The 288358-nt window shown below is 45.2% G+C and overlaps 1 protein-coding gene across 1 annotated transcript; it reads right to left on the reverse strand.

Annotated features, from left to right (window-relative positions):
• Window positions 1-2898: 2898 nt before the first annotated feature.
• LOC146833783 (dimethylaniline monooxygenase [N-oxide-forming] 2-like) lies at window positions 2899-199502 on the reverse strand. Its single transcript, XM_085601659.1, has 9 exons — window positions 199414-199502; window positions 176767-176904; window positions 156595-156783; window positions 110858-111020; window positions 77069-77211; window positions 52170-52366; window positions 42175-42527; window positions 24485-24557; window positions 2899-3241 (listed from the first exon to the last, which is right to left on the reverse strand). The coding sequence occupies exons 2-9, from the start codon at window positions 176896-176898 to the stop codon at window positions 2899-2901; spliced, it is 1593 nt and encodes a 530-aa protein (XP_085457785.1). The 5' UTR covers window positions 176899-176904; window positions 199414-199502.
• Window positions 199503-288358: the final 88856 nt, after the last annotated feature.

Raw genomic sequence — 288358 nt, forward strand, 5'->3', positions numbered from 1 at the left:
GTTTTTGTAGCAGTTCAAAGTGTCTGCATCAAAGCCTTTGATTATTGATCTTTAACATTACAATATGAATTTGCCATTTTGCAACTTTTTTGTTTGCCTGAACATGAAAGTATAATTTATATATTATGTTTAACATTCTAATTGATTTCTATTGTTATACTATTGTGTTATGGATTATTATGATGAAATACACATATTTTTTAAGTGCGGCATTTACAAAGGCCACTTGGTACTCCAAAGGCAGGTGACCACCAGTCACTCAAATAAACAAAACTTATAATTGACATATGCCATATGTAGTCAAACACTTTGGAAATTGGGTTGCAGCATGTTGCTGAAATCTCCCCAAAGATATTTTATAATTTATAGCCATCCCACATTAGTGACAAACTTTTGACGTTGTTTATGAGACAATTTGGATCTCACCTATGCAGAAGTATTGTTCATTAGCAACAGAGTTTATATTTTTGTTCTGGAAGAAACCAGTCACACTGATGCTGAATTAACGTGTCATTACATGTAATTATTTGCTGTCTGAACCCAACAAGCCAGATTAAGGAGCATATGTACAATAGAAGTGCCGGAGCACGGCGTTAGCATTCTTGGCTTAACACCTGCTCAGCCACTTCTGAAACGCAGGGCTGCACCATATTTACAACAATATGGTGCAGCCCTGCGTTTCCTCTTGTGCTGCCACTAAATTTAGCTGCCTAACCCCAACACAGGCACCCTTGCACCATAGTGTAAGGGTGTCTGAGTTGCAGGGAAAGATTGTTTACGTGCAGGATGGTGTTCCCTGCTGCACATAAACAATCCTTAAATGGTGTTTTGTAACTTCTATGTGTGCTCCTTAATGCAGCACACATAGAAGTTGCAAAACGTCATTTTTTGTTTTACAGATTGTTTATGTGCAGGTAGGGGCCCCTTCCTGCACATAAACAACCAATGGCGTGTTGCTGTTTCCAAGTGTGCTTCACAATGCAGCACACATGGAAACAGCAAAAACGAGGAGAAATTAAACATTTCTCCTCGTTGCGCAGGGTAAGAACAGGTTTCCATTGTATATATGGCAGCGTCAAAATCAATGGGTATTGCATTGGAACGCTCACCGCAACACCCATTGCCCTCCCCTTTCATGCTCAGTTTAGCGTGAAAGGGTGCCTTATTTACAAGGCGGCGTTAAGACATGTTACGTGGCTTAACTCTGCCTTGTAAATAAGGCGAAGCCCCTATTGCCATCACAAGATTGTAAACAGTGACGTTGTGGTAGCAATAGGGGCTTATAAATATGCTGAAATCAACAGGAGAGGGAGGGAAATATAATATATAGGAACACTCTCAGTCCCCCAAGGTAAGTATAATCAAATCAACAAAAGAGTATGCCTGGTAAACAGTAAATGTAGAGCATGACAAAAAAATCCGAGTTGGATCTTAAAAAAGCCCTCACTCACCAACCTGGTTGGTGACATGCTTCATCATTGGGCCCCACCTGGAGAGGCCGAATGCCACCCTGGTGTGCTGCGACGTGTGGTGGACAGTGAATTTTAAAAGTATCACGATTGTGTCAAAACTAAATTTAATAGTAGCCAATCGGACACATTAAAAGCAGGTGGAGGACGGAATGCTGAATAAATTGTCCTTTGTAAGAGATGGTCAACATGTTTCTGCCTATGTGTTTGTAATTTAAACAGGCTTTCTTCAGGACCAAAAAAAGGTGTAGACCCCGGCGGTATGGGCACGCTAAGGCCCACCCTGACCTGAGGTACTAAGTGTGAAAAGAAGATAAAAAGTATAAGAAACTATATACACGTATCATCTGGTATCCCTCATGTGTGGGAGGAACAGAGTTTATTATTCACCACACATGAATAACCAGCTCCGCAGTAATTCTGGTGTCGCAGCACACCAGGGTGGCATTCGGCCTCTCCTGGTGGGGCCCAATGATGAAGAATGTCACCAACCAGGTTGGTGAGTGAGGGCTTTTTTAAGATCCTACTCGGATTTTTTTGTCATGCTCTACATTTACTGTTTACAAGGCTTATAAATATGCTCCTAAGTTTTCCACATATGGGGGGGATGTGGAGAGACATCCAGTTTCAAAATATACGGAGACAAACATTTTTGTGAGATAGTGGTCTTTCTCTCTTTGGCGATGTGACACAATTTGAGATTTTCATATGTTCCCTAAAAAGAAATTTGTATTTTCTCTGTAGTTGATTACATTGGCTAGTGTTTTGCAGGCTTTTTTTTCAGTAAAAAACCTGTGTGAGGTGATGTCCCTCAAGGTATTAAAAAAAGTACAGGCATGGTAACTGATATGGGGCCAGATGTACGACCCATTTTAGCAGTCTCAAACGGAAAATGGCCCGTTTGCAACTGCTAAAAAGAGTTGTCTGTATGTACAAACCCTATTTTGCGAGTCAGTAACCGATTCCCGACTTGCAAAATATGGTTTGCGAGTCACGATTAGGAAGGGGCGTGCCAAGGGCGTCCCTTCCTAATAGCGAGTCGCACTGATATGTATGATTGTTTGCGACTGCAAATGCGGTGGCAAAACAATCGCAATTACCATCCACTTCATGCAGGTGGTAAGACAGTTGCAAACACGGACGGACTTTGTGAATATATGCAAAAAAAGATTTTAGGAGCAGGCAGTGGTCCCACAGACTTGCAAAATGGAATGGTTGTACATCTGGCCCATGATATGGAAGGGGCTGTTTAGTAGGAGATCCAAACAGCTCGAGGGACATAACTGGACAATTAAATTGTTGAGGAAGCAGCATTAACATTTCTTCACTGTACTTATATAGATAAAAACAATATGAGAGCCAATATAATAAAACAGCCTCTATACATTTGTGGGATGGATTGTATACAAGAAATAATTTTTCATACTGTTTATGTCAATATAAAAATAGAAGCAAGCAAAGCAAAGAGACCGAGAAGTCCAAGCATGGTGGAAAGGAGAGACCTCTCAGTCTTCTTCACCACCCGCATCTTCAAGGGTGTCACTACCCGGTCCCACTTGGTCAGTATGGCGTTCCGTGCTCCGTCCCATTTCCCCGGACCAGTCAGTCGGTACTGAGGTGATGTGCAAGCACTGAAGAAGACTTCCAGTGCCAGTCTGGGATCACTCAGAAGAAGGTGGACGAAACTAGGCTTGACGCCGATCTCTGAAACAAGCTCGTCAATGTATTCGATAAACTCGATCTGAAAGGCATTTCCTTTGATGGTCCCATACCTTAATGAAAGAACACGGCATTTATTAAAAGCTTGAGTCATTCTTTGTCATTTTATATGGGAAACTCTTACTAGGAAGAATGTCTACTGCTTAGTCATAGGGTAGAAATGTCTAGTTGGGTTCAGGGTAATAAAGGCAACCCTGCTCGCTCCCTTTCACAAAGTCTGTTGTTTTAAACTCCTACTACCCACATTAAGTCTCATTAAGATGACTGGGATTCCTTCAAATAGTTTCACCTCTTCCCTATGTCCCATGCCATTGAATGTTAATTATTGGAATCGACGGCTATTGATCCATATCTGTTGTTTTTTAACACAGTCACATATTCTTAAGAAGTCTAGCCAGTTTTCAAGCACCGCCAATTGTAGAAGAAAATGGAATCGTGGCCAATTGATATGCAGTAATTCCATGAGAGTCACATAGTGGGTCTCCTAGATCTTGAGAGTGGTTGAATATCTATAGGCTTTCGTAAAGTGTTAATCAGGAGCTAAATGGAATTATTGTGCAGTACATTTGATGTGCACGTCTGAGCAGCACATTGTAACAGTGATAATAAAAAGTGGGGTACATCACTGAAGAAATATCCAAGCAAAGGAAGCTGAGGTGTGGAAGAACATTACGGGTATAAAAAAAAATAAAAAAAAGTACAAGAGTAGTAACAAAAGGTAGCAGTACTTTGTGAGCAATAGTAAAGGTAATGTATATGTGATGCCAGGTTTAACAATAATATATAGCACATGCAGCGGACCAATATTGCATAGACTGAGAATTTGCTGTTCAAGCAAGGACTATGGGATAAGCAGCTTTATCACCCATGGCACAAAGAGATATGCAAGGCAGCTACAGAATGGAAAAAAAAGAATTCGAGGCAAGCAAGCAAAGGTGAAGCAAACAATGTCAAAAATGGTACTTGTTGGAAGCCCACGGCGGGGACCAGGTTGACTGATCAAAACCACCACGAGCAAGGTGCCCCACAAGCTACTTCCATTAAGTAAAAACCCTGGCTCCGCTGTCCAATATTGTGAGAAAAAGAGGATCTGAGATCTTCGTGTATGCCAATGACTGACACCCAATTTATTTTCTCTATCAATGATAAGTTAGCTGAAACAAGGGATAATCTAGTCAAGTGCCCTTCTGACGTGGCAGAGTGGCTGCATCTCCACTGTCTAAAATTAAATGCAGATAAATCAGAAATCTTGTTCAGAGGTGCTGGAAAATGTTGGACTGATTCGTGGTGGCCAGCAATGCTAGGCACCGCACCGGCACCCAAAAAAGTGGTTACAAATTTGAGCTTTCTCATCAATAATACTCTGTCCCTACAAGACCATGTAACCAGGGTTCAAGGGACGTGTTTCGGACTGATACGTGTCTTTCAGAAATTGTTCCGACTGATCCCAGTAGCTTGGAGAAGTAACATAATCCAAGCTTTAAACCTGAGTAGGATTGACTATGGAAATGCATTATATGTTGGCATGTCTGATTGTTAGAAATGGGACTTCTGGTTGGCTAAGGCTTGCGCCAAAGCCAGGCAGAAACCACCACTCTAGTCAGGGCAAGGGAGCTCCACGCCAAAGATAACCCCTGCTCACCCCCTTGGTAGCTTGGCACAAGCAGTCAGGCTTATCCTGGTGGCAATGTGTAAAGCATTTGTGCACGCACACAGCAGCAACACCCTAGACCCACCACAAAGGAAACTCCACACAAGGTTATATATAAAAAGTAGCCTTTGTATTACAATAAACACCTTAAATGATAATCACATAATTTACACTGGCACTTGGCAGAATTTTACAGGGGACTATTTACACAAGACAGGGCCACATGGACCACTGTCCGACTTAGCACAAATCACCAATTGTAAATGTAGAACATATACCAACTGTAACACAAATTATCACTGTAGAGCACAACCAGTAACTACTGGCGCAATAATGACCTCAGCATTATCATAATAGAATCAGGTATAAAACCTATTCTGCATACATCACAGGGGCATAAACACATTATGCAATTTCTCATAAGTCTAACGCATTAGACCTTACCTCCTAAGTAGAATTATACTAGGGGTGTATATCACACAGGGAAGTATAATCTCCCTAACATAAACCTAAACAGGTAAAACAACCTCCTATGCAGAAATCATATCTAGAGGTATAAAACACAGGGTGCGCAAAACATGCTACACACAGTACATTTCCTAACACCCAACGCCATTAGTATATAAATCACAATAACACCTCAATCACATTAGGGTCCAGGTTGCGCCAGAACCTAAACGTAGCAGCTGCCCACTACTTGCTGGGCAGCTGGGGACAAGAACAGGGCCTAAACGCTGCAGCTGGCACTAAGTGCTGCGCAGCTGAGGAAGTAAAATGAGGCATGGGCTCTCAATGGCCCTTGAAATAATGTCCAAAACGTTGGAGCCACCTAGGCTCTAAAAACGACATGTCCCCCAGCACTGTGGAGCCACACAGGGCTCCTCTGGCCCTGTAAATAAGTATGGCCCACGTTGGAGCGCCATAGTGCTCAAGAAAAGCAGGTCCTAACCGTTGGAGCCACCTAGGCTCTAGAACCCAAAAGAAACATGCCCCCCTTCTCGCTGGGGCAGCCCCCTCGCAACCGGGGCAGCCCAGGCGCCGACACTGCGCCTCGATATGGCCCCAGACACGGGGGCCAGCACGGGCCCCTCTGGACCCTTAAACCAGAAGAATGCCCCTCATGGTAGCCCCGGGCCTTTAAGTTAACTTGCCCCATCGTTGGAGCCACCAAGGCTCGGGAAAACAAACACGCGCCCTTCGTTGGAGCCACGTAGGCTCTGAAAGTCACTGTGCCCACGTTGGAGCCACGGGGCTCTTAAAATAAACATGCCCCCGTTGGAGCGGCCTGCTGCCATCCGGGGCCGCTCTAGGATTTTTTACACTGTAGTTTCTGCGGAGCCCCCCCCCAGCCCTGTCACACTCACCGGGTTGTTCTCTTCACCCAGTCCCTCTTCTGGGACCGGGACTTCCTGCACTCGCCGCACGCCTCGCGCTTCTCACGGGGCTCCCAGCCACTCAAGGGAGCCCCGCTGGGACGCGAGGCAGCTCCGGCATGGTCCTTCACCTGGGTCCTCTCCTAGGGTCCAGGACTTCTCTCCGGTGGGGCGCGCGGGGCTTCCCTTCGCACACGGGAGCCCCTCGCGACCCGGCACTGCCTCTCGTCTTCTGCTCCCGGTTCCGTCCGGCGGCCCGCCCACAACCAGGCGGGCCGCAGACGGCAGCGTGGATCTCGGGGGCAATGAGGGGTAGGCTCCCTCGTAAGGGAAAATAAATGTAAAAGCGGGGTGGGCACCCGCATTGGACTCCAATAAGCGGGGTGGGCATCCACATTAATTATGAAATAAAAACAAAGATGCAGGGTGGGCACCTGCATATAATTAAAGCCAAAGAAGCGGGGTGGGCACCCGCAAGGCTCACGAGGCGGGGGGAAGCCCTACGAGGGGGATTCCCTCGGCAAGGGCTGCTGCTTGGCGCTGATCAGCCCCACAGGCTCCAAGGCGACACCAAGTCTTGGCAAAAGCAAACCAATAGGTCCAAGAAGTCCTGGGCATAAAGAAATGGAGCAGAAAAGCTCCCAGCAAACAAAAGTCCTCCAGGCATCCAGGGCAGGGCAGGGCAGGGCCCAGGGAGGCAAGCCTTCCCCTGAGGGTATTCCCAGACGTGGGACCCGTGCTCACTATGCCACTGGAGTCAAGCTATCCTGGCTGATGACGGCTGATAGCCAGAAACCGGTCCTAGGATGCTTGATTCCGGTCCAGGGAAGACATGGCTTGGCAGTTCGGGCTGGACTGTTCCCATGAGGCACAGGGTCAAGACTGATTTGCATATGGCCATGTCTAAACTGGGGTGGTGTAGTGGGCAAAAGAACGATGGATTTAACCCAGATCTCTTGACTGGGGGAGAATGTATGCATTGTCAGCATTCCGTCCATCATTTGTTTGTTGTAACGCTTCCCCTGAGCCCCAGCAGCAGCACGCCCCTGGTAGATTCAAGTCCAGAACAAGAACATTTTCATGGGGTCACAGCCCTTCTTTTATACACCAAATCCTTTGTCTCCAAAGGTGCAGGGAAGGGGCGAACCAGATGCAACTGGTTCCTGAGCACTTAGTTTTGCTCAGCCCCTCTCCCTATTCACAGGACAGGCCAGGGACATCAGATGCACCACAGGGGGTGGAGCCAGCATTTTGTAGGGAAAACCCAGCCCTATTCAGGTCCCAGGTGTACTCCTCCCTGCCATCAACATGCAGATCTCTCCACTCACCACCGGGGCAGACCCATCCTGACTCCTGGAGACAGACACACCAGCCAATCACAAGCCAGACAGTCACTGCACATTTATTACACAAACATGCCAGCTTCTAGAAGTGGCACTTCTACACGAGACACCGTAACGCCGTACACATCATCGCGCAGCATTCAATCTCACGAGTTCGCACATACCAAACTCGACCCTGCACTCCTCTCACATCAGGACTTAACACGGTGACTCAGATCCCCCATGCATTCCTATGGGAGGGAAGGTCAGTCTCACTAAAACAAACACAGAGCGCACGCACTTTACACGGGACCACAGTGCTAAAGTGCTCAGAGGCCTAAAATCACCAATACCACGTTACAGAAAAAGGCTAGGAGAACGCAAAAAGTTTTGGGGTGAACCTGCTAGAAGGGCCAAGTCCAACACTGATTATTTGTTCTCAAGGCTTCAAACTGTTCAAAATACAGCTGGCAAACTTGTTTGCATTGTAGGCAAAGGGACTCAGCATCTGCCTGCCTCAACCAGCTTCATCGGCTACCAGTTCGCAAATGAGCTATCTTTAAGTTACTGTGCCACACACATAGAGCACGTCATGGTAACAGCCCTAGGCTATTGTTAAATAAAGTCAACTTTCACAAACCTACTCAGAGTCTCAGATCAGCCAGCAAGGCCTTGATATTCTGTAAAAGAATTAAGAAATCCCAGATGAGTGGCCACACTTTTAACTTCTTAGCCGCCACTCATTTGAATAGGCTCCATCAGGATCTGCGCACGGTGTCAGATTTGTGGCTTTCAGAAAACAATTGAAGAAATGGCTATATCCTCTTTAGTCTTATTAACCACAAACTAGTTACTAACTCAGACTAGCGCTTTATAAATGCCAAATACAATTTTTTTTTAAAAAGTTGTTAAAAAGAGAAGTGAGGCATGATAGTGGCCTAAAGTGGAGCTGTACATCTGAAAAAGTATTTGTGTGACCACAGTAGTGTGTCTACTCATCCACGCACACTCCCTTGCAGTCGCTCATACTCTCGCTCTCTGTAACTCACGCATACTCCATTACAGAGACTCTGTCACTCATTTCCATTCACTGCTTGTCACTGACTCTCGCCCACTCACTTTCACTCACACACGCTCACACATAGAGACCTGCACTTTCACCAATATGCACTAGCTCACAAAACCTGAAGCGCAAACATGCACACCCAATACATTTAAAACCATTGCTCTGTTTGCCTTAGCTTTCAGCAAATGTTGTTCCAGCTCCTGGTGCTCCTTTTTTATGATATTAATTGTGAATAATAATTTATTATTCACTACTAGTGTAACTATAAAAATGGGCGGTAAACAAGAAGATCTGAGCATCAACGACCAGAAGAGCAGGCTACCCCTGTGTTCTTGGCACTGGTTTTGACACCTCTGAGGCCTGGGTCGCAAAAGCAATGCTTAAGGGGTCGTAAGGTGCAAGCTAGGGTTCCCAGGTATAGCCCCTGGCAACCACTAAACGGCGTTCATTCTCTTCTGCCTCTGCTGTTGAAAATCTATGATCGGCTGGCCCATCTGCAACTGGCCTGCCGGTTTGCATTGGCACATTTTCCTGCCATGAACACCATTTGAGGCATGACGGGAATGCCAAGTAAAAGTAAAATTGTTAGTGAAGGTCAGTGAGAAAAATTCCCTATGAAACAGGGCATTTTAACAGATATTTTTTTTGCTCCTTAGAGCGAAACTTCCCTTTGGAGGTTTAGTAATGCAAAACAAAAAGCATGCGAGGAGAGTTGATTCAACTTGGCACCCTGCGTGGCATTCAGCTCTGCCTAAGACACAATCACTGCATCGGCTGATGCCCATGAGCTGGTGAGATCCATACTAGGCAAGAAGAGATCTCATAATATTATGCCAGAGGATGCTCTGATGGCTGGATGCAAACCAGGGCCTCTGCTGACCCTGCAGCGGTTGCCCCTCCATTAGGGCAAAGGGGCGTTGCCCCTTCCTGCTGCCAGCGTCACAAAAGGTGAAAATTAAAATGGTAATACATTTATTACCACTTTATTTTTGCCTTTCTCCAGCCGGAGCCATGTTTGGGGGCGGGGCCACTGCTGCTGACTGGAAGCCGGGGAGTGATGCTCACTCCACCATAAATCACACAAAGACACTTCCAAATTTAATTCACGCCCTCCATTATCTGAAGGAAGTCCTTCCATTATAGGAAATTCTGTTCTCCATGCCTATAGAAGTGCCTTCCCAGTGTGTTTTTGTGTTTTGAGTGTCTGCCATTTAGTGCAGTATTATACCTCTACTTGTACTTTGTACTCTTTTGTAACATGCACACATGTCACCTTTCCTTTTGTAACGTATCGTTTGCTACCTCTTGTATTTTGTTTGCTTTTGATACATGCACAATTGCCACCATTACCTCATGTAATGTAACGTTTGTTTTGGTGCTTTTGTAACATGCTCACTTGTAATTTTCGCCTCATGTATCATTACTGTTCCTTATTGTGAAGCGCTCTGACACCTTCGGGTAAAGTCCGCGCTATATAAAAACGCATAAAATAAAATTAAAATAAAAACACAGCGCATGTCATGTCTTGCGACGGCCAGCCTGACATGTGCCATGTAAACCTCTACACCCAGCTATCTAAGACAGCTAGGTGGAGAGCAGACCCAGGCCCCCAGATTGGCTGCAGCGTCGAGGCAGCCCACTTCAGCCAATCCTAGCGCTGCTCTCATGCTGCTTAACATTATTAACTAGTTAAATAGCAGGTGCACACCCGCGAGGTTGTCCAAGAGAGAAAAGATACAACCCCACAAATACGTAGTTTGCACAGAGGGTGTTTTTTGTTTGTGTTGGTTCTTTAGTCTTGGGAAGACGACTAGAAGTGTTTTTGTTGAAGTATTTTAGGAACAGACTAATATAATTGGACTTGGATCCCGCACGAGTATGACGGACGGGGACACCTTCGCTTACAGCGAAGAACATATTTCCAAATTGTTTAATGACCCTCCTCTTTTCGCTTCGGTGACATTAAGCGCTACAGCCAAAATTACAAATGAATCGGATCGTCTCATCAGACTTAAAAAGAAACAAATTAGAACTGATCTCCACGGCCACTTCCTTGTGGAACATCTAAGGGCAGGAACAATACCCGGAGGCTTACAGATACGCAATGTACCGGTAATTTTTACAGAGGATCCGATCTATAAAAAAGGCTACAGTCTTATCGAAACAAAATGCAGCAGAGACCTAATGGTCCTGACTGTGGAAACAGCACAAAGATTATCAAAACAACAACTGGAAGAGATAGCCGTTCTAGAATCAGAGATCAAATCAAACCAACTCATTGCGGATTCAAAAACGCTCCTGGAAAAAGTAGATAAAGAAATTTTGGAATTCAAAGACTTTTCAATCAACCAAAAGGGAGTCAAGTTTGAAAAAGACAGGAAGAACTTTTCAATTGAAAAAACATATCCTTATCTCCAAATTGATTTCTACTCGAGACCGGAAGCACGTAGGTGTCTGCCTGAATATCAAGGTAGATCAAGAAACAACTTTATAACTTTCTCGGACACATCTTCGTCATCAAGTGGAACTGAGACAGAAACCCCAAATAATCGACCAGAGTATAATAGACGAGGTAATTACCAACAAAACTTCCAACAACAACCGTCTTTTTTAGGAAGGGGCCGCCAAAAACCACGAGGCAGGATGCAATACAGCAATCAACCGTGGGAAATGTCAACAAGGAGACACAATTACAAGAATTAAACAAATCACTGATTTACAATCTGTCAGAAAAAATTCTAACACACGCGGCCTTCAAAAAGGATAAAAGTATTGCCAACCAGATTGTCCGGGCAGCTATGCCCAAAACGAAAAATGTCACAATCAGAACCTTTTTTTTTTTTTTTTTTGTTTTGTTTTGAAAAACCTTTATTACAGTTTCAGAGACATACAAATATGGGCCTACAACCAACAGGCCGGCCGCTAATGCACACTATAAGCATAGACACATCTTAACAACCACATCGGTGAAGCAATAAGAGAGCTACTGGAGTGCTAATCAACTCAGCCAGCCGCAGCCGCAGTCCATAGACAAGCAAAGAAAGGTTTCATATTTTTAAAGAAAACGAAAAACATCACACACACAAGGCAGAGGAGGTCAATAGTAGTAACATGTGCTCCCCGTAACAAAGGGGTAAACAAACCCAGGGAGAAAGAGGGGGGGGGCAGGCAGAAGAAACCAAATGCACATGTCGCAGGAGCATAGAGGAATGCGCGGGCTAGGGAGACAGAGCAGCATCCATCTCTCGCGTCTGGGGCGGGGCGCAAATACCTCCACGATAGGAGTTCCAGGGACCCCACACCTTAATCCACTTCCCAGGCTTGCCTCTTGCCACATACACCATTTTCTCTCTGAACATACACCAGTCCATGTGTTCCTTCCACGCTGAGACCGTTGGTGTCCTCTGGGAGCCCCACAGTTGTGCAATGTCACGCTTCGCTACCATATAGCCCAGAGTCACCCACTGCGTCTGCATCACATTGTAATCAGTCGGCTCCCAGACATTCAGCAAACATCTCCGTGCCTCCGGCAACAAGGCAACATGCGTGACTTCTTCTAACACCGCATGCACTCTACACCAAAACCGAGTCACCTCCGGACACTCCCACAGGATATGGAGGAAAGTCCCCAGTAGTCCACAGCCTCGCTTACACAGACCATCCACCAAATACCCCATACGCATCAAACCTGGCCCCGTGACGTACACTCTATGAAGTATCTTAAGCTGGACGAAACGCAAGCAGGCCGGGATAGCCACCTCTTTCGGGGAGGCCACCGCTGACACCCAGTCCTCGTCGTCAAGTTCCAAACCGTCGGCAATCCATGTCTCCCGCAATGAGGTCAGCAAACCCATTCGATCATTGATAAGCTTCTTATAAATCAGCGAAATGGTACTATCCGGCACATAGCCGTCCAATACTCTATCTTCCAACGGGGAGGACTCCGGAATAGCCGCAACATCCGGGAATACGGAACACAAGGCGTGATGAACCTGAGCGTACCGAAAGTATTCCCTATCGTTCAACTGATATTCGGTTTTCAGCATGTCGAACGTCTTAAATTTCCCTTTCGTCCAGAGATCCCCTACCTTGCTGATACCAATCATATCCCATTTATCAAAGCCTTTCGTAGTACACAGATAACCCAAACGCCGGGAAGCGTACAATGGCGTTGCCCGAGTCAAGCGATCCCTCCACCCCATCGCCGCATTGGCTGCATGCCACACCTGCACCGCGACCCGCGTCGGGCCTGTCAATCGCGCATCAAGGGACCCCGAGTATAGTGCTCGATTATAATCCCCGCTTGGCAATAACAATTTGTCCATCTCAAAAGCCGGGTTCAAAGCAGGCCCATACATCCCGTGATTAACAGCAGCCAACTGGGAGGCCCAATAATATCGTTTAATATCAGGGAGAGCGACCCCCCCATCGTACCACGGTAGGGTTAGTTTGGCGAGAGCGATCCGCGGCCGCCCATCCCAAAACAATCGACGCTGAAGACACTCCACCTCCCGAAAATAGCAGGCCGGCACTACGTCCACAGTGTTCTGTAGGGCGTACAAAAAGCGTGGCAGCGACATCATTTTGAACAACGCTGCCCGGCCGAGCGGCGAGAGCGGCAGTCGCCGCCAACCCGCAACATCCGCCCTTAGGCGCTGAAGGGGGGGGAGAAGATTCCGCTCATACCGGGCCACCGGGTCTAGGGTGATAAAGATTCCCAAATACTTAAACCCCGACTGCGCAACCTGGATAGGGCACCCCGCGGAAGGGGGGGGGCCTCCCCGGAGAGAACGTACACACAAGACTTAGCCCAGTTAATGACCAATCCGGAGTTGCGACCAAAGGAGCTCAACACATCCACCAATACAATGAGCGATTTGCGCGGAGATGCAAGATACAAGAGGATATCGTCCGCATATAGGGAGACACGATCCTCGTACTCCGGCGTCCATCTAAGGCCACGCATCGAAGGGTGCCACCGCAGCCACTCCGCAAGGGGCTCCAAACAAAGCGCAAAGAGAAGAGGCGACAACGGACATCCCTGTCGCGTGCCCCTACCCAAAGCAAAAGGAGCCGACACCCATCCGTTGACCACCACCTGTGCCAGTGGGTTATCATAAAGCAATTTCACCCAACCGATGAACCCCGGGCCGAACCCAAACTTCGCCAATGCTGCCCAAATATACGGCCATTCCAAGGTGTCAAACGCCATGGTAGCGTCCAGGGACGCCAAAATGGCCGGCTCACGCATGAATGGCGCTCTAGCGAGGACGCCATGCAGTCGCCGCAGGTTCAAAGCGGTATTGCGATGGGGTATAAAACCGGATTGATCCTGATGGATCAGGTCGCCCACGACCCGGATCAGGCGATTGGCCAGTACCTTGGCGAGGATTTTGGGCTCCGCGTTCAACAAAGAGATAGGCCTGTAAGAAGTACACCGATCCCGCGGCTTCCCTTCCTTATGGATAACAACAATAGTAGCAAGACGTTGGTCAGGGGGGAGGGAGCCCACCGCCTGTGCCTCAAGGAACATGTCCCGGAGATACGGCGCAATCTTATCTGGGCGCAACTTATATAATTCGATGGGAAGGCCATTAGGACCCATGGCCTTGCCCGAAGCAATAGAGCGAATGGCCAAAGCAATCTCATCCGGCGACGGGGCCGCGTCCATCAATAATTTATCCTCTTCAGATAGAGATGGCAAAGCAGTGTCTTTAAGCAGCAGGCGAGAGTCTTCCTCCGATCGCTCAGAGACCGGAGAGTAAACCCCGTGAAAATACTCCGCAAAGCAATCAACAATATCACCGGGGTCCGTCACACACACACCATCCACCCTCTCAACAACCGGCACCACTCGACTCACTCTCTCCTTCTTATCCAACCAGGCAATCAACTTCGCCGCCTTATCACCCATATCGTACAAACGCCCCTGTTGCTCCCTGCTCATACTCTTAGCAGATTCAGTAACCAGCGCCTTGTAGTCGGCCTGTTTAAGCCCCAGCACATGCAGTCTGTCATCCGTAACACCTTGCTCCAAATCGATCTCCAACTCGGTGATCTCATTTTCTAGTCGAACCACCTCCTTCGCCTCGCATTTTTTGGTATGGGAGATGAGAGACAGGGCCTGGCCCCGGAGCACCGTCTTAAAGGCCTCCCAAAGGGAGACGGCGGAAGACACCGACCCCACGTTGTCGTTAAAATAGTGTTCCAGGGACCTAACCAGGTCTGCACGGATCGTGGGGTTTCGTAGGTACTAGGGGTTGATCGGCGCCACCCTCCCCACCGCCCCCATGGCGATATCTAAGTGTAGCAAAAGAGGGGAGTGATCAGATATACCGCGGGCCAAGTGTCGCACCTCCCCAATCATCCCAGCATGGGCCGCAGGCACTAGCATATAGTCAAGCCTCGAAAGACTACCGTGGGCCCCGGAGTGGAAGGTATATTGTGCTTGTCCAGGGTGTTTCAACCGGCAACAATCTATCAGTCCCAGGGTATCCAGAAAGCCCCCCAGCCAGTTCTGGGCCCGAGGGAGGTCCCTAGGGGGGTGTCGATCTTCAACTCCGGAAACCACTGCGTTAAAATCCCACCCCAAGATCAAAACCCCCCCCGGAAGCCCAAGTAGCAGGCGCCTCAAATCAGCAAAGGTGGCCGTCTGCAGGCCCGGCGGTACGTAGACAGTAACCAGCGAAATCAACTTACCCTCCCATCTCCCCACCAGCGCAGTGTAGCGCCCTCTGTCGTCGTGGAGCACCTCATCCACCTCCAACGGGAGAGAGGTCCTAACTAAAATGCCCACTCCCCTCGAGCCAGAGGTGAAACCAGAATGGGCCAGGAGGCGATATCCTCGCCTGTTCATGGCATGGAAAGAGTTCCCTATGAGGTGCGTCTCCTGCAGAAACACAATGTCAGGCGAAATACGTTTCAAGAACTGCAGGACCACCCCCTGCTTTATCCTGTCCCCCAGCCCATTCACATTCCATGAAAGAAGTCTCAACCCCTTACCCCCCATCCCCCCCAGCACAAAATATCCCCCTCCCGGAGAGCACAATCATAATAACACAACAGAAAACATTACCCCGCCTTGTGATGCAAACAAACAAACCCCAACCCCACCCCATCAACCCCAACAAAACTCCCCCCTCCCTGCACCCCTGCGTGAGCCCAAACAGCCCCCCAACGTGCAGTGTGCCTGTCGCCCCAATATGAAACTCACTACAAAGAAGACAAGAAAAACCCCAGAAGGAGGAAAGGGCCCCAGCAAGCCCCCCGCAACCTCCAAATACCAAAGGGCAAAGTGTTACAAACTGGAGTCCAGTGCAGCCACAGGTGCAAAACGTTACCAGTCCGGTCCATAGCCAGGATCCCAGTTCTATTCCTGCTCTGTCGAGCACTCTCCGCTCTCCGCCATCCGACCTTCCCGACCTCGACCCCTAGGTAGGGCATCCAGCCACTCTCCAACCGCCTCCGGCCGGTCAAAGAAATGCGAGCGACCCTCTAACTCAACCCGCAGCCTAGCCGGGAATAGCATCGCATATTTCAGCTCCATGTCCCTCAAGCGCCGTTTGACGGCCAAAAATCCCAACCGTTGCTTTTGAACCGCTTGCGTGAAGTCTGGGTAAAAGCTAACATTAGAGTTCTCAAACTTTAATGGCCCAGCCACCCTCGATGCCTGAAGGATAGCATCTCTGTCCCAAAAATTAAGAAGTCGGGCAATGATAGGCCGCGGGGGAGCACCCACCTTGGGCGCACCACCCGGAATCCTGTGGGCCCGTTCCACAGCGAAGAACTTGCTCAGTCCCTTGGGTGCTAGATGAGTCACCACTAGATCCTCCACAAAAAGATCCGCAGCAGACTCCTCCGACCGTTCGGGCACCCCAATAATACGGACATTATTGCGCCTGGCCCTGCTTTCGGAATCCTGAAGGCGACGATCAGTCAGGTCACTGGCGAGCCGCAATCTCCGCACCTCCGTCTGCAAAGCGGCCACATCCACAGTTAGGCTTGAGTCAATGAGTCGACCCGGTCATTTGTTTTGGACAGGTCCGCTCTGACCAAATTCACATCAATCAACACCGAGTCCAATTTATTAGCCAGGGTATCAAATTGCTGGTTCACAGTCGCCTTCATCTCCTCAATGGCCCCCATGACATCCAGCAGAGTCAATTCGGACGATGCGCCCGAGGCCTCCTTGGGCCGCTCAGGCGATTTATGTGATCCACTAGGGGATCCCTTTGGCTGCGCATAGAGGTCCATGTTGTTGGCCTGGGTATAAGCTCCCCTCCGGGTAGACTTGGGTTTCAGCTTGTCGCCGTCCACTCTCGCCGCCATCATCAGCGACCACCAAGGTCAGCACCCTCCAGCACCCGGAGGAAGGCCAGGCGACCAATGCAGGAGATCCGGGCCACCAACTGAAATAGGCCCGTTTACAGTTCGAGAATCAGGCCATGCACTCCGTCCTCGGCGCTGCTTACCCGAAGTCCCGACGTCAGTTTCCGCAGATCAACTCGAAACCGAAAGTGAAAGCACGGGGTCCGGGGCAGGCCCCGACTGGCATGCCGCTGTTGTTCACTTCGCACCCGGGCACCTCACCAACTCGAGTTCGGGACCAAGGCCGGAGAAGGCCGCAAACTTCAGATCGCCACCAGTCCGGTTCCCGGAGTCCGATTTCGATTTGGAAAACGAGTGGCACCTTAGCGCAAGATCATAGACAAAAGCCCCTCTAGAAAACCAGGATTATGACAGGATAGACGTGGGAGGTTGCGGAGGCCCTCGGGAGCCACAAGCCTAAGCGGCCATCTTGGTTGCGCGCTAGGCTCCTCCCCCAATCAGAAGCTTTTTGAATTTGCCACCTATCCATGGGCATCACAAATGCGGGACATGCACATGCTGTGAGTCAACTATAGAAGGCGATCTGTTCTCACATAATGGAATCCACTGGAAGCACGATATGTTTTCAAATTGCAAATCCAAATTCGTGGTTTATGGAATACTGTGCCCCTGCAATAAGTTGTATATTGGCAAGACCAATCAAGAAATCAGACACAGAATCCAGCAACATAAATCAAGAATTCGGAAACAAGTTTCAAATGCACCTTTGGTCAACCATTGGTCCTTAAAAAACCCTACGGAAAGAGATTTGAAATGGACAACTATCTCTAAAGTCGAACAAGACGCCAGAGGCGGTGATCTGGACTCCAAACTATTGAGACGGGAAGCAATGTTGATTATTAAATTTAACACTTCAGTGGACGGCCTAAAAGAACTTTCAGAAATTTACAACTTGTAATAACTCTCACAATAAAGACAGGTGACAGACATTGGACATCACTAACGGGAGCGCCCATACAGTAGGGCGACAAAATGCATATACACTAGGATACCTCTGCCAAAAAGATGGCCAATTCTCGACCTCTCTTGTCCAATAGAATGAGGATAATAAGCATACCAACATCATAGTAGAGAACCATAATATGGGCAGAATGTTCTATAATAAAACAGTTTTTTTCTATTTTTTTTGTTGGACAACCCATTTAAAAAAATCAAGGACATCCTATGGACCAGAAGAAAAGGAATCAAAAATATTTATAGCGATATGGACCACAGTCTCACAATAGTACCAACTATAGCGCTGCGGCAACACGCTTCGGTATTTTTACAAAATAAATGAGTTCTTTTACCATATTGCCCAGGTGAACAATAGAAGTTAATGCTTGATTCACACGTGCTGTTGGACCTTATTTACATCAAAGATCTCATTGATCCGTTTATAACACAGTAGCGGTTTGCTATTATGCATCACAACGTCATTTTCTGCTGTTTATTTGGCAGACTAATAAAGTTTTTTTCATGTTAAAAAGGCAGTGCTATTTGAAAAGTAAGTACAAACTCAGACCGGGAACCACATTTCCCATAAAGCACTACCCGGACGCCATGTTCTCGCGTTATGCGTCAAGATTTAATGGCGAAAATCTACGGAAGCAGAAACGAAGCACAGCAGCCGCGTGTATGAACCCCACTGAGACGCGGGAAGTTCGTTCCACTTAGGTAAGGCTGAAACCAACTGTTGTTCCATATACTGCTCACAGAACTTCCAACTGATCCTTTGAGAAATCCCTCACGTATGATATTTTTTGGCCCGCAGTGCCACGAACGCAATTGGCAACTTTGAAGCCATTGCAACGCACGGACTGTGACAGAGCCATTTTCATCGAGGCGTCGGACGTTTTTTGGCCTGAGACATCGGATATACTGCACCTCGATTGACACCTTAAAGTAAGCAACCAACAGTTAATAATGCACATTGTGACTTTAAGAGACTACTAACCCATGACAGTATGAGAGGGCTTTAGGAATTGATTGAATTTTCACTTTTGGCTTTGTAGGCAGAGGCTGACGTTTAGTTCATCAAATCCCCTTGCGAGTTACAGACTGCATTCAAACTGCAGGTGAGATTTTTAAATACAGCGCAGTTACCTGAGACAAAAAGAGACAGGGCATTGGGTAAACAATATTCTCTTGCTTATCTTTTTTAGCGCACAATGGTCCTGACGAGGATCCCAGGATGAAAAGGGTTCCGAAACGCGTAGACCTTACTAGTTAAGGCCAATCAATTGGCAAAAAGACTTTAACAAAGAACAAAGTGTTTTTTAAAAAATACAAGAACACTGTTTTTATGGATGGCCTATACGTGTCATTGACACGTTTACACTGAGTTTGTTTTGTATAAAATGAAGAATACGAATGGGTATGAGTGGGTATGAATGCTGAAAAGAGTTGAATGTTCTTGTGTAATTTTGTTTATTGTTAGAAGGTGTCAAAAAAATTCAAAAAACTGTTGTATTCATAACAAAAAAAGTAATTGTAAAGTTATTGTGGACACCACGGTGTGGTTTGGGACTAGGAAGTATCGGATGTTCTAAAAGGGAAATGTAATGTAATTGAATTACCTTTGTCTGATTAAATCTGACCGAAAAAGTAGTCTAAAGTGTAATTGTTTAAGTCAATACACACGAAAAAAAGTGTTGGCAAAAGCCATTTGTAGCATTGGCATATTGTTTGGTACCCATTAACATTATTAACAGCATGAGAGCAGCACCTAGATTGGACTGGAGACTTAAATTGCTGCAGAGACCACCAGCCAATGTTGCCAGATTGGGCTATTTCCCGCACAATTGGGCGACTTTTTTCCCAGTTGTGCGGGAAAAAACCATGCCTGGCGGGGGGCTACTTTTTGGGCTAGATTTGAAAGGTTGTGCGCAATTTTGTGGCCTGGGCAGGCGCCGACCTCGAGGTCCCGAGGAGTCCGTCGCGTTCAGTGCTCTTTGCACATGCGTCGTGTGCGGGCCAATGTGGGGGTCCCCAGGGCCGTCAATCCAGTAGCGCGCGAAAACGCTACCAATGACGGCCCTGGGTTTCATTTTTGGGCCAGCCCCTGCGGTTCTCTATGCTGGCGTCACGGTGCGTGACCTAACGGAGTCACGGAGCTCTTACTTTCGGCTCGCGCCAGCCCAGGACAGGAGTGGACGCATCGATTATTCACGCATCATGGATTCATGAGGAGTTGGACTGGACTGGACTGGACTGGAGCCGGATGCACGTGGTGTCCCTGCTGCTGCCGCCCACTGTGGTCCGCACCCGCAGTTGCTGAGTCCGGACTTCGACGCCCGCCCCGACCTCAGGTGAGTGAGTCAGAGACGCAACTAGAGCCAAATGTCGGGGGGGTGGGGGGGGGGGGAAACAGAGTGGAGATTGGGGCAGGGAATTCTTTCCGTCTCATCATTTTAGAAAAGTGCAGTTTCAATATTATATTCAATTAAGCCATGGTTGCTGCATTTTTATTTTATGAAACTAACAACCATTAACAAAGCAAATGGTTCTGGCTTGTTTTAGGTGTAACGTTACTTGTTGTGATATATATCTGGATGCAATGACAGAAGAGGCAAAATACCAGTCCGGCGACACACAATGCTAAGCACAGATTTTTAGCTTAGTTGTTTTAAGCAACACCATTAATTACATCAGACACACCCCTTGGAGAGACCCCCAGTTTTTTCATCCCGCTTAAAGCCCTGGAAACACCATGTCATAATCACCTCATGGCCTGGCACTGTGCATCATGCATGACTCATGACTTCCACTTTTTCAGATTGCCTATGTGCAGGTGCATAGTGAACCCTCCCCCACCCCACCCCTTGCTTTAGGAAGACAGCAAGGGCGAAATTCTTGATGGGCATCTTCTGTCTGCAATTCTGCAGACAAAGGCTCAGTTCATAATCAAGAGGAAAAGGTGGGCGAGTGAGTAAGGGATGGGTGGATGGCTGGATGGATTAGTGAAAGGGTGAATGGATGAATGGAAGGGTGAATAGATGGATAATGAGCGAAAGGATGGATGGATGAGTGAAAGGGTGGCTGATCGGTGAGTGAATGGATGGATGAGTGATAGGGTCAATGGATGGATTCATGAGTGAATGAGTTGAAGTATGGGTGGATTGAAGAAAGGAAGGATGGCTAAGTGAAAGGGTCAATTAAGAGAAAAAGGGAGGATGAATGGATGACTGAAAAGGGGACTGGGTGGTAGGATGAGTAACTGGGTGGATGGATGAGTAAGTGAAAGGATGGCTGGATGGGTGAGTGGATAAATGGCTGGATGGATGAGTAGATGGTTGGGTGGAAGAGTGGATGGATGAGTGTACGGATGGAAAGGGTGGATGAATGGATGAGTGAAAGGAGGGATGGATGAGTGAAATGATGGATGGAAAGATACGCACGTTTTCAAATGGATGAATGTTTGGATATAGATGGAATTACTTATACACTATTACGCGACCTCCTTTGATGTGTCTGTAAAACGTACCTTTTGTCCCGAAGTTTTGTCCTGAATTTTGACCTCCCGTCCTGAATTTTTGTCCTGAATTTTGACCCTTTGTCCTGAATTTTTACACTCACCGTCCTGAATTTGCACCCATGCCAGTTGGTCACCCTATTTGTACGAAGTGATGAATATTGATAGATGCCAGGAAGTTGACGTAGGTAAAGAGTGTTTTAACACCCACACCAAAACTGACCACATCGGTTGTTCGTAGGCCAGCCCAGCTTCGAAAACGGCCGTGCAGGGGCCACCCAACCTCGCACGCACCTGCTGGCCGCACTGCGTGCATCTGTTTACCACTCTCCTGGCATGGATCTGACACTCCGTGCTTCACCACGTTGCTGATGCCAAGGTGTGCACTGACGCACACTGTTTGCCTCTCGAACTGGAGCTGATTTCGGGGGGGGGGCTGAATCTTTAAGCAATAGGCAGAGTGGAGCTGCAGGGGCTCTTAGAAGTCGCAGTGAGAACTGGTCTTAAAAATTAATAGCATTAAGGCAGGTGCCAAGTTAACACCCTCCCACCATCTGTATATTGAATAGAATGTATATTTGTCGTTAAAATTGTTTCTGATGACAATTTGTGCATAATTGGAGACTTGCTAATTTGGGCTGGTTTTTGGGCTGGAACTGGTCTGATTGGGTTTATTTTGGGCTTATATTTGAGCGGCTTTGGGCTTGGGACGGGTCTAAAAATCTGGCAACACTGCCACCAGCGCTGATAGACTGATGAAGCAGAGAGGATCGAAGGAGGCGAGCCAGCGGAGTGGGTACGTTAACTTTTATTTTTTTAAAGCCAGGTGGGTGGGAGTGGGTTAGAGCGGTCGGGATCTATGAGAGAAATGTGTAATTTTGGGTGCAGGGAAATTAAGTGATTTGCCCAGAGTCACACGATTTTGACTCTAGTGCCGAGGCCGAGATTCAGACTTGTAGGTATAAGCAATTTTGTTTCTAGTGTTTGTTGGACTTGTTCACCTTGTAAATTTGCAACTCGCTGACGGTGTAAGTATTCAGAGGCTGGCTTCTGGTAATCACATAATTACCTGGATTAGTTCAGCCTCTCTGGTTTAAGGCAGGCCCTTTCCTGTTTGCTCTCTGTTGGTTTAGCAGGTTCACTGTGTCCTCAGCGAGATTCATTTTGTTTACTTAAAACCATTTTGCATAACACACTCTAGAACAGGCATTTGCAATGCAATAGGTCTCACATTTGTGAGAGTTAGAGCTATTGGTGTCTTAAATGACAATGTCTTTTACATGTGTGTTTTGGTTTGGAGTGCAGTGTCCTTTGGGACCTTATAAGTGTTTAGTGATGCAGTATATTATTCTGCGTGCTGTGCTGCCAGGGATTGAGTGACTGACATTGAAGCAATTCCAGGTGCCCTGTCCTGCAGAGATAGGTTTGACAGATACCAGATGCCATGGGCCATGTTTGAAAGAAGCTCTACCTGGAAAGCAGTGCAGCTTCTAGGATGTTTATGTAAATATAAAATAGAAGGAAGCAAAGAGACCGAGAAGTCCAAGCATGGTGGAAAGGAGAGACCTCTTGGTCTTCTTCACCACCCGCATCTTCATGGGTGTCACTACCCGGTCCCACTTGGTCAGTATGGCGTTCCGTGCTCCCTCCCATTTCCCCGGACCAGTCAGTCGGTACTGTGGTGATGTGAAAGCACTGAAGAAGACTTCCAGTGCCAGTCTGGGATCACTCAGAAGAAGGTGGACGAAAGTAGGCTTGAGGCCGATCTCTGAAGCAAGCTCGTCAATGTATTAGATAAACTCGATCTGAAAAGCATTTCCTTCGATGGTCCCATACCTTAATGAAAGAACACAACATTTATTAAAAGCTCGAGTCATTACTTGTCATTTTATATGGAAAACTCTTACTTGGAAGAATGTCTACTGCTTAGTCATAGGGTAGAAATGTCTAGTTGGGTTCAGGGTAATAAAGGCAACCTCTTACAATTACAGCACCTTAGCGAGTGCTTCACATAGGGTGCTTACAACACGTTAGTCCCTTGTTTCACCCCCTCACACATAGGTCCTGACAAAAGCCAGTTTTAACCAAAGGCCTGGCTGAAACTAGTTGACCACACTGGACGTGGGAGACCATAAGTCTCTCCTACCACGTCCAAAAGCCATGCTTTGAACTCTGCCTGTGGCTCACCAATAAATTAACCGTTTGGGACCTCTAGGACAGCATTTTAACCCCACTCTAAACACCTTCACTGCACACTCATTTAACACATCCTGCTCCGCTGTAATCAGGCGTCGAAGCACACCTGAGGCACATTCGGTGCCTCGGGTGGGGCCCGATGATGAAGCATGCCACCAACTAGGTTGGTGGGTGAGGGCTTTCTTAAAAACTAATAGGTTTTCCCAACCAGACACATACAACACGTACATTATCGAAGTAGCTACCCCTTTAAATGTTTACCAAGTTGAAAGAAATGAAAATACAATTTTTAATATCCAGAGAAGTCTATAGCATTCTGTATCATTTAATGATTTTTGTAGAGTACTTACACAACTGGGAGAAGAGTTGGCCTAACGGCTAGGGCGGTCGACCTCGAATCTGGGTAACTGGTTTTGAGTCTCTGCAATGACACTGAACATCCTGTGATTCTAGGCAAATCACTTAATCTACCCGTGCCTAGCAAAAATGAATGTGTCCTCATGTAATGCAACTGGTGCTATGTAAAGCGCTCTTATACCCGATTCAGGTCAAGTTTGCGCTATGTAAAACTCTGTTCATTTTTTTTTTTTTTTTTTAAAGCACTCCAAGCTGGTTGGGAAGGGGAAAGAAGAGAGTCAGAAGGTGTAGCCTAGTGCCGTACATGATGGGGCATCAAGACCTGGTCCCATCAAGCTGAAGATAATCCTTGAGTCTCATTTACAGGTAACTGGCCATAAACCAAGAAATACTCTTTGCGAATGCTCAAGCAGTTATCTTGGAGTGTATGATGGAAAGGGATGGAGTTTGAGGTTGGAGCCATATACATTCCTTATGGAACAATTATTACCTTTGTTTTATCACGTTGCTCTTCTTAGCAATATCCTCCATGCATTTCTCCAGTGGTGGGAGCTCAATGTGCCCTAGAAAAGAGAAGCAGATGTTCTAATTACACAGAAACCTGAATCATGTTGCCATTTAAAGTATGTATTTTAATGAGTCTATCCTGAATTATGAGGTAAAGTTATTCCATAGTTAGAACATGCTTACATTTACGTCATGTGCGGTCCTGTAAGTAAGACAGGAAAGCATGGAATCGTTTGGAACATGGCAGTTTGGACCAAAACCCTTGTACTACATTTATGAGTAGCCAATACTTTTATGCTAGCACATGTGCCAGCTGAATATGAGTATCATGGAGGTGCGGTGTTTGGGTTTGTCAGACCAAAGTCAACGAATAGAAAGAATTATGCCCCTTCACCTGACTGCATTGGTCATAACCACAAGCACATCTCAAATCCAGGGTCTCTCAATGTACCTTTAATAGTCACATTTTGAGTGACTGACAACAGAATTGTTCGGCATTCCTGACAACCCTACTACGTATCGGGTTCCTATGTGGTAAGGATTCAGTCTCGGGGCATGTGCATGATAGCCAAAATCCTATGGCACAACCAAACAGTACTTTTATGCTTCGTTCCTGTTGGGCATAAGTATTAATAACAAGCCATTTTGTGATTTTCAAGCAGTTGTCTTTTTTTCCATCACAGAGTCCTGTTGCTTTAGTCTGGGCATACTACCAGGGCAATGGATTATGTTAAAAATAATCATCCTCATATAAGGTTAGTTTTAGAGGTTGCAGCATTTTTGTGAGAGCAACAGAAGGCAAGGCAGCCTTCCCAGCAATGTAGTCTCCACTGGCTCTGCCGCTACACATGCCAGATGGATGTTTGCCAGAGAGCCACCTTGTCAGTTATTGAAACTGCATTACAGGCATTGGAGTGGTCTTCACCTACTCCGGTCTCTTTCATAGTGGAGTGTGCAACCCTGGCTTTGACGGAATTTTCTTTTGAATTTAAACAACAGCCCTATCTGGGTCCCTGGTTGATCTAGGCTACATGATTAGCCCACCTTGGTCTGGTCACCAGGTCTGTGACCCTTATCCCAATCCATACACCTACAATAGGTCCAGTGATTCCTTCATTGCAGGCTCTCCTTTATTCAGTGCTTTACTTAGTGCCCCTTTACATTCCCAATTCTAGGACCCAATTGGAGTCCTATTTTCCGCCGGCAACTGTTGCAAGCCATTCTTGCCAACAGTTTAGGTGAGTTTTACTCTTGACCGTACTGCTCTTTCTTTCCTTTATTAGTTTTTAACCTTCTTAAGACAACATTGGCATTACATAACTCACTGATAGCCAGTAGGGTACTATGTTTTGATCGTGTCTCCTCCTAGTCTGAATTGCTCACTGGGACTATTTCTCTTTGAAAAATTGTTCAACTGATGATTAGTTTTTATACTGTGTGAGTGCACCCTAATGTATTGTTCATATCTGTTTCCCAATTTTTCATTGCCGGTTACTAACTAGACATAGTGGTATTTAGATTTTTCACTTATCCACTTAGTGTAGATAGTATTTCCACCGATCCTGAGGAAGTGCCCAGATCTTTACGACATACATGGCACGAAACATGTTGATCACTTGAGAGTAGGGTATACACAGCTAGATACAATACTCCTAGTCTTATTACCCCTCTCGCCCCCTTTTAATTAGGCAGTTTACCGTCATAATAAAAGCATTGTTTGGACTAACTGACCTATTTTAGATTCACTTCACCTACACTCACATCTACACATACTAGGCCCCTCACCCCCACTGCACCTACCAGTAGAAACAAAAGATCCCCGACAAAGAGTCCCGGTTCGGGTGCCCGTCAGGGATTGCAGCGTCGACCTGATGAGGGGCAGGCTCATATGATGAAGCATGACACCTAGCTTGCTGGGTGTGTGAGAGCCCTAGTTCCGATAAGGGGAATTCTCTCTCCGTAGCACTACTAGTGGGGTTATTTCTACTCCAACACACTTGACAGTATCGCTTCTTCTCTTCCTTATGACTCTAGAGGAACTCTGTACCAATTCTTGTACGTAGTTTTAGAGGTTGCCAATAACGGACAGTAGATGTCTGCAGCATTTTTGTGAGAGCAACAGAAGGCAAGGCAGCCTTCCCAGCAATGTAGTCTCCACTGGCTCTGCCGCTACGCATGCCTGCTGGATGTTTGCTGGACGGGTGGATGCAGCCACAAACAGTGTCGGGGGGCGTGTGCTGGATGCCAAAGAAAATGACAGCTCGTCCCTAGCTTTCCCGGGGGAGTGGACGGACGCCTGCCTATTAGATAAGACCCAAAATGGATACTGCCGAAGGGGTCGGTGTAATTGAAGTCCGAGGAGCTGTTTTCATACTTCATAGTGAGTGGACTCGATGTCGAGTTAAGCAGGCAGGTCATCTCCCCTCCCGTGTGAGGCATGCAGAGCGCTGGAAACCGTTAAGACGTTGTGAAGAGAAAGCATTTACCGCCACCATCTGGCCAAGAGCTGTAACTTCAATGAAGGTTGCCTTTAGCCAAGTACTCCTCATTATTCAAGCTCAATGAGGAAGTTCTTATACAGCGAATTTGTCCCTGGTCACTAGGAGCAGTTGGAGGTATCATAGGGGAGATTTTTAATTACACTAATGAGTTGGGAGTTGGAAACTGTCTCTAACGTATGCATTTGAGAGTTGTACACAATTGCAGATGAAATAGTAGATATTCTGCCATCCAGTTTAAGTACAAAAGCCACAACCTGAAAGTATCTGTAATTTTGGAGGTTCAGTATTGTTTTTTCGGTACTTCTGTCCGAGTATGTAACAGCAGGTTCCGTGGGGTTTTATTGAGGAACAGCAGTTTCCAGAACTGGGATACTTACAGCGCAGTCACCTTAATTTGTACTTTGCGTTGGAAATTGGTAACCAGATCAGTTTCTTGGGCGAAGAGCACCATTTGAGTGTCACTTCTCGATTTCTGCAACAGTACTAGGAGGCCAGCTAGAGTTGAGGGTCAACGGCAGATTATAAAGCCGTGACACATTGCTTCCACTGGTGAGCCATACGCCCTTTCATTGCTGTCGTCTTGTACCTCCTGACAAACTCCGGCATATTGGGTTATCTCACCCTCTGCGCCTGTCTTGACCACCAACCTACCTCCTTCATGTTGAAATCCAGACTTGCTAGTTAGCCCATGCTCCCAGAAGCCATGGCTGATGTAGCCCAGGTCAGGGCGCCATCCACCAATTCCTCCTCTGCCCCTGCTTACCCGGAGTCGGCCCTCAGCACTCCCTCCAAACCGAACTGGCTGAGATTAAAGGATCCATTGCACAGATGTCCTACACGGTTTCTGCAACAAACTTGGAAGTACTGTCCTTGTGAAATGACATCAACTTGTTTCAGGCCAGACTGTCTAGTGTTGAGGGGCACTAGATGGATGTGGAATTGCACCTCAATGCTATTCCGGACAGGGGTAAGGATATCTGGTACCTCCAACTCCTTCCGGTGCACATTGAGAAGGATGATATGCTCCACTTCTTGGGTGATTTGATCCCTGATTTTCTGAACCTTACCTTTGACCCACCACTGGAATTCCATAGGGCTCACAGGGTTCACTACAGTAGTGTGCCAGACGATCATCATCCGCCTCATGTCTTGGCATGTTGTGTATGGCATCAGCATGCTAGATCAGATCCTCCAGGAAGCCAAAAAATACTGCCCATATCGGCACAAGAACACTCAAATTCTGTTCATAGCAGATTTGTCTGGCCATTCCAACACCAGTCAGAAACAGTGCTTGACTCCTCACCCTCAGCCTAAGAAGAAGGACATTAAATATGATTTGCTGGAACATGCTACAGTGATCATCACTTTTCAGGGCAAAACATCTGAATACCACCTTCTGGAGTCCTTTTTGGATGCCTTAGACGACACTAACATGGAGGCTACTCCCTCTGAGGCTCCCTTGACCTCCTCATCCCTGCCCTGGCAGGACGCAACCCAAGGGGGGTCTCTACTTCTTTGGATGAACTTAAAGGCTGGGACTCAGTCACGCAAATCTGGTCACAGGTTGCCCGGTGACGATCCAAATAAGTCATTCCATCCAAGAGATGTATTGAGGCCTTGATGACTTGATGGGACCCTGATTGCACCCGGTGGTGCTTGTGCTATAGGGTGTATTGGAGCCTTAAATCTTCTTTTGTGTAATTGGGCAACTTTTTACCTCCTATGTTCTTCTTACTTCGTGATTGCACAATGGCATGGGGAATAAATGTTGTGGATCATCTGATGTGTTGTATATTGTTATTAATTTAATGCTGATTTCTTTTTACAGAGGTGGGAGGCTGGAGGGAAATAGAGATAGTATTGATATGGTGCATTAGACTGAAACCCCTGGGCTCTGTGGTGATGCACTCCCATCTCTTGCGTTTGGGGCTATCTCCTTTCCTTGTTGTTTCCCCTTCCAGCGCATTATTCCCAGCCATACGGACCACAATGAGTTTCCACCACCGCTGGCAGAACCCAAAGGATCAGACTCCCGCCCTTCCTCTCCGAACCCACAGAGATCAACTGCGGAGTACCCCAAGGATCATCGCTCAGTCCCACGCTCTTCAACATCTACATGGCCCCCCTCGCCACCATCGTTAGACAGCATGGACTCAGCATATTATCCTACTCCGACAACACCCAGATCATCCTCTCTCACTCAGGACCCCGAAACCACCAGACTCAGCTTCCAAGAAGGTATGAAAGACGTCGCTGCTTGGATGTGCAGCAGCTGTCTGAAACTCAGCTCGGAAAAAATAGAAGTCCTCATCCTTGGACCCACCCCCTCAGCTTGGGACAACTCCTGGTGGTCTACCACCATCGGCAACTCCCCCGCACCCTCACAGATCACGCCCGGAGCCTCAGCCTCATACTTGACTCCTCCCTCACCATGACCCGACAGATCAATGCAATCGCCTCCACCTGTTTGAACACACTCCGTTTCCTCCGCAGGACCTTCAAGTGGATCCCCCTGAAGCCAGAAAGACCATCACCCATGCTCTCATAACAAGCAGACCGGACTACAGAAATGCCCTCTAAGCTGGATTCAACAATTCTCTGCTAAGCAAACTCCAGATCATCCAAAACACTGTGGCCAGACTCGTTCTAGGCATCCTACGGCATGAGCACATCACCCAACACCTGCGAGACCTCCACTGGATCCCCATCGAGAAGAGAGTGTCCTTCAAGCAACTCACCCACGCCTACAAATCCCTCCACAACACCGGACCCAAACACCTCAACTAAAGAGTCTCCTTCCTCATACCCAAAAGAAACCTCAGCTCCACTGACCTTGCCCTAGCAGAAACCCCGCACATCCACAAAACCAGAGAGGGTGGAAGAGCCACTCCTACATCGCAGCAAAGACCTGGAACGAGCTCCTGGTGAACGTCAGATGCTCCCCTACCCTGCACACCTTCAGGAAAAGCTTCAAGACGTGGCTTTTCAGCTGACTCTGAGCTGCAACCCCTTCCTCAAGCCCCCCAGTGCCTTGAGACCCTCACGGGTGAGTAGCACGCTTTAAACCCCCTGATTGATTGATTGATTGATTGAGTTTGCTCACCACTCCCTTAAGTACTAGTGCCTCCTCTTTCACCCCGTTCCAAGGTTCAATTTCTGGGTCTTTGAGGGTCTCTTAATGGTTCCAGGACCTATCTCTGCCCTAAACACCAGTTGCTCCACTTATTCCGGACATTTCTGGTAGCTTTTTCTCTCCAAGCACCTCTCCCACCACGCCCACACCTATCCTCTCCTACACCCCTTTTGCAACACAACTCTAGCTTCTCTATTCTTAGTATCCAGCTCCTGGGGAGCCTCTTGCCTGCCGGCTGACTTCCCCATTGAGACTTGCCATCATGGCACTTCAGTACATATCGTTCTCATGGCGTTTTCCCTGCCGCAAAGACCCTTGAAGGTATTTTGCCTCAAAGTACACGGCCTGACACATTTCATCAAACGGAAGAAAATTCTTACAAATGAAAGAGGGTAGTGGTGTTCCTGAAAAGGAAAAGTCCTGCACATCAAAAAACACACACACTTGTCAACAGTTAAGTTAAAGAGGCGTAAAATAAGTTGATGTATATGAAAATAGAATTTGGGTGCTTAGTTAGCTATGGACACTCACTACCCAAAAGTGTCAATAAGGTAGATAAAAATCTACCTAAATAACATGCAAAAATATATAGCTATTGCAGCACAACCACAATTAATATTGATCAAGTCAGGTCGAATAACCAATAGTACAATCATGCGTTATTCAGACATAGAGACAGATATGTATAAATCTCAAAAAGTTCATCTGTAGAAATCTCCTGTTCCAATACAGTATGATGAAAGGTCCAAGTTTTGTGGTGCCAAACTTTCTTTTATTTGATAATTATATCAAAGTCAGAGTCCAAAGGCAGAACAGCCAACACGTGTTTCGTCAGTACAATATTCGTACTACAGACTTTCTCAAGGCTGTAAATAAGCAAATACAATATGTCACAATACTAAAAACATGAAGCATGAACATAAGTATAAGTACATTTAAAAATATGATCTGGGAAGACCAACCGAAGAAATATAAGTGAAGAAAGAAACCAGTCAATTATAGGCATAGTACCAAAAGTCACGAAAAAGAGGCCAACGTCCCGATAAGTAAAAACACCAGGGTGTGAGATAGTAAGTCTCGAAATGCCAAGAACCCTTGTCACTTAGAAAGAGATCTCTGTGAGGAGGTAGAATGAGATCAAGAATTATGGAAAAAAGGAAATTGAAGAGCAGAAATGTGAAAAGAATGTCTGATAAATAATTAGATTGACAAAAAAAAAGCGAAACATGAGAATAACAAAGGTATGATAAAAAGCCAGGAAATGCCTAGTCCTAAAGAAATAAATATGTAAGTAACATACCTATATAACAAAAAGAGGTTATCTATAATGAAATCCAAAGAATATCATAAGGGGTGCCTGTGATGTCGCTCTGTATGAGTAGAAACAAGAGCGCGAATAGTATCTAAAAACGAGAAAGAAGAGACAAAAAATGCAAACAAAAAAGCATCAACAAAGACAAAAATGAGTCTAAGTCTGTTACAAAGCAGCACAATACGTATATGAGTGCCATAGAACCGGATGTCAAGAAAGTCAAAACAGTTCACATAAGGACCAAAAGAAATATATAATGACTCTCAATGGCCGCGTGGTATAAAATAACCAAGGCTAAAATGAGTATCAGGCTGACTAAAATAAGTCACAATACATAAAACTCTATCGCAAAAACGGCTACCAAAGAGAATCGAATCTGTACACAGTCAGGATTAATAAATATGTAATGACCTGCTATGGCGGCGTCGAACAGAGACTGGTTCATACAAAATTCTTACCTTTTTGGGCTAACACACACCTGACATTGCTCTCCTTCAAGAACACACCTCAACCATCCATACCTGATCAAACATCAATGGTAGCTATGTGTTTTCCAAGCACTCAAAATAGGGGATGACTGTAAATGTGGGCTCTGTTTATGCCCCAGAGACTGAGTTTCTTTCTAAGATTGGTAGGTTGCTGATATCAGGTTTCGTACTTCCAATTGGGGTGGCCCAAGCCTGACTTATGGAACCGCAAAACTTTGGAATTCTCTCCCGATGCACATTAGATCTGCGAATTATTTATCATCTTTTAGAAAGAGTCTTAAAACATGTTTTTTCCAGAATTAGGCTGTGATCCAGTTGTGTTTGCATATCACTTCAGTGCCAAGACACCTCAGGGTGTTTACGCGCGTGACAAGTTTAAATAACATAACATAAATAACATCATTTCGCACCTCTAGAGTCATTTTTTGGAGGGGATTGGAATGTTAAACTTGCCCCTTTCTTGGACAGATTGGGCAGGCCAGACACGCACCATGATGGGGACAGGCATGCCCTACGAGACTTAATGCAGGATCATGCTATCTGCAACCCTTGGAGACTCATGCGCCCACAAGCCAGAGACTACACCTTCTCCTCTTGCCCCCAAAACATTTGGACTTGCATTAACTACTTCCTTTGTACCTCTTTAGTAACCCAACACTTAACAGATGCAAACATAACCCCTTGTGGCATCTCGGATCATGACCTTATGGAGCTGTATTTAGACCTGGGTTTGCAAATATCCCCGTGAGGATCTTGGCGCTTCAATATCTCCCATAATACGGACCTGAGGCAAAACGTTGCCTTGCAGAATATGTAGAAAGATATTTGGAAGATAATAGGGGCTCGGTGAACTTGGCACAGATGTTGTGGGTGGCAGTGATGGCCGTGCTTAGCAGTATGCTGATGAGGGATTTGGCGCTAACCAAATAGAGGATTTTAGAATCCAGGCGATAGCTGAAAGCAAGGATCGGGTACCTGTCTCCTACCTACTCTTCCTCTTCAGACCCGTCCCTGGTCCAGGAGCTTCCACTGGCTAAATACCAATTAAATATTCTCTGGCCCAAAGAGGCGGAGAAAAGTCTCTTTGGCATATGGCAGACACATTACAAAAGAGGTGTCAAGGCGGGTAGGTTGTTGGCTTACCAACTCCGCCATCAAAATTCTTCTAGGATTATTCCTGCCATTTGCAATCCAGATGCTCGTCACCCATCAGACGGCAATAGTGGCAGAATTTCAGAAATATTATGCATGCCTATACATGACTGGAACGCCCCAGCCGCAAACATATATTCCACTTTATTTAACACCCTAAAACTGCCAATGCAGATCACCAATCTCAGTGGAGAAAATCACCTTGGCAATCAATTTCGTGCCCACCGGGAAGGCTCCTGGTGAGGACGGCCTTCTGGCTGAATTTTAAAAAGCTACCAAAGCCAAAACCATCCTCATCTTAGTCTCGGTTTATCAGGAGGCCCCTGACAACAGGCACCTCTTTGCTGAGTTCCTCAGGCACGTATTCCAGGGCTCCCTAAACTGGGGAAAGATCCAGGACGTTAACATTTTAGTAAAGGTACTGGTGACGCATTTGAAGAAAGTTATCACAACTCTTATCGACTTTTCCCAGGTGGGCTTTGTCCTCGGATGCTCTTCAACCAATCATTTTCGTACTCTCTTGCATATTATTTGGCAGGTGAGGGACGAGGTGGAAGAGAAGGTCCTTCTTCCCTTGAATGCCAAAAAGCCTGTCGATTGGGGTCATCTCTTTCAGGCCATGGATAAGAAGGGCATAGGTCAAAAGTTTCTCACACTAACCAGGTGCATGTACTATGCTCCCACTGCATCTGCCACATGTGGGGGTTTTCACTCTGCGTATTTTGACATCCACCGTGGCACCAGACAGGGGTGTCCCTTATCTGTGCTGTTCCTGTTGGCTCTGGTGCCTCTGGCTATTGCAGGTCGATCCAATGACAACATTAAGGGTATTCACACAACAGATGGGATGAGTTTTACAACGCGAATGACATTCTCTTGACATTATCAAACCCCTTGGCCTCAACAGTGACTCTGATCTCTCAATTGGACTCTTCTTCCCAGTTTTCTGGCTATAAGATGAATTGGTCGAAATGTGAGACCCTGTTCCTAATGCCATCCACCAGGACAGCCTCTCTGGGTAGCCTACCATTCCAATGGCTTCAGTCCATTATAAAATATCTCGGTTGCATATTAATCGAGGTCTGGAAAACATGGTTCTGGCCAATGTGCGAACCTTTTGTAGATCGTATAGTGCGTGATTTTAAAAGGTGGTCTGCCCTGACAATGTGTGGGAGGGTTCAGATCATCAAGATGAATCTCCTCCCCAAATGTAACTACATCTTTGGAATGCTGCCCCTCGTTATATTGATTTCTTACCTGCAGAGCATCCAGTGCTCCATCTCCTGCTTCACTTGGGGTTCAGATAAACCGAGAGTAAAGGGAGCTATGCTCCACACCTCATCATAGAAGGGCAGCATACGTCTCCCACACCTGGAAGGATAATGATTAGCACAACAATTGGCCCACTCTGTGTACTGGTTGTTGACTTCCAGGTCCATACCCTTATGGGTGTTGCTAGAGCATCACATTTTGCAGACGTATGGGAACCTTGGCATTTACTACACCTCGATGCCTTTGGTTACTCCTCTCCTCAACCCGATCATTCATACTTCCCAGTACGCATGGCATAGGACTCACTGGCTGAACAAAGTACCGAGCCGTGTTTACTGTAAAGCCCCTCTTTGTAGCAATGCAGCCATCACAGTTGTGGGGAGGAAATTCACTGGTCCACTTGGAATACTCAATGTATTCACCACATTGAAGACCTTGTCTCTAATGGCTCCATCAAATCGTTCCCTAACTTGAGACGTAAATTTGCGATTTCATTCTCCCAGCTATGGAGATACATTCAATTGTCCCACATCTTACCATATATCCTGGGGAAGATGCATATTGAGCTCCCAAACTCCAACATTAATCAATACATCCACACTTGGAAAAACTATGGGGGACTACTGAGGGCTGTACAGCACATTGCTGGACTCTAGCTTTTACTCTCCCACATCCACAGCACTGCGGGCCTGGTTGAAATCGCATCTTAACATGCAATTCCTGGATGATGACTGGTATACCCTACTGGCGGACTATAATAAAGGTTTACAGGAAATGCACCGTAAGAATAGCTTTTTTAAGATCTTCCACCGTTGGCACTGGTCACCAGCAAGGTAACACTATGCCCTTCTTAGTGTGGATTCACGGCGATGGAGATGTGGCATAACGGATCGCAATATGGTCAAAATGTTATGGGTATGTGACAGGATGAGACCCTTCTAGGTGCAAGTTTGGTACCAAATGAGGAAAGATCTTGGGGTAGACATACCTTTGACTGCCTGGTTAGTGTTCCTGCATGATACTTCTGGCTTCCCTTTTGTGACTCAACATGGCTCTCCGCTGCCCTAGGGGTGGCTAAATTGGCAATTATGCGACTCTGGAAATCAACACTAACTCCCACATTACAGGCCTGGTTGAACAACATGCACAACATGGTATGCGTTGAACGCCTTATTTATATGCTTAATTACAAATTGCAGATATTTTAAGAGGCTTGGGGATCTTTTCTTAAAGATTGAAGAGCCAAACACACCCATACACTTAAGATGTCTACTGTGTACCTAACCCAACATCATGCTCAATGCAGACCCCTAAGTTCCGTTCCAAGGACAATTCCCCTTGAGGTTCCCCAGGCTTTGGTCCTTATTGTTGTTTGTTTTCTATGATGGGGTGGTTCCTTGAGTTTCATGGTGTAGGGATGGGTCGTTAAGACTTGGCCTGGAAGGCGCTGAGGACAGATGGCCATCTTATTTTATTTCCTCACATGTGGGTGTTCCCCCTTTCCTTCCCCCCACTGCGGAAGCTTGCTTCCTTACTCCCTTTCCCCTCTTTATGATTGTGTTCTTCCTTCTCCCCCCTTTAAGTTGTTAAGTAGCATTTGTTGCATACTAGCTCACTTCCTGTGTCTGTTCTTGAAGATTTATACTCATTTATTTTTGATATTTCTCCTAATTTGTTGTGGGGTTTTCATGGAGACCTGGTTTACAAATGGATAATAGGTTTGCATCTTACCTTGTTGGTTTACCTGCCCTGTGTGGTGATTTGACTGTGCATTCTTTTTAAATGTACCTCTCTTGCTACAGTAATGGAAAAACTCAATAAAGAATTGAAACAACAAAACTAGTGTCCGACTGACCACTCAATTTAGACTGGCTGGTCCATCATTATTTTCAGTAGCACTTTCTTTTTGAAAGGTTGTCAACCATAGAAGAGGAATACATACTAATTTCCCTAACATGCTAGAAGAAATCTCTAAGCATGAGACAGTGCCTTGTTACAGTCATCTTTTTAAAAAAACAAGAGCAACCCATATGTCCATGCAAATTGGGTATTAAGTATTAACTTATGACAAGTGCTCACATGGAACTCATTTTGGAAACAAATTCATATCATCAGAGGTATATTCTGTGTTTTTTAATAAAGAGAGGATGATAATGGAACAGAACACATCTGTCTAGAGTTAGTAGCCAGAAGAAAATCTTTCTTTAAACTTAATTCAGCCAAATCACGTTTTTTAAATTTGATTGTGATACACTAGGAAATTTATGTAAAAAAGGGAGGATTTATTTTTGTACTTTAAACATATACTTTTTCGTTACAACGCTTTAGATTTTGTGAGTGATCTTCTTGAGAAGAGGAAAAGAGAGTGATAAAGGAACCCCAAGTGACACTACCATACCCAAATTCATCCACCGGTAGGAAGACCTTGACCTTGGCTCCTCCAAACGACAAGACTCCCCGTAGTCCCCAGGCACACTCTGTCCTGATGAGACCCCCACACTACAAGTAGGGTTGAAACCTCGTTGACAACACCAAAAGGATAGTCTAAATAGTGAAGCACCAGAGAACAATCTGATTGATCTTCCCCTGCAATGAAAACTGAACAATTGGACAGCCTTGTAAATACCAATAACCTTGTTTTTATTGATAGTCACTTTATTGTCATACATATCAAGGAATTTTGTACTTTACACTTCTGATTATACAGTAGGTTTGAAACAGTACTACCATTGCGTGACCCTTGTGTTCAGCAGCTCATCCCAGCATCCAAGGACCAAAGATCTATTGGAATTTTCTTGGGCAAACCTTCCTTCATAAATGTGCCTCTCTGTGTCCATACATCAGTCTGCACTGGGACTCAATTTGGTACCTGAAGAGCGCCTGGACCATCCCACAGTCTGACCACATACCAGTAGGCCACCTTCTGGCCCACGTCACAATATAATCTTGTGTATTTTGGGGGTAACAGTTTGTTGCATATACCTAAAACTATTATTTTCATGCTCCAAATCTATTTCTTTGTTCTAATTTCTACTGCTTCCCCTCCATACCACTTGCTTGTGAACACCTACATATTCGTAGCCTAATAAGATGTTGTAAATACTATACTCTTCTACCAAACCATTCAATCAATCAATCACTACATTTGTAAAGCCCACTACTCACCCGTGAGGGTCTCAAGGCGCTGGGGGGGGGGTGCTGCTACTGCTCGAATAGCCAGGTCTTGAGGAGCCTCCTGAAGGTTAGTAGGTCCTGGGTCTGCCGTAGAAGGAGGGGAGGGTGGTCCAGGTCTTAGCGGCGAGGTGGGAGAACGATCTGCCTCCGGTGGCGGCTCTTCGAATGCGGGGGATGGTGGCGAGGGCGAGGTCGGCGGAGCGGAGCTGTCGGTTTGAGGTGTAGAAGGTGAGTCGTCTGTTAAGGTATGCCGGTCCGGTATTGTGGAGCGCCTTGTGTATGTTGGTGAGGAGCTTGAAGGTGATCCTCTTGTTGATGGGAAGCCAGTGCAGGTCTCTCAGATGTGGTGTGATGTGGCTGTGGTGCAGGATGTCGAGGATCAGGCGTGCAGAGGCGTTCTGTATGCGTTGTAGTCGTTTCAGGAGTTTGGCCGAGGCTCCTGCATAGACGGCATTTCCGTATTCCAGCCTGCTGCTGACGAGGGCCTGGGTGACCATTCTTCTTGTTTCGGTGGGGATCCACCTCTAGATCTTGCGGAGCATGCGGAGGGTGTTGAAGCAGGAGGACGAGACGGCGTTGACTTGCTTGGTCATGGAGAGTGTTGAGTCGAGGATAAAGCCCAGGTTGCGTGTGTGGTCGGTGGGTGTTGGTGCTGCTCCCAATGCGGACGGCCACCAGGAGTCGTCCCAGGCTGAGGGGGTGGAGCCGAGGATGAGGACCTCTGTCTTGTCCGAGTTCAGCTTCAGACGGCTGTTCTTCATTCACTCGGTGACGGCTTTCATTCCTTCGTGGAGGTTGGTTTTGGCGGTGAGGGGTTCCTTGGTGAGGGAGAAGATCAGCTGGGTGTCGTCAGCATAGGAGATGATGTTGAGGTCGTGCAGTCGGGTGACGTGGGTGAGCGGTGCCATGTAGACGTTGAACAGTGTCGGGCTGAGGGATGATCCTTGGGGTATGCCGCAGATGATCTTGGAGGTTTCGGAAAGGGGGAGGTGGACGCTCTGGGTTCTGCCGGAGAGGTAGGAGGTGGTCCATTCCAGAGCCTTGTCTCAGATCCCTGTGTTGTAGGGTACAGTGGCAGACAGTGTTGAAGGTGGCTGATAGGTCCAGGAGGATGAGGGCCGCAGTTTCGCCGTTGTCCAGCAGGGCCCTGATGTCATCGGTGGCGGCGATGAGGGCAGTCTCGGTACTGTGGTTGCTGTAGAACCCGGAATGGGTCCAGGATGTTGTTCTCCTCGAGGTAGCGGGTCAGCTGTCTGTTGATGGTCTTCTCGATGACCTTCGCCGGGAACGGAAGCAGGGAGATGGGTCGGACGTTCTTGAGGTCCTTAGGATCCGCCTTGGGTTTCTTCAGTAAGGCATTAATCTCGGCGTGCTTCTAGTTCTCCGGGTAGGTCGCGGTCTCGAAGGAGATGTTGATGGCCTTGCGGAGATGGGGTGCGATGGCGGCGCTGGCTTTGTTGAAGATGTGGTGAGGCCATGGGTCTGACAGGGAGCCGGAGTGGATGGTGTCGTCGTTGTTCATGTTAGTCCAGGTGAGCAGGTGTTGGTGTTTGTTGGGGTGGTCAGGTTGTTAAAGCTATCGTGGATGTCTGCAATCTTGCGATGAAAGAAGGTGGCGAGGGAGTCGCACAGGTCTTGTGATGGTGGGATGTTGTTGGTGTTGGAGCTGGGGTTGAAGAGTTCTTCATGATGTTGAAGAGCTCTTTGCTGTTGTGTGCGTTGTGGTCGAGTTGGTCCTTGAAGGAGGCTGATGAGGTAATGGTGTCTGCGGATGGCGTTCTTGTGGGCTGCGTAGCTGTCTGGTGTCTGTTCGCGGTGCCATTTCTTCTCTAGTGTACGGCATGTTTGCTTGAAGGCCTGGAGGTCTGTGGTGAACCAGCTGGCTTTCTTGTTAGTGTGTGTGTTGCAGGGTTTCTTGATCGGGGCGAGAGTGTTGGGGCAGTTGTCGATCCAACGTCTGAAGTTGCTGGCGTCGGTGGGGTCGGGGGCTGGGCTTCGGCGAGGGTGGTGTTTAGCTGGTCTTCGGTGATTTTGCTCCAGCTGCGGCGGGGGATCTGTTGAGTGCGGTGGTGCGTGGTGGGGTTTCGGAAGGTGAAGGTGAAGTAGATGCAGTGATGGTCGGTCCAGTGGAGTTCGTGGTGTGGCTGAGGGTGACGTGGGGACTTGCGGAGAAGATGGGATCAAGCGTGTGGCCAGCGGAGTGGGTGGGCGTTGTGACGAGCTGTCGGAGTCCGAGGTTGTCAATCAGGGTGGTGGAGTTGGTGTCGTTGTTGTTCTCGAGGTGGAAGTTTCAGGTCTCAGAGGAGAATGTAGTCCATGTAGGCAAGGGCGTGTGTTCTGAGGAAGTCGGCGATGGAGTCGCTGAACTGAGTTCGGGGTCCAAGGGGATCTGTAGACGAGAGTTCCTCCGAGGGTGGTGTTGGGATCGGGTGGATCTGGAAGTGCAGGTGTTCGGCGGTGCTGAGGGTGTCGTCGGTGCTGGTCGAGACCCTGAGGGTGTTCTTGTGGATGATTGCGATTCCACCTCCTACTCCGTTGGTGCTGTCCCTGCGGGTGATCTTGTAGACGTTCGGGATGGCTATGGCGATGTCGGGTGCTGAGGAGGCATTCATCCAGGTCTTTGTCAGGAAGGCGACGTCCGGGAAGGATGTGTCGAGCAGGTCCCAGAGCTCGACGGCGTGTTTGCGTGCGGAGCGGGTGTTCAGTAGTATGCATTTGAGGTGGTTGCGTCCTGTCCTGGTGGGCCATTTGGCGGCTCGGAGGCTGGTGAAGCTGCTGCTCCAGCAGGAGAAGGGTCCTTGGGTGTGCTTCGGGGCGGCCAGGAAGCAGGTGTGCGGTCGTACGGTGTTGAGTGCGTGGAGGGTGTTGGCGTCATAGTGGCATCGGGTGTTGTGGCGTTCATGGGGACCAGGGGGTCTGGCGCTGGGCACGGGCCAGGCGTTGCCAGGTGCAGATGGGCTTGCCTTAGGCGCCTTCGGCGCGCCAGCAGTGCGCCTGCTGAGTGTGTGTCCCCTGCGCAGCCGTGCAGCGGCCGCCATATAAGAGGGGGTGGGAGGGAGGAGCAGCTGGGTGGCGGGAGCGGGGTGGCAAATGGGCGAGCAGGAGGGCTGGGCCGCACGGGACGCAGCCGCGGGAAAAACGGGCGAGGAGCGGGGCACAGAGTCAAAGGCAGGGGGCACAAGGCAAGCAAAAAGAAGGGGTACAGAAGGCAAAAAGGGGCACACGGGGCAAGAACAGGACAACAGTAATACAACAGTGGAACAATCAGCAATTTTCGAGGCAACACAACCGAGGTAGAGAGGCCTCGAACTTACAGCAGTGTCAGTGGCAGCGAGCATGGAGATGAGGGAACACATGTGGTGCTGTGCGGCGTGGGGGAGCGAGCTGCCTGTGAACAGGGTCAAGGGTCGCTCTCCTCACCACGCAGCGGACGCCGTATAAGGGGAGGTGGGAGGGAGGAGCATTTGGGAGGCAGGAGCGGGGTGGCGAATGGGCGAGCAGGGGGGCGGGGCCGCAGGGGACGCAGCGGCGGGAAAAACGGGCGAGGAGCGGGTCACAGAGATAAAGGCAGGGGGCACAAGGCAAGCAAAAATAAGGGGCACAGAAGGCAAAAAGGGGTACGGGGGCAAGAACAGGACAACAGTAATACAACAGTGGTACAATCAGCAATTAACGAGGCAACACAACCGAGGCAGAGGGGCCTCGAACCTACAGCAGTGTCAGCGAGCACGGGGATGAGGGCACACAGGTGGCGCTGTGCGGCGTGGGGGAGCCATTGAGATCCAGAACCTCTAGAGTCAAAAACAGCTTGAACAGACTAATAATTTTTTTTATAACTCTTGTTGACCATTTTCAATTCTGTAGACCACTCTTTTCACTTAACCTCCCTGCAGCAAGTAAGAAAAGAGCAATAAGAAAAATAATTTGATATGCCAACATTAATTCCAACGGAGAAAAACTCCTCCATAAAGTTATACACCACAAGCGCCTTGTGAAGTTAGCACCATTTTGTGTCAGAAAATTTCCAGCATAAACAAATAGTTAGTAGTAAGTATAACATTCCATGGTCAGCTTATGTCCCATTCGAAGGGATCCCTGGAAAATTAGTACTACGTTTACATACAAATATTATGGCTTTTGAAGGATGTCCTCAGAGTTATGAAAACGTATCCTAATACTTCTGCTTTCCATAAACTTATCCCTCAGAGCCTGCTGTAAAGTTCAATGTTTTGAAAAATATCAACTTCCAGGTAAAAGTTGTGTCTTTTCTTTTACCCGGAAGTAAAAGTGAATTCAGAATACATTTTATAACCCTTTGAGTATCAATTGCAACTTTCTTTAAATTACCAAATAACGTTTTGTAGTTTTGGAAGGAAATAATAGGCCTATTTATTAAAATATCTTAAATTTATAATGCTGCAGCTAACCTCTTTATAGGTAATGGCCCTACATTGACATTTGTTAGCATGGACTACATTGGCAGTCACCTGAGATGTGCTCTTCCTGTGGCATCACTCAAAAACCCATTGAGAGGCTAGAAAAAAAGAAAAAAGGGGGTGCACAAAATGTATCTCGCATACCGTGTCAAATAAATTGAGGTGGCACTGTACTTTATGACTCACTGTCCTACTGTACACCTACCTTTGAGGATTCGTGTGGCCCATCGCGCTTGCATTTCTGAAGTAACCAAGATAGAAGCGATAGGTTGGACCAGACCAATGAATGCCAGGGTAGGTTTCTCAAGGTTCAGTGGGAAGATGTTCCTGTAGAGAGAAACTTTATCTCTACTGACTTTGATGTCAGATTCGTCCAGGAAAGGAAAAGAGACATTGAACCCTGTCGAGAAGATGATTGCGTCAATATCCTCTTTGGACCTGTCCTCGAATGTGACTGTAGTGTAAGCAAACTCCACTGCAGCCGGTTTCACCACCACTGTGCCACGGATAATGCAGGCCGGAAGGTCGTCGTTGGCCAGTGGGTCTTTCCAAACAGAGCTAAAGACAAAGAGAGAAGATTTGAGAGCTTTTATTAATAGAAACCTTCAAACAAAACAGGGAAACAATATTGTTTGGAAACTATGGAATTAAATACCTGTTTTTAGATGAAATATTAAAAAATTTCAAATATTAAAATATTATTCATCGCACTATAGGCTATTTTGAATCCATCCCATATAAAGAACAAGAAGATGTTTCTATTTTTAAATATATGTGCAATGAATTAAAACGTTCAACAGATTGTGTTTATAAATAGAGGCAAGATAAATATTTTTTTATCAAAAGCTATGTGTGTAAAAACCATAAACGGCCACTTTGCTAAGATGTGTTGGATAGCTTTTGAAACATTGGTCCCCTGTAGACCTACACTACTAAGGGTGACAACTCCGTGTTTTACCAATGTAAAATGTATTGATCTTTTCAATTGTATTACAAAAATCACTAAAATAGTGAAATAAGAAGTAGAGGGCAAAATTCAGAAGAACCCACCGCCATTAGGACAGATTGCACTTTTTCAGTCAAAAAGCCATGATTGCCATTCGCTTTATTCTTTGTCAATTGAAAGAATCAGGGAAGAGTTATCAGATAAATCTTTCAGGAGGAATTTGGGGTCTTCTGTCCTCTGCAGTAGTATAGGTATGGCTTGGCAAGGTCAACCTCATCACTCAGGGCATCATTTGCTCAAATGGTACCTCACTTGTGTGGGTAGGCCTAGTGCCGGCAACAGGAAATGGCCCAAAACGAAACCTGGATACACCACATTTTTCCAGTGAAACTGACCCTTTTTCTTTTTTTTTTGCAAAGTGCCTAGATGGAGATTTTGAACCCTAGCTCTGCCGGCGCCTAGGAAAACCTAGCAAACCTATACATTTTTGAAAACTAGACACCCAGTGAAATCAAGGAGAGGGTGACGTCTGTGGCTCTCACCAGGTTCGGTTACCTAAAATCCCTTGCAAACCTCAAACTTTGTAACACATTTTCCTCACTTTTCTGTGATGGAAAGTTCTGGAATCTACGTGGATCCACAAAATTCCCCCCTCTCCGCATTCCCCAAAGTCTTCAGATAAAAATGGTACCTTACTTGTGTGGGTAGGCCTAGTGCCCGCAACAGGAAATGTCTGAACAGCGTCTGATGGCCCTCCTCCTTGTTTTCAGTTTTTATTCCTCACCTAGTTTCATTTTGCTAGTGGCTCCAGCCGGCTCTTGGTTTCACATCCGCTTGATTTGGATACTGAGTTTCCAAATGTTTTATCCATTGTAGTTGTGTTCGGCTGTGAATAGGTCATGTGACTGGTGCGCCCCCTGATCTCTGTGCACAAAGAGAGTGTTCCAGTACTGTTGCCTCCTCCCGTGAAGTCTCAATCCCCCTGGGTTTGCGCATGCCAGCCAGTGCGCAATCGCTGCGAAAGCAAGTTTATTTCAGTGAACGGTTTACAGCCTTTCTAAAACAAGCATTTACAATGCAATGGTCTCGGCATTGTTAAAGTTAGAGCTATTGGCATTGCTCATGACATTGTTTTTGTTTTTAAAACATTTAAAGAAACGGCATTGTTATTTACAATGTCAAAAGCTTAATCTCTCTCAAATGCGAGACCTATTGCATTTGCACCCACACACAGAGCCACACACACAAAGCCACCCACACACACAGAGCCACCCACACACACAGAGCCACCCACACTGAGCCACTCACACAGAGCCACCTACACAGAACTATTCACATAGAGCAACCCACACACAAATAGAGCCACCCACACAGAGCCACCTACACACACAGAGTTACCCACACACAGACAGAGCCACCCACGCATAGAGCCACCTACAAAAAAAGCCACCCACACAGAGCCACACACATACACACACACACACACATAGAGCCTCACACACACACACACACAGAGCCACCCACAGAGCCGCAATGTGTGGCGCAAGCTGCAGGGGCCTCCTAAGGAGGGCCCTGGCACTTTTATGTTTTTTACTTCTATATATATATTTTTTCATAAATTAAGCACTGCAGTAACCACAAACTGTTCTGAGCATCAGTATGATGGTTCTTCTTAAATTCCTGAGTCCGGCCACACATAAAAGGATCGTGACTTCAAAGGGAAGTGCTCAGAATTCAACCCCACAGCTAGGAAGAGTGGACAGCAACTGGTAATTGAGGGTAATAGCCCACGCAGGCAGCCTCGCTTTGAAAGGGAGACCGGCTCTTAGATGGCTGGTCAACGGTCAGGACTGACATTCCGAAATGGCTACCGAAGTTGCGCTACCGGACAACCACTGCGGATAGTCCTTCTTTTGTGTTTTGGAAGCTGAGAGCGGGCGCAGTGACAGTAAGTGGGCAGAGAGGGGAGGGCAGCCAGGGAGCTGCACACAGTCACAGCGGAGGAGGCAGCGTCTAAGTGCAGGTGTGTGTTCCCTCACCCACAGCACCTGCAGCCCCTCGGGGCGCCTCCTGCCCCAAGTCACCTTCTCCTTGCAGAATGTTCTCCAGGAGGAACCATGGAGACCTCAAGAAATCTACACAGAAAGTTCTGGACCCGAAGAAGGACGTCTTGACCCACCTGAAGCACCTGCGAGCCGTGCTGGGTAAGAGAGAATGGGGGAGGGAGGGTGAAAGGAGACACATACTCGGAGAGAGGGTGCAATTTAGGCTCTGTTGTCACTCCTGGCAAAGCACATCACCATTGTTAGTATTCCAACCTGAAAACGCACTTTAGCAAGCATAACCTCCCCAGACTTTTCACGGCAGTTCAACACCGCTGTAGAAAAGGTGTAGGATGGCTGTACTTGTACGCGAAGCTTCACACAGAAACAACACGTTAGTTAAATCGGCTCCGGTAGGAAGTTGTGAAATTAAAAAGTACAGTAGACTTCCTGAAAAGCGCGTGCACAATGTAATCAAAACAACGAGTAGCTTCAAAAATACTGTAAAACATAGTATGTATGGTCCTTTGGGGTCCATGACTTCCGGGGTCTGTCATGGCTAACCTCCATTGACCGACACAAGGCGGTCTTCGCGGCAGATGGCATACTTATAGACAAGGCTCGCTCGTTTCACTTCTATGGGGCTGCCCGCGGTACAGACGTCTGTCTCCCTTAAAGACATGGCTCACCTCATCGACTCCTGTGGATTGGCATCGTAGCACACAGCACAGACATGTTTTGGCAATACGACCTCAGGGGCTGGAGAGCCTGATACGCCATGAACACCACCGCCTTTCTCCGAGGTCAAGCAGAAATGCCTCGGAGAAACGCAGCGGCGTTTTCGGATTCGGGGTCGTGTTTTTCTTTCTCTCCTCTTGCCATTGGCTGGAATGTTTACATTCCAGAGGAGAGAAAGAAAGTTAAAAACACGCCCCCGAATCTGAAAAAGACGGGGCTTGTTTGGAGAGACAATGCTCTTCTCCAATGGCTGACCAGTATTTCAGAGGCCAGCCAATGGAGAAGAGGTAAAAAAAAGGGGCGGGTTCAAGCCCCACTCCTAACATTAAATCTCGGAGCGAGACTGCACAAGCGCAGCCTTCGAGCCGAGACCTAAAAAACCACGGGTGCACGATAAACCGAGTGTAAGTAGCATTGTAACTGTGGGATCCGTCAGGCGCTCGGGTTGGCAGGCGCGGATTTATACGAGATAAGGAGCTGCCTGTCTGCTGGAGATGAATGCGGCGCGCTGCCATTCTCTTCCTCACAGCTCTGCCTGTACTCCTCACCGAGGGCGTCTAAGCATATTCATTCCTGAGTCAAGCTTTCTTGAGTGCTAGCAAACACATTTCCCATGCAGCAGAGGCAGTCGTTAAACAGGACACGGGGCTGCAATCACGCAACGTGTTTATTTTAGAGAACAACAAAGGGGAGAGTTAGGACAGAGCCCGGGCCATCCTTGTCCCTAAATAATTAAGAAATAAACAACTTAGATGGTCCACAGAGAAATGTATAGTCAATAATGTAGTCTCTGGCACCACAAGGGTTTGCTAAAAGAACCCTCACACACCAACCTAGTTGTGTTTATTTTATTCACAAGTCACCGCTTGAGACCAAAGCACGCAAACCCTTGGCCATTATGGAGCTCCCTTACACAGCCCGTATAACGTGGCAAAGAAAACCAGGGCAGCTGAGATGGGAAGCCACGTGCGTTTTTGGTATTCTGAAAATACAGCCTTAGAATAAGTGCTATTTATTAGTTTAAAAGTCGTAATGTGCTACATTGCGGAGAAAGTTTCTGTATGTTTTCTTGAAAAGACAAACCCTCTTTGAAATACACAAATATGCTCCTTGAAGCGGTGGGCTCGTAGGGCATATTTTACATCGGAAGGCACTGCAGTTACATGTTTGTGACATGTGGTGAGGAGCTTGGCTGTAGGGCCTTTACAGGTCCTGTCATTTTCACTTTTCATTGTTAGCAACCGATGTCCCAGGCACAGACACAGCAGGAAGACGCTCTTCTAATTATGCACTTTGACCTGTTGTATTCATCACATTAAAATGTGCAGGTGGCAAAAAAAACTCCTCAGAGAATCAACAAGTCACAGCTAGGTAAATGGCTTTCTGCCGAGCGACCCTAATGTCCAGTGTATTCCAGCATTTTAACCAGCGCACTTTCTAGACTTGCAGTCGCATTCTGGTCAGCACTGGTGCAAGGACTTACGTCCCCCCCACCCCCCGCCCACCGATTTGGGAACCCCTGTTACTTTAATAGGGGCTATGCACACTTCTTTCCCTGCCATCTTGTCTTGCTGATATGTTGTTTCCAGGCTTAAATATCAGTCTCCTCAGTTTTCGTCTGAAAAAAATCCACGCGCAACACGTATCCAGTGAAAAACGTTAAGGGCCCAATTCACAGAACTAACTTAAGACAAAATCCTAAACTTACTACCATTTGCATATTCACAGAAGGCACTTACTCATTTTGGTATTCACAGAAGACACTTACTCACTTCGGTATTCATAGAAGTTAGGACTCCTAACTTTAGGACTCCTAAATGCCTTCTGTGAATACCGAAAGTCTTAAAATTAGGATTTTTCTCAGTTTAGGAGTCCTAAAGTTAGGACTCCTAACTTTACTACTACTAAACTGAGAAAAATCCTAATTTTAAGGCTTTCTGTATTCACAGAAGGCATTTAGGAGTCCTAAAGTTAGGAGTCCTAACTTTAGTACTACTAAATTGAGAAAAATCCTAATTTTAAGACTTTTGGTATTCACAAAAGGCATTTAGGAGTCCTAAAGTTAGGAGTCCTAACTATACTACTACTAAACTGAGAAAAATCCTAACTTTAAGACTTTCGGTATTCACAGAAGGCATTCAGGAGTCCTAAAGTTAGGACTCCTAACTTCTGTGAATACCGAAATGAGTAAGTGCCTTCTGTGAATACCAAAATGGTACTAAGTTTAGGATTTTGTCTTAAATTAGTTCTGTGAATCGGGCCCTAAATACTTTTTCAAAAAGACATTGCTGGTTACAGTTTGCACGGAAGCAATTTAAACCGAAATAGGTGTTCATTATGGCTTATCGGCTGGGAAGGAAACTGTACGTTCTAGCATAACTATTTTGTTATTCTGATATGTTTCTACATATGCTGAGTGTAGGAAAAGAAGGGAAAAAGAAAAGAAAAAAACGTATCACGTTTGTAAACTGCATTCATATGTTTTTCTCTTTTGATTCCTAATTTCTTTTCTTCCGCAGAGAGCCCATTTTTTAAAATTCTGCCAGGCACCTTGATCAGAGTGGATTTACCTCCGTTTTTAGGTCTCAGTTCAGAAAGCAGCTGGCTGCAAAATGTTTTGCTTGCAAACATTGAAAATGCTGTGCGTCGCTTGGCGTCCAGCTTCTAAGTACACCACCAGGAAGCGTGAAGCATTGGTGACATGCCTTCTGTGAAGGACTGACTGATTAAGGAAGACCGCGCTTAAAGGCAATTTTTAGAAAATGTATTGATTTCTTTATTACATTTTTGTATTTATGGGTCTCTTGACAGCTACGGAAGGAGGGGAGGAAGTTGACAAAAGTGACATTCAAGCAAAGTAAGGCAGGGACCCATGTGTAGTAGGAATACAAAGTGCCGAAAGAGCCCTACTCCACACTGCAGTAGTGGTCCAAGACTAAAATTTGTCCACGGAGGCTTTCGTCGTTGGATCAGTGCATCCAACTTTTAAAGCAGCCCCTCTATCCCAGAGGCCAACTGGAACATGCTAGAGTGGCACATGGCCAGTCCAGCCATGTGACTATGTTATTCCCCAGTAGTTCAAGTCACCTCTGAGTTCCGTGCCCTCATATAAGGATTTGCATGCATCCTATTGTTTCTATATAATGGCTTTGTTAAGTGTCTCAGTGAGGAGTCGCTGAGAAGGTCTGGTGTGTCCGCTTCCTGACTGCCTGAAGAAAGGGCGACTCCTCTCAGTGGCCTCAGTGCCTCACTGCACAGAACATCTAATATGCGTGAAAGTTGACAAGTGTCTTCTTATAATTTCTCCAGCTAAGAGGAAATCGCTCATGAAGGGTTCAAAAATCCTCTTGTCAGGTCTGATTGAAGAAGAATATTAGTACCAAAGAGACTAGCGAGGCACCAAACTCCTGCTAACATCGGAAAGGAGAAAACAGTAATGAAAAGGTATTGAGAAGAGTCATTTTGTGGAGCGTTCTAACGTCACAGAGCACAATTCAGGGCCAAAAAAGGTATTAAAAGGGGGATGCATGTGACTAAAAATAGGCAAACACTTGTGTTGTGATTCACCCTTGATTTTGAAAGGGCCTCATTCTACATGGTACTATTGGTAACTGGCATAGCTGGAATATATTCTGCCTTTTCTTGCATTGGCAACCTCTGTTATTATTCCTAGGCAAAACACCATCATGGAGAGGACAAATTATAAGGTTTGTCTATGCTCCTTTTCTGGAAATCATGACAAACAAGCTCAAGATTGACATATGTCGACCAGTGTTGCTTTTCAAAATCCAAACACCACTCACACCCATACTCCAGGAAGCTTGAGCGGCACCCCTCTAGGTGACCATGAGAATGGTGAAACCATGGTGGTTCATGTGGTGCAAGCGCTCAGTACTTTGCTGAGTCTAGCATCTCAGAAATATGTTGCCTGGCAATGGGAGAAGCACTTATACCTCTTCAGCTCACAAAGGGTCACCCAAGGCAGCAGCAATTCAATGCATATTCTTAAAATAAGTATGTTGTTTGTAAGATGTCATATATGTGTTGAATTGCTAAACACTTATAAGGTCCAAAGGCGAGACCGATTGCATTGCAAATGCTTGTTTAGTTCTGCTATGTCGACTGTTTGGATTGTTGTTGTGTGATGAACGTTGTGGTAGGTTGCGTATGGCTGGTCTTCATTTATTTGCTTTGAAAAACAGTGAATGTGTTGAGTACTGTTTCTGTAAGACCCGTGCTAGTGTTGGACCTGGTGATGGAATGGTGGTGTTGGATGAAACATGTTACATGATGTGCCAGGGGTTTCACCGGGAACAGGCAGACAGGGTTAAAAGGTGATGGACTGAGATGATGTCAATAACGCTTTTGGTATGTTTTTAATTGAGGATCTTACTCATGTAACTAAGTTGGACTTTAATTAACCTTCTATCTTTAGCTTCTACTGTTTGAACCCATCATCGTAACAGATGTGTAATCACGAAAACTGGCTTTGACAGTGACCTTAAATCGAAATCCTTAACATTTGTTTACAACAAACTGCCTGAAACCAGAACTCTCTCATGAGAAGGAGCAAGAGACCAAATAGGTGTATGTGTTAAAATGTTGGTACAGCAATATATTAAAAGAAACAGCACACCCCATGCACTAAGTCAAAGGATATTGCAAGGCACCTTGAAGCTCTGTGATCTTAAAAAGGCTCTCAGTCATAAAAGCTCTTCCTCTATGTAGTCTGGGAGCTAACTCTTTGGTGGTTTACAATGTCCTCTTTTTTTTATGGTAGGGCTAATTTGTTCCATGGATAAATAGATGGATTGACACACTCCTCCCAGTAAGTGTGATTATTTTTTCAATATTCGGTAAGCACAAAGCTGTATTGACGTGGATACAGAACATCATTACTTCCAGGTATAAACATTTAGGGCAGTTGGCCGAGGAACGGAGCATGGGGTGGTGTGTCGAGTGAATAACATGATTTGCACAAGTTGATCACATGGGGCCTCATTTACAATAGAATGGTGCAGCGCGGTGCAGAAAGCAATTTTGCAGTGCCACGCTGCATCATTCTAAAAATGCAGGAATGCACAGTATTCACAAGAATACGATGCATTCCTGTACTCATTCCTGCGCCAGTGCTGAAAAAGCAGCCTAGCACCAACGCAGGCACTCTTGCGCCATGTTTCAAGGGTGCCTGCGTTGTGAAGATGATTGATTTAATGCAGGGTCACCTTTCTGCAGAAAATCAATCAATGGAGGCACTTTCCACCCTCTTTGTGTGCTGCAGAAATGCAGCACACATAGAAAGAGGAAAAAATGAGGAGAAATAAGGATATTTCTCCTTGTTGCAGGTCCCTAACGCCACCCACGGGGTGGCGTTAGAATCTGATGCATTCCCAGGTTTACGATTCCTCATAAATTTGAGAATGCTTCAGATTCCATGAGTGTTGCATGGGGACACCCACAGCAACATCCATGGAATGCCCCTTTCACGCACTGTTCTGCATGAGAGGGGCACATATTTACAGGCCCTAAAAAGCCACGCAAAGTGGCTTTGCATGGTCTTGTAAATATGCTGCGGCACATTGTGCCACCAGAGCATCTAAAAAGTGATGCTTCGGCGGTGCAAAAGGGCCACTAGGGCCTCGTAAAAGAGGACCATGGGGGTTTATTGACATGCCCCTTGCACCCCAGTTATGTCACTTTTTCCCATATTGAAAGTGACGCACCGGCGGAGCAAGGGGCTTGTAAATGAGCCCTATAACTGTGAAGGGGGGTCGGTGCCAGTGAGTGGAGGAGGGTGCTTCACTTTATTTGTGAATGTCAGAAGATCTGCTGTGCATCTGATGTGCATGCTATTGCAGGACTTGCAATGCTGAGGGATGCTGCTCAGAAAAAGCCACTCTGGAGTAGAAGTGTTTTTTAGAGGTCACAAGTCCCCAAAATGAAGCTCCTCTTAGTGGCTTGATGGTTAAGTGCAATTTCCAGTGTTCCAGTGAGAATGGCTGACTTGGTTGGTATTGAGCTATGCATATGCGTGGCTTGATTTCCTTTCTCTCACTGGTAGGTATTATTTGTGTGGCCTATTGCTTGTGCTGGTTAGTAAGAGTGGCAGTTGATTCTTAGATCCTAGAGAGCTCTAGATGTCTGCATGTATGTATTGTGTGTTTCTTTGTAGTGTGAGGAGTTCAAGAAGCCCCCTTAAAATGCCAAAAAAATTAAAAATAAAGATGACTTAGTATGTTACATGTGTAGAGTGGAGTTGCCATACAGTCAGTCTGAGGTGTCTCAGTGCCTTAGGCATATTTGTGCTACATATTGTCTGCAATTTCGTTTTTAACAGTGTGAACATATTTGATTAACAATATTTAATAAATACACCCAGTTTAATCTCTTGGGAACGCTGTTTGGTGACACCCCTTGGTGGCCAACATTTTAAAAGGGAAATGATCTGGGTAAACACATTTTTGTAATACATGCCTGTCGCGCTGCAAGCCATAGACCTCTTGGTCAAACCACTGATTGAGCTTCCTCTCAAACATCCAGTTTGCTATAGGAACTGGGAGTGACAACCAAAGCCAAGTCTTGAACCTTGTGGTCATCAGCGTGTCGAAGGGGAAGCCGTGATCACCAACACGGCTGAGTAGCCAACCCCCTCTCTTGGTACTGACGAAGACCTGCAAAATAAAGCAGAGATAAGGCCATGCGTACCCTTCTAACTTGCATCAAAATGTATTTGTTTGTCATTTGTGCTCAGCCCTTACATATTAATGGAAATTCAGGAACTGAATAAATATAGCAGGGCATTGTGTGTGCTTCTGAATGTTGTGTTTGTCACCAAAGTTACATGTCAAGATGTCAATAGCACATGTTACACGGGTCCTAAAAGAAAGATTATCAGATGACCATATGTCATCGTAGACACAGTGATCCAGTCCTTGCCTTTCATTTATTTAACAATCTAAGGCACTCTGGGAGTTCTAGCCCTGCTTCACTTCAATTGAACCAATTGTTTTGACTATTACTATTGTTTTTAAAATGAATCCCTAGACTGGACCTTATGCCTAATTACATGCAATCATCTCCTGTCACTAATGATGCCAGCAGAGTCTGGACTCCTTCTGTTGTACATTCAAACCACCAATCACCAGCTGAAGTGGACAAATTCCGAATGAACAAATTTAAAGAGATCATTTTTGCTGTGATTTAGAAGCGTTTTTTGAAAGATTTAATTTTTTTTCAGAAGGCTGGCCAAATATTCCTTGTTAGAAATTGGGTTCTTGGATGACTAGGGAATGAGCCCAAGTCAGGCAGCAACCACAATCATAGTCAGGGTAAGAAGCAGGCCAACCCTAAAGTAACCTGTGCTCACCCTCTGGTAGCTTGGCACAGAGCAGTCAGGCTTAACTTAAAGGCAATGTGTAAAGTATCTGTGCAACACTTCAAACAGTAAAACAACGGAAAAAAACACAAAAAGATCCCACACTAGGTTAGAAAAATATAACTTCATTTAATAAATAAAACAAGACAGAAATGTCAAAAATCCAATAAGTAGAACTTAAGATATGAATTGTTAAGGAATAACCTGTAAAATAGCTTATAAAAGCAATAAACGCTTACTAGAGATATCTGGTCATGCCATAAAAATTTTTCAGGCTGACCGCGATGGAGCATGGGCCAGTTACAGGGACCCATTGAGGCCCGCTGAACAAAAGTACCTTGATCCTGGATGCATCGACGTTGAAGATCCACGCAGCAGTGATGATGCATCAGCTCTGATGAGCACGGAGCTGAGATCTGGAGATTCGGTGTAATCGAAAATAGCATCAACGGAGATGCAGAGACCTTGTGCAGCAGTGGTTACAAAGGCGATCTGTCAGGGCTGAGTCACGCAGCAGAGACAATACACTGGTTCTGGTCACATAACCAGAGCGATGTGCCAGTTCTAATACACACAACATGATGAGCTGGTTCTGATCCACGCAATAGTGCTGATGCACTGGTTCAACTGGGGTGTCACCACTTGGCACGGCAGAATCAGAGATGGCAGAGTTTAGGTACATAAGCAGGTAGTTTGGAAGTCTTTTCTGTTACTGAGACTTCGGATCAAGGGGTCAGCCAGCTAGCCCTTGGAGTTACTCTGGGTTCAAGTGACACAGGTCTAGTCCTTTTCACCCAGGCAGGGTAAATGCAGGCAGCAGGGTAGCACAGCAAGGCAAGAGTCCGGCAAAGCAGCAGAGTGGCAGTCCTTCAGCAGCACAGCAGCCTTCTTCCTGGCGGTCCACTCCTCACAGGTTCCGAAGTGAGCTGAAGTGGTGGTGTCAGAGGTCCAGTATGTATAACCAGTTGTGCCTTTGAAGTGGGGGAGACATCAAATAAAGGTCTTTGAAGTGCAATAATGTCCTCCCTTCCTGCCCTAGCTACAGACGTACTACAGGGGGGTATGGAGCACTTTGTGTGGGAACAGGATAATGCCTATTCAGGTGTAAGTGAGGCTGGGTCCAGCTTCTCCCTCCCATCCAGCCTGGATGGCCCATTAAGTCACACCTAAGCTCCCATTGTTTATAGCTGTCTAGGAGGAATACACAGTGCTTAGCTGTCACCCTTCCCATACGTATATCAGGGACAGGGAACAGGAACCAAATGGCTAAAGTAAGAAAATCTCAGCTTTCTAAAAGTGGTATTTTCAGAATTGCTATTTAAAATCTGACTTCACCATAAGTTGTGATTTTAAATTGTGATTCTAGAGACACTAAACTTGAAAGGTCCATCGCTTCACAATTTGAAATTATACTTAAAATAATGTAATCCCAATGTTATCCTATGGGAGAGATAGGCCTTGCAGTAGGGAGGGACGAATTTGAGAGTGTCTTACTACCAGAATACCTAAAACTTAAAACTGTATGTCCTGCCTTTAAAATTTCATTGCACCCTGCCCTGTGGATTGTCCAGGGCCTACTTTAGGGCTGACTTATATATTCATAAAAAGGTAAGGGTTGGGCCTGGCAAAAGGTTTATTTCACCAAGTCGAAATGGCAGTGTAAACCGCATACACAGGCTCTGCAATAGCAGGCATGAGACATGGGTAGAGGGTTACATAAGTGGGTTGCACAATAAGTGCTGCAGGCCCACTAGTAGCATTTAATTTACTGGCCCTGGGCACATGTAGTGCACTTTACTAGGGACTTATAAGTAAATTAAATATGTCAACTGGGAACGAGCCAATGTTAGCATGTTTAGGGGAGAGAGCACAAGCACTTTATCACTGGTTAGCAGTGGTAAAGTGCACAGACTCTTAAAGCCAGTAGGCAAAAGGTTGGCGAGAAGACCACTCCAAGACTGTCAGATCTAACACTCCTTCCTTTGCCCATTCAAGAGATTGTTGTGAAATCCTTATCCCACATCAATCTCATTTTATGGAAGCTTTGTCTGCCTTTGTCAAGCTTAGATTGTTGTTTTATTTCAGTTGGAGGGTGAGATCTTGGTGTAAGAGTGCTTTAAGAATTAAACAAGGCTATTCATTGGTGATCATTCCTGGTTGGTGACCTTTTCATCCTGTATCATTTGCAGGTACTGACATGACTGTGCTTGCTTTTAAAGTTACTGACAGATCAAGGCAGCCTGTCTTTGTCTTCTGTCACTTTTTTCTGACCACTGAGATTGGGATGAGCCCAAGGGGGTCGGAAATATGCTAGAACTGATTCAATGAGTCTGGCATACATCTTATTTGGAAATGATTCAAGATGAGGCTGATGCTGGCATTTCCCCTGGCCTAGACTGTTGGTGGAAGCAGGAAGTAGTCAGGACCTGGCTGCGATCCACGCATGGAGAGTGACAAGTATTAAATGTGGACCTCTTCCTCAAAGGAAGCACTAAGGGATGGTTTGGCCCCGTCAGGACTTCCATCAGCATCAAGGAAGGCTAATCACCATGAGGTGAAAATTTCACATGAGTACCGCTGTAGGATTGCTGAGCATATTTACACCATCGTTCAAACTGATGCGAGCATCTGGTGACCGAAGTGCGCAGAAAAAAGAGAAAGAGCTCTACCTTAGAGAGGCATTGTTGCATGTCTTGCAGTTGATTAGGTAGTAAGTTTATTAGAGGATGTGGCAATATGTGTCTGAAGGTCAGACTCCGCATTCCTGATGCATGCTTCAGGGCTGCAGTCCTGACATAGCTCCAAGTGACACCTAGGTCATCAGCGTTTGGCTAGCATTAGGCTTTACATACTTGTATATGCATGCTACAGTAATGATCTTTGCAGATCTTTCTGTGGCTGTCAGTCACTGAAGGAAGCAACATGTTATGAATGTCTAGACCCCCTTGATGCCAGTTATTGGATCTATGGGATTATGAGTTTTGGTGAAACCGGTTAATCCCAGATAGTGTTCCGATGACCCATGCCTGAGGACTCTGAATAGTATTATAATAAGGTTCTGCAGTTTCCCCACATTTCCTTTCCATTATGTCTTTTCTCATCTTCTGCCGCAGCATTCTCTTTCATCGTCTTTTCTCTCTCATGAAAAGCATCAGCACCAAGACGTCCCAGGGCATTTGAGCACTATATAAATTATAAATCAAATCAAATCAATTTAATTCCCATACGCTGAATTTTCTCACCGAGACACATACTTAGGACCTAGCCTTTCCATCTCTATAGTTTCGAATGTTAGATGTTCAACACTAGGCCCAAACTGCACAAAAGAGTACAATCTTCGGTCACAATACTGGATTTGCCTTAATTTTTATGAGAGTGTATAGGGTGTTACTGTTTGTTGAGAACTGCTCTCTGTTTCAGTTAAAAATAAAGAAATCAGTCTTTGTTCTTAGCAGCATAAATAGCCAATCTGGTATAGGTCCATTAGTGTGGGAAGTGTGCCAACCCATGGCTTGTCTCTGCGGTTTCTTCCTAAGGTGTTAGACTAGTGTGGTTCTGCAAACATATAGTGCACAATAGAAAGGGGAAGTATGCACAAACCCTCATGGAGGTGCTGTTATCTTACTCTTTTCCACTGCCTCTCTTGCTTTACTTCATAAAAGTTAAAAACCACTTTATTTATAAAGTATTAAACGTTCATGTGGAAGTGTGATAAAAGTACTGAGTTGATAAGTATAAAAGGTTAGTGGAGTGGTTTATAGTTCCTACTCGATTCTACTAAGACCACAAAGGGGTCAGTCTCCACATAACTGAACTGTGTGGCATGGAGAACAACATCTTATTGTGTACTATTATCTGTCAGAAAGCAGGTCAGGAGGCATGGTTTACCACTAGGGGTTAGATGTGTGTAGGGACGTCATACTCCAAACTCTCTTGTGCTGAGTCTATTTCAAGCAAGGGAGGCTGGTGGTGTTCACAGAGTGTTAAGCAGCCTGGAGAAAGGCCCCTGGCAGCGAAACTGCAAATCCCAAGAGCCCTTGATCTCCCACAATGTTTGGAGATGTAGTCTGCCATCCTGGGTTATCAGTAAACCTTCCCTCATGTTGCACAGTGAACCTTCTGGGCAATTGTACTGCAATGTTGCTGCAGCCAGGATCCTGCTTTTTAGGTCTCGTCTGATCCAGCGCATGCGATGGTCTAGCCGAGACATTTAGTAGCTGCTTTGAAAAGTGCTACCAAAGCGGCCACCAGCTTACTGTCACGCGCACAAGCGCACACGCATCCCTAGCGTGCTTTAGCACGTCATCGCGATCCCTTTCGCTTTCAGAGTGATCACGATGACTTTCGCTTTTACGGCCGCGCGGCGTTACTTTTACTGCCGTGCGGCCAATGCTTGTTCTCGTTTCTTTCTCAAATCCTGGTGCTTGTTCGCTCCTTTTACAGTTTCGCTCTTGCCTCCCTCATCTTTCTTGTGTCTTATTCTATGCTTAATCATTTTACATCGCTCTCATTTCCCTTTTCTTCTCTTTTGTCTCGTGCCTGCTCCATTCTCTCTCCTCCTCCTAGTACTGCTTCTTCATCTTCTCTCCCTTTAGCTCCCTCTTCACAGTGTTGTAAACTTATGCAGAAGCCGCTCCCAGCACTTACCCATCTTTCACTCGCGTTCACACATGGAGTTTGTAGTACTTTTTCTGTGCGGAAATGCGGTAGTAGTGCTGAAGAAAAGTAGCTACTGTGTAGTGCTCGGATCTGTGTTTCTTTGGTGCGCTTGCTGATGAATAGAATGTAAAACAAAAAAAAGCCCGAGCAAAACGTGTTCGTTCTTGTTTACTGTAAGCGGGGAAAACAGCAGTACTGGAAATATATGTATAATTGGTTCCTCACGCTGCACAACAACCTAGCACCCGTCACGTGACCCTGTCAGCCACTCCTGGCTTTTAGCAAACAGTCTCCGGGGCTCGCAGTTTTCCATTCGCATGCAAAGTGCTGCTGACTACACAGCCTGAGGTCACAGCTGCAGGAGGTCACACATGACATGGAGGGAACACAATAGCTGTGCACAATCCCTGCAGATGTTTGTACGTTGAAATAATTAGGCCGTCGGAAGTTTGCTGCTCTTGGATTTGTTGGGGTGCCAGCTTGGGTGAGGGGCGCCAGGGGCAAACCTCTTCCTCGCCTGGTGTACAGCTTAAAATGCAGGCACTGAGTCCTGCACCCCTGTACTTTGAAAGGGGGAGTACAGCCCTTTTCAGCAGCTTTCAATATTTAACTAAATGTTTTAGCAGGAGAGTACTGGCTCACTGGGCTGGCCTTAGGAAGCTGGGCCCGGGGCGCTGAATAATTCCTTTTTAGGTCTCGCCTTGCTATCGCGTAAGCGATCGCTAGCGAGACTATTGTAGGCGGGTTTTAAAAGTGCTCCCAAAAAGCGGATTGCATGGCTAGCACGCGCACAATCACGCGCATCGTGCCGCCATGCAATCCGCTTTTTGGGAGCACTTCAAAGGGTCCGCTCCCCCGCCCCCGCCAAGCGCGCGCCACACTCCGCTTTTTGGGAGCACTTCAAAGGGTCCGCTCTCCCGGCCCCGCCAAGCGCGCGTGCCACGCTCCGCCGGGCTTCTCTTGTTTTTGGGTCGTTCGGTGCACATTAAGCTTGGGCACCTCTTGGCTGCAGACATTACACGCCCGGCCCCCCTTGTGCGCTTTGGCCCTTTACATTGAAAACCTCCTGGGCTGACAGGGTCCCTACAGTGTTCAGATAGGCCTCAGCAGCTCGCCCCATGCTGTTGGCCTCGCTCTGTTACCTCTTCATTCTTGCGGCCGCTCCTGCCACTCTCCTACAGCCTCGTTGCTCCGGCTGCGCTGGGACCTCTCAGCAGGAGTGGTGGGGCCTAATCTTCTGTGCCAGCCGGCCATGCGCGCACTCTTCCTACGGGCGGGGCACTACCGCCAAGGCTGCTCTCCTGCACTCACGCCGCCTGCCAAAGGCTCCCTTATCGGCCAACAGCACCTCCCCATCTGGCTGCTTCCCAGGAAACACAGGGGACCGGACTCCACAGGAAGCCCCTCCTTTTCTCCACAGTGAACAGTGAGTCTTTTCCTTTTATTGTAAATGGGGCCGTTACTGCCTCGCTGCCCAGCGGCCCTCTCCCTCACATTATCTTTACCGCCGCACATGTGGCACTCCACCCCATGTTTGCTCACCCCGATGGGGTCATTCTTCCTCCTGCTGCCACTCATGCCTTAGGCGGCTGCCTCTTTGCCCTTTTGGGCACTTCTCTACAGCTGTTCTGACCGGCCACTGGCTTCACGCTGTCTCTCTTTTCACTCACGCTGTGCGGGGGGCTGGAGCTGGCACCGGAGACTGCTGGGTCCATTCTGGGCCGAGTTAATCTTCCTCGCGGGGGCGGGAGAGTGGGCAGCTACTCCACTCTCCATCCTCCCACATTAGGCTCTCTTCACTGCTCGCCACAGGCCCACAACACCTCTCGCCTTCCACGGGCTCACCTCCTGCCCTTTACTTGTCGGGCGTCACTTGGCCTCATGGCAGTCTGCGGTGGCGGCCAGCATCTTGGCAGTCCGGCCTCGCTCGCCTTGCATCTCTTCCCCTCCGGGACTCACTTCATGTCGGATATCTCCACAGCACATTCTTCAATGCGGGTTGGGCTCCCGCCACATCGCGTTCACCTCGGGGCTCCTCACACGCCCTGCAGGTCTTCCGATTGTCTTCTCCTACTACAGGGAGTGCCCTCAACACACTTTCCCCCTTCACCACCTTCAAAAAAGCATTTGCAATGCAATAGGTCTCGCATTTGTGAGACTTTGAGCTATTGGCATTGTAAATGACAATGCCTTTTATTTATGTTTTCAAAACCAACGCATAGATAAAAAGTTTGTCATTTACAATTCCAGTAGCTCAAATTCTCACAAATGCGAGACCTATTGCATTGCAAATGCTTGTTATATTTGCTCTGAATCACAGATGCCTAATCATTCTTGTGTTCTTGCAGCGAGTTAATTATGGTTATTAGCCTATAAGTCTGAAAAGACTTTCCGAATTGACAAAATATGCGACTGTAAATCACTTTGCTCCTGGGTATCTTTGTAAGTGGAGCTGGCCGGGCCTGCAAAAACAGCTTGTGTGGAAGAGCCGAGGCCTTCCCAAGAGAGGTCAATTTAGAATATAGTCTGGGAAAAATCTGGCTTTTATGTTCTCAATACTTCGACTAATAACATTAAAACATGATATTATGGGCCCAGAGAAGCACAAATCTATTTTATCTCCCGTATCATAATTTTTAAAGAGTGAGGCATTTTGTTTCCTAAACTCGATATCCCCTTAGCACATCACTAGTATGGTAATACAGTTAGATGAAGGAATACGTGAGCCCTTGTAAAATGGGCCCAGTCCAGTTTCCAAGATGAAAACGCCTGGGATGTGTCTTGAGATTTATGAGGTGTGTCACACTTGTCGCCCCCGTCGACTTCCCCTTCCTGTCTTCGGAGTCCCGACTGATTATGTCTAATACGACCGCCTACTCCACTTGAGAGGTTAGGAAGTGAGCTATTTTGGAGGGTTTCTTGAAAAACACAATTTCCTACGGGTCTCAGGGGCATGGATCTGCGGGGTGGCCCTTGGCAATGAGATCCAGTTCTTAAATCGTCTCATTAAGGAAGAGTCTGGCCCCTTACATCACCCGACAACATCCCTCCGACACCGCCCCTCCCCTGCACCCCGCAGCAGCTGCTGTTTGAAATGGCTCGTCCAGGGCCCCAGATGCATGGAACACGGAGTTATTGACAATTTGCTACAGTGGGTCTTCGCATTAACAGCACTGGCCAAGCCAATGAAATGGTAGCTTAATTCTCACTGCAAATAGATTTACAGTAGCAAAACTATAAGGATGTATTTGAGCAGTAACAAAAACAAGCATTGGCATAGACAATAGGTCTCGCTTTTGGGACCTTGTAAGTGTTTAGCCATGCAGCAGTTGACGTTGTTGCACCAAGGATATTGTACTGCATAACTAAATACTTATAAGGTCCCAAAAGCGAGACCTATTGGCTATGCCAATGCTTGTTGGATTTGTGACTCGTGTGGAGAACAGTTACTTTGTTGAATGCTTACTGGAGGACATTTTAAATACAGAGAAGTATTCTGGAAATTCAATTGTGTTGGGGAAAAAGGAACTTTGAACTACTGATTGAACATTTGACCTTAGCAGTTAAGACTTTTATGATTCATGAAAGTTTTGTAACTTTAGGTTTTTTTCTGTGAATGAACAGGAAGATTTTAGCTTTGAGAATATGATTAATTATGCTATGTCTTTATGAAGGTGTATTCAAAGAAAATTATACTTGTATTATTTAGAATAGGTCTCCCTTAATATTAGCAAAAGTTAATTATTTGTCAGTTGTACAAAATATACATTATTATCAAATTCAATCACGAAACAGAAGGTGCATATTATAAAGTCTGTGGTAGTTATTTTACCGATAGAGGAGGTTCAGCGAACCTAAGGTAGTTATTAAATCTTAATATATTGCAGATTTCTGGAAGTCAATCCTTGTGTTAGGAACGCAGAAAGTTGGTTACAGAGAGTTGGTTGCTCAGAGCTATTTTGAAGGTATATCCTTTCACTACTGAGGTTAGATCCAGAACATTCATGGCAGATTTCTAAAATAAATTTGTTGTCTTTAGGTGCCTATTACTACTTGTAAATGTGAGGGCCAGAGAAGTGATGAGTCAGAGTGCATATCCAATGTTTCTGTTTTCTCTTTCCTCCCTTTACCCTATCCACTATTGCACAACATATTATATTATGTTTGTCAATGGTGGTTGCAGTGAAGAGTGGAAGAATGCATCATCCAGTTGGATACAGAGTATGAAGACATTACCTTACTATTCTGCATCCACTGCCTACATTCATGAGTCCTGTTTCCAGAGGCACCACTTAGCTATTGACTGCTTCATTATTTGGGTGGATTTCTTGAAGGATCAATAGATTTTAGGACAAATTGGCCAAGGTTATTTTGGTTCCTGTTGGACCCGGCCCTCTCCGCGGGGTCATTCCCCAATGCTTTTCCTTTACCCTCTACTTTATTTGCTGAATTCGTTTTTGTTGTCCTTAGGACTTTGTGAATTGTATCACTGTTAACCAGTGCTAAAGTGCTTGTGCTCTCGCTCCTAAACACGGTAAAATTGGTTTGCACCTGTTTTACATACTTAATTTACTCATAAGTCCCTTGTAGAGTGATATACCATATACCCAGGACCTGTAATTTGAATGCTACCGGTGAGCCTGCAGCACTCATTGTGCCACCTGCAGCCTGAATGTAATTTTAAACTGCAAATTCGAAGTGGCAATATAAACCCTTTGCCAAGCCTTAAACCAGTGCTTAATTTGAGCCGGTTGTTTCCGATGCTCAGCACCGGCACTTAATTGTCAGCACCAGCACTTATGACACTCTGCTCATCATGGCACTATGTGTCTAATTTAGAGATGAGCACAACAGTTGATTATTAATTCAATATACATTAAATAAATGACTAATACCTGACCGCCTATGCCATATGTTTAGCTTTAGGGGCCTGGAATAGTCTGAATGGCTACACTTGTAGGAGTGTGATGGTTAGTAGTATTGTTGGTAATGTCATTGGCTGCGCTGGCCTTGTAATGGGTGGTGCAAGTTGCAGTGGCTTCCTGGCGACGGCCCTGGCACTTACGTCTTTACAAATTAAGCACTTCCTTAAACTCCCCATGTATTGCATATAAGTCACCCTTACTGTAGGCCCTAGGTAGCCCAAAGGGCAGGGTGTAACAAAACATTTGGACATGTACTTTAAAGGTATAGATGTCCTGATAGTGAAAAACTCCTAAACTAGTTTTTCACTACTGTGAGGCCTGCCTATCCCATAGACTACCATTGGGTTGCCTTATTACATTCAATAAGTGCTAACTTTTGATTGGGACCAGGTGTACAGTTAATGTTTGGGATCTATGACGTTTTAATGAAAAATCCTCTTTAATGGTAAAGTTGGATTTTTAATTACAATTATGAAAATACTTCTTTTAGAAAGTTGGAATTTTCCTGCTCTTGGCTCTTTTGTGCCTGCGCTTGTCTTGGGTGGAATATATGATGTTACCCTGCATGTCAACGCCATGCATACCATCACAACGCATTCGTAACAACGCAAGTGCTGTTACAAAGCATTTCTATCACAACGCATACTTTTACAACAAATATGCCTTTACCACGCATACCATTACAACGCAAAGGCATGCGTGGTAAAGGCATATACTCTGTAAAAGTGGTTAAGGTAAGTATATATATATATTCACTGAAAAAACCATAGGTTTCAGGAGCGTTATAGTTAGCTGGACATTTCCCTCATACAAAACCCTAGAAATTCCCCTGTTATAGTTAGTTCAGCTAACTATAACTTGCGCCCCCGCAATGCACTGCTGATGACGTCACATATTACATCACTCATGACATGGTCAGTGACATCACTGATGACATCACTGATGACATCTGAAATGACATCACTGATGACATCACTGATGACGTCATCCAGTGAGTGTGTGTTTCTGTAAATTTTAAATATGTTTAGTATATATATAGGGAAAAACCTATGGAAGAATGAGTGGGTGTATAAGTGTGTGAATGGATGATTTAGTAGGTGCGTGACTAACTGTATAAGTGAGTCATTAAACGTATCTTACTGCAGACTAGTGACTAAACTGTGTGAATGTTTGTATCTGTCTGTCTGTTGGTGTATAAGCGGCTGCATGGTTTTGTGAATAGCTATATGAGTGTCTCTATGGGTTATTGATTGGTTGTCTGAGTATCTGTTTGGGTGCCTGAGTGTTTGTGTGGGTGGGGTGTGTGTGACTCTGTGCATACATGTGTGAGTGGGTGATTCTATGGGTGCATGGTTTTAAGAGTGCATCTGTGATGGACTGTATGGTTGGGTGAGTGTATGTATGGGTGTGTTAGTGATTGAATGTATATCTCAGTGGTACATGTGTGAGTAACTACATATGTGAAAGGCAGTATATATGTGTGTAAGAGTATATAAGTGGGTATATGTGAGAGTGTGTGATTGTGAGAGTGGCTGTATGGATGAGTGTGTGCTTGTATCAGTGATTTTATAAGAGCGTAAGAATGTGGTACTATTTTTATGAGTAAGTGAACTTGTGTGTGTATAACTGCATAGGAGAGTAAATGGGAGTGTGATTAATTATTTGCATGACTGACTAGGTGTGAGAGTACCTCTATGGATGATTGGTGGTGTGTGAGTGTCTATGTAGGTGTATAAATGCATATGATAGTCCTGTACTGAGTGACTGTAAGTATGAGTGACTGTACAGGTGAGTGAGTGGATGTGTGTGTAGATCTAAGAGTCAATGAGTGGGTATGTAGTTATTGGTATTGGAGTATCTATGGTTTTGAGAATGGACGTCTGAAATTTTGATTGAGTATATCAAAGGGTGTGAGAAGATGCACTAATTTATCACATGGATGACGTCATCAGTGATGTAATCAGTGATGTCATTTCAGATGTCATCAGTGATGTCATCAGTGATGTCACTGGCCATGTCATGAGTGATGTAATATGTGACGTCATCAGCAGTGCATTGCGGGGGCGCGAGTTATAGTTAGCTGAACTAACTATAACAGGGGAAATTCTAGGGTTTTGTATAAGGGAAATGTCCAGCTAACTATAACGCCCCTGAAACCTATGTTTTTTTCAGTGAATTTCTAAGGTTTTTTAAATGCCAATTCCTAACTATAACGCCCCTGAAACCTATGTTTTTTTCAGTGAATTTCAAAGGTTTTTTAAATGCTAATTCCTAACTATATCAGGCCTGAAACCTATGGTTTTTTCAGTGAATTTCAAAGATTTTCTCAATGGCAATTTTGAATGTATTAATTGTTATACTGATTTTTTTGATACTGATTTACTACATTTTTTTTAATTACATTATAATTACATTATACATTACAATACAAAATATACTTTCTCAGAATGAATTACTTTAGCTTAAATACTTGGCAAATAGACAACAGACTTTTAAGTACAGTAGTTACAGTTGTTGCAATGGGCAACACAATTTCAAATACAAAGCAACATTAAGCTCAATGTGAATTTCTAGTTAAATGCAATTAGTTACTTTATGGATTACTTTTCTAACCACAAGACTGGATCCTAGATTCAGTCCTTGGACATCTCCTGTAAACAGTTGAGTAAAAGCGCTTTGGTTACAGTAGTGATTTTTAAGGAATATTATTGTATTTTAAAAGTTGACACTTAGAAACTTTTTCCCATAGAATCGCCAATGTTATCCTATGGCAGAAAATTCACTTAGCAGGTAAGTAGTGTTATCGTTACTTTTTCTTACTCAGTGGTGGATCCTGGATCCAGCACTGGCCAAACTCCTGTAAACAGTTGAAAGAATGTGTTTAAGTCATACAGACGATTTTTTAGGAATATTTTTAGTTTGTGAAAATAGACACTTAGAAACTTTTCTGGTGAAAACCACACAATGGATTCCTATGGAAGGAAATACAAGTTACTGGTAAGTACGCTTAGAATTACTTTTCAGGGTCAGCGCTGAGCTAAATGATGCAGCCCATGGTTCTCTCCTGATAACAGGTGAATAAATCGGAATTCGTAGTTCGGATGATTTTAGAGGAATATTTGTACGTTTCAAAAATGGACACTTTGAAAATTTTCTGGTGAAAACCACACAATGGATTCCTATGGAAGGAAATACAAGTTACTGGTAAGTACGCTTAGAATTACTTTTCAGGGTCAGCGCTGAGCTAAATGATGCAGCCCTGGGTTCTCTCCTGATAACAGGTGAGTAAATCGGAATTCGTAGTTCGGCTGATTTTAGAGGAATATTTGTACGTTTCAAAATGGTGAAAACCACACAATGGATTCCTATGGAAGGAAATACATGTTACTGGTAAGTACGCTTAGAATTACTTTTCAGGGTCAGTGCTGAGATAAAAGATGCAGCACTGGGTTCTCTCCTGATTACAGGTGAGTAAATCGGAATTTGTAGTTCGGCTGATTTTAGAGGAATATTTGTACAATGGTGAAGGAAGGAGGAGGGGCCCGAGGTGACGTGTGCAAACACGCCCTGTGGCGCGTTTTAAGTTGCAGAGATGTGTAAAAAGGGGCGTGGCCTCATTACACCTGCATTGCAGAGAGGTATTCAGAGGCCACGCCCCTTTTTACAACACTCTGCAACACAGCTCCGTGGCGCTTACTGGAGGTACCTGGTGGGCTAGTTGGTCCCCAGGGACCCTCAGGATTGAAGAGGAATTAATTCCCCAACTTAAAAAGTGCCACAGTGCGTGTTTGCACAGATCTCACCTCAGGCCCCACCCCCTACCTTCACCACTGTGCAAACGCGCCCTGTGGGGTGTTTTAAGTTGGGGGATTAAGGGCCAGATGTATCAAAGGGTTTTACCCATTCTGTGTCTATGGGAAAATGAGTTCATACATATGGCCTTAAGTCCTCTTGAATCCTGAGTTCCCCTGGTGGCCAACTAGCCCACCATGTACCTCCAGTGTGCGCCAGGGAGCTGCCTTGCAGAGAGGTCTTCAGAGGCCACACCCCTTTTTACAACACTCTGCCACACAGCTCCGTGGCGCTTAGTGGAGGTACCTGGTGGGCTATTTGTCCCCTAGGGGACCTCTGGATTGAAGAGGAATGAATTCCCCAACTTAAAACGCGCCACAGGGCGTGTTTGCACAGTATCACCTCAGGCCCCGCCCCCTACCTTCACCACTGTGCAAACGCGCCCCGTGGCGCATTTTAAGTTGGGAGATTAAGTCCCCTTGAATCCTGAGGTCCCCTGGGGGCCAACTAGCCCACCAGGTACCTCCAGTAAGCGCCAGGGAGCTGCGTTGCAGAGATGTGTAAAAAGGGGCGTGGCCTCATTACACCTCTCTGCAACGCAGCCCCCTGGCGCATACTGGAGGTTCCTGGTGAGCTAGTTGGCCCCCAGGGACCCCCAGTATTGAAGGGGAATTCGTTCCCTCCCTAAAAAAAACGCGCCAGGGGGCGCGTTTGCAGAATGGTGTAAGGAGGGGGCGTGGCCTCCGGCCCGATCCTTTTGTTTTTTCCCCTCTGTTTTTTAGAAGGGGGGCTGTGTAGCCCCCCTTCTTTTTCTTTTTTTTTGGCTCTGGGGACCCCATCCCCCAGGGCCTGCCCCCAATTTATTTATTTATTTATTTATTTAAACGGGAAGGGGGCCGCGTGGCCCCCCTCCCGGGAGCCCGCGCTTCCGTTTTTTTTTCGTTAGCGGGATGCGCGGACCCTACGCGCATCCCGCGATTTTTTTTTTAAAAAAACATTTTTTTTGGCCTTGGGGGTCCTTGTGGGACCCCCTGAGCAGGCCTAGGGGGTCAGGGTGTTTCTACCATGCCCCCTTGTTGCGTTTTGCGTCTTTGTTTTTGTGCTTTCTTGTGCCTCAGTTCTACCGAGGCACAAGATGGCTGCCAACACTTCCTGATTAGGAGTGTTGGCAGCCAATTAGCATTCAGCTCATGCTCGGGAGGGTTCGGGGAGGGTGGGTGGAGGATCCGCGGATCCTCCGCGGCCATTGATATCACTAACTTTTTTACCTTAATTTTCTCAGGAACTACTAAACAGATTCACACCATTTATGCAAAAGGCACGAGTCTGAACTGAGGACTACCTCTTTGCCAAATTTGGTGTCATTCCGTTCAGCGGTTCGGGCTGTAGCTGCAACAACAGATCCTATGGGAAATTGCATGGGGGAAACGCGTTTTGGGACCCCCCTTTTTTCTCAGCCCCCGCTTAACGAATCGACGCGAAACTTTCAGGGTAGGAGCGGAGTGGAGCTGGCCAAAAGTTTGGAAAATTTTGCGAAGACTCGTAAATCGGCGATGCAGGCAACTATAACTCACGCGACCGCAATCCTCTGCTGATGATGTCAGATATTACATCACTGATGACATATGTGTCTTTATGAAAACTAAAAATTTGTAATATATGTATAGCTAAAGATACAGTATTAGCATCAACAGAGGATTGCGGTCGCGTGAGTTATAGTTGCCTGCACTAACTATAACGTGGAATTTCATTGGTTTTTTACGAGTGAAATGTCCAGCTAACTATAACGTGTGTGAAACCTATGGTTTTTTCACTGAATTTGCAAGGTTTTTTAAATGCTAATTCCTGACTATAACGTGTGTGAAACCCATGGTTTTTTCACTGAATTTGCAAGGTTTTTTAAATGCTAATTCCTAACTATAACATGTGTGAAACCCATGGTTTTTTCAGTGAATTTGTATGGTTTTTTAAATGCTAATTCTTACCTATAACGTGTGTGAAACCCATGGTTTGTTCAGTGATTTTGTATGGTTTTTTAAATACAAAATCTTATATTAAACGTGTGATTTTTTTTTTATTTGCAAGGTTTTTTACATTTTTTTTTTTTACTTTATATTCTCTTTAAACACTATGCTTAAATTTTAAAAATTCTGCAATATATTATTTTTTCTCATTATTTTTTTACCAAACAGGTAAGATATATTAGTATAACATAGTGATTCTTTTTTTCCATTTTTTTTTTTTACGTGCGCGTACAGTAAGCTTACGGTAAGCGTACGGTTTGCGTAATGTACGTAATATTTCTACTCTTTTTGCGTATGGTTACGCAATTTACGTAGCCGTGCGTACTGCGTACGCGGCGCGTAAGCGCATACGCTACACGCGCACGTTACGCGGAAGTGTTGGGGCGTGCCTGTTATGCGCATGCGCGCGTGCGCGTGTCTTTTATACGCGCATGCGTACTTTTACCGTAAGCGCTCCGTAAGCGTTACGTACGCGCACGGTGGGTCATGTGATCAAGAAACAAAACTTTTGATTGGTTTAAAGTAGTTTCAGTTCTAGAACTCTCATACACCACACCCATTCCCCTCATTTCTGCTTGTGATCCCTTAGGAGAAGGAGCTGAGTTGTCTTTGGGATACGATGGCAGACCAGCACTCCTCTTCTGAGAGTGAGGCTAGCAGCACCACCATCAGGCAGAGAAAGAGGAAACAGAAGAGCTCTTTTATATGGGAGTATTTTACTTTTCCTGAGGGCGAGAAAAAAGTAAATGCTGCTTTAGTGACTTGCAAGCTGTGCCAGCGTGTACTTTCTAGAGGTAATCCTAACAAGAAGAATTCCTTCGGGAATCACACTATGTTAAGACACCTTGAGGATGTACACCCTAGGACACATGCTCGACATACTAGAGGAAACCCTTCAGTAAGTCGTGCAAGCACATCCACAGCAGCTCAGCCGAGTCCATCTTCGGCAGCTCAGCTGAGCCCTTCATCTGTGGGGGCAGATTCACCTTTTTCTGGTCCTCTGGAAACTAACCATCGATTTGCGAGGGTTACAATGCGGTGCTCAAATTGCCATGGTCTAATTGTTCGAGGGGAGACCAGTGTTTCCCTAATTAACAACAGAATAGACCAGCACATTTGTCCTACCAGCTAATATTCCCATTCTTCCTTTCCTCTGTCCCTGCATGAACACAACGGCTCTTTTAAGAGCCAACCTTACCTCTCAACTTTTTTGTAATTTTTTCTTAAAAACGTTTTTTTTTTTTTACCGTACGCGTACGGTAAGCGTATTTTTTTTTTTTTTTTTTAAACAATTACCACATTACAAGTTCCTTGAGGGATTAATAACGAAATACTGAAAATCTGTTTGAGGAGAAGTGGAAAAAAGGGATCATTAAATTTCTGACTTTCCTGACCCACCCAAAAATTTAATTAGAAAACAGTATTCCTCATTTATACCAGTACACCTTAATTTATGGTGAAAACATAGTCCATAATATTTTACATGTTCCTTACATTTAAATTTCTCCCAAAATAAAAAATGATAAACACAACTTCAACAAAAGGAATTCCAATTCTATTATTCATTTCTTAATTTACCACATACATCCCCTCTCAAACTCATAACTCACCTTTAAAATTAGTTAGTTGTGAAAGAAATGTGGCACTCAAACAGCAGATTATCAGAGCCAGGATCTCTGTTCTGTACACCTCTCTCCTCTCAGCATAAACAGATAATGGCAATGTTTCCCTCTCCTTTTCCACACATATACATGTTAATTTCAAATCTCAGTGCTTCCCCCTTTTTTTCAAATGTAATCACACATTTCTATTGGATGAAAACCAACCCTTTTCCAAAAGTACCCTTCCCCCAACTTAATTTCTGCCTGCTACCATAGCAACAGCTCATGGAACACTGCTGTGTGGAGTTAGGTCAGAAGTTCACCACACAATGTTTCATTTCCAAAGAGCAAGAACCAGAGCCAGGAACTCTGTTCTGTACACCTCTCTCCTCTCAGCAGAACCAGATAATGGCAATGTTTCCCTCTCTTTTTCCACACATATACATGTTAATTTCAAATCTCAGTGCTTCCCCCTTTTTTTCAAATGTAATCACACATTTCTTTTGGATGAAAACCAACCCTTTTCCAAAAGTACCCTTCCCCCAACTTGACTTCTGCCTGCTACCATAGCAACAGCTCATGGAACACTGCTGTGTGGCGTTAGGTCAGAAGTTCACCACACAATGTTTCATTTCCAAACAGCAAGAGTGCTTGACTTTTCTAACCTAACAGCAAATCCATAGTACTGTTCTTTGGTAACACATTTTTCTGTACCAATACAAAACATGCTTCTATAAATTGACACATACAGCCTAGTTTTTAGTGTAGAATGGTATGAAACAGCCAATGAGTTCTTTTTTAAAAAAAAAAAATATGTATGCCTCCATTTCCAAACTGTCTTTCATTTCTTTTTCCCATTCTACTGAAATACACCTCCTGAGTGCATCCAGATCTCCTTGGAAGATGTTCACAGTGTGGATTGTAGGGCACAGCTATGTCTTCTGGAGGGAAAAGTATGCAGAGAAAACAGGTATGGTGAGAGACCTTGCTTTGCCAAATGTAGACATTAAATGGATTGGTCAGAGAGGGTTAAAGTGGCACCAATTGATGCCATTGGTGAAATCCTTCATGCAAATCCAACACCCTGACCTCATAATAGTGCACTGTGGTGGCAATGACCTAGGCACTTTGACTGGGGTAGGTCTGGAAATGCTTATGAAGGACACCTTTGCACAACTGTTTTCACTTTTCCCTAAAACTGCCTTTGCGTATTCTAACATATGCCAAAGGCAAAAATGGAACTGGTCCAATCATTTTTGTCCACAGATTGAGAAAGCTAGGAAACACGTCAACAAATCTGTTTCTGCTTTCCTCCGAGACTATGGTATGGGTTCCATTTACCACAACAACTTGCGTTACGACATGCAAGACATTTATAGAGGAGATGGTGTACACTTCACTGATGAAGGGAACAGAGTCTTCCTCTTGAACCTTAGACTCTGCATCGGTACTTACTTGTAGGTACCACTAAAAAATCACTTCATTAACACAACGGCTCTTTTTAGAGCCCCCTAATATCTAAACACTTAAATCTGAATTTTATTTCTTTTTTTATTTTTTTTTTCTACCGTACGCGTACGGTAAGCTTACCGTACGCGTACTCCGCGATTTTTTTTAAAAATTAATAAATGTTTTTTTCGTAATTTTGTGTCCTTCTTTGACCCCCTTTCAAATGTTAGGGGGTCTGTAACTCTCTTCCTTGCCCCCTTTTCACGATATCTCCCTTTTTTTTCTGTGTGAAACACACGAAATGGCGGCCGACACTTCCTGATTTCGTCCGATTCGAATGTTTACAGTCATGTGACAACCAATCAGATTTGAGCTCGCGCACGGCACCGTACGCGTACGGTAAGCTTACGGTAAGCGCACGGAGCGCGCTTACAGATATATATATTGATTTAAATGCTATTTTCTCAGGAACTACTGAACAGATTTACACCATACCTACAAAAGGCACTTCCTTGACCTGCGGACTACCTCTCTGCCAAATTACAAGTAATTCTGTTCAGCCGTTCGGGCTGTAGCTGTGTCTAAAGGTCCTATGGAAAAATGCATGGGGAAAACGCGTTTTGGGACCCCCCTTTTTTCTCAGCCCCCGCTTGACGAATCCCCCCGAGACTTTCAGGGTAGGAGCGGAGCGTAGCGCCCCATTAGTTTTGCGAGGATTCGTCGACCGGCGCCAAAGTTATTCCAAATAGAATGTTGCGGATTTCCTATGGAAACACGGTCCTAACTATAACTATCTACTGGCGGCCGCCAGTAGATAATACATACATATATATTACTATTTTTAAATACCCCCTTAAACTCCAAAATTACCATTTGCATCCCAATAACTATACACCCACAAAATTCTAAAATTACCCATACCACCCCAATACCTATACCCCCTAAACCCTTAAATTACCCTTGGCACCCCAAAACCACCCTGAACCCTATAATTAACCCTGCACCCCAAAACCCAAACAAACACTGAACCCTAAAATTACCCTGGTCACCCAAAAATCCAAACCCACCCTGAACTCTAAAGTTACCCCTGCACCCCAAAACCTAAACCTACCCTGAACCCTAAAAATACCCCTGCACCCCAAAACCCAAGCCCACCATGAACCCTAAAAATACCCCTGCATCCCAAAATCCAAACTCACCCTGAACGCTGAAATTACCTTTGGAACCCCAAAACCCAAACAAAACCTGAACCCTTAAATTACCCTAGTCACCCCAAAACCCAAACCCACCATGAACCCTAAAATTACCCTGGTCCCCCCAAAACCCAAACCCACTCTGAACCCCCAAAAAAACCAGCAGCCCAAAAAACAAACCCACCCTGAACCCTAAAAATACCACTGCACCCCAAAACCACCCTGACACCTAAAATAACACCTGCACCCCAAAACACAAACCCACCCTGAACCCTAAAAATACCCCTGCACCCCAAGCCCTAAACATACCCTGAACCCTAAAAATACCCCTGCACCCCAAAACCCAAACCCACCGAGAACCCTAAAAATACACCTGCACCCCAAAACCAAAACTCAGCCTAAACCCTTAAATTACCCTGGATACCCCAAAACCACCCTAAACCCTAAAACTACCCTGGGCATCCCAAAACCCAAACCCACCATCAACCATAATATTACCCTGGGCACCCCAAATCCCAACCCACCTTAAACACTAAAAATACCCCAGCACCCCAAAACCCACACTATATGTTAAAATTACACTGAGCACCCCAAAACCCAAACAAAACCTGAACCCTAAAATTACCCTGTGCACCCCAAAACCCAACGCCCCTAAACCCTAAAAATACCTGCGCACCCCAAAACCCCAAACCACCGTAAACTCTTAAATTACCCTGGGCACCCCAAAACCCAAACCCACCATGAACCCTAAAAATACCCCAGCACCCCAAAACCCACAGTACATGTTAAAATTACCCTGGGCACCCCACAACCCACACTATATGTTAAAATTACCCTGGGCACCCCACAACCCATTCAAGCCCTGAACCCAAATATTAGCCTGGTTACCCCAAATACCAAACCTATCCTAAACCCTAAAATTACCCCTGCATCCCAAAACCCAAACCCACCCTAAACCCTAAAATTACCCTGGGCACCCCAAAACCCAAACAAACCCTGAACCCTAAAATTAACCTTCGCACCCCAAAACGTATACCCCTACACCCTAAAACCCAAGCCCTATACTTACCTTATACTTACATGTAAAATACATATGCATTTACCATTCATGCCTTTACAACGAAATTTGCTGTAAAAACATGCGTGGTAAATGCATATACATTGTAATGCCATGCGCTGTAATGGCATTGCTGAGTAATGGTAGTTGCGTTGTGATGGAATGCTGGGTAATGGTAGTTGTTGTAATAATATCATTATAATGGGTGTTCACCCTTGGGTGACATGACTGGGTGTAACTGGCAGTTAGACTTTGTGAATTTCTCCCGCACAGTCACACAATAAAGGGATTAGGTGTGCCTGAATGAGCCATCGGTATGGGGAGGGTGGATCTGAGCATAGCTCCACTTGCAACAGAATAGGCTGTGCTCTGCATTCACGCAAAGTACCTATCACCTTGACATTGTCACTGCAGCCAGCTTGGAGCCAGGGAAGTCAGAAAATTCCATGCACTTCAAAGAACATTTCTAGAAGCTTCTTCCACCTTCCAGAGGAAGGGCACCACGGTTTAGAAGTAGGACCCTCAGACCCATTCTTCAGTTCACTCCTGGACCTGTGGAAGAACTCTCAGAGGACTGCCTACTGCTGTGCACTATGCACGACTGCTTTGCTGTACCTGGAAGGACTGCTTTTCTGTCTGGAGCATGCCTTGAACGCTCGGAGGCCAGCCCTGCTGTTGAGCCCCGCATCTTCACCTCAACCCAGGACTACCAGAGTGACTGCAAGGGATAATTTGATGGCCTCCTGTTCAGAGCCACAGGGACATTAAAGGCTACCATAATCTTGAACCTGCACCACCTGGACCCAGCCCCAGGGAGTCCAGAACCCCTAATTGGTGTTCCCCAGTCCTGGACCCTTGGTTGTGATGCTAAAGGTGCCTAGATAGCCAAAATCCCAAACTTAGGGCTTTGACGTTTTTTGGCTAAAAACTGCTCTGAATACCAAGAGGAGACCAGGACCAACCTGCTCGTCTATCCGCCCAAGGTGCATCACTAGCCGACCTGACTATGTGGCTGATCCCGCTACGTCCTTCTCTGCAGCAGCAAATCCTTTTCAGCGGTCCTTCACTAAAGGGGTATCTGAACCCCTGGAACTGTCTCGACTACAGACCTCTGCTTCGTCCCACTTGAGATTTTCGACTTCCATAAAAATGACAGCCAGAACGTAAAAATCTTCACTACAGCTTTGACCCAAGGCTCCCCAACGACGATGCTTCCTCATTGGACACTGCCTGCAGCCTTGCCCTGCTGAACTTTACCCTCTCAAGACATTTTTCTTGACACCTTTTCTAAGTCTGAAGGTAAGCCCTGACAGGGCCCAATCCACTTCTTGTATACGAACTGCGCTCCATCACAGTTGGCCATATTATTCGACTTTGACTGGTCTCACCCGACAAGATGTCCATGGTTGACTCTTTGATCTTTTAGCCGTAAGTTGTTACTAAAAACATTAAGAATTCATAACTCCGGTTCTACCTATTGGATTTTTGTCTTTTTGGTGTCAAATCCTTTTTTTAAAGGGAAACGATTTTTCTAAATTGGTGTGGGGTCTTTCTTATACTCTGTTTTCACTTTATTACTGGTTGTTTGCTACATAACATTTTTGCACATTGCCTCTCAGTTAAGACTAACTGCTTTTTGTGCCAAGCTACACTGGGTTAAGCACAGGTTAAATTAATTACTTTCTGTGGTTCACCCTGCACGGAAATTTGTCTGTTGCTTGACAAGGGCTCACAACCCAGTCAACCAACAACCCAGTTTCTCACAGTTTTCATCATTTACAAAACACTGAACAGAAAGTGAGATCACAGACAGATAATGTTTTGCTATAATGGACTCCTTACAGCTAGTGCTGCCCTGGTGGTTTCTCCTTCATGGTATTTTGTCACCAAACCACTGCAAAGGTTTATTCTTGCTGGCTCACTTTAGGGACCACACACGTAGGAGTGATGTGTACGGAATTGTTATGTGATGACTACAAACTGCTTATCCATTTAATATAGTGGAGTCAAGAGGGCTGGATCATGTCACCTTGCACAAACTCACATATGAGGACACCTTTGGAAGTCTCTCTCCTGAACTGACACCCATGTAACTTCAGCCAATAGAAGACAGCACTGTTTCATCCCTGTAGCTGGATCTGGGCCTAAACCTATTGTGAGATGTCTGGGTTCAAACATCCCAAGGCAATCAGAATTTACTGGCCCCAATTGTGTCAGCTAGAGGGTTTTGCTTCTGGTGTCCTGGATCCCATGTACTGTGGACCCTCAAATAGGGAGGGAACCAAATAACCTTTTTAGAACTTGACTCTTACGGCAGTGAGGCTGAGCAGTGCATGGGTGAATCAGGGCGGTGTTATGGCCTAAAATCTCAAAGGTAATCAACTAAAAAAATAACACTCAACAAACCAATGTCCAGTCAGTGATTTTTCCTTTAAAAAAAAAAAAAAAAAAGGAAACATACTTCACACACTAAATACTATACATACAATTACAAATATGTATCAAACGGCAGGTGGAAAACACAATGAAAACATCCCCTTAAATGCCTCACAAACTGCATTGTGTGCATACTAAAGGAAGGCTGCAGGGATTTCCTATCTCCTTACAGCTAGCCTGGACGCGCTAGGTATGAGGCACCATTAATTGTCTGGGTGGCAGCAAGCTCTTACCCCTAAAGTCAAAATACCCCCATGTCTGCCTATGCAAATAGTAAAAGTGAGGGACCCTGACTTTGCCAAAGGGTGTTCACAATTTGCTCAGTAATGAAAAGTGGATATATCAATATGCATGAACATTTCCGCGCCGTACTACAATTATGATGATATTGAAAAGTGGAGCTATGAGCTTAGACATACTTCACAATAGCAAATATCTCAAAGAAAATCTATATATTGTTTTCTACCCGGCTGCCTAACAACCTTTCGAGACCATAAACAGTGAGGGCCTGAATCAGAAACTGCATTTTGTTGTAGGTAAAGTAGTTCTAAGTAGTGCCACTCACAAACATCAAACTGCAATTCACAAAATATCAAGCTCTAAATATTGAGAATCAAAATATTGTGAAGGTAAGTGCATACAGGTAAGTATAGATTTTGTATTTTTGACTTCACATCTAGGTACCTTGAAGATGTATATTATGTGGTTACCTATATGTGAAGTTGTGTATAGTTACCTATACTTACCTATACATACTTCTCACAATACAATGCAATACAATAATGATTTTAGGCCTCAATATTTTCGCCTCACAATATTTTTTCCTCAATATTCTGGTGGAAAGCACAAGAACTTCATATACCTTTGCAGCAACGCGACTGAGCTCCGTAGCGATATCCACTCCGCTGTTGCCGACCCCAACCACGAGCACCCTCTTTCCTTGGAAGCCCTCTGGATGTTTGTATTGTCTGCTATGGAGATATTTTCCTTTGAACCTTTCTAAGCCTGCAGGGATGACAAGAGTCACATCATATAGTGAAGAATGCATGAACGTCCAAAATGCCGGTTCACAGCTAAGCAGTCATTTATGATGCATTGTCAAGGCAATTGACCACGATTGTCCTATCAGCAATATTAATCCCAAAATTCTTGACACCATACTTTATTAGAACATTGGAATGTTGGGAGCTACAATGAAAAGAATGGTGTGTTCCGGGCTTCTAATGGCTGGTAGAAGCCAGGGGCTCCAACATTCCAATGTTGTCGTTCACAGCTGTTGCTGTGAACAAAGACCTCACGGAGCCTAAGGGTATTTCAGTCCCCTCAGGCTCCGTGAGGCCTTTGTTTTATTTGCTAGAACATTCTGCTCTCTAGTGGCGGAATGTTCTAATAGCCTTATAGCCCTCTGTAGCTGGGCTATACAGGCATTAAAGTTCGACTCCCTTATCAAAGGCCGAAGCTGAATGCTGGAGCGGGCCTTTAATGGCTGGTATAGCCCGCTGTGGGGGGCTATAAGACTATAATAAATTATCCAGTGCACTGGACATTTAACTAAAAAAAACTTTAAGCTATGCAGTAGCACGTAGAAAAAAGTGCTGTTTCCGTCTCATGTTCTGCTTCATTCTCTTGTCTCAACTGTTTTTAGGCCTTCCTGGCTTGCAGACAGAATGGGTTTCTACCTTTTTTTTCTGCCCTCTGTCCAGCACTCTAATTCCACTCATTCTTGGTAAATGTATAGGACTGGGAAAGCCAAACCTTCTTCCTGTTTTTTCTGCCTGCAGTTGGTCACCATGAGGTCTATTCAGTAGGCTAGTCAAAAGATTTCCACTGTCTGCAAGGAGCGCTGTGGGCTGGAGAAAATATTTGCATCCTTACAAGCTGGTGAGAGATACCATGGGGATGATGAGGGCAGGGCCTAGTGTCTGAGGAAGATATGAAGATAGTGGGATCACTCATGATGTACTGCAGTAGGTACTTGTCCTCTGGGCAGGCTCATTAGGACCAGGGTGATTCAGGTTAAGTGGAGTATCTCTCTGTGCTGGGAATCATTGCAATTGAAGGAGCACCTAAGTCAATGAAACAAGGATCGTTAATAACTTAACTTATTTCCTTTATCAAAAGCATACTTCACCTATGGTTGGGCACTAACTGGGCTTCCGGCAAAAATTGGTGGATGCCATATCTCCCCAACCCTTGCATCCCATGTCTGGTTTAGAGTGTGGCAGGTGGTTGTTTTCCTGATGGTGGAGTTGCTGTTGGGTATGCCATCTGGAAAACAATCATAGGTGCACAAATGCCATCTGACATTGTATCGGGAAGCTTATCCTATTTAGAACAGGCCTTCCAATTCAATGTCACATACTTTATTCCTGTTTGGCTCTGCCATGTATTCCATGTGGAAGAATTCTCCCAGCACAAGAGTGACATTGATATTTTTTTTATTTAACAAAGAAACAGTGATGCTAACTGGTCCACCGTGCAGTCATGCTACCACCATGTCACTGGGAAAGATTTGTGGGGAAAAAAAAATGAGAAAACATTTGAAATAGTTGGGCTTGGACACTATCAGTGTGCTTTGCGGCATCAGGATGGGCAATCAGGGATGGATAGTTATTATGTGAGGAAAAGGCAAGCAGGGGTTAGGGACCAAAAAATAATTCTAAGGAATTCACTGGTATAATTATCTTGTGCTTATTGGGGACAATTCTGTAGTCTCTTTGACTGTGTACAGCCCGTTCTCTTGGACATTTAGAATAAATGTGGTTCTAGTGTCGGTAATGCAGAGTCAGCTGGTGGCCACACATTTCTTAGAAGAATTTAGGCAATTGGTCAGTACCTTTAGGTCTTTACACCCTCGTTTTATAGGAAGAGCTGTTCCAGCTAATGCCCTAAGAAAGTAGGGGATCCATATGGAAGCTCTGGGCACATTTAGGATTTTGGTTTGCACTAGGGTGTGCTTTCAATAGACTTGATCCTGCAGCTACAGAACACCATGCTTTATACCTTGCAGATCAGGAGATGTTCTTCACCCATTACCCAACAAGGATATGGGAGTGGGAAGGAAGCTGGAAATTTAAAATCTGGAAAGGGTCTAAGTTGAAAGTATCCGTGCAACAGCCCCTAACCCAGGGCAGTTATTAAAATCTGTGTGCACCAGACTAGGAAGTTAAGCTTGTGAATAGAGTAGGCAGTGTGCAGGGGAAGAGGGAGAGGCAGATGTTGAAAAAATGTGCTGGATTTGATATGATGAATTAAAAAACAGAGAGACCAAGAAACACAAAAACATTCCATCCACAATGAGGTGCTAGGAAAAGCCTTCAAGATGTAATCATAGAGTTAAGAAAAGTTGAACACTTGGAGAGTAGTAGAGGACCCAAGACAGCAGTCGGTGCATCCTCTTAAGAGAGGGGGCAGAGTGGTAACAATGGCTGAGGATCTGCCAATATCAACAGGTAACCAAGCTTTTGATAGTGGCTGCCAGTTACCGATGATCCGTAAAAGAGCAATGCCTCTTGGAATGACTGTCCTAAGATGCATATTTGTAGAATTAGGAGGTAACTCCAAGTAAACCGAGGCACTTTACTCCAGTCTACTGCATTTAGGAACTTTAGTCTAATCTGGATCAGTCAAGGTGAACCAGGACTAAAATAAAGAGAACGAACAGGGTTGGCAAATAAAACCCAGAACTCAAACATAGCTTTACTGAAGACATGGAGTCATCTGGCAACCATAATAGTGTCCTGCTTCCACTAACATACCTGAAGCGCACTTATCACTGGGAACGTGTCACTCGCTGACAGCTATGTTATGACTCTTGCAATAAATAGAGTATGTTAGCGGCCAACTCTAGCTCTGGGCAAACTGGGGAATGTAGACCAGAAAGTGGACCTACTGGTTGGTTGTCGGAATTCGATAGACTTGAGTCCTTGAAATGTAACTAGAAGAATGTGGGTGTGTGTAATAAGAGCAGGGGTTAAGTAACTACACTCAAATAATGTTTTCCTGAGGTTAATGATGACAACTATTTAATTAAATTACAAATCACACTCATTAGAGAACCATTGAAGATGACAAGATATCGTTCTTTGTAAAAAGAAAAGAAGTTAACATGTGATAATGGTATGTGTCCTATAAACAGCAAATGTGTATATAAATAGAGCTCTCAATCTTATGGTATTGACCTTTTTATATTTCTGTATTCGTCCATATTTCGTTTTTCCTTCTTATTTTGGTCTATACCCATATTTATTTTTCCTTCCTCTTTTGGTATTTATCTAAATATTTTTTCGGATTGTGAGTGACGGTACAACTAATATATTTTCGATGTCTAATAGAAACCATCTGCAATACAACAATAGACTCACTTCAAAACATTAGCATTGCAGTACTAGCAGATGTAGACATCTGGAGCATTTTTGGTATCATGAGGAAATCATATCCCTTTTTTTTAATTCCCTGCGGTGCCAATATGTACAGCTGTTGGTCTATAAACAGGAGAGATTATCTGTCTTCAAGGGACATGGGCCACCAGCCCCTATGCAATGGCGGGGTCCTATGGAATACAAAAATCAGCCATTAAAATTAATAACGTTGGCAGGACCTCAGGGGGGTTATCAATTTATGTCTCTACAGCAATGAACATAAGACTCACCTCATCTGGTACTCAGAATCGCTCTCTCATTTTAAGCAATAATAATTGAGCAACTTAAAATAAGGGTCCGAAAACCGGAATCAAATTACCAAAGAATTTTGCAGGCCCTGAATGTCTTAATCTAAGGATCAGGCCCTCTTAACCGGCCTGGACCCCCTTACCAGAAAGGACAATGCCCAGTTCATAGCTATTAACCCAGACCCATTCAGCAAGCCACTCTCAAACATAAGGGATCACCACAAAAACTACCTTGTTCTTTTAGGGACATTTCATCTTTAGATTGCACCTTCACGGCTACTTAATAACTTTATCTTCTAATCACGTTAGTATCACCCAGAGCTCTGAAAGTGCCAACTTGCTCTTAGCTACCTAATCCATTTTCACACAAGCCCAACATAGTGGGAAGATCAGATGGAACCGAATTCTGTGGTATAACCACATGGTAAAAAATAGTAAATCATCTTTAAGAGTGGTAGTAAAAAATTATAATAAGGACAGATTAAAGGGAGCAATGACTTATTTAAAGTACACAGTGAAGCAGTATTGTACAACCTTGTGGGAGGATATGCCTAAATACATGGAAGAAAAATGGCTTTGACTCTACACCCTGCTGGGACACAACACGCAAGCAAATTTTGGTTTTACTGGGACACAACAAGCAAGCAAATTTTGGTTTTATGTCAATACCTTAAACAAATCCCGGTAGCATGGGAATGATGTCACTAAAGCAGAGTGAGCTATCCACATACATTGCCTCTATGCTGCAGAGACAATACAGGAAACAATCATGCCACCTGGGGAAGAGCAGTGCCCCTATGTTGGAGACACAGCACAAGAAACAGCCTAGCCCCAAATGGGAAACCCAAACAAAATGATGAATAAATCATGATTTCTAAATCATTCATCAGGAGAGTATTACAAACAATCTGAGAAGAAGGGGCGCCAGGTCCCAACGGTTTACCAGGCTCGCTTTTTAAAGCAGACATAGAGGTCTGGCCACATTGGCTCACTTCTCTTTATCAGACATCATTCGGGAATGCACAAATGCCCCAATCATGGCACAGTTCCATTCTTCACCCTATCCATAAGAAAAGCAGCCACACGGAACCAGCACACTGCTGGGTAATTACTTTACTAGATGTTGAAGCAAAAGCATATGCCAAGATTCTTTTAAGAGACCTGGAGGAATTGCCCGCAGATGAAAAACGAATTTCCTTCAATCAGACAAAAATGATCAACAACAGACAACATCATGGTTTTGTCCTAACTGTGCCCTACAGCCCTCTCAACCACCCTTGTTTGCTTGTTTTGTAGATTACTCTGCTGCATTTCACAGAGTGGATCAACAACGATTATGGGGAAAACTAATCAAATGAGACATTTTACAAACACTACTAATGCAAAAGTCACGCTCTACTCTGATACTTGGATATGACTCAAATTTGGTAAAAGTGACTCTCAGAACCCGTTTCAAAGGCCCGACCATGGTGGTTGAGGCCTTTCACTCTTGATGTTTCGGGGATCGACTTATGTGGTCGAGCAATCATAGCACCCTAAGTGGGGGAATGTAGATACAGGTCAGTGAAAACAACTCACAACGAAAAGTGCAGACAGTACAAACAATACATCAATCGCCAGTAAATACTTGCTTTCATAAGAAAAGTTGCATTTTATTTCTAACTCTGCACATGCCAAGGAATATGTAATTCAGAAGCAACAAAGCAATCCCCTTGAAGTCGGGGCTCTAGTAGTTATCAGGTGAATTCCTGTCCCAACCTCCTTCGTGTAACGTGTTCAGGGTTATTCCCCATTCACTAATGGCTGCATCAGGATAGGCAGACTGTAAGGCCATACTCAAGAGTTCCCGTTTGACTCTTCAGGATTTCAGTCAAAAGTGTCTATTGTGCAGCAGTACCTTCAGGAGTGAATCCCCGGGAGGCCCCAAATGCCCTAGTTCAAGTCCTACCTTCTCCCACAGCACAGAATCATTCGGCATTACTCCTGGTGTCCTCAGTGCGGGAAGTCACAAGATCTGTTTGTGTTCGAAGAAGTCAGGCTGCTCGCAGTACACGCGGAATCGTCTGGCAGGCGCAGGCTTACTCTCTGGAGTTGCGCGGCTGCTCGCCCTAGCGATTGGAGCAGCTTCTAGCTCCTAACGATGTGGTACATCAAGTTCTCCCTGGTAGGGGTATTCAGTCCTTTAGCTCCCACCTGGAGGCCCGTAATGGTGAGTTGTCATCCTTGGTGTCCTGCTAGCCCACGGGGTTAGTCAAGGCAGATCCTTCAGTGCAGCTAGACCCACCGGTCCCAGCCTCACTTCAGTCATGAGCGACGGCCCAAAGTCTTTGATGATTTGGTCCTGGCAGCACCACCCCACCCCCGGCATATGGTGTTGCCGCGTTACCTTCCGGAGAAATGTAGATTCCTCAGGTGCAATCACCTGTGCCACGGCGGACCCTCCTAGCATACAGGCTTGACACTTAATCAGGTCTGACGTGCAGGTTACACAGCTTCTTCACCGGAGGTCCTCTCCGGCATGCGGGATCACCATAACTAGGCCAAGTGGACTTGGCATCTTTCACAGTGCTCAATACATGGCACAGCCTATGGCAGCCCACTCTTGGCATACAAGGGTCATCGAAAACAGTCTTGTACATGGGCCCTGCCTGGATCGGTGTAAAACCAAATTTTACACCTTGCACAGGGATTTAGATACTGTTTTATTTATCTAGTGTCGGTTGTATTTATTGTACCTATTTTCATTAATCGAATCAATAAACTAATTTATTTATTTATTCATCCATCCATTCATTCATTCATTAATTCAGAGCTATTAGCCTGGCAGTCATAACTGACAGCATGAAGCTGGACTCAAAAGAAGATATACATTTATAAATACATGGAAAGTCAGGTGTTTGCACTATTGTCCTGTATACAAGTGTAGAAATCAATAAAAACAGAATACAGAGTCTTACTGTTGACTCAGGGTTGACACACAGTTTGAAGTAAGCAGCTGGATGTGTTTAGAGTGTAAAAATGACAGGCATATTCTACTGTATATTGTTTTGTTTACATTCTTTATATTCTTTTACTTTGTATTTTTATTTACAATTTGTAACTGAGTAATTGCTGCTATTTTGTTTACATATTCCCTTGTATATCGTTTACTTTTTCTTACAGTTACTATGTATTTTTATTTACTCTTTCTGTTCCACGTGTTATTCGGTTGTGCTCACTCTGTAAAGGGCTCTGACACCTTTGGGTCATGTTCGTGCTATATAAAACTCCTCAAATAAATATATAAATGAATGGTAGTCTATTGAGAAACTACTATTTTATTAGGAAAGTTTGGAGGTACTTTTTCAAGGTTATATTGATGACCCAACATATCTGCTCTTATTAGTTCAATTTGTAACGCGCATGGCTGCCCCAGCAACGGGGCGTCCCAGCGCGACCCTGACCAGGACCAGACACCAACGACAGACACAGCAGGCCACACAGTCTATAAAGACTCAGCAGGACCAGAGAACAACCAAGTCTTTATCGCTTTACGAAAAGGAAAATGCTGTTGAATAGATAGAAAGCGGTAAAGAGTTCCAGAGTTTGGCAGCAAGGTTCCGAAAGGAGCGACCTCCAGCTCTGGCCCTATGGATGCGAGGGACACAGACCAAAGCACAGCCCGCCGATCTCAAAGAGCGGCTGGGGGTGTAAGTCGTTAAAAGATTGGCCAGGCAAAAAGGGGCCTGACCCGATAAGATTTTGTGGGCCATGCAGAGAGCCTTAAACTGAACACGTTTTTCCACAGGGAGCCAGTGCAATTTAGGGAGCAAAGCCGTCACTGAACTAGACCTAGGAAGCCCTACCAGCAAACGCGCAGCGGCGTTTTGAACCCGCTGCAGACGTTGAATGCTGGTTCTATTGGCGCCCAAATAAAGTACGTTCCCATAGCCCAGCCTAGACAAGATTAAGGCCTGGACTATGGTCTGACGTACTTCAGGTGGAAAAAAGCCAATCACGGATCTTAGGCCACGAAGTAGCCCAAAACACACCCCAGCCACAGTCTTGCACTGCGCATCAAAAGTCAAGCCTTGGTCAAACCATATCCCTAGGTTTTTTACGACGTTCTTAGGAGAGGGTGCAGGTTTAAGACGTTCCGGCCAGCATCCATCGGACCATATATCTTGGTCCTTCCCGAGCAATAATATCTCGGATTTGCTGGCGTTGAGCTGCAGAAAATTACTCGCCATCCAGTCCGCCACAGCTAAGAGATCCTCCTTAAATTTCTCTAAGTTGTCATTGCAATTCTTAGAGAAGGAGATCAGCAGCTGGGTATCATCAGCATGTGACACCAATGCAAGGCCTTTGCTCTTAGCTACGGCAGCCAAGGGGCGAACATAGAGATTGAACAGGAGCGGATTAAGAACTGAGCCCTGCGGAACTCTCTGAGGCAGGGCATGCTCCTGGGAAGAGAACGGGGGCATAGACACTTGAAACGATCTATCATTCAGAAAGGAGCGAAACCAGTCTAAGGCCTCACCTTCGACACCAATTTCCCGCAAGCGAGTTAGTAAAATCGCATGAGAAATGGTGTCGAAGGCGGCACTAAGGTCCAATAGGACCAGAGCCACGGAATTACCCCTCTCCAGACTGTCCTTGATAGCCTCCGACACTGTTAACAGAGCAGACTCAGCCCCATGATGCTCACGGAACCCATGTTGCGAAGGGTCAAGGATAGCATTGTGAGCTATATACTCTGAAAGAACAGCATTAACATGGGACTCAGTCACCTTGGCCAGGAAGGGAAGAAGGGAAATGGGTCTGTAGTTAGCCGGTTCCCGGGTATCCAGGGAAGGCTTCTTAAGCAGTGGCACAACTTTAGCATGTTTCCACGCTCTGGGAACCATTGCAGAGGAAAGACATAAGTTAACCAATCCCCGAGCCCAGGGAGAAATCACAGAATGGAGTTGGCAAAATAGAGCAGGAGTGAGAGGGTCGACTGGGAATCCAGACTTAATCTTCCGACAGAGAACAGTGAACTCATCGGAGGATAAAGATGGAAAAGAAGTTAAACTGCTACCCACCAAGGGGCCAGAGGTGATGAAAGCCTCACTCCCCACACATTGGTCCACCAAAGGCAGGTTTAAGTAGATCTGCTCAGCCTTAGCCAGGAAGTGGCCGGCCAACTCACTACACTGCTGGTTAGAAGCAATCGGGGAAGCGACCACAGATCCAGCATTTCTCATGCTCTTAAGTAGGGCAAATACCGACTTGGAAGGGTTAGTACTGGCCACGATTTCCTTTGCCACATACTCAGTCCGAGCCTTTCTAATAAGACGATGATATTGTTTTATGGCGGCCCGGTATTCCCGCTTAGCTGAGTCGTCATAAGAACGTCTCCAGACACGTTCCAGATGCTTACAGCCCTTTTTGGCTGAAACGAGAGAGGCGTCGAACCAGGAATTTGAGGACCCTCTGCTTTTTACTCCCAGACGAGCTGGGATACAGGTGTCTAAGCTATGGCCAACCCATTCGTGGAAGCAGGAGATTGAAGCCTCCACATCGCATGGCATTGGGGGCCTACTCTCTGCCAAACAGGCCGACGGTTGGCCAAGATCTAATCTGTGCCAAGGACGCTTTATTATGGGGGTTTGGGCGAAAGGGGACTACTTTCCCCTGCAATTGTAAGGAAAAAGAGACCAGATAATGATCCGACCAAGCCAGTGGAACTGGGGAAACAACATGTATAGATTGAAGATTTGAAAAACTAGGGTCTAACAAGTGCCATGCCTCATGGGCACTCTCGATAACACATTGAGCCAGCTGAAAAGCCTCCATATCAGCTAGAAAATTGGAGATCTCCGCTTTCTCGTGCAACTCAAGGTGGAGATTAAGATCCCCCACTATGGTAAAGTTTGCTGCCCTACCAGCGTAGAGGGCAATCTTAGTGAAAAAGTCCTCCTTAAAACAAGTCGCAGGCCCCGGAGGGCGGTAAACTAAAAGACCTGACATGGTAAAATTAGGGGTCAACATAACTTTAAACCTAGCACTTTCACAGCCCATGATAGAATCTTTTACAAAGCTGCAACTATAGACATCTTTAATAATTATGGCGATGCCACCGCCACACCCCCCCCCCCTCTCTGTTGACAGTCTTCAACACATAGCCCTCTAAAAGGGAATAGGCATAATTCTAGATCAGGCTTCTTAAAAATGGCAGTATGTTCTTGCCCACTTCATTATGTATCATGCCTTTCAAATAAGAGGCAATAACATTTGGGCTATGATCATATCTCTGGAAAAGATCCCAGTGGGATTAGGTGACAATGTTAATTATTGGTTGGGTTAGGGGTAAAAAAAAAGTGGTCAACAGTGCCTGGGTGCTCAGGGCATGGGTCCTCAGGGTTCCAGATGCCATTTGCCTGCACATTTCTTTTATGGCACAATGAGACCAGTGAGATGGCAATAGCTGGAAGAAAGAGAGATGACAATAAGGTTATCTAGTCCAAAGAATATTGGGCAGAGGTGAAAATGTATGGGTGTCAAGGTACCGAAATCAAAGACAGACCAGACAGACAACTGCAATGGATAGTGCTAGAGGCTAACACCAGAGTCCTTGTTCTGAGTGTTATGGCAAATCAGTTGCAATTTTACTGTTTCCGTGCAGTAAATCCACCCCAGTACAGTCTCATTAAAGTTAAACTTCATGGAATGGGAAATAACCTCATGGGACTGATTTTTCAGGTTGTAAACCCACAATTCCTAATTCCTGGACAGAAAGTAAATGGAACTCTGAGATCCCTGACCACTTTCTGTAGATTCTATTCCTTGCCCTAGGGAAGCCTCTTCAGAAGCAAGTAGAAGGCTGCTGAATTGCTAAGGGTGGAACAAAAGGGACGAACCTGATCCTCGTTGTCCCACGATTATAAGCACTATCCGACTTGTTTCTAGGGCTGGAGTTACTATAGTAAATATGCCCCCCACCTATCCAAATATATGTATTTCCCCCAACGTTAATGCAGAAGCTGGAATAGTAATTCCAACTCTCCCAAATATGTGCACTTTCCCCATTGGTAGTGGGACTGTGGTTGGAATAGTGAACCTGGCCACCCAAAGTATATTCACTGGCCCCCACTGGCTGTAGAACTCAAGTTAGGATAGTAAATATGCCCCCTCCCCCAATTAAGTGGGACTGGACTTAGAATGGAATATCCGACACCCCAACAATTACATGCACAATTCCTAATGTTCATTGGACTGGAGTTAAATTAGTATATATGAACCTCCACTATTTTATGTACTTTCCCTAATGTTCGTAGGAGTGGAGTTGAAATAGTACAGTACAGTATTGTTTATTTTTATTAGTTTGATTTCATGCCAATTAGGCAATACAAACCATGCATTTCATAACACATCAATAAAAAGATAATGTTCAAGAAAAATAAACAAATCAACGATTAAATGACTATTATTCACATATAGATCAATACCACCGATTGAGGAGCTGCAGACTGTAAAGGGGGGGGCGCTCGGCCCTCCCACCCACATGGCGGTGCGGCGCCCCCCCTCCCCCGGCCTCTCGGTGGTGGGGGTACGTCGCGGGTCATTGACGCGCGCGGCGCGCCCCCACCACCGATAGGCTGATGCCTCCCCCGTGACCCGGAAGCAGCTGTACAGCTTCCGGGGCAGGGGGGGCGGCCGGCTGGGCCGGTAACCCCCTGGTGGAACAGCGCCTTAAAAGGCTCGGGGAGCGAGCTGGGCGCCCTCTTGCCCCTGGCTCGCTCCCCGCATACCTCGTGTGCCCCACGCTCGGGGCGTGTAATTTTCTTTCTTTGTCCCTCTCCAGGTTCGCGTCCTCGTGTCCGCAGCAGCAGCGATTCAGGCTGGAGCAGCACAGCGACTTGTGTGAACAAGCGGAGCAGCTGAGGGCGGAGCGGAGTGAGCATTGAGACCGGCGTTGTTGCGATTTGGGTGGCGCATAGTCCGGTAAGGTGTGGAGGGGTAGCGGGTGCCGGTCGAGCAGCGGGACAGGCAGCAGGGAGATCGACGGCCCGCCTGCATCAGGGTTTGTGTTTTTTTCATGCGTTGGGCCAGATCATTGCACGTTTGCTTTTCTCTGGTGGGGGGCGAAGCAGAACCCAGCAGGGCAGCCACTGAAGGGGAGACCAATGAGATAGTGCTTGGGTTAAACTGTTTAAAGCCGGTTTTTGAAGCATAATTTTGGGACTGGGCTAATTTTTGGCACTGGATAAGGGTTTCTGGTTGCTGAAAGTTTTTCCAGGCACTGGGATTGATTACACAAAGTCTTTTGCAAGCTATTAATATTTGTTTTTCATAGGAAGCTTGACTGTGGGTTTTTCCAGTGGCAGACAACAGACCACGGGCGCAGAGCACAGCAACGGGCTGAGGACACACGGGTCATCGGCGGTAAGGGGAGTGAGGCGGGCCTGCACTTCATTGCTTCTGGGGGGCCGCAGGGCTTGAGACCTTCCTACGAGGGGTTGGCGCTCACCCACACGCTAAGACTAGCTTGGTGTGTTTTGCGGTCACAGTTGCATGGTGCTTACGGCCATCTTCACATCCTCCATCTGAAAGAAGGTACAATTGCCTGGGATGGCTAGGATTAGTTTGCATTGCGTATTGTGGAGTATGCCGGGGGCACGAGTTAATAAGAGTGCCCGCATGGAGCAAATGATGCAGACTATGATGCGCAGGATGACGGCGATTGATAGGCGCTTGGGGAAGGTGGATGAGTTAGGTAGGAGTGTGGCTGAAATTAATCAGAGGTTGGATGGGCCTCCTGGTCCACAAGGCAGGCCAAGAAGGATAATCAACCCACCACAGCCTAGAGGTGATTTTGTCACCCCCCCCCCCCTAAGAGGGGCAAGTCCAAGAAAACTGCAAGCACAACGCCCAAGAATACAGCTGAGGGGGAGGGAATGCCAGTGGGTGTGCCTAAGGATACTCCCGTGATGCCCCCAATGGCACCGGCTGGGCCAGCTCCTCCTACGCCAGCATTGCCGGTTGCCCCACTCGGGGTCATTGCCCCCGTCACCCCCGTGAACATTGCCCCCGTCGGGGTCCCAACCCCCCGAATAACTTTGTCCCGGTGGAATTGGCATCACAGATAGCCGCCGTTTTACCCTGGTTACAGTTAGGGGGGGTATTGCCATCTTCTCAAGATCATTCAGCGGCAGCCTTGAAACTGGTTGAGATGATTAAGTTGGCCAGGGTGGGGGAAGGGGCACCATTGGCACCAATTACTCCCTTAACAGGTTCCGCCAGCGAGCAGACGGCAAAGAAGGATGGTGCTACGTCACAAGGCATTGACAGTGGTAAGGAGGTGGCTTTGCCATTACTTAAGGATGGTGCTATGCCCTCAAGAAAGGAGAATTTGGGTCAACATGTGTCTCAGGCTGTGAAAGAGATGATCTGGGCGGGCAAATATATCAACATCTTCTCCTTGCTGATTGATAATAGGAAACTTGAATATGCCAAGTCACAAAAGGAATGGATGTTGCCCAGTGAATGGAGAATAGAGTTGGTTAAGTTGAGGAGACATTTGTTAACTGCATGAGGGCCTTTTCCGTGTTCAGTGCCATTACAGCTGAAAGGTCACCCAATTTACAAGCAGAAATGGCCTGTTACCAGAGCAGGATTGCCATGTGGAGCGAGACGCAAGTGGGGAACGGGTGGAAGGAATATGACATTTCATTCAGGAAAGCTAAAGAATTCAATCCCTCTTTAGCATGGGATATGGTGGATTCCCTGTCATGGTACAATCAGATAACTGGGGGGGCAGCAGCGATGGGGGCAACTGGTGCACAGAAAATATACCCGGCCAAGCCCCAACAACCCTTTCAGCATGCGCAAGGAAGTGAAGTACCAGGAAAGGGTAAGGGTTGGGGGGATAAAAAGGGCGTATGTTGGGATTTCAACAAACGGTCCTGCACTAGGGCAGCGGGCACATGTAAGTTCAAACACGCCTGTTCCTTGTGTGGGCACCCCTCACAACCTGAGACCTCCTGCAGATTTAAGGGTGGCAACCAGGGCTCCAGGGGGAGAAGGAAACCTGAATAGACAAGAGGGGGGTTTAATATCACACACTCCCATTGACGTCATGGCAATGATTCCCTGGCTGAACAGATACCCAGATCACGCAGCGGCTAAATTACTTGAGGAGGGATTTTCTTGGGGTTTCAGGATACCGGATGAAGGGTACACAGGTAAGACTGAGTGCAGGAACCAACTGTCTGTAAAGCATAACCCAGGGGTAGTGGCTGCAAAAATTGAAAAAGAATTACGCCTGGGTAGGATAGCAGGACCATTTGATGAGGTCCCAGTGCCCAACTTTGTTTGTTACCCACTTGGTGTTGTCCCTAAAAAAGAGAAAGGCGAATATAGACTCATTCATAATCTCTCAGCCCCAAGGGGGGCATCCTTGAATGATGCTATAGATGAGAATGTCTGCAGTGTAAAATATGCCTCTTTTGACCAAGCGGTGGAGTTGCTTAGGGGCCTGGGTTCAGGGGCATTGATGGCCAAGTCTGACATAGAGTCTGCATTTCGTCTTCTCCCTGTACATCAGGGGGATCGCCACCTTTTGGGGTTCAAGTTTGATGGGAAGTATTACATGGACAAATGCATGCCCATGGGTTGTTCGATCTCGTGTGCCTATTTCGAGACGTTCAGTTCCTTCTTGGAATGTGTAATGAGGCAGGCAACCGGGCATCAGCAGGTCATGCACTACCTGGATGACTTTCTCTTCCTTGGCGCAGCTGGGTCTCAGAAGTGTGCGCGGGCATTGCAGGAATTTTGCGTGCTCATGCGGGCTTTTGGTGTCCCGCTGGCACCGGGGAAGACAGTGGGGCCAGCTACTTGCTTAGAATTTCTGGGCATTGAAATAGACTCTGTGGAGGGTTGTTTCAGGCTCCCAAAGGAGAAGGTGTCAAAATTCAAGCCGGCACTACGCGCGTGCCTGGCCAAAGAGAAGGTCTCTTTACAACAGCTTCAGGAAACGGTGGGCCAGTTGAATTTCACGTTGAGGGTGATACCAATGGCTCGCCCCTTTTCTCGCTCAATCGCGCAGGCTATGATGGGTCTGCGAGAAAAACAGCACCGCACTAGATTGTCGCTTGAGGTACGCCAGGACATGCAGATATGGATGGCATTCCTGGAGGACTTCAACGGCAGGGTTGTGTGGTCCGGCCCCCCCACTACTTCAGCAGAGTTAGGTTTATGGACTGACGCTGCTGGGAGTGTTGGGTTTGGTGCCATCCTTGGAAACACAGGTGGCCGGACGAATGGGTGTGCAGTGAGTTGACAACCAACATTGGTTTTCTGGAGCTGTTCCCCATATGGGTTGCATTAATGGTCTGGCCAGAACTTCTGCATAACAAATCAGTGATATTCTGGTCAGACAACATGACGGTGGTGGAGTGTATCAATCAGCAAGCGGCACGCTGTAAGTTCATACTCCGCCTCTTGAAGGAGATTGTTTTTGAGATGCTTGAAATTGAATGTTATATTCAGGGCAAAACATATACCAGGTGTCCTTAATAATGCAGCCTCGCCAAAAAATGCAGGTATTGAGGGAACATCTTCCATCAGCAGAGCCTACACCGACACACTTCCCGTCAGCACTCTGGCAGATTGGTGCCCCAAATTACAGGACCTCGTGGCTGCTAGCTTAGCCCCCAAGACAAGGACAGCGTATGAAGGGGCGTTTGGTTCATATTGCACTTTCTTGGGGCGAGACTGGGAATCCAAATGGGCTCTAGAGAATAGTTTTACATATTATCTGGGTAAATTGCATCAGGAGGGTCGCTCAGTGGCAACAGCTAACGGGTATAGGGCAGCTGTCTCCTTATACGCACAGGCAAGGGGAGTAAAAGACCCAACTAACAGCTTTGTGGTGCGCAAGGGTTTGAGGGGTTGGCGCCGCTTACAGGGCAGCACGGCTGACACTAGGAAACCAATAGGCTTGGGGAGGCTGACGGCGTTATTGCCTGCATTGCATGACGTCTGTAGTTCAGACTGGGAGATACAATTGTTTAAAGCAGCTTTCACATTAGCCTTTTATGGAGCTTTGAGGCTGAGCGAGTTGGTTGCAGCCTCCAAGGCAGATAGGCAGGGGGGTATCCAATTCCTGAACACAACAATACAGGGAGACACATTGTGGGTGACAATTTTGAGATCAAAAACTGATCAGGAGGCGCGGGGGAGACTGTGGTACTGCACAGGGCGAGGGCCAATCCTTGCTGCTCGGTACACCATGTGGAGACGTTCATCAGGCAGAGAGGTGGATTGTTGGGTGGGTCGCTCTTATTACACACTGACGGCACCCCTTTAACCAAATACCAGTTCAGAAGAGTCATGGAGTTGACTATTACCAGGGTGGGCCTTGACCCGAAGGATTTTGGCACACACTCCTTTAGGATAGGCGCAGCCACTGAGGCAATCACAAGGGGTCTGCATGTGAACAGTGTTAAAAGAATTGGGAGATGGTCACCCAATTCCAATTGCTACAAACGGTATGTGCGGGTACACATGTTGTAAAGTACTTAGAGTTTTCTGACGTTGGGTTGTTTTTTCTGGTTTTGCAGTTTATTCGCTCTGTGACGCAGGCGGAGAACTCGTTTCGGGTCATCATCAAGATTTATTAGCGACTCATCGCGGCGTGAACAGTCAGGAACACAGGACGCGGTCAGGCAGGGTTTGGATTGTTGGTCATTCATATGTTAATCATGCTAAACATGTATTTTTTACAGGCAAGGGTAGAAGGGAGCTAGAGCACAAAGGTTTGTCCATCTCCTTCTTTGGGAGGGGGGGTCTCTGCCTCAGTCAGTTTTGGGGATTCTTTGCAGAGTTGGTCGCCCAACATGCAGCACCACCGGCGGTGGTGATTCTTCATCTGGGGGGGAATGACCTTGCTAGACTGGGTAGGAGGGTCCTCCTGGAAGAGATCATCTCAGCAGCGGGTTGGGTAAGGAGGGTGTGCCCTGACTGCACTGTAGTATGGTCCCAGCTGATACCGCGGCTGCAGTGGCGTGGGGGTGATTCCGTCAGGGCATTTAATCACTCGGTAAAGAGGATCAATACCAAGTTAGAAAAACTTTTCCGAACCCCGCACTTACAGACCATCCCACATAGGACTATTTGGGGGGGTGAATTGTACTTACAGGATGGGGTCCATTTGACTGAGGCAGGGAATACAATATGGTGTGATAATATCCTAGCTTGGTTGAAGGGCTTTGTGAGGTAGGGATGACCTTCAGGCGGGAGTTGTGGGGGGGCCAGATCGTCGGGAAACAATGCTGGCCTGTGGCGGTAAGGTCATGATCGGTGAGCAGCAATTTAAGGTTCTAGGGGGGGCGTCACCATCCACGGAGGGGGCGGCCCAGGGGGAGGGGCCACTGGTCCCTCTTAGAACTTCAGGGGCAGGAATATCCGCTAGCTGCTAAAGATGCGGGGGAGGGAGTCACGCTTTCCTTAGGCTGGTAGCCACCCCGCACATACATCATGACATCAGCAAATGATGCAGAGTGTAAGGGCCCTCCTTGTTAGTTAAATGGAGTTCACGATGCCGACGGGGTAGGCGGTCCCCTGTCGCGCATGCGCACCTGTAAGTAAGGGCGTGGTTAGTAGAACTTGACACCGGTTAGCGACCTTGCAGTCGGGCCAGAAATGTTAGAATGCAAAATTCAGGCAGGATGTTATTTATTTATTTATTTATTTATTTCGCGATTTTTATTGCGCAAACAAATACCCGAAGGTGTCTCGGCGCATGTGACAAAAACGAGAGACCAAACCGCAGGATTACTGATTGAACAGCCATGTCTTTAAGAGCCTACGAAAGCTTATCAAATTGGGGGCAGTTTTTATGGTGAGTGGCAAAAGGTTCCAGAGTTTAGGTGTGGCAACCAGGAAGCGCCTGTCTCCCCAGGTTGCCGTTCTCGTGCGAGGTAACGGAAGCAGGCAGGAGTTGGCGGATCTCAGCTGTCTCTTGGGGCTGTACAACTGGAATGCTTCAATCAGAAACTTTGGACCGACGCCATGCACTGCCTTATAGGCAATGCAGAGGGCCTTGAATTTAATGCGGCCCTCTACTCTTAGCCAATGCAGGTGACGAATGGCTGGAGTAGTTGGCTGGCGGCGGGGGATGTCAAGAAGAATTCTTGCAGCAGCATTTTGTATGGACTGCAACTTAGATAGAACGAGTTTCTGAGTATTAAGGAAGAGGGCGTTCCCATAATCGATTTTGGAAAACACTAGGGTAGAGACCAGGGTCTTCCCAGCTGAGGTGGGAAGGTAAGGCAGTATTTTCCTAATTTTCTTTAAAATAAAGAACGCAGATGACACAACCTTGTTGACATGAAGGTTGAATGACAGCTTGCTGTCAAAAATGACTCCCAGGTTTCTGGCCTTATCAACTGGGACAGGAGGAGAGCCCAGCTGGTCAGGCCACCAGGCAGAAGACCAAACCGGGGAGAGATTACCAAAGGTCATGACCTCGGTTTTGTCCGAGTTAAGCCTCAGACAGTTGGAGGACATCCAGGTACTGACAGCAAGCATGGCGCTTTGGAAATTAGCTGCCACCGCTGGGCCGTCCTTGTGTATTGCCAGAACCAGTTGGGTGTCATCTGCGTAGGATGTAAGTCGCAGCCCATGGGCCTTTATTACCCTCGCTAAGTCTGCTACATAGATATTAAATAGTGTTGGACTTAGCGAGGAGCCCTGTGGGACTCCACAGGGGAGTGCAGAGACAGGAGAATAGAAGTTACCCAACTTCACTGTCTGGGTACGGTAGGCAAGAAAAGATGAGATGAGATTTCTAGCCATACCGTTTATCCCCAGGGCTGTGACACGGTCGACCAGAATATCATGGTCGACCGTGTCAAAGGCTACTGACAAATCCAGCAGAATCAGGACAGCCGCACCTCCCTGGTCCATAATGGCTCTAATCTCATCTGAAGCTTTTATTAAAGCGGTCTCAGTTCCATGACCTTTCCTAAAGCCAAACTGCGTTTCGTCGAGAAGTTGGTGAGTATCGATGAACTCTGAGAGTTGTTTATTCATCAGAGATTCGCATATTTTGGCAGGAAAGGGGAGACACGCTATTGGTCTATAGCTGGCCAGAGCTGTGGGGTCCAGGGAGGGTTTCTTCAGGAGAGGTTTGATCACGGCCTTCTTCCAAAGATTTGGATAGTGACCAGTTTGAAATGCGGTGTCACAGATTTTCATAAGTGGATAAGAGATCACCTCGCTAAGGTTAGCCATCACTGAAGGAGGGCAGGGGTCTAAGGGGGAACCAGACTTGGTAGTAAAGATAAGTCTGCTGATTTGATCTTGCGTAATGGGAGCAAAGGAAGAGAAGGGATCATGATCGGTGGCAGGTTCTACACCACTGCAGACTCTGGATCTTGTCTCTGCGTTCCCTGCAAAGGATGAGTATATATCTGCTACCTTAGTGGTGAAAAAGCTGGACAGAGCATTACAGAGAGACTGAGAGGGTTCGACCCCAGGTCCCGTAGAGGGGGTGGACAGAGTGGTGACCACTGAAAACAGTTCTCTAGCAGAGTTGCTGGCATTCTCGATTTGAGCCGAGAAAAATGCCTTTTTTCGGGCAATGATAGCCTTTTTGTATATTGTCAGGGCGTCTTTGTAGGAATGCTTGGCTATGGGGCAGTAAAATTTCCTCCAGCGCCTTTCTAAGTTCCTGCAATGTTGTCGGTGGAGCCTAAGCTCTTCGGTATACCAAACCACCGAAGGGGATAATCTGTTAGGTCGCGTAAACTTCTCCGGCGCCACCTGATCAGCAGCATTCCGAATCCAGTCTTGGAAGTCGGAGGCTGAGAAGACAGGATTGGCTATCCCCATAGGAAAGGATAGTGTCAGGATATCTGCCATCTGATGGATATCCGCATTTTTCCAAGCACGGGTCCCTAACCTAGTTCGTGGCCTGGAATGGGGAGGGTTAGCGTGCCGTGTATGGATCCCAAAGATAATGGCCCTGTGATCTGACCAGGTGAGAGGAAGAATATCCTGTACAAAGATGTCTGAGTTATTGGTAAACAGACCATCTAGTATGTGCAACGCCTGGTGTGTAGTTCCCTTCACCAATTGTTGAAGTCCTAAGGTTAGGAGATCATCAGTGAGTTGAGTGGTTTCGTGGTTGCCCTGTTCTTCCAGAGGGAAGTTAAAATCTCCTAAAATCATGTATTCCGGCGAACTTATGATAAGATCATTAAAATCAGAGAGTGTGGCAAGGAAAGAATTTCGGGGCCCAGGAGGTCGGTATAGCAAAATTCCCTTGAGGGCTTGTTTATGATTAATATTAATAGCAAAGGTGGCTGCTTCACAGTTAATGGACTGTATGGGGTCGAGTGTAGTGCGATAGAGATTCTTGTAAATGATAGCAAGTCCGCCACCTCTTCCTATATGTCTATCATGCCTAGCGACACTATAGCCCTCAGGGGTTGCCAAACAAAAGTCCGGTCCTGAACCAGCATCTCCCCAGGTTTCGGTGGCAAAAAGGAAGTCAAGATCATGGGCGAGAATAAACTCGCTGATCTGTAAGCTGTGACAGGGAAGGGAGCGCGTATTAATGAGCGCTGCTCGATAACCATGGGGCTGAGTGATATGCAATTCATGAAAAGGTATATTGCTAGGGGGGTCTAAGGCTGAGGAGCCAGGAAGACGAGCTTGCGGAAGTTGGTATTGACACCCAGGGCAAGGGGTGGGGGTAACGCCCACTGCAGTGGAGAGAGGCCGAGTAATGCAATGTAGATCGGAATGGCCAGGGTTCAACTGTCTTAGTTGCAGGGAAGAATAGCACAGTGGAGGGCCAGAAGTTATGGCCCTGGGCCGAGTCCGGTCGCGCGCAGACGGGCGCAGACGGGCTTGCCTCCGGCGCGCCTGCGGCGCGCCCGCTGCGCGCGCGCTGCGCGCTTGCATGACTCTGTGTTTTATAGTCTCCCCGTCTGAGAGCGTAAATGCACGTTGCAAGATGGCGCTCAAAGTTTAGGATCTAGACCGATCCAAGATGGCGCTCAAAGTTTAGGATCTAGACCGATCCAAGATGGCGCTCGTGACTGGGAAGAGAGAGAGAGAAAGATCCTGCTCAAGCGGCAGGTGAGTGAATTCTGATTTTAAATGAGGGTATGCGGTTCAGAGTGCAGATAAAAACACAGTAAACAGAGTAAAAGACACAATAAACACAGTAAAAGACCGAAATCCGGTCAGTGAACTAGCAGCAACGAAGGAAATATTAACATCAGCAAATGTCCCTGAGTAAGCAGCAGCAAGTACCCATGGAACAGATAGTGGCCCCGTTACAACTGACTCCTGCGGCTGAGGCTAAGCGTAATGTCAATAACAGCTGCGCGCTTGCATGACTCTGAGTTTTATAGTCTCCCCGTCTGAGAGCGTAAATGCACGTTGCAAGATGGCGCTCAAAGTTTAGGATCTAGACTGATCCAAGATGGCGCTCAAAGTTTAGGATCTAGACCGATCCAAGATGGCGCTCGTGACTGGAAAGAGAGAGAGAGAAAGATCCTGCTCAAGCGGCAGGTGAGTGAATTCTGATTTTAAATGAGGGTATGCGGTTCAGAGTGCAGATAAAAACACAGTAAACAGAGTAAAAGACACAATAAACACAGTAAAAGACCGAAATCCGGTCAGTGAACTAGCAGCAACGAAGGAAATATTAATATCAGCAAATGTCCCTGAGTAAGCAGCAGCAAGTACCCATGGAACAGATAGTGGCCCCGTTACAACTGACTCCTGCGGCTGAGGCTAAGCGTAATGTCAAAAACAGCTGCGCGCTTGCATGACTCTGAGTTTTATAGTCTCCCCGTCTGAGAGCGTAAATGCACGTTGCAAGATGGCGCTCAAAGTTTAGGATCTAGACCGATACAAGATGGCGCTCAAAGTTTAGGATCTAGACCGATCCAAGATGGCGCTCGTGACTGGGAAGAGAGAGAGAGAAAGATCCTGCTCAAGCGGCAGGTGAGTGAATTCTGATTTTAAATGAGGGTATGCGGTTCAGAGTGCAGATAAAAACACAGTAAACAGAGTAAAAGACACAATAAACACAGTAAAAGACCGAAATCCGGTCAGTGAACTAGCAGCAACAAAGGAAATATTAATATCAGCAAATGTCCCTGAGTAAGCAGCAGCAAGTACCCATGGAACAGATAGTGGCCCCGTTACAACTGACTCCTGCGGCTGAGGCTAAGCGTAATGTCAAAAACAGCTGCGCGCTTGCATGACTCTGAGTTTTATAGTCTCCCCGTCTGAGAGCGTAAATGCACGTTGCAAGATGGCGCTCAAAGTTTAGGATCTAGACCGATCCAAGATGGCGCTCAAAGTTTAGGATCTAGACCGATCCAAGATGGCGCTCGTGACTAGGAAGAGAGAGAGAGAAAGATCCTGCTCAAGCGGCAGGTGAGTGAATTCTAATTTTAAATGAGGGTATGCGGTTCAGAGTGCAGATAAAAACACAGTAAACAAAGTAAAAGACACAATAAACACAGTAAAAGACCGAAATCCGGTCAGTGAACTAGCAGCAACGAAGGAAATATTAGTATCAGCAAATGTCCCTGAGTAAGCAGCAGCAAGTACCCATGGAACAGATAGTGGCCCCGTTACAACTGACTCCTGCGGCTGAGGCTAAGCGTAATGTCAAAAACAGCTGCGCGCTTGCATGACTGAGTTTTATAGTCTCCCCGTCTGAGAGCGTAAATGCACGTTGCAAGATGGCGCTCAAAGTTTAGGATCTAGACCGATCCAAGATGGCGCTCAAAGTTTAGGATCTAGACCGATCCAAGATGGCGCTCGTGACTAGGAAGAGAGAGAGAGAAAGATCCTGCTCAAGCGGCAGGTGAGTGAATTCTGATTTTAAATGAGGGTATGCGGTTCAGAGTGCAGATAAAAACACAGTAAACAGAGTAAAAGACACAATAAACACAGTAAAAGACCGAAATCCGGTCAGTGAACTAGCAGCAACGAAGGAAATATTAATATCAGCAAATGTCCCTGAGTAAGCAGCAGCAAGTACCCATGGAACAGATAGTGGCCCCGTTACAACTGACTCCTGCGGCTGAGGCTAAGTGTAATGTCAAAAACAGCTGCGCGCTTGCATGACTCTGAGTTTTATAGTCTCCCCGTCTGAGAGCGTAAATGCACGTTGCAAGATGGCGCTCAAAGTTTAGGATCTAGACCGATCCAAGATGGCGCTCAAAGTTTAGGATCTAGACCGATCCAAGATGGCGCTCGTGACTAGGAAGAGAGAGAGAGAAAGATCCTGCTCAAGCGGCAGGTGAGTGAATTCTGATTTTAAATGAGGGTATGCGGTTCAGAGTGCAGATAAAAACACAGTAAACAAAGTAAAAGACACAATAAAGACAGTAAAAGGCCGAAATCCGGTCAGTGAACTAGCAGCAACGAAGGAAATATTAGTATCAGCAAATGTCCCTGAGTAAGCAGCAGCAAGTACCCATGGAACAGATAGTGGCCCCGTTACAACTGACTCCTGCGGCTGAGGCTAAGCGTAATGTCAAAAACAGCTGCGCGCTTGCATGACTCTGAGTTTTATAGATTCGGATAGGAAACACTCTGTATTAGACTTTTGTTAAGGTTAGCCTTTGATATTTGTCTTCAATACTGTAGATCTAATGTCATGAATTTTGCGTTTCTTAACATAATTGATGTAATGTTGATATTCATCCTTTATTGTTTTGTATAATAAATACGGCCGGGGGGTCCCTGACCCCCCGCCTTCCAAAGACAACTTGCCTATGTCAATCCTTCAAGGTGGTGTGGGAAGCTGGGAGGGGAGGGTAGCCTGTCACGGACCATGTGTAAAGGGGGGGCCGCTCGGTCCTCCCGCCCACATGGCGGTGCGGCGCCCCCCTCCCCCGGCCTCTCGGTGGTGGGGGTACGTCGCGGGTCGATGACGTGCGCGGCACGCCACCGCAACCGATAGGCTGATGCCTCCCCCGTGACCCGGAAGCAGCTGTACAGCTTCCGGGGAGGGTCGGGCGGGGGCGGGCCGGCTAGGCCGGCGACCCCCTGGTGGAACAGCGCCTTAAAAGGCTCGGGGAGCGAGCTGGGCACCCTCTTGCCCCTGGCTCGCTCCCCGCATACCTTGTGTGCCCCACGCTCGGGCGTGTAATTTTCCCCACCCACCAGCCCTAAAAAACAAGCTACTAAACAATGCTAGTCGGAGGTACTATGTAAGTTTGACTTAGGCCTTTTTCCCGTTACATGTGTAAGAGGTTGACGTGATTGTATGGTTGTACATAGGCCCCCCTTTTTTCTCCTTGGTCATAGCTGAACTTAGGCCTTTTTCCCGTTTTGAGCTAGGATTGGTTGTGATCAAATATGGATGTTGTGTGTACTTAGGCCTTTTTCCCGTTAGAGCTGTGATTATGTTGTCATGAAAAGAGTAATATTGTGTGTAATTAGGCCTTTTTTCCCATTAGTACAGCATGCTTTGTATTACTATGGTCTGGTTTTAGTTTAGTGTAGTTGTCCTTTAGCGAGTTCTTTTCCCCTTTTTTCCCTAGGTTCATCGTCGTATTTATTAGGGTTGGTCAGGCGGTAAGGTCATGATCGGTGAGCAGCAATTTAAGGTTCTAGGGGGGGGCGTCACGATCCACGGAGGGGGCGGCCCAGGGGGAGGGGCCACTGGCCCCTCCTAGAACTTCAGGGGCAGGAATATCCGCTAGCTGCTAAAGATGCGGGGGAGGGAGTCACGCTTTCCTTAGGCTGGTAGCCACCCGGCACATACATCATGACGTCAGCAAATGACGCAGAGTGTAAGGGCCCTCCTTGTTGGTTAAATGGAGTTCACGATGCCGACGGGGTAGGCGGTCCCCTGTCGTGCATGCGCACCTGTAAGTAAGGGCGTGGTTAGTAGAACTTGACACCGGTTAGCGACCTTGCCGCCGGGCCAGAAATGTTAGAATGCAAAATTCAGGCAGGATGTTAGATTCGGATAGGAAACACGCTGTATTAGACTTTTGTTAAGGTTAGCCTTTGATATTTGTCTTCAATACCGTAGATCTAATGTCATGAATTTTGCGTTTCTTAACATAATTGATGTAATGTTAATATTCATCCTTTATTGTTTTGTATAATAAATACGGCCGGGGGGTCCCTGACCCCCCGCCTTCCAAAGACAACTTGCCTATGTCAATCCTTCAAGGTGGTGTGGGATGCTGGGAGGGGAGGGTAGCCAGTCACGGAGCATGTTAAAAGAGTAGTTGCAGTACAGAACCCATCCCCGATATTGTACACATGGCTACTTAAACAACACGGACCAGGGCATAAAAGTACCGGGTACATACTATATAGGCGAATTTAGCAAGAGAGAAAGGCTGACCTATAAAGACAGATTGTGCAATAGAGGCAAAGTGTGCAAAGCTGCATAATAATTCACGCTCGAAGATCTAAAAAAATAATGACAGAATTAAATACATACATACCGATTGTCAACAATATTGTGCAAAGAGCAAATATAATATTTTGTAAGAGAAAAAGCTAGCTTTTCGGCTGGAGCGGACAGGAAATTTGCCAAAGGCCAGCATACCGACATATTATCAGACTGCAGAATTATCCCCATCAGATCACTGATGCGACAAACCTGCTGCACCTTCCTAAAAACCGTCAATAGCAGGCAGCGTCTTATTTTAGCAAAGTAAACGCAAATGACAATAATGTGCGAAAGTGGCAGTGCATCAAGATAACAAAAAGGGAAAGGACCCTTGTCCATCCCCACCTGATTAACCCCTGTCCACCTAATTCAGGCATTGGCCTGACCCAGCCTTACCTTCAAGGCCTACTGCCTAACAGATCTAGTCTTGATATCCCACAAGTAGGGCTGAATTAAACCACTTTAATCTGCCTTCAATAGACGCTGCAAGTTAATTCTCTTACGAACATCAGCAAAGTCGCTACTTAGCAAACACTCTTTGATTAAGCGTTTCAATGCTTGTTTCTGTTGGAACCCAGACATTTTCAAGGGGAAATACCCAGCAGGGAGATCGAGGGAAGCCTTGAATATCTCTATGTTTTTTACCCATTGTCCCATATACTTCCCTTGTAAGAGGAGTTTTATAATGTGCCTCAAGGAGCCTTCTTCAGAGTTTAAAAGACCCGCCCAATAATTGAGCAACCTCGGTCTGTTTTTAAAACGAATGTTAGTAAGGCCCAACTCTATCCGCAGGGCACTACTCACTGAACCTCTGGGCAAATCCCAACCATTTTTTCCAGATGGTTGTTTCAATGAAGTGCAGGCGCCTGACATGTTTTTCTAGCAAAACCTCACAACCATACAGTAACAGAGTAATTATTTACACACTATATGTCACTCACAACACTTCCACAGACTGGAATTAGAATAGTAAATACTTCACCCCTCAAATATATGCACTTCCCTCAATGATAATGGGGACAGTAAATCTAACTCCTCCAAATGAATGCACTTGTAAACAAGTATTTGTAGGACTTGCGTTAGAATAACATATATGTCCTCCGCATATATATGCTTATTCCCCATTGTTAATGGAGTTGGATTTAGAATAGTAATTCTGACTCCGCAAATGTTTGCACTTTCCTCAATGTTTAAAGAACTGGATTTAGAATATGAAATATGACCCCTGTCCCCCAATTATATGCACCACTCCCAATGTTTGGAGGACTGGACTTAGACAAGTAGATCTGATCCCCTACCAAGTATATGCCCTTGCACCAATGTTAGTTGGACTGGAGTACAGGTGGGCAAGCCAGCAAATTAACAGGGAGAGCAGAGCCCTGAGAATCGTTGGCAGATAAATCATGCAACAAACATCATGTAAAAATATGTTACAGTCGCTTCAAAATTCAGAATTTTATTTCCCTAACATAGGGAAGCATTTCTCCTTTGTACATCAGATTATATCACTTCATTTACAGTGATTTATTAAAAGTGACAGTTTTAAACTTGAATTTAGAAATATTCCGGTGTGCCTGCCCTGAAAACAGTGCCATTATTGAACTAAGAGAAAAGTCAGTTGTCAGGGGTACACTACTTTTAGCCTAGATTATTATTATAGAGGTAGCAACATTATAGTCTATTAAATCAAAACATGAGTAGTCTTTGTACAGAGCACGGCCTGAACTCACAAATTTTAATGCGCTTTCATATGTGATAATGAAGCAAAAGGAGTGCGGTGGAATAACATATTTGCCTTGGATTACACATGTTGTCAAGCAGGGAAGCAGGGATTGCTCCCAGGTTTTCTCGTTTCACTAGGTGCTTTTCAGGTGCTAGATGAATATATTTTTCTCTCTATTCTTTTTACATCAAAGGTGAATGCGTTTTCTTTATTCTTGGTGCATGAGGTCAGAGTGTGGGTGGAAAGCAGAAGCCACTTGAAATCTAGCCTCATTTTCGGCTTGAGGGTCTAACCGGACCTCAAGCTGAGCCAAAGCCAGGAGTTAGGATAGCAAATTTTGCACCCTCAAATACATTCACTTATACCATTGTTTGTAGAATTGGAATTAGAATAGTATATATTTGTATGCCCTTTTCCCCAGGGTTAGTGGCACTGGGGTTAGAACAGTATGTTTCACCCCCCAAATGTACACACTCTCCCCAGTATTAAAAAACATAACCATGGACTCCTCCAGTGATACATGTTTTCCCCAAAGTTCGTTTCAATATATGCATGGGCCCAAATGTAGAGTAGAGTAAGAATTATAAACATATGAATATTTAGCCCCCAAAATGATATTCACTTTTCCAATGTTAGTGAGATCATAGTTAGAAAAGTAAATCTGACTGCCTTAAATATAAGCGTTTTCCCCAGCGTTTGTAGGACTAAAGTTAGATTAGAATATGTCACCCTTGTATCAAAAAAGTATTTGAATGTTTTTAGGATTGCAATTCATAATTGATATTTTAGAATGTGTTTACTCTTTCTTCAGAGTTTTATGTTGGTGCTGGAATCAATAATCAGTGTCATGTCTTTTGGCTGAAAAGTGTCCACAATAGGTGGCACTTCCTCCTCTGTTCTAGCAGCCAAACTATGGAACTCTTACCCCCAAACATAAGATCTACAGATAACTACCTTATCTTCAGACGTCTACTCAAGAGTTGTCTCTTCCCCACATAACCACAATGCTCAAGCAAATATGTACAGCATATCCCTGTGTATATAAAGATTTATTTAGATTATAAGTATGTATCTAGACATGTGTATTCCTTTGTATAAATGTGTATAATAATTATGTTTATAAATATTTAGCTATTCGTTAGGTCTGCTTAACAAATGTATATATTACCTATGGTTATATTATTCTATGTCTAACTTGTATATAGGTCACTGCATAAATATGTAAATTTTTATCATAACTATTTAGCTACAATTGCTTCACTATTTAATTATTATAAGAGAAAACAAACCATCGCAAAAACAAATAAATTAGCTTAGAGTACAGTAACACTTGAAAATCTGAGTTTATAAAATACAACTTAAATCTAAATATATATAACCGTACCTATACATATATACCATCCATGTACTTATGCATTTTTATATTTATTACTTTACTCCTAATTCAGCATCTCCAATACACTACCCTATTTCTCACCTTTTATCTCTCTCAATATATCCTCTACCTCCACTCCCTGACTCATCCCAAACCGATTCTACCACTATAATCCCCAAAATAAAGCTGTCTAGACTCTTTCCTCCTCTACTGCTCCTTGCATCATCTCAAACTTCTTTTACTATTCAGATCTCCCAAACAAGCTTTTCTATACCCTTCCCTCATGTATCCCCATAGACTCATCTGATACCTCATCTTTCTCCCTGATCCACTTCTAGAGACTATTCCCCCTCCATCTATCCTTCCTTTATCCCAAACTTCTTCGTACTGCTATGATCTCCAAATAAACTCTTTCTAGACCCTTCCCTCTTCTATCTCTCCACTATCCGTTTCAATCCAACTAACAGACTCACATGTCCACTGCTCAAAATCATTTCAAATTTCTCTATACTAATTCAAAACCAACCATTTTTGAGTTCCGCAGTGGCGTGCTACTCACAGAGAAGTGCTTTAACACTTCATCAGGGGTTGTAAGCGCTATGTAAATGCAATTACAATTACAATACTGTCCAAGACCCTGTAGCATTTGAATAGTCATGATATACCAGCTCATTTGGCATCCTAGGGAACTACAGTTTTCAGGTATGCTTTTGGCTGTCAGCCCAGTGCTTGCACTGTGCAGCACAAAATAGCTAACAGTAGCCCTGGGGGGTGTTGGTAAAAGCAGCCTTCTACAAACCCTTCACTAACGCATGTACAAAGAATGCAAGTATCTGACTGTAAGGGGCTAGTATTGAGTAATCATGTGGGAAATGCTGCCACACCTACAATACATGGTCTTTTTAATTGAAAACTGAAATCTAAACCCTGACTGCCCTAGCCTCTGGGTCTTTTAAAGAATTTGTTTTTATTCTTTTCCAGAAAATCAGGTTTTTGAGCATACCTGTCCCACAAAAGGCCAAGCCTTGGTCTTTTGCATGAAATACTCAGTGGTTTGAAGTGCCAAATGATACCAGGTTGCATTAAGATTCAGGCTTTGCAGTTACACAGCTTGGGCATCAGGCCTGAAATTCCTAGTGCTATGCCCTTTGTTTCAAAATCACTGACATTAATGGTGCTTTTGTGCATTTAAATCAAAATGCTTATTATAGTATGTACAAAGTAATTCATCTACACTTCAATTCACATGTATACTGACATGGAGCTAACCCAAAGGAAATGAATGTGCTATAACTTGTTAGAGTTTGTGATTTGGGCTTAGTTAGGCCACAACAAGATTCTTATTCAAAATGTATTCTACATCATGTTTATTAATCTTCTTTGATTACATTTATGACTGACATTACATGCAGAATGATTTGGATTTGTTTTTTGCTGAATGACTGTTCTTGAAGAAACCTGCTAGAAGGCCTACTGTAACACATGTTCATGGACCTTCTGCTTGTAAGCAGTATAAGAACATTAGAATGTTGGGAGCTCCATTGAAGACAATGGAGTGCTCCCTGCTTCTACGGGCCGGTAAAGGCCCACAGAGCAACATTCCAATGTCTTACAAAGGCCTCTCGAAGCTCGAGGGGATTTAAATCCCCTCAAGTTTCGAGAGGCCTATGTTTTATTTGTTAGAACATTCTGTCCTCTAGTGGCAAAATGTTCTAAAAGTCTTACAGCCCTTCGTAGCAGGGCTATACCAGCTATTAAATTCTTGCTGCCTTGTTAAAGTCCCTCACCTTCGGCTCGGGCCTTTAACGCGGTAGCGGGCTTTTAATAGACCGTATAGCCCGCTACGGCGGGCTATAAGGCTATATTGCATTTGTTCACAATAGTTCACTGTTGTTTTTGTTACTAGTTTGTTGTGACACCATTGGATGAGATTGATTAAAAGGGGCTGAATCAATATCCATGTAGTCGGGTAGTGCTAAGGTGATAGCGTTATGTGACAATTCATATTGCTGTAGTTTGATTTATTGAAAATATAATTCTTTCCTCATGCCATATTGGCTTTGCAGTTTCAATTCTTTCTCATGGAGCAAATGGCAATATAAACCCTTGAATTTGAGAGTGAGACAGATCTTTTTAGTATCTACTAGGGATGCTTACCAATTTCTGGCTGGTTTTGCTGCACATTTGTGACTTAGTAAAGCAAAAGGAACAAATGATGGATGGAATGCTGAACAATGCAAACATTCTCTCCCAGTCACAAAGATCTGTGTTAAATCAATTGTTCTTTTGCTCACCGCTCCGACCGAGTTTGGACCCAGCCATATGCAAATCAGTCTTGACCCTGTTCCTCATGGGAACCGTCCAGTCTGAACTACCAAGCCAGGTATTCACTGGACTGGAAACAAGCATCCTGGAACCGGTTTCGGGGCATCACCCCTCAGCCAGGCTAGCTTGAATCCAGTGGTGCAGTGAGCATGGGACCCACGTCTAGACATACCCTTCCCACTTAGGGTGCAAAAGTAAAAGGAATAAATGATGGATGGAATGCTGAACAATGCAGACATTCTCCTCCAGTCACAAAGATCTGTGTTTACTCCATCGTCCATCGATTGTTTCTTTTGCATTTGTCCTCCTAAGTGGGAAGGGTATACCCTGGCATGGGTCCCATGCTCACTGTGACACTGGATTCAAGCTAGACTGGCTGATGAGGGGTCATGCCCCAAAACTGGTGCCAGGATGCTTGTTTCCGGTCCAGGGTGGACTTGTGGCGTGGTGAGCAAAAGAACAATGGATTATAGCATGATTGGGGGTGAATGTTTGCACTGTTCAGCATTCCGTCCATCAATTGTTCATTTTGCATTAATAAAAACTAAAGCAAATGGCAACAAGAGGATCATTTACACAACAAAATTATTTATGTGCTTAGAGATCTATAATGCCCTGAGCAAAATTCACTGGAAGCAATCTAATGACTGTTATTGGTGATTAATCCCAAGAAGACAACAATAAATGAAGAAACAGGTGCACCAGCAATGTAATTAAGATCAATTGGTCTGTATTAAAGCAAGAAGTAACAAGGGGTTCTATGAACAACACAAAACAGATATCTATTCTGTAATTTTACATATTTCAATACATCGATTCACAGAGACAGAAGTGTGTAATCCACTTTCAATACAAGGAATATTCCTGTATAGTGTATCTCTGTAGTGTAGTAGGGTGTGTCCCAATGCTTATTGATCAAAATAAAAGTAGTGGAATGTGCATCGATGTTTCGGTCTCCTGTCGTATGAATTTGGAAGACCATCCTCTGGACTAAGAGTAGTAGATAGCTAATGTAGAGGACCCCTAAAAGCTCCTTCCACCGGGCCTACAATAGGAATGAGCTTAATTATTATGATATATGTGACATTACATTAGGAAAAATTGCAAGACTACTTGGAGGGGCCAGGGCTTTGCAAATTACTTTTCAAATAACCACCCAATGTGGTCCCGTACATGATTGAGAGGGATTGATTGCAACATGAGATGCAGTCAATGAAAGATTTAAACTGTTGTTCATGCACTCTTTTAGAACTGTGTATCCATTCATTTTATGTTCCAGAAAGTTAATGGACAGGTATTCAACAACATCACTCACGTAATGCTGAACAAGCTCATAATTCAGCATAAGAATAATTGTTTATTACAGCATTTAGAGATTCAAATGACATCTTTTCCGTCATGGGTTGAGTGGCTGGGCAAAACATTTGCTTAAAAGTGGGGGCCTGCATAAAATTGCAAAATGTTTATAATTGTCACATTGCATTTCAGGGCAGCAAGAGGCATTATACCAGGGAGGAGTATTCAGAGTAAAATACATCTACTAAGATCTAGGCTCAATGTTATACTGCAAGTGAACAGAGACATAGCCCAGAGATATTGTGGTCCAAATTAGCAAAGCAAGAATAGCAAAGAATAACCCCTGACAAATAAGGATGTGATAGGCATGACAGATCACAATGAGGAACTTGAGAAAAGTTGAGAGGCAGTTGAGAATAAAAACATCCCTTCCCTTAACCCTACCTTTTTGGCTCAGATAATAATTGCGAATGAATCGCAGAGATTTGTTTGAGTCCATTACAAGATGGCCACAAGACATCAAAATTGACAAAGGACCTAAAGCATATAGACTGAAAGAGGTGCGTAAGTCTGGGGGCCTAAGCAGGCCCTGGACATTCCCTTGTAGTGTGGGATGGAGCACGCACTTGTCGCTGACACAGAGCAGCAGCAGCCTTTAAAGGAACCAGTTTTATTAATGCAGGAAGATACACTGCCACAGGCAATCACAATCCGTGCAAAGGACATAAGGCAGTGGGGCACACATGAGCACAAAGAACTAGAAAGGCCAGAAGCCTGTCTGCATCCAGTAAGAGGAGTCTGCAGTAGTTGATCATGTTCAAGGAGATGAAGTTTTACTTTCCACCGAGTGTTGCATTTCTGGTCGCGGACATGAATGAAAATATTGTGCAGGAGTTTGCTGAATAAATGACTGGCCCTTGGTTAATTACAGAGGACCTACACTAGACTACAGCCACTCTCTGTGCAGGGGATTTTATTTGTCTATGTCACGATATTGTCTCTCTTTCCTGTCCAATATTTCCACTTCCTATTATCAAGTAACCTAAGTGATCCACCCTGTGGTTCTGGTGTCCCTCTTCTCTGGACAGTTATGTACTTCTCCTGCAAGGCCTTCTCTCACCTGCAACCACTTAGATTCAAAAGTGATTCAGCGCATGAGGATCTTTCTGGATGAGGATCTAACTCAGCCTTTCACTTGAAATTCCGAAAATGGCCAAATTCTGAAAACAGGTGTGCTCCTGCCACACCAGAAACCTTTAAAGCATACTATCAGGAATCATCAGAAATGAACAGTTGATCGCCTTTAATAATGCACCTGTTCACCTGTTCAAGGATTCCCTGATGAAAGTAGTGGTGCAATCTATGAACAACTATCAGCCTCAATAATGCTTCTCAGCATTTTCTCTCTGCTATCTCTGTCCATCTATTCCTTCTCCCATTCTATTTGCACAGGGCTCAGTTATCACGTGTTTTGGTTGTGTTCAAATATATTTTGTTAATGTTTTGTCTTGGGGAGTAAAACAAAAGATGTGAAGAACAATCTTGGAAGCCAATCTTTACCATATTATCTTAGGCTTATCAAGGGCTTGACTCTTTGAATGGTGTTTAAGCGGGTTCACTGCTCCAGACATGGCGTTGAAAGACTATTGAATGAACAATAATATCATGGCATAATAAACTGTCAAACCGTGCAAAAACATTAGTTGTATACACATCCGGAACCATACCAAACAGTGAAGAAAGTTACCTTGATGTAGTTGAAGTCATGCTTTGAACTTGAAGGCAAGAGGGCTTATAGATTCAGAAGCATATGTCTGAATTATGATCAGGAGTTTCAGGGCTTACCAGGGAACGACTTGATTGGGAAACTTGGCTTCACGTAGCGTCCACTGCATACCAGTACAGCATCAAAGATGGCCGACTCCAGCTTCCCATCCTTCTCTGTGACAACTTCCCATTGGCCTGTGGTGGAGAAGTCTGGGCTTTTCCTTACACTGCATACCTTGGTCTTTTTATTAACACACAAAACACAACGTCTAAGCACTTTCTGAAATTTAGGTTGTTAGTGTATACTGTTTTCTGCATACTTAAACAAAATAAACACCCACATTAACTATATTTTTCATTTGTTAAGAACTTGTAACACTCTACTATTTGTCTAAGTGAAGGATAATATTCAAAATGAAAAATATTTCACTTCACAGGCATCGTTCATTATAATTCAGATGGAGAGGGGTGCATGGGTTGCAGGTCCTGGATGATATCTGGCGTTTCGGCTTTTATTGTGCATTTCTTGACAATTGCTGATATACGTTTTTGAATTTATTGTTTAAATTTCAGCTTTTCTCCAGCTTACTATATGACCCACCAGCGTTATCAAAGGACCATTAAAAACCTTTGAAAATGCTTGAAAGAGGATAGATGTCATTGTGAAGGCAATGGGGCCTACTCACAAACGCATTTTGGGGTAATCCTGTAGTACCCTTTTACTAACACTTATACACCTTGGTGAATTGGCCCCAAATTGGTCTCAAACCATCCAAAATAGGAATAACATTAAAATACTCAAATACAATTACTACACATTGTAAGGACTCTTTCTTCTTTGCACTTTCACTAATAGGAAGTTTGCCGTTATTTGGCCTATTCACAAAGGCATGCAAGGGCATGCATAAGAGTAGTCCTGTAGTACTACTTCCCACGCTCATAAGTGCTTTTCTGTGAATCAGCTCTAATGAATGACAATTTAATATAATACTATCCTACTAAGGAAATAACTAAACACCTAGTTAGCTTTTCAAATTCTAGGCTATTTCTAGTCATAGCAGATTCCTTTAATATCTTTCATTGTGTGAGAAGTTAAAGAAAAGTAACTCAGAAAGCAACCCGTTACCATAAAGGCAATGGACCTACACACCAAGGTTAAGTCCTGAATCTAGGTGGTACAGATTATCATTACAACAATATTGATGGAAAAAATGTTGAAAGCTATAAATTGCTAACTTACCTTTCGATATCTTGTCTCTTGATATTGTACTAACAATATTCTGTCCTGTTAATACTCATGATTCAATATTCTCTACTACAATCATGCTCCAAGAGTACATGCAATTACCAAGAGTTCCTGGGTAAAGTGTAAACGCTAGTTTACTGTGAAACAACAGAGTGGTCTTGCTTCAAGCCATCCAACATACCCACAGTGCATTCATCTCCAGCATGAGGCAGCACACTCCAAATAGGGTTTTCATATGGTAAAGTATTGTTTGAGTATATGTACACTGGTGTCTCCATATGTACCACACCTTGTTCCGTTTTTATCCCACAAAATTACCAGGCCAATGCAATACTCTGGTTTTCTGATCCTATTTATTTCCAATTGTGCTGGTCACAATGTTTGAAATGGCAAGAGCCTTTTTTCGGTTTACGGCAATTAATATTCAGTGCACGGAGTCCAAATCTTCAAATACAAAATGTCTTTAATATGATCATTAATCTTTGAGAAAAGTAGTTACTACAAAAATTTCCAGTTGCCTTGTTTAATTGCTTATGACATCTTTTTTAATGAACATTCACCCACTTGTGTCCACACGCATCTCTGTTATTGATAAACATCGAACAAGCCAGCATTATTCACATTAAGCAAGGGCCCTCATGAAGAAGTGTAATCTTGATCTGATCTGAAGTAAATGTAGGAGTGCATCATACTCACGCATAGTCAGCACTCAAATATACTCTTTGGTGATTAATGTCATGAAAAGAGTAGGGTATTGCACTACTGAAACTACTTTATTTAATATATATACGTTAGGATGTGATTGATAAAGTTATGTGACAATTTACATATTAACGTGATAGGAGAAGTTAACATAAAATTCCTTATAGTGAGAGATGGTACTAGGATGTGTGTAACAAATGGTTGTCAGGTTCATACGTATAATCTGAACTAATCATGTGAAAGTAATTATAATGACACCTTTGTAATTGTTACATTTCATTTCTGCATATAATTTTAAGAGTAAGTATAAGTTTGTAATTCAGTGTATCAGACAAAGTTGTATTTAAATTGCAGCCTAAAACGTATGCTAGCCTAATTTCATGTGTAATTTCATTTTAGCGTAACGTTGTCTGTTTCAGCTCAAGCTCACATTGTAATCTCACGCTGTCTGTGTTCAGTTTTCGCTGTGAAATGTCTTGTCATTTTGTTACAACTGCAGGTGTGGAGAAGTCTTATTAGTTAGAATAAAGGTCTTTGTGTTAGGACATAGCAAATCATGAGAAGGAGTCGGCCAAGAAAGTTGCTGTAACGATTGAGGAGAAAAGTTCTCATGGGAGAAGAATGGCCAAGGACGAGAAGAGATAACGTGCTATCTGGCTGGGAAGTATTCTAAAGGTATCCAGTTATGCCAGAACTATGGAAATTCCCCAAGGAGAAAACACAAGAGGGTCGAGTCGGCGGCAGACGATATTATGTGCTGTCTTTAGGGAGGTACAGAGTTCATCTTAGGTTCACTTCGAGAGCAGACCTGTGTGTTTTGTTTGCGTGGCTAAAAGCCACTTGACCCATCATCGTAGTGTTTTACTGAAGACTCTTATGGCTGACACCTTTCTTTTTACCTTACTTGATTCCATCCTTACACAAATGCTTTTAGTTTAGGCTTGCCCTTATCAGGGTAGCATAGGGAAAGTTAGTTGACTCAAGAATCATCAGATGCACTTTACCCTTCATTTCTTCTTCCTGATTGCCTGCATCATTATCTTAGAGTTAGTCATTTGCTTTGTACTATGTCGGGTACATCTTTTGAGGAGATTTGGACTTACTCTTATCTTCTTGTACTTTTATACGATTTTGTTGAGACTGATATACATTGATTTGTTCCTGAACTTATAATTAAAATTTTACTAAACCAAGAAGAAGGAGTTAAGTGGATACATGTGTAGCCCCATTGGTTGCACTGTATTTGGATGATAATCTGTTATTTTCCCTTTCACCGCTCACTGTACTGAAAAGATGTATCGCCTCTGGAGAAATTGTGTAAATGGGCCTGGACTTTAACACTGGTATACTTTAAGAGTGACAGAAATACAAGATTTCACCAAAAATTGCATCATTGCTGTTTTTGACACCCACGTCTTGACATTTACTTCAGAACTAACAATAATTTGGTCTATAATCATGTATTCATCACTTCATCAAATAACTCTCTGGATGATCAACATCTACAAAAATATAATTGAGTTTATTTACAATTATTCACCTTAACTAAGCAAAATTGTGTTCAAACTAAAAGTAGCATCCCAATTCCTGTTTTTCTTTGCATTTAGGACTTACAGTTTTGTAATTATAACATTAAAGGCAGAACTACTAGTACCAGAATACAAAGGAAAACCAGGGTTGGATGAGCTACTCTCACCTCTCTTCTGTCAGCTTCAGATCTCTGTGCCATCAGCTAACTCATTCTTGTCTAGCTTTTCATCCGTCACTACTCTTACACTTCTCTCATCTTCTTTGTCCTGTAGTGTTACTGTCTTCACTTCCTAAGAACAGTCCAGTTCTTTCGAATGTACATTTCAACTACTACTGGAATAGAGTAGGAACCAGCCAGATTTCGGTTCTAGACTCTATCTTTTAGAGGGAACCAGGTTTCGGGCCAGCCCAGTAAATCATCCTGTGTCTCGGTGTATTTTATTGACAGCAGTCTTGAACAGCAGCTTGTGGAGGGAGCAGTAAAACTTGTATTTTGTTACCTAGTGGGGCCTGGAACAAAATCTATTTTTACTAACATTTTAGAGCAGGCAAGTGGAAGATAAAAAAAAAAGAATTGGAGAATATATTTTCCCACCTAACATATTGAAGAAGAGGCAATCTGCCTGAATCGGGTCTATTAGTATGTATATTGACAAGAAGCATTTAATTTTTGGCAGTTTAATAACATAGGGCCAACAAAAACAGAGTTCTAACTGTAAAACTGGTAAAAATGTCGAGGTCCATCACCTGCTCTAATTTCACCCTCCAAGAATTCAGGACAAAGCATTAACCTTTGATGTCAGAGATAGTTCATGGAGGGGGAGATTATCAGGTGCGTGCATGACAGCCCTCAGCATTTTCTGGCAGTTTTACAAAACTCTTAGGGCCAGATGTACGACGGTTTTTGCATGCGCAAACGGGTTTGCGAACCTGTTTGCGCACGCAAAAACCAATAGGAGTATTTACCATACCAAAATAGCGAGTGGCAATTTATTTGCGACTTGCTATTTTGGAATTGCGAGTCGCTATTAGGAAGGGGCGTTCCCTTCCTAATAGCGAGTGAAACCCCTTGTACAAATGTTTAGCGACCGCAATTGTGGTTGCAAAACACTCGCAAATTACCACCCTCTTCAAGAGGATGGTAATGGGGTCCCAAAAGGGAACTGGGGACCCCTTCCACTTTGCAAATGCAGGGGAAAATATTTTTTAAGGCAGGCAGTGGTCCCAGGGACCACTTACTGCCCTTAATAAATGAAACGTTTTCGTTTCATTTTTTTTTTTTTTTAAATGCTTCCCGTTTTCCTTTAAAAAACTGCTTTATTTAAAAGCAGTATCACACATGGTGGTCTGCTGAGCCCAGCAGGCCACCATACCTGGGAGGGACTGCCATTCCCAATGGGGTCGCAAATTGCGAGAGGCTCATTAATATTCATGAGCCTCTCAATTTGCGACCCCTTTGGGAATCGCTAACAGTCTGTTACACGCTGTTGTACATCCAAAATAGCGCCTCGCATATTGCAACTCGCAAAAGACTCGCAATTTGCGAGGTGCTATTTTGGGCGTCATACATCTGGCCCTTATTTGGGTATTTGAATGCAGTTATGGGGCGGACGGCTTATTCAGCAACTTCTTTTCTAATATTTTAATCCTGCTAAAGAGCAGTTGGAGGTCAGCAAGCATAACAGCAACCTAACACCTCTTCAAATCAAACAAACTCGTTGGGTGTGTTACTTCACATGTTACTAAGCCATAAACAGATTAGTAGAATATTTTGACTTCCTTATATTCTGTTTAAAGTGAGAGGTGCTGAGCTATGCTTGCTTTGTAAGATTGTTAATAAAACTCTATGGCCCTCATGGCGAGTGTCTTCTTAATCCTGATGGGGCGGTCATAGCAGGTAACAGCCATATTGGAATTAGGACATCTGCGGTGTTTCCAAAAATCTATTTATGCAGCTGAAATCTCTGTGAAATTCCAGGGTAAATGAATAATTACCATGGTAATCGGACCCGGAAATTCCTTTCTTCTAGGATGACACTCAGTCCAACTTGTAATAGTGCTTATCCCACACTTCATCCTTCCAGATATTGGTAACTCAGGGGAGGGGAAAATTAGCCCCATTTTCTGTGCCAATTTATAAGGAGTGCCTATGAGTTTAACGACATAAATAATAGTCATTTACAGGGATATCACCTCCAAATATGTGTTTATTATTGCACAAAGAAACCTGGTTCATTGACTTAAGAATAACAAAAAATTGAGATAAAACCTGAAAGGGATCTAATTTATGCCTCATGCTGACAGTGAGTGTAGCACTATTATACTCTGTAGACCATTTTATATCAAACGCTACTTTTTACAGTGTGTAATGGATCTGTGTAGTGTTCAGTTACATCCTTAAATGGGGGTGTAGTTTCCTAAATGTAAATATGCAAAGAAAGCACTAAACTGAATTGTAGTGTTTTAGGACCTTGGGGAGGAGTACAGAATGTGTTATGATGGGCAAATTGTTATGTATCATTTTAAAAGATAGCTTATGCCTCCAGAGAGGTCCTTTATAAGCTACCGTGTTGTCTTGTTCAGATACATTTGTGCCTCAACCGACCGCCCCGTTGGACCTTTGGGGGAGTGCATCACAAACGGCCCAGGACTGCAGTGTCTCTAGCTCCCAATGGCCAAATATGCAGAAGCTTTACTACATATGGGTCAGGGAAATCTAGATTGTCGAGCATATTATGTGGCATATTTCTGTCATTATTATCCGGCGATTTTGACATTTGAATAGTGTAGTGATTGAGTCAGGTACGCATGATGAGTTTCAAGTAGATTTATTCAAGATGGTACAATAAATAGATCAAGTCCATATCAAGACCCCACCAGGAGCAGCCAGCATGCTGCTCAGCCCAGCCAACTGTGACCATTTGACTCACAACATTCTAAAACATGTCATCACAGTAAGATTCTACAGGCAGGGCAAGAATAGCATTGAACTCAGGATATAACATATCCCCCTTTCGCCCAAATATACAAAAGAACAACTATGAGAGAAGAAGAAAGATTAAGAGGCGAAAAAGAAAGGAAATAATAACCACAAACCAATGAAAGAAGAGAGCAACCGCAAAGGATGAGAAAAGCAAAGAAGAGAGGAAAACAAGAAAATAAAAACCATCCTCCCTTCTATACACAAAAGCAAATCCAAGAAATAACATAGTCAGAGAATAGGAGAAGAGGAAGCACGAACGACTGCCACAAAACACACCCACTGGCCAGAACAGGAATGTAAGAAGGCAGGAGAGGAAAGAACCAACCAAACTACAGACTACAGGATGAGGCAAACACAGAGAAAGAAAGGACAGCAAAACAAACGGAGGAGAGCTCAGAATCCACACGAGGCACCAGGAGAAGACATCACAAAAGGAAAAGAAAAAGAGAAAGAAAACAAGGAAGATGAGGAAAAGTATAAGAAAATCCTCACCCAAGTCAAATACCATCATCAATACATAATAACAAAATATAGTGTAAAGACAACAGTGTATATTGATAATAGCAAATAATTCATTAAAACAAATACATATCTAAATGTGAGCTTCGGGAGGCCCATAATCCGGAAGCAAAACCATTAAAAGATAAAGGATTACAGAAGCAACGGATGGGACTAAGACCCATAGAAACCATAGTTCTTGTGAAATTGACATCGTGAAAACAAAAGGAGGTAGAGCGAAGTCACCAAACAGACATGGGTAGGAACCCATATAATAATACAGAGAGGTTGAGCAATGTCAAGGAACAGATATGGATAGGGACCCATGTTACAATGCGAGTGATGTCAGAAAACAGATATGGATAGGGACCCATATAATAATGTGAGTGATGTCAGAAAACAGATATGGATTGGGACCAATATAATAATGTGAGTGATGTCAGAAAACAGATATGGATAGGGAACCATATAATAATGCAATCGGATTTTTGTTTATATTCAGGCTCCCTTGAGCCGGTGGGGCTGATGAGCCCATGGCTACGCACCTGCCTGCCTTGAGTGGTACTTTACCTGATAATATTTTTTGGCAGCCTACGCAGCAACCCTACACACATACCTACTCCCTGCTGACGAGAGGCAACTACCTCGAAACACGTGTCCAGGGATGGCTAAAGCGACACTCATTTTCATTTTAAACTTTTGGCATAGGCGTACCCGCCGACGCTACTTCATGGACCACAATTCTTTGGGGTAACACGCTGGTAGGACTAGCAGAGTGCGGCCAATCGGATTTTTGTTTATATTCAGGCTCCCTTGAGCCGGTGGGGCTGACGAGTCCATGGCTACGCACCTGCGTGCCTTGAGTGGTACTTTACCTGATAATATTTTTTGCCAGCCTACGCAGCAACCCTACACACATACCTACTCCCTGCTGACGAGAGGCAACTACCTCAAAACACGTGTCCAGGGATGGCTAACGCGACACTCATTTTCATTTTAAACTTTTGGCATAGGCGTACCCGCCGACGCTACTTCATGGACCACAATTCTTTGGGGTAACACGCTGGTAGAACTAGCAGAGTGCGGCCAATCGGATTTTTGTTTATATTCAGGCTCCCTTGAGCCGGTGGGGCTGACGAGCCCATGGCTACGCACCTGCGTGCCTTTGGTGGTACTTTACCTGATAATATTTTTTGGCAGCCTACGCAGCAACCCTACACACATACCTACTCCCTGCTGACGAGAGGCAACTACCTCGAAACACGTGTCCAGGGATGGCTAACGCGACACTCATTTTCATTTTAAACTTTTGGCATAGGCGTACCCGCCGACGCTACTTCATGGACCACAATTCTTTGGGGTAACACGCTGGTAGGACTAGCAGAGTGCGGCCAATCCTATTTTTGTTTATATTCAGGCTCCCTTGAGCCGGTGGGGCTGACGAGCCCATGGCTACGCACCTGCGTGCCTTGAGTGGTACTTTACCTGATAATATTTTTTGGCAGCCTACGCAGCAACCCTACACACATACCTACTCCCTGCTGACGAGAGGCAACTACCTCGAAACACGTGTCCAGGGATGGCTAACGCGACACTCATTTTCATTTTAAACTTTTGGCATAGGCGTACCCGCCGACGCTACTTCATGGACCACAATTCTTTGGGGTAACACGCTGGTAGGACTAGCAGAGTGCGGCCAATCGGATTTTTGTTTATATTCAGGCTCCCTTGAGCCGGTGGGGCTGACGAGCCCATGGCTACGCACCTGCGTGCCTTTGGTGGTACTTTACCTGATAATATTTTTTGGCAGCCTACGCAGCAACCCTACACACATACCTACTCCCTGCTGACGAGAGGCAACTACCTCGAAACACGTGTCCAGGGATGGCTAACGCGACACTCATTTTCATTTTAAACTTTTGGCATAGGCGTACCCGCCGACGCTACTTCATGGACCACAATTCTTTGGGGTAACACGCTGGTAGGACTAGCAGAGTGCGGCCAATCGGATTTTTGTTTATATTCAGGCTCCCTTGAGCCGGTGGGGCTGACGAGCCCATGGCTACGCACCTGCGTACCTTGAGTGGTACTTTACCTGATAATATTTTTTGGCAGCCTACGCAGCAACCCTACACACATACCTACTCCCTGCTGACGAGAGGCAACTACCTCGAAACACGTGTCCAGGGATGGCTAACGCGACACTCATTTTCATTTTAAACTTTTGGCACAGGCGTACCCGCCGACGCTACTTCATGGACCACAATTCTTTGGGGTAACACGCTGGTAGGACTAGCAGAGTGCGGCCAATCGGATTTTTGTTTATATTCAGGCTCCCTTGAGCCGGTGGGGCTGATGAGCCCATGGCTACGCACCTGCGTGCCTTGAGTGGTACTTTACCTGATAATATTTTTTGGCAGCCTACGCAGCAACCCTACACACATACCTACTCCCTGCTGAGGAGAGGCAACTACCTTGAAACACGTGTCCAGGGATGGCTAACGCGACACTCATTTTCATTTTAAACTTTTGGCATAGGCGTACCCGCCGACGCTACTTCATGGACCACAATTCTTTGGGGTAACACGCTGGTAGGACTAGCAGAGTGCGGCCAATCGGATTTTTGTTTATATTCAGGCTCCCTTGAGCCGGTGGGGCTGACAAGCCCATGGCTACGCACCTGCGTGCCTTGAGTGGTACTTTACCTGATAATATTTTTTGGCAGCCTACGCAGCAACCCTACACACATACCTACTCCCTGCTGACGAGAGGCAACTACCTCGAAACACGTGTCCAGGGATGGCTAACGCGACACTCATTTTCATTTTAAACTTTGGCGTAGACGTACCCGCCGACGCTAATTCATGGACCACAATTCTTTGGGGTAACACGCTGGTAGGACTAGCAGAGTGCGGCCAATCGGATTTTTGTTTATATTCAGGCTCCCTTGAGCCGGTGGGGCTGACGAGCCCATGGCTACGCACCTGCGTGCCTTGAGTGGTACTTTACCTGATAATATTTTTTGGCAGCCTACGCAGCAACCCTACACACATACCTGCTCCCTGCTGATGTGAGGCAACTACCTCGAAACACGTGTCCAGGGATGGCTAACGCGACACTCATTTTCATTTTAAACTTTTGGCATAGGCGTACCCGCCGACGCTACTTCATGGACCACAATTCTTTGGGGTAACACGCTGGTAGGACTAGCAGAGTGCGGCCAATCGGATTTTTGTTTATATTCAGGCTCCCTTGAGCCGGTGGGGCTGATGAGCCCATGGCTACGCACCTGCATGCCTTGAGTGGTACTTTACCTGATAATATTTTTGGGCAGCCTACGCAGCAACCCTACACACATACCTACTCCCTGCTGACGAGAGACAACGACCTCGAAACACGTGTCCAGGGATGGCTAACGCGACACTCATTTTCATTTTAAACTTTTGGCATAGGCGTACCCACCGACGCTACTTCATGGACCACAATTCTTTGGGGTAACACGATGGTAGGACTAGCAGAGTGCGGCCAATCGGATTTTTGTTTATATTCAGGCTCCCTTGAGCCGGTGGGGCTGACGAGCCCATGGCTACGCACCTGCGTGCCTTGAGTGGTACTTTACCTGATAATATTTTTTGGCAGCCTACGCAGCAACCCTACACACATACCTACTCCCTGCTGACGAGAGGCAACTACCTCGAAACACGTGTCCGGGGATGGCTAACGCGACACTCATTTTCATTTAAACTTTTGGCATAGGCGTACCCGCCGACGCTACTTCATGGACCACAATTCCTTGGGGTAACACGCTGGTAGGACTAGCAGAGTGCGGCCAATCGGATTTTTGTTTATATTCAGGCTCCCTTGAGCCGGTGGGGCTGACGAGCCCATGGCTACGCACCTGCGTGCCTTGAGTGGTACTTTACCTGATAATATTTTTTGGCAGCCTACGCAGCAACCCTACACACATACCTACTCCCTGCTGACGAGAGGCAACTACCTCGAAACACGTGTCCAGGGATGGCTAACGCGACACTCATTTTCATTTTAAACTTTTGGCATAGGCGTACCCACCGACGCTACTTCATGGACCACAATTCTTTGGGGTAACACGCTGGTAGGACTAGCAGAGTGCGGCCAATCGGATTTTTGTTTGTATTCAGGCTCCCTTGAGCCGGTGGGGCTGACGAGCCCATGGCTACGCACCTGCGTGCCTTGAGTGGTAGTTTACCTGATAATATTTTTTGGCAGCCTACGCAGCAACCCTACACACATACCTACTCCCTGCTGACGAGAGGCAACTACCTCGAAACACGTGTCCAGGGATGGCTAACACGACACTCATTTTCATTTTAAACTTTTGGCATAGGCGTACCCGCCGACGATACTTCATGGACCACAATTCTTTGGGGTAACACGCTGGTAGGACTAGCAGAGTGCGGCCAATCGGATTTTTCATAATGCAAAAAGGACTTAAACCCTCGCATAGCTCCCAGGAGGAAGACAGAGATAATTTGTGCACATGTGACGTGTACGAATGTACAAAGAGCAGATAGGACTGAAACCCTCTGCGATTCCCGTGTGGGGAAACTTAAAACATGCATGAACTCTTGCCGGCGTGTATCATGATAGCACGTACCTACATGGTGTATACCTAGGGTCCATAAACCAATTGGAAACCAAAAACAAACCGTGTAGGGACATCCCTTGTGTAAGGGATAGTGAGAGCACGGTACAAATGCAAACCCAACACATTTTGAAGATAGTATTAGACACTTCGTGAAATGTACAAGAAAACTGAATCTGAGAAACAAAATGCTCAAAAAGTGATATAGGTAACTTGTGTTCAGGAAATGTTTATAGGTAAGAACCCAAGTCTAACACAAATGTGCTAGACTTAAATATCGAAATAAAGACGTGTGAGAGATGCAAATAGGACTTAAACATAAAAATTTGCACATGAGACAAAACATTAAAATACGCACTGTAGGGAGGAGGAGCCAAGATGGCGACCGGAGCAGACGCTTGAGCGCCCGGCTCCGTCGGTCCGTGGCCTCGGACTACTATCCTGATGCCCATCCTCGCCGATTCTCGAGGTGCACCGTGTGCGAAGACGCGCTGACCGCGCTGCTGCTTTCCCGGAGTCTCAACCCGCCCGGATGCCTGAGTTCTGGGTGCTTTTGTCCTCGGCACTGAAACCCTGCGCCCTTACGGCCTTTGCCGGCCTCCTGGAAGCTCCGCAGTTACCGGACCAGCTAGCGCTAACCTGAGCCCCGCGGTCCCGATCTCGCCTCGCACCATGGATCGTTGCCGGATGAGCCCGGGGAGAGACGGCCGGACACCTTCTGCACCCTGTGCCTGACGGGCTGGAGCGGTGGGGTGGGCCCCGGTGCGGTGAGTCTCCTGCCCCGCTCTGAGGACCGAGCTGTGGGGGGCTGCTGCCCCCTTTGCCTATTGCCTAGCCAGCGGCGAGGGGGACCGGCGAGAAGATAAGCGACTGTCGGCCTTTCCTGTTGCGGCGTAGACCTGAGGGGAATTGACCACTTGCCACGACCCCCCCCCCCTGGCCATTGCACCGTATAGCGGCAAAACATGGCGTTGAGTGCCTGCTCGCGGCTGGGGGGTGATACTCCGGTCTCGCCCGCTGCCCACTTCGCCCTCCCTCTTCCGGACACCAGCTCCACAGTGCCGTCCCGGATTGCTGCCGATGTTGGGGCCCAGCTTCCGCTGACATGCGGCTCCGTTCTGGCTGTCCTGCGGGACTTTCAACTACAGATGTGCGCTGGCCTGCAGGCGCTGAGTGAGAGGTTTGACCCCATACTGTCGGCTGCGGGCCGTGAGCGCACTGTTTGTCACCCACAGGGCGTGGGTCCTCCGGTGCTCTTGTCCTCTTGCGGGGACGCAGCGGCGGTGTATGATTGTGCTACACTGGTGCCTTCATCTAGCGCTCCCGGCGCCCAGGGTCCACCGCTCTCCACCTCAACTGCGGATACTTTGTCCCCCTGGTCATGGCTGCCTGCTTCATTGTTCCCTGCCTCATCGCGCCCGCGAGGCTATCCTGCTGAGCGATACCTAACGGCTTCGAGGGACCGTCCGCGGTGGCCCACTGCTGCCTTTTTGTGGAACTCCTGTACCTTACTTGCCAGGTTTGGATTTTATGTGGTGCAACAAGGGACCTCAATCGATGGTCGGCGGCCATTTCGTGATCCTACTTCCCCATCCTCTCACAAGCGGCCATCTTGTCTTTGTCTGCTCGGGACACGGGGCCTTCACGCAGGAGCTGGTTTAATCCCAAGCCCGCGATCGGGCCAGGGCTAGTCTGACTTCTATCGCTATGGTTTATGGACGGGCTGGCCTGGGACTGGGACTGTATGTATGTTTTGCGTGCACTTGTCGCGACTTGTATCCCTTGCTTAAACTGTGGTGCCATGGTATCTTTGCATGCCGTTTTTGGCGTAGAGGGCTCTCAGTGTGTGGGGGCCATAACTGGCTGATGGTTCGGGGCGCTCTGGTGTCTAGTGGGCTCCTCCCCACCTTCTTTTCTGTTTTCTTCCCTTCTTTACTCTGTTCCTACTTTCTCTCTTCTCTATATTTCGGGTTCCTTGGGCGACAGGCACTATGCTGGGGGGGGGGTAGGCCGTAGCCTCCGCATTGGTGTAGGGTGGGGGGGTAATACTCTGTTCTCAATTAGTTCTATGGGCCTTTCTTCTTTTATGTCTCTGTGCTCTACTTTCTTCGATTCGGGGTCCGGGTGTGGGGTGGATCGAGTGGGGGCGGCTCTGGAGGGGCGCGTCCTTGCTCATGTGACTATCCTGATATATCTCTGCACCGCCTCACTGATTGAGATTTTACTCCCATTGTTGTTCTTACTGATGTTGCTGCTCGCCCGTGTGGTGAAGCTATCTTGCGGACTCGAATCTACTTTGCTCTTATCCTTCATTGACTTTTTTCTCTGATAAAATTATCAAAAACTTAAAATTAACCTTCACTTCTCCTTCCCCGGGTTTCAAAGATATCTCCAGTATGTGACTCATAACCTGTTGTTAATCCTGACCGTTGATGCACGGGGGCTGTAATGTGGGTATCAGTGCTTTACTGTATCGTGGCCGGCCTGACGGTTGTAGGCCCGTATTTGTTCTTTTAAGATGCACGAATAAAGGTTTTTAAAAAAACAAAAAAAAAAAACAAAAAAAAAATACGCACTGTAGGCTTAGCCCAAACTAAAATGTCACTGGGGTGCCTGTCACCGCAAAAATTAGGGACAGGCTGTCAAAGTTTGTAAACAGGAGTATGTAGAGACGGTATAGATCCAGGCAACGTGCAACCAGCAAGTACTATGCAGAAGAAATGACTCCCACGGAAGATAGAAACACTGCTGAATTTGAATTAGAAACGAAACTCACCATGTCGGAATTTCAGAAAACATTGTGTGGCCTTATTGCCTTCAAAAACTCACATATGTCTTCCAGTGAACATTTCTGCCCCAGAAACAACTGTCCAGAAGAATGGTAGAAACACAAATCCAACGAAGATGGCACTCAGGAGCGAGTCATGTTGAAAAACACCAGAGATCAAACGTGATTGGCAAACTTAAGAATTTGTACTATCTTGAAGTATGAACAACAACCAACCAAAAGATGGCGGAACGTTTTTGACGTTATGCCAAGTGGGTCCTGGCACGCTCCTGCTGCAAAACCTCTGACGGCAGGATTGAAGACTGAGCTGCACGACGAAGAATATCACAGAGAACTTGTGGAACTGCAGGAGACAGGTAGGGGTGCGCGTGCAGACAATGACTTGTGCATCTGTTTTAAAAAAATAAAATAACGGGTCAACTGGCACTGCTGGCAGAAAAGCTCAAAGCGCCCCCAACAATAATAGACGTAAGCTGCCTCACAACAAAGTGAAATAAAACCTCTTCAGCAGCGTTAGTTAGGGTGCGCGGGCAGATTCAACGATGGCAGTCACTTCACTAAGTCAACGAAGTACTCAAAACATTGCAGTCTTTTTTATCCTAGTTAAGCTCTTCCAAACAGAATACTTTTGAATGGGAGGCTGGCACAAGTAGAGCACGCACAAAGACAATAGCCAGCAGAAAACAGTTCATTCCAACAAAATGACTCACCAGCAATAGAGATTATCCATTAGATAAGAACTAGAAAATGTTGCAGACGCTTAAGTACATTGTCAGACACGGGCAATAAAGCATTTTAAATACTGCCAGTCTTCCTATTAAGCTCTTGCTCACATACCAGACTCTGTAGATGTCAAGTTCACACTGACGTTGACAGATGTCAGCACTGACGTCCCACGCAGGCTGAATGATGCCGGTTGTTGTCAAAATAGAACTGCCAGTTTGCTCCCCATGACTGCTTAAACTGTAGTCAACAAAAGGATGCATAGATGCCTTCAACTTCCTTCTCGTAAGTCTTAAAGTGGAATAGAGTCAATGTGCGCAGCTCACCTTATAATAGCTTCCACACACACGTCAGGTTGGAAACAGGCAATCCAAACAGGGTGAACTGTTCAAGGATACGCAAGTAAATTCCACTTAAGATAGTCACTGTCCCAATGTAGCAGGCTTACCCTGACTGAAAGCAGAGCTCAAAACACATAGACTCTGAAGAGTAGACGCCCAAGGCTGGATGGGCAGCTCTTGAAGTAGCAATTCTCCAGACGCACAGGAACAACTGGCAGACTCCTGTGGGCGACCGATGTAGAGGTCACTGGTGGGGTCAGAGATGCCAGTTGCCTAAGCTTAACTTGAGTTGATCTGTACCTTAATGTTGCTTGAGGTTTGTTGAGGTGACAGATGCAGGTTGGCTTCAAAATCATCGCCAAAAACTTGTAGTGATTGAGTCAGGTACGCATGATGAGTTTCAAGTAGATTTATTCAAGATTGTACAATAGATAGATCAAGTCCATATCAAGACCCCACTAGGAGCAGCCAGCATGCTGCTCAGCCCAGTCAACTGTGACCATTTGACTCACAACATTCTATAACATGTCATCACAGTAAGATTCTACAGGCAGGGCATGAATAGCATTGAACTGAGGATATAACAAATAGATTAATACAAAAAGCAATCCTGGTACTGTAGAAAAATAGGGCGTGTTAAGCATTTAATCAAAACACTTTCAGCTGACCCTATTAAACTGGAAGCCTGTTTTAGCACTATGTGTTTTCTATCTTCCAGAGTGAAGTACTTTGTGAAAACGTTGAACTTGCAGCAGTAAACAAGCTACGCTTTTTAGGTCTCGCCTGAGCCAGCTCATGCGCTGCTCTGCGAGACATTTAGTGAGTGGCTTTTCAAAGTGTTACCCAAGGCTTTTGGTGGCCTAGCGCTTGCGGTTACGCGCGCGGTTACGCGCGCAGCCGCCAGCTTTCAGCACCCAAGGCGCCATCTGGAGCGCGATTACTTTCACTTTTGCGTGCGCACCACTCGCGTGCTTGCCGTCGTGCGCACGCTCCCCTGCTTTCACTTTTGACGTCTTGCGCGCACACCCTCGCACCACTCGCGTCCTTTTTTGCACCGTTTCAAAGTCGGCAGCTCAGGCCGTTTTGCGTTACAGCCTCCCCTAGGCCTGCGCCCTCCAGTCTCACTTAAATATCAACGAGGCACGAGCTTGGTATGTTTTTGACAATGATACAGGGAAAATTAAATCCAACTTGGACTCTCAGGATCTGTGGTACTTAATTGCTACTTGGTAAGTGCTGCGAACTGATCCTGCACGGGAACATAGGAGGGCTTCTCTCCCTCTGGACCAGTCGTCCCTCTTTGAAGAAAGCAGCGTGATATATTTACAGACATGTGCCTGGAAGGCGTTCTAAATTTGTAAGTGTTCCGACAAATCTGTGACGTCTGATCATCCTAAGCCCTAGCTGTGTTGTCAATCAAAGCCCTAACTTTAGTTTCCTGGTGAATTTCTGTCTATAAAACGCCCCCGTTTTTGCCGCAGTTTCACTGTTTCATGCCTCAGTCCCACGCAGTTTCATCTTGGACCTTCCATCTAAAATAACACTTGAGTTGTACTTGTACTGCGAGTTTTTCATCCTTTCACTCTCCATGGAACTTGCAGCTTGGGGTTTTCCCACCAGTTGGTGCAACTTGTTGTTTGCAGGCAGGGGATTAGCAGATTTGGCCGTTAAGGAGCGCAGCAGCTCTATTGCTCTTTGTGGATTGATGCTATACTCCATCCTATAGTGGTTAAAGTGGGTAGACACTGTGTCACGAGACCCTGTTTGGAACTTGAAGGTGACATCACAGGCTCTCACTAGAAAGGAGCTCTGAGCGTCGCCGCAGAATACGAGTCACGCACACGCCAGAGCCCAGGAATGTGTTGAAGGGTAACCCGCCCCAATCAAAGGTTAACTGCCTTTGTCAGATATATTTATTTAGGGCTTATTTGTGGGATATTCTTCCTTTAAATATGAACACGTGCTGCAGCAGCACACCCAGAGTTTGTGGCAAAATCTGTGCATATGAATAAAGCGGACCTTAACTGCCATAAATGGTAATGCCACTGATAGCTGGAGAGCCCAATGCAGTTTAATAATCTTGTTGTAGCCCATGTCATTAATTCATTTGTTTCTGTTGTGTTAAGCACTCCATGCACTCTGTGTTGCTGTTTCTCGAGTACTTCTCCCGCTTTCACTCGCTGGTGTATTTCTCTCCATTGCCTTCCCAAATGTGCACCCCTCCACACCCTGCTGGGTTATGCGCCCCCTCCCATGTTGCAGTTACCTCCCCGTATTGCTGTTATCCACCACCACCCGCACCCTCTCTCATGTTAATTCCACTTTCCGCATACCCATCCCTTAAAAAAAAGGCTTTTGCATTATTTATTTTCTACTTAATTACAAATCCAACTCAGATCGGTAACTGAATAGGAAAACAAACACCCACGTAATATTGTAGACATCTGCATGCGTAGTGTGAGCATCTACAAAATAGCACCTCGTTCACATCCAAGGTTCCCCTCTCCCCCTAATTTTGCCACAATGCAAAACATTGGGGATGCTGCGCAGCGTGCATAAAAACCATTGGCAAAGTCAATATGTCAAAAGTGAGACCTATTGGCTTTACCAATGCTTATGATTTAATATGTCCCCTTACTTAAATATGTTGTAAATAATCTTAGAACCTCTCTCTCTCTATACTGCACCTCACATATTCAGCCTCACCCCTCTAGCTTTACCTCACTCTCTACCTCTCTCTACATCTCTACCCCATCTCCATTTCAGCTCTCTCTAGCTCACTTATGTCTCCTCATCACTCACTATCAAAATGCCTCTTGAACCTCAGTATGTTTTACCTCACACAACTTCATTTCTGCCACTTTCTGTGCCTACATCTTTACCTCTCAATCTACCCTCTCTGCCTAAACTCTCCCTCAAACCTCTCGCTGCACCTCTCTCCACTCACTCGCCGCTTCGCCATCCTCGTTCTACTGCTCTTCCTTCTACTTCATCGCTTTTACTACCTTACTCCTTTCTTAGTGCATTTTCCTCTCCCTGTCTCTACCTCCACAGTCTCTCTCTCTCTCTCTCTCTCTCTCTCTCTGCATCTCTGTTTCTCCAGTGTCTCTCAGATATGCATAGTTCTGAGGTTTAGAGGGGGCCCTGTGGGGTGTGGGGGCTCCCTGCCCCGCTGAGCCTACATGATGTACCTGATCACCCTCTCTTTCTTTTTACACCTGTATCAACCTTACCACTCTTTCTCTGCCTCATCTTGGTCTCTCTGCTTCACCTCTGTCTCTCTGTATCCCCTCTTTCTGTTCATCAGCCCTCTCTCTCCCTCACTCACTACTCTCTCTACCATGTCTGTGTATGCCACATTCCATGTTGCCCTGCTCTCTACCTCACTTACCTTGCACCACCCTATACATCCATCACTATTTTACCTGTCTGACTCTAACTCACCTCTCTTTCTCTACACATACCTTCTAGGCTGCACCCTTTTCCCTTTCTCGACATTATCGTTTCCCAATCTCTAGCTCTCTCTGTCTCGCTCACTTAAACCTTACCTAGCTCTCTAGCTCTTTTTCTATCTACTTATTTGGTTTAGGTCAAACACTAGAATATATTTCGAAATTGCAGCCAAAACCACCAAATACAAGGTGCAGACAATGCCAAATGCAAGAAGAAAGTTTGACACATATTTTAACGGTCTGTCCGATTTTATTAATTGAACAAAAAAAATAACTGAAGAGAATTTTTAACTCGCATGGCATTAAATCATGCCAACATGCCTTGCTCTTTTCACTGAAAGGGGAGATGCCTGAAACAGTAGCAGCCTTTATAATTTGTTTTACCTTATAGCGTTTAGGCTATTGACTTAAAAGGGACTGATAGCTACTATGTAATGTTGGCTCCTTATCTATACATCCAGGAAGTCATCGTGACCATGTCTTTTTGTACACTGGAAGTTACAGGCTGAATTCTACATCAAATATTGTTGTTCCAAGACCAATAAATTATAGACTCAAGCAGAACAAGCATTGGCATTGCCAAAAGGTCTTGCTTTTTGGGACCTTATAAGTATTTAGTTATGCAGCACAATATCGTTGGTGCAACAACATCAACTCTTGCATGGTGCACAAAGGATATTGTGCTGCAAAACTAAATACTTATAAGGTCCCAAAAGCGAGACCTATTGGCTATGCCAATGCTTGTTTAAATAAGCATTGGGTATAGCCAATACCCTATAGATTTTTTTTTTTTAATAATAGTGTTTCTTCATTGATTAAAGATTTTGGCATATGGCCTTGTTGAGAGCTGAGTGTGTGAATCCAAAAATTAGGCAATGTGCAGATGGATGATTGGATGGATACGTGAGTCCATGGAAGGATGAATGGGTGAGTGGTTGCTTTCATGGATGTATGGTTGATGCATGAAAGGATGAGTGAGTGCATATATAAGGTATGGCAGAGTGAATGGATGGATCAATGGATGACATAACATAACGATAGATGTCTGGATAAACAGACAAATGTGTGGATGAATGTGTAAGTGAGTGAGCATATGGAAGCTCAGTCATGTTCATTGTAGAAGTCTGTTCTCTAATTCCATAGTCACTGCTCACTCAGCCATTCATCAAGTCATATTTACATACATTCTCCAGCAACATAATCCGTATGTTCAGTGTCAATCCACACAGCACCACCCCATTACCTGCAAAGTTTATCACATATTCTCTGTGTTATGTTCCCGCAATAACAAGCCCAGAATATCTACGGGGCACAACACCGAGGACAAAATATTGAAAAACAATAACAGGTACATAGGCATGGGTTTTCTATACCTAACTCAACATATATGTACCTATGTGGTATAGATATCTTCAAGGTATGCAGATGTGGAGTTAGGAATAGTAAATCTATACTTCCCCATAAGCACTTACCTTTCGATATTTTGCCCCTCGATAGTCTGTTCTCAATATTCTTGTACCATGATATTCTGGGGGTCGATAGTCAGAAGTACAATCATGTCTGCTCTGTCAAGATCTCAGCTTCTACTCCTGACAATGGCACAGTGACTGGCCAGCCTTGGGGGTAGGAGCACTCTAGTATGGAGTACGCTCCCAACCACTGTCAGCTTTCGTTGTGATCATTTACACCCGTTCCACAAGACTCAAGCTGGATTTAAGTCAAAATAATGTTGCACAAGATGGTGTAGAGAAATAAAAGAAAGAAGGATTTTTTCAAGTTCTACACAACTTTATATGGGAAAGAGCAGAAGGGAAGAAGATTCCACAAAAAGGCACCCAGTTCACTTAAATAGAGTAGATTTTATTCCACTCAATCAACGTCTTCTGTGCGAACCCTGATCATGAAGCCAGCAGAACTGAATCGGCTGTGCAGTTGATCAAGTAAACAAGCTTTTGCAATGCAATCTGTTTCGCCTTTGGGACCTTATAAGTATTTAGTGATGCAGCATATTATCGTACGTTAGTGCAAGGGAGATCTCCGTGGCTATAAATGTATCACTGTGTAAGCACTCGTCAAATAATCAAATGCAGCCACCTCTGAAATTCTACACCATGTGGTTGTTTTGCGGCTAATGTAAAGTAAAATTGTACACCCATGAGGAGAGTAAATCAAGCGCAGAGGAGCTGTTGCCTTCCTTAAGAAAAGCCAGTTTTAAAGGGGCACTTTTGAATGTCAGAGAAGAATGAAAACTGAAGCTGACGTCATCAAACAAGCAGCATTCTGAATAACTATTGTTGATGACCGCGAGAGAAGCAGGGCTGTACTAAGAGGTTTCACGTGAATTCAACGAAAGGCGACCAACCAATGCCCTTGCCTCACTGTGGAGAAATCCAGCAGCCCAAATTGAATACTTTGACAGATTGTGTGCAGGCAATCCCTTGGGTTTGCCATTTTTTGCATACCTGTCAGGACATGGCATGTTCACAATGTACCAAGAAATAGTGTACATTACACACATAGAGAATACAGTTAAACACATAGATTTTACCTTTGTGAATTGCGTGCACTCTTGTATTCATTTAATGCAGCATGTCCATGCATAAGTATAATTGACATAACCTTGAAAAGGGTTGGTGCATCGACCCCTAAATGTGTCATGTCCTAACATCAACAGGAAATGTATATTATGCATAGGTGTTTGTAAAGCAGTTTACAAGGGGAGCCCTGAGATGTGTTTTTAGATTGTTACAATGGAGAATAGCATTCATGACTATCAAGACTTATTCACTGCTTAATTTGAGCCGGTGGTTGCAGGTGGGGCCTACCAACACTCATTTTTGGGATTGGCAATTATTTTTCCTCAACAAACTTTCATTCAGAGGAAGCGAGAGAAGACATTAAGGGGGAAAGAGAAAGACAGAATAACGCTGACAGAGGACGAAAGCAGGGATGAAAAATAGTCTGCTAGAGTGAGATAAACAGGCAGTGTGTAGTGATCGATTGAAGAGGCATGAGATGGAATCAAGTCTATGCAGCATTGGTATCTGGTACACCAACCTTTGATACCAGGGGCCGCAGACTTTTGAGCAAAACTTTGGGCCATGGCACTTATTCTTTGACAAATTAAGCCCTCCATATTGGGAGGAGATGTGTTCTCTGAAGAGGGTTGGGGCAGTTCTAATGTTAACAGGTTATTTGGTCCCGAGGAAAGGGGCAGAGATGGAGAAGGCCTGTCTTCTATTAGTTTGTTGCCGTTTTTGTTTGCAGTCCGGGGATGTCCTGGCTTCTGGTGTGGCGTTGTGCTTCTGAGATGGGTAGTTTCTCTACTGGATATTTTCACGTGCCCTTTCTGAGAACCTTATACGTGAAGGTGGTCATCTTGGAGAGCACAATTGAATGGTAATGCAGAATGGGGAAGTCAAGTGGACCTTATTTTAGCATTCTGGCACACATCTCTTTAGCTACAATATTAACAAATGAGCTGAAAGTTAGCATGAAACCAGACACATTTTGCTGAGTACCAGATGCTGCCACAGCCAGGGGCCGAGGGCCATTTGGTCCTGAAGCCAGGAGTTCAGAGCTCGGTCCAGCTTATCCAGAGATGCAGGTTTGCCCTCTTTAATCCATCCTCAATATTTTTCATGAATATGTAATTGTTACATGTAACATAGGTAGCTCTCACCCTGAGTAACCGTAGGAGTTGACACCTCTCCGGGTGATGGTGAGCGCCAAAATGAGAGCCCGATTGGGACCCGTCTCAGCGCCTGCTTTTTAAGACTGCCGTGCCGACCGGCAGGACCCGGCCCACTTAAAGTCCTTCTTTAAAATTGGAACAAATGAAATCCCGGTGCCTCAGGCTGTGAATAAATGTGTGATCTTTGGCAGGGATGGAGGTTTGCCTGCTTTACTCCATCCTCAATATTTTTCATGAATATGTAATTAGTACATGTCATATAGGTAGCTCTCACCCTGAGTAACCATAGGAGCTTTATGGACGGTCGCTGCTACCCTGTTACTCTGAATTTCTCATGTAACGCTCTCCGCTCTATTGTAAAGCGCTCTGACACTTCTCTGGGTGATGTCAGCGCTATAAATACTTTCTCGGGCTCCCCTGCTGCACTCCCTCCCCTCCCACCCCCTTCAGGGTGCCCCCTCCGGCCCTCTGTCCCCATCTCTACCCCCACTTGTGGCCTACAAGAAAGGGGTTGTATCCTTTGCAAGCAAACAGTACAGACAGAGCCAGCTGTGCAAGCAAAGGGGCGCAGATTAAACAAACCCGTGGGGGGGGAGTAGAGGAGTGATGGGTGGGGAGGGAGGGGAAGACAGGGAGAGTTGGGGGGGTGGTTACTCAGTGCGACAGAAAGGAGAAGACAGCAGGACATGGGTCCAGTGGCGTCACTAGGGTTGGTGTCACCCGGTGCGGGTAACTCATGGTGTCACCCCCTCACGACTTACCGCATAGACCTCCTCCGCCCGAGTCCGCCAGTGGACACAGTTGGCAAATAACGGGACCATACAGAATCCTTAGTAACGTTTGTAAATGTAGGTCCTATATTAACAAAATGTGCCCGTTAACAACAGTGTGATTATGATTCATTAATCAGGTTGTACAGTGGGCTACCTGCTAGTCAACAGTTTATTGGAATTTATAATATCATAGGTATGGTACTTTTTACTGGTGTGGTGTTCCCACTATCCAGAAACACGATATATCAGTGGTCGAAGTGGGGGAAAAAAAGTAGGGGAACTGTGGGCGGAGAATCAGAGGGCGGGAATAACCCAAGGATTGGATCAGTGGGCAGAGCCAGAGGCGTGGCCAGGATGCGCAAACATCCCAATTTTTTGCATTTGTTTGGTTTCACTGCCCAGTTTTATCAACCAATGGATACACATGATTATTTAAGGTTATAATGAGTTATTGACAGTAAAATGTGTTCACAAAGTGGGATATGCTTCTAATCACAGAATGTCCCCAAATACGATAAAATGTGGAAGTACAAGCCATTTGTCTCCGAGCCATGGAGTTTCTGTCATTAGCACTTCTCCCTTTTCCAAAACAGCAGTTCAAACATGAATGGCTAAAAATCCTAGTTTGCAAATGTTTTCTAAATAATAATGGCTCTGCCATATTTGCCTCATAATGCAAGATCTGCAGCATGATCTGACCATTTAAACTAATAAATTGTTTATAGCTCAAACGTATGAAAAGTTAAAAAAATATGTGACTTGTGTTGCTGCGGAGTAGATGACAGTTAATAGCTCACTGTTATATGTTAGGATTTTAACTTATAAACTGCAAGTAACAAAAGGATCTCTGACAAAAGCAGTAGCCCACTGGCCTATTTACATGATGTGCACTTTGTGATCTGCATGGTACATGTTCTTTGCAGCAGGTAAATTAACCCTCTGAGCTACCTTTCCATGAGTCAAATCTTCCATTAGACAAAATTCCGATCTCTCTCTAGGAAGAACATTAATCACCAGAGTCATCATGACATTTTTATTGTTACCGAAAATTACTGGAGGCCAGGAAGGAGGCAGCAAGCGCTTTTAGAACCATAATATACTTGCAAAAATGATGCCTCCACCTAAAGTGAGCACCTGGTGCGGTCACACCGGTTGCACCGCCCTAGAGCTGCCCTTCTCAAGGGTCCTGTGATCTCAGTGACAGGGTCACTGTTCTAGGGTGTACTGCTTCATAGGCCTGCCCGCAAGACTGGAGGTGAACTTCAGTATGAATAGTGGTGGACAAGCCTTGAAGGTTAACCTACACTTGTCATGCTATGGTCCACCTGCTGGTGCTACCACACCGGGGCTTCTAATGTCTTGCGAAGCCTTCTAAGGTCTAGAATGAGATAGTGCTCTCTCAGGAGAGTGGTCTGGCGGACTGGTTATTAAGGCTGAACCTGGTTCCCCAGTTCCAAACTCAGCAGCCTGGCCATAGTGCCACATCCTCTACGCCACTGAACACCATACTGCCCCACCGAGAAAAACTCAGACTGCCTTCAACTACAACCCAATTGTTGCCAGCTATAAACACCTGGATGTGGCTCAATTTAAATTACGCACTGGGCAAGAGCAATATGTGGCCTACATAAAAAAGTGACAGCATCCTGGAAAAAGCAAACAATCATAGGGAATACAAAATTTTGCAAACCGTGTGAAATGTAAGCAGGAACAACATGGTCACCTTAACACTTTTACACTCACTGTTCTGATATCAGTGAGTGCTTTTGCCTGAGAAGTTAAGGACAAGACAACAGGGCCCTGAATGGACCCATTTCAATGGCCATTGCTTATATCCTTACAAAATGTAAGCAGTATGGTAAAAAAAGACAACATCCCTAGATACAGAGCAGCAGTACAAATTTAGTTTTTCAATCCTCACATTGCAGTACCTCCAGGATTGGTGCACTAGTTCCAAGCCCAGGGAAAACAAAGCCAAGACAAAAAAAATAGCTCTTCAATGGCAAACTCTGTAAAAGTGGCGCTAATGTGTTTGGGTGTGAATAAAATCAATCTGGACAGTTTGCTACCACTCTGTCTTACTTTATTTAGTTATTTATTTTTCATATTTTTAAACTTTTATTCCCGATGCTGAATTTTGGAATTAAATGTCAGAAAAATACGACATTGATTTCCAGCAAAAGTGATTTTCTTTTTTGGATCCATTTCACAGGGAAGCAAATAAAAGAAAGGAGGAGACAGTGCGCACTGCGCACAGGCACCTCCTCCTCCTAAAAGGTTAGGTTGCTCTGCGCACACCGGCCCTGTTGGTGTCACCCCATGTGAGGGTGTCACCCGGTGCGGTCCGCACCCCCCGCACCCCCATAGTGACGCCGCTGCACGGCTCTACCCCGGGGCAGCACCGGCCATTCTAGGAATACCTTGGGCTTACTTGGGAGAAGGGGCTGGAGGTGTGTGTGTGGGGTGGAGGGGGGGGGGCACCCGCGCCCTCCCCGCAGAAAAAATAGAAGAAAACGATGCAGTTGAGTAGTCATTGCGTCCTGTATTATCACTCAGGCTTCCAAGCAGGGCTTTAAGTGGGATGAAAAAACTGGAGGGGTCTCTCAAGCGGCGTGGCCAATGTAATTAAGGGCGTGGGTTAAAAACACGTAGGCTAGAAACCTGTGCTTCGCCGTAGTGTGCTGCCCCACTGGTATTTTGCTGCTTCTGTCATTGCTCCAGATAAATAATACAACAAGTAACAACCTTACACCCACAAAACAGGACTATTGGATTTGTCAATGGTTGTTAGTTCTGAAATGATGAGACCATAAAACAACTATAACCAGTCTCTTCGAAATTACCTCAAAGTCAGTAAAGGAAGGCACTGCTGCAGAATTAAGATTTTATTTCACCCTGAAGGTGAGCGTCAAAATGAGAGCCCGATAGGGACCCGTCTCTGCACCTGCTTTTTAAGGATGCCGGTGCCGACCGGCAGGACCCGGCCCACTTAAAGCTCTTCTTTCAAATAGGAAAGAATGAAATCCCGGCGCCTCAGGCTGTGAATAAATGTGAATAAATGTATGATCTGTGGCAGCAGAGAGAGCAGGACTCTGAGCCTTAACGGAGTGTGTGTGCATCACGCGCCACTAGACTTAGAATTCAAGGTCTTTGTTAGGAGCTGATGTGATATAATTTAGGAATTGGCCCCCAATGCGCATTACCAATTAAACTGAAAGTAAGCACAGTTTCGGCAGCAGACAGCGTCGGCTGGAAGGAACACAATCATATGTCATCTTTCTTCTGATTTACATGTTGTGATGTGTTCTCAGCCCCGGACACGTCGCCAGCACAGGGCAGCTTTTAAAAACAAGCTCTCGCCTTTGGCAAAGGCAGCCGCTTATTTATAATTGCATCGCGCTTTCAAAGTGAAAGCGCGATGCAAAAATAAACACGGGGCTACCTTTGCCAAAGGCGAATGCTAACAAAAAAGTGCCTAGCGGCTAATTAGGAGACACTGTCTCCCGCCGCCAGAAAGAGATCCAATCCCGCTGGGCGTGGATCAAAGGAGACAGGGTGGCAACAAACACCGATTTCAGTGCAATCATAGCACTGCCTTTGGCATAATTTGTGACGCCAAACGACACGCACAAATCAAAGCTCAAGGAGGAGCTGGGATGAGGCTTCTGAAATCGTATCGATTCCAAGAAGCCTCGTATGAGGAGGCAGCGCATGCACTGCTTACGTCAGGCCGAGACCTAAAAAGTTTACCAAACTAAGTCACCTTTGCAAAATACATTGAATGTCATTAACCAGCAAGATTTGCATTTTATTTTGGCTGCTGCGGCGCCATAGCTGCATGTTTCCCTCTCAGAGTATACGAACTGTTCTCACTAAAAAACAGCGACCATTAAAATATGTTTAAAAAAAAAAAAAAAAAAAAAAAAAAAAACAGCGACCATTGTCAAACAGAAGTCTTCCAAAGACTCAAAAATGACCAGGAGCAGAAAAGTGGGGATCGATTTGGTAAACCTTCCTTCGCATTACTCCGCTTTTCTCGAAAAGCTCCAGAGCGACTCTTGGCATATGAGCTCCTTTAATAAACTATATTAGTTCTGCCTTTTTAAAATGTAAGCTTTAACTTCGAGGAATCGCACAGGATCTGAAAATTTTAACTCTGTTGGTACTTAGTGATCGTAATAAAGCCACAACAACGTCTTCGCCTTTGGTGGGATTTTAGTGGTGTTACAATTCTGGACTGCCCGCCTAATGGTATTTTAACGAATGAAGGAAGAGACGCCGAGTGAGTGATGTATGTGTAGACGGGGCAGGATTTCAGTGTGCTAACAGTCATACTATAGGCTTACTTTAGCATAACTTTCAAGCTCTGGTGAAATGCTGTTGCACTGAAGAGTCCTGCAAACATTAACATATGCAGGCGTTTGCATAGCCAGCCTCTAGTGAGGGCAGTCTTGCATCTTATTAGGTAAAAATGTCCACAGAGCACATTGAGATAATTAGCACAATCAGCAGAATCCTATAATTATGAAATGGATGCAGTAATTTAAACGTGAGATGTTTGTTCGGGAATCCCTCCCCCCACTGGTTGGGGCCGATGCTGACCCTCGCTGGGTATAAGCTATCATTGCTTTCTGTTGCATGCCTCTACTGCAGAGCTTAACAAGGCACCACGGACAACGGGAGTGAGGGGGGTGGGGTAAAGTCACCACAGACAACGGGTGGGAGGGGGTTAAAGTCACCACAGACAACGGGAGCGAGGGGGAGTGGGGTAAAGTCACCATGGACAATGGGAAGGAAGGGGTGAGTTAAAGGCAGCACGGACAACAGGAGTGGGGGTGGGTTAAAGGCACCACGGACAAGGGGAGGGAGGGGGTGTGGGTTAAAGACACCACAGACAATGGGAGGGAGGGGGGGTGGAGTAAAGTCACCACAGACAAAAGGAGGGAGGGGGTGGGGTAAAGTCATCACCGAGAACGGGAGGGAGGGGATGGTGGCGTAAAGTCACCAAGGACAACGTGGGTGAGTTGAAGGCACCACAGACAATGGGAGGGAGGGAGGTGAGGTAAAGTCACCACGGACAATGAGAAGGAGGGGGATGGGGTAAAGTCATCACGGACAACAGGGGGGTGAGTTAAATTCACCTCGGACAATGGGAGGGGGGTAAAGTCACCACAGACAATGGGAGGGGGGTGGGGTAAAGTCACCATGGACAATGGAATGTAAAGTTACCACAGACAACGGGGGTGAGTTAAAGTCACCACGGACAATGGGAGTGAGGGGGTGGGGTAAAGTCAACACAGACAACAGGAGGGGGGTGGGGTAAAGTCACCACGGACAACGGGATGTAAAGTGACCAAGGACAATGGGAGGGAGGGCGGTGGGGTTAAGTCTCCACGGACAACGGGAGGGAGGGGGGTGGGGTAAAGTCACCATGTACAACGGGGGTAGGGGCTGTAAATAAACCAAAGACAACAGGAGGGAAGGGGGTGGGGTAAAGGCACCACGGACAACAGGAGAGAGGGTGTGGGTTAAAGTCACCACTGACAACAGGAGGAAGGGGGTGTTAAAGGCACCACAGAAAATAGGAGGGAGGGGGTGGGTTAAAGTCACCACGGAAAACAGGAGGGAGGGGGGTGGGTTAAAGGCACCACGGACAATGGGAGTGAGGGGGGCTGGGTTAAAGGCACCACGGACAACAGGAGGGAGGGGGGTGGGTTAAAGTCACCACAGACAACGGGAGGGAGGTGGCAGGGGTAAAGTCACCATGGACAACAGGAGGGAGGGGGGTGCGGTAAAGTCACCACAGACAATGGGAGGGAGGGGGGTGGGGTAAAGTCACCTCGGACAACAGGAGGGAGGAGGGTGGGGTAAAGTCACTACGGATAATTGGGGGTGGGGGTAGGTTAAAGTCACCACGGACAACAGGAGGGAGGGAGGGGGTGGGTTAAAGGCACCACCGTCAACGGGAGGGAGGAGGGGTGGATTAAAGGCACAATGGACAATGGGAAGGAGGAGGTAGGGGGTGTAAAGGAACCACAAACAATGGTAGGGAAGGGGGTGGGGTAAAGGCACCACGGACAATGGGAAGGAAGGGGTGAGTTAAAGGCACCACGGACAACAGGAGTGGGGGTGGGTTAAAGGCACCACGGACAAGGGGAGGGAGGGGGTGTGGGTTAAAGGCACCACAGACAATGGGAGGGAGAGGGGGTGGAGTAAAGTCACCACAGACAAAAGGAGGGAGGGGGTGGGGTAAAGTCATCACCGAGAACGGGAGGGAGGGGAGGGTGGCGTAAAGTCACCAAGGACAACGGGGGGTGAGTTGAAGGCACCACAGACAATGGGAGGGAGGGAGGTGGGGTAAAGTCACCACGGACAATGGGAAGGAGGGGGATGGGGTAAAGTCATCACGGACAACAAGGAGGGTGAGTTAAATTCACCTCGGACAACGGGAGGGGGGTAAAGTCACCGCAGACAATGGGAGGGGTATGGGGTAAAGTCACCACGGACAATGGAATGTAAAGTCACCACAGACAACGGGGGTGAGTTAAAGTCACCACGGACAATGGGAGGGAGGGGGTGGGGTGGGGTAAAGTCAACACAGACAACAGGAGGGGGGTGGGGTAAAGTCACCACAGACAACGGGATGTAAAGTGACCAAGGACAATGGGAGGGAGTGCGTGGGGTTAAGTCACCACGGACAACGGGAGGGAGGGGGGTGGGGTAAAGTCACCACGTACAACGGGGGTAGGGGGTGTAAATGAACCACAGACAACAGGAGGGAAGGGGGTGGGGTAAAGGCACCACGGACAACAGGAGGGAGGGTGTGGGTTAAAGTCACCACTGACAACGGGAGGAAGGGGGATGTTAAAGGCACCACAGAAAATAGGAGGGAGGGGGTGGGTTAAAGTCATCACGGAAAACGGGAGGAAGGGGGGTGGGTTAAAAGCACCACGGACAATGGGAGTGAGGGGGGCTGGGTTAAAGGTACCACGGACAACAGAAGGGAGGGGAGTGGGTTAAAGTCACCACAGACAACAGGAGGGAGGGGGCAGGGGTAAAGTCACCATGGACAACAGGAGGGAGGGGGTGCGGTAAAGTCACCACAGACAATGGGAGGGAGGGGGGTGGGGTAAAGTCACCACGGATAACAGGAGGGAGGAGGGTGCGGTAAAGTCACTATGGATAATTGGGGAGGGGGTGGGTTAAAGTCACCACGGACAACAGGAGGGAGGGAGGGGGTGGGTTAAAGGCACCACCGTCAATGGGAGGGAGGAGGGGTGGGTTAAAGGCACAATGGACAATGGGAAGGAGGAGGTAGGGGGTGTAAAGGAACCACAAACAATGGGAGGGAAGGGGGTGGGGTAAAGGCACCACGGACAACAGGAGGGAAGGGGTGGGGTAAAGGAACCATGGACAACGGGAGGGAAGGGGGTGGGTTAAAGGCACCATGGACAACGGGAGGAAGGGGGTAGGTTAATGGCACCATGGGCAACGGGAGGGATGGGGGTGAGAAGGTACGGACTGCGGGAGGGTGGTGGGGTAAGGCACAGGAAGAAAATAGTGCTCACAATCTAGATAAAACATACTGTGCAACACTCGAAGTAAAGAGGGCAGTAGCCATGGAAGGACACAAAGGACGATATGGCCGTCATAAGGAGGGACTAACAAGCCTAAAACCAATCAGAAGACAGCATTTAGGAATGACAAAGACACAAGCCAATGAAAAAGATGGGTGGAGCTTCCAAGGAGCTTCTACTCCATATTGAATACTGCATGCCTCGCAAAGCGAGCAGCGCATGCGCGCTGCCGCTATAGGCTCGACCTAAAAATGAAGGGCTTAGCCAACCAGGCCTGACAAATCGAGCAGGCATCAGCAACCAGAACTGCCCCTTGTTCTGCTCGATTTTCCCGGCTTTCTTGTGAGGCACAATGATTGAATGTGACTTCAGTCTCTTACCATTCAAGCCTAAGGTTTAGAGTAGTGAATGGAGCCTATTTACTAGGCACTTCGACATGATTCTGTGCTCTTCCCCATAGATCAGGGCTCGCACACATAGCCTAGGGGAGAGATTCGTTAGTATTAGGGATAACCTGTCCAGTAGTGAGGGTATTTCATGGAGCTGTGCTGAATTCAGGCCTGGTAGGCCTCAAACGGTGTGGAAATATGGATTTTTATGATCAGTTATGTCCCCTATCTTGGACCCCAACGGTTTCATGTATAAATCACAAGTACATGTATGTTCCCTCCAGTTCCAGTTATGAAGACGCAAACACTTGTGCGTCCACCGTCAACATGTCCTCTTTCAGATCCGCCATGAATGGGCCGGATATTCTATTTCTAAGTATGAAAGGCCACCGGCTTTATATGGTTCATTTATCCCATTTTTCAGTCCAGGCGAGTAGGCCCTGATTCTGTCATCAAGCCTTTTCCTGCCTTCTGCCTCTGAAAGCTCCAGTCTGAGCTCGCATCTGTATCCATGAACTTTGTCCTACTCCCTGCGCGGCTAACGGTGCCTGACTCGACCTGTCTGCTTGCCAAGAACTGTATTTCACCTTGTGATTATCTGCTCCGCTCCCTATCCAATGCATTCCTGTCTAGTAGTTTAAGTAAACATTCTTCCAGCTACCGAGCAAAAGGCCCGGCTTCTCTGTCCTCATGCAAGTAATTCATAGCCCTGTTACCATGGAATATTCCTACCCCCTCGCATTTAGTGTAGACACTTAGACGCTTGTACACGCACTCACAGTCAGTATAGAATAGATTTTGTTCGAGAGACCTTTCTTTTTGGATAACACAGTTCTTTAAACATAGGATATTAGATATGATTTGGGATTAGGTTGACATAACCCCAGACTTTTGTCTCCACATGTAGAGCTAAATGTCAAGTCCCTTTCTCCCTCTAGTTGCACGTCTATCACACGTCATGCGACTGCGCACGCATCTCTGCCAAATATTTCTGCTGACATTGCAGGATACTCCAGGTATCCACCCACACATGACAAATTACCCATTATCATCAAGTGGACGCCCACATGGACGCCCACCTTCACGCCTACTTACACGCCCACATGCTCTTATCTCATTCTCTCTTGCTCTTTCGCTTACGTACAATTGAGAAATGTATATATACTGTACTCTGTGAATAATGTTTTGAGAATATTGAGAATACTTTTGAGCCCCTTTCCAGATCCAATTTTGGTGATGGAAATATTCTCCCTTTGACTCGAGTTATTGGAATAAATCCCTTTATGAACCTGATACCACAGACTCAGCCTCTTGCTTTATGCATGATCTTATTTATATTTTAAAAGTCTGAGAGCGTAATATTTTATTTACCACATAATGGCGCCCGAACAGTTTAATCTCTTTCCCCACACGCCGGAGATGAAGGTCCAGTTTTGCCCCCTTCCATAGCCGTGATGGACTTCAAGCGCGCACGTCGCGGGTCTTCCCGCCAACTCCCTCAGGCCAACGAAGGGGTCAGACTGCGACCAGGCATCCATACGAGGCGGTGAGGAACGCAGATTGTCCTACCCAGAGCCCACCTGCGAGAGAGCTGTGTCCGAGGTATACAGAGGCCCACCAGATTCCGAAGTTCCGAAGTATCCAAGTCACGAGTCGAGTCCAGTCCAGTCCAGTTTGGTCTAGTCCAGTTCAGTTCCGAGGCCTTCCGTTCCGAGCTACCCGGTGAGTACCATTGCCGGGGAGGCGTTCTGACGTGCACATAGGTTGTGCCGGTCAAGACGGGTTTGGGTACACAAATCCGGTCTGCACTGTTTTAGCAGTGTATCTGTACTGTTTAGCAGTATATCTAGTATATCAAGTATATAAATTCAGAATAATCCAGTTAATGCCGAGTATTATGTTTAGTGACTAGTTTCTTAGATCATCATCATCATTGTTGCTCATTAAATGTTAAATGTTAAATGTGTTAATACGTCCTACATATTGTGGTATGAATGACTGTTCATTATCGTGTTTTATTGTATTAAGTGTGTTCAATAATCAGGTATCAAATCAATTCTCAAAAAGGGGTACTCGAAGAAGCTGTTCCCATTCAACCTAGGGACACTCCAGGGTACTTTATGTATCATAAGCATGGCCTAGATGCCGTATTATTTCTTGATTTATGGGTGAACTACACCAAGGATTTACCAGAAAGTCAGAGGTGGCCCGCAGTTGGGACATGGGATGCAGATTGCATCATGAGAGTAGAAGAAGAATTATGGAAAAAGATAGCCAGACAGTAACAGAAAGATGCCATTGAATTATGGCGTAAAGAATAGCATAGACGCACAGAGTAAGCGCTCAGAAAAGAAGAGAAAAGTAGGGAGGATTCAGACAAAGCCCGAGAAAACGTGTTAGTTGAGGAAGGTATCCGAGTAAAAGCAGAACAAGTAGATGGACAACGAAACGCTCTTATGAAAGAGAAAATGTAGACCAGCTTGGAAGGATGCCATTGAGTTTTTGGCGCAAGGAGTCACATAGGAGGTCAGAGTAAGTGTTTCACGAAGCAGAGAGAAGTAGACTGGAGTCTGGAAGAGCCAAGGAACAGATGTTACAGGAGTAATTGGAGTAGGTAAAATGAGCGCAGGCTGACAGAGAAAGAAATACTGACGTTGCTGGTATTTATCCCGTCCTTTCAGAGGACCTAGCAAGAGTGGCCCCAGTAGAAAGACCAGTTAGAGTGCCACCGCAAGTACCACGATACATATAATAATGATATAGTAGCCCAAAGGTTCTTGAGCCACCCACCAAATGAACAGCGCATAGCTGGTGTTTACATGGTCCAACATTTGACTACGTTGTCAATAGGAAATTGAGAGGGGTGTAGCTAGAGAAGGAGCAACACCTGTGATTTGATGACACCCCTAATGTACAAAGTGTTAATGAAAAATAATTAGTGAAAAGTTTAGCTTGAGAAAAATTGTGGGTATTTCGAATTTACAAAATTGTTCCAGAATCCAGGTTTGTGTTCTTGGTGGTCCAGTGAGCCAATGTGCTGGGTCAAGTCGGTAAGATTATGACCCCCTGAGTGCAAATTGTATGTAAAAATAATTTTTCAATTGAGCGAATTATTGCAGTTTTTATGGAATTGAGTAGTCTTTTTGTCTTTGACAGCTTCAGAGTGAGGAGAAGGTGGGGGCTGTGTAGAGCAGTATGTGATACAGAAATCGGAGACAGATTCTGACCTTGTAGCCAGTGTAGGTGGGGGCCGGTGAGAGGAGCAGAACAGAGGCACTGCTTAGAAAGCTTCTCTGACATCGCATCTGTGTAATGCCTGCAGTCGGAACAACGAAAAAAGTTGGCTGGCAGCCCAGGCTCAGGCCGCGCTGAGGGGCTATTTTTAACTTCTCTGATAAGACAGGGCAGCTGAGAAATGTAAGTCGAGAAAGATTCCCTTGTTCTATTCTGTGCAAAACGAGTGCCCCGAGGAAATGTCTATGGAGAAGATTTGTTTTATTTTTTAGAAAATGCTATATTGCTTCTGGCCAGAAAGTAAAATGTTGCTCTTGCTTGGAATTTTAAGGGCTATGTGCCTATATAAAAACGATTTTCAAATTCAGACATTTTTGAATTGTGGCCACAAGCTGCCACCAGTTGCATTGGATAAATGATCCAGTGGTTAAAAGTCTGTGAGGAGAGATGAGAGGTGCGTCTTCGTCTGGGACATTAGGGTACATTGTGTTGACGAAGATGCATAGCTCATTTTTATAAAAGAAAACAAACAGGTTCGTGTGTTCTTCGTTTTTGATTATTATTGCTGATCGTGTGTGTCAGACTTGACACGGTGATTTCAGATGGGGGTATATAGGGCAGGTAAATGAATTATTGATTATAAGCCTGACAAATTAAGCAGGCCAGAATGTTCGCCTCTGAGCTGTAGGTACTATAATTGCGCATCGCTGCTCATTTATATATGTTAGTGCAATTGTCTATGCTTTCTGTGCTTGGTATACTGATGGCTTGGCATATGTATTTTATATATGTTTTGTTTTTGTGTTGTATTGACCAGTCTGTTTAGCGTTTAATACCAAGTTCTCCTGTGCAAGTACAGAGATAGTCGTGACGACGGCGATCTTTGCACAGCGCTTGGCTGGAACTTGTTCACAATTACTAAATTTCACAGACGTGATATTACCTTTATCATGCTGTCAAAATAGCAGACAACACGTTATCAGTGTATGTCTAATTGGTGTTGGAGATGAATGAAATAAAAGGAAAAATTATGCAAGACTAAAATATTTTTCACATGACTGCCTTTCTCTTATAGACAGGCAGCCTCGGTCATATGTTTCCAGATTGGACATTAAGGAACAATTATGATCTGTGCACTCGCATCTTAACTCTTGAAAGGCCTGTTTTAAATAAGGACTGCCACCACAGAGTGACAAATGAGGCTCGGTATTTAGGGTAATGAGAAAATATCTGACAGGATTTCCTTTTTAAAGTTTGCTTTAGTAAGCTCATTCTTGTAAGTGGTGGCCCCATAAGTTGACTTGTTTTTAAATTAGGCTGTTTATTGTATAGGTGGAAATTATTGCAGAATTACTGATTTTTTTTTTAACAGATGAATTATTAATTATCAACATTAACAACTGTTCTTAAACTTGGTTTTCCGAATATTTAGGTAATTTAGCATTCCTATTAGGGCCTACTAGCATTAATATTGACTTCAGGTTGGTGTGGGTTCATGTAATAGGGACATTTGCATATGAGATGTCATTTGGCCAGCTTATGAGCTAACACAATGAGGTTTGTACATTAATTTGAAGGATTTCTCGCCGTTTCAAATACGCTGTGTATCTCCTATAATTTTGCTTACGCCCAGTAGCTACACACAGGGATTAATAGTGTTGACAAGACACAGGGTTTGATAGTGTTTGACAGCAGTGAAATCTGTTTCAGATTTCCTCCTGTCAAAAAGGGGGGGAAGGAGGAGAATATTGGCTTTCTGCTGGCCCCTGAGGAGGTTCGCTTCCCGCTAGCCCCTTAAGAAATTAAGCCCCTTAGAAATTAGCCCCCTTAGAAATTAAGCCAAGGAAATAGGTATGGTGTTTTCCCCTTTTTCTCATGTTTTATTGTGATCTTTCAGGGGAATTAGTCCAAGCCCCTAATACAGCTTCTACTAAAGTCCTCCCTTGGACACAAGAACACACTGTGGCATTTGAAGAATTAAAGAGAGCTTTATGTCAAGCACCAGTTTTAGCAAACCCTGATTACAACAAATCGTTTATGATTTTTGTGACAGAGCGGGATGGAACAGCACTATCTGTCCTAACACAAGATCATGCAGGAAAACACGAGCCCTGTGCTTATTTTTCTAGTACATTAGACCCAGTAGCACAGGCTTTGCCTGCGTGCCTAAAATCAGTTGCAGCAACGGCCTTAGCCATAAGACAAAGTGACTTGATAGTGCTGGGCCACCCTCTGACAGTACAAGTACCACGCGCAGTAGAGGTTCTCTTGAACCGGACACAAACACAACACCTGACTGTAGCTAGACTGACAGGCTATGAGCCAACGTTATTTCAACCACACATAGAGATCAGACGATGCAACATACTGAATCCTGCTACCCTTTTGCCCTCCAGTACAGAAAGCGTTTCACCACACGACTGTGTTGAAGTAATACATACCGTGACTAAACCAAGACAAGACTTGACAGACGTTGCACTCCCAGACCCCGACCTAACACTATAAGTTGACGGCTCATGCATGAGGACAGGGGCGGGAGAATTAGTGGCAGCATATGCAGTGACTACTGATACTGTAATAATAGAGACTAAAAGAATAGACATATTGTCAGCACAAGCAGCAGAGCTCATCGCCCTGACACAAGCGTGCATAAGAGCTAAGCACCTGAGAGTAAACATTTACACCGATTCTGTGGCGAGAAAGAGGTTTCTTGACCTCTCATGGGGCCAAGATACAGCATGGCCCCCATATTCAAGCCCTACTGGAAGCAATACATTTACCAACAGCCATAGCTATCCTAAAATGTAAAGCACATACTAGAGCCACAGATACCATTTCCCAAGGCAATGATCTGGCAGACCGAACTGCTAAACAGACAGCTCAGACCCCACTAGACATGACAAAGTTACAGGTTCAATAAGTGTCCAAAGCCATGACAGTTAGGGATCCTTCCAAGGATGTACAAGACATACAGACACATGCTACTGTAGACGAATTAAAGAAATGATCGGAACAAGGAGGGGTACTGACTGATCAGGGTTGGATGACAAAGGGCAAATCCACATGGTTTCTTTCTGATTCAATGGTACAAATAATCATAAATACCGCACATAGTCCTGCACACTTAGGAGAGAAAGCAATGATAGATAGCTTACAGAATATATGGTTCAACAAGCACCTGCGTGCAGCAGCGAAACAAAAGGTCAGAACATGTATGATCTGTTGCCAATTCAATGCAGGTAAAGGCATTCCGATGGAACAAGGTGGATTCCATCCACCTGACCACCCTTTTGAAGTGCTCCAAATGGATTATATCCAAATAAACAGATGTAGAGGTTACAAATATGTCCTGGTACTAATGAAGCAGGTGTCCCTTCTGTTAGGGTATACCTGGAAATTCCATTGTGTGCGACATCCTGAAGCAGCAGGCCTTGTAGAAAGACATAAACAGACATTAAAAATTTGCGCAGACAAAGGTGTAGATTGGATGGTAGCCCTGCCGGTTGCCCTCTTTTACATGCGAATGGTAGCTCATTCTAGAACAGGCTTATCTCCCTAAGAAGTGGTCTTTGGTAGACCACCAAATATGTGGGGCACTCCAATGCCTAAAAGATTACTGATGTTAATAGTAACATGCTGACAGATTACCTGGCTTCCTTGATGTCTGCACTACTCTCTTGTTGTTCGCAGGTTGCTGCCGCCTTCCCTGACAACACCCAGGTCAAAGAATACTCCATCGCTCCTGGATGAAAGGCGCCAAAGTCAGTGCTCTGGACCACGGGGACGGCCGTTAAAGTCAAAGTGCACCTTCACCACTCTTTTACAAAGGAAAAAGACTTTGAACTTGGATTTTGGATTTTGAACACCATTTTCTAGAGGAGACTCCCCAGAAGTTTCCACAAAGCTAAACTTTGATCTAAGAAGTCAGAACCCGTTTGATCAATTAAGTCCACTAGGTGGTGAAGCGGTTGAACATGTATTCTGGCTCGCATAAGATCTTGGACAATAACATAAAGCAAAAATAAGAGAGCAAGATAAGAAGCAAATAGATGTATAGTGACTGTAATTTTTCAATCTCTTCTGTGCATCACGATAATATGTATCAGCTTAATACTACATGCTATTTTTCCTCCTATTGCCTCACTCTTATACTCCTCCACTAATGATACCATAAAGCACACATTTAGTGATCTGCCATCCTATGAGCTATCATATCGACTTGCCTTACGCAACAATACCTTTATTCAGATGCTGCACCATTCACATCAGACTAGCAATACTACAGACTGCTGGGTCTGTGGCCGACTCCCCCCCTATCAGAACTATAAGGGAGTTTTGCCCCTCTTTCTCTATCCGTTCACACACAATGGCTCCTGTGGAGCATGGTTTAGTTTGATTAATTCCCTAGATTCGAATTCCGCAGTTTATCAAGACAACTGGGTATGGGGAAACCTGAACTTAGTTTTGCTTAAAGTCTGCTACCCTAACAAGGAGGGACTTCCCAAAAGAACAGGAACTGATCTAAGAAATGAAGTATATGGATTAGGTAATTTTACACTTAACCTCATGATCCTGAACGTTGAATCTGAAGCTACACCAATCTTGCCCGCCATGTCCGTATTCCCAGTAAAAGGGGAATTATGTATAAGAAAGAATGGCTCCATACACATGGGCCATAGTAAATGCACCACTGTAATAAAATTCAGTGATCAAGGCAAGTCTACATTTAGAGCTTCTCGTCATTCCTACTTTATATGTGGCCAGACCGCATATATACGCCTACCTCTAGATTGGGATGGTACCTGTTACATAGCATTCCTCCTACCACCTGTTTTCCTAGCTCCTCCTGATTATCATAGAAATACTCATTTAGTACACAATAGACAGCAGAGAGATCTCCCAATTGTCGATTACACTGAAACAGCATGGGAAAAATACACAGATTTCAATAAAGGTTTCTTTCCCTATATAGGTACAGTTACCAATAGTAAGCTGATACGTAGATTAACCAGAACCCTTGAAGCAGTAGTGAACTAAACTATTTCCGCCTTAGGCAATTTAACAGAAGAGCAGTCTGCTATGCGGATTGTTGTGCTTCAAAATAGTCTTGTCCTTGACGTTATCCTGGCCGATAGGGGCGGAGCTTGTAGGGTCATCAAATCAAGCTGTTGCATTTTTCATACCAGAAAATTCGCCATCTGTATATAAAGCCATAACTCGCCTTCATAAGATTGTAAGCCAGATACACCAGAATCCAGGCACCTGGACTTGGTCCGGTTGGTTTTGGAGTATATTATCTACCTTTGGATGGAGGGTCCTATCCTTCCTAGGTATTGGCTTTCTCATACTATTCAGTTGCTGCTTATGCCTACAATGTGGACCAGCGATTTGTGGTCTGTGTGCCACATCGTGTATTCCACCACCAAGATTTCATTCATCCCGGAAGAAAAAAGAAGAACAAATGATGTTATATGAACAGATCAACGGATTGATGAAGATTGATATCTCTTAACGGGCAAGTAGGGGACAAGGAGGGAATGTGGAAATATGGATTTTTATGATCAGTTATGTCCCCTATCTTGGACCCCAACGGTTTCATGTATAAATCACAAGTACATGTATGTTCCCTCCAGTTCCAGTTATGAAGACGCAAACACTTGTGCGTCCACCGTCAACATGTCCTCTTTCAGATCCGCCATGAATGGGCCGGATATTCTATTTCTAAGTATGAAAGGCCACCGGCTTTATATGGTTCATTTATCCCATTTTTCAGTCCAGGCGAGTAGGCCCTGATTCTGTCATCAAGCCTTTTCCTGCCTTCTGCCTCTGAAAGCTCCAGTCTGAGCTCGCATCTGTATCCATGAACTTTGTCCTACTCCCTGCGCGGCTAACGATGCCTGACTCGACCTGTCTGCTTGCCAAGAACTGTATTTCACCTTGTGATTATCTGCTCCGCTCCCTATCCAATGCATTCCTGTCTAGTAGTTTAAGTAAACATTCTTCCAGCTACCGAGCAAAAGGCCCGGCTTCTCTGTCCTCATGCAAGTAATTCATAGCCCTGTTACCATGGAATATTCCTACCCCCTCGCATTTAGTGTAGACACTTAGACGCTTGTACACGCACTCACAGTCAGTATAGAATAGATTTTGTTCGAGAGACCTTTCTTTTTGGATAACACAGTTCTTTAAACATAGGATATTAGATATGATTTGGGATTAGGTTGACATAACCCCAGACTTTTGTCTCCACATGTAGAGCTAAATGTCAAGTCCCTTTCTCCCTCTAGTTGCACGTCTATCACACGTCATGCGACTGCGCACGCATCTCTGCCAAATATTTCTGCTGACATTGCAGGATACTCCAGGTATCCACCCACACATGACAAATTACCCATTATCATCAAGTGGACGCCCACATGGACGCCCACCTTCACGCCTACTTACACGCCCACATGCTCTTATCTCATTCTCTCTTGCTCTTTTGCTTACGTACAATTGAGAAATGTATGTATACTGTACTCTGTGAATAATGTTTTGAGAATATTGAGAATACTTTTGAGCCTCTTTCCAGATCCAATTTTGGTGATGGAAATATTCTCCCTTTGACTCGAGTTATTGGAATAAATCCCTTTATGAACCTGATACCACAGACTCAGCCTCTTGCTTTATGCATGATCTTATTTATATTTTAAAAGTCTGAGAGCGTAATATTTTATTTACCACAACGGGAGAGACTCCATCTTTCTTTCTGCTCCGGCAGCTTGGGATGCTTCTAGGTCAAAAGTAATGTTTTAGTTATGAGGTGTTATTCGCTTGGAGAGAACCGGTTCAGGCCGGCCCTTATCGAAGGATTGTATTTTTCTTCATGCCGAAGACACTACATCAGGCCGGCCGGCTGGGAACGTGTCCTTGGTACGGGGAGGTACAAGAATTTGGTGGGCGGCAGGTTACGGGCCGGAATTTTCCATGAGGAAATGCACCTCTATATTAGTGAAAGTCTGAGGCAGTTACATGTTCAGTCCGTAGGCGGCATCTAGCCGTTAGCAGTAAAGCTACTACTTATTCCAGGGAAGACAGACACCATCTTGAAGGCGGAGCAGAACCGAGAGACAGATGCTTTCCTAGCAGAATAGCCAGAGAGGAGAGAGTAGCCGATAAGGAAGAGGTCCCAGTGACTCGGAGAAGGGTGATTCCAGGCGAGCCGAGGCACAGACGAGAAGGGAACCTAGATGACCACTGAGTGCAGGCTACATACTACTAAGGTGATGTCGACCCTTTCTTATTAGAGTGTACAACTTAATCTTTCACTTTTCTTTGCAAGTTATGTGTTATATCGTAATGTTATGTGATTGTGTATGTAATGAGTAATAAAGTATCCAGTTTGTAGTGAACCGACATGTGCTGCGTGTTCTTGTGTAAGAGGGTAGCCTATTCTTCTAGTCAGCTGCAGCTACATGAACAGATGTTAACCCTGATCAGGTAAGTGGTAACTGAATAAGGGAAAGAGGAGCCCCTCGAACCTGAGAACAGGCTATGCTCGAACTGGCAATCCTTGTGTGATCTGATGAATAGTGAGACTGATTCCCTTTTTGTATGTTATGGTGATCATAGGATGAACTGTGAGACTGCCGTCTAGGTAGAGAGGTCTGGATTCGTAGGGGATCGCGAGGCCGCCGATTGTGCTGAGACTGCCGTCTGGGCAGAGAGGTCTGGGTTCGTATGGGACCGCGAGGCCGCCACTTGTGATACTGTCGTATGGGCAGAGAGGTCTGGATTCGTAGGGGATCGCGAGGCCGCCACTTGTGATACTGTCGTATGGGCAGAGAGGTCTGGATTCGTAGGGGATCGCGAGGCCGCCGACTGTGCTGAGACTGCCGTCTGGGTAGAGAGGTCTGGGTTCGTATGGGACCGCGAGGCCGCCACTTGTGATACTGTCGTATGGGCAGAGAGGTCTGGATTCGTATGGGACCGCGAGGCCGCCACTTGTGATACTGTCGTATGGGCAGAGAGGTCTGGATCCGGATGGGATCGCGAGGCCGCCACTTGTGATCTGAGACTGCCGTCTGGGTAGAGAGGTCTGGGTTCGTATGGGACCGCGAGGCCGCCACTTGTGATACTGTCGTATGGGCAGAGAGGTCTGGGTTCGTATGGGACCGCGAGGCCGCCACTTGTGATACTGTTGTATGGGCAGAGAGGTCTGGATCCGTATGGGATCGCGAGGCCGCCGATTGTGAGGTCTTGGTATGCATAGTAGGAATCCCCTGTCCTTAGGTGATAGATATATGTGGTTGCAGGATTGTAAATAGGTTCTAGGGAGGGGGTAACGTTCTGGCTGGGTTAGTGAGGCTCTGATGAGCGGGTTCTATCTGATCCGAAAACCCAAGCAGAACACCCCTCTACAGTGACTAAACGGCCATGTTCTCAAGGAGTTACAGAAGAATTTTAAAACTCTGCAATTTTGTGAAAAGTGATCAAAGATATGAGACAGCATGAGGAGGGAAGCCCAGTGCAGTGTTTCGAGTGTTCCATTGCTACTTGCTACCAGTTGTACACTGCAGTGGTGTGAACATTGGTGAGGGATCTTATCTAGGTTCAAGGAGATAAGAAGAACTGGGTGCTCTTAAAAGCCTGCATACCTCATTTGAAAGACAAGATACGTTACTCCACCTTAGGTGGAAACATGATGGTCCTTTTACACTCTGTTGAGAGTTTCCAGAGAGTGCTTAGAGTGTCTCTGCATGCTAAATGATCAGTGCTTTAGGGCTCTCGCTTGCTCATTCTCTGTGGTCTGTGTCCTAAGGCCCTAGCCTGAGAACATGAGGTGTTTGCAATTAAAAGAGATTTCTGTGCTACAGAGGTGGATGCAGAACTTGGGTAGACAGTAACGCCTAATGTGATTCCAAAGGGAGGAAATACGTTTTTCACGAGTTTAGATCAGTCAGGTCTTTCCTGCTTGAGGTGGAAGAGATACAGCTGTGATTATTTTATTTATAGTGAGAAGATAATAAGATAATGTCCCAACATTTTGTACAGATCTGATTGGGACTGGATGGGTGATCAATTTTTTGAACACATCAAAGCCTGGAAAAGTTAGAAATGCGAATATTGAACAAAAGTGAGCCATGAGCTTTAAAAGCAAAGTGGTAAGTGTGCAGAAGTATCTATGAATTCAAAACATGGAAAGATGCACGGATACTAAAAACCTTTGCATGTGACTATTCATTAACAAGCAGGTACACATTGAGCTGCCTTTAATAAATATATAGAAATATTCCTCAGTTTGGAAGACCATATCCTATTGAAATGGGGCATTATCAATAATGGTGAAAGCATAATTTGAATTAATATATGATCAGGTGAAAGTGAAGGGTCAATGGTGAACGAATTATGCAACACACTAAATACATTCCTTAAGGCAGAATTATACTGTGGTGTAAGATAGCAGTATGACATAAAAGATTTCACCACTAGTGAGTCAACATGGTACAGTGTGTCTTCTAAGTTTATGATTAAGCCACAGTTATATATTGATGGCCATTTTGGATTGGGACACCATAGTCAACTATCACTGTGGACAATAAACAATAGTAGTCAATTGAGAGCCCAGACTTAATCCAGATCTTGCCTCAATCTCGGGAGAGAGTTATCCAAAAATGTATTATGTGACTTTCAAAATCGCCTTCAAGTTTATAACCCACTAGTACTGTACTGCTTTTTGTCACGAGAGACATGGTCTCATCCATCAACACCTTGGGAGTAAGCCTCATGCAGACACCATGTAGATATAAATCGTAGCCATGTTGTAATTGTAAAAAAAACATTAGTTTCTGACATGTTAAACATTTTTTTGATGGTGATACTCTAAAGCTTGTAAAACACATTATGAAATGAGACTGACTTGGAAGCAGTGTCAGGGAGGCCCGATAGCATTGGTGTAAGGTACACCAAGTGCTCTAAGAGGTAAATTAGTGGTCCAGTGGCAGGAGAAGGTGGCTTCTGTGTGCTTCTATTGATCAATGTGGGGCCTTTCAGGAGCGGTATAGGCCTCCAGAACTGGAATCAGAAGCTTGGCTCGGGCTTCTGCTCTGGTGGCATCTTTTGTTCCATCTTGACCTGCTGATGTCCCCCACATGGGGGTGTTGAATCCCAGACAGTGCATAAAACTAAAAAGTACTTCCTTACGCTGATCCGAAACGTGGTTAACTCTTCTATCAGGCAGTGGCTTAAAAACCATAACCCAAATCAACAGTTAGCAAGAAGAGGCTAACCCAAAGTCCCTCTCTTTATATGTCAAACATGTCACTTCCAAATGCAGAATGAAAACATAGACATGCCTAATCTCGACATACAAAAATTTGTAGCTACTTGTCTGGATACTGTGAGCCTGATTCACAAAGTTAAACTTACATTTTTGTGTAAATGTTCTATTTTTTGATATTCCAAAACAGAGTTTAATTTTACTAATATTTTACAATTTTTTGGTATTCATGAACTGCAACTTTAGGTTTACCTACAGTAATTTTACAACTGCAGAGACTGCACAGAAAAATATGGAAGAGGCCTATATTTTTATGAGCAGTCTTTACAGTCGTAAAGTTACTGTTAGTAAAATTAATCTTGCAGTTCGGAAATACCCAAAAAATAGTAAAAAACCTACACAAAAGTGTAAGTTTACCTTTGTGAAAAAAGCCCTTTGTATGTTCTTGGTGAATGGCCACTGTATGTTTGTCTGGCAAGTATTTGATGGTATTGTGTAATGTTTTGTTAAATGCTGTGATGTGATGTATGATCATAGGCTTTATGGATAATTATTCCTGTTTGTATAATGTTTGTCCTCAGGAGAAGTTTGATAGACTATAGGTATGGCTTATATATAAAATACCAGAAGTTCTTCCTTACATCAAACCTATTTTACATTCACACTAACTCACACTAACTCGAATATACCACTTCGAAACTTAAAGCTAAAAAGGCTCTCTTCTAACTAGACCCAACCAAGAATCAACACCACAACTGATAATATCAAACTGTGGTTACTTCAGTTTGAACGATGGCCTTCCCAGATCTAAGCAAGGGGGCCCATATTCAAAACAGCCATAGCTATACAAATGCGAATAACATATGGAAGGTGATGAGTACTTACGCTGTGGACTAAAATCCTTGCATTTATAGTGTCAATTTTTATGAGTTTACAATGCTACTTTCAAAGTGCACAACATACCATGTACCAACCACCCTTGGATTACTTAGATTTTGCTCACCTTAAGTTTAATGTGTTTCATGAGGCCAAAGTGATCCGCATACAGCTTGAAGTACTCCACACACTTGGAGTTGTGGAGGAAGTTGGGAAAGTGGGCGGGCATGAGGAAGTCGCTGTAGCACGACATCTCCTTGGAGGTGTTCATTACCAGTGACTGGTAGATGCTGGCTAGTCCCTCCATGACTTCTTCCTGCAACCATAATGGAGACAAGCATCAAGTACGCTCAGAAATGTGTATCGGCCAGTCCGCAAAAAGTGACTGTTACAAGTAAAAATTAACTACTGGGACATGGGAGATTAAAGATCTAGGTTGTGAAGGACTCTATATGCTTACAATAACCAACATTGGCAAAAACAATAGATCTAGCGTTGACTGCCATTCTTTTGACTTTGTCAATGGTTGCTTTATCATGGTTTTTGCAAACCTTTATTGTTGTAGAAGCTGCTGGGTTCTTGTCAATTTGAAAAAAATGTAAACATTGGCAAAACACCAGACTGTGTTTTGGTCTCAAAAAGTACACATAGCCCTAGAAGTCCCTTGCATTGAAGGGAAATACTTTGTGTGCTAATGTACTCCTTGTTAAAGGGCAGAATGTCATCACTCAAAGTGAAGTTAGCCAGCGACTTAAGTGGTGCATGCTGTAATGGGCAGAATTAAAACTGTGCATGAAGTGTGGATAACACAAAAACAGACCAATAATTAAGAGGACAGATTAAAAGCACCCTGTCAGTAAGAAAGTATATTATCCATTGAATTTTTTTATAAAATCTTAAGATCTTGGCTAACATCAGACCTAAAATGATAGTGAGCCCCCAAGCTGGCCCAGGTGTGCACATATACATATTTGGTAGATGTATACATTGCTTGTTTTTCCTGGTTCAGCACAACTAATGAAAAAAATTGCAATAATTTTCCTATGAAATACCCCCAACATCTGCCGACCTACGTCAGTGTAAAATGTGTCTAGCTGTTCACCTCGACTTCACAATCCTGCCTCATGTGGCCAACATCAGAATGCACAACAACCAACGGTATTCACCCCCATCAACTTGTATGAGTACCTTTCTCACTGGGCATTCTTCTGGTCTGATTAGAAGAGGTATAACCCTTTAAGGTCAAGGAAGGCCTTGAACTTTCACATTTTTGAACTTTTAACTGTGCCAGCAGTTCACCCTTGTATCATATGTCCCGATATGGAAAAAGTGTCTACCTGGAAGACTATACAAGTAGTCAAAATAAAATAAACATTTGAAGCCTTCATTTCTGTCCATAGTGCAAGTACATGGCCTAGACAGTTGCAAGGGAATGATATTGAATGATTCAATGTCTATCAACTTAATATACATCTGCCCTGCATTTCATTGTTGTCCCAACCCTTATATTGCCCTCTCCTGGTGAAGGCACAAATGAATGCCGTCTCCAGTTACAAATCAACTGTGGGCATGTCTTCATTAGGTCTTGCATAGAGTTGCAGCGCAACGAGCTGTTCGCTTTGCGAGACATGCAGTATACAGTATATTGGAGGGAAGCTCCGCCCACTTTCCATCCATGTTTTTCATTGGCTTAAATCAGAAATGCTGTATTCTGATTTGTTTTCGGCTTGTTTGTCCCTCCTCGTGACGGCCATGCCGTAATTTTTCTTCTTCCATGGCTATCGGCCCCTTTACTTTACAAACTCTTTTGTTCCTCTGCCCCCCCTTCCCTCCTGCAGTCTGTAACTTCGCTGCCCACCACCACCCCCCCTCTCCCGATCATGCCTTCTTGGACGCACGCACTTTTGTTTATAATGCAATACGGCTCGTGTAATACGAGTCCTATTGCATTTATAAATGCTTGTTTTCTCATAGTATTGGCTGGCTGAGTCTTGCACTTTATTTTGCATGACCTGTCCAGACGGCTATGTTACGCATGCATCGTCCAGCAGCCCCTAACAGACATTCCAGCGCATGAAGAGGAAGGTGTTTACCAGGACCCAGGCAGCCGCTAGCAGAGCCGGAAGAGAAGCACGCTGCGCCTGAACACTCACATCTGCAGCCTCTTCAGCAGCGCCAGGGGTCTTATAGTGACACCTGTGGTGGAGGTACAGGTGACCCATCCTGCTCTAGGGGCTCCTGGTGGCCCTCGTACATGAACTGCAGCAGCTGGCCGAAGGCGGCGGCCGTGACAATGTCGCTGTTGAGGTGCACTATGTCCCGGGCGGCGGTGCTTGGCTGCTCGTGGTAGAAGAGGTGGAAATACATGCTGCATGAGGCCAACACGGCCCAGTGCGCCCTGAAGCGGGCTTTGCCCACCAGCATGGTACAGTCGCACAGGAAGCCCTGCAGTCGCTGCTGGCTCAGGCACTGTAGCAGGCAACGGCCGTGCTCCAGGAACAGGACACATTTGAAGCGCACTAAGAACAGCAGCCTTGACAACGCGGAACGCGGAACAACTTTTTCCAAGTATGCACCAATAACATTTACAGTTTCACATTGTGCTGCCCGTTTGTAATTGTTAATGAGCCCTGCCATCGCTAGACACCTGCCGGGAACAGGAAAAACTAGATTTTTGAGTCAACAGAAGCGTCTAAGGAAGGGGAACACTTCAAAAAGCTTTGTTAATTGCGCACTTCTTGAAGATAAAAAAAAAACATGCATTTGCAATGCAATAGGTCTCGCATTTGCGAGAGTTTAAGCTATTGGCATTGTAAATGGCAAAGCCTTTTATTTATGTTTATGTTTTTTTAACCAACACGCAAATAAAAGGCACTTTCAATTGTAATGGCAATATCTCAAATTCTTGCAAATGTGAGACCTATTGCATTGTAAATGCTTGCTCAGCGCATGTGCATATATTTCAAAACAAATAATGATCAAATGGGCGCCGTGCAATAACATCATGTGCGGCGCCCGTGCATGTCAAATTAAGCGGACGCCGTGCTCATGCGCAGCGCCCGTGCATATATTTTTACAAAATATCGATCAATTGGGTGCAGGCAGCAGCAGTGCAAGCTTCAATCATATAGAGAACTGCAGAAGCACAGCCATCAGCAGAACAAGCTCCCATTATATAAACTGCAGAAGCACAGCCAGCAGTAGAACAAGCTCCCATTACATAAACTGCAGAAGCACAGCCAGCAGCAGAACAAGCTCCCATTACATAAACTGCAGAAGCACAGCCAGCAGCAGAACAAGCTCCCATTACATAAACTGCAGAAGCAGAGCCAGCAGCAGTGCAAGCTTGAAGCACACAGAGAACAGCGGTAGCATAGCCAGCAGCAGTACAAACTCCCATCCCATACATTACTGCAGAAGCACAGCCAGCAGCAGTGCATGACGTCCTCATGCAGAAATGGCACACAGCAGCAGTTCGCGCTTCCATAGCACACATGATGTACAGCAAGGCCAGCAGCCGTGAAATATTCCTTCTCATACACAGAAGGGGTAAAGCACAGGCAGCTTCAATGCAAGTTTCCTCATTCCATTTATGTAGCACTACTCTCCCCTCACTTAACGCTAAGGCACCTATAAAGCATGTTTAACATCATCAATCCTAACTTCACCCTACAGAAAGCGGCACGTCACAGGCAGCAACCATGCAAGCGCCTCTGTCACAACAAACTGGCAGAGCATAACCCACAGCAATTGAAAACTGTCTGAGATACGTGGAAAAGTTACACATAACTTTGCAGCGACTTAGCACAGCTTAGAGGCTTAAGCTCTCAAGGGACACAAATTCGTTTACCAGTACGATGGACTTAACTTTTTTAGTCCAAAGATAGCCGAGTTGAGTCTGCAAGACGATAATAGCGCATAGAAACTCAACACTGGTGATGGTGAGCTAGTTAAGAAGAATTATTGTTACTTAACACACTATGGCAGCTCACAATGTGTAGAGCTCTCCCCCTTCCGTGCTCGAACTCACCTTCAACCCTTGCCTACTCCCAGAAAATACAGAACCAGCTATCCCTTCCCTCCCCTTTACTGCTCACGCCTGGAGCCTTTCACAGGAAGCTTGGGGTGCAGACACTGGACAAAAGTTTAAAGTACTTACTGCAGCCTCCAACGTCCCTCACCCTCCAGAGGGAGTTATCGGCTGCGCACATCACAGCAGAAGCCCTCACTCTACGGGCGAGCGTTGCCCCCACCACGTCTAAAGGGGTGAAAATGCCTAGAGCGGTGCTTAGCAAGAGTTAACAAATAGAAAAGTAAGCTCTGGATATTGCGCAAAGGCAGCTGCTTGTTTACATTTGCATCGCGCTTTCACTTTAAGTGAAAGCGTGATGCAAAAATAAACAAGCTGTCGCCATTGCGGAAAGGCTGGTGTCCGAGGTGCACTACAGGCAACAGCAGCATCGAGAAGCGAAACTAGTAACTTCCGAGACACAAAGAAATAGGAGATGTGTGGCAGCAAAAAATATTGACACAGAGAAGGGACTAGCTATCAAGGGGCATGGGGTAGTTTAAGAACTAGATCGCTGACTTATCTGCATTAAAGTCCCAAAGCAGGCGCCGTGATAATGACATACAGAAAGCGGAATGTAATTCTCTAACCACCCAGAAAGAGACTTTCTATTTTCTTAAGGACACGGAGACGAGGATTTTATGTCAAGTAACGTATAAGATGTTAAGAAAAACAAAGTAAGAAAAAGCAGCTACGCAAGCCATGCACACCTTGGAAGGACGCCCAAAGATGCAGAAATCCTACTAAAACAAGCCTGTTACTGTATGAAGAGCATTCTCACAGCACCCAATCAGAGACTGGCGCGTGCAAGGCAGCGTGACGAAGCTTCTGATAAGAAACTTTGTCACAACAGCTGTAATGCAGCCGAGCCAGTCCGGATGGGCCAGCCTAAAAAGTCAAAGGGAGGTGACACAGAAGCCTCATTTTCAATGGGAATCCACCGTTTACCATAAATGATGACGCTGCTCAATAAAAACGAGGGGCGGGGCTTCAAGCCCCCTTCTGAAATATACTCACCAACAATATGTTTTGCAGATGCGAGCAGTGCATGCGCGCTGCAACGCAGGTCTGCGAGACCTAAAAACACCACACACACATGGGAGTGACGAAGTAGTTATGGAAATTGCTGGCAACCAAACACTATGTTTAAAATTGTTTACTGTCTAGTGCCACTCCCCCTTCAACATTTCCAAAGTAAAAAGCAAATTCGCATTACATATAAAGCCTCATACAATGTTATATATGCGCTTCTAATTAATGACCCACTTCGCTACAAATCTGATCAAAATATACTATTTAGGGGAGGAGCCTAGCGCGCAACCAAGATGGCCGCGTAGGTGCGAGGCTCCCGAGGACCTCCGCAACCTCCTACATTTATCCTGAATTCATCCTGCCTCGATTGAGGGGACTGTGTTGGTGAGCCTGAGCTGAGGTGGTACCCGTTTTCCGTTCTCGGATCGGACCTCGGGTGCCGGAGTGAGCACCGATTGAAGTTTGCGGCCTTCTTCTCGCCGAACCCCGGATTTGCGTTGGGGGGTGACCCAGTGGCAAAGTAAACAACAACGGCGGGCCGGGCCGGGCCTGGCGAGTCGCGTACCCCGCACTTTCGCTTTCGCTTTCGCACCGTCTCTGCAAGTGAGATCGCGGAGCCTTTTGTGTTGGTGTGGCCTCGCTGGGGGACCCTGCCTGCCTGCCGGCTGTGACCCACCCCGCCGATCTGGGGTGGCCCCCCCGGAGCTCGTGGCCCTGATTGCCTGCCCTCTACGGCGTTGCTTGTGCGATTGTGGGACCAGCGGCGATGGCCGCGAAACAAGATGGGGATCGGTCAAAGACCAAGTCGACCCGGCGTGGCACCGTCCATCAGGCCAACAGCATGGACCGCTATACCCTCCAGAGGGGATCTCCCGGCGGAGCGCACAAGTCCCCTGAGGGCCCTTCCGATGCCCCGGACTTGCCCACGGATCTGACTCTCCACGACGTCATGGGCGCCATTTCCGAGATGAAGGCCTCGGTGGGCCAGCGGTTCGACACCCTGGCACAGAAGATCGACGCGGTCCTTGTGGATGTTGGCCTGGTGAGGGCCGATCTTTCCAAGACCAACGATCGAGTTGATTCTTTGGCCCAAACCGCATCGGGCCTTACGACTGAGGTGGCAGCACTACAACTGGAGGTACGCCGGCTTAGTCAGGCGAGCGCACTTATGGATCGGCGCCTTGAGGATTCCGAGAGTCGGGCCCGGAGGAATAACATCCGCATCATCGGAGTACCCGAGGGACGGGAGGAAGCGGCGGCGGATCTATTTGTGGAGGACCTGATCGCTACCCATCTCCAGCCTCGGGGACTGAGTAAATTTTTTGCCGTGGAGAGGGCCCACAGGGTTCCCGGGGGAAGGCCGAAGGTCGGAGCCCCTCCGCGACCTCTCATTGCCCGGATTTTTAACTTTCGGGACAGAGACGCGATCCTGCAAGCTTCCAGACTACATGGGCCGGTTAAACTGGAAAATATGGAGGTGAACTTTTACCCTGATTTCACCCAAGCGGTCCAGAAGCAAAGACTGAGCTTCCTGGGCGTCAAACGCCGACTCCGGGACCTGAACTTAAAGTACGCCATGCTCTTCCCGGCCAAGCTGCGAGTGGAGGTGGATGGTCGCACGCACTTTTTTGATCGTCCCGAAGCGGCCGGGGACTGGCAGGACACTCTGTCTGGGGATCGTGATCGAGATGGCGGGGGGGGGGGCGGCGGGAGGAGACGGCCCACTGGATCGGGACTGAGGGGTCAATATTGGGCCTCACTCTGGACGAATACGATGCTACTTTCGATCAAGCGTCTGTCTTTGTACATTCCCCTCCCATGGAGGTTGTGTGGGGTCTAGAAGGGGTACTCTTTCCTCCTCTAGGGGGTCTAGCTAGTTTCATTCTATAGGGGCGACAGGCACACTGCAAGTTGGGGGGGCTGTCCGGGCTCATGCAGGGGTGCAGGGAGGGGGGAGTTTTGTTGGAGTGGGTGAGTTGGGGTGGGGTGTTGTTCGTTTACACCACAAGGCAAACGTATCATTGTGTTATCTCTACAGTGCTCTCTGGGGGACGAGTGATGACTTCTGTTTATGATGGGGGGTAGGGGACTGAGTTTGTTGTCCTGGAATGTTAATGGACTGGGGGACAGGATAAAACGAGGTGTGGTCCTGCAGTTCTTGAAGCGAATTTCGCCCGATATAGTTTTTCTGCAGGAGACGCACCTCATTGGCAACTCCTTTTGCGCTATGAATCGACGGGGCTACCGCCTTGTGGCCCATTCGGGCTTCACATCTGGTTCAAGGGGTGTGGGCATTATGGTTAAAAACTCGCTCCCGTTGGAGATTGATGAGGTGCGCCATGACGATAGGGGACGTTACACGGTTTTGGTGGGCAGAATGGAGGGCAGAGTGGTCGTTTTTGTGTCAGTATATGTCCCGCCGGGGCTGCAGACGACCACCTTTGCGGACCTGGGGCGCCTCCTCCTTGGCCTTCCGGAGGGGATTCTAGTGGTGGGGGGGGATTTTAATGCTGTAGTTTCCGGAACTGTGGATCGTCACCCCCCTAGGGATCTCCCCCGGGCCCAAGCGTGGTTATCTGGCCTCTTGGATACCCTGGGGCTGGTGGATTGTTGGCGTTTAAAACATCCCACGCAGCTACAGTACACCTTCCATTCAGGGGCTCATGGTAGTCTCTCACGGCTAGATTATGTCCTGGTCCCAGCGGCTTATGTGGGGAGGGTGGGAGAGGTGCGCCATTTGGCACGGGGTATTTCGGACCACTCCCCGCTCTTGTTGCACTTTGATATTTAGCCGAGGGGAGAGGGTAGAGTGGTCCCGATCAATCCCTGGTACCTGCGTGACCCCACCATTCGCGCAGAGCTGATTAAATCCCTTAAGCGCTATTTTGACGAGAATGTGGGGTCTGTGTCATCGGCGGTCTCACTGTGGGAGGCGTTCAAGACAGTACTCCGAGGAGAGGCCCTGTCCCTTATTTCCCACTCCCGGAGGCGCGAGCGGGAGGAGGTGACCCGTGTTGAAGCTGAGATAACCGAGTTGGAGGGTGATCTAGAATGTGGGGTGACGGATGACAAATTACATGTTCTCCAACTCAAGCAAGCGGCCTATAAGGCCCTCGTCACGGAGGCGGCCAGGGGCCTCAGTAGAGAGCAACAGGGGAGACTGTATGATGTGGGTGATAAGGCTGGTAAATTGATTGCGTGGCTGGATAAAAAAGAGAGAGCGAGTCGAGTTGTCCCGTTGATTGAGAAAACGAATGGTGTGTGTGTCACTGAACCGGAGGAAATTGTCTCCTGCTTCGCGGACTATTTCCGTGGGGTGTATTCCCCAGTGTCTTCCCGCTCTGAAGAGGATTCCCATGCCCTGCTCAGAGATATCGCGCTGCCTTCCCTTTCGGAGGAGGACAGAGTGTTGTTGGACGCCGCTCCAACCTCCGAAGAAATTGCCCTCGCCATACGCTCAGTCGCTTCCGGCAAGGCCATGGGTCCTAATGGTCTTCCCATCGAGTTGTATAAACTGCGACCGGATACGCTGGCGCCGCATCTCCGTGCTATGTTCCTTGCGTCCCACTCGGTGGGTTCCCTCCCGCTAGACCAGCGTCTGGCTACCATCGTGGTTATCCACAAGGAGGGGAGGCCACGGGACCGGGTCACATCCTATCGACCCATTTCGTTATTGAATGCGGAGCCCAAAATTCTCGCCAAGGTGTTGGCCAATCGGCTGGTCGGCGTGGTGTGTGACTTGGTCCACCTGGACCAATCCGGCTTTATTCCCCATCGTAACACAGCGCTTAACCTGCGGCGTTTGCATGGGGTGCTCGCACGTGTCCCGTTCATACGGGAGCCGGCCATCTTGGCATCCTTGGACGCCACTATGGCGTTTGACACACTTGAATGGCCATATAATTGGGCGACGCTCGCGAAATTTGGGTTTGGCCCAGGGTTTATCAGCTGGGTTAAATTGTTGTACTCTGGCCCACTGGCGCAGGTGGTTGTGAACGGTAGAGTGTCGGCTCCGTTTGAGTTGGGCAGGGGCACGCGGCAGGGCTGCCCGTTATCGCCGCTCCTTTTTGCGCTTGCCTTGGAGCCCCTGGCGGAGTGGCTACGGTGGGAACCTTCTATTCGTGGTCTCCGCTGGACCCCCGAGTATGAGGACCGCGTATCTCTATACGCTGACGATATTCTCCTGTACCTGGCTTCCCCACGTAAATCACTGATAGTACTGGTTGATGTATTGCATTCATTTGGTCGTAACTCCGGCCTTGTCATCAACTGGGCTAAATCGTGCGTGTATGTTCTCTCTGGGGAGGCTCCTATCCTTCCGCGTGGCTGTCCTATCCAGATCGCCCCGCAGGGATTTAGGTACCTGGGTATCTTCATCACCCTGGACGCGGAGGCCCGGTATGATCGAAACCTGCTTCCCCCCCTCCAGCGCCTGAAGGAGGATGTCGCGCGTTTGCCGCTCTCGCCGCTCGGCCGGGCGGCATTGTTTAAGATGATGTCGCTGCCGCGTTTCCTGTACGCTCTGCAGAATACAATGGACCTCGTCCCGGCGCGCTACTTCCGCTAGGTGGAGAGTTTGCAACGCCGCCTGTTCTGGGATGGGAGACCGCGTATCGCCCTGGCGAAGCTGACGCTCCCGTGGTATGACGGGGGGATTGCCCTCCCGGATATTAAACGGTATTATTGGGCCTCCCAGCTGGCTGCGATTAATCACGGCCTATACGGGCCCGCCCTAAACCCGGCCTTTGAAATGGATAAGATGCTACTGCCGGGTGGTGACTATAATCGAGCGCTCTACTCCAGCTCGCTCGACGTACGTCTGACGGGCCCCACGCGTGTCATGGTACGAGTGTGGCACGCGGCTAATGTAGCGATGGGGTGGAAGGATCGTTTGACCCGGGCATCACCACTGTACGCATCTGAGCAATTGGGCTCCCTGTGGACCTCGAAGGGCTTCGAGAAGTGGGACATGATAGGCATCAGCAGGGTGGGGGATCTCTGGACGAGGGGGGGATTCAAAACGTTCGAGATGCTGCAGACGGAATTCCAGTTGCAAGACAGGGAGTACTTTCGGTATATGCAGATCCGTCATGCACTATGCTCCACCTTCCCGGACGTTGCCTCCATCCCAGAGTACTCCCCTCTGGAGGATAGAGTGCTGGATGGACATGTACCGGAAAGCACGATCTCGTTAATCTATAAAAAACTGATTAATGACCGCTCGGGATTGCTGATTGATCTTCGCGAGGCTTGGGTTGCCGATGGATTGGAGCTGGACGACGAGGACTGGGTCTCTGCGGTGGCCTCCCCGAAAGAGGTGGCCATACCGGCCCGCCTTCGCTTCGTCCAGCTCAAGATACGCCATAGGGTCTACATAACGGGGCCAAGGCTATTGCGTATGGGCTATGCTGTGGACGGGTTGTGTAAGCGTGGGTGTGGTTCTTTGGGGACCTTTCTTCATATTTTGTGGGAATGCCCAGAGGTGGAGCGATTCTGGCGTGGTGTGCATGAGGTCCTGCGGGTGGTTACGCGTGTGCCGCTGCTGCCCGAAGCGAGGAGATGCCTGTTGAACGTGTGGGAACCAACCGACTATTCGGCGCCACAGACGTGGTGGGTGACTCTGGGATATATGGTGGCCAAGCGCGATATTGCTCAACTGTGGGGTTCCCAGAGGTCCCCGACTGTTTCGGCCTGGAAGGAAAATATGGACTGGTGCATGTTTCGGGAAAAGGTGGTGTATGTAGCGAGAGGTAAGCCTGGGACATGGGTGAAAGTATGGGGCCCCTGGAACGCCTACCGCGGGGGAATCTGTGCCCCGCCGTTATTGCCCGATCCATCGCCTGCCCCGTCCCCTTAGCCGGTTTAGCTCTCCGGTACCGGGCACTGAGTCCACCCAGTCCCTGTTCTGACCTCCCCCCCCTTGATACTCCTATGGATGGGTAGGGTCCTCCTTCTAGGGGAGCACATGCTGCTGTTTTCGATCGTGGGTTGCCTTGTGGTTTGATTTTGTTTGTTGTTATTTATGTTAAAAAGAAACCGTCATGTGGGGTCCGGATGGTGTGGCCATCAACGCGGCTAACTCCTGTACGTTTCCCTTTGCCGCAGCATGCGTTCTACTGTGTGTATCATATGCTCCTCTTGTTTGCTAGCGGCCGGCCTGAAGGTTGTAGGCCCATCTTTGTATATTCTTTGAACTTTGTAATAAACGGTTTCAAAAAAAAAAAATATATATATAATATTTAAATTGCATTGTTAGGGTTTCATTATCCACAAATGACCCATCTCATTATTAATATGAAAAAAAACAAATCACAACGGAACAAAAGTTTAACTTAAAATCAAATTGGATTGCATTCCCAAGTCGCTGGTACAAATGAAACTTCCCTTGTGCTTTAAAGCAAATCATTTGACAAACAAACCGTATCCACGTTTTGGGAGCGGGCGCTAAATGCGACATGACGAGTATTAACCCGGCACAGATTAACCATGGTACACATGCAGACACCAGGTCACCATGGAGATGAATATGATGGGGACGCTCTTCCTGACCTGCTGAAAAATACTTCTACCCTCGAGCTCGCCGTGAGGAGAACGGCTCGACACACGGGCTTACCTGATCGCCCTTTGCACCACGGACATCGCCACCACCATTGCCGTGAGGGGAACGGCTCCTGGAAACTCCAACTCCCAGAGTGCTTAGCCCCGGGCGCTCACTGCTGATGTCATCGCAGCGCCCGGGCTGCATTTAAGCCTCTCAAGCGCCCCGCGGCGCAGGACGCGCGCGGGCAGCGCCCGGGCGAAGCCCGGGCCAAGGGCGGGCCCGTCCTTGCCCATCGGGGTCCGGAGGAGGCTGGGCTGGGCAACCCCCCTGACATATGCTGTTGGACCTTCGAACCGTAAGTGCTGTGGTGTGGTCGTATGGATCTGGGATTTGACTGTTAGTCCTTGCTGGGTACTGGAGTTCGTTTACAACTTAATCTCACTTGTCTGTTAGCAGCCCTCGCAGCCCTCTTTGGACTTGTGCTAATCGACTGATCTGGATCTGGTTATACACTTTCATCCTGTGGCATAGGTCACGTAGTAAAAAAGTGGACATCCGATTGTGGGCTACAGAAAATCGGACTGGGCAATTTTTTTATTGTATTGTTTTTCCATAGGTCGCTGTTATTTTTAATTCTGCCTATTTTGTACTCTGTACTCTGTTTGTCACTCAGTTGTGGCCTTTTTTTTTTAAATGAGTAGGAGGGAAAATAAAAAACTGCCACAGGGGCTGGAGTAATGGGCACATTGGACCAATTCATCACTAGAGCGGCTTCTGTTTTGGAGAAAGAGATTGCCATTACAGAGCGTCGTCTCTCACTGGAACCCATGGCACGTAAAAGATCTTCCTTGGGCCCGTTAGCCACAGTTCACTCACCCACCCAGCCTGCTCCTACGGTTTTGCAGACGAGGTTTACGGATCCTCTGTCCGCCCAACCTTCCAGCTCTGGTAGTGAACTTGTTAATTCTGTTACTGCTCCTTCACCTGTCCATGTAGCCGCACGCAGTAAAGGGAAAAGAGTAACAACTAGAGCTGCTGTGGAAAATAGGCTCAAACCTACCATTATTACGACTGATTCCTCCACTAAAAGGAAAAGGGGGGGTGAGCCTCAAAGACCTCGTTCTGCCAAATTGCCGAGATTAAACATTCAAGCAAAGTCGGCGATCTCTGGCCAGGTCATTGAGTCTGCCCCCTCTACTTTTTCAACTATTCCTTCTAATCCAACAGATAATGCGGACTTTAGTCTTCTAGGCGGTGAGGTTATGTGGCGCAGGTTAGAGAACCTTATGTCTACTTTAATAACTCCTATTACCTATAGGCTACAAAAAATTGAGGAAAATGTATCTAAACTCCTCACACTAGGTAAACTTACAAATAAGGATCTCCCTGCCTTTGAAAGCCAATTTCCTTTTTTACTGCCCCCTTCAAATCCAATAGATACTAGGTTTGACACCCTCCTTCCATCTCAGCCTACAGTCGATCCTCCAAGCCAACCTACTGGGGTTTTTAATCCAATAGGGTTGGGTGCTGCCAAGTCCTCCTCTCCAACTCATAAGCTGATGCCCCAGCCTGGGACTTTGGTTAATTTGGCTAACACTTCAGGAGAATTTGCTCAAACATCTCTGCCTTCCTCTCAGGAGCATATTTTGACTCCAGTTGGTAAGCCAAATGGTCTCTCTCGTGCTAGTAGTACTGACAATACCAGTAACAACCGAAACAGGCCAAGCCTCTCACTCCAGCTCGATACAAAGACGGATAAGACCTTGCAAGGACAAAGGCTGAGTAGGGACTCTCTCCATTTACCGCCGGAAGCGGCTCCCTTAGTGGTCATTTTGAGTAATGTTCCCCAAAGTCAGAGTAGACGCCCTGAATCTACGGGGCAATTGTTGTACAAAACAAGACACTGGCTTAGTACTAAACTAAAGGGAGCAGGTTACTGGAACGAGGACATTCTTAACCACATGATTATGGCTAGACGTAGTACATGGGTTGGTCCCCGTTACAAGGACTTGAAAGGTGACTGTGTGACAATTAACTTTGATAATGTCTATTCTCCCAGATTGATACTTAACATCTTGGGTGGAGCCTCCAGGCTTAAGGCAGACTCAATATTAGTTTTACCCCTGGGGTTTTTTTATGACCAGAATTCTTGTCCATCTTTTCCATGTCACCCTCCTAATGAATCCGGCTTTCTTAGAGTTACCTCGAGGTGTGACCGTAGATTTGGAGAGACTCTTGTACAAAATAGGTTTGCCCCACTATCCGACCTAGAAGCCTGTGATTGACCGCTAATTATTAATTCACCATGTAGGGACCATATAGAGGAGTGTGTCAAAGGACCAAATTATTCCTCACCTCTCTTGGCAGTCCAGCAATTAGCCCCAGGCCGGGACTCCCCGTGTGTGCTACCGACTCCTTCTATTATAGAGCACTTGGTCTCTTGTGAGATGCCCCTAGGCTCAAACCCTCTTGCCCTGATGTCTTGGAATGTTGCTGGGCTATCTGCTAAACTTTGTTCTATTGAATGGTCAGATCTGGTAGATAGCCATGATTTTGTCGCATTCCAAGAGACTTGGTCAATGACCACTATCCACCGCCCGGGCTATCTGGCTTTTGCCAAAGTAGCAACTTCTAAAAGGCTGGGACGTCCTAGCGGTGGATTATTGATCTGGGTTAGGCAGCACTCATCCCTTCACATCAGAGAAATCCCAACGAATAGTGGAGACATTTTGGCTTTAAAAATTTTGAGGGATGGCCTAGTGCTGTTTACCTTGATCAACATTTACTCACGAGGTCAAGTGGGGGGCAGACAATCACCTACTATTCAGCACTTGGACTCCCTGTGTGATGATTTAGTTCACTCCAAATCCTTGGTGTTAGTGGGTGATTTTAACTGCACCTTTGAGCCCCTGGGCTACGAAGATGGCAGCCTAAGTGCGGAAGAGGACTCAACTTGGGGTATCCCACCTTTATCTCTTCCTCTCATTAAAAAGTGGAGTGAGGCGGCCCTTCAACTAAAAGGTTTCTCCCTGGGGCGGGGCCTTAGGGCTTTGAATGGTAGAACCTCTTCAGATCTGAATGGTAGCCACACTTTCTCGAATGGGAGGAGTGGCAGTAGGATAGATTACATCTTTGTTAGCCTGGATTTATGGCCCACGGTATTGGACATGATGGTTATTCCCAGACCAGAAAGTGACCACGATCCCTTATCAATGAGGCTGGCCTCAACGATTTTAGCGTATAACAACTCTGAGCGTGAGACGCTAATTGGTGATCTGGTAGTATCAAACGATTCTCGTCGTTTGAAGTGGGCTTGTATATCAGGCAACGACAGTATCCTAAGCAAATTTGGTATGCTAATCGAGGAAACTCTACTTAAACTTTCAGCCCTTAACCCCTTAGATGAATCTCTTCCAAATATAATGAGCGAACACGAGATTCTCTTTGCTAAGTTGAAGCTCTTACTAACTGGGAAAAAACAGAGAAATAAATCTTTTGTACGGAAGGCAGCTAAATGGTACGATAAAGAGTGCTCTGCAGCCTTTAATCGGCTCTCGATGGCCATTAAGTCTAAGGATATTGTTTTAATCAAAACCGTAAGGGTTGAGTACAAGAAGGCTCTCCTTAAAGCAAAAAAACGGTTTGATTTAGACAGATGGGAGGACCTGACGAAGGCAACCTATGAGAAGAACTGGACTCATTTTTGGCATTTAATTAAATGGGGCAGTGGAGTGGAAGTTGCCACCCCACATAATAATGTCCCTCCTGACAAATGGGTTTCCCATTATCAAGCTCAGTTCACTTCCCCACCCAGCCATGTATCTGGTTATAGTGAATTTGCAACTTCGCAGGTTCTAACTTTTGGCTTATCGGAAGTTGAGGCTTCAATAGATTCGGCACCAGCAGGTAGGGCACCAGGTCTGGATTGTATTCCGTCGGACCTTTTTAAACGCAATAGAACAAATTGGGCTAGGTATATTTGTATTCTGATTAATTCTATAGCTCGGGGCGCACCCTTACCTGCCTCTTGGCTAGGCGCTGAAATTGTTCCCGTTTTTAAAAAAGGGGATCGCTCCTGTCCTGGCAATTACAGACCTATCAGTTTAATTGACTCACTTCAAAAAATTGTCGCCCGGACAATATTAATGAGGGTTCACGACTGGTTAGATGAGTCTAGGGTGCTATCTGATTACCAAGCAGGCTTTAGGTCACATGTAAGCACCATCGATCAGGTGTTTAGATTTATTCTGATTTACTGGCGTACGGTCATTTTATCCGGGGGAACTCTGTATGCAGCATTTGTTGACCTAAAATCTGCTTTCGACTTAGTCCCCCGTAACAAAGTTTGGGATTCCCTTAAGGAAGCCGGCATGCCGACCCCTCTTTTACTCTTTATAATCAGACTCCATACTTCGAACTTTGCCCAAGTACGATGGGGTCAACAGGGCGAAACAACCGACAAATTCCCTGTAAACAGAGGTGTCAGGCAGGGATGCGTTTTAGCTCCCACCCTGTTCTCCCTTTACATAAATAGGGTTATATCCTACTATACAAATTATCCAACCGACGCCCCTACCTTAGATGGTTCCAGGGTCCCGCTTCTTATGTTTGCAGACGATACGCTGATTTTATCAAAAACTCAATCTGGTCTGCAGAAGGCCCTGGATCGCTTCATGGTGTTTTGCAATGATCATGACTTGGTAATCAACGTTGAAAAGACTAAGTATATGGTGATGCATAAACATAAAAAAAATCAAGAGCCAAGTGTCACTGGATGGCACCCTTCTAGAACAGACTGATACCTTCCCCTATCTGGGCATTACAATGAATCGGAAGTTATCTTGGAAGCCACAGATAGACTTATATGTCCTGAAACATAATCAGCTTGCTGGAGCTATTCTAAAAGAATTCAGAGCTTCCTTTATAAAATCGGTAGGACCCGCAATTGCTCTACACAAGGGGAAAGTTAGAGCATCAATAATATATGGAGCAGACATCTGGGGCTTTGATAACCTATCGCCTTTAGTTAAAGCACAAAACAAGTTCTTGCGCTCACTCACGTCCCTCCCACAATCTACCCCCATACTGCCCTTATTGTTAGACTTGGGGTGCAGGGCACTAAATGAGGAAGCCGAGTATAGACCTCTCTCCTACTGGAGAAGACTGTGGACCACCCCCGAGTTGCTGTCGTATGCCAATGCAATTTGGCACATTAAGAATCTCGACACGCTAAAGAGAATTCCTTGGCTTCAAAACATCAAAAAGGGCTTGACGGAAATGGGGCTGAGTCATTTATGGGTGGATCCTAGGGGCAATCAGTTTCCTAGCAAGCTAGAGTTTAAAACCCTATATTCGGATTTCAGGATAAGAAAACTGTGGTCTGACACGAACAGCAGCTCACTATCCGGTCTCTTTTTGGAACATAAACTTTTAGGTAGCTTTGAACCCTACTGGTATTTTGTTTCCAAAACAGGAGACTGTAAACTATACCACCAGTTTAGAGTGGGGTCTCTCCCGCTCAATTCCTTTAGTTATAAGTGGAAGGGCGGATCAGATAGTTCCTGCCCTTTCTGCTTAACTCAGGTCGAGTCTACTGCTCACGTCTTGTTTGTATGCCCAGCTTATGCTCTCCCTAGGAAAATCTGGCTTAAGCCGATCTGTTCTAATTTAAGTACCAGATCACATAAAACGGCTATGCGTCTTCTGAGAACTAATACTCGCGAGGACATAGTTGTTGCTCTAGCCAAGTTCCTCAGTTGGTCTTGGGCCATACGTAGGGTCCAGGTTATTAGGAACAATCCCTCATCGTTATTAGCTTTAGAACTCTAGATTCATCTAGCTCTGTTATACCTAGTCCTCTTTTTATTTTTCTACTAGACAATGAAAGATCTTTACTTTTTACATGGTTTTAGTATTACCTCTTGGGCTGGTCCCATTTGGAGGATTTTGTCGTATTCGTGTTTTATGTATACTCTCTTTTTTGTATTGTATCTTTCATGATGTAACAATCGAATAAAGATTTGTTGAAAAAAAAAAAGAATAAAGTAGCAACACGCAGCCAGTCCCACAACATCCTCAGAGAATGCACGGCTGCTTGTCTGCGAAAGGGGGGGGGGGGTGGGCTCTCACGGTTTTTGAGCACCGCTGTAGAGACGCAGCAAATTGTCCTTAAAAATAATCCTAATTCCGCACTAGGTGAACATGTAGTCAATTTCCCTACTTCTGACCGGCAACGTGTTTGCTGTTAAAGCCCTAAAAAATTTAGCATGAATTGTTCCCCAGAGCTTAACCCCCCCCCAGAGGCTGTGCATGCTCCTGGGATAACCCCCCGGGCAGACCTGGGGTGGCCGGAGCCTGGACTCTTGAGATGTGAACAGGGAGGGAAGAATAGCAAATGCGTGAGTGAGGGAGAGGGTGGGGGGTGCTAATTATACTGCAAGCTGGAGAGTCAGCTGCTCTTATTTCACTGCGATGGATATGATACCTCCAGCTGTGCTCATTTTTAATGCCATATGTTCATATGGTTCAGTGTGTGTCTTCTTGTGCTAATGTGTTTTGTGTACCTATTTTCGATGTTTGTGTGAGTTGTTCATGGAGGTCATCTGTGCGTGTCTATGTTTATGTTTGCTTTTTGGGTGGGCGGTTGTTGTGTCACTTGTGTATCTGCGTGGGTGGCTGGGTGTGGGACAGTGTATGATCTCATACAGGCTTAGAATCGGGTCACATTCGTGTAGACGGACCAGGGGGAGACTTCTGCGGGCAGAAGAAAGCGTGCTCCCCTTCTAAGGATACATTTGATGCTGCAGTAATTATGTGTAAACCCTGCTTCTAAGTATGCTTCCTTGAGAGAAAACTTTAAAACTTCCTCTCTGCTTTCAATATCACAACACGAACTCAAATAATAAAGTGTGGTCATCCTAAACAACACCATAGTTTAGAACTCGCGTGAGCACAGTGCATACTCTTAAGGCCAACTGCTCTAGAGTTTAGATTGTCGACTTTGGAAATGAACCATGCTCTGAGGAATAATGTTTTCTGTTTATTTCTGTCACGGGTTTCCCTTTTCTGCCAAATAAAAATAGATTAAATGTCACTCCCATTGCTACGAACGACACACGTTTGATCAAAATAATTCAGTAGCAACTCAAGATTTAAATTGAGTGTGCCTTATCGAAGCAAACGCCCAACAATTATTTTTTAGAAAGGGGCCCTGCAGTGTACAGACAGACGAAGAGACGGTCAGGGTGCAAAACATTTTTATTCAGGTGTTCCCGAGAAACAGAATATGATGCCTATAATGTGGCTTAAAATGAACATGTGCCAGGCGACAGGCATTGCCAGGCAGCCTCAAGACCAACCCTGCCAAAGGACAGGACCTCAGTGGCCTAGGTGTGATGGAAAAATGCAGGCATTCAGTCTAATGTGGTAGTCCACTGATGTCAAGGCTTCAAGAAAAGAAAAAAAATCATTAAAAAATGCAACCGTGAACAAGCTGAATGAAAAACGAATACAAAAGTTGCCAGTTGATTTGCATTCCCTTCCCTGTATAAGATTGTAGATTCCAGGAAATATTCAGAGTGCAACTATGAGAAACAATAGCAACTGCCTGCCCCAGCCCTACCAGCTCATTGGAGATGCTATACAACTAAAACATCTCTGTGGTGCCTTCTTTGCTAGCTGAACTCAAACAGTTTAAAAGCGTCTGTGGAAGAGATGCCCAAGTAGAGGCGAGGGGGGTACAAAAGGGGGTGGTGATGGACGGAGCATCAGAACCAATCAAACACTCACACCCAGTCAACAGATCTGGGTTTGATCCATCACCGTTCTTTAGCTCACTCTGCCACCCCAGTTCAGACATGGCCATATGCAAATCAGTCTGACCCTGTGCCTCATGGGAACAGTCCAGCCCAAACTGCCAAGCAATGCCTTCCCTGGACCGGAAACAAGCTTCCTAGGACCGGTTTCTGGCACTTCAGCCGTCTTCAGCCAAGTAGAGGCGGGGAGCACTTATGTCAGGCCTCCCTTATTTCTAAACCCTTTTTTATTAGCCCTGTTGACTGGGACTCTCATCCTTATAAGTTTAAGCAGCTGAAGCTATTGAATGCATCAGTTGCAGCGCTTATTACAGGCTTATTGACTACTTCTATATTTGTTTAACTTGCTGAGCCATCTTACCGAGTAATCTTTCCCCACCTCCCATATGGCAGGCCTGTGATTATCCCAAGTATTTTATCAAAGTGCATTCCAGTTTAGTAGCTGATGCCATTAATATTTACTTTACTGCTTTTACTTGTGCTTCTATAATTAAAAAATATATATGTATGATAACCACCGGAAATCGTTGGGTCTTCCATGTGTTTGTTGATTACGTCACATAGGGATGTCATTATGCTGAAAATATATGTGACTGAGGCTACGTTACAGTAGTGTGTGATAATGTGCTGCATCGCTAAACACTTACAAGGTCCTGAAGGTGAGACCGATTGCATTGCAAATGCTTGTTTTTCTATTGACTGCAGATATTAGTCACTTTTTGTGGTGCTGCCATCATAATAGAGGGGGAAAAACTTCAGAAGGCTGGCTATGAAAAATGGCAGGATCAACATTGCATGCACTATGATGTAGCTAACATTGTTATCTAAGAATGAAGCACTTACCTTGTACCTCCAGAGACCTCCAATGCCATCGCTTAATTCGAAGCAGGTTGGCTCCAGCCCCTCTTCCAGGCAGTGCTTGGTGGCCGCTAATCCGGCACAACCAGCTCCAACTACTGCAACGCTCTTCACCATGGTCTCCTACAGAAGGTTACAAAAAATGCAGTTTAGGTGCTTGAGGGAGAGGGGTTGTCTATATCTTAATCTTTGGGTGTAATCATTAAAGAACCCCCATCACTCTTATTATGGACCTTTGTTCATTGACAAGGAGAAATTAAAAGGACCAAACATCTACATCAATCCATGTTGAGTCACTAATGGCTTTTAGTACAGTCAATAAAGAGATTTTTGAATGAGGCAAAGGGTTTTATTCTCAGTTCTTTGGTATTTATTCATTCAATAAGTAAATTAGCATTTTGAGAATCAGCATTACAATGAATATAATCCAATAATTGATATTTCAATATAAGACAAAAAAATATGTTGATCAAAATAACAGTACAAGTTGTACTAATACAGCAAGTGTATTCCATAAAGGAAGTTCCCTAATCTAAATAATTTGGAAAAAATATAGAGTAGAGTGTCAGTTCTGATACTTTCATTCCTCGCATGAGAAACCAACAGAGACACAGAAATAAAAGTCAGACTTCATGCATCAACAGGAAAGCAACCAAAAAGGTCCACTTGAGGTACAGCTCTCTGACCTTTAGTAACAAGAAGTGATGTTCAAATTCATATTCATTTCTCAGTTGATAAAATAACAAAAATACATAACAAAATAACAGACGTTTTTTAGTGCCTGTCTTTGGAGGAAGAAAATAAAACTATAATTAATCATGAGTTAGTTCGAGGGACATTGCAATAAAACACAGGAAATGAACATTCTGCACTTCTCACAATTTTGAACACGCAGCATGAGCCATGAATTTCAAAAACCAAGATGTAAGCTGAGGGCACTTTCCATTCAAACAAGATGAATCTCCTTCTTTGCAGATCCTTATGCCTAATATCAACAAGCACTGGCAGAGCCAAATGGGTCTGACATTGGCTTATGCTAATTTTGTTTGTGAACAAATTTTGTATGAAGGCATGCATTATATGAAAACAAACATTTTCTAAAAGCCAATTTTTATAAATATATATTTTAAGTATAATAACGCATTTCACCAGTAGTTCCTGCCACTGCAGATATGCACATGGTGCAAGAGCAGAATGTCGTCACGCATAATTAGGTAAGCCAGTGGCTGAAGTAGACTGCCCCTTTGCCCTTTATGTAAACTCTGGTGGGCAGAAGCAAAACTTAAATTACAATATGCCTGACAAATGAATGTATAGGGCTATTTGAAAGTCCATATAATGTTGTCTAATATATATTTTCATGGAAAATAAAAGGTCTTGGCTAACACCAGGCGTAAACATATTGGGCGAAACAATTTTCTCTGCTCAACTACGAAAACTGCTCCAACTAAAACTTGTTTCAATGAGACAGTTGAAAAGGCAAATCCACAACTCAACTCAAAAACCTCTTAACACATTCTATAAGTTGCCTACTATGACATTTGTTCCCTTTCAAAATGGTGGCGTTAGAGCAACTAACCGAATTGGGAGTCGGTTTATTTGAAGAACATGTTTCAATTTATAGCTTTCTGCTTCTGTTTTTTCTCTATGCTATTAAACTCTTAGTCCCGCAGTGGTTTGCTGCCGGTAGTAGAGTTGGACAGGGGCTTTCTCACGTAGTCTAAATTTGTGTTTAATGTCGAAGGACCCCAGCTGACTGTACCATCTGCCCCATCCCTCCCGTTCTTTCCTTTGTCCCCAGAGGATTACTTTTACATTTTATATCTTTTTTTGTTCCAGTTTGAGGGGTACCTAATTGCAGGGACTTCAAAAGCTACAAATCCTGTGCTCCCCAGGGCATATCTGGTGATCTCACAACGAACATCTTTGGTAATCAGTATGACAGGGAGGACCCTAAAATGGCCTCCCCACTCCACAATCTGAAGGAAATATGTGCCCTTGAAGCCTAGGTTCTGGCTTGTGGTAAACATTTTATTGCTTTTGGGTGCATTAACTACAGGCTGCTATGATGTCATCTGGCCAAGTGTAATTTAAGTCCAGTGATCTGTGGTAAAAAGGACCAATTCATTGTTATATTTTTTAAAGACAGGCAATGTGTTTGATAATTATTTATTGCAATCGCTTTAATGATAGTAAACATAAGAACTAAGTGACATGCAACCTCACTTTTGCTATTTCTAGGTGCCCCCTCCAACTTCACCAGACCAGTCTGAGAAAAGACTGTGATCATGACACCAGTGATTGTTTATTAATTTTCAGTACCTTACTTCAATGCGCGCTGACGTTTTAGATAACTGATTTGGTAAGGCATGTATATGTTCTCTGCATACTAGATACTTTTGCCATTTGACGACCTTGCATGGACGTTTGAACATCTCGTTTTATAATGAATGAAATAAGACATGTTCTGTTCCTTTAAGGCTCAATTGCACATCTTGCTTTCAGTGATAATACTATTTGTACACAGCAATTTTGGCACAAGCTTTGAATTTGGACATTTATTATAGCAGGAGTGACACAGACAAAGCAAGCTTGAACAGAAACCATTTCACCCTTCAGAGTTAACAACCCCATTAATCTGCAGTTTTTTGATCACTCAGACCCTAATTAAGACTGTGTCTGAGGAGTATGTGTTATTTATTAATAAAATAACCTATTTGGAGTCTTTTGGGAAAAGCATGTAGATTTAGGGCCTCATTTACAAACTTTTGAAGCACGGACCGCAGCCAGTGGCGGCTCCTCGCTATGGCAGAGGAGCGTCGCCTTACTGCTTTTGAGCAGTGCAAAGCAGAAAAATAAAACAATCATAACTTTGAGTTATTATCTTTTTATGGTGCTTCGTGTTGCTTTGCGGGTGGGTGGGCGGGGTTGCTCTGATTTCGGAACAGGGCAGGGAAGGAGTGGTTTGCCCACTCCTAAGTGCGCAATGACTGTTTGGTCGGCCCTCTCGGGCCACCCAAACCAGCCATGCTCACTTTCCCCGTTCTCCATGCAGGCTGCATTACAGCCTGTATGGAGAACATGCCCAGGCCCCCATTCCCTGGTTGAGCGTTGAACTAGAACACTCAAAACCAATAACTGAATTGCGTTGTGATTGGTCAGGGGAGCCTGGGAGCTGTTCCTCGAGTCTCACAAGGAGAGCAGGAGCAGTGACACGGGACCCGGCGGCAAAGTACGTTTATTTTTTTATTTAATGTTTTTATACTTAAATTGCACCATGCACGACCACCCTGCCACGAGTGTCCCCACTCGATCCCCCTTGCTCGATTCCCCCCCATGCCCGCTGTGCCACCCACGAGCCAATGCCGGACGCCACTGAGCGCAGCAGGCCTTTCTGTTGCCGCTGCCGTGCGTCGAAAGAAAAGGACAGGAATGCGCCGTATGTACAATATACGGTGCATGCCTGTCCTTTTCCCCTGCACTGGTGCACAAACAGCTGCCTTGCACCAACGCTGACACCCTTGAATCATGTTGCAAGGGTGCCTGCATTGCAGGGATGACTGTTTTTGTGCAGGAAAGGGCACCTTCCTGCGCAAAAACAATCATTGATGGCATTTTCCTCTTTCTATGCAGCACGCATAGAAAGAGGAACAAGACAGGAGAAATAAAGGTATTTATTCTCGTTGCGCCACTCCTTCACCTTCCCTGGGGAGGCGTAGAAATCTGATGTATTCCCAGGTTTACCATTACTCAGAAATCTGTAAATGCTTCAGATTCCATGTGTGTTGAGTGGGAACATCCACAGCAACACCCATGTAGCACCCCTTTCACACAGTGTTCTATGGTAAAGGGGCACACATTTACAGTGCCATGAAAAACCACATAAAAGTGACTTTACGTGGCCTTGTAAATATGCTGCGGCACATTTCACAACTGGAGCATCAAAAAAGCGATGCTCTGGGGACGCAAAAGTGCCAATAGGGCCTCATAATGATGCCCTTGGTTCTTAAAGCATCGAAGTACACATTTTACGGTAAATACCACACTGCTTTCTCCTGTTAAGTTCTGGCAGGATTCACCTACTTCATTTTAAAGAAGGGTGAGATAGATAATGAACCCAGCAATTACCAGGTTTGGAAGGTACAACACAACTTAGAATACCGACACAGGTTTGTACAGGAGTCTAAAAACATCAACCCACTCAAACTCAGGGTTTGAGGCCCTAATTATGAAATGCCAGATAATTCCACTATATCCTATAACTACTGTTACATAAGGAATTATAAGGTTGGCAGTCATCCTGGGATAAATGTTGCCAGGCCAACCCTGCCAAAATTTATGGGAGGGAAAATGCTTGATAATTACCAGGTTAGTTGGATTTTGATCTGGTAAGCACAACTCATAAATGAATGGAATTTATCACGCAATAAATGTCCTATTTAGGGGAGTTGGATTTTATGGGATGCGATAAACATTGGCCCAAACACTGGGCACCTCATAGTGAATTCAGAAGCTACCGGACAGATATCAGATAGGTTTGCTGATGACTTCCTACACTACGGAAAGCTGCTGAAAGAAAAGCCATTTAGGAATAGTTGTGATAGGTGTAAAGCTGAGCATTCTATGCACAAATTCACACCAAAGGGGCTGCTACATAAACAGAGAACAACAAAGGAGCCCCAGCATTTCTACACAGTAAATTCTGGAAGACCAAGTGACTTGGCGAAAGTGGCTGTGCATTTGACTGTTGACTATTTGTTCGGGCTAAAGGTAATACTAATAACACTAGCTAGTAAGAGTGTGTGATATTATTTTAACTGAAAGTCTCTGAATTCAATCCGATTAGCAAAATACACACAAACACAAATATTTTTTTTAATTGTGAATATATAAGGTTTTCACAAAGAAGTTGCACTGACAAGTGTTAATCATGGCGACATTGTTGTAAAGTTATATCTACTTGAACTACACAGGACAATAGTGTAGTAAACACTCCTATCAGGTTCAGCGCTCCAAGCCAAAGCTGGGGCAAAATCAGAGAAGCAGACTGGCTCAGCGCCCTCAGCACTAATCAGTCTAGCCCCACGGACAACTTCAACAAGGACATCAACAACTTCAACAACTGGATCAAGGACTGTGCGGACTCCCTCGCAAGCATAAAACCTAACAAGCATAGTAGATCAAACAAGCAGGCCAGCTGGTACACAGAAGACTGCCAAGACACCAAACAACAGTGTAAACAGCTGGAAAGGAAATGGAGAACCAGCCACAGCACCGCCAACAGAACTACCTACAAAGTTGCACTCAGACGCCATCACCAACAAATTAGAGACACCAAGAAAAAAGCACAAATGGACCGCATCGAAGGAAGCTCTAACAGCCACAAGGAGATCTGTTTGATTGTCAACGATTTCACCTCAGCCCCAGCCACTGTCAGCAACATTGCTGCCTCCCAACAACTCTGTGAAAACCTATCCAAATTCTTACACAGTAAAATCTCATCTATAGCAGTATTGCACATCAACCCACACCCAGAGAACTCATCGATAACCTACCCAACACCAACCAAGATTGCCACCTAACCAAATGGACAACCCTCACCAGAAACGACACAGCAATAATCATGCGGACCATCCACTCAGGAGGCCCAACGGGTCCCTGCCCCCTCCACATCTACAACCCGGGAACATTACCAATCAGGACCACCTTGACCCACATCATCATCACTTCTGTCATGTCCACCACTTTCCCGAACGAATGGAAACTTGCAGCAATCAACGCCCTCCTAAAGAAGGTCACGGCCGACCCCATGGGATTCCACCTGGTGGCCATCAGAGCTAGGATCAACACCCACAGACCACGCAAGAAATCTAGGGATCAACTTAGACAACAACTTCAACATGACAAGTCATAATTTATTCCTTTTTACAATTTACAGTGCCTGGCATAAGAAATAATATATTCTTCTAATTATATTAACACATTTTTGAGAGGCAATATGCTTTTGTATTTCAATTTTTACTTTGTTTAAAATGGTTACATACTTCTCTATCTTCCTTTCTATCTATTCTATACAGCTCTCACCCCTATCTATTCACCATGCCATATAATTCAACTACACAAATATACCTAACAAACACAAAGTTCCACCCCACATAATTTCACAACTAACAATTCCAATACATCCCACTTAATTCCAATTCACACCACATACATCCACTCCAAACCAAAAAAGGTAAAAGACTTTGTCATTTACAAATCCAATATCTCTAACTATCACAAATGCGAGACCTATGGCATTGCAAATGCTTGTGTTCTAAGGTGGTGAGTGTGTTGCAAGTGCAATTAGTCAGTCAGTCAGTACCATATAGTAATGGGTATTGGGCATGGACCTGTGCAGTGCTTTAAATGAAAACAAATAAGTGCAGGTACTCACCAAAAGGAGTGGTGGTCTGGAGCAGAGTTTGGAGCGGGCATAAGGGTGGTGCTAAGGGCGGGGCTAGGTTTTGGACCTTGTAAGCTTTGTATGGCAGACATTTGCATGCACTGTAAGAATGTCTGTTGTATCTGTCCATGGGTTTTACACAAATACCATTTATATAGTACTTATATAATAAGTGCCTATTATTACATAACCAAAGTAACTCTTCTTTACTAACCAAATTAACTCTTCTTTAGCAATTTCAGAATAACAACATATCGGGGGGGAAAAGCAAGGTTACCAATGTATGCTGTGCAGTTTGCATCTATTTCCTTGATGCGGGATCATGAATCACCAAGCTCTAAGCCAAGGATTTTAACTTGTGACCTGCAGGTAACACAAGAATCTCTGCAACAAACAAAAAACAACCAACTGACCTCTCTACATAACCAAATCTGTCTTCTGCATGTTTCATGCTGTGCTTTACAGCAGGCACATTGATCCTCTATGCAATTTTATGCTGAGTCGAACTTTTGATTAGAATGCACACAGATCTTTCCAGCCAGTACATTAACTACCAGAGCTATTAAAGTAAAGTGTCATTGTACTTGGGAGCTTGCTAGATACACAAAGATTGCTGTACCAGGTAATGTTTTGAAATGCAGCCTGATGTGATCAGTTAAGTAAGCCAAAATAGAGCTTTTATCCCATTGATCTTGTTGTCAGGGTTTAAAAAAATAAATAAGTTCAGACTTTGCTCTTTGTGACGCTGCCCATTTTCTGCTGCAAACTTTTGGTTCTTTTCTGATTCTTAAAGAAATTAACAAAATTCACGAAATCACAAAACATCACAACATTTTCTCTAGAAAAGGCTGAGATGGACTGTTAACACAAACATTCCCTTCATGCTCAAAAAAGTCTAAATTCATTTGCCCCCTTTCACACAAACTCACACACTTGAACACAAATTTCATACTCTGAATCACATTGTTTCACATAAAACACACAAGTTCCACAATTCATTTCCACAGCTTATACACTCACACACCTTTTGCTTTTACTTTCTATCTCACACGTTGGCATACACATGTACTGCCGGACAGTGGCAGCTCTCAGGGGCCGCTCTTCCGCTATGGCAGAGGAGCGTCGCCCCACTGCTTTTAAGCAGTGAGAAACAGAAAATGAGAATAACTTAGATTTATTGTCATTGTATGTTTTGTGTCCTGCTGCTTTGCGGGGTGGGCTGCAGGGCAGGGAAGGCGTGGTTTGCCCACTCCTAAAGTGTGCAATGACTATTTGGTCAGCCCTCTCGAGCCACCGAAAACAGTCATGCGCACTTCCTTGTTCTCCATGCAGGCTGCATTACAGCCTGCGTTGAGAACATGCCCACCCCTCAGCCCTGGGTGAGCGCCGTATCATGGCACTCAGACCAATCACAATGCTGCATGGAGGCAGGAAAGCAGGATAGCAGGAGAGCAGGAGCAGAGAAGACACGGGACCCAAGTATGTTTTCTTTCCCCTACACTTCCGATCCCCCCCTGCGCAACATCTGCTCCCAATACCGCCCGCCCCGCCATCTGCGAGCCATGCTGGCTGCGACTGGCAGCACTTAAAACTTTTACCTGGAGTTGCATTTTATGCGATTTGCATATTCAGAACCAGAACGCTTTCACAGACTGCCAAGGGTGTGTCTCATTGGAGCAGAGTTATCCTAGGAGGAGATTTGGCTGCTCAAATCACCTAAGAAATGTACAGTTCTAAAAGAAACTTTTAATAATAAATGGAACACTAAAGAATCAATAAGTTGCAGGTTTTCTTTTTTTACTTATTGATTGATTTAAGTCTAGATTCCTGCATATTATTTACACTTTGGGCATAATCAGGGCATCTAGTGTGGAGGATGCATACTTTGCCAGGATGGATCTTATCCCCTATTCCCCCTATAAACAGATGTCAGGAGATAGAAGAATTAATTGACAGCCCGAATGAACGCATAGAGCCTGCACCAGAAGAATGCCTTACATGTTTTAATATTCACCATAAAAAAGCCAAAAGAATCGTCATCGGTGATGTTCATTTATATGCATGATGCATGGGGACTCACAAAATATGCGAGCAGGGGCTGAGTCCCGAGTGGCACCATGCTACGTGACACTTTCAATCTACCCCTGATTTTTGCAATACATGCCTTGGATGCTGGTTATTTTTGTCATTTCTTGTGTAGAATGAGAAAAAGAAACTAGAAATCCCAGAATGCAAAGATTTACCAGCTAAAATTCAAAACTGTATGAAAGTGTCACACCTTTCATGGAAGCTACCGTTCAATTGGTTTAGGTCTCCTTTTCCATCTGAAGCAAGAGGTTGCCACTTGCAGAACGTTAAAAAACACACATTTATTTTGCCTCTTATTTACTTTTCCTGTGAGGTTCATGGGAGAAATTGGTGGAGAGAGCAGGGATTTTCTTTCACGCAAATGCTTTCAATTTAAATTGTTGACGGGTGACCATTTGCAGGCATTTAAAATAATGGACATGCTAAACAAGCTGCACTGCCCTGACCAACAATCCGTCTCACACCCCTGCCGATTAGGTCAGCTTTCTACCCCACTATGTAAGATAAAGATAATGCCCTGCAGTTACACCCCGCCTCCTCTAATAACTTACGTAGCAGCACACATGGGTCGCTGTTTCCACCATTTGAAAGGCGTAACTCGATGAATACTGTATAAACTATATTTTAATTGCCCTACACTTAATTGGAAATTTTTATATACGTCCTTTTTATGAATATTGTGAACTTGTGTGTCTTGATGTATTGTATGAGTTTGTCCTTTTATGGATGTGTTTTTTATCCGAATAAATTAATTGAATTAAAAGGCATTCTTAAACCAATGCAGGATGTGCAAAGGCTGCTGCTAAAGCAGGAATTCATGAGCAACATCACTTACGTCGAAGCCAGGCCCCCTCTGAGTACTGGTACTCTCCTTCACCAAGGAAAAATTCCATTACTTAAGAGGAGAAAATAAAAAAGTTCCGGTACTCAATACCGGTGAGTACCGGCCAATTAAAAGCACTGGACCTGTGTGCAGTGCATACTTGTACCAGTCCGCAGTTCAGGTTAGAGCAGGATACTACCGTAAGTAGCTCTTGATCTACTGTGAGCTCTCCAGCTACTTGCAAGTAGCTCTCCTTTTGCTTGGCTAAAATATTATATGTATATCAAATTAATATATCGCATATTTCTGATGGAAATATGTGTATTTTTATAACTCATGAGCAGGTGTTCGGAGCAAAATGGACGAATTTTCAAAACATATTTTAAGCTGCTATTTGAGTGATAACCTCTGCATCATTTGGAAGAGGTATTATTCATAATTATACGTCCATGGTGTCACAGGCATTGCATCTACTGGCGCCATGCATCACCCATGTAAAGTGACTATTTAAGATACTGCTGGCCACCCTGACTGATGCATTGAGGTGACCAATGCTGGTAATGTTGGCCACTAAAGTAATCATGTCTGAGTTGGCTACGCTTATAAAAGTAATATTGTTAGCAGGGGTTGGAAAGTGGATTATTGGTAGGGGCAAATGTAGGTCTGCAACTAGCAATAAGGTCACCAACACAGTATAGGGCTCAGAATAGGTCTTAGAAAATTATTGTATTTCTCAACCCTTGGTAATGTGTCTGCAATTTAAAAATTAAAAAAAAATTAAAATAAAGCATTTAAAAATACCAATTCAGTAAATAATTAAGACACAATGCATAATAAAAATCCAACATCAATTTATACAAATAGGAAATATTTTGATCTTTAAAATGACACCAAAACAACAAAAACCCAATGTAGGGAACCGGAGATATGAACTTTCAAAGATTAAGCATTATATAGCACTTAGAAACTTTTAGCACCGTATTGGGATATCTGGTCGCGATAGACCGGCTCAAAGTCAAAGTTTCAGGCCGACCGTGATGCAGCCCTGAATGGCTACCCCTCTCAGTAGGTCCCGGTCACAGTTTTTACCTTCGGACTTAGAAACTTTTCTAGAGCTTTTTCTCGTGGGGTCCCTGGATGCTCTTCACCAGGCCGGATTCTGTGAGGGTTCGCCGGCCTCAGGTTTCTTCTACTCCCAGTCAAACTCTGGAAGTCGGACCCACGGAGATTTTAGCGGGACGAACCTGGATGCCTTGGCCGATTCGCGGGTGAAGGTATGCGGCTTGGTTGACCAGGTTGATTCGGTCCCCCTATGGAGCTTTTTTCCAAAGTTGGTCCAAAGTTCACCAAACCCCTAAGACTTCTTCCTGAAGTTCCCCACGGGGTCCCAAAGTGTCTCAAACTCACTTCAAGGGTCTGGAAGCTCCAAGATGGTCCTTGAAAGTTGAGGACTTCAGTTGCCACAATCCACTTGGACAAAACCCTTACAAATCCACTGGTAGTACTCCAGGTTGAGGATCCTTGGTGGTGATGTTCCAGGTGAGCTCTGTTAACCTGTAGCTTGCAGGGAGTCCACTCCAGTTATTTTACAGCAAGGTAATCCACAGAGCTTTAGTTTCAGCTGGTGCAGTCTTCAGAGGGCAGGCCTTAGAATTTGCACCCCAACTTCTCAGAATGGCAACTTCTTGCTTTCGTAAGTTTCAAGCAGCAGATCTGAGAGACTCTGCCCCTCTCAGATACGTATAGCAAGTTCTCTGGGTCAAGCAGGAGGTCACTCCTAACCAATGGGAGCAGGGCAACTCCCCAAGAATATGACCACATCCTGTAGAGTGTGGCATTATTTTGTCCCAGAGTGAACCAAATCTTCCAGGTTGATTTTCCAGCAGGGGGTAAGAGCTGGCTAAACATACCCCTAGGAAGGCTACTTTCCAAAGCCACCCCCCCCCCCCCCCTGCATCTGTGCATTCCTTCCATAAGCCTAGCTCTGGCTTTGGGTCAAAAGAGTGAAGTTGTAAATGACACTGAGGCCGTCTCCATCCCTTTGAAGACCATGGTTTATGACTCCTCCCCTGCTCTGGCATTCCTGTGTAGCAGCACACTGCCCTCCCAGCAGAGCTGGTTAACCACAGGGGCTCTTTATCACCTCTTCAAGGCAGCCTGGCTAATCCACTTAATTCTGACCAATCAGGACAGACCACTGGAAGGCTGAATCTGGACCTACAAACAAGAAAGTCTTATAACTTCTTGTCTATGCATTTTAGGAGAAATTCAACAATATCATATTATTGGATTTATCACTACCATACTGGAAAGTCTTTGAATGGAAGTTCTAGTACTCCACCTATATCTACAGGAACCCCACCCCATGGAACAACTAGGGGAGATTTTGGGGGTTCTGCATCTGTAGAAATATTGCAGATCCTCCCTCCAGAGTGCTCCTAGCATCAAAGTCGAATTTGAGCAGCACTTTATCACAATGTGGGGAGTGAAATGTGAAATTTCACTTAACCCAGGGCATATAAAACTCATTTTATAAGGGTCTACCTTATAAATACCTGACCGACTACCCCTGGGACACCTAGGGGAGGCCCTGGGGGTTCCTAACATGCCCAAACATTGTAGGTTATCCATTTTCTAAGTGCCTCAAACACCAAAGTCAAGTTTGAGCACAATTTACTTTTTAAAAGAAGTTCTGCCACTTAGGGCTGCTTTTAAACTGACCTCAGGCTTCAGCAGTGCACACATGCAAGTGCAGAAAACCTGCTGGCCTCTAAACTGCCATGCCCTATTGTGGACTAGGGACTTCTAGGTAGTTTTAATCCCCCTGCCTTATTATTTAATGGTTTCTGATAGGGCAGGTCATGGCAATCACAGGGGTACCCCATACATAGTGTATGTAGATGTTTTCACTGTATTCTAAATGTTTCTCTTTCAGCATAGCACTGGCCCTGGGCCTGGTTAGGCAGAGCCCAGGGTCAGTCAGAGTCAGTTACCACCAGTACCATTCAGCAAAAAGTTGGGGGGTGCCCAAGGCACACTTTCCAACATTTGGTGCTCAGAGGTGCGGATGAGGACTTGTGTTCAAAAGTACACCTTTCAGTAAAGTGAATTAAGATTATAAAAATCCTCTAAATTGGTTTAGAACAAAACTTTTGAGTTTGATTTTTTGGAATTTGGACTAAACTGTTTTTAATCCATTGTTTTGATTTTTCCAAATTGTTCTAAGTCTCTTGTGCCTAGTTGTTGTGGACCAAAACTATGGAACCATGGAGCTGGACCTGGCTATACTGTCCAGTTCAGGATCGCTGATCCTAGGGTACAGTGTAGGCTTAGGGGGCTGCCTGCTTCTAACAAGATTAGGAAGGCAGGGTTGCTTAATTCTCTCTAGGCCTGGGCTGGGGTAGCTGAGGAGATTCAAGGGGGATGGAGGGTGTTCCCCCAACCTCACCCAAGAGGAGAGTGATGATGGTGCCTCTTCCATCATCTCTAATGTTAACCCTATGATTCCAGATGGTGGGAGTGGGGAAGGGTCCCTTACTCAGGAACCACCACTGTCCCTTGCAGAAAGATAGCCTGAGGCTCAATTAGCTTTGATTGCCTTGGAGAAGGAGACATTGGAATTGGCTAAGAAGAGATGGGAGAGGGAGGAGGCATTGAAAAGAAATGGTGGCAGTGAAAATGATGAAGGTTGTGAAATGTCCAGGGGTGGTGGATTTGATCCCAAACTTCCCAAGGGTATAGTGCCCGAGTACACAGAGGGGGATGACATTGACCGGTAGCTAGCAGCTTTTGAGAGGGCCCGTAGAATGAGTAGGGTCCACTCTAGGTATTGTGGTGCACTCCTGTGGGAGTTGATTCCAGTAGCTGGGAAGGATAGGCTCCTGACCTGAAGGGAGAGGATGCGGAATCATGCCAGCAGATCAAAGCATGCTTAGTCAAGAGATTTGGTCTGACTCCAGAGCAGTACAGGGTGAAGTTTAGAGGCACCCAGAAATTGAGTTCAAAGTCGTGGATAGACTTTGTGGACGTTTCAGTGAAGCCACTGGAAGGATGGATTGTTGGTAACAAAGTTGACACATATGAGGGATTGTATAATTTGTTTTTGAAGGAACATATTTCGACTCATTGTGCAGAAGAGAAGTTACGCCAGTATCTAGTGGACTCTAAGCTGACAGACCCCAGAGAGCTGGGGGAAGCAGCTGATGAGTGTGTAAGAACCCGGGTTTCCATTCAGCACCAGGGGAGTGACCAGAAGAAAGGAGAACAGGTCCCTCCTCAAGGGAAGGCCCAAGGGAAAGAAGGTCATAACCAGAATAAGTCCTCCAAAGACCCACAAAAACCTGCGCAAGGAGGGGGGCCCAAGCCAACCCAAATTCAAAGGGAGGGGGTATCAGGGGAAGAATGGTAGGTTCTTTGATCCCTCAAAAGTCGGTAAGTGCTTTGACTGTAACCAGCCAGGGCACAAACAGGGAGATGCTGTCTGCGCCAAGAATGCTTCCCCCTAAGGGGCCATCCATAGGGATTGCCAGTGTAGGGGTGGAAAGTGGTGCCCAAGAGAGGGGTAGTCAGGTGGTGGAAGCAACCTTGGTGTCCCTGGGTTGGGTGAATATTGCAACCCTTGCTGCCTTACCTCCAAATATGGACAAATACAGGCAGAGGCCTAAAGTGAAAGGGACTGAGGTTGAGGCTATCAGAGACACTGGGGCTAGTGTAATTATGGTCCTGGATGAGCTGGTGCCTCCAGAAAGGTTGCTACCTGGTGAGTTTCACCAGGTGACTTATGCGGACAGAACTACCAAACTCCATCCTATGGTCGTGGTGGATTTGGAATGGGGAGGTGTGACAGGCCCTATGAAAGTAGCTGTGTCTAAGGTGCTTCCAGTCCAGTGTTTACTAAGCAATGACCTTGAAGCCTCTGTGTGGTCAGAGGTGGAAAGAGGACTCGATATGAAAATATTGGAGCTTCCTGAGTGGTTAAGTGCTGTGACTAGGTCACAGACTAGCCAGACGGGAGAGGCTGGACACTTGGACCCTGGAACAAAGGGCCAAGCATCCAAGGACAAGGGTACTGGGTCTGGTGAGACAGCCTAGGGAACTCCAGAGGTGCAGGAAGAATCTAACCCTGATGGGGAAGATCTGGCCTCTGAGGGAGGTACTCCATCCCTGCCAGTTCTGTCAGATTTGGCAGAACTGACAGGAGCAGGTGGACCCTGCTTAGAGGAGTTCAGTAAGGGACAGCGAGACTGTCCCACCCTTGAGAGCTTGAGGCAGATTGATTCTATGCAAGAGGGGGGGGATGACAGTGGGTTTTACAAACTCTACTGGGAAGATGGACTGCTTTATATTGAGGCCAGAAACCTCAAGGAGGGGCCACCAGGATGTTGGTGGTGCCCCAGAAGTACAGAGAGTTCATCCTGACTTTGGGTCATGATATCCCCTTGGCAGGACATTTGGGACAGACAAAGACATGGAACCGGTTGGTGAACCATTTCTACTGGCCCCACATGTCTGAAAAGGTAAAGGAGTTTTACAGCTCCTGTGTCACCTGTCAGGCCAGTGGCAAGGCAGGAGGCAAGACAAAGGCTCCCCTAATAACACTGCCAGTGGTTGGGGTTCCTTTTGAAAGGGTGGGGATGGACATTGTTGGTCCCCTGGACCCACCTACTGCATCAGAAAATAGGTATATCTTAGTGGTAGTGGACCATGCCACTAGGTACCCCGAAGCAATCCCTCTTAAAACCATTGATGCTCCTGCAGTGGTTAGAGCACTGCTTGGTGTGTTCACCAGAGTGGGTTTTCCAAAAGAGGTGGTATCAGATAGGGGCACAAACTTCCTGTCCAGCTATCTGACTGCTATGTGGGATGAGTGTGGTGTCAACTATAAGTTCACCACCCCTTATCACCCACAAGCAAATGGTCTTGTTGAGAGATTCAACAAAACCCTGAAGGACATGATAAATGGGTTGTCAGAGAAACTCAGGAGGAGATGGGATGTTTTCCCCCCATGCTTACTGTTTGCCTACAGGGAGGTACCACAGAAAGGGGTTGGTTTCAGTCCCTTTGAGTTGTTGTTTGGACACCCTGTGAGGGGGTCATTGAGCCTGCTGAGAGAGTCTTTAGGGAAGCCTCTTAAAGAAGCAAAGGACAATGCGCTTCACTATGTGCTAGGCCTGAGATCTAGAATGCAAGTACATGTACAAGGCAAACAAGAAACTGGAGGACACCCAAGAGCTCATGAAGCACTGGTATGATCAAAAGGCTACTATGCCTGAGTATACTCCAGGACAATTAGTGTGGGTGTTGGAGCCGGTGGCTCCCAGGGTGCTCCATGACAAGTGGAGTGGGCCCTATCTAATCTTGGGGGAAAAGGGTGAGGTTACCTATTTGGTTGACCTTGGCACTACCAGGAACCCTCATAGGGTCCTGCATGTAAATAGATTGTAACCACACCATGATAGGGCAGACATGACCATGTTACGGTTCACTGATAAGGGTGTGGAGGAGGAAACTGAGCCTGTGCCCGACCTCCTCTCCACTAATGTGCAAGATGGGTCAGTGGAGGGAGTGGTAGTCTCTCCCAAGTTGACAGACCAGCAGCACAGAAACTTTAAGCAAGTGCTGGAGCAGTTTGATGACCTGTTCTCTTTGACCCCAGGCATCACTGAGTGGTGTGTGCATCACATTGACACTGGTGACAGCCTACCTGTCAAAAATAAACTGTACAGGTTGCCTGACCATGTCAGAGCCAGCATTAAAGCTGAGGTTGCTAAGATGCTGGAATTGGGGGTAATTGAACCGTCTGAGAGTCCATGGGCCAGTCTAGTGGTGCTGGTACCTAAACCTAATCCTCAGGGGGGACCCAAGGAGGTAAGGTTTTGTGAGGACTACAGAGGATTGAATGCAGTCACAAAGACTGATGCTCACCCTATACCTAGAGCTGTTAAGCTCATTGATAGGTTAGGGGCTGCTAAGTACCTGTGTACTTTTGATTTGACTTCAGGTTACGGGCAGATTGCCCTCACTGATGGAGCAAAAGAGAGGTCAGCATTCTCCACACCAGAGGGACATTATCAGTTCAAAGTAATGCCCTTTGGCTTAAAGAATGCACCTGCCACCTTCCAAAGGTCGGTGAACAGGGTCTTGTCTGGGTTGGAACAGTTCAGTGCAGCTTACCTGGATGATAAAGCTGTATACAGTTCTACCTGGGGGGATCACTTAAGTCACCTAAGGGAAGTGCTTCAGGCCATGCAGCAGGCATGCCTGACTATTAAGGCAAGTAAGTGCCAAATAGGGTAGAGTTCTATGGTGTACCTGAGCCACCTGATAGGTTGGGGGCATGTACAGCCTCTCCAAGCTCAAATCCAAACTATTTTGGATTGGGCAGCTCCTGTTACCCAGACTCAGGTCAGGGTATTCCTTGTACTTACAGGATACTATAGAAGGTTTGTTCAAAATTATGGGACCGTTGTGGGGCTCCTAACAGAACTCACTTCTAAGGAGAGGCCCAAGAAGGTGGATTGGACCCCAGAGTATCAGAAGGCTTTTGACACTCTGAAAGCTGCTATGTGTTCAGCACTAGTGCTTCTGGCCCCTGACTACACAAAATAATTTGTGGTTCAGACAGATGCTTCAGAGCAAGGGATTGGGACAGTGTTCTCACAGCTAAATGAAAAGGGCCTTGATCAGCCAGTTGCCTTTATTAGCAGGAGACTTTTTCCCAGAGAGCAGAGGTGGAGTGCCATTGAGAGAGAGGCTTTTGCTGTGGTTTGGTCCCTGAAAAAGTTGAGACCATAATTGTTTGGGACTCACTTTCGTGTTCAAACTGACCACGGCCCTCTCAGATGGCTCATGCAGATGAGAGGGGAGAATCCCAAGATGTTAAGGTGGTCCATTTCCCTTCAAGGGATGACCTTTACAGTGGAACACAGACATGGGGTTGCCCATGCAAATGCAGATAGACTTCCCTGGGTTTTCCACTCAGCTGATGAGGACTACCAGGGTATAGGTTAGTAATCCATCACCTCTCGTTTGGGGGGCTATGTTGCAAAGTCATCCTGTGCCCTGGGCACCACCCAACCTTTTGCTGAATGGTACTGGTGGTAACTGACTCTGACTGACCCTGGGCTCTGCCTAACCAGTGCCAGTGCTATGCTGAAAGAGACACATTTAGAATACAGTAAAAACACCTACATATACTACGGTACACTATTTTATGGGGTACCCATGTGATTGGCATGACCTTCCCTATCAGACCCCATTAAATATTAGGGCAGGGGGATTAAAACTACCTAGAAGTCCCTAGTCCACAATATAGCATGGCAGTTTAGAGGCCAGTCGCTTTTTCTGCACTTGATTGTGTGCACTGCTGAAGCTTGAGGTCAGTTTAAAAGCAGCCCTGGGTGGCAGGACTGCTTTTAAAAAGCACATTGTGCCCAAACTCGACTTTGCTGTTTGGGGCACTTAACATTTATAACCTACAATGTTTTGGCATATTAGGAACCCCCAGGGTCTCCCCTAGGTGTCCCAGGGGTGGGTCAGGTATTTCCCAGGTAGACCCTTATCAAATGAGTTTTATATGCCCTGGGTTAAGTGAAATTTCACATTTCACTCCCCACATTGTTATAAAGTGCTCCTCAAATTCGACTTTGCTGTTATAAGCACTGTGGAGGGAGGATCTGCAATATTTCTACAGATTCAGAACCCCCAAAATCTCCCCTAATTGTTCCATGGAGTGGGGGTCCTGTAGATATAGGTGGACTTATAAAATATATTTTTATTACCCCTAGTGCTGGAAAAATTGCCCAAGTCATTTTTCCCATTGCAAATCCCATGCCACATAGGTTAACATGGCAAGAGGTTATTAACTAATAACTCCTGATAGGAGAATGATAGAACTTCAATTCAAAGACTTTCCAGAATGGTAGTGATAAATCCAACAATATGATATTGTTGAATTTCTCCTAAAATGTATAGATAAGAAGATATAAGACATTCTTGTTTGTAGGTCCAGATTCAGCCTTCCAGTGGTCTGTCCTGATTGGTCATAGTTAAGTGGATTAGCCAGGCTGCCTTGAAGAGGTGATAAAGATCCCCTGGGGTTAACCAGCTCTGCTGAGAGGGCAGTGTGCTGCTACACAGGAATGCCAGAGCAGGGGGAGAAGTCATAAACCATGGTCTTCAAAGGGATGGAGACGACCTCAGTGTCATTTACAACTTCACTCTTTTGACCCAAAGCCAGGGCTAGGCTTATGGAAGGAATGCACAGATGCAGGGGGGAGAGGCTATGGAAAATAGCCATCCTAGGGGTATGTTTAGCCAGCTCTTACCTCCCTGCTCGAAAATCAATCATTATGAATTTGGAAGATTTGGTGCACTCTGGGTCAAAATAATGCCACACTCTACAGGATGTGGTCATATCCTTTGGGATTTGCCCTACTCCCATTGGTCAGGAGTGACCTCCTGCTTGACCCAGAGAACTTGGAATACGCATCTGAGAGGGGCAGAGTCTCTCAGATCTGCTGCTTGAAACTTAAGAAAGCAATACGTTGCCATGTTGAGTAGTTGGGGTGCAAATTCTAAGGCCTGCTCTCTGAAGACCCTCTGAGGATCCTCAACCTGAATTGTCCAGGTGGATTGTGGCAACTGAAGTCCTCAACTTTCACGGACCATCTTGGAGCTTCCAGACCGTTGGAGTGATCTTGAGACACTTTGGGACCCCTTGGTGAACTTCAGGAAGAAGTTCCAGGAGTTTGGAGAACTTTGGAGCAACTTTGGAAAAAAGCTCCATAGGGGGACCGACTCAACTGGTCAGCCAAGCCGCCTGCCTTCAACCGCGAGCCGGCCAAGCCATCCAGGTTCGTCCCGCTAAAAGCTCCGTAGGTCTGACTTCCAGAGTTTGACCGGGAGTAGAAGAAATCCGAGGCCGGCGAACCCTCAACGAATCTGGCCTGGTGAAGAGCATCGAGGGACCCCACGAGAAAAAGCTCCAGAAAAGTTTCTAAGTCCGAAGGTAAAAACGGTGACCGGGACCTACCGAGAGGGGTAGGTGCTCAGGGCTCAATTGCAGTCGGCCTGAAACTTTGACTATGAGCCGGTGTATCGCGACCAGATATTCTAATATGGTGCTATAACTTTCTAAGTGCTATATAATGCTAAATCTTTGAAAAATCATATCTCCGGTTCCCTACATTGGACTTTTGTCGTTTTGGTGTCAATTTAAAGATTTTTTTTCCTATTTTTATAAATTGGTGTTGGATTTTTATTATGCATTGTGTCTTAATTATTTACTGAATTGGTGTTTTTAAATGCTTTCCATACCTGTCTTTGAAGTTAAGCCTGACTGCTCCCAGGGCTGCTTTTAAACTGACCTCAGGCGTCAGCAGTGCACACATGCAAGTGCAGAAAAAGCTGCTGGCCTCTAAACTGCCATGCCCTATTGTGGACTAGGGACTTCTAGGTAGTTTTAATCCCCCTGCCCTATTATTTAATAGGGTCTGATAGGGCAGGTCATGCCAATCACAGGGGTACCCCATAACATAGTGTACCCTAGTGTATGTAGGTGTTTTCACTGTATTCTAAATGTGTCTCTTTCAGCATAGCACTGGCACTTGGCCTGGTTAGGCAGAGCCCAGGGTCAGTCAGAATCAGTTACCACCAGTACCATTCAGCAAAAGGTTGGGGGGTGCCCAGGGCACAGGATGACTTTGCAACAGCAGGTCTGGATGATTTTCACCCAACATATGTTGCTCCGATTACAAAACAAGTTAGAGGCCACTGGGTTAGAGTTAGGCGGACATTAATACCACGTCATCTTAATTTTGCTCCTTAATGTGCATATTGTCCGCAGATTCCCATGGCTATTTCCTCTGAGGAAAAGAGGAATTTTTCGCTCCCCTCATGTGTGCTCTCACCACCCCGCATTGGGGTGTGCCACAACTGCTAGTACTGAACATAAATGGTCTTCCAGTGCAAACAAACTACACAGGTTCCAACTTTTCATGAGCACTCTCCACATATAGCTCGAAACTCAGCACACTCAAATCAGCACTAGCACCAGAGACTTCACTTATGAAGTTCAACCAATCATGATTCATAATTAATAAAAAACATATAACGTAAACAGAGAATCCTCTACCCAAATAAAATATATATCTCACACTTCTTTTACTTCTCAGTTTCTAGCAAAATCATGTAACTATATGTTCCACAGCCATTGGCTCTAGTATTTTTGACAACATCCTTTAACAGGTGCCTATTTGGCATAGGTCACTTGCCACCCTTTCTTGTGATGGATAGCACTCAGTCAATGATTTAAAGCTCTCCCGTCCTCCTAAACCACACCTAGCAAGGGCAAGTAGCCACCTTGAAATCTAGTGTCACAATGGCTGCAAATTTAAACTTTTTGCCATGATTTGATCACTTCATAAAATTCATGTTCATAATTCAAATTTCTTACAGAACTGAACAATTAGTTTCTGAACACTGTCCTACAGTTGGATCCTGATATACTCATAACTAAAAACTACACCCAAAGAAGCTCCTATGCAGTTTCTATTATTAGGAAAGGGCAGTAGAATTTAAGAGCCAGATGTTCGAAACTTCTTTCCACTCACAAACACTCTGATTCTGAATTTGTGACCGCAAAAAAGCGATTTCTAATTTAATGAACTTATTTTAGAAGTCTTTAAAGTGTTACCAACTCCTATAATTGGTGCAAAAATGGGTACCAATTTGGTATCTCGATGAATGGTGTTTTGAATGTCACTCCCAAATATGGAATTGGTACCATATGTATCAGTGGTTTGTGACCGGAATTCCAGTTGCAAACCATTGAAAAGTTACTGATTCCCAAGTTGATACTTAATCTTTCAAAGGTAAAGGGTGCTCTTCAGAATCCTTCCATCTTGTAAATTGGTATAAAAGGTTCATGTGGCAGTAGGAACTCTCACTGAAACTTTTAAGAAAATACATTTGTTTTGAAGTAGCCTTATTTCCTTTAAGGAAAATAGACAGCTTAAAATGATTCCTTTATGTAAAAACAATTGCCGGCAACCATCCCTTTCATTGGCCCAAAGATTCTATTTTCTAATGTTGGTGGTTACCATTTTTAATATAAAACGTTGACAAATATAATAATGCCAACTATCTAGGAGTCGATTGCTTTTTTCCTGCGAAAGGTCAGAAAAAGTTCCGTAAAGTTTTTAAAAATGTCACCAAATTAAACTGTTAGATCAAAGTATCATTTGCCACTAACTCATGTCACTTTATTATAGCACGCAAATGTTTACCTCATGTAAAAAAGTTAAAATGAATACAGAAAAAAGATTGATGCGAGCAAAAAGCAAAATGTAAAGAACTTTTGCAAATTTTCAGAAATTTTGCTTGTTTAATTGTAATTATCTCTACCATTAGAGAACTGTCAGAACTCCTTTTTGAACCTGCTCCCAACCATCTGCTTTCATCTTCACAGGCCCACCACAAATGTACTGCTTACTTACAACTTACTCCTTCTTTTAATGGGGATGCAATTCTGGGGTTACGTGGGGACTTGGGTGCAACGCCAACTTTAGGGCAGTGCGACAGGTGCCAGGGAACTAGGTTCCAAGCTCGGTGGGGGACCAGTTGCCCTCTAAATTGATCTGGCACGGTACCGGTTGCATCACCCAAAAGTCTACATTTTCAGTACCCTTGTTGATTATCTATTTCCACTACATTGGTTGTCGTGGAAATAAAAGACAGACAACAGAGCTCACTTCAAGCAGTGACAAAGGGCGTTGTCCAGTGGCTGGCCTGTGCACGTGGATTAACATACATGCCAACCCTACCAATTCAGACGGGAGACTACCGATTTCAAGGCTGGTTTCTCACCTCCCTATTCCTGTATGCAAAATCCCGATTACTCGGTGAGCTTCTGCTGACAGAGACTGGTTTTATGTGACTCGGAGTACGCACTGCCAGTAATCTGCTCCTGCAGGCCATTGCACAACATTTTTGTCACGCTCTCTCTGCCTGCCATGGCGCTTTCACAGGTAAGGAAAAAAAAAACATATATTTGCATTTCTTATATCCGATCCTGCAGCAGCACACTTGCAAGCCCTATACCTAACAATACACCCTATTCAGGTCAATGGGAGAAATATATTCTCCCGATTATTTTATTTAAATCTCCCATTTTTCTCTTCTAAAATGTTGGTATGTATGGATTAATATGGTATTTATAGAAGCCCTAGCCAGGATAAAACTGCACTAATAATAATATAAATTAGGAACAACTTACCTACTTACACTAGCGGGAAGTGCAGCTTTGGACTGTGTGTATGCAGCTCGTTGAATGACCGATTCGGATGTTCTCCCCCAAGGTCCAGATGTCCTTTGAGAAGGTAGCAATTAACTGCAGATCAACCAGGCAATGTGCCCAACCCTGCAGTGACATCGTCTCCCCATACACCATCTCATTATTAGGATCCTCCATATTAAACAGTGATTTATTCGGATTATGCAATGTGTGTGGTTGCGATGCTTCCCTCAAGTTCAGCAGTTACAGCCCTGTAAGTCACTGAGGTGTCATCATCCCCGTGTTGCAACCAGATTTGAGAAACATGGCGGAAACACCCAAGTACATCATGTAATGCAGCCTTCGGGGTCATGGGTTCAAACCACCAGGGCACCTCAGTGAGATTAAAGGACACTAATTAACACACGGGGAACTGTCTAGTGGTGTACCACAAAATGATGCCCCCTCACTGGCGAATGTGATGAGGGGCCACTGAGTCGCACATATCTGACAAAAAGGTCAATTAAATGAGCATTAAGCAAATATTTGGGTAATAGTGACATTTGTGGTTCTACGAACCAACACAATCCCTGGTAGCAACCTGTGCATAAAAACAAGTTATTCTAACATAGTACGTGTCGGACTGGGACAGAAATAAGCCTGGGCACCAAATTAAAAGTGGACCCCATTGCTGATTCAGATAGCCAAAAAGGTGGCCAACATCTGCAAACAAGTACACGCTTAAATTTGTAAAAACAATCTGTATAGGTGTTTTGAACCATATTAATATGTGCAAGGGGTGTAGCTTGGCCAGTAAGATTGGAGGGGTGAGCTTCAGATTTTCCAACAATCCAGCTGGCATATAATGTTACAATACATTATAGGACAAGTAGGGCGCACAAGAGGGGCTGAAGGGGCAGTGGAAAGGGTAAGGAATGCGGATTGGTAGAGGTACTAAGTGAGAGAAGAGACTATTTTGTAAAATAAATCACATGTTTAAAGACTTTCAAAACAGACAGGGAGAGAGTGTGTGTGCATTGTTGTCTGTGTGTGCGTAAAAATTCCTGGGGAAATACGACAGACACCCCACCATACCCGAATGAAAACACCTGTCCCCAATTATGTACCAGAAAATACAATTACTAAGGGGGTTCCTGAGCCATAGCTATCCTTGTTTCTGCATTAACAACTGCCAGTAGTGTTACCTTTATTCCTGAGCTATAGCATTCCTTGCTCCTGAATTAGCACTGTCTTCAGTGCTACCTTGACTCCCAATCCTTAGCTATTCCTTGTTTTTTTGATTCCTGAATTAGTACTTTTTAATGCACCATTGAACTCACTCTCCTGCATTTCATTTGTCCCAGTTCCTGCTTTTCTTCTCATTACCTAGTTTGCTGTCTTACTGTTCTACTTTTGTGCTTTTAGTTTCCTTGTATGTTTGATACTTGCTTTCTGCCTAGTGTGTCCTTGTTTCCCTTCTTTCCTGTTAAGCACTCCTCCTTACAAGCTCCTTGTATATTGTGGCTTTGTATTTTGTTCTACACCCTTGCTGTTACCGCCTTGGGTGTTCCTGTTTGATTGCAAGGAGCTGTGGGCTCAGTTGACAACCTAGGTGGTGTTTCTTGTCCCCTGTGAGTATTGTCCTTTAGTTTCTTATATACATCACCATAGGTATCAGCTCCACAGACCCTGCCTTTCCATGTATATCCTATATGTGAGTATTTGCGATCAGTATCTGTAACAGCAAGTGTGGGTGAGGAACTTATTGAGCTTCAGTCTTACCATGTGGAGCTCCTAAGTGCTTTACCCCACATTCTCTTTATCGGTCATGTTATTTTATATATATATGTCTTGCACATCTGTCCTGGGTGTAGTAATTCTGAATGCTAAATCACCTCTTGAGTGCCTATCGTTTCTGAGAATTAACTATCTTGTACCCTTGTGCAGGCTTCCCCTTTGGATCCCTTTTCTCCTCTGACTTCCTGTGTGATCCTGGGCAGCGCTGTACTCCTCTTTCTGCTTACGTTTTCTACCCAGTCCTTACCCACATCCCTGAATGTGTCTTAGACATAGTCCTGGACAGTCCCTGACACTTTGTATATGCGCTCTCAAACCACTACATTTAAGTTTAAGAGAGATCTTAAAACACTTTTATTTCTACTTATATTCCTGTACAATAGAGTTTAGTTTATTCAACTCTATTTAGCTCCAAAAAGCTTCTGTGATTGAGCGATCTAGAAATAAATATAACATATTACAACATAAACCCTGGTGCAAAATGTTAATGCAAACTTCGGTACAAATATATAATTTGGACATCCTGCCATACATTTGCCCTGAACTCATGACATTTATGTAACCTGGAACCATAGACGGAAAGGGTCACACAGTTCATGTGCAAAGCAGGAGGGATTGCAACATGCCCACAGGCATATCTAGGCAAAGAGATCCTCTATCATTGCAATAAAAGGTGTGTCACTTCAATTCTTCACATGCCCCTGGTAATTTCCAAGCATTACTAATCATTAGTTAATCCCATTATCTCCGTTGCATGATTATGTTATTATCTTGAGTCTTATGTCAGTGTGAATATGAAGAGGGACACACCATGTGTTCATCATTTCAATTATTATTATGCACAGTTCACACACTGGATATCTTTTATTATGAAACAAATCTCCCAATTCGCATTACCACAGTCTGCCCCTCCTCTGTCGAGTATCTTTTTACAAATAAACCGGAAAGGTGAGAAATGGATGATACCAATGTGCTTTGAATAGTGCTTGTGCAGTTATAATGGAATTCAAGAGTTGAGGCCCTAATCCAAGCCTTGGCATGTGGCAATGTTAGCACATCTCCTTTGACACAGAAATCCTCAGCACTTTCAGGCTAATATTGGGAACGATAACTTGGAAGAATGAGCCCACAAAGGTATCAGGAGCACAACATTGAAATAGGAAAACAGAAAGAGAAACACAACAGAAAGCTGTGAAAGCCTTGAGAATTGTTTTTACCACTTTGTAGACCACCTAAAAAACCCTGTGATGAAGCCTTTAAAATGCAATTAAAGATAACAGAGGCCTCCCTTCTTTTTGAAGCTGAATTAAAAATGGCCCATAGAAGAGAGTCCAGACTGGCTTATATGGAGTATGTAGGGAATAGACCCTCTGCAATGTATATGGTAGAATCTTGGGAAAACAGGAGGGCATTTCCGCACTTATCAGTACTTTCTGATGCCCTGTTACGCTTAGTCTACTTATATTCCTGTACAATAGAGTTTAGTTTATTCAACTCTATTTAGCTCCAAAAAGCTTCTGTGATTGAGCGATCTAGAAATAAATATAACATATTACAACATAAACCCTGGTGCAAAATGTTAATGCAAACTTCGGTACAAATATATAATTTGGACATCCTGCCATACATTTGCCCTGAACTCATGACATTTATGTAACCTGGAACCATAGACGGAAAGGGTCACACAGTTCATGTGCAAAGCAGGAGGGATTGCAACATGCCCACAGGCATATCTAGGCAAAGAGATCCTCTATCATTGCAATAAAAGGTGTGTCACTTCAATTCTTCACATGCCCCTGGTAATTTCCAAGCATTACTAATCATTAGTTAATCCCATTATCTCCGTTGCATGATTATGTTATTATCTTGAGTCTTATGTCAGTGTGAATATGAAGAGGGACACACCATGTGTTCATCATTTCAATTATTATTATGCACAGTTCACACACTGGATATCTTTTATTATGAAACAAATCTCCCAATTCGCATTACCACAGTCTGCCCCTCCTCTGTCGAGTATCTTTTTACAAATAAACCGGAAAGGTGAGAAATGGATGATACCAATGTGCTTTGAATAGTGCTTGTGCAGTTATAATGGAATTCAAGAGTTGAGGCCCTAATCCAAGCCTTGGCATGTGGCAATGTTAGCACATCTCCTTTGACACAGAAATCCTCAGCACTTTCAGGCTAATATTGGGAACGATAACTTGGAAGAATGAGCCCACAAAGGTATCAGGAGCACAACATTGAAATAGGAAAACAGAAAGAGAAACACAACAGAAAGCTGTGAAAGCCTTGAGAATTGTTTTTACCACTTTGTAGACCACCTAAAAAACCCTGTGATGAAGCCTTTAAAATGCAATTAAAGATAACAGAGGCCTCCCTTCTTTTTGAAGCTGAATTAAAAATGGCCCATAGAAGAGAGTCCAGACTGGCTTATATGGAGTATGTAGGGAATAGACCCTCTGCAATGTATATGGTAGAATCTTGGGAAAACAGGAGGGCATTTCCGCACTTATCAGTACTTTCTGATGCCCTGTTACGCTTAGTCCCATTAAAATTTGACGTAGGCTTAAAGGTTCGATACATAAGGGCTGAAAATGTTGAAGTTCTTTTAGATGCAGAGAATAATTGCACATGTGCTTTGCTTGTCCAAAATTTTCATGTTCATCTGTTAATTGACTGTCATAATTTTAATAAAATTCGCACTTTGATTCTAAAACCGCTTTTCATGAGATATAAATCGGGGGGCAGCCATTACAACGCAGTTTTTACCATGCGTAGCCATTACATCGCATGCGCTTTTACAACGCATGCGATGTAATCAGTAATGGCGGCTATCCAAGTCGTTGTGAGGAAACTGAGGCTGTTTCCTCACAACGACGTGCACCGCCCCTCGAAGCAGGAAGGAGGAAGCAGGAACCGGGAGCAGAGACGGCGACGCTGGAGAGGAGAGAGGTAAGGGGGTTTGCGCTTGGGGTGGGGGTTACTTTTGTAGGGTTTAGGGTAGTGTAAAAGTAGTGTTGTAATGTTTGTGTTGTGTGGTTTTTTTTTACGTCTTAGGGTGTTTTTTTTGTAGTGTAGTGTATTGTTTCAGGGTTGTGTTAGTGTTTTAGGGTTTAGTGTAGTGTTGTAGTGTTTGTTTAGTGTAGTGTATTAGGGTTTAGGGAAGTGTTGTAGTGTTTTAGGGTTTAGGGTAGTGTTGTAGAGTTTGTGTAGTGTATTGTTTTAGGGTTTAGGGAAGTGTAGTAGTGTTTGTGTAGTGTAGCGCATTAGGGTTTAGGGTAGTGTTGTAGTGTTTGTGTAGTGCAGTGTTTTAGGGTTTCGGGTAGTGTAGTGTTTTAGGGTTTAGGGTAATGTTGTAGTGTTTGTGTAGTGTAGTGTTTTAAGGTTTAGGGTAGTGTTGTAGTGTTTTAGGGTGTAGGGTAGTTGTTGCAGAGTTTGTGTAGTGTAGAGTTTTAAGGTTTAGGGTAGTGTAGGTGCGTTTGTGTAGTGTAGTGTTTTAGGGTTTAGGGTAATGTTGTAGTGTTTGTGTAGTGTAGTGTTTTAGGGTTTAGGGTACTGTAGTGTTTTAGGGTTTAGGGTAGTGTTGTAGTGTTTGTGTAGTGTAGTATTTTATGGTTTAGGGTAGTGTTGTAGTGTTTGTGTAGTGTAGTGTTTTAGGATTTAGGGTAGTGTTGTAGTGTTTGTGTAGTGTTTTAGGGTTTAGGGTAGTGTTTGTGTAGTGTAGTGTTTTAGGGTTTAGGGTAGTGTTGTAGTGTTTGTGTAGTGTAGTGTTTTAGGGTTTAGGGTAGTGTTGTAGTGTTTATGTAGTGTAGTGTTTTAAGGTAGTGTCGGGGGGTTGTGCAGGGTAGGGTAGTGTAATTGTAGGGAGAGGACTGGGGGTCGGGGGAGGGTTGTGCAGGGTATTGTAGAGTCACTTACCTTGAAAACTTTAACCACAAGTATAACTTTACCACGCATGCCTTTGCGTTGTAATGGCACGTGTGGTAAAAGCATACTCGTGGTAAAAGTTTGCCATGTAATGGCATTTCGTTGTCATTGACATCGCATAGTAATCCCCATGTTGTAATGGCACGCGTGGTATTAGTATGCGATGTAATGACATACATCCATATAAATCATTGTAATGATGCACTTGCAATTTTGTTGAATATGGAATTTTTAGATGCTTCATGCGCCCTGGCAAATGTTTAAAAATATGCTTGGTTTAGTGATGCAAGAGGCTAAGTTAGTTATCTTAGAGAGTTTATGTATCAAATGTCAGTGTACTTGGGTACTAGCCTGGTTCACAAGCAGGGAGGGGTACATGCAGGGGTCGTTCCAATTAAAATGTTATTCTGTTTTAAAATGTATGTTTTAAAGACATGTGTCTAAACATTAATAAAGTTGAATTTGATTTCACCCTGTAATGAAGAACAGGGGTCATAATTTGAGTGTCAGGATTCTACAGCTTTTAATTAGAAGCATCTTTGGCTTCAATTGACAAAGATATTGACTCATCTGCTGCACTAAATAATCAAAATGCTAGTGAACAGTCTACCAAGCACAATGCAGCATCATCCTCCCAAAAATTAAATTCTACATTTATAACTTCTGGACCACCTTAAATTGTTATAAAATTTCCTTTAGATAAGAATACAAATAGTTTCTCAATAATCCTTCAGTTGAGGAAACTGACAATGGTGAAGTGCACATGGATGGGTTACTCTATAACCTCAGAGTGTGTTCTTGAAGCAACATTTTAATAACTATGTGATCATACTAAGGGTCGATTCCGATGTTGTTCGGAAGGCCTTCAATTCGAATTTCTCAGATACAAATCGTGGCCCTTGTTGACGACCGAATCATACACAGGTCTGAGCGACCAAGTACGATGCGAAGATCGTGTACGCGCCAACAGAATCGTTTCCGGGACGCAAACCTGTCCGTACGACTCATTCGTAGCCGTATTCCGACCGATCGAGTACGATGCACGATTCGGACAGACGCATTGCCTTGGTATCAGCAAGACTAAACGGTTTTGGAAGCATACTTTGGGGGGGCCGTAGCAGGACCCCCTTCAGCTGGGGCCCTCTGAATCTGTCACGGGTGTGTGCCCATGGGTCCCCCCGATCCAGGCATGCACAGTGTGGTGGGCACCACGGGGTGCCCGCACAGGGTATACGCTTTTCTCCACCCCCCCCCCCCCCCCTTTTCTGCTATGGGAGCCTGGGTACTCGTCTGTACACAGGCTCCCATAGAGTTCAATGGGATTCCGAGCAAACCGAGTCCGTAAGCATACAGCAGCATCGCACTGGCTCGTTCGAACTCCCAGAGCACGTCTCACTTGGAAAGCCCTCCAAATTCGAATTGTACGGAGGGCTTTCCTAGCGAGATTGGAATCGGGCCCTAAGTTGTGGGGATTTTTACATAATTTGACATTTCTGCGTAACGGTCTACATGTAGCCCCTACAGATGCAGCATCTTCAGATATTAATGAATGAGACCAAATTGAAGAATTAAAAAACTTTCACTTAATTTTCCCTGATGATAATCCACTATTTCTTCAAGACATGAGTATGCAATATATATGTTTTGTCACACCTGGGTGATGTGGGCATACTGTTAACGCTTCAAGTAGCAGTGACTAGTGGTAAAATAAGATTTTCTAAGTTAATTGAAACATATTTAGGTTCATCAATGACAGATGAAAGGCTGTCATCTTGTCAATCCTATCCTTTGAAAATGATAGTGCCAAAGAGCTGGACTTATTGGCATTTGCAAAAACAAAAGACCATAACATTAGATTTATTTAAATTATGCAAGTTGTATCTTACAAAATGAACAAACTTAGTACATGTTAATTTTGTAAACAAGATATGTATATTATTTTAGGCGATAAAATTAAATAGTAATATTTGACTGGTGGGGTTTTAACATCCATTCCCTGTGTCCCCATGTATGTTCAATCATGTGTTATTTGTAAATGCAGTTTATATACTCTAAATGTACACTGCATATCTTTAATTTGTGGCAAATATAGGACATAGCTCAGTTTTAAAGAAAAGTTTGTGGAGGGTGGGCAGCAACAAAGATTGTTGTACCCAAGGCCACCAGCTCTAAAGCCAGACCTGCTTGGGTGTTGATGCTTGGTGTGTGCTGATTTTGGCCTTTCATATTATATGTCTATGTCTATGTAGGTGTATTTGTAGAGCGCACTGTTACTCCAAAGAGTATCCTGGCACTAAAGGCTGAAAGGGGAGCAGCAGGGAGGAAAAGATTATTGGCAAGAGTAGAGCCAGCCATTATAGGAGTAGCTTTCAAACACAAACACACATGCATGATGGCTATCCTGGACTGAGGAGTCACAAGATGGTCCCCGTTTGACATAGTTTTGAGGGTGGAGTAAGGGACAATTCTAATGGTCAGATTAGGCAGATGATATATAAAGGCCACCTCAGGTGAGTTTCTATGCCTGGTAACAGTGTTAGTTGGTGGGGTTTATCTGTTGCTTCCAATTGCAGTCAGCTTTTCTTTCCTCCACACTTTTGCTGTTTTTGAAGCTCCTTTGCGTTCTCATTTAGTAATATACTCCTTCAATCTTCCTTGTTTTCCTTTCCGTTTCTCCCATCCCCAAGTCAATGAATTGTGAACGAAAGAAGGCTTTGTATCAGTGTTGCTGTGACATGTCATAGAACTGCTATAACCAATGCCTTTTCTGTTTCGCACACCTGTTTACCAGCTCCTGTGTCTTTCATCCTTCACCTTTCTATGTTAATTCCTTGTTTCCATTGCGTTTTCAGTATTGGTAGAAGAAATAAGAATTTCGCTGGTGCTCCAGAATTGTGACCACATCCCTACAAGTGCATCTATATTTTCTCCACCTGGTATGCTGGACTCGTCCTGGTGAAACTTACATAGTTTCTCTTAAACTTACACATTCACATATGTCTTGTTAACCAGGGAAACTCTTAACTTTCCTGACAGAGTTTCAAGTACAAGCAAGAATTACTCAAATTGGACAATTGTTTTTAATTAAAAATAACCTGGAATCCTGGCTTGACCTTAAAATAGGGAAAATGCTTTGGTTTTTAATGTAGCTCAAATATTGCACCATGTACTCTTGAAAATAGGGAACATGGAGTACTTGCTTGCAAAATAGATATCTAGCAAGATTACATTTTTCACAGAATTCTCTGCTGAGAGAATTACCATATAAATATTTTGACACACCTGCATCCCTGATGTAAAATATACAGGCTGTACGCTACATGCCAATTTAATCTTGGGTACCATTACCCCTTCATTGCTACGTCTAGTGCAAACTCGGCACTCCGTCCATGCTTTCCTTTCCATAGGAGAAATGCGTTCTCTTTAGAGGAAATTTAACCATTCACGTATTTGCTTCTCGCATACAATTTCACCTCTACGTCCAACAAGCAAATGAGACCACCCACTGCGCTCAGATTAGTAGGTTTGACAGGTGAGCCTCCTATAACACAGCATGTACAACAGACATGTTTAGATCAAGCCAACCTGACAGCGCAAGCTGTCTTGTACGAAAGACCTATTGTGGACTTACCAAGAACTGATAGAACTTACAGCTTCCCCATTGTTTACCATTGATTGGCTTTATTGTCACTATCATTTGCAAGCTTCTTGTTAAATGGCTTTCCTTGTCCTGGCTTGTCCATCTTGTGTTTGTCCGTTTCTTGTAGCTGCACTCTTTACCATCTCTCTCGTTGGCTGGCTGCTATCTTTCCACTGTTCAGTTTTAGGGAGCTACTTTTTTCTTTTTCCCTAAGCACCCTATGAGTGTGCATGTGTTTTCCAGGTCTGTCCCTCGTGTACTCCTCCCCCACCAAAGAATATGTTGTTGTCTCCCTTGTGTTGCAAGCTCTCTCTTGTGCACTTCCACCAGCCAAACTTCCTGCTTCCCCTCACACCATGCTGCTTTCTCTCTTTAGTACTCCCCTCCCGCCCCACGTGCTGCTGCTCCTCATGTACTGCTTTTTCTCTTCTTTCTCCTCTCCCTGATGTTGCACCCAGGGCTAGAGAGAGAACTAGCTAGCAAACTGCTACTTCTTTTCTTTTTTTATTTACTGATCCAAGTTCGATTGGTACATTACAAAAAAAACAGTGCCCCATCACTTTGTACGCACACAATAGGTCCAAAAGGCAAGACATATTAGCTTTGCCAATGCTTGCAAATGCTTGTATTTCTTGCGGCACAAATTTGTCAATGCATGTTCATGGACTACTTGTATATGTCATGATCCTGGACAAAACAACATTTCCAAGCTTTTTGAGAAAATCAGCATTTGGTCATGTGTTTTAGGAGATATATAAACTGCAATTAACATTTTGAAATCCATTTGCTACCTTTTTAGGTTTCGTCTGTACAGTGCTTGTGCTGTGCTTGAGCAATATATTGTTTTTAATTTAAACTTAAAAGGTACTTGCCTCCTCTCTTTCCTGGCTTCTTATTGGTTCCTGTGCATGCCAATCACCTTTCCTCCATTTCTATTAGCTATAGCATATTTTCTTGCATTTACCAATGCTTGTTCCTCCTCTGCTTCTCTTATCAATTTCCTGCAACTACATTTTCATAGAGTTTTGCCTTTTACTCTTGCAGCATATTCATATAACAATTTATCACCCCGAAAGATTCAGTGAATTGCATTGAATCACAGGATGTTGCGTGGCGCCACCAAGAACTGAACTGAGATCCCCATCTCTTGAGTCAGCAGCTCTGGCTGCTGCGCCGCATCCTCTCCACTCCTGTCCTTCTCTCGGACGATGATTGATGAAAACAGCTCTTTATTCATTACATAGGCGAAATTGATGCATTACCAATACTTGTTTATAATTTTGGTTTCTCAAATTCTACTGAATGACTTGACACCAGTCCAGAAAGGATCTAAGCTCCTGTAAGTTCTATCTTCATGCCAAGTTTGGTGTAAATTTGTTCAAACAGTTTTTACTGTATCTGAAAGTAACAATTCCTATTGGAGTTAGAATAAATAAATACAGCCATTAGGGCCAGGCTATAACTTGGACCCACAACCCTCACCCTCTTGATGAGCTGCAAAAAGCTTTGAACCTTACTCTACCAGGCTAGGTTGCTCCCAAACTTGTAGAAATACGTTAAACAGTTCCTCACTTATCATAAATCATAATAATTTCCTCCAAGCTAACCATCTTAACTATAATTATAGAATCACTATTATTGGCTCTGAATTGCTCACACAAGCACACTGCATTCTGCAGCAATTATAGAAATAAAAAAAAAGCCTCATAGGATTGTTTATGTGCAGGAAGGTGTCCCTTCCCACACAAAAACTTGCCTGGTCTTAATGCAGGCACCCTTGCACAACAGTGCAAGGGTGCCTACATTGGCACTTGGCAACGACTAATGTGCCAGCGCAGCGGGAGAGCAGAAATGCACCACATCTTAGTAAATATGGCGCTTTCCTGCCATCTCCATTTGACTTGGCGCAGCTTAGCAAGTTGTCTTGCTGCGTTGCACTAAAGATTAGCACATTTGCCCCCATGTTTCTAATCTTGTAGAGTAGTTTTACAGATAATATTTATGTGCTATACGTAGTGATTCATACTCGGATTTGCCATCTCTGAGCACTGTAAATCTCAGGTGTTACCATTAACAAATTTGGTGGTACTCAATATACTGACATCAGAAGAATGGAAGGTCCAGTTGTCCAAGCCAGCATTCAAACTTTTAACCTTGAGCTTATAGAAGATGTTAGCTGTAAGCACATAGTGCTATGAACCTTATTAACAGCAAATCGGAGCATTACATAATGGGCTTGTAGTTTCTGTTTACTTCAGTTGACACAACTGAATTAACACACCTGATAACGATGATTTGAGGCAAGAGTACCTATGTCTGGGTATTTTGCTATTTTGTAATCGCTATTACTAATCTACTAAAGTGAAATCTGGCCCTGATTTCCAAATTGTTGATTCCTAGTGGGTATCGCATAGACCTACCTCATGAATATTACTGAGGTAGGTCGCAATTTGTGACTCATTAGGAATCACAGCCATCACAGGGATAGTGGTTTGCTGAGATCAACAGACCACCATGTATGTGATCACTTTTAAATAAAGCAATATATATATATTTATTCAAATGCAGCCCATTTTTGCGTTTCAAAAGAAAATTAAACGTTTCATTTTTATTTTTTAGGAGAAGGCAGTGGTCCGTGGGATCACTGCTTGCTCTTAAAAATAAACAAGTTTACCAAATCTCAGTTTGGTGTTTGTACATTGCAAAAATGCTTTGTACATCTATCCTGAAATCCCTGAAGAGCAGCCATCAGTTTCCTTTCAATAGCACTAAAGCACTAATATTCCAAAACAGCAACCACAGACACACACAATTCAGAATAGCAAGAAACTGAAATATGTGAGATTGATCTGCCTTGCTAGATAGTTCACTGTGGGTCAGTTATTTCTACTGATTCCCAGGGCTATGCTTAAAGGAGAACATACCTAAATGCTGTCTTGGGTCCAGTCAAGCTTGTTGGCAAAACCTTAGCTCAATCAGTGGCGTAGCAAGGGGAGAGGGGGGGCAGTTCGCCCCGGGCCACACAAGTTTTGTGGGCGGTGGCCTCCAATTGCAAGCCCCCCCCAAATGTGCCGGAGATATATCTCACCGCCCCCCCCGCTCTTCAATGCGCCCGCCCTGGGGCAGCAAATGCAGTGACCGCCAGGGGCGGCCAAGGGCTAGCTACGCCACTTAGCTCAACCCTGGGTAGCTGTGGTTTTGGGCAGTCAAGCTTTGTCAAAGACACAGGTGCAAAGCATTTAGAAGTATTAAAAGAGTTGAACAAGAAAGAAACACAACACAAAGTAAATCAGACACCAATTTCTAAAAACTGCCTCTTATTTTTATTAATGTTTAGACACTAAAGTGAATAAAATCCCCTGAAGGGCTCTGGAGATATAAATTATTACGCAAATAATGAATCATTGCTTTTCATTCAAATCGCAATCAAGCATTGGCAACTACCGCGTGTAGCGGGTGCTTGGAAACCTTTTGTAAAGTTGTGTTCGGGTACTCAGGCCCATTCTGAGTGACCCACTCCAATGGGAAGCAAGTCACACTGGCCAAAGATGTTTGGGAGGACAGTTACCGCCCAGTCAAAGCAGTCTCCAGTCCAGTTCCAGGCTCTATTGGCGAATCACCATAGACATCAAAGTAGTGGTCCTGATGCAAGCGATACAGGATGCTGAAAATGCTGACGGGTGCTGTAGATGCTGATGACAGGGATCTTCCTGCAGCCACACCTTCGTCCATGAACACGGTGGGGTGATGTTGGCCACAGAGGTTGATGTCCCTTGACGTCTGGCCAAAAACCAGTTGCCATGGTCTACTGATCTCTGGTTACAGCACAACCAGTGTTCCCTTTAACTGAGGCTAGTGTCTGTCTTGGACAACCAAACTACACTAAGACGACTCGCCTGAGTCCAGCAGACTCGGTGCAACTTTTGAGCATCAAGTCTTAGTCTCCCACTCTGCGCTTCAGTGGTCAGTGGTGATCAAGCGATTGTGGCTACAAAACTCAAAGATAAGATTCTTCAGCTTTGGTGGCCCTGGAGCTGTAACAGGACGTCAGCCAACTGACTCTAGGAGTCAATTCTTGTGTCTAGGGCTCAGGGATGACTTTTCTTCGAGCAGGGCACCACAGGCACAGTCCTCTCTTTGTTAGCCAAAGGTTCAGCGGGTGCAGTCCAGTCTTTGGTGCAGCCTTTCTTTGCCGGATCCAGGAACAGCAGGGCAGTCTTTCTTCAGTCCTCTCTCCAGTGCAGACGTGATTTGAGGTCCTGGTGCCAGAGGTACAGCTTTTATGCCCAGGATTAGTCCTCTGTAGATGCGGTTATTACTAACCAATGAGCTACTAGGTCCTCTTCAGTCTGATGACAACTTCCTGCATAGCGTAGCATGCCCCTATCCCAGAGTGCAATATTCTGACCACTCCAAAGATGGCAGAACCCCTCTCTCAATGTGTGTAACTTTTGTGTGAAGCTTCGTAGTTCACCTTAGTGGTGTGGCTACCTAAGGTCTACACACCCAAGGAAAACTGGTTTGTAAACTGTTTCCCTTCTCTGTCCCTGATGTCAAAAAGACCCTTAAATTGAACATATCTAGGAAGTTGCCTGAAGTTGTGAAATGAAAATACAAGCAAGTTAAGATAAACCTTTAAGTAGACATTTGTAAAATAAGAATCATGAAGAAAACTTGTACCAGTGATAGCACTGAATTTGATTTAAATAAAATATATGTAACATTTCTGTATTAAAACAACACTGCAATGGAAAGACATTTATTTGTATGTGCTTGACAAAATTAGGCACGATCTAGGCCTCAGCTTCATTTTTCTTTTCTAACGCAACCATTACAATTTGTGTTTTTCATTTCTCTGCTCATCGCACGTGACCAAAATGTGCACTTGTCATGCTTTGCTGACATACTGCCCACAAAGAAACACAGTAGAGGCGTTTGTAACATTCAGAGCTTTTTCCTGCCAGTAGCCACATACTTGTATGACTTCTGTTGTTTTGTGACTGGTTAGTATTGTCGCATCCAAAGACATTAGGTTAGAAAAGTACAAATTAAAATGCACCTTGGGACCAAGTGTTACAATGGTGGAATTAGATAGCGCTGAATAATTGTTTTGATTTGCTGATTCAGTGATATATTTGATCACCTTATGCTAACCTTGCAACATCAATTGACTTAGATGGTGGATTTGATTATAAAAGCTATGAAATCTTTCGGATCCACGAGTTTAGTGGCATAACCCTGGGTGTTTTATTTTTTTGCATTCAACTCAGAAAATGTTTGCATTGACTTCCTGTCTTTACTGCTACATTTGATTGAGCCTTATTTTAATTCCATGCACTGATTTATTATGCATTTAATTAATTTTAACTTTTTTATTTTCTGTATTACTCTTTGATTTAATTCAATAAACCTTCATGGCTTACACTTTACTCGTGACTCCTGGTGATTAATTTCCTTGAAATGCTATTTAATGATTTTGTATTTGGGTGCTGCTTAGAGAAACATTGCCTCATACATGCTTTTTTTAAAAGATGTCTTTATTGGGATTTCTATACACGAACAGAAATGCATTTACAGGAGTAGTAGTTAAATCAGCAGATCAACTTCACATTACAGTTCAGAAGGCATTCCAGATTAGAGTAAGATTGGACCTGATATGTCTCAGGTAGCATTATCTGTGTCCCAGAATCAGCCTCGGAGACATACTACGTGAGCCTCCATTCAGTACCATTTAGGTGCCTACCAATTCTATATCAACTTTTGTAATATTGTTCAGTCCGCCGTCTTTTAACAATGTACCTTACTATACCCTACTGCTCCATACTCAGAAGAACCCTTTTTGCCTCATACGTGCTTGATGTTTAACCCAGTCTCCAATCCTGCTTAGGCACTTTATCTGGCAAGAAACCAGCAAAGACAACCTCTTTGTCATGACAGGAGAATTCAAGAGTGCCCACCCTCCTCTAATCAAGGGCAGTTGATAAAAGGAAATGGAGGATCTCGTTTTTATGGCTCTAAAAGAAAGAGACAAGAAGCATGTCAGCAACCTAAAGAAGACTGAGGGACTTTCAACAGTACAGCCACAACCAAATACATTTTTGGCAGGAAACCATTGTAATCAAATGTGTCTGACCAAGCAGAAACAGAGGTAGGTGTTCCCATTTTTTAAATGGGCAATAAGCTAATTATGTGGGTGAAAGAACTGTCAATTGACAAATTAGAAATGGAAAATGGACTGCCATGGATGAAGTAAGGAACATTATCAAGGATCTGGTAGTGTTAGGCTGGCCCGCTCTCAAGGAACTTGCTGTGGAAGCAAAGGGATTTTGGAATGTCAGGGAGAAGCCATGCATTGACAACGGTGACCTTTTCCACGGAAAGCTGTTAGTTCCTCCAGCGGGGTTGTGGGACAAAATTGTAAATCTTGTGCAAGAGGGGCACTTAGGAAGGAATCTGACCGAGGCTAGGATGAGAGCACAGAATTGGTGGCCTGGGTTAAATAGACATGTGGAATGCGTGGTGAGGTATTGCATACATGGTGCACCTAATGACAAGTCCAAGACAGTTAGGACTTCCCCCCTTCCTCAGGTTGAAGTTCCAGAAGAGCCCTGGGTTAAATTAGGATTAGACATTGTTGGCCTTTTTGACCTGCTGTCACAAGGAGAAAGCCTTGATCTGGTGGTGGTTGAATACACATCTACGTGGGGTTCAGCTTGCTGTGTAAATACTGTGAGTACCAGGAGTGTGCTTGGAGTTCTGAAGGATGCGTTTGCTTCAGAATGGGTCCGCAAGTTTATTGTCACCTACAATGGGGTTCAGTTCATCTCTAGTGAAATGAAAGAACTTTTACATGAGTTGTCCATTCCATACATATCTTCGCACAGCATCCTACTCACCACAGGCTGACAGTTTGGTAGAGAGCATGAACCAATTGGGTAGAGCATCTGCCCTAATTGCAGCGGAGAACAGGACATCACTGAGAGCGGTCCTCAGGGAAAAGCAGTTGGTACAGCTCACTGCTCCCAATGCTGGGACCAAACTGTCACTATTACAATGTTAATGGGGAAGACTTGGAGAGTCCAAACTCAGTCCAGCCTGGTTGAAGAGTAAAGAGTCTGTAGAAGCAGTGGCGCTGCTCGGAATCCAAAGTGGGGGGGGGGGAAGCATGGGGGAAATACAAAAATAATTAACAAAACAGACAAAAAATACATATAAAAAATATAACACAGTACTTACCTGCCGCTGCGGCCACCGCCTTGCTCCTCTCCCGATCCTCTACTTTGACAGTCCAGGGATGGTGTCCACTGTTCAGGCTGCAGATGCCAATCCTGCTGCTGCTATCATGCTGGGAATACCATTACTCAGCAGGAGAAAAGCACAAGGATTGGTCTGGGTGGCCTGGTTTGCCACTCAGACAGTGCCTGGGACTATTTTCCACACAGCTGTGCAGCACAGATTAGGTTGGAAAAATGCTGAGTGCGCATGTCGGTGTGGCCGTCCTACGACAGCCAGCCAAACCAACATGCGCACTTAGCAGTGCCCATCACTCCTCCTCCCTATTGCAAGCTGTTGTAGCCAGATTAGATGGCCCCACCCTGCCCTATGTTTCAGCTCACTGGCAACCTGCAGGTCAGATGAAAAAAAAATGATAATAAAAACAAATTATTACCATTTTATTTTCATGTGTTTAAACTACTGGCACTAAACAGTGGGGCGACACTCCTCTGCCATAACGGAGGAGGCACCTCTGTGTGAAGGTGGTGAATTCCTGTGCCGTGAAGGAATATCAGGAAAAGTACAAAAAAGTTTTGATGATAAACACAATGCTTGTGCACAACAATGGAAAGTGGGAGATCTGTCTTTTAGGAAGAAACTGGGGTGAACACCCACAGGTAAATCAAAATTCTGGAGTCCGAAGCTCATTGTTCATGTGAAGAAAAATGTGATTGTGTTGTGTGATGGTGGTGTGTGTAGAGAATGTATAGGTTAGCAAAGTGTAAAGAATATGATAGAGCCAATTCAAGTCTACTTCTGGTTGACAAAAGCTTTGGCTCTGAAGAGTTCCTTTGTAGTACCCATTTAAAGAAGGCACCTTCTTGATGGATTATGATCTGCATTGACTAGGTCTGGTGGATATAAGTTTACCAATTCAACCTATGATGAGTTTCTTTATGATGTATATTAACATGGTTGTTCCAGCCATCATGAGCGTGATGTTCTAGTTAGGTGTCACATTGTAATACCATGTTCTGTTATTCCTTGCCTTGTACCCTGAGGGTTTCATTTTTAGGTTTCGCCTGCACAAATCTTATGCTGTGCTTGTGAAATCTCTTGTATTTAAAATATCTTAAAAGGGGGCTATTATCAGTTCCCATTGCCGAATTACTGTGTTATATTCCCAATTTAGACACATGTAGCGAGGCAGCTAATTCCTTACATTGTCCTAGAAAATCACATTTCATCTGTGAACTTTTGCATGCACGACAATGTTGGATTAGTTTCTCTGAAACTACTTTGTTTACACATCCAGCTTTGCACAACATTATCACGATGCCTTGAACATAATGTACTAGGCCTCTCTACGCACTTGGTACAAAAGTCGTCCTATCTTCATCCACGGGGCGACAGCGCTATCCACATATCCATAACATCACTAATCTAGCGCACACATCACAAAGGCTGCTTTTTATTATAAATAATAGGCATCCCAATAGATTGGTAGAGGAGGCACTTCTGCTGACACAGAAGGTCCCTGCCTGCTGAGAAATCACCGCGCACCAGTCTGACATTGCGTGGGGGGTGTCCATCTCAACACCAAGACGGGGTCCTCCACTCTCTCCTATCAGGTAATGGGGATGGATCATCCCTTGGGGGGATTCTTGGCTCTACACCCATACACACTCTGGGTACACTCAGAGCAAGGTCCGCAATGTAGGAGTATGTTAGATTAGCATATTGCCCATATGCCTGAATATATTCATTGCTTCAGCACAATGGTAGGAATGTATCTAGTGTTTACTCTTTTGGTGCTTGTAATCTCCTCTATTTGCTTCTGCCTCCTAATCATTGCAGCACATGTATTTTATACCAGAATAACGTTGGTTCAATAAATATTTTTATAACATCCCACTGTGTATTCTGTATACTTCGCTGAGAATAAGTAAGCACAAGTGACTGTGCGAAAGATTCTGTACTGTTTCCACGATTCCTGAGTGTTCAGGACTATCATGTTCAGTGGTTGCCAGAGTCCATTCGCTCCCTGGTAAGGTTAGGGGGGCTTATGGTGGCACTGTAAGCTAGCTGGGCTATAGGCCAACATATCCTGCGGGGCTGTCCAGAACCAGTCAAGGGCACCAAGCCCTTAGTTTATGCTATCCAAACAATGTGCAGATCCTACAAATTAGTAGGAACAACACAGAAACTGTGGTCATTCCCTTTTGAGGGGAATTTTTTTTAGTTATTAACTTCCCCTGGCTGTTCGCATTTACGATACTTCTAAACTGTTTAAGTCCCATTCTCTGTAAGATAAGATCTCTTCCCATGGGAAAGGCAGACAGCTTCTAACAGTCTGCTGGAATGATTGCTTTTTATTACTTAGTTGTGTAAAGCAGATGCTTTACCCTTAGAACGGTTGTGGCATTTCCTATTCATGCCTCTGTACCTTTCTGTGTACTTTGTAAGCTTTATCAGGATTATTTTTTTACCTGAATCTATTTGGTCTTCATGATCAAATTCTAAACGTTGTAATAAGCATTGCAAGTTAAAAATAAAGTTAATATACAAGAGCTATGCTATATTGTACTACTAAACAGGCAACCACAAGTGCAGTTAACCTTGCAGACAACAGGGTCATGATTTGAATGGTACAGCAGGTGCAGTAGCACCGGGCTCGAAAGTTGTCAAAACTCCTCTAAACACATAATATTGCTATTAAATCAGTTAATGTTATTATTTCCCTCTTGCATTTTTCAAAATTTTGCTATTACTTACCCGCACTATACCACTAGTAACAGCACAATATATTGCCTTTTTTGTACATAAGCAAGTCATAACACTTTAACAGACTTTCTGTAACTTATATTGTACAACTACTCAGCTAGCTACAACTTACAACAAAAACAGCTTGTTTTAATCACATAGGCGAAACCTAACAAATTTACCAATGCTTATAAACGCTGAGAGCTTTATTTTTATTGTTTCATTTTATCTCTGTTTCTTTTCCTAATTACTATATTGTATATATGTTATTTTTCCTTTTGTGGTTTATTGTTTTATGGAAGGCCTTTATCTGCATTTCCTGAGGGAGAGAGATGTGTTGTAATTTGCTCACTGAATGGTCACTGATCTGTGCATTCCAACAAATGGGACTGGCAGACCCCTAGACAATTTAATTGAATGATTAAATAAGGGTTGAAGATAGTGTCACCTTCTCTTATTGATCACACAGTAAGACTTTATATTTTCCCCTCAGTAGGTTTGTAAGAGCAAATGAAGCCACATTCCTCATCTGATACTTCTATTGAGGGTAAAGCATGCAGCAGGTTGGAAGTAGTAATTAGTACTTCATCAACATGCACAACTTTTTTAGTTGCCCTGTGGGGAAGCAGTATCGACAGAGTAGAGGCAGTATTTTGCATCTGACTGTAAACGTGGCTCCATGTATAGGGCATAAAGAAAGGCAGGGGGCAGCCTTGCAAGGTGCCCTGTGTACGGGGTGAGTAGCCATTAAAGTAGCCCATGGTGACCATTATAGCAACTGACTGCTATAAATACATTAATTGGGGAATCCAAATTGTCACATCATGGACCAAATAAATGGTCACTCTATCAGGTCTAATGCCTTTTCTGCATCCCATGCTATAACAGCAACTAGATATGATCCTTGTTCTGTCCCATCAAATTGTGCTGCAGTGAAATGGGTGTGGCCTGTAGCACCTCTGCCTGGGATAAAACAATGTTGACATGGAGAAATCAAGAAAGGAATTCTGTTAGCTGGCCTGTTAGCCATTTATCAGGCCTAGATTTGAGTATCTGCACATAGCACAGAGGGGATTCCACAAGAGCATAATATCACAGATGGTCTATCGGTTTTTTAAGAAAATCATAATTTGAGCTAAATCCCATAAAGTTCCTGCTACGATTTATTTTACTCCTTGTAAACAATTGGATGGAAGAAGCACCTCTATGAGTGGCTTATAATTGTCACTCAGAAGTGCGTCAGCACCAGTAGCCCTACCTGAGGAAGTGGTTTCAATGACCACAAACAGTTCTGACAGTGTAACAGGACCTATCATGTTGGTAGCTGAACACAGTTTGTTACGTGAATGACATTTGATTACAAAAGTTCTATATTGTTGTGAAATTAGACTCACTGGTAACCATTACACCATATAGGGCCTGATAACCTGTCGGCAAGCATGAAATGAACACATTCTTTCATGCATTCATTTCTGTTCTACTAATAATTAGGGATTAGGTTTTTCCACACCCAGATTTAGAGGGTGTGGAAGAACCTGTCCTGATTTTATCTGCCAGAAAAAGCAGCCGGTGAATGGCGGGAGAGTTTCACTGCAGCAGCCACATCGGCAATGCACTCCTGCCCAAACCATACGCATGCCTTATACGAAGGCTTGTGCGAAATTTGCTATCACATAATTACATGAAATTTCGAGAAAATAATGTGCAATTACACAAAATGCACATAAGGCCTTTAGCGCTATATTTTAATGTGAAATGCGTCTTTGTGTCCATTTTTGATGTGAGGATGCATTTTGCATTAAACAAATAGTGCCAAAACCATACGTACAGCGAGCAACAGCCACTTGCGTTCTGGCCATGAGCATTCTCCCATGCTATAATTACAAGATATGGGACAGTGGAGTAATTTCAGGAATTTCACATGACAAAAGTATTGCGACATTCCCAAATTTATGAAAATGACACAAGTGTAATTGAAATTTCGCTCAGTCCTACTTATAAGCTTATTAAATATTATTGATGCACACGCTATAAATGTATACAAATGTTGATTGTAAGGAAATAAAACGTATCCAGTAAAGACTTCAATTCTTCTTTCTTTATTCACAAGGTTCCTCCACTCCCCAGCGCGTTTCGTCGTTTCAAAGGGATTAACCCACACGACTTCCTCAGGGCTTAGTTTCTGGAGAACTGCAAACCTTTTTGAGGTCGAATGCAACTGCAAATTCTATTCTCCAATTTCGAAATATATGAATGTTCTTAAACATAGCCAAAATATGTAAGGCCCGAATTCTCTACCACCCTGTTAATACGTCCAAATCACATTGTATATGCCTTAGAAAAACAACGAGTTCGTTGCAGCAGGTCGTCCCTAATATGGATAACCTCGAAGACGGTATGTGACCCGAGTACAGGTAACGGGCGCTCGTCTGAAAGGAGACTCGTACAATTACTGAATGTAGAGGGGGTGAGCTAACAAGTAAAGAGGGAGAGCCGAGCCAGATCAGAGCCGAGGGGCTTGTGCGTGAGCCGAGCCTTGTAAATATTGCCATGTAAATCATGCAACAAATATCGTACAGAAATGTGATAAAGTGTCGGCAACATTTAAAAAAACCTGTAGTTCTTCAACATGTATTTGGTATTTGGTATTTATTTATTATGCATGATTAATTAAAACCGTTGCATATACAACAATAAAATTCCGCTCGTTCCATAATAAAATCACTATATACAAAAACTTATTTCTCACAGACAATACAATTGTTGAGGCAATCCAGGTTTTTTAGTCTCTTTGCGGTAATGTCAAGGAATTTAATCAGTCTACAATTAAGCTGTACCCGATCTGGGTTAAAACACAGCATTAATGCTTGTCTGCATGATCTGACACCATATTTTATGAAGACGGGTTTTAAAAGGGTACACCTGATGTCTTTTAATTTCTTGCAAATACATATAATATGGATTGCATCTTCTGTACCATTACTGCATAGCCGGCATTGCTCGTTTTCGTCTTTTCTCTCCCAGGGAGGCAGGAATTGATTGAAGGGGCCTGCCCCCAGTCTTAATCTGAGGAATTTTTCCTTTATAATAATTTTCAAGCCCACTTTCAGGTAGGGTTGAGGTGTTAATTTATTGTAGGTGTGTAAGACCATCCAGCCATGGGATCTGTTAGCTAGGGTTTTTTTATCCTCTATTGCAGATAGAGTTCGGGTTACCTTTGTGACTGATTTTTTAAAAACTTGATGGTTATTCTGAATTTACCACAGTTCTGATAACCCCAGCTGTTTAATCGCTTCTTGAAAGTATTCGTTTGCCGGTGTTTTTCTTGGAGAGGAAAGTTCTGTCCAGAGTAGCTCATTCAGGGTACCCTTGTCATCGTGTTTAATTTTATGCAAGCATTTCACATAGGCTCCCATACGTTCTAAATACTGTTTTTGAAGTCCGAATTCTAGTCGAATTTGGGCAGGGGAGGCCGTTCTAGGGAGGTGGAAAATTGCGCGATATGCCTTAGATATTATGTTATCAAGAGTTGCGGCATCTTTTCCCTTCAGCGCTTCACTCCCATAGAATATGGTTGGCTGAAATTTTGCTTGCATAATCGTAAGCAAGGGATCGAGTGACATATCCGGCAAGAGCTTTTTAAGGGGTTTAATTGTTAAATATGTTGTTACCCCCTTTCTCCGCACGGCTTCTATTTGTGGTTTTCCTGAGTTATTTTGATCCAGTATGACCCCTAAGTATTTATAGCTGGTGCCTTGATCCAGGTGATGACCTTCTAGGAACCAGTTGAGGTCTTTTCTCTTGTGGTAATTGACCGCCATGGTTTTTGTTTTGTTATAGTTTATTTTTAGGGAGTTTTCTTTTGTGAATTTTAAGGTGGCATTCAGTAGGTGTTGAAGGCCAACAGGGGTCCTGCTTATCAAAACCAAGTCGTCCGCGTATAACAGGCAAGGTAGAGGAACGTTTCCTAGTTTGGGTGCGTGGCCTGCGCTATTGCTCAGTATCTCTGGTAGGTCTGCAAGAAACAAGTTGAATAGCATGGGCGCTAAGACGCATCCTTGTTTGAGTCCTTTTGAGGTGGGAATTCTTCTTGATGTTTTACCACCGTTTGCAAGTTTTATCTTAACCCATGTGTTAGTGTGCAGATTCCTTATTTGGGAAAGTAGATTGGGAGGAATACCCTGGTTGTCGAGTTTTTGCCAAAGCTTGGTACGATCAACGTGGTCGAAGGCTGCTGTAAAATCTATAAAACATAGAAAAAGCGGGTATTTTCCCTGTTTGGCAGCGTCCATGAGCAGGGTCAGTGCCATTATGTTGGTTATAGTTCCTTGCCTTTTTCGGAAACCAGTTTGGGTCATAGGTATTGCCTTATTTTCTTCAGCCCAGGTAGATATATCTTTTAGGAGGAGCCCTGCAAAATATTTGGCCTCTGTATCAATCAGGGTTATTAGGCGATAATTTTTTGGTTCAGCCCTAGCCCCTTGTTTGTAGATTGGGCTTATTATTGAGCCTCTCCATGAATCTGGAATTGTGGAATTTATAACTGCATATTGAAAGATGGGCTCCAGTGCTTTGCTCCAGAAAACCGGATCACTTTTGAACAGTATTGGAGGTATCCCGTTAGGGCCCGGGGCACCTGATGGTCGGCCCTTTGCTATTTGGGTCATGATCAGTTTGGTGGCTTGGGCCGTATTATCTCCATTTGCGGGCAGTTCTGCTAAGGGTTCTTTAGGATGCTCTTTGTATTGGTCTGGAGCTATTCTCGTATAATTATCAGGTGGTGCTGGTTGATTTTTGACCTTGTTGCTACTCTCGAAAATTTGATGTTTGGGGCGGCTTATTGGTTCGTCGTTATTGTTGAAGTGGTTGAAAAGAAAGTTTGTCCAGACCTCTTCGGAAATGTTAGAATTAATTCCGCAATGCTGTGGTTGCTGCAATTTGTTTATTGATTGCCAAAATTTAGCGCTGTTTTTTTGTTTGGCATCGTAAATCAGTTTGACCCAGAAATCATTGTTCTTTATTGTTTTTCTTAGCCAGCTTCTCTTTTTTAGGAGGGCTTTAGTATCACGTAGAGAGTTTCGCAGGTTTTGGTTACCAGGTTGTTTCCGTATCTGTCGAAGTGTGTGATTTATTGTTGTTTTTAATTTTTTTGAGTCAGGACTAATATTTTTCAAATTTGGCGGTACATTTGAGTATTTTTTTGAGCTTTTATTTACAAGAAGTCTTTTTCTGAGAGAGAAAATGAAGGTCTCCCATATTTCCAATGGGTGAGCAAGATTGGCTTGTGCTTCCTTCAGCGCGTCTCTAGCCTGTGCTGATACATTTTCTATGTTTGTTGAGTTGCACCTAATACGATGAAGGTTTAATGTTCCCACAGGGACAATGGCTGTTTCAGCCTCCTGATGTAATATAGCTGTGGAGTGAAGTACCATCTCTTGCGGCATATGATCGCTGTGGGTACTACTGCCTATTCGAAACGATGCAATTTTGTTGAACATAGTTAATGTAGTAAAGGTATAATCAATCGTCGTTGATGCTTTAGGTGAGTGGTACGTTGGCGCAGGGGGGTTGTCTTCTTTGAGGCGACCATTGATTGCCCTCAGGTTGAGATGTTCAAGTTCTGACAGAAGGAGTATTGAGCTCTTTGTTGATTTATTTACCAAAGGGATGCCTTGGTTTGGGACTCCCCAGATGCCAGTCAGGTCAAGGCAGAGGTCGTCTTCCTGTGTTGTCCCTAGGAGGTGCATATTAAAGTCTCCTGCCAGGATGACTTTGTCGGTGTTTTCCTCTTCCATTATTCTTGATATTTCTTTAACCACTTCCTTTGATGCTTGTATTTTGTTTTTCGGGTGGAGGTAAATATTTATCAATATTATCTTTTGGGTTTTCTGGTCAAGAGACATTTTAATTACTGTGGCTAGTATGCAACTTGGGGAAGTAATTTGGATTGTTAACTGATGCATCTCACCGAGTTTAAGTATAGAGGAGAGAAGGAGTAGGCCGCCCGATCGGCGTCCAAATTTGGTATTCTTTATTGCTGGTTTGTAACATGAGATATATCCTGGGAGGTCAAAAGGTGTGTCCTCCCAGGTCTCCTGAAGCAAGATAATATCAAACGTTTTGAGGTAATTCAAAAATTCTGGATCACTTTGCTTGGAATTTAGGCCATTAATGTTCCAGGTGATTATTTTAATTTCATAAGGGCCCTTGTAGGTGGGAAGTGTAGGCAATGTATTTTGTCAGTTTGAATTTGTTAGTAGAATGGTCCGGTGCAAGCCTTGCCTTTCATTCGTGACCACAGAAACCTTTGGGGCGAGTTGGTTGACTATTGGAGAGCAACTTCTAGCGCCTCTTAGGATTGACGTCGTTGTGCGGCATGGACTGTTTAAATTTAGGAATGGGGTTGGGTATTGTGGTTTGGGGACTGTTGTTAATGCAACCCCCCAGTGTTGAAATATTGTAATTTCGTTACTGATTCTAGATGCTATCTCCGATGTTTTCCAGGTTGTTTTGGAGGCTTCCGTGTTTGTTGAGTTGTAATTTGATAAGAATTCAACAGACAGTAGGTCAGAGCTATGGATCGTCGTTAGTGATGGAATAGCTTGCAGCAGGCGTAGTATATTCCCTCTGTTTAGGATGTCCATCCGGCCTCGCGACTTATATTTGGGGATGAAAATAATCGTTTCCGAGGCCTCTGCTTCGTTGGAGTCGTCAATTTGATGTTTGTTAAGGGAGGCCGCGTGTCCGTCCTGGGGTGGAGAGAAACTGTCTTGTGCAGGGTTACCCGGTCTGCTTTTTTCATTTTCTTTTAAAGATTTGTTTTGGGGGTACAACCCTTTGTCTTCTAAGCCTCCAGGTAGGGATGAGTTTTGGGTTTTCGAAGATTCGTAATTTTGAGTTCTTGCCGTCGACTCTTGGTCTTGGGAGCACTCATTTACTTTATTTGGTATTTGGACCTTTATTTGCTTGATTGAAGGTTCCTTGTTGTCATAAGACTCCTGGGTTATAGGCATTAGAGATCTTTCCAGTGTGGAGCATTCGTTGATTGTGTCGTTGTCTATTACGCTTGCCCCTGGGTGGTTTGTATAGGAGCAAGCTTGTATATCGTTTTGCGACATTTTTCCAGTTAAAGTAGGATTACTTGTGGTGGTTTCGTCTGGGTGGATCGTAATTAATTTTTGATTAGATGTTGTTTTTGATTTCGTTACTCCGGGATCTTTTGACAGCCAGGTAAGCAGAGGTTGGGCAGGAGGCACGTTCCTCTTTTTTCTCCCCTTCCTTTTGTTTTTGCGACCAATGTTTTTTCCTGTGTTTTCCTTGCTTGGGGACAGTTCGTTTGTTGGCGCTTTCCCTAAAGGGGAGACTTCAAGGGGTTGCAATTCCCTGCACTCCTCTATTTCGTTCTGCTTAGTTGGTGATAGGCTCTCAGTTGGAGATAAACTCTCCAGATGTTGTGGTGTTGTATTTGTTTTCTCCTTTGCGAGTAAGGCTGGACTTCCTCTAGCTTGGGATGTGACGACAGCTATAGACAGTATGTCACTGAGAAGTGACGGTAGCATGGAGAGTTTGTCTATGATTGGGGCACAGGAACAGTCTTGACGAAAGAGTTTGTCGTTGAGTGCTGCTTCCTGTCCTCTTCTGATTAACCCATTTAGGTCGGCCAGCTTTGTGTCAATAGCAGATGTGAATTCTGCTAGGGTTTGAAGAACTGACAGCTGTAGGTCCATTTTATGCGACTGGTACTTTAAGGCTTCTGTTGAGTATTGCATAGTGCAGAGAATTGTTTCCCAGAGTACATCATTAGGTTGTTTACAGTTATCGCTGGCTTTTGCCTTTGTTCTGGTTGTATTAATTTGGGGCTTGTTGTTATATGAGGCTACTAGTTCCTCCCTTTCTTGGGAGGCTAAAAAGGACATATCACAGTCCGAGTTATGGGTGGTCGCCGGATTGGTCCTCGATAAGGGTTTTATGGCTCTTTCACGTTCCTCTTTCTCTGGGAGTGTTGTATCTTTTTGGAGCCAGTCTCTATTAATTTGCGTATGTCTCTGCCATAAAATTGAGTCATTTCCATCTGGTCGTACTTCACGTACTTGAGCAGCCGGTCGTTGTGGTTGATTGTGGGGAAATTGCAGCTGGGTAGTCTCTAAAGGACGAAAGTCATCAGTTGTTTGATTTTTGCATTCTTTGATTATTAAGCTGTCTAAAGAGGGGGGACTAGCAGGTGAGAAAAGAGATTGTTCCGAAGTTTGGTTGAGTCGATTCTCAAGGACCTGTTTGTTTGCCTGATTGATGCTTGTGTCGGCATTTGGCAGTTGTGATGGTAAGTTGCGTGTAGGTATAGACTCCAGGGAGTGAGGGTCCTTTGGTTTAGTGGGGAGCTCATAAGGTCTGGTTATTGCTGTATTTATTAGAGGATCTTGCTTTAGCGTTGATAATAAGATTTGTTTTCCGTTTATTGGTTGCAATAGGGAACAGTGAGATTGTATTTGCTTTTGGTTTTTATCGATTTTATTGGCGAGGACCGCTATTTCCGGATTACCGGGTGGAGTGCGGACTTCTGTTGCTTCTACTAGACCTGAGTTTGAGTCTTTTGCCCTTTCTAAATTATCAAGGTTTACTAGGTCACGTTCTTTTGTAGGCGATGCGTTATGTAAATGCCTGTTATCTGATTCGTTTTGTTCAGGTTCTGTTTGTAGTTTTGAGTTGATGTTTTGTGAGTCCGTTGAGTGGATTTGTACCACTGTTTGCTTTGGGTTTAATTTTATTTCGACTTCAGAGGTAGAATTTGGTTTAAAGTTACTGGGGTATAAGGGTGTTTGCAAGCCTTTAATGTCACTTGTCTTAGAGAATATTATGGATGCTGGGTCTTTCAGAAACGCAAACTTGGTGAAGATCTTGGGTTGGAAAGAATACAAGTTCTTTTGTTTGGGGGAGTCCTCTATATTTATTAAGCTCTGGTTTCCGGGGTTTAGGCGTGGGCCAACCATATGGGAGGACGGGTAAGCAGTTGCTGTATTTAGCTTTAGCGTTTCGTTTAGCGATGGCGCAGCTAACTTTGAATAGGTTTTGGGGGGGGTTTGACCTGGATTCCAGTTGGCTATCTGATCTTCCGGTAAAGTTGTTATATTGCTTGGGTTTAAATGTAGTATAGAGTTTCTGGTTGTCTCTAGCTTTGCGTTTTTCGCTTTCTGGATGTGCGATTCGTCATTGACAAAACCCTCAGGGCAAAATTCGTAATTTCCATTGTCTAGCGTTTTTTTCCTTTTTGTTGTTTTTTTTGCTTTTTGTGCTTGTTTGGTGCTAGGTAAGTCTTTTCTTGTCCTACCGGATCTCATGTTTATCCCTGTTGTGGGCTTTTGGATTAAAATCCGATGAGCACTATATTAGCTGGGGAGCGGGCTGTGTTAATCTTGGCCAATTGATCCTGGCCTTAGTTTAGCTTGTTTGCATGCCAATTTTCTAGCGTCCAATAAAGTCAGCGCCCAAAGTCTACGCTTAGCCGTGGCCCAGGCCCTCCTCCGTTGTCCACTCTTATAGTTATCTTGCTATTTCTGTTGTTCTTATTATTGATCTTATTACTGTTTCCACATGTAGATTTAACAATAATAATAATAGCAGCTAAAGTTTCTCACCGGTTTAGGCAACGGGGGCTAAGCCTGTTGTCCTGGCTGGTTAGCGCCGTCTGGTGAACCTCCGTCCTCTGGGGGTTCTGGAGGTACCTTCTCTTCTCCTCTCCACACCTCTGCTCCTCTGTACCTCTACACGGCTAACAACTGAGTTGGCGATGCCGTGGTTGGTGCGTTCCGGCACTGGCCAAACTTGGGCGCGGTTTTGACCCGGCGAGCCCCCTCAGCCTAACCTGAGGCAGCTGGCTGTTAGCTCGCCGAGAGTTCCCAAGCAGGCTGTCCGGCTTGAGCCCAGAGCGTCTCCGAGGCAGCCCACAGCCCACTACTCGGGCCGCTGGTCGCGGATGTGAAGGGCTGCAGCTCCGGGGGTCAATTCGGGTTGAGGGCAGTCGAGGGCAGTTCGAGCAGTTCAGGGTCAATTCGGGTCCTTTTTCCTCCGGTCTGTCCTGTCTTTTCCTCCGACCTGACAATCAAACTGAGAGGTGGGGGAACTTGTGTTAGGTCAGCAGTTCACTCAGCCTACACCTCTCCCACCGGTGTCCTTTCTCTTCCCAGTCTTTTTACCGGGCTCTCTACCAGGACAAAGCTGCTTGCAGCCTGCCGCTGGCACCGTTGCTCTCTCAGTCGAAGGTGTCGGCTTGGAGACGGGCAGGCGGGTGAAGCGGGTGAAGAGCAAGGCTATTTCACGGCGGCTCCCAAGCTGCGAGCACTCTGGAGAGACCGAATCGAGTGCGGGAGTCAGCCAGGGAGGCGCAAGGATCCTGAAGGTGGGTTCGCAGACTCAGGCAGTAGGTGGGGTGAATCTCGCTGCAGCGGACCGCAGGCTCCGCAGGCTCTGAAAGTGCACCGAAGGTGCTCTGGGGACCGTCAAGAGAGGCCAGGCCCCCCCTGACAGGCGCTACTCCCCCTGAGGTCCTGGCGTCTTCCAATAGCTTCAATAGCACCGCGGCACAGCGTTTGCTGCCGCCGCTGCTCCGTTAGTTTTCCGTGACACTGCTACGGTTCTCTATGACTCTCTGCTGCTCTCTGGTGGTCCAAGTGAGAAAACCAGGGTAGTAGAAGCTCTACGGCTTAGCAGCGGTGCATCAGAGCAGATCACTGGATGGAGGAGAGCGAGCCACTAAAAGCGCGAGGCAGGCTCGAGTCTGATGTTTGTCTTCGGCCTGGCTCGATTCTCACTTTGAACCTTGAGCCCAAAACGAGCCGAGTTTTCAAGGGCGGCCATTTGGCTTAGTGACTATAAATGCTGTCCATATAACTAACCCTGGGCGTAGTTCGCGAAGTAGCACTTCGCGAAGCTACGCAAAGTGCACTTCGCACTACGCGAGCTATGCGTAGCACTTCGCGAACTGCGTAGTACCTTGTTCGCACTGTGCCAGATGTCGTTTTCAATGATTGCACAGTGCGGACAAGCAACCGGCACTGTGCAATCATTGAAAATGGCATCTTGCACAGTGCGAGCTGTAGTTATCTGCTGCTCGAGTAGATTTTTACTCGAGCGGCAGCTTTCTCCACATGAACTGGTAGTTTCTCATCGCGAGCGGTCGCGAGCATACGCGACCACTCGCAATGAGAAACCTGACCTCCTCGCGTTGGGAATCTCACCGGGAGGTTTATTTTCCATGCTCGCGATCGCCAACTTGATGTTGCTGATCGCGAACAAGGAAAAAGTCTCGCCGGGATGTCATTTCACTTGCTCGCGGTCGCCAACTTGATGTTGAGGACCGCGAGCAAGCAAAAAATGACCGCAGCACTACGCAACACTGCGCTACGCATGTTCACACTGTGCAACGTGCAGTTCGCGTAGTGCGAACTTCGCAAACTACGCGAGCGTAGCGTAGTGCTTTGCCCAGGCTTACATATAACATGAGGGACAAAATTCTAATCCCGCCCTGAGTTCCACATCCTATCAATTCGCCAAATCCCAGTTTCATAAAAGAAGTCTAAAGTAGTCTGAGGCTGTCGGGAGGTTGTAATATTTCCGTGTGAAAGGTCTGGGCAATGTGACACTGCTCGGAATAAGAAAGTGGACTCTGCCAATGGGCTACTCTCCTTTTCGAAACATTAAAGGACAAGGCCTAACCTTTGATTTCAGAAAGTGATATCCATCTAGTTGATAAATTGGCCAGCATGAAAAAAGGAAACTCTGCGATCAATCCCGGCTTTCCTGCTTGACAAAATTGTGTGCTCCTAGGCAAATAGGTCGTCACACTTTTAGTCATTGTCACATATCAGAGCATCTTCTAATAAGAAGGTTCAAGATGTGCACTGTTCAAAAACCTCTTGAGTTTGATTTTATAAACCATTTAAATAAACTATACTGTTGTTCTGTATATAATATGAATCTAGGCCACATATAGGGTACACATGAGAAATGACTTCCTTCTTAGTTCACTCATTGTCACCACGGCGGAGCAGGAATATGTCTCATTTTCCATTCAACCCTATTACTTTTAATACATTCTTCTCGTTGCACAGATACAATCTGATGTACTAAGGTGAAATTCTCATGCATGTTAAACCAATTTTTTTTTTTAATTTTGAAGACACTGTGCCATATTTTAGCATTATGTTTGTTGCATGATTTACATTCCAAATAGTTTCAAGTTTGGCTCGTGCCCGAGCTCTTAGAGCCAGAGCCAATTCTTGACTTGGCTCTGGCTCGACTCTTTCATTGATGTGTTGGCTATCCAATCTATATGGCTGCATTGAGAGGCATTTATTAAGAGTTATAGTTTTTAAACATGATCTTAAAAACATTCCTGCCTCCTGTACCTGGTGACGAAGTCATTAGTGAACTAAGAGATAACTTCTTTGACATCCATCTGCACCCTAGATGTGGCCTCGATTCTTATTAGAGATGGAGCAACATTATCGTCTATTAAATCAAACATAAGATAGCTTTTTGTACAGCGCTCACCCTGCACTCACAATTTTAAGGCGTTCTATGCAATAACGAAGAGAAAGGAGGCTCAGTGAGCTAAAATCTATGCCTAGGATCACACAATTTAATCAAGCGGGGAACCCATAGCCAGCTTTTCTGGTTTCACATTGTGTAATGTAGCCACTGAATGGATATCTCTACAACTTTCCTGTGGTACATCAAAGGTCGCTGCTTTGTCAGGTTTCACCTGCACCGTGCTTGCGCCGTGCTTGTGAATTCTCATGTATTCAACATATCTTAAAAGGGGGCTCTTATCCGTTCCCATTTCCGAATTTATGTGTTCCTTCACTTTTGTGCGCAACTTTTTTTGTTAACTTCCTCTGGTTATTATGATCAAATTCTAAATGTTGTAATAAACATTTCACATAAAAAATAAAGTCAATGTACAAGAGATATGCTATATTTTACTACTTAACAAGCAGTGACAATTGCAGTTACCTTGCAGTTAAAAAGGGGCTTGATTTGAATGGTGCAGCAGGTGTAATGGCACCGGGCCAAAGGCTCTAGGGACCCCACTAAACCCAGATTATTTCTAAAATTTTAAACTAAACAGGCAGTCACAAGTGCAGTTCCCTTGCAGACAACAGGGTCATAATTTCAATGGTGCAGCAAGTACAGTAACACCATTTGTCAAACGCTCTAGGCACCCCACTAAACACCTAACATTGCTATATTTTACTACTAAACAGTCTGTGACAAGTGCAGTTACCTTGCAGACAAGAGGGTCATGATTTCAATGGTGCAGGAGGTGCAGTAGCACCGGGCCCAAAAGTTGTCATAACTCCACTAAACACCAAATATTGCTTTATTTTACTACTAAACAGGCAGTCACAAGTGCAGTTATTTTGCAGGCAACAGGGTCATTATTTGAATGGTGCAGCAGTTGCAGTGGCACCAGGCCCAAAAGCTCTATGGACCCCACCAAATGCAGAATATTGCTACATTTTACTACTAAACAGGCAGTCACAAGTGTAGTTATCTAACAGGCACTAGGGGCATGATTTCAATGGTGCTGCAGGTGCAGTGGCACCGGGGTCAAAAGCTCTAGGAACCCTTCTAATTACCAAATATTGCAATATTTTACTACTAAACAGGCAGTCCCAAGTGTAGTTACCTGACAGGCAATAAAGTCATGATTTGAATGGTGCAGCAGGTGCATTGGCACCGGGCCCAAAAGTTGTAAGAACTCCTCTAACAGGGCCGGCTCTAGGGCGGTGCCACCGGTGCCACCGCACCGGGGGCTGACTCTTTCAGGCTGTGCCGTGTTTGGAAATATTTTATGGCTTTAAAAGCACCTGCTGCTGCATTGCTGGCCTCCGCAATTTTTATACACAAAGATTGTCAAGATAACACGGTGATTAATGTTCTTCCTGGAGAGAGGAGTTTTGTCAAGTGGAAGTTTTAACTTATTTTATGGTAGCACAGAGAGTTAATGTGCCTGCTGCAAAGAATGTGTACCATGCAGATCACCAAGCGCATATAGTTAAATAGGTCAGCGCTTTTGTCAAAGAGATCCTTTTCTTACTAGCAGTTTAGATGTTAAAATCCTAACATGAAACAGTGAACTACTACCTGTCATCAAAGAGCTGCATGCAAACTGTAAGGTATAGATTGGAGCATTATGATGTTTTCCTACCTCTTTCATTATTGTAATGTTTCAAAAAGGATACATTTCGGTAAAAATAAAATCCTTGTTATTGAATGTCACCACCAACCATGGGGTTATGTTTAAAATTGTTAGTTTGTACCAGACTAAGCTCTTAAATTATACTGTCTACCAGTATGGATGACATGGGACTCACCTTGTAGTCTTCTGGCTTATGTAACATTTGGGGGCCGATTCCGATCTCGGTCGGTAGGGCACTGAATCGGGTTCGGCATTAGCGGATCCGATTCGGAGGCTGAATTTCCGTCCGAGTCGTACACGGGTCTGGACGTCGAAGTACGATGCGAACAAGTGTGAAATCTCCGTCCGAATCGTTTCCGGCTCAGAACCATTCTGTACGACTCGGTCGCAAGCAAACCGTGGCGCGCAATGGAGACGTTTCACGGCCGAGCTAGTACGATGCTCGATTCAGACAGCCGGAGCGAGTCGGAGTGTCCGGCTCGCAAAACCTCCCGGAATCGGACTTCGAGTGTCCGCGTCGGACCCCTCGTCACCCGCAGCCTTACGACTCGGACACAGGGGGAGACCCATCGGTCTCCCCAACAAAGGCATGTACGGTGCCGATGGCACCGACGCGTACCCAGTGTAGGGGGCGCCCTTGTCCGCGACGTACCCATTCAGTCAATGGGAGCCCATGTACGCGTCGTACGACCGGCTCCCATTGACTTCTATAGGAGTCCGACCGAACCGAGTCCGACAGCATACGGCTGCATCGAACTCGCTCGGTCGGACTGCAGGAGTCCGGATCGGTCGGAAAACACCCAGGATCCGGCTTGGTCGGAGTGCTTTCCGACCCGGATTGGAATCGGCCCCTTGGTATAAACTAATTTACACACATAGGATTGATTGGCTCTGTGCAATGTGTGTGTGATGTAAAGTGCTTTGACACCCTACACTGGTATAGGTGGCACTATATAGCTAATTAAATACATCTGAGAGGGTGTGGTTATGGAGACTTGCGGGGGCACTGTTAAAGTGTGATAGTGAGAATCAGTGGTGGAGGTGGTCATTGGGGGGCGCCAAGAAACATTGTCGCACAGGGCGCCACCAGCCCTAAAGCTGGCCCTGTCCTCTAAACACATAATATTGCTATTACATCAATTAATTCTAATATTTTCCTCTTTCATTTCATTTTTCTATTACTTACCCACACTATACTACTGGCAACAGCACAATATATTGCCTTTTTGTGCATAAAGAAGTCATATCAGTTTAACAGACATTCTGTAACTTATATTCTACTCAGCAAGCTACAACTCACAACAAAAAACAGCGTATTATTAATCACATAGGTGAAACCTAATGTATTTACCAATGCTTGTTTTTATGACTTGGCACAAAAGGGTTGAGAGTGGGCAGCAGGAAGAAGCTACATGAAGACTCGCTTGTTTTGGGCTTTAGGTCCCAAGAGGACTTTGAGCTAAGCCAGAGCCAGGCATTCGGGTAGAGCCTTCAGTGGCTCGCCCGCCTCTAACACTAGGTAAATTGTTCGTACTAACCAGCTCGGGGATACCATGATGAAGTCTGTTTCTTTGCTCAACATTTGTGTCCTGATATTTTGGTTTAATGAGTTCCGCTGAGTTGTTACATGAAATACAAGTCCCAGAAATCTAGGGGTGGGGGCGTTATCCATAGCATTGAGTAGAGGTGGTGGCACAAAGGCCACAGCCTCCCACTTCGGAACTGGGGAGCCAGGCTTGTGTCCTTGCATTGCCTCAACATCCTGTGATTCTGGGCAAATCACCTAAACACCCCTGCCTTAAAAACAGAATGTATAATGTAACTGGTGCTCATGTGAAGCACTCCAGTACCTTTGGGTCAACTTAACAGTATATAAAACCGCAAAAAAATCTAGACTCTCCATGCCAAAACGTCAAACCTATTTACTGTTAAGTTTTATTTTCTATCGTGCGAACACCTCCCAGCCAGGTTTCAGAGCACTGTACAGTTCCTAAAGGTAAAAAGTCAAGCACCTATTGACTGAAAGTAATTTGCAAAAAAATCAGTACTGACCAACAGAAAAATTAGTTCCAGTTCCATATCAAGGCATACTTAACAATATTTTTTTCTTGAATAAAATTTAAAAAAAGCATTTTTCAAACATAAATAAGAGTTACTAAGTGTTCAGATACTAAAACTGCGGTAAGATTAAACAAGCTTTGGCAAAGCCAATAGGTTTCGCCTCTATTGGTTTTGTCAATGTAAACACAGCAGTGCTTTATTAAAAAAAATAGCTAAGACGTGGTCAACTCTGGCCGTGTGATATCACTTTTTTCTAAAATTTTAAGCCATGTTGTACAGAAGCTAGCGCCGCTATGCAACAGTTCTTAAAAATAAATTAACAAAAACAATAGATTTCACAGAGGCGAAACCTATTTGCTTTGCAAATGCTTGTTGATTAAATGATTCACGCAGAATCACAAAGGTTAAGCCAACGCCCAGACTCGAACCTCCTCAGCTGCAAGGTCAGCAGCTCTGGCCGTAGCGCCATATCCTCCCTCTGCTACCCTCTTGATCATAAAGTTTTTTATATGTTCTATATATTGAGCTGTATTGTGTCACACTTTCAAGGCTCAAAAACATCTGCATGTTTTGAAGTTCATGCCAAAATTTAGAGTACCATGACAATGATAATGTTAGGGAATTAAAGAAAAGACACATTATAAAGCGGTGCGTAAATTAACAGATTTATATACAAAATGTAGCATAAAAAGCATGAGGGTTTAATTGGACCCAGGGTGTCTTACAGTGGCGAAACATAACTTGAGGTGTCCCCCTAGCATTGGATATGGAGGGGGCCCCCAATGCTCTGGATCCAGTCAGGAGCTCTCGGGCTAGGAGCCCGCTGCCTGTGCACAGTGCCGGAGAGGGTGTCCGGGAGCTAAGGGTCCACTACCGCACCGCAGAGGCTGCAGGGAATTGATACGCCACTGGTGTCTTTACAGATAATAAAACATTTCAGAAACCAAACAGATCAAAAGTATGGCTCTAATATGTATATGAACTGATTGATAGTAGACGTTATTCGAGCCTGAGGCTGTGTCTCGCTGCATGCTGGGATGTGCACTCCAGCACAGCGAACGGAAAGATGTGTATGTTTGTGTGCAGTAAGGGAGAGGTCATTGGGTAATTCAAAAAAGTTACATTGCATTCAATATGGTGCATGAATGGATGGCTTTACTCGGGGGGGCACATTGCGTGAGAGGGGCGCTGCACGACAGACGCTGTTGTGTGCACAGCTCTTCTTGCCACATGCACAGTTGCGGCCATGCAGCAGAAACTGATTCGAAGCTTCATGTCGCAATAATGGACAGCACAGGAGCGCTCCCACTGTCATTTAAAAAAAAGTACCTCCAGAAGCATGCAGCGAGTGGAAGGACACTGGCAACCGGAAGCAGTACTTGGTCCAGGGTCCACGGCACAACAACGGAGGGGAGGAGGAGGTGCTGACTAGCAAGGAAACAAGAGTGGGATGGGAACCATGGTGCCGATTCCGATCCGTTAAAAATATTCCCCGTACGAATCGTATCCGGATTTTTTTACGTACCAATCGTACAAGTCCCGTACAAACTGGCAAGTACGATTCGTATGTTAAAAAATCCATACGAATCGCATTGGGAAAATTCCCCGACACGTCCTCGGGTCGGAAAAAGTGTCCGACACGTCCCCGGACAGTTTTACGTACGAATCGGGAAACTGAAGTCCGAACGCGCAAGTACGATCCGTCCCGTCCGTCCGAATGCACAACCGTATGGTACAAACACCGTACGGAGCGAACTCCCATAGCAACCATGGAGACGTCCAAACATGTGCCCGCATACGTGCCAAACACCCCCCCAGCCCACCCACCCAGGTACGCGCCGTACCCCCAGCCCCCCCATGTATGCGCCGTACCCCCACCCCCGTAGGTACGGAGCGTACCCCCACCCCCGTAGGTACGCACCGTACCCCCATCCCCGTAGGTACGGTGCGGACCCCCACCCCCGTAGGTATGGTGCGGACCCCCACCCCTGTAGGTACGGAGGTGGGGGTACACTCCGTACCTACGGGGGTGGGGGTCCGCACCGTACCTACGGGGGTGGGGGTATGCTCCGTACCTACGGGGTGGGGGTACGGCGCGTACCTACGGGGGTGGGGGTAAGGACCATACCTACGGGGGTGGGGGTACGCTCCGTACCTACGGAGGTGGGGGTATGGCGCGTAGCTACGGGGGTGGGGGTATGCTCCGTACCTACGGGGGTGGGGGTATGCTCCGTACCTATGGGGGTGGGGATACGGCACGTACCTACGGGGGTGGGGGTACGGCGCGTACCTACGGGGTGGGCTGGGGGTACGGCGCGTACCTACAGGGGTGGGCTGGGGGTACGCTCCGGACGTACGGGGGGCTGGGGTTACGGTGCGGACATGTAGGGATGGGGATATGGTGCATACCGGGCCCCCTTTTCGTCGTGCATCGCGGCGTACTTAGCTTTTCTGGCACTTTTTGGGTCCCGTAAAAATTTTGCCGTGCGAAGTGCTGTGGGTACGAATCGTACTTGCTGATCCGTAAAACGCTGCCTGACTCCGTGCGAATGTCGTGTACGCGGTGTCCCGGATCCGATTTGTGGTTATCTTTTAGCCGGTCGGTGTTTTTTACGATTCGTACAGAAATGGTATTTCCGTACGAATCGTACTTGCGGGTTTGTAAAGGTGGTTTTCCGGGTACGAGTCGGACAGAGAAAACGCTCCGTCCGACGATTCGTACCCGGTTTTTCCAGGATCGGAATCGGCCCCCATGTGGGAACCAGCCAAGGAAAAGTAAAGTGAAATGGGAGACACGTGGGAGCCAGCCAAAGGTAAGTAAAGGTAAATTATTGCCTGGGTCTAAGCACCTTTTTACAAAAAAACTAATGTAATACAAGAGCTTTCGCAGGAGAGACCTAAAAAGGAATTCAAAATGTTAAGGTATTAAAAATTAGTAAGAAAACAAGATAAAGTAAAAGCATGATGACAGGTGTCGAAACGATAGGATGGTGTTACGGTTGAGAGATTAAATTAGTGCAATCCAATAACAAGTACTGTCTATTTCAGAAGACGGTAAGATAATGTATTTTAAATGCTGAGATACACAATTGTGTCTACTAACATTCACATGTTTAGAACAAGATGTATTCAATTGTGAAAATAATAATAACGGACAATATGCAAGGATGGGAATAAAAATAAATGGATTTTAATTTAGGTGAGCATTCATATGGTCACTACTCTTTAATACTTAGGCAATTAGGTCTAGTTATTTGGGGTACCATGAGTATCAAAATTATATTAGTTACCAGTACTAAGGTAATCGTATTTTATTTGTAAAAGATTCTTCAATTTTAGTGCTCTCCCTGGCAAATCCGAGTGCAAAACGTGTGAGAATATGAAGCCATGCATTAGAAGTGCTCAGCAACAGAAATAGCAAAAAGCATTTGCAATGCAATAAGTCTCGCATTACGCGAGTATGCGCTATTGACATTGCAAATAACAATGCCTTTTATTTTTGTTTTCGTTTTCATTTCTAAAACAAATAAAAGGCATTGTCATTTACAATGCCAATAGCTTACACTCGCGTAAATGCGAGACCTATTGCATTGCAAATGCTTGTTTTATCATACCCTTGTTCACCAGCTACACTACATGTTTGTCTTCACCTTTCACTGTCAGTGATGTCCAAGGGACCTGCGTTCTGCTGCTTTCTGCTGCCTCAGCTTTTACAACGAGATACGCAGTGATCGTATTCTGCAGTGGCGTTCACCAACCCTGATGTTGTGATGCACCGAGTATGAGATATCATTCCAAAGATTTAGCCTTTTCAGTGCTTAATTTGAGCCGGTGGTTTCTGGTGCTCAGCACCACCACTTAATCATCAACAGTGGCGTTTCATGAGCACCAGTTAAGGGCACTTTTATTTACAGTGAGATTAAGTGATTTGCCCAGAATCACAGGAAGTTGAGCCCACGCGGAGACTCAAACCTGATTCCCCATCTCTGAAGTCAGCAGTACTGGCCATTACACCACATCCTCCCTCAGCTTTCATGGTTAATAGTTGGTTCTGTTTTAGGCGGCACTAACAGGAGAAATGGGCTGGTGCAAGCTGCCTCCTGACGAGAGCACTGGCACTTTTTTTTGTGTGTTTTTGTTTTACATATTAACCACTGAGGCTTTCATTATATAAATGTCATTGAGTTTCCATGAGTGGTAACTATGGTACCACCCTTGAGGACTTTGCATCCATTAAATAATGCCTGGTGGAGTTTATAGTTGTCTGCTGGCAAGAAAAGTGCATGCATCAGAACTGTCAATAGTGTGCATAATGGCAAGGCCTATGCAAATAATGCTCACCCACATATACTGCCAACGTTATGTAACAGTTTGGTTTTGCATTGGGGACAAATTAAGGAAAGATCCCCCTAGAATAAGGCCAGCCTACTGAACTGGGTACTCGTAAGCATATGAATGTTCCATATATTGCAATGTTTGATTCACAGAATGATCCTTCGAATCGATATGGTATTTAGATGAGAAGGTTTACAGAATAAACTGGTGATGTCATCTCCACTACCACTATAAAATAAATGCAATGGCTTAAGAGACAACAGTCATGTGATTTCACTTTATTTGATGTCATAAAAGGAAAGGATGGGAGCACCAAGGGATACTCCCTCAGATTATATGAGCTTGTGCCACGGCACGAGCCACACCTTCTTGATGTTAAGTGAGACTGTGCAAGCAACATGCAGGAGTGTGGATGCATATTTAAAGTATGAAGGCCAAAGACACTCTTTCTAATACATACTTCCTGGCATATGACCAATCACTTATGGAGTCCAAGCATGCAATAACTATGGAACCCATAAAAAAACAGAAATGTAAACAAAGAGCAAAGTTAGCAATTTCATATAATTGGAGATATACAAACTTTAATTGTAAACCACGAATTAAAGCTAAAATATTTTTTTCACATCTTAAATTTACAAACGTTATCCTCCGCATTTTGAAAGTTTTAGCTTTTGTCGATCTGTATTTTCTCATAACTATCCAAAACGGGCTTGAAAGTGCAATTTTTACATGGAAATTAACTTGCAGAAAATGTCATGGCATATGGGCAGTAATCGTAGTATTTCCGAGAGTTACAGGAATTTCTCCAGAGAAAAACTTTGCAACATCTGCATATTCTGAGTCCTGTGACTCCAATTGCAAAAATGTTTTGGAAAACGATAGCAAAATAATGCCCCAATTACATGTTTTTACCCTTCACTCCATCATCTTTTAGTGTCCTTAATCCAGCCTCACAAGGTCGCCAGACACCATACTGCTCCATTGAGAACATCCCTATCTTTAACAAGACAAGCCCAGCGGAGCGTGGCGCGCGCGCTTGGCGGGGGCGGGGGAGCGCATTCCAGGCGGGGGAGCGGACCCTTTGAAGTAGGATGCCAAACGGGTTGCATGGCGGCACGATGCACGTGATTGTGCGCGTGCTCGCCATGCAATCCACTTTTGGGAGCACTTTTGGGAGCCCCTTTACTAGAGTCTCGCTGAGCGATCGCTTACGCGATAGCCAGCAAGACTAAAAAACGGCCAGCTAGTAAGACTAGAAGCATTGCTTGTGGTACAGAGCCGGACTGGGAATGTAAACCGGCCCTGGCAATTGAGTCAGGCCATGCGGGAGAGGAGGGGTGTGTGTGTAAAACAACATGCAGCTGCTTTTGTAACAGGGGGCCGATATTGCAGCGAGGCAGCACCAGCCCCAAGGACAACATTGGATTCCCCAGTGGCACTCTGTGCACTCTCTCTCTACTGAAGACTGGCAGCTTTAGTCAATTAGTTACTGTATTATATTGCATCCATAGGACTGTCAGCCCTGAGGTGCCTTCAGGCCTCATGGAGATGAAGTCAGGGATCCTCCGAACCTTCTTCTCCAGTTCTCAATAGCATTATGCATGCTCTGTGCCTCCCTAATGACCAGTAGCTGAAGTTGGTATGTTTGTCCTGGTTACCTGGTGCTATTTGTCACCTTCCTGATGGCCCAAGCGGGGTGCAATTGGAGGATTAAGTCCCTGCACACTCTGTTAGCCATAACAAGCAATTTTTGTCTTATTGTAGACCTCAGGATGAAGGAAATGTTGGAGGTAGTCATGTATCCCCAACCAGATGGCTAAGCACTTGGAGCCACCAACCAGATGACCCATTCTACAAGGATCTCTAATCAGATGGTCACAGAACACTGACTTCTAGAGCTTCTGACTAGGAACCCACAAAGCATTGTTTGGTGCCCACTCAGATGATTCGAATTTCCTGGACTGTTCAGCCAGTAGTGATATCATTCCTGTTTTAGTTGTCTTCTGCCATCTTGGCTTGAGCCCAACTTACGGGCATAGGGCAGGCTATAAGGGTGAGTGCACCACCCCTGCACCTCACTTTCGTGTGTCCACAGTGAAGGCCTATGCACAGCATGGTTTATGATGATGCCACTGCGCAGGCATCTTGTCTGTCATGCCTGAGGCAGGCTGAAGCTTGTGCATGCAGATGGGCAATAGCTTAGCTTAAAGGATGACTTTTAATCGATCGTAGTGAGGTAGCTGCTCTGCTACTTATGGAAACCTAACCCAGATCTTGATCGCCTGTAAGAAGTTGGGTTGTTGGTTCACTGGGGTGTGAGCCCTGGTCAAGCAGCAATCACAATTCTTGTCAGGGTGAGGCACAAACCAACCCAAAACTAACCAGTGCTCATCCCCCCTAGTAACTTGGCACAGAGCAGTCAGGCTTAACTTAGAGGCAAAGTGTAAAAGTATTTGTGCAACACTTCAAACAGTAATAAAGTGAAAAACACAACCAAAAAGGATCCCACAAAGTTAGAAAATAGAGTAACATTTAATAAATAAAGCAAGACCAAAACGACAAAACGTTTTATAGAGTTTAGTGAAAATAGTACCAAAAAGCACAAAGCAGCAACTAGAGATATCTGATCGCACTGCATCGGGTCAAAGACCCACTTTCAGGCCGACCAGGATGCAGTGCAGGTTGGCTACAGACACCAGGTTAGGCCTGCTGAAGTTTACCTTCTCAAATGCATGGCAAGAGTACCATTCATGATGAAGGGGGCCATGAAGAGCAGGGAGAGTGATGCAGGAGCTGCAGAGTAGTGTGCAGAGCAGGCCAGTCGTTGAGGGCGGCGTTGCTAGAGCATTGGCGGTCCCTCGCTAGTGCTCGATGCTGTACTGCAAAGAGGTGGCTGCCGGAACTTTGCATAGAGTCAAAGTGCAAGCAACGAGGTCTCAGTGCGAACTGGCCCATTCACGGAAGTCCAAAATCTTAAAAATAGCTACCTGAGCCACACTATATGTCCAGGACCTGAGGGGCACCACTTGGGGGCCCAGGAACTCACTGCAGCTGGGGCCAAGGGCTGGTGCTGGATGCTGTGGAGCTTTTTATGCCCCTGATGCTCAGATCAGGAGGCTGGCAGACTAGCCCTTGGAGTGACTCTGGTGTCCTGGGTTGAAGCATGAAGTTGCAGGTCTAGTTCTCTTCTCACCCACACAACAAGGATAAAGGCAGGTCAGCACAGCAGGACAGCAGTTCCTTCAGAACAGCAGTCCAGCTGAGTGGCAGTCCTTTCAGCAGCACAGCAGTCCTTCTTCCTGGAAGAGTATCCACAGGTCCAGAAGTGTACTGAAGAGTTAGTGTCTGACGTCCAGTATTTATACCCAGTTGAGTCATTGAAGTGGGAAAAGCTTCTAGAGGCATGCATTTGAAGTTCACATGTGCCCTGCCTTCTTGGACCTGGCTCCAGACTAACTACAGGTAGTATGCAGCCCTTTGTGTGGAGACAGGACACAGCCCATTCAAGTGTAAGTGAGGCTGAGCCCAGCTTCTGCCTCCTATCCTGCCAGTGAAGGCCCATTTAGTCACACCTAGGTTCCCCATTGTGTGTGGCTGTCTAAAAGGAATACACAAAATCCAGTCAAGTGACCCAGAGATGGGCTGCAGGCATCAAATGGCTAAGGCAAGAAAATGGCAACTTTAAAAACGTGGCATTTTAAAAATTGTAATTTAAAATCTGACTTCACCATAAGTTAGGATTTTTCATTGCAATTCCAGAGACAGCAAACATGAATGGGTTACCTGTTCCCATTTGGAAATTACACTAATACAATGTAATACGGTAACTCCAATGTTCTCCTATGGGAGAGGTAGGCCTGGCAGTAGTTAAAAACCAATTTAGGGGGTTTTCACTAACAGGACATGTAAAACTTTAAAAGTACATGCCCAACCTTTTAGTTATACAGCACCCTGCCCCATGGACTACCCAGGGTCTACATTAGGGATAATTTATTTGTAATAAAAGGGGAGGTTAAAGCTTGGCTAGGAGGTTTTACTGCCAAGTCGACATGGCAATTTACAATCTGCATCTAGGCTGACATGGCAGGCCTTGGACATGTTTTAAGGTGCTACTTAAGTGGGTGGCACAATAGATGCTGATAGCCAACTGGTAGCATTTAAATTAGAGGTCCTAGGTATATGGTATACCATTCTACAAGGGACTTAAAAGTGCATTAAATATGCCAAACAGGTGTGTGAGAGAGCACAAGCACTTTAGCACTGGTTAGCAGTGATGACATATGCAGAGTCCTATGGCCAACAAAAATAAATGCAAAAGACACACAATTGATGGACGGAATGCAGAACAAATCAAAACATTCACCCCCTGTCAAGACATCTGGGTTAAATCCATCATTCTATTGCTCACCATGCCACCCCAGTTTAGACCTGGTCATATGCAAATCAGTCTTGACCGTGTGCCTCATGGGAACAGTCCATCCGAACTGCCAAGCCAGGTCCTCCCTGGACCGTAAACAAGCATCCTAGGACCGGTTTCGGGGTTTCACCCCTCTTCAGTCAGGGTAGCTTGATTCCAGTGGCACAGTGAGCCCAGGACCCACGTCTGGGCATACCTGGCACACTTATGGCGAGAAAGCAAAAGACACACAATTGATGGTCGGAATGCAGAACAAATCAAAACATTCACCCCCTGTGCCTCATGGGAACAGTCCATCCCGAACTGCCAAGCCAGGTCCTCCCTGGACCGGAAACAAGCATCCTAGGACCGGTTTGGGGTTTCATGCTTGTTTCCGGTCCAGAGAAGACATGGCTTGGCAGTTCAGGCTGGATTGTTCCCATGAGGCACAGGGTCAGACTGATTTGCATATGGACATGTCTGAACTGGGGTGGCGGAGTGAGCTAAAGAATGATTATGGATTAAACTCAGATTAGTTGACTGGGGGTGAGTGCTTGCAACGTTCAACACTCCATCCATCATCCCCTTTGGTTTTGCTTGGTTCGCCCTAAGTTGGCAGGGTATGTCCATACGTGGGTCCCTGGTTCCCTTTGCTACTGGATTCAAGATAGCCTGGCTGATGAGGATTATGAACCCGAAACCGGTCCCAGGATGCTTGTTTCCGGTCCAGGGAAGACATGGCTTGGCAGTTTGGGTTGGAATGTTTCCATGAGGCACAGGGTCAAGACTGATTTGCATATGGCTGGGTTCAAACTGGAATGGCATGGTGAGCAAAAAACGATTTAGGCCCAGAACTCTGTACTGGGGTGAATGTATGACATTGTTCTGCATTCTGTCCATCAACTGTTGTTTTTGCATCAACCAATAACAGGGCAGCGCAGACGGAAGCCATCCGGCCTCTCACCCAAGGCACAGTGTGAAGCAGCTCTCGCATGCACGTGCCAAGAGCACCCTCATCAAGTAGAGAAAAACAGTAATTACATCACGAGCAGACGGAATGGTCTCACCGCAGGGCACCACAGAAAACTTTCAGCCCAAACAATCCCAAATCCTGTCAGTTTATGTTAAACTTCAAGTAACTGCAAAGTTTAACACAAAAACAACTTTCAAAAAATGATTTATGCGTCGAATGGGAGGTTGAAACGCCATTAACTAGAGGCAATCCCTTATTATTTAACTGTATTAGAGCCAACACTATCGGGGAACAAGTCACAGGAAGTCACCAACGTCCTGCGACTGACGCGTGTGATGTTCCCACTCGTTAGCATGCGAGAGGCTGTGCTGTGAAAGACAATGGGCGTGGGAGTCTAATCTGGCACCCCCAGGGGACGAGAACAATTTCTGACCCCCTGGCACATATAGTGCACCCACACAACCTTAGTGCAGAGTTTCACTATGTGCACGAGGCACTTCACTGTGTAAATGGGGGGCCCTCTTTCCCCTGCCATCCACCAGATCACCAACACCCAGGAAGAGGCAGAGAGGCTTTCAGAAGTGCATGGACTGCATGGGCCCGCAGTTTGCTTGACACAGGTTCGGTGCAAGAGTCAAATTGAAAAGGATGGCACAGCTGTGAGTGCAGTGCGTGTACTAAGAATAAGTCCAGTGCAAGGCAGTGGTGTGACGGAAAATGTTGGAGGCTCTTTGCAGGCTGATGAAGGGCCCCTCCCCCAGGCAGTCGCGGCTCGCAATACTCACGGGGGAGGGGTCACGCGGGGTGGAGGGGGTGGACGTTAAAATAAAATAAAAATGAAACCTTACCTGGCTGGGTCTGCGCCGCCTCTGCTCCTGGGCCGGGTCCGCTCCGCCTCCGCTGCTCCTGAACAGGAACGTGCATGCTCCCTAGTCCCTCCCCTCCTGTAAGCCAATCACAATGCTGCATGGGCAGCGTTGTGATTGATGGGGGTCCCGGACAGCGCCCAGCCGGGCACCTGTAGGGAGGCCATTTTCTCTATGTAGACTGAATGCAGCCTACATAGAGAAAATATAGAGTGCCTAAGACTGCTTTGGTGGGCCCCAGGGCCGACCAAACAGTCAGGCCACTCAGAGTGGTGCAAGCTACTCCTCCCCGACTCGCCCACATGCCCGCCCGCCCGCCCGCCCACCCCCAACCAGGCATACCCTTCCGCCCACCCCAAGCAGGAACATACCCCTGCCTTTTGCTTTCTCGCAGCGCAAGAAGCTGAAAATAAAATGGTATTTAAAATACCATTTTATTTTCTGCTTCTTGCACTGCTAGAAAACAGTGGGCGTCTCTTCTACGCCCTTATGGAGCAGCCGCTCCTGGTTCTGCATTTTGTCCATCAATTGTTCTTTTTGCATTTGTCACCCTGAGTGGGACGGGTATTCCCAATCGTGGGTCCAGTGCTCTCTTTGCCACTGGAGTCAACCTATCCTGGCTGATGAGGGGTGAAACCCCGAAACCAGTCCAAGGATGCTTGTTTCCAGTCCAGGGAGGGCCTGGCCTGGCAGTTCAGGCTGGACTGTTCCCATGAGGCACAGGGTCACGACTGATTTCCATATGGCTGGATTCAAACTGGAATGACATGGTGAGCAATAAAATGATGGATTTAGGCCCAGATCTCTGTACCAGGGTGAATGTATGACATTGTTCTGCATTCTGTCCATTAATTGTTCCTTTTCCAAAATTTCCAAAGCAGCCATGAAGAAAAATGCCCATAACTATCAAGGCAAACAATATTCATAGTAGCTAAGAAGAATAATGTCCATAGAAACCATGAAAAAATGCCCATGGCAACCAGGGAGAGTTATGGCCATCACACTCAGGTGGGATAATGCCCAGAGGAACCATGATAGGAAACTTTCATAGCAACTAGGAGGAATAATGTCCATAACAAAGAGAACTACATCCATAGCAAACATCACAAAAACGTCCATAACAAGCAATATGAAAAAGTCTATAGCCACCAGGGAGAAAGTGCCCATGTCAACCAGAAGAAGAAATGACAAATCCTCTTTACTGGTAAAGTGGGATTTGACATTACTATTTTAGAAATGCTAGTTTTAGAAAGTGGCAATTTCTCTGCTCTTAAAGCTGTGTGCATCTTCAGCCTGTCTCCAATACATGTCTGGAATGGGTGACAGCTTCACTTTGTGCATTCCCTCGAGACAGCCACACACAAAATACAGTTAGAAGTGTTTGAGTGCCCATCAGCATCCTGATGGCTCATCCTGGGCAGGATGGGAAGAAGAAGCTGCAGGGGCGTAACACAGGAACCTGCAGCCCCCACGGTGCGGGCGGCCCCCGCACTCCAGGGGCACCCCAGTCCTGCCAAGTGCCACACATCAACGTGTTAAAAATAATCACGCATTCCAGCGCTTCCCTCAGTGTCAATCTGGAGCACTGAGGTATAGTAATTTGCAGTACTGTCTGAGCAGCGCAAGCAGTGCTGGTCTGCGCTGCTCGTGGCTTGGAGGCTGACTAAGCTGCGCTCCTCTCTAGATACATTATACCCCTTCCGTCCCAGTAGCATTCTGATTCATGTGACGTAACGTCAACAGAGTGACTGTAAGGATTTGCCCAATGGCTGTGCAGGTCAGACAGGACACATAAAGGCGGGCCATATGCAGCACAAGCTGGCCTGGCGGCACACTGGCTGGAGTTCGAGGTGCTTACTTTTATGTGCTCTGCCCTCTTTACTCCAGGACGGAAGACTGATGTGACTGAGAGCAGTGACGAAGTAGCATCCGAGCCCATGCAAAATCTAACTGTGCAGCGAAGACTGTGGGTCAGTGCAGCCAGCCCCTTGAGGTAATCAATGTCGGGACAGTTCCGTTTAAATTTCACGTTTAACTTAATATTGCAATTGCATTCACATGCTGACAGCAGCGATTACCGTTCCACACGTATCCTGGGCTCAGCGAGGGGACTGCCTGTGTGGTCATTGCAAAGAAAAGGTTGTGCTCGAAAATCTGGCATTGGTCCAGCCCTAGTAGACACAAACTGGACACTCCTGAGAAAAGCAAGCGTAGCAGTGATACAAGTACATTTTCATCCTCAGTTCACCATGAGAAGTGACCCTTCAAGACACTAATTATAGTGCCCGGGTATTGTGGCTATTGCACATAACATAAAATAACATAACATACCGTGTATTTGTATAGCGCAGGTTCGCCCAAGGGTATCTTGGCGCTGAATAACAGATGTTTATTGTACAGCGTCAGATTTTAGAGCAGTGGGGGTTACCAGTGCTCTCAGCCAGTGGTCTCAATCCCATTATCTCTGTTTGGGAGTGAGTGTGCGGTTGAGGGTCCATGCGCCTACACACATTTCCATCTCAGCTGTGACTGCAATAGTGGTAACACTCTTGGAGTTAGTCCAAGAGGATGCAAAAGAAAAGGCAAGCAATGCAGCACGTGGACAGGGACAATAAGGAGGGTTGTAAAGATCGATGGAGGAGGGGGGTCGGCAGGATGGCTAGGGTATGAGGAAGGAAAATTAATTGGTGAGAGAAGAAGAAACCGTCACTTGAGGCGAAGGTAAAAGGAGAGAGTGAAATGTAAAGGTGGTCGCCATTGGGACTGAAGATGGGAAGAGATGTGGAAAGAAGGGGGAGGGTTGAGAAGGGTGGAGGGGGAGGAGAGGAGGGGTAAAGTGATGATTAGGAAGGGGGAACTCGGTTGTGAAGGAAGCGAGGGCGAAAGACGGGCTCCAAATAGTAAGACAGGCAAGGGTGGTGAAGCACGGAGGTGATAAAAAGGACAGTAGCGAGGAGGAGCCTAGCGCGCATCCAAGATGGTCGCGTGAGCACAGGGCTCCCCGGACCCTTTCTGCTCCTCGGAATTTATCCTGAGAATATCCTGATGTGGTTTATGGAATCTGGGAGATGAAGACCAGCTGAGCACATATCTCTTTTCAAAAATCAACTCGGGCCTGGGAATCCTGAGTTGTCGTCGTCGGAACTTTTGGGACCCACCCGACGGAGGTGACCGGGGTGAAGGTGACCCGTGGGGCCGGGCTGCAATTGAACAACAGCGGCTTCAGCGCGGTGCCAGTTGCCGATCCACCACTTTCGGTTTCGGTTTTGGACTTCAGGAGACCAGCTGGCGGGTGCGCTCGGGGTGGCGAGGTGCTTCCTGGGCCTCTGCACGAGGTTTTCCTCCACCTGCCACTAGAGTGCCTATCGCCTCGGACCCCCTATACCGACATTTTGAGGTCTTCTTGCTGGTGCCCTTACACCTCTTGATTGGAGGTCCCCTTGAGTGACCGTGTTCACATGGGGGGCAAAGGGGGTCCCGAGGGGCGCAAGACCAAGGCCTCCCTCCGCGGGGGAGCGGTCCAGAGCAACAACATGGACTGCTACACCCAGGGCAGAGGGTCCCCTGGCGCTGCTGGCCTCCCCCCGGACGCTGCAGGGGGAGGCACGAACGTCTCTACGGAACTTTCCCTGCAGGACATTATGGGCGCCATTGCTGGCATCAGGGAAACCATCGCCACGCAATACGAGGCCCTGGCCCGTAAGATCGACACCGTCGCGATTGATGTCACCCTGATCCGGGCCGACCTCTCCAAAACTAACGAGAGGGTCCAGGCCCTCGATACACGGACCTCCACCCTCGGTGCGGAGGTGTCGGATCTGCGGGCCGCGCTTGGAGACATCAGGGTGGTCAACGATCATATGGCCCGGCGGCTTGAGGACTTCGAGGGACGGGCCCGACGCAACAACATCCGCGTCATAGGTGTACCGGAGTCCTCCGACGGCCGCCCGGTTGACCTCGTGGTCGAGGAACTTATCCTGCAACAGTTGTCCCCGGCTGGCCTAAGTAAGTTCTTTGCCGTGGAGCGGGCCCATCGAGTTCCGGGCGGTCGGCCACGGCCAGGGGCCCCCCCGAGGCCTATCGTGGCCAAACTATTCCACTACAGGGACCGCGACGCTATTCTGCAGGCCTCACGGACCCACGGCCCGGTTCGTCACGAGAACTCGACCATCAATTTTTACCCGGACTTCACGCAACTGGTCCAGAAACAGCGGATGGGATTCCAAGGGGTGAAGCGTCGTCTCCGCGAGCTGGGCCTAAAGTATTCGATGCTCTACCCTGCAAAACTCCGAGTGGAACATGGGGATCGGACAGCCTTTTTTGACTCTCCTGTGGCCGCAAGTGACTGGCTGGACTCGCTGCCGGACGGAGGTGGCCGTCCCGGACCCTCTGCGGGCACCGCAGGTGACGGGTCCCCTTTAGAATGACTTTTGGTCCTTGATTTTGCCGTTTTGCACTGTTCAGTTGGGTCTTACTTCTTTTGTATATTGTGTTTCACCAGGACCTGTGAGGGGGGCGGGCGGGGACGGGTCCCTTTCCTCCTCCGGGGTCTTTTCGTAGAATGGGGTTAGTGGGGCGACAGGCACACTGCAAGTTGGGGGGGTTTTTTGGCCCGCAGGGGTGCAGGGTGGGGGGAGTTGGACTTGGGGTGGGGTTGGGGGGGAGGAGGGGTTGTTTTGTTGTGTGTTTTTTGTTTACAGGGCGAGGTATTGATTTTTGTCCACATCTGGGAACTGTGCTGCAGGCTGGGGGACCCTTGATCTATTGGAGGGGATGGGGGGGGACGGGTTGAGGCTTATGTCATGGAACGTCAATGGGTTGGGGGACCGTATCAAGCGGGGTGTAGTGCTGCAATATTTGCGTCGTTTGACTCCTGATGTGGTGTTTCTCCAGGAGACGCATCTGGTTGGTAATGTTTGTCATGCAATGAACAGGGGGGGATATCGCCTCGTAGCCCACTCTGGTTTCACAACTGGTTCCAGGGGGGTGGGCATTCTCCTGCGAACCTCCCTTCCGGTGGAGATCACTAAGATAGTCTCGGATGACAGAGGGCGCTATGTGTGTTTGATTGGGAGGTGGGAGGGGCAGCCCCTTACCCTGGTTTCAGTCTACGTCCCCCCGGGCCTCCAGAACTCCACCTTCACTGACTTGGGTCGAATGCTGCTTGACCTTCCGGACAGCCTCCTGCTCATGGGCGGGGACTTTAATTCTGTGGTTTCGGGTGAACTGGATCGTCACCCACCAAGGACCCTCCCCGCTGCCCAGGCATGGCTGGGTGGGATGTTGGAGACCTTCGGCCTGGTGGATAGCTGGAGATTAATGCATCCGACCCAATGTCAGTTCACCTTTCACTCGGGGGCGCATGGGAGTCTCTCTAGGTTAGACTACTTCCTCATGCCCGCGGCGCAGACTGGTCGGATTAGAGAGGTCAGACACCTGGCGCGGGGTATCTCCGACCATTCTCCGCTGTGGCTTCTTTTTGACACTGGGTCGCGGTCTGCAGGGCGGATCGCTCCCATTAACCCATGGTACCTGCGAGACCCTACGACTCGCGACAGCCTGGTTAAGGCTATGGACCAATACTTCCTTGATAACGAGGGGTCGGTGTCGTCTGCAATGTCCCTGTGGGAAGCCTTTAAAACCGTGATCCGCGGACACGCCCTCTCCCAGATAGTGGTGGCTAAGAAGGTCAGGAGTGAGGCAGTGGTGAGGCTGGAGACTGACATCTCGGGGCTGGAGTCGGCCTTGGAGGCGAATGTCACTCCGGACGGGCTCCATGCCCTTAGCCTGAAACAGTTTGAATATAGGTCCCTGGTCACTGACGCGGCCAAAACTATGTATAGGGAGCAGCAGGGTCGACTGTACGACGCCGGGGACAAGGCGGGAAAGTTGATTGCGTGGCTGGACAAAAAGGAGAGAGTGAATCGTGTGGTCCCGGAGTTGCGTGCTGCGGATGGTGTGTGTGTGACTGAGCCGGATGAGATTGTGGAATGTTTCGCCGACCACCTCCGGGCTGTGTACTCCCCAGTGACGGACAGAGATGAGGACGACTCTCGCCTTCTACTGAGGGACATTGCCTTGCCCGGCCTGTCCGTTGAGGACCGTGAGCGGCTGGACGCCCCCTTGTCGGCGGATGAAATAGCGACCGCGATCCGCTCCCTTCGCTCGGGCAAGGCTATGGGTCCCAACGGTCTGCCCATTGAGCTATATAAATTGCGCCCTGATAAGCTTGCGCCCTTCCTCAGTCGCATGTTCCGTGAGTCTCTTGCGGCGGGTTCCCTTCCGGCTGACCAGCGTTTGGCCACGATAGTCGTGATCCCCAAGGAGGGCAAGCCGCGAGACCGCTGTACTTCTTACCGGCCTATTTCACTGCTAAATGCAGAGCCTAAAATCCTGGCGAAAGTCCTTGCCAATCGTTTGTTGAGCGTCGTGTGCGATCTTATTCATCCGGACCAATGCGGCTTCATCCCGCACCGCAACACCGCTCTTAACTTGCGGCGTCTTCACGGCGCCCTGGCCAGGGCGGAGCTCCTCTCCGAACCGGCCGTGCTGGTTTCTTTGGATGCCACGATGGCTTTTGACACCATCGAGTGGCCATTCCTCTGGGCTGTCTTGGCTAAATTTGGCTTTGGGGAAGGATTTATTGGCTGGGTGAAGCTTCTTTACACGGGACCCATGGCTCAGGTGGTGGTGAATGGGCGGGTCTCTCGGCCCTTTGCCCTCGGCAGGGGCACGAGGCAGGGGTGCCCGTTGTCCCCTTTGCTCTTTGCTCTCGCCCTGGAGCCACTCGCTGCTTGGCTCCGCTGGGAGCCCTCGCTTAGGGGGATCCGGTGGGCCCCGGGCTTCGAAGATCGGGTCTCGCTGTATGCGGACGATATTCTCCTGTATCTCGCCTCACCGCGGCAGTCGCTCAACGTCCTCTTTGACGTTCTGACTTCCTTTGGGAACAATTCGGGTCTCACGATCAATTGGTCTAAATCCTGCGTCTATCCTATCCCTGGTGGTCCTCCTCTCCTGCCGCCTCGGCTTCCGATCCAAATATCTCTGAGCGGCTTTAAGTACCTGGGGATATACGTTTCGCTGGACCCGGTGGCTCGCTATGAGCAGAATCTCCTGCGTCCACTCCGGCGATTGCGAGAGGACACGGCCCGGTGGTGCAGGCTGCCCCTGTCCCCGCTGGGTCGGGCCGCGCTGTTCAAAATGATGTCCCTTCCCAGGTTCCTCTATGCACTCCAGAACTCCTTCGACGTTATCCCAGTGGCCTACTTTCGGGAGGTGGAGAGCCTGCAGAGGAGACTGGTGTGGGACGGGCGGGCGCGTATTGCTCTTGCTAAGCTTACTCTCCCCTGGTACGACGGGGGCATCGCGCTTCCTGACATTCGCAGGTACTATTGGGCCTCGCAGCTATCGGCCATTAACCATGCCACGTATGCGCCTGGCTTGAATCCGGCGTATGAGATGGACAAGTTCCTGCTTCCCGGCGGGAACTATAACAGGGCACTTTACTCCCGCTCGGCTGGCCGGACCCTTACGGGTCCTACTAAGATTGCGGTGCGGACCTGGAGGGCTGCCACTGCGGCCACGGGCTGGAGTGAGCGACTAACATGTGCTACTCCTTTGTTTGCCTCCGACCGCCTGGGCAGCCTCTGGACTACGAAGGGGTTTGACCAGTGGGATACGATTGGTATCAGCAAAGTGGGAGACCTGTGGCATAAGGGCACGGTTAAGACTTTCGCGGAGCTCCAGGCCGAATACGAGCTTACGGACAGGGAGTTCTTCCGTTATGCCCAGGTTCGACACGCCCTGCTCTCGGTCTTTGGGGAGGGGACCAAGATCCCGGTTTCCTCGCCCCTCGAGGACCGCATACTTGACGGACATGTCCCTGACAGTACTATTTCTTTAACTTATAAAAAACTGATTAATCATCGGGCTGACCTCTTTGTGCGCCTCCGGGAGGCTTGGACGGGGGATGGGGTGGAATTGGACGACGAGGACTGGCAGTCTGCACTGTCGTCCCCCAAGGAGGTCGCCATTCCAGCCCGTCTCCGGTTGGTACAGCTTAAGATTCTTCACCGGGTGTATGTGACGGGTCCTCGCTTGGTCTCGATGGGATTTTCCGACGACGGGCTCTGTAGGCGGGGTTGTGGGCTCAGCGCCACCTTTCTCCATATCCTGTGGGAGTGCCGCGAGGTGGCGGACTACTGGCGCCGGGTCCATACGGTTATGGGACAGGTCACTGGGGTTGTGCTGCTGCCGGAGGTGCGTCGCTGTGTCCTGAATGTGTGGGAGCCCAATGATTACAGCGCGGCTCAGACTCGGTGGGCGGCCCTGGGGAACATGATTGCCAAGAGAGATATAGCGCAGCTTTGGGGCGCCCAACGGCCGCCCACCGTGTCAGTATGGAAGGAGAATATGGACTGGTGTATGTTCAGGGAGAAGACTGTGTATGTGGCCCGTGGTATGCCGGGGGCATGGGGTAGAATCTGGGGGCAATGGAATGCGTATCGCGGGGGTATCTGTACGCCCCCCCTGGTGGACACCGATATCGCCATGTCCCCCTGACCCTTGATGGTTCCTGGCACCTTTTGGAATAACTACATATGGACGTTCATCTCCCTTGACCCCCCCCCCCGTCCCCAGCCTCCCGGTACTCCTTCCTTTTGCCGGCTGCTTAATGGTCTGCACTGGAGTTCCCCGGAGGAAGCCTGACCCGCACTGTTTGCCCTTATGCCTCGCCTTTTGTTTTTCTTTTAGTTTTTGTGTCTGTTGGACTTAAGTCTCCTGTTCCTTTAGAACTATCCGGAGCCACTACGGGGCTGCGCCCCGGGACTTGACTGCAGCCTTGATAAATGTATATTTCATTCTGTACCTAGCGGCCGGCCCTGGTGGTTGTAGGCCCGTGCTTGTAACCGAATTATTGTTCAATAAAAATTTTATAAAAAAAAAAAAAAAAAAAAAAAAAAAAGGACAGTAGCGGGAGGGAGTAATAGGGGAAGGAAGGGAGGCTGAAGAATTGAAAGGAGGGGCGAGGGGAGGGAAAGATGGGGAAATAGATGGCAGAGAGGGTAACCGTTCGAGAAGAAAGAAGACAGGAAGCCAAGGAGTAGAGGCAGGAGTTGCAGAAAGAGCGGTTCTAGACTGGGAGGGAAGGAAGGGAGAGAGAAAAATTGAACCACAGCGTGACAGGGAGAGAAGGAAGTGTTAATGTCGTGAGAGGGAAGTAAAGGAGCGTTTGATGCAGGGCGCCTCTTTTGTGCTGTGAGCTAAGTGATTTACGGCGTGCATGCCAAGCACATTTCATCTCCTTTGCACTCATTCACCCCTCTCCCTCCACCCACTGCACTCTGCATAGATCTCGGCCTGTCAGACATGTAACGTGGTTCCTCTGCTCCTCTGCCGCACAGGTGCCATACTGCCATTGCAATACATTAGGATGGATGAATGACGTCGAGTGATGGACTCTCTGCGCGCTCCACTTATCTCAGGAGACGGGGATGGACCCGGGTTAATTAAGTGTGGGAAGGGATCCAATCAAATCATTCATGGTGAGTGAGGGCTTTGCTTTGTATACTCTTTGCATCCCACAGCACCCCAGGGCAGTCCAAAAAAATCCACTGCCCTCACAGTGAGCATCCTTCACTCCAAGGCCCCCACCCCCACAGATTCTCAGACTCCATGCGTCCCGCACTTAGGGCACCCCACACTGAACTGCTTCACAGTCATCCCACTAGTGGTATCCTACACTCTCCACCCGCACTTTCTACTCCCCCCACACCCACGGAAATCATTTCCACCCCCCTAGATCTGCCCTGCAGGGATCATACACTCACTTTGTAATCTACTCACCAGTTCTTCCCCCCGACTCCAGTGGCCTCCACTCTACTGATCGCTCCTCTACCCCAGGGATCCCAAATGCCACTGCTCATCCTCCAGGTTCTGTTATGTGACCCAGTGTTACGAGAATACCTCTTTTCCAGCGTGAGCTTTCCCTTAAAAACTCACTGTCTTCATGACTGCAATTCCCAGAATCCACTACTGGAGTCAATGAATGCTTAGGACTGGAGACAAGCTATCCATGAGTATAGCGTCGTATTGAATCCTATATGCTCGCAGCCCTATGCATGGAGTTCTAGCGTTTTATGCACCACTGGCCGCAGGGATTTCACCCCAATGGCACCCAGTGCTCAACTGTACCATCTATCCCACCAGGCTCCTTAAATGTACTGCCCCCTTCAGTGAGCCCAGACTCCACAGCGCTCCCATGCTTCTATGATTTCACACTCTTCTGCCCCATCATGCAGCTATCACAACATTCACGGTCTCCCTCCCCACAGGGACCCCACACTTCCATATTTTTGAGGGCCACGCATTTCACTGCCCCATTATGCCCCAGGTCCTGCATTTTTGCAGGGCCACACTCTCCTGATTCTAAATCGATTTATAGATTTATAAAGCAAGCCTGACATTTCTTTGAATATTAATGATGAGGAAGCTTACATCGAATTGGCAATAGATGGCATCAGATCATGTATAATAACCAGCAATACCGGTTCTATTTCCGTCGAGCACCTTTTTTTCAATACTTTGAGTCTGATTCTTGTGCCACCTGGCATAAATGAAGAAAAGAGGACCCTATATCTAGTTTTATTTTACCCGGGTCCCACAATAACTTTTGACAAGCCTGAAATCCCACGGCTTTGCAGCATCCAAGTGATTCCACACTTCACTTCCTCTGCACCCAGGGGTTCCCTTCACCACTCTAAGTTCCTTTGCCGCTAACTCCTCTCTTTCATGCTACGGCTTCTATCAATTGTGTACTTTCTGTTCCAGACTGCTGGTCCACTTGGGAAGTCTCGAATGTCATACATAGGACCAAAGTGAATATTTGTGGACTAAAACATTTGGAAAAAAAAACAGCACTTTTAAACACAAAAAACTGTTTTTTACTGGTATGAGGACCTGTCCTTGAAGCCTACTGATATATTGTCAACTCACGCACACAATCAAGCACTGTGAGGACCAGCAGCGGCCTGTGGAGGGAGTTCCGTGGGGCAGAAAGGCGGGGTGGGGGGTACTAAACACCGGATATGGATAATTGGAGGTAAGTAAACAATTAAATAAATAAAACGAATTTCGTAGCGCCCGCTGCATCCCCAAGAGTGGGAGAAGAACTGGAACAAGTGCATCACCTTAAAGAACTGACCATCGGAACCAACGGATAGCCGCAGTTGCATTGTGGGAAGATTGGCACGACTTCTAAAGAACCAACGCCTCTCAGCTCGGTGCATCGCCTTCAGAACTGACGCATCACCACCACTGCATGAAGAAAATCGGCGCATCACCTCACCTACGGGATCAACACTGACGCATCACTTGGCTGTGCCCTGCATCTTGCTGTTGCGGCCAGGATAAGGTACTGTGTTCAGCAGGCCTGCGTGGCTCCTGAATCTGGCCCACACTTCCTTGCGGTCGGCCTGAATTCTTCATTTTGCCCCGATTCAGCGCAACCAGATAACCCCATTTGGCGCTAATTGCTTCTTAGCGCTACAGACATTTTTTTCCTTTTAAAATTCTAATTTTTGTTTGTTTTTGTTGTTTTGTTCTTATTTTATTTACAAAAACCATATCTATTTTCCTAACCTGGTGTGGAGTCTTTTTGTGGCGTTTTCATTTTGTTACTGTGTGTTGTGTTGCACAAATACTTTACTCGTAGGTTAGGCCTGCCTGCTCAGTGCCAAGCTACCAGAGGGTGAGCACATGATAATTTATGGTGTGACTGACTTACCCTGACTAGGATTGTGGTCCCTACTTGCACAGGGCGCATACTTCTGCCAACTAGAGACCCAATTTTTAACAATTACATTTTGTTGCTGCATTTGTTGTGTGTCTTTTTCTGCATATTTACTGTTTATTTTGTAGACTGTTGTCTCATTTTGCCTAAACAATGCCTCTTTGGTTGCTATGTGTCTCGTTTTCTCATCTTTGTTTCTCTTTGCAGAGCCTCCTCTATGGACCTGCTCCTGCTTCCCGCCATACCTCAGCCCTGCCTCCCAGCTCTGCCCCACCCCAGGACATACTTATTGGCAGCCACACAGCGGCCATGCCACTGATGTACCAATCTGCACCATTCGGAGCCTGGACCAGGACCAGCACCAGGAACCCTGGACCTCTCACCACACACAGCTACTACTCCAAGGAACTCTATCGCCTAAACACCAGACAATGAGAAAAACGCTACCTCCACACCTCACCGACCATCATTGTCGGTCCTTTCTCATGCTTACTGTGCCACTTCTCCTACTCCCACTCTTCCGCTCCACACCTCAACTTACAGCACGAAGCTCAACTCACTGAAACACAATGCACCATGCCAGTCAGCCACACACACAACCGATCAATGACCACTCACATACATACTACTCAAAACCTGAAACCCCAACATACATGGCACTGAGATCTGAGACGTCATCCATATGCATTTACCCAATCTTGCTTGCCTCAAGGAAACCTGGATCAACCAGACCTCTGCTCTGGGCATTCTCACTGCCATTATGGAAAGCTACAAAGATCCTACACCAGGATCGAACAGCTTAACCCTTGGGACGCGTCGCCCTAATCCACAAAGAACACATAAAGTCCACTACCACCAGTGACTCAGAAATGACCTTCATTGACAGCTCCAATTCAGTATCCAAACCGATGGCAAATCCACCACCAAGGAACTACTTGCCTACTATCACCCCCATTGTCCTTATCTCCGAACACTTTCACCTCCTAGGCGACCTCAATTTCCACCTGAACAACACCACTGGTCCCAACTTCACTGACCTGCTGGACAGTCTCCACAACACCAGCCTCTCACTGCATGTGACAGGACCTACGCACACAGCAGGCCACACCCCTGACCCCATCTTTTCTACCAGCAACACAGCTAAGGTCAAAAACCAACTCCCGCTCACATGGACAGACCACTTTATCATGCACTTCAACATTCGCACCCCTGCTGTTGGCACCAGGAGCCCCACCCACTCAGGGATGTAACTGAAAGAACGTCACACAACAAGACTGGGCCAACACCCTCCACCAATATCCACCCGCCTTCTCCGATGACACCAACACAGACGCTGAGATCCTCAAAAGATGGCTCACCACTTGCGCCAATGAACTATTACCCCTCAGGACAAATAAGCCTAGAAGGACCCGCAAACACACTAGCATGTACACGGACAGCCTCAGAACAATGAAGGACCTCTGCAAACAACTGGAAAGGAAGTGGCACTCCTCCCAGGTGCCGACCGACAGAGATGCCTTCAGGGACTCACTCCGAGCCTACCACCTAGTCCTGAAAAACACCTAGAGCGTTCTAGCTCAGAGATTGAAGAAAGTAACACCAACCCCAAAGAACTCTGTGCTATTGTCAAAGAATTCACCCACCCCCCACAGCCTCAGCCAACTTCCCCACCCCATTACAGGACTTCTGCAATCAACTCGCCGACAAGATCTTCAACATCTATATGAACTTCAAAACACAACCTCCTTCCTCGACCCTTCAACTATAACTGGCACTCACCACAAGAGCATCTACACTGTACAAAAAGACCCCAATCACCACCTCCGAAACCACACAATGATTGCACTCAGAGGCCCCCACTGACCATAGCAAACACAAGGAGATGATGGACGGATCGCTGAAACTTTTCAGACACTCACCCAGAGTCACAGAGCTGGGTTGAATCCATCATCGTTCTTTAGCTCACTTCGCCACCCCAGTTCAGACAACTGACCATGCCCCCACCCTCTCTTCAACCTCCGTTAACCCACGATAAGCACACCAGTCAAAACAATCATCAACACTGACATCAATACAGCAACCTTCCCTGACACCCGGAAGTACACTGAAGTCACCCTGCTAGTTAAGAAACCATCCGTTGACCTAGAAATCCTCAGCAACTACCATTCAATCACACTGCTGCCTTTCCCAGCAAAAATCATGGAGAAGGCAATCAACACTCAGCTCTCCCAATACATTGAAGAACACAACATCCTGGACCACTCACAATCAGGCTTCCGCAGCAATCACAGCACTATGATGGCCCTCATTGCGGCAACAGATGACATCCGCATCAACATGGACCAAGACCACACCACAGTCCTGATCCTCCCCAACCTCTCCGCTGCTTTCGACATTGTCTCCCACTACACCCTCAGCAACAGGCTGCACAACACAGGAATACAGGACCAAGCCCTCCAATGGCTGTGCTCCTTTCTGACTGGAAGAATGCAACGGATCCCAATAACCCACTACACCTCCGCCCCCAACGACGTCATCTATGGCCATCAGGGGTCATCACTCAGCCCCACCCTCTTCAATGTCTACATGGCACCATTAGCAGAGATCACTCAATACCACAGCCTCAGCATCATCTTATATGCCAATGCTGCACAACTCATCCTCTCTCTCTCGCTGCAGACCTCACCAACACCAAAAAGAACTTCAAACATTGCATGACAGAAGTAGCCAGATGGATATGATCTAACTGCATGAAACCCAACGCTGAGAAAACAGAAGTCCTGATCTTTGGACCCACCAATTCACACGGGGAAGCCCCTTGGGGGCCCAAAGAGCAGGGACCCACCCCTCTAAGAATAACCTGGACATAATCATCACCATCTACCTTTCCATGAGACTACAAATCAACGCCTTCTCCTCCGCCTGCCTTAACATCCTCTGCCTGCTCCAAAATATGTTTAAATGGCTCCCACTGGACACCCAGGAGACTCTCACCCAGGCCTCATCACAAGCAGACTAGATTACGGCAACACACTCTATTTCATCATCTTGGCCCACCGCACCTACAGGCTCCAAACCATCCAAAAGCCGCAGCCCGACTGATTCGAAATCTTACTAGCCGCATACACCTCACATCACACCCCTCCGAAAGCTCCACTGGCTCCCCATCCAGAAAGGCTGCCAGTTTAGGATCCTCACCCATGCCTACAAACCCCTGCATCAGATGGGCCCCAGCTACCTCAACTGCCGTTTGAACTTCCACCAATTAGGCTGAAACCTTTGCTCTCACTCGGATCTCAAGGATACGCTGGAGTAGACCTGGAAAATGCTTCTTCTTCTACCTGGTAGCAAATACCTGGAACACCATCCTGCTAGACATTAGAACAGCCTGATTGCTCACAATCTTCCGCAAGAAACTGAAGGCCTGGCTATTCGAGTGATTCACAGGATCGCCACTCCTACTCAGCACCTAGATACCCTCACGGGTGAACCATATGCAAAAATGTCCATATAAACCAAGAGGAACATTGTCCATTGCAACCAGGGAGGGCTATATTCCTAGCAAGTGGAATGAAAATGTAATTTAGAAAGCATGTGCTCCCCACCCTCCAAGGCCTCTTCATGTACGTGAAGTGTCTTCTGCCTCAGCAAGAGGATTATGCTATCCTTCCACTGACACATTGACATTAGAGGCATTCTAGACATCAGTTAGAGGATCTGGTGCCCAGAAGAACATTTCATGATTTTGCCAGCAGTGTGGACATGGTAGAAAAGAGCTCTGTTCTCTATATCTGGAGAATCAGACAACAGAAGGAGTGTTGCTGGAAAGTTGAGCCTATCAGTTCTCCAGTGACACCCATCTATTATATTATGACAGAAACCACTGAATACGCTGTAACTGGCTGTTTATTTAATCAACTCCAAGCTCTCCTCAAGACAACTGACAGAATCTCTCAATATTCCAATCTCTTTCTACTTAGAATCTACCATGTTGTACCGTTGGGGATGGGAGGAATATACCAATAATGATGAAGGGGATTATAACTAAAATGATGGCTAATTCTTACTATATACATCTTATACTTAAATATATTGCATTATACATCTCCCTTCCTTGTAGATGTTTACTCCAACACAAATTTCTTGTGTTAATTTGGTGTGCATCCAGATCTGTTAGGGTAAGGAAGCACTTACAACACTCAAAAGTCATTTGACCTGCTAAACCAAAAGGAGAGAGAGAGAGAGAGAGAGAGGTAAACATGAAAGCGAATGAAGAGGCTGGAAGACTAGTGTGATAATAGAATGTACGTAAAGCATTCCGTGTTCTGATGCTATGCTAGCATGCTTGTTAAATTTCATTCGTTATCTCTTTGTTGTTCTGTGAAGTTCCACGTTCTGGAAGCGGTTACAGTCAGTTGCTCTGCTGTTCCACAGTTCGTGGTTGCTCCAATAAAGCACACTTAAACTCAAGTGCGCTGAGTCTCATCATTACCACATATGGTGACAATTTATGGGATTTGATGAGATAGTCGTTATGAGGCGCATCCACACACCCTACCTACCGCTGTCATTTTCGGCTTCCTGTCCTTTCCCTGCCTGTCGTCATTGGATGTGTCGGCTGACTCGGTAAGGTTGTTGAGATCGTGCACAGGATTTTTGCCAGGGAATGGTGGTGTAGCACCGGCAGTGGTTGAGGCAGCAACAGTGCAGACCAGGAGTTGGAGCAGCAACGGAGAAGTGGTGGCTGCATTTGACAAGCTGTGGTTACATAAGGATTCCCCTGTGATTGTCCAGGCTCTTTCCAGATGAATTCAAGTATTGTCTAATGTTTTGTGTCCTCTGTTTGCTGATTTTGGATTTTGGCTCGTATAGGGTCACTTGTAAGCGGGTGCGGGTGCGCGAGGCAAGTGTTGCTGAGTGCCCTGAGCAGAGAGGATGTGTGCCGCTGTCAAGTACCTATACCAAACTGTAGCTTCCACAGGACCCGATGCGTATTCTTCCATTCCCGACTACCCTAGCTGCGAGTTTCGATGCTCACAACTAGGAGAGACGGGGAAAGGGGAGTTGGAATGAGAAAGAGAGACTGCACTGCTTCGTCTTCTTCCGACTGGATTTTAATCTTCTTGGTGTAGAACCCTGTAACAAATAATGTCATATAACCACAGTAGATTACTTTCTCCCTACTATTTCTTCCAATACCACTCTTATGTTACCTGTCATCCCACAGTGATTTGCAGCTCTCTTGAAAATGCTGATCGATACTTCTGATCTAGCTCTATTCTACTCTGGTTCGGTGTTTGTGCCGTCTTGTCGAATTCTGTAAGACAAACTGTATGTAATTTATGTCAGCTAATAATCCCAACCTCCCTTTTATTCCTTGGTTACCTTTCTTACACCTGAACCATATGTTTGATATTTCCTTCTGTACTTGTTCTTTATTGTCCTAACTGCCTGCTGTTAGTAGAACAGTTCTGATAACCTTCTTTTCTTCTTGTATTTCAGCAATGAAGTCGAGGGCGAGTGAAGGTAAGTACAATTATATATATATAATTATATCTACATACTTTTCTATTGTACAGTCTTGTCCTTGTTCTATTTATTCTTTTTCTCCCAAAGTTGGTAGGCAAATATCCGTATGCAAATTGCCAATTGCCTTCTTGACTAATAGTTATTCAGTGTCTCTAAATATCCAATCCTACACGAAAATTGTATCCCTATAATAAGAGAATTATGTTGCTTTCATAACTAATTCTCCCAAAAAGTTATGCAGATTTGTATATTCAGTTCAATCAAAGAATTATTGCGCTACAACAAGTATAACACTCTAGTGTGACTTAGCTGTCCATCTTCTCACTGCCAGAGCCCAAAAATCGTCGAGTCTTCTCAGATAGACTGCGCTCTCACTAAATGCTGCCTTTTCTTACAGGAATACAGTTGAAATGCGCAACGGTACTCGCGAGCGGGCTCTATCACAGCTGCGGTCGCTCGCGAGTAAAAGACTAGACCGATAAACTCCACATCGGTCGAGCGCGGCCATCTTGGAATTCCGCGACCGTGTTCCTAAAAGAATTCGCATCAATAGGGAAACCAGAGTCAGGGGAAGGACTCGGCGCAGCCTCCCATAGAGGAGATGTGTGTACTGAGGTTTGATTTGGCGTCTTTCTTGCCTATATGCCCATCTGACTCTTTCACTCCTGACAGCCGCGGTGTGATGTCAGTGCTGGAGCAGAGTTTTCTGTTTGAAAATTTGTTGGTTTTTGAAGCTCTGGCATGTCTATTTGTTATATTAATTTATTAATTACTAATAATTAATTATTTGTCTTGTGCAAGTGTGTTTATATTAATCAATCCGTTTGTCCTAATAAGAGAGAGTTACACGTGGGTACGCATAAATGTGCTGTTTAACAATAACGTGCGTGTTTTCATGTTTAAACGTTGCTATGTGCTGTTTATTTTTGAGCACAAAACGCTTTCCGAATTAATGCTTTCCTATGTTGCAAGTGCTAGATAGATGCATACACATAAGGGTATTAGTGGGGTTAACACTGTTTAATCACTATGCTGTGGTAACGTTGTTTTTGTTTCTTTTAATTAAGATGGTCTATTGTGGCCTATGGTGGCCTAGTCAAAGATGGCCGATTTTGTAAGCCTGGCCTCGATTTGAAAGTAGAAAACCGTGATGGGAGAGAGCCCTGCTGAATATGGTCCTGAAGTCAGCTGACCACAGTCCTTGCTTGCCTTGCTAAAATTTCCGTGAGGACAGCAGCAGCCTGGGTAATCTTCAAGTGAAATGGAACGTCCTTGGCAGCCTTGGGAAACAAAGGAGCCTTAGAGAAAGACTCTGAACTATGGTTGCATTGCCGAGGAGAAGTAGAACTAACAAGATACATTTATGTTTCTTGGTTCCTGTTCCGTAGTCTTTATTTTGTGATTTTTCCTGAGCGGAGATTTTCAAATGTAGCAATGTTACATCCTTTCCTTCTCGCTCTGCTCAGCGGTCCAGCGGACATTACAACTTTTTTATGTATCTTTCCTTTGTTTGATTCATTATAAGAATTGTTAGCCTAGAGAGGCCACTTGCCACTTGCCATTTGCCTTTGCCGCGTACCGAATCTGCGTTGCTGAGGATTGATGCTGAAGGGACTTCGTCTTGAGAGACTTTACCGAGAGACTTGTCCTGACCCGTTCTGACATTTAGCTAGAATAGGTAACTATGAGAAAAATGATTTATTCTGATTGATTTTCCATTTTGACTAATTTTAGATAAAGCAATATAATTTGAACATGGTGTTGGATATTATTTCTTGTCAATTATTGTGTATTATATTTTGATTATTGCCGTATAGGTTGTATAGATTATGTTTATGGACAGTCATAATAACCAGGTCTTATCGACCTCGATATAGATGCAGGGTGACTAGGAGTTTTCTTTCCACAGGTTTATTGCTGGTAGAGTATTTGAGCGTATGTTAGTGAAATGGGCCCTAGCGTATGATGAATGTATGTGCGTGTAACTGTGAGATTACTCTATCTGTGGTAGTGGGAATATTATACACACCCTGATCTCTATCAATTTCCTGGTAGCAGAGGATGGTTATTGATGATTGTCTTGATCTGATAAGATTGCTTGTACATTAGCTTATTGATTATTGATTATTGGTTGATGTTAGTATATGTACTAATACTATATGTTGGAGTCGTAATGTTGAGTTATATGTAGTGCTTCTGGAACTTGGGAGCTGGTAGCAGTTCCGTAGTAGGGCAGAGGGAAGTATATGCTGCTCTCGGGAAAGACGGAATTGTAAGGAATAACGTGTGACAATTGAAGTTGCGCGTCACATTGTCTGGGTTCGGAATCAGTGACATTGTCGTATGTTACTATTAGATATTTCTGGTATATAAGGAGTGTGTATGATAGTGAAGGTTATCTGTGAAACTCTGGTCTTAAGTCCCAGGGATCCGTATGGATTACCGTTAAAGCTTATCGCGGGAGAAGTAATAGGTATTCTCTGAGCTTGTTTGAGAAACTGGACAGAGGAAAGCTGTTTAGTTGATGTATGTTATAATTCTGTAGTGGGACAGATTGTTCGCTGTTCTCGGGAAGCAGGATTCTGTGTGTATGTACTATATTTTCTTGAATGAATGTGCGTAAATGTATATACATATTTAATTGATTGTAAGACTCTTTGGACAAGTCCTAGAGGAAACAGTTAATGAATGTATGTTAGAAGGGCAGAGTAGAGGGAAGTGCTACTGTGTCAAACGAGAGGTTCTTGTGAAATAGACTCTCTTTTACTATTCTGTGGTTAGCGAAGCAGACAATGGAGATGTTTTTATGTTGTAACTAATAGATTTTGTAAAAATTTTGACACGAAGTCTACTGAGAAGATTTTGTAAAGGAGGGGTAGACGAGTGACAGAAGACAGGAGACAAGCGACTGCAGCGACTGTTGACGTCAGAAAGACCGCGCTCTGATTGGATAGTGGATCAGAATAGTGTTCGCGCTGGGATTGGTGCGTCAGTGTGAGTCGCGCAAGGATTGGAAGAGCTATTTAGTGACGTAAACGCTCCAGGATTGGTGCGTTGGTGTGAGTCGCGCTGCTATTGGTTGAAAATTCGTATTGTATATTTATAATACGGAAAGAGTAGAGAGTTTTTGGTAAACGATAAAATGTATTACCAAGAAGAGAAAAAGAAGAAAACATTTTTGGGTAAAATTAAAGAGTGGTTTAACAAGGATAAAGATGTTAAAACGAGAGAGGGTGAGTTGTTACCTCCAACGAAAACACCTGCATCCTTCATGGCTGCGAAATATGGGTTTCATACCTGTATATGGTTGGAGAATTGGGTTAGGTATACTAAAGAAGATGGTGTTCTAGCATTTCCAGAACATGGTTCATTTAATCTGGCCGTGTTGAGAAATTTACGGGAAAAGATGTTATGTCTAGACCCGAAACCAAGACCTACACAGTTCGAGGCTTTAGTGGAATGGGAAGAGGAAGTACATGAGCGAGAAAAACAGAGATCTGGAGGGTACTACAGGTATATGATTGGGAGGAGACATGATCGTGAGACTCATCATGATCGAATGAAGAGGTGGCGAGATGTTAGTATGTCAGAGGGATTAAATCCGATGAGAACAGTTGAAGGAGGAGCAGAAAGGGTTCCTGAGTCAGAAATGAGAAAATATGGAGTTAATGAGTATGAGGATGAGGTCTTGAATGACATGATTTACAAGAGACCACCTCCATATAGACCAGAACCGGATAAGAGTACACCAGTTGTTTCTCCGATAAGAGATACAGTTTGTGTCAGTGAGACAGAAAATGAGACACCTGAGTTAAGAAGTGATCACTACCTTGATGAGAATGCCAGACAATTAGCCAGAACTACAACAGAGTTGACTGAGAAGATTAGGGAGTTAACGAAGAATCTAGAAGCTGTTACGGTGCCTGTAACTATAGGTCCGGTTATGCCTGTGTTTGACAAACAGAGGACAGGTGAAAATGGACTGGTGATTCCATATGTTAGGAATAATTTGACAAATTCAGTTGGTCCTTTAGGAGATTCAGGCAAAAGAGCAGAAAGAAGTGACCTGAGACAATCAAGACATGACATATGTAGTGAAATATTGGATACTAGTGAAGCTAGTTGTTCAGGGATGCCAATTTTAGAACCGCAGAAGAGAGTGGTTCCAGTGAGAAAAACTGCTGAAATAACAGTTGAAGATTTGAATGATTGGATGAAAGTTCTACAGAAAAAGGATAAAGATTCACAAGTAATTGACGTGGCCAGGTTGCGTGTAGAACTAGAAGAGCTTGTTACAGGAACAGTTCCAACAGTAATTCTGAAGAGTCATCATGATGGTGAATTAATGTTTATGTGCAAGAACATTACCTGGAGAGCAAGAAATACACATGACAGGCTAAGAGCAATAGCGAATGAGCAGGGAGTTGACATTGATAAAGTGAAAGCTTTACAAAAAACCTACAGGATGGATTTTACAGAGAAGGATATTGAAAATTTGAATGCTACTGGTAGAACAGGACAGATTAAGGAAATGGTAGCATTATTGCGAAGATGGGGTGATGTAGAAAAGTGGAAGGATAGGTGGTATAAGAAAAGAGAGGAAGTTGAAGATAGAACAACTTATTCAGCATTTCCAGTGAGAGAAAAAGAGAAACCGGTGGATAATTATCCTATGAGAGAAATACCTGGAGGAGGATATGTACATGTTCCATGGACCAGACAGGATATTTTATCATTCACGAATGATTTCCCTCGATTGAGAGAAAAGCCCGTCGAGTGGTATAGGCAGGTAGATAGGTTTGTGAAATTGTCAAAAGTGCTGTGGGTTGACCTGAATAGTCTGTTTGATATAATTGTTCCAGCAGACTTGTGGACTGAGTGTAAAATAGTTGTGAGTTGGCCTACTGAGGAATATCCAAGAGACCCAAGAACAGGGGCACCAGATCCAGAGGTAATGAGAAAGTATGATCAGGTGATGGTATACCTGAAGAGTAAAGTTCCTGCAAAAGAGACAGGCTGGGTAAAGATAGATCGAACACAACAGGAAGCGAAAGAATCAGTTCATGCTTTTTACGAGAGGCTGATACTAGCATTTAAACAATTCAGTGGAGATGAACACCTGGGTGACAAGGATTTGAGTCATTTTGTATACAGATTTGTATATGGCCTTAGACCTGAAATTGGTGAGAGAATTCGTGAGCATACAGTGGATTGGCAGAGTAAGAAAGTAGATGAGATTCTGAGACATGCGAAATACTTCAGTGATGAAATTGAAGCGAAACAAAGAAAGCTGAAAGAGAAAGCAATGTGGGCACAAGTGAAAGTTGCGGAAAGACAGGAAGCACAGTTAGTGGAACAGGCGAATAATCCAGGAAACAATGCAGGGAATAGACCTAGATATGCAGGGAAAGGAAAAGGAAGTCTTGAGGAAGCGAAAAAAAAGTTTCCTTGTCACAACTGTGGCCAATTGGGGCATTGGAAATCGGAGTGTCCTAATCCACCATTAGTGAGTAATGAGAATAAATCCTTAAATCAACAGGTGCAGAATGAAGGAAATAATCAACAGCAGCAACAACAGAAAGTTGTGAGACAGCAGAGTCAAGAGCCAAAACCGCCCTTGCCGCAGAATAAAGGGTTACAAAAGTATAATCAGGATTCAGGATTCTACAATGATGAACAGGTAAACAAACCAAGACGTTTAAACAAGGTACAACAGTACTTGTTAACCCCTTCAGCGCTGTGCGGATTCCCGCGCAGTGCTGAAGGATCTGAGCGCGGGCGGGGCCATGACGGAACGGTTCCGTCATAAGCACAGCCCAACCGACGTGCATGACGGAACCGTTCCGTCACAAGCGTCGAAGGGGTTAAAGAGTGAAGGGAGTGAATCTGAGGGTGATTATTGACGGTGCCGAGGAGAGGAAGAAGAGTGCATACTTGGTGCAACTCTAGAAATAGACCAGGCAGGACCATTTGTGGATGGGAAAATAAATGAGGAGAGTGTTACTTTTTTGGTAGACACAGGTACGACAAGATCAACTGTCAGGTCGACAGATGTTAGAAATCTTCCTCTCTCGGATGAAGCAATCCAAGTAGTTGGTGTAGCCAATACGCAAATCAGAACACGTCTTACTGAACCAGTAAGAGTACAGATAGGGAAATTTTCAGACATGCACAGATTCATTGTCTGTGACACGAGTCCAGTGAACCTGTTAGGTAGGGACTTGTTGTGCAAGATGAACTGCACAATTTTTTGTACACCGGATGGAATAGCCTTTGAGACACCAGATGAGGATGTTTTGTACCGAGTGACTCTGGAGAATAGAGAAAGTGAGTTATTTGGTGCATTTGCTGTGTTTAATCCGGAGGATTTGCCTCGAGAGCTGAGAGACACAGTGAAAAGGACAGTTTGGGATTTTACTGGAGAGGATGTGGGATTGATGAATAATGTAGATCCAGTGAAAATTGCAGTAAAAGAGGGAATTACATATCCTAACATTCCTCAATACAAAATGACACCAGAAATAATTGAAGGAATAACTCCTATAATTGAGAAAATGATTCAGCAGGGAGTCCTGAGAGAACTACTGAGTAGTCCGTTTAATTCACCGATAATGGGACTAAAAAAGCCTAATGGGAAATTTAGGATCGTACAGGATTTGAGAAAAGTTAATCAAATTGTGGTGGCATGTTGTCCTATCGTGCCAAATCCATCAGTGATCCTGTATCAAATTCCACATGATGCCGAGTGGTATACAGTAATTGATTTGTGTCATGCGTTCTTTTCAATTCCATTACATCATGATAGCCAGCCGATTTTTGCATTTAGGTTTGGCCAGCGTATCTTAGCATGGTGTCGTATCCCACAGGGGTATACGGAGAGTCCTTCGATATTCAATCAGTTATTGAAGAAATCGTTGGAGAGTTTGATCATGCCTGAGAGCTCAGTACTAGTGCAGTATATTGATGACCTACTTGTGGCATCAAAGACACGTGAAGCTTGTGAAGTAGATACCATAGCTTTACTGAATCATCTGGCCGATGGAGGGTTAAAGGTATCTCCAGCTAAATTGCAATTTTGCAAGAAAGAGGTGCATTATCTTGGACACAATATTGAAAAGGGTCTGAGAAAAGTGACGGATGACAGGATCAGAATAATCAGAGAAATGAAAGCCCCAAAAACTCAGAGGGAAGTGAGAATGTTCCTGGGTATGGTGGGTTATTGTCGTCAGTGGATAATTAATTTTTCTTTAATAGCAAAGCCACTGATTAAACTGGCAAAAAGTGAAATGACAGACCCATTGGATCTAGATGCAGAACAAATGGCAGCATTTGAAGAGCTCAAAAGTAAAATGTGTGAGGCTCCAGCTTTGGGTATGCCTGACTATGAAAAGGAATTTGAATTGTACTGCAGTGAGAGAAATGGAAGTGCACTTTCAGTGTTAATTCAGAAGCATGGATTACTGAGAAGGCCTATTGCGTACTTCTCATCGACACTTGACCCTGTAGCTGTGGGTTTACCAGGTTGTCTGAAATCTGTGGCTGCAACATGCAGAAGTCTGGAACAAAGTGAGGGAATCATAATGGGATATCCTGTAAGGGTATTCGTACCTCACAATGTGGCAATTCTTTTGACAAGAAGCAGAACTCAGTACATGTCACATAGTCGGTTGACTAAATATGAAAAAGTGATTCTGGGAGCATCAAATGTGACTCTTGAGAGATGTGTGAATGTGAATCCAGCGACACTCTTGCCGGATATTGAAAACGTGGGTGTAAAGATGGAAGATGATCATGATTGTTTGGATGTGCTTGAGTACTGTACAAAACCGAGACCAGACATAAGGGATCTTCCCTTGCATGAGAGTGATCATGTGTTGTTTGTGGATGGATCATGCCTGAGAAATGATGATGGTGTGTTATGTGCAGCATATGCGGTGTGCAAAGTTTCGGAGGTCATGGAAGCATCACCATTGAAAGGAGTGAAATCTGCGCAAGTTGCTGAATTGATGGCATTGACAAAAGCTTGCGAAATTGGGAAAGATTTGAGGACAACTGTGATGACTGATAGTCAGTATGGATTTGGAGTTGTGCATGATTTTGGCCAGCTTTGGCTACAAAGAGGTTTCTTGACATCGAGTGGAACTCCGATAAAGAATGCTGAAATGATTGGTAAATTGCTTGAGGCGATACAGCTGCCTAAGGAGTTAGCAGTTGTAAAATGTGCTGCCCATGGACAAGGAGAAGATTTTATAACGGTCGGAAACCGTTACGCAAATGATGTTGCGCAATACTGCGCCAAAACAAATCAGTCCATTAATCGGGACCGAGAGGGGGAAATGTCTTTTCTCTCTGTGATGTTTACTAATGTCTTAGAAACATGGGATGAAGTGAAACAGTTACAAGATGAGGCAGGAAAGGAAGAGAAAAAAGATTGGATTAAGGCAGGATGTGCTCCAAGAGAAACAGACCATGTTTGGGGCTACAGAGATGGCAGACCAGTAATGCCTAACTCCATTTTGTCGTCAATGGCAAGAATGTATCATGGCCAGGGACATTTGGGGAGGGATGCGATGGTTAGGTCATTTAAACAAACCTGGTACAATGCAAAGTTCAGGACAATTGCAGAAAGCATCTGTCAAAGGTGTTTGGTTTGTCAGCAATTTAACACTGGGAAAAAGACAGTGGTGAGTCTGGGGACAATAGGCAGAGAAGGAGGTCCTTTTACAAGAATGCAGATTGATTTAATTGAAATGCCCCAAGTAAACAGACTGAGGTATGTTCTAGTGGTAGTCTGTTTGTTTTCAAGGTGGGTGGAAGCTTACCCGACTAGAAGAAATGATGGAATTACAGTGGCAAAGTTACTGTTAAGGGAGTTGATTCCTAGGTACGGGTTTCCAGTAACAGTTGAGTCTGATAGAGGTGGACACTTTCAAAATGAACTCATGGGTTTGATTTGTGAAGCATTGAAAATACAGCAGAAGCTACATTGTGCATACCGACCAGAGGCTTCTGGTGTGGTTGAGCAGATTAATGGCACAATCAAGAACAGGATTGGAAAAATGTGCTTAGCCACTGGCATGAAATGGCCAGATGTTTTACCTCTAGTGCTGATGACTATTAGATCTACTCCAGATAGAACTACTGGCTTGAGTCCGCACGAAATAATCATGGGACGTGCAATGCGCCATGCATTTGTGCCTGTCAATAAGTTGGTGACAATAACTGATGACATGATTTTGGATTACTGTAAAGGCCTGGCTGACGCAGTTCATTCTGTGTTTCACCAGGTTGGAGAAGAAGCTACCACACTTGAGAAGAAGCAAGCCCATGATCTGAGTCCAGGAGACTGGGTGAGGATTAAGGTACACAGAAGAAGAAATTGCTTGGTTCCAAGGTGGGGAAGGCCGAGACAAGTTATTCTGACTACGACAACTGCAGTAAAGTGTGCTGGAGTGAAACACTGGGTACATGCAAGTCATACTCTGAGAGTTCCAAACCCAAAAGAAGGGACTGGTAAAGAGTATTTTGAAGAGTCAGATTCCAGTGATGATGAAGATACAGAATCAGTGGGGAAAGAAGTAGGAAAAGCTTCGAATGAACCACTGCGAGTATCAGAGAAAAGATCAGATTCTGTAAGAGAGCCTGAAGTTTCAAAAAGCAGTGAAGGAAAAAGAAAAGAAAAGAGAAATTTCACAGAGACTACTCCTGAATCAGAAGAGGAGGAGATTGAGGAACCACTTGAGATTATACTTGAAGAAGTAGGGTCAGAAGAAGATAGAGAGGGACAGATTGCGGAAGACCCCCGAGGAGGTGTAGGGAACATTCTTGATGAGCTAGGTGAAGGGACAAGTAGACAGCAAGAAGATTGCGTGTCGGAGACTCGAGGAGGGACAGAAGTAGGGAAATCTCAAACAGTGGTGAAAGAATCTGTGGAAAAGAAGAAAACTGCTAGAAAACGAAAACAGAAGGCACTTGAAGCAGAATTGGATGATGAGAATGAACAAACAGAGGGTCGAGTTCTGAGAAAGAGAACTTGGATTGGAGAAAGAAGTAATAAAGAAATAAAGCCGAAAAAGGTGATAAAAGGAGATCGTTGGCCTAACAACAGAGTTAAGAGGCTGAGATACAAAATAATAAGAGCAAATACATCAAAAGCTGAACAAGTGAATGAAGTATCGAGTCAAAGTTCAAAAGCTGAAGGAGAAGAATCAAAGGAATCAAAAGAACCAGTAGAAATAAAAAGAGTAAGAAGACCCAACCAAAAGTACAGATCACCGGAATGGTCTTATGTGGCACTGTCTGAAGAAGGAAAAGAAGAAACAGTGACTCGAGATAATCCGGAAGAGATCTTGAGAGAAGTGGTTGAGGAAGATACTGGTGAAATTCTGAAAGTACTCTTGACTGACATTGGAGAAGAGTCAAATACTGAGGATTTTGATGTTGGAGATCTAATACAATTTGATGTTGAAGAAATTGAAGTGAAGAATGACAAGTATCCAAACTGAATAAAGGAAGGATTCACTTGGATTAAGTGAACGAAAGGATCATTTGGAAAACTGAAGAAAAGAAAAATTTGAAAAATTGTTGAAGAATTTAAGAGTTCCAATTTCAGTAGTGGAGTAGTAGAGGCTAAATTAAAATAGTAAAATGGCTAACATAGAGGATAATCGAAATAGATGTGCCTTCTTTAAAAGGTGGTGTAGAATGTGCTGCTGCTATACTGGATTATTAATGCTTCTATGGGGTGTTTTAGTTTTATTAGTTACTTTTAAAGTTGAGTTTGAGATGCATACAGGGAATGTGACAAATGTAGAGAAGAATTCGCAAAAAGTAGTTCCGATTAGAATTAGTAATACTTACATACACAAAGATAGGTCAATTAATAACTTTTCTAGTAATGTTTTTTCAAAATTGTTATATGAATATGTGAAAACAATGGACGTGAGGGATTGCTACGTTTGTATGCAATTACCTGCATCCGTTTCAGAGGGTGTTACTTATCATCATTTACCAGCTACATATGGTATTTCTTGTAGTATTTTAAGTAGTGTTTTTTATTTGTTAGGGAAAGTAGAATATAAGATGTCTAACAGAGATAGTATTTTTGGGCATTTGCCAATGAACAAGGAGCTGAATCCAGCTAAAGAAGCTAACACTTTTGGTGAAATTTTTATTGAAGAAAAAGGATTAACATTAGATTACATTTTTAAGAATAATTTAACTTGCAGTCTGAAAGGAGAGGAGAAAGCTTTCCTGGATATGGTAGAGGAAAGGAGATTGAACATGCAGGAGAAAGCAGGAAAATATATAGTGAGTGAGACAATTTGGGACATTGAGATGGGAAAAGAGTTGAAGAATGGGGCTAGTCCAACTTTAGCTTTAGATGCACCACAGAAGGGTAAACTTTGCATTACAAGAAGGAAATCCCAATATGATACATATTTTGTTGGGACTAGTGAGTGCCATGATACATACTTCATTGCAACAGGTTGGGGTTTCAGAGGTGGAGAAGATACAATTTTTCCAGGAGTATACTATGTTTGTGGGAACAAGGCTTATTACAAGTTGCCTGACCATTGGTATGGCACGTGTTATGTAGGCCTGGTTTTTCCAAAGATTTTTCATATAGATAAGATAAGAGATGTGGAACATATTAATTTACTAATGCGTTTTAAGAGAGAAACTTGGTCTGAAATAGTGGGTGATATTTTTGGAGTTTTGATTCCAGCAGTGGGAATTTCTTTGAATGCTTATGGAATTCGGAAACTGTCCACAGTGGTTGATCGCTTATCGACAAATACCGCTGGAGGGTTTCTTTTGGTGAATACGGAATTAAGTGCCGTACGTGCCATGTCTATGCAAAATCGACTTGCCCTTGATATTCTATTGGCCAAGGAGGGTGGAGTCTGTGGAATGCTGAAAGTTCAACATTGTTGCACTTACATTCCAGACGAAAGCAAAGACCTGAAGGTCTATATCAAAAATATTACTGATTTGCGTGAAGAATTAGTACCACTTGAAGCTGAGAATTTACGGACTAAAATAGCTAATAAAATGATAGCTGTTAAGGATTTTATTGCAAAAATAGGTAGTACTATTATAGGTAGAATATTGTTTCCTTTAACTTGTATAATTGTTGCTTTATTGATACTGAGATTAGTGTGTGTGTGTTGTAAAAACAGGGGAGGGAAGAAGAAATTGAATAAAGAGAAGAAAAACAAGAGGTTGAAAAGAGAACCGCAAGAAATTGAATTGGAAGAATTGAGGGAGAGTGTTTACTTAGAGACAAAAAGGGATGATGAAAGAGTGACTGGTGTGTAATGTTGTGTAAGGGGAAAAAGACATTTCCGATTTCTCCTAAAATGGGACTAAATTTTCACTTATTTTTTTTTTGGGTTTATTTGGTGATAAAATCACCAAAGGGGGGATTGCTGGAGCAGAGTTTTCTGTTTGAAAATTTGTTGGTTTTTGAAGCTCTGGCATGTCTATTTGTTATATTAATTTATTAATTACTAATAATTAATTATTTGTCTTGTGCAAGTGTGTTTATATTAATCAATCCGTTTGTCCTAATAAGAGAGAGTTACACTTGGGTACGCATAAATGTGCTGTTTAACAATAACGTGCGTGTTTTCATGTTTAAACGTTGCTATGTGCTGTTTATTTTTTAGCACAAAACGCTTTCCGAATTAATGCTTTCCTATGTTGCAAGTGCTAGATAGATGCATACACATAAGGGTATTATTGGGGTTAACACTGTTTAATCACTATGCTGTGGTAACGTTGTTTTTGTTTCTTTTAATTAAGATGGTCTATTGTGGCCTATGGTGGCCTAGTCAAAGATGGCCGATTTTGTAAGCCTGGCCTCGATTTGAAAGTAGAAAACCGTGATGGGAGAGAGCCCTGCTGAATATGGTCCTGAAGTCAGCTGACCACAGTCCTTGCTTGCCTTGCTAAAATTTCCGTGAGGACAGCAGCAGCCTGGGTAATCTTCAAGTGAAATGGAACGTCCTTGGCAGCCTTGGGAAACAAAGGAGCCTTAGAGAAAGACTCTGAACTATGGTTGCATTGCCGAGGAGAAGTAGAACTAACAAGATACATTTATGTTTCTTGGTTCCTGTTCCGTAGTCTTTATTTTGTGATTTTTCCTGAGCGGAGATTTTCAAATGTAGCAATGTTACATCCTTTCCTTCTCGCTCTGCTCAGCGGTCCAGCGGGCATTACAACTTTTTTATGTATCTTTCCTTTGTTCGATTCATTATAAGAATTGTTAGCCTAGAGAGGCCACTTGCCACTTGCCATTTGCCTTTGCCGCGTACCGAATCTGCGTTGCTGAGGATTGATGCTGAAGGGACTTCGTCTTGAGAGACTTTACCGAAAGACTTGTCCTGACCCGTTCTGACATTTAGCTAGAATAGGTAACTATGAGAAAAATGATTTATTCTGATTGATTTTCCATTTTGACTAATTTTAGATAAAGCAATATAATTTGAACATGGTGTTGGATATTATTTCTTGTCAATTATTGTGTATTATATTTTGATTATTGCTGTATAGGTTGTATAGATTATGTTTATGGACAGTCATAATAACCAGGTCTTATCGACCTCGATATAGATGCAGGGTGACTAGGAGTTTTCTTTCCACAGGTTTATTGCTGGTAGAGTATTTGAGCGTATGTTAGTGAAATGGGCCCTAGCGTTTCGCTTAGCGAAATTTCTCCTATTATTTTACTCTGGAACGCCCCCTTTGCATCTCATTAGAGATGCACGGGGAAGCGTAGAGTAAAAGGGTGCTAACATGCAAATTTGCGTGTTAGCACCCTGTTGTTGATAGGGTGCTAGTTTTATCTCTGCTTTTTTGGCTTTTAAAGCCAAAAAAGCAGAGATAAAGCCCTTGTTGATATGCCCCTTAAATACCTATCTATTAGCTATTAATGGAGACTTTTAATGTGAAAAGAAAGAAGACATTGTTATTAAATATGATGGGGACACATGCTGAACATCTATTTAAACATTTACTTCCTTCCCCAATTCCTATAGGAATGGAAGCTAGATATTATGATTGCTTTACAGAAGCAGTAGATAGACTTAAAAAAAGGTTTACAGACCAACCTCACATTGTGACGGAAAGATATCAGTTCTACACTCGACATCAGTATGTGAATGAGTCAGTAGATGCTTATGTATCTTGTTTAAGAGTTTTAGCTGTAGAATGTGATTTTGGGGCACAGGTTGGCAAATATATTCGAGATGAACTAATCATTTGTTGTTCTAACAAAAAAATACAGGAATAACTCTTATGACAACGCAATCCATCCTTACAAGAAGCTATTGAAATTGCCAAAAGTGTACAACGAGCAATTACTTCCTTTAATGCCATCAATGTAGATAACGTAGCTGGAGGAGTAGTCGCCCTTAGTGTAAAAGAAACTAACAGTGAGGCAAGTGGTTCGAAAGGGACATTTATTAAAACATTCTTATCAAATCCTACTGGGAATAAACAGTATGCCCATAATACATCTTCTAAAAAGCTATTGTGCACCCATTGTGGGTCTAGATCACATTCTTTTCAATTCAAACATTGTCCAGCCAGGGGCAGAGAGTTTTTTAAGTGCAAGAAAGGCGGGCATTTTGGAGCAATGTGTCAAAGCAACAAAAGGGTTGCCAGTGTTGCAGATAAAGAAATGGTGGATGATTTTAACTGCGAGTCTACGGTTGAAAATACCATTTTGTGTGTGAGAGAACGTAATACTAATGATGAGAAATTGGGACAAGTGATATGTGATACAGCAGGTGGCATTGATAATGAACCTTATGTGCCTCCTATGTGTTCGATTACTGTTGATGGTAAGAAGTTTGAAGTTATGGCAGACTCTGGTTCCCAATATACCATTATTTCAGATTCCTTCTTTAACAGATGTTAGTTGGGCAAAGTGTTGGAACCCAATGACTTATGGCTTCCAAGGTAAGAAAACTGAAATGTTTGGATATTTTGTTAGCAAGATTTCTTTTAAACACAAGACCATTTTGGGGGAAGTGTATGATTCAGTTGATGGGTTGCAAGTCCTTGGATGGAAGCATCAAGGAAAATTTGATATTACGTTGCTTCCCAATGCTAATGTACAAGTGTGTATGGTGGACGAGTTGTCTTTAATGAATAGTAATCAACAAGACAACAAAAAATAAGTGGAGGATATTTAAACGAAAGAATGTGTTTAAGAAGGACTTGGGGAAAGTTAAAGGATTTTCTCACAAAATTGTTCTAAAAAAATGCCATTCCTTCTAAACATAAATTGAGGAATGTACCATTCTCAGTAAGAAATTAATCAACAGAGATGATAAAAAAAATTGTGTTACAATGGCATTATTGAACCAGTTAATGCCTCAGAATGGACATCTCTGATTGTCTTGCTTAAGACACGGAATGGAGAACTTAGAATGTGTATTGATTTGAGGATAGTAAATAAACAAATTGTCATTGAATGTCATCCTTTACCTAAAGTTCAAGATCTGCTAGCTTAACTGGATGGAGCTAAGTTTTTTACCACAATTGATTTAAAATCAGAGTACCATCAAATTGAATTGACAGAAGATTCTAGAGCTATCATTACATTTATAATGCCAGAGGGAACGTTCAGGCATGTTAGAATGCCATTTAGTCTGTCATCGGCTGCATCAGTGTTCCAGAGATTGATGAGTTGTCTCTTCAGGAATACTGATGGGGTTGTGGCTTTCTAGGACGATATTTTAATTTATTCTGATACCACTGAAAAGCATAGTGAAACAGTGGATAAAGTACTGTCAATCCTACAAGATAAAGGTATGAAAACTCGTTTAGATAAATGTAAAAACATGTCATCTGAAGTGGAATATTTAGATCATCAAATCAATGGTAATGGTATTTTTCCCCAAAAAGATCTCCGTAATGCTATAAAAAACCTGGAAGAACCTCAAGACAAAGATCAACATCGTTGGTGCGGAAGAGTCGAACGAAATCACTGATTCATGCTTTCAGCATACATGCTTAACAGAATCCGTTTGAAAGTGCCTGTGTAAGAAGCTTTAACAGACTACAACTGTCACGCACTTCAGTCAGCGCAAGTTCACTGACAAGAAGACTTCACTGCACTGCCTAAAACAAACCTCTCCCAACAAGGACTTGTGGAGAACCACAACTGCTTTGGAAATACCACAACTGCTTTGGAAATACCACAACTGCCACCAAAAAGCTCACAAAACCAACAGCCTTTGCAAATCTACCAAGAATAGGAGACACCTTGCGGTGTATTGGTCCACATGCAAAAGTGGAGTGGATGTAGCCATAATGACCCCTCGGTGGGAACAGCTGAACAAGGAGTGACACGGCAGGAGAGAGGACTCCAACCCCCAGCTGCCCCTGGGTCTCTCAACGTGCATAAAGCGCCAACGCAGTCCCACAGCACGGGACGTGCCTGGGCCGTGCCCGGGTTGGCCCGTCCACGCCCGTCGGAGCCCAGAGGAGGCTGGGCTGGGCCTACCCTCTAAAATCGGCATAATCAAATAAGGTACTGATTATACTTTTTGCTTTCCATTGCCCCCACTTGTATATTATTTGCACCAAGATTGAGGCAATTATAGTGAAATAGGAACTGCCTGAATTGCTAGTCATATAATGAATAAACGCAGGGGCCGAAAAGACCATTTGAGTGAGGGAATCGTGGGAACACTTGATTTGTTCCTAACTAGAGCAACGTCCGTCGTAGAACATGAAATTGAGATTACAGAACGTCGACTATCCCTGGAGCCGGTCCTCCAAACAAGCTCCGTTTTAATGACTGAGACATCTCTCCCTACCCTAACACAACCCTTACTGCAAACTCAGATGGAGGAGTCAGGAGGAGAAGGGGGAGTACCACCCAATCAACCGGGAATGTTAACAGAGACTGGAATATCTATCAGGGGTGCAGGAGGAAAAAAGAATATGGGAACTAACTCGGAAAAAATAGGAAAGAGAAAAAGAGGGGGAGGCCCACAAAATCAAAAACCAGCATAGGCGCCCAGACAAGCTAAAGCTAAAACAAGAGGGATCGGTGATGAGGAGGAACCCGTACAAGATATGCAAGAAGGAGAACGTATCTTGGTAACCCTTAAGGCATCTATCGCCCCTTGACTAACGAGGATATGTGGCATAGGCTGGAGACTCTAGTAGCCACGATGCTGAATCCTATTATCGCAACACTAACCCGGATGGAAGGGAAGCTAGCGGCCCTAGAGTCACAGATGGGAAAAAACAAACAGGTACTAGGGACATTGACGCTCCCATTAAGGACTGAATTAAGTGTAAGAGGGTGGTCGGACCAAGAAACTCAACCTCAAAATATCCCAAACAGCACAAATGAGAGGGGGATTAGATCAAACAATGAGCTTCCACCTACTAACCTCAGTAATTTTCCATCCAGGATCTCGAAGTTGTGTGCGAGTGCTGCATTGAGTAAAACCAGCAATAATCAACCATACCGCCAACAGTCAGGAGATATGGGCGATGTAACAAACCACCTAATACCACCCTCTAAAATAGCTGCCACTCTCCAAGGAAGAATGATACCTGTCATAGGGATAGGGCCAGGTAAACGAACAGCTCTCCAAAGAGAGGAAATGTTAAATGTCGACCCAGTACTGAATCGACCGCAGACCATACATCTCCCCCCGGCGGCCGCACCTTGGTATTGGTTTTAGCGAACACAACCCTGATGAACGATGGCCAACCGGAATCCACAAGACAATTGATGTTTAAAGCATTACATTGGTTGACAGAAAAACGTTGGGCCCGATTCACAGAACTAACTTAAGACAAAGTCCTAAACTTACTACCATTTTCGTATTCACAGAGGGCACTTACTCATTTTGGTATTCACAGAAGACACTTACTCACTTCGGTATTCACAGAAGTTAGGAGTCCTAACTGTAGGACTCCTAAATGCCTTCTGTGAATACCGAAAGTCTTAAAATTAGGATTTTTCTCAGTTTAGGAGTCCTAAAGTTAGGACTCCTAACTTTACTACTACTACTAAACTGAGTAAAATCCTAATTTTAAGGCTTTTGGTATTCACAGAAGGCATTTAGGAGTCGTAAAGTTAGGAGTCCTAACTTTACTACTACTAAATTGAGAAAAATCCTAATCTTAAGACTTTCGGTATTCACAGAAGGCATTTAGGAGTCCTAAAGTTAGGAGTCCTAACTATACTACTACTAAACTGAGAAAAATCCTAATTTTAAGGCTTTCGGTATTCACAGAAGGCATTTAGGAGTCCTAAAGTTAGGACTCCTACTTCTGTGAATACCGAAATGAGTAAGTGCCTTCTGTGAATACCAAAATGAGTAAGTGCTTTCTGTGAATACCAAAATGGTAGTAAGTTTAGGATTTTGTCTTAAGTTAGTTCTGTGAATCGGGCCCTGAATGAGGGGCGGGGGGGGAGAGTCGGGAATCTTGCAAGTCAGTTGAATATGGCGAGAAGAGCAGAGTGGGTGGGCCCAGCAAGAAATGAAATGGTGGGAGACTGTGTGGTTTTAAATTTTAATAATGAATTGGTAGTCAGATATATTTTGGAATATGTAGGTAATGTCACTATAAAGAATTCTGACATTGCTGTGTTACCGTTGGAAAACATCATGGGGTTCTTCCATGGTGCAAAGCTTAACTCTTGAGAATCGATTTGCCCCATTGACTGACCTCGAAGCATGTGATTGACTATATCCATCTCCGAAAATCTCTCAATCCAACTATGAGAGCCAGGCGCTTTTGACTTGTCCTACAGAAATGACTTCTTACTCAAAGAGGGGCTACTAAATTGGTCCTTAAGATAGCCTCATGCGGCCTCGTTCTCACTCAGTTGGGGAACTCGTTAGGGCTGCCCGCAATCCCCCCTCCTTTTTTCCCTGGCCTTGGAACCTCTTGCGGCATGGCTACGTTGGGATCCAATGATAAGAGAGCTGCGGTGGTCCCCCAGATGGGAGGACCGCATATCTCTGTATGCAGACGATATACTACTCTATATGGCTTCCCCTCAGAAATCCCTTGTAATTGTTCTAGATATTCTAACAGCTTTTGGGAAATTTTCAGGGGTTTCTATCAACTGGGGGAAATCCTTATTATTTGTCCTGAGGGGAGACCCCGCTGTGCCTCCCCGAAACTGCCAAATACAAATTAACACTGATGGATTTAAATATTTGGGGATTTTTATTTCACTCGACCCCTCGGTCAGATATGCCCAGAAACTTCTCTGACCTTTTCAGAAACTCAAGAGTGATATTGCCAACTGGAAGACGCTCCCCATCTCGCTCCTGGGTAGAGCCGCCCTCTTTAAAATGATGGCCCTGCCACGATTTCTCTATGCCCTACAAAACACCTTAGATGTAGTCCCAGCGTGTTACTTCAAGGAAATTGAGGGCCTGCAAAGGGACCTATTATGGGACGGTAAACCTCGAATCGCACTAAATAAACTAACGCTAAACTGGTACGACGGAGGCATCAGTCTCCCAGACATCAGGAAATACTACTGGGCCTCCCAGTTGGCGGCAATCAACCATGGTACGTTTAGTCGAGCAGACGACACAGGCTACGCCATGGACAAGTGGCTCCTCCCGGGGGGGAGCTATGGTAGAGCCCTGTACTCCCGACCTAAGCGATTTTTATTAACAGGCCCTACGAAGCATTCCGTCCAAATTTGGCATGATGCCACTGGCTCTTTGGGATGGAGACATGAATTAACATTAGCCACCCCTCTTTGGGACTCAGAGAAACTGGGTAATCTCTGGAAAACGAAGGGTTTCGACAGGTGGGATCTTATTGGAATTTCAGCCATCAGGGATATGTGGGGGAAGGGAGGATCAAGACCTTTAATGAGCTTCAGAGTGAATATGAACTGGCAGACTTGGAGTACTTCCGCTATGTGCAGGTTCGGCACTCACTCCAGTCCTCCCTACCTAAGGGAACTGATCCCCCGGAGTCTTCTCCACTGAAGGACAGAGTTTTGGACGGTCACCTCCCCGAAAAAACAATCTCACTAATATACAAAAAACTAATTAACCACATGGCAGATCCTCTCCAGGCGTTGAGGGATAGGTGGGTGCAGGACTGGATAGAGCTAGACGACGAAGATTGGCAGGTGGCGGTGTCTTCCCCCAGAGTAGTAGCTATTCCAGCATGCTTGAGACTGGTTCAACTTAAGATCCTGCACAGAATTTATATATCGGGCCTCAATTGGTGAGCATGGGGTGGGCTGACACAGGAGAATGCAAAAGGCAATGTGGTCTTACCGGCACATTCATACACGTTATTTGGGAGTGTACACATATCAAAACTTACTGGCTCTAAGTGCATGACACAATCAGCAAGGTATTACGTATCTCCCTCCGCCCGGAGGCAAGCAGGTGCCTCCTAAATATATGGGAGCCCACAGATTTGAACACCTCTCAGACGCAGTGGGCCACTCTGGGGTTTGTGTTGGCCAAAAGAAATATCGCTCAATTGTGGGGGGCTGCACATCCGCCTACCTTAGACGCATGGGAAAGAAACCTTGATTGGTGCATGTTTAGAGAAAAAACGGTATTTCTTGCAAGGGGGTGCCCCGGGAAGTGGTCACATATCTGGGGCCTGTGGAACAGCTACAGAGGAGAGATCTGTGCACCACCTCGTACTCTTTTGTAATATGTGAATATCCTTTTACCTATCTGTGTTGTGATGTATAATTTGTTCGATCCTCTGTGTTGTATTATTTGCCGATGTGTTTTTAATAAAAAGAGTTATAAAAAAAAAAATGAAAAAAAAGATAGCCTCATGGAATGTGGCTGGTATTTCCCAAACATTATGTGAGGAGAACTTGTTGAAAATATGGCAACATGACATTGTATGTTTTCAGGAGACATGGTCTATTGATCCTATTTATGTAAATGGGTATTGTTCTCCAGCTAAACCTTCACCTTCAGGAAGGTCTAAGGGGGATTTTTTTACTTTAATCCCGAATAACTTTCTAGGGAAGGTAACTAAATTTTAATCCCCGAGTGCAAACTTCCATATTCTTATTTTAGACATACACCTAGAAGGTAGATGGCTTTTAATCAATACCTATAATAATGAGTTCGCCCTAATAGACATGCTATTGTTGGGGAGGTCGATAAGGCTATAGAACACACCACAGGTAATAGTAGGAACCATGCTTCCAATGTTGTGTGGGTGGGAGACCTTAATATTTATCCTTGCAAATACAATGCAGCCCCTATATGTGTCTTGGAGGATTTGGGGGCAACATTATAAATCACTTTGTACATAATGAATATGGCAATTGATTAAATAAGATGCTAACATCGCAAAATATGGTAATGACGGGTAACCTAGAACTACCATCAGGTAACATGGCAGGAACCTTTCAAAGAAATTACCTATAGTCAACTATTGACTATATGCTAGTTACTGCCCCAATTAGCTCTAGAGCCAGTAGGTTGGCTAACCAATTTATAATCTTTAGCGATCAGACCATTTTATCACTACAGATAAAAGTATTTACAGGGAACCCCTACATATCCAGAATGTTGATACTCTAATAGTGGCAAGAAGGAATGGTATACAATTAAAATGGGCTCATGTCGATCAACCTAATTTGACTGCTGAAATTATATCATCCACACTGAGCAAGATAATATTTTTGCTTAGACCCAGAGGCTAAAGCAGGGGAAACTGTGAAGGCCTTCTGTGATCTCCCAAAAAATGTAAAACCGTCTCTTACACGTACAAAGGAAACAAACAAGAGACCTGAAAGGGTCTGGTTTGATTCCTCTTGTACAATAGCAAGGAGAGCCTTGATGCATGCTTTGATAAGCAAATCCAGAATCCCTGATGAAATCAGGGGACTGCGGACTACATATAAACTCACTAGGAGAATAGAGAGAAGGCCATAAAAGAAGAAATTTGGGAGGCTCTTGACAAAGCAGCAAAAATGGGTAATACCCGTGACTTCTGGAGGATAGTAAATGCGCCACATTTTAAGAACCCTGCAGATTCTACATTAGATAACAACGTGGATGAGGAAACATGGATAGCCCATTTTGAGAAAATCTTTGCCTCAACTATAACTCCCCAGGTTCCATCTGTCAATATGGAAACAACCCACCAGGCTCCCCTTTCCTTCTCACTCATGGAAGTAAGGAAAAGTCTTATTTCGTGCAGCTCAGGTAAGGCCCCAGGACTGAATGGGGTCCCAATAGATTTTTTTCAGGGAACATCAGATCTATGGGCACCCCTACTAACGAATGTTATGAAGAGCATAATCCGAGTTGGTCCTTCACAGTCTTGGTCCGCAGGTGTTATAGTCCCTATTTATAAAAAAGGGGACAGGCCCGATCCAAAAAACTATAGGCCAATTTCCCTGCTGGACACAACAGCAAAACCTATGGGCCGGCTCCTATTTTCTAAGTTAGAGGGATGGGCCAAGGAAAATAACATCCTAATTCAGGCCCAATATGGATTCCAGCAGGGAAGAGGCACCGCAGATCAGTGCCTGAATCTGGCACTTATAACAGAAAAATATACCCGAATGAAGGAGGGGAAAATATAAACGGCAGCGTTCGACTGTGTGGTCCATGAAAAACTATAGACTATAATGGTGGAAATTGGGGTTGACTCAGCCATATTAATTTTTATTAGACAGCTGTACTCCAACCTAATATCCTCGTATGTATCCTTTATGGATTGATTAGATCTGAGGGTAAACCACTCTAAGTCATTTGTAGTTATAGTGGGAGCAAGGAAAAGAGATAGAACTCCCAATTTCAAAGTGGAGAATGAGAGGATAGAGGTGGTGGACTTGTTCCCCTATTTGGGGGTTCTCTTTGACAAGGACTTTTCATGGTCAAGGTTAGTAGAAGGAAGAAAAGGTGTAATGGCAGGAACCCTGTCTGCTGTAAAATCATTTGCTAAAAAATTAGGTGCTAGACCTCTCTTACCAATAAGAAATATTTACCAGGCCAAAGTTAAGGCAGCAGTAACGTATGGGGCTGGAGTGTGGGGCACTGTAGACATAGGTGCCCTCCAAACTATTGAAAATAAGTTCTTTAAATCTTTAGTGGGCCTCCTCGTTTCTGCCTCTAACTATATTTTACATTTGGAACTGGGCCTCCCTTACATCGCAGATACAATACAACAGGCCCCCATACTCTTGTGGCATTCAATCTCGCGAAGGGACACAGTGCCGTTGACGCAAACAATAATCAAGAATTGTTTGAATATGGATAACTGGAGGAGGTCCAGATGGTTGGGTTATGTAGAAACATTCTTGAATAAAATTGGTCTCTCCCAACTGTTTAAGGATCCATCCGCATGTAAAAGGGTTTCAAAGCAAAAGATCAAAAGCATGTTTCAAACAGGGTGGAGTATGAGAGAATGGAACTCCATAGAGAGAAGCAAGCAGTTGTAACCTTTCGCTCAAACCCGCCAGTAACAGAGAGAGGATTTTTCTATTTGGCAGATGTCACGAATGCACAACATAGGTTCATACTGCTGAGGTTTCGATTGAACATGATTCCACTCATGTTAGGCTACCCTGACAAAACATATAATCATGCTGATCTAACCTTATGACCATGTGACAATCTGTCAAAACAAACTGATTTGCACTTAGTTTTATTTTGCAGGCTATATGAGAAGGAAAGGAATGACTACTTAAAACCGCTATTACGGAAAATGAATTTTAACCAATGCCGGGTGGCATCATATGTTTAAAAAATTATATCTGACCTCTTGGCGTGTTTTCCGTTAGCTTTGTTCCTATGGGCCTGCATGAAAAAAAGAAAAAAGAGGGGGATATTATTAGCCACTGCGTCGGCCACTTGATAATTATTATATATCATATGGGGTTTGACAGGGTAATGACTGGTTTTATATTATGGAAAATTCTTGATTGTTATTAATTTTTTATGGGTAAAATGTATTTTAATATATTGATAATGATTATTGAAAACAGTTTTTTTTTATCTTGTACTTTTATGATCATTTTGTATGTGATCGAATAAAGGATTTGACTATGACTAACTCAAATCCTTTTTGGGGCTATGTGAATATTATTAAAGATTTGTCCCTAATTTTGCAGATATTGTGCTTCCTTTAAGCCTGTTACTTAAAAAAGGGATTACATGTATTTGGACCATGGATCATTCTCAAGCAGTTGATGCCATTAAGTCTGCAATTATTGGATGCAAACCTTTGTCTCCTTTTTTATCCTCTGACATAAATGTTGTTACTGTGAATGCAAGCTCAACTGGACTTGGCACTGTGTTTAGTCAAGTTAAAAGTGATAAAGCGGTCACCGTTGGGTTTGCATTTAGACCACTTACTGTGATGGAAACAGAGTGTCCTACTATTGAAGGAGAAGCACTGGGTTGCTCCTGGGCAGTTGAACATTTTAAGACCTATTTGCAGGGCAAATCTTTCAAAATAAAAACTGATCATAAGCCTTTAATTTCTCTGTTGTCAAACAATGGTGTAGGAAAAGCATAATCAAGATTGGTTTGAATCTTAGCAAAACTTTCTGGACATAATATGTTATATCCCAGGGTCACAAAGCATGAGAGCTGATTGTTTGTCAATATTGTCATCTGAGCCTCAACCTACAGACCAAGGTTTTTATCAAGAAGAATGTGTAGTGGCTTCAGTTGAAGATATGGTACTTTCTATTTCTCAAGTTATTTCTGAAGAGGAATGGTTAAAGGCCATGTCCAAGGAAAAAGATCTGGAAATCTTACAAAGGTATATTATTGAAGGTTTGCCATCAGAGAAAAGCTGTGTTTTGGAAAGTCAGAGATGAGTTATCAATCAACGATGGTCTTATTTTGAACGATGACTCATTTATACCTCCAATGGGTGTAAGAAGGAAACTTATATCTATTGCTCATTTAGGGCATTTAGGGCAATCTAGCGCCATTAAAAAAGTGAGAGATTTGTTTTGGTGGCCCTATATGGATAGTTGTATTGTTGAGTTTGTAAAAGGTTGTTCTCTTTGTGCTGATTCGGATAAAGTCTTAAAATTGCAACACTCACATTTCTTACAAGGTCAAGTACCTGATAAGCCATGGGAGAGAATTGCTATTGATATTCTAGGTCCTTATGAAGGAATTTCTGTGGAAAAAATGTACATTTTAGTTGCCATTTACTATTTTCGAAGTGGGTTGAAGTTAAATGGGTTACACAAACTGATTCCATTTCTGTAATTGAATTTCTGCAAGACATTTTCAGGAAGAAAGGGTTACCAAGAACCATTGTGTCTAATAATGGGCCTCAGTCCACTTCTTAAGTGTTTGGTAACTTCGTTAAAAATGCTAATATAACTCAAATAAGGACTGCTCTTTACTCACTAAATATGAATGGACTAGTGGAAAGATTTAACAAAACATCGGTTGAGGGTATTCAATTGGCTCTTAA

Source organism: Triturus cristatus, chromosome 4_2, assembly GCF_964204655.1.
Source record: "Triturus cristatus chromosome 4_2, aTriCri1.1, whole genome shotgun sequence".
NCBI lineage: Eukaryota > Metazoa > Chordata > Amphibia > Caudata > Salamandridae > Triturus > Triturus cristatus.

Excerpts from the sequence above, each read along its gene's own strand:
- LOC146833783 (XM_085601659.1), bottom strand. The coding sequence starts at position 176,898 with ATGGTGAAGAGCGTTGCAGTAGTTGGAGCTGGTTGTGCCGGATTAGCG. Across the intron at positions 77,212-110,857 it reads CCCAATCAAGTCGTTCCCTG|GCTTAGAAAGGTTCAAAGGA; the intron begins GTAAGCCCTGAA and ends TCATCCCTGCAG. Across the intron at positions 24,558-42,174 it reads GGCCACACGAATCCTCAAAG|GGCACATTGAGCTCCCACCA; the intron begins GTAGGTGTACAG and ends TCTCTTTTCTAG.